At 42.3% G+C, this 288,358-nt stretch overlaps 4 protein-coding genes across 12 annotated transcripts; 2 read left to right on the top strand and 2 right to left on the bottom strand.

Moving 5' to 3' along the window:
• Positions 1–100,637: 100,637 nt before the first annotated feature.
• On the bottom strand, positions 100,638–153,654 carry GSTCD (glutathione S-transferase C-terminal domain containing). Of its 4 annotated transcripts, none has more exons than XM_069013293.1 (12): positions 153,620–153,654; positions 149,433–149,864; positions 147,841–148,302; positions 144,352–144,606; positions 143,565–143,658; positions 113,472–113,587; positions 113,214–113,258; positions 112,697–112,825; positions 110,144–110,277; positions 108,397–108,427; positions 104,452–104,521; positions 100,638–101,324 (listed from the first exon to the last, which is right to left on the bottom strand). In XM_069013293.1, the coding sequence occupies exons 2-12, from the start codon at positions 149,841–149,843 to the stop codon at positions 101,188–101,190; spliced, it is 1,884 nt and encodes a 627-aa protein (XP_068869394.1). In that variant the 5' UTR covers positions 149,844–149,864; positions 153,620–153,654; the 3' UTR covers positions 100,638–101,187. The 4 variants fall into 4 exon arrangements, with proteins under 4 accessions (XP_068869394.1, XP_068869390.1, XP_068869391.1 ...); XM_069013289.1 differs by lacking the exon at positions 153,620–153,654 and adding an exon at positions 153,452–153,599; XM_069013290.1 differs by lacking the exons at positions 104,452–104,521; positions 153,620–153,654 and adding an exon at positions 153,452–153,599.
• Positions 153,655–153,722: 68 nt separating this feature from the next.
• INTS12 (integrator complex subunit 12) lies at positions 153,723–170,818 on the top strand. Of its 2 annotated transcripts, none has more exons than XM_069013294.1 (7): positions 153,723–153,805; positions 159,848–160,011; positions 161,882–162,028; positions 162,540–162,727; positions 166,449–166,608; positions 167,911–168,063; positions 169,867–170,818. In XM_069013294.1, the coding sequence occupies exons 2-7, from the start codon at positions 159,856–159,858 to the stop codon at positions 170,440–170,442; spliced, it is 1,380 nt and encodes a 459-aa protein (XP_068869395.1). In that variant the 5' UTR covers positions 153,723–153,805; positions 159,848–159,855; the 3' UTR covers positions 170,443–170,818. The 2 variants fall into 2 exon arrangements, with proteins under 2 accessions (XP_068869395.1, XP_068869396.1); XM_069013295.1 differs by lacking the exon at positions 153,723–153,805 and adding an exon at positions 161,578–161,654 and having other exon boundaries at positions 159,926–160,011.
• Positions 170,819–172,084: 1,266 nt separating this feature from the next.
• On the bottom strand, positions 172,085–213,546 carry ARHGEF38 (Rho guanine nucleotide exchange factor 38). Of its 4 annotated transcripts, XM_069013285.1 has the most exons (14): positions 213,194–213,546; positions 202,342–202,532; positions 199,754–199,877; positions 195,330–195,477; positions 192,328–192,345; positions 188,157–188,356; positions 187,521–187,654; positions 185,761–185,865; positions 184,475–184,591; positions 181,642–181,962; positions 179,744–179,884; positions 178,398–178,596; positions 177,949–178,220; positions 172,085–177,226 (listed from the first exon to the last, which is right to left on the bottom strand). In XM_069013285.1, exons 1-14 carry the CDS (start codon positions 213,378–213,380, stop codon positions 177,041–177,043), a joined length of 2,343 nt encoding a protein of 780 aa, XP_068869386.1. In that variant the 5' UTR covers positions 213,381–213,546; the 3' UTR covers positions 172,085–177,040. The 4 variants fall into 4 exon arrangements, with proteins under 4 accessions (XP_068869386.1, XP_068869388.1, XP_068869387.1 ...); XM_069013287.1 differs by lacking the exons at positions 172,085–177,226; positions 177,949–178,220; positions 178,398–178,596; ... (4 more) ...; positions 187,521–187,654; positions 188,157–188,356 and adding an exon at positions 191,755–192,012; XM_069013286.1 differs by lacking the exons at positions 172,085–177,226; positions 177,949–178,220; positions 178,398–178,596; ... (5 more) ...; positions 188,157–188,356; positions 192,328–192,345 and adding an exon at positions 192,898–195,027.
• A 9,891-nt stretch (positions 213,547–223,437) lies between these two features.
• On the top strand, positions 223,438–258,002 carry PPA2 (inorganic pyrophosphatase 2). 2 transcript variants are annotated; one of them, XM_069013282.1, is made up of 12 exons: positions 223,438–223,592; positions 225,260–225,324; positions 226,990–227,034; positions 235,400–235,453; positions 237,654–237,773; positions 240,097–240,183; positions 241,500–241,626; positions 249,174–249,301; positions 251,087–251,172; positions 252,171–252,240; positions 256,751–256,790; positions 257,820–258,002. In XM_069013282.1, the coding sequence occupies exons 1-12, from the start codon at positions 223,460–223,462 to the stop codon at positions 257,846–257,848; spliced, it is 984 nt and encodes a 327-aa protein (XP_068869383.1). In that variant the 5' UTR covers positions 223,438–223,459; the 3' UTR covers positions 257,849–258,002. The 2 variants fall into 2 exon arrangements, with proteins under 2 accessions (XP_068869383.1, XP_068869384.1); XM_069013283.1 differs by lacking the exon at positions 226,990–227,034.
• The last annotated feature ends 30,356 nt before the right edge of the window (positions 258,003–288,358 follow it).

The raw sequence follows: 288,358 nt of genomic DNA, 5'->3' as shown, positions 1-288,358 counted from the left end.
CCAAAGGGTCACAAAATGCTGTTTGCCTTTTAACTCTCAGAAACCACAGGCAGCAATGACCTCTGCAACTCCACTGTCCATGTAACACTCATCAATCACTAACCAATTAAAACTGCAGAAAGAGCCAGCAAATTAAAGTTCCTTCTGCATAAGTCTTCCGCTACAACTTTTACTGCAGGGATTTTCTGCCATGACTGATAGAGGCCATCACACACACATTGGATCCATTCTCTAAGACACTGGCCAGAGGCTTTAGCCCTGGCCGTTGCCGTTTGCTAAAAGCAGTTTCAATCCCTGCTGCTCGAGTTGCTTGGAAAAGAACAACAAAAATACCTATAACACTTTAGATAAAATCCATTTTCAACTATAAAACTTCAACTCACCTTGAAGAAGCTTCCATCGATGCATAAGGGAAGGGAGAGAAAAGAAGATACAATTAGGCTTTGGTGCGCACCCCCGTGCTGCAGGCAAACCTCAGCTCAGCAAGCAGCTATAGCACAGGAGGTGAGGAAGGGTGGCGTATCGCCCTCTAACTTTGGTTAAGAACATTCAAAGCAGTAGCACAAAGAGCTGCTGCCCTGAGAACAAATAAGTGGGTACCACTGATTCTGCTCTCGCTGCTGCAACGGGGTAGAAATGGAGGCACTTAGGAACCACCCTGAACACAGTACTCCCTGCTCCCCTGTTTCAGTCCCTACTTGGATTTGGGCTGGAGCTGTTTCCTTCCATCTTTCTCCCAAAACTGGCTAATGCTGCTATGATAACCCTAAACACTTCATGTTGGATTATCAGCAGCTCAAGAAAGGAAACCACAGAAGGGATTTGGGACTAAAGAATTCCATCAGTCAATGCTAGAACTACAAGGAGCATACAGATTTGCTGGTGCCATCCTGACAAGGGCTTCCCCCTCTACAGACACCACCAAGAGGGGACTTGGAGGGATGTGCAAGTTGGAGCTTCAGAGCAAGGGCTGTGCTTCCAGCCAGCTGCCCACAGCATCCCACCTAAGACAACTGAGTTGTGCAGCTCCCCTTCTCTCCCCTCCCTTCCCACAAATCTGAAAAGACAACAACATGTGGATCCTCACCTCTGCGTTGTCATCCTCCCTAGTTGGAGTGCTAACAAGACCTCCTGGCGGTTCACTAGAGGGAGCAGAACCAGAAGAACATGCAGCCGTCAATTTCACAGTGCACAGAGGGTTACCAAGACATAAAATTGCAGAAATCAGAACATCCCCTTAGTCTCAGTTAGCAACATCCCAGCCCAGAAGCACAGCCCGTGCAAGAGCTTTAATGTACTGCAAGCATTTCAGTCTGTCGCTATCCATAGTGTAAGAAACATTCAAGAATGACTTCCTGAATGGAGAAGGAAGGTTTCTCCTGGATTTTGCTGGGTTTAGGGCTTTCTTTTCCATTACTTCTCTTCCAGACAGACCACTATGTTTCAAGTCAGAATTCTTCAAGCAGAATCAAGCAAAACCCAAAAGATTGGCAAACACCTGTGGCTACCATATATCAGAAATTATGGATGCTGAGAAAGGCTGGCAGAGCAATTTTTCGAGCTTTTTACACCCTCTTGTGAAAGTCCCTGTTCTCACGCAAACTAGCTGAGAAACCGTTTGCTATTTTGTAAATTATTTTTGCAGGTGCAGGTTGTTGGGGAATACTGTGGATATTGTTTTGGTCCATTGAGAATAGTATTTTCAGAATGGGTGTTGTAGCATTCAGCCAATTATCCTAGGAGATGGATGGTCAAAGGACCAATGACCTCCAGCCACTCTTTTGGACCAAAGTATATGAGCTGGTCTGTAAACGAATAAAGGGAAGCTCTTCTTCCCTGGAATTATGTCGTGATTCTTGCCGCCGTCCCTGAGGACAACAGCGACAAGAAATTAGCCTTTGGAGAGACACTTTATCTGTCACTTACAATTCAATATCTCTTGGCTCCAGAAAAAGGAATCTTGGCAGAGGTTCGGACGAACTATCTGATGAGATGGAGCCGAGCGAGTACTGCTGGCTCTGTTCCCAGTCCTGCAGTGGGGTGAAAATGGAGACAGATTAGGATCTGCTTGAAACCACTCCGTCCTGCTTCCCTGTTTCAGATCCCTGACTGGATTTGGGCTAGAACCTTTTCTTTCCCTCGTTAGCCCCAAAAAGGGCAACTTCTGCAGTCATAGCCCTAAACACTTCATGTTGGATGAACAGTTCCTGAGGAACGCAAACCACAACTACAGGAATTTGGGGCAAAGAATTGCAGATAGCTGCTCTATTGGCACCAGGCAAACATAACTTGGAATATGTGCAGTCTGTCAGTCAATGCTAGAACTACAAGGAACACACAGATCTGCCGGTGCAATCCCGACAAGGGCTTCTCCCTCTACGGACACCTCCAAGAAGGGATTTGGAGGGACGTGCAAGTTGGAGCTTCACAGCGAGGGCTGTGCTTCCAGCCAGCTGCCTACAGCATCCCACCAGGGAAAACTGAGTTGTGCAGCTCCCCCTCTGTCCCCTCCCCTCCCATGAAGCAGAAATGATAAGAACATCTTATAAGAACATGATCCTCACATCTGTGATGTCATCCTGCGAATTCGGAGGACTCTCAAAACGGTCTGGCCATTCACTAGAGTTCAAAGAACTGAAAGAACATGCAGCCGTCAATTTCACAGTGCACAGAGGGTTACCAAGACATAAAATTGCAGAAATCAGAACATCCCCTTAGTCTCATTTAGCAACATCCCAGCCCAGAAGCACAGCCCGTGCAAGAGCTTTAATGTACTGCAAGCATTTCAGTCTGTCGCTATCCATAGTGTAAGAAACATTCAAGAATGACTTCCTGAATGGAGAAGGAAGGTTTCTCCTGGATTTTGCTGGGTTTAGGGCTTTCTTTTCCATTAGTTCCCTTCCAGGCCACTATGTTCCAAATCAGAATCCTTCCCACAGAATCAAGCAGAATCCAACAGTTTGGCAAAATCCTGTGTCAACTGTATGTAAGAAATTACACTTTGGAGAGACACTTCATGTGTCACATACCCATCGTTGTCTCTTGGCTCCTCTTCATTGTCACCTGCCCATAGCTCAGCTGAATTCTCTGCCTCCCTGGAACCAAGTGGGGACTGCTGGCTCTGCTCCCTGTCCTGCACCTCTGAGTTGTTGTCCTCCCTCGTCACAGGACTAGCAGGACCTGCTGGCCATGCACTGGAGGGAACAGAACCAGAAAGAATGTGCAGCCATTTATTTCACTGGGCACCAAGGGTTACCAACAAAGAAAATGGTGGTACTTAAAACATGCCCTATTCTGATTAAGCAACAACCCAGCCCAGAAACAGAAGTGCTGCAACAATTTTTATGTACTGCCAGCATTTCAGCATGTCAAGCCTTTCTCTTCTATACAATTATGGCTTCACAAACAGAGAAGAAATGCTTCTGCTGGATTTTGCTGGGTTTATTTTAATTCTCTTCCAGGCAGGCCACTCTATTCCAGGTCTGAAGTATTTGCACAGAGTTAAGCAGAAGCCAAAAGCTTGGCACAAACTTGTTCCTACCACATATCTCAAGTTGGAGTTTAGATAGTAGACACTTTCTCTCTCACATACCCATCATTTTCTCTTGGTTCCTCTTCATCATCCCTTGCCAGGGCCTCGGCTGAATTCTCTGATGCTCGGGAAGGATGTGGCTGCTGCTGGCTCTGCTCCCTGTCCTGCAGGGCGATAGAAATGGAGGCACTTAGGAACCACCCTGAACACTCTACTCCCTGCTCCCTGCTCCCCTGTTTCAGTCCCTACTTGGATTGGGGCTGGAGCTGTTTCTTTCCCTCGTTCTCCCCCAAACTGGCTAATTCACCTGAACACTGCTTAGTACATGAGGAGCTGCTGAAGACATAAAACCCCATACCCAAAGCTGCTCTTGTGTTTGGTGCAAGCGGAGGTGGGTCATGCAAATTCTGATGTAAAATTGGAGGCCTTTTCTTTGCAAAGGTTCAGCAACAAGCCTGTCAGGAGATAGCTGCCATGCTATGTTTGCTGCAAGTTTGCTGCTTTGCACAGCAGCAGTGGCACCCCAGATTTGAGCAGCCACACTGCACTGTGGGCTGGATCAAAAATATTCTGAAACATGGGTTTTAAAAGAAACATTAAGATTTTAGTTAAAGGCTAGCTTTGTTGAACTTAGTTAAAGTAGATGACCCGGCTGGAATTGATAAAATGTTAATAAGTAGTCAAAGAGAGCCGGACCTGAAAGAAGTTTTTAGATGTAGGTAGCTAGTTGCCTGTCACTTTTCTATTTGTTTAGCTGTGCTTTTAATGAGAAACAGAAACCCTGATAAATAGATTCAAAGAAATGGAGAAAATTTCTAATTTCCACCTCTGAGAGCCTATTCAGAAGTCACAAAAGGAGGAACTGGAAGTCCCCCAAGAGTAATTTGTATTGTCAAAAATCAGAAAGGTATAAGACTCAAAGTGAGGGAGAGTAGCTTTACTTCATCTTTTAAGACCACTCCCCAAAGAAAGAGACAACCAGTGCAATTCAAAGAAGAAACTACACATGCTTCATGACTTTCAAACTAAATACCATACGAAGAGGAGAATGGAAGGTGTCAACGTGTTCCGGTTTGGCCAAATTTTGAAATATATCCTCTGAGAGAAGGCACAACCACCCCTCTCCCACCAGGTCAGGGAAAAAATAAATTTTCCTTGAAGGAAAGTGAAGAAGATAAAACTATTTCTTTAAGAAACACATGGGAATGGAAAATAATGTTAAATGGGAAAATCTTTCGCTGTAGAGGAAAAACCTGGGAAACCGTTAGAGTCCTCCCTTTGGTCTCCTCAGGCTGGGGCTTGGGCCAGGGCCAGGCCCTCTGTGCCTGGTGGAAAGTCCTCCCAATGTGCTCTGATGTTACAGCAAGCAAGCAGTCCAGTAGAAAAGGGAGAAAATCCAAAATTCCAGAGAAGGAAAAATGCAACTTCTCTCCGGAGAACAAAGCAGCTGAACCACTGGCCAAAGAAACTGTTCTGGGCGCAGCAAGCCTGGTGCTTCCTCCCTCCCCTGCCGCGGTGGGGAAAACCAATTGCTATCTGTGTGTGACCTTGAACAAGCTGCAAACTGCTTTGAAAAAGTTTTGCTCAGCTTTTCCTTCCCCCTCTCAGGCTCAGTTTAGAGGCATAGAAAGGCACAGGAATTAATTTCTGGGCATAGGCAGCAATATGGGATACACATCATAAGGTCACCCCAAGACACATGTTATAACTATGCATTTGTATTTTGAATATTCAAGACCTCTTTAATTAAACAGACTCTGTGTTTGGCTTGTAATTTTGCAGTGCACATTAGGGAGCTATCCTGCACAGCTGCCTGGCACTGGAATAAACATACACTTTCTAACTCTACTCTGTTAGAGAGTATATGTCCGTCTTAGTTGGGTGTCGATATTAGATCAATACCCATATTTTGGTAAATCAATTCCTTCCAAATAGAAGGGGGAAATTTAAAAAAGCAAACAAACGTGACTTTGTTAAAGGCTTCTTGGAATAAGGAACAGAACTAGTTTGCACCCCAGTAAGGTGCAGTTGTGTTTTACACCTCAGTGAGAGGGGCACCTTAAACTGATGTTGCAGCTAAAACACTTCTCATTTGAGAAGTCAAAGGCTTCCTGTGCTCTCCTTTAAATCACTGAAACAACAACCTCTCTTAGGTTGTTCATCCCCTCTCTGCAAGCGATTCTCAGGGATGCTGATGTGTTCATGAGTGTGTTTGGGCTCGACTGGGAACTGTGTCTAATGTGGTAAATCAGAGCCATGTTCCAACCTTTGAGGCCAGGGTACTTAGTAAGATGCCAGAAGACAGGCAAGAAAACTAATTTGACTGCAAGATGCAGGGGAGTGTGCCATTCACTACTTACCACATCAGACTCATCGTCACTGATAACGATGACTTCAGGCTCAGAAGATTCGCCCGTGAGATCTATGACGACTTCTTCATCAGCTGAAAAACAGAACGTTAGAATCAAGATCAGAGATTGCAGAGGAATTAAAAGGGCTGCCAGTGCAGAGCAGGCTGAGGTTGGATTCACTGTGCCCTGGGTTTCTTTTTTTCAGGAGCATGTCCAACATTGCACTCAAGCTTTGCCCCAGCAGTCCACAGGGAGCACTACCAGCCCTGTCCTCTGAAGGGGCAGTGCAAGAGGAAGAGCAGCTGAACCCCTCACAAGTTCTGTGGGATGTCAACAGCTATGGGAGCTTCACAGCAAGAAACGATTCATCTCACACAGGGGAATGTTTAGCACACAAAAGGAAAAAAGCAACCAACCAACACTACAGGGGATCCTCCTTTTTTACAGTTTTACCATACTGTAGATTGTTCCCTTGAGGGATGGGGCACAGCTAAAGACAAACTCTTCCTTATCTTCATCCAGCTTGGGAGATCCCAAACTCAGCTTGCCACCCTCCACTGTGGCATCTATGGTGACTGCCAGCTCATCAGAGCACACATTCAGGTGTTTGAGCAGCACCTGAGGACCTTTGCTGCAGAGCTCATCTCCCACGAGCAGCCAGTGTATTGAGCTCAGGAACAAACCAAAACAGTTGTCAGAAGGCTTGCTGTTAGGGATGCCATATCAGGTGCTTCCTAAACCCCAAGGTTTCCCTTCCTCCCCAGTAAAGGGCCTAGAAACTGGCAAAAGCACACATTCAAATGAACCCAAACCTTCCAGAAGCAACTGCTGTTCTTACCAGGCTCAAAAGCAAGTGTACCACTTCCTTCAAGCTCTATTAGCTCTGCCTGCGACGTTCCACCTGCACTGGAGGGCAGCAGCCTGCTCCGTTTCCGAGCTTGTGTGGAATCAAGTGCTCCTCCAGGGCGCTTTCGCTGACGCTGAGAGAGAACAAAGCCTTAGCATTTTCTGTGGCAGCAATATTAGCACGGCCCTCGGGTTCTGCAGCACCAATGACAGCACACCAGGATACCGAAAACATTCCCGCAAAGGCTGGAATATGCATCAAATGGTGCTATGGACCATTTTCACCTTAGCACATCACAGCAGGGAAAAGACATCGCCCCTCATCTCCTACATGTTGCCTCACCAACAAATAGCCTGTCCAATGGCTTGAAAATGAGGAGACCAGTTCCCAATTCCATCATGTTGTTACTCACACTGTAAGCATTTCTGAACTATTGCCAGCACCCACAGAGATTCAGAACCTTCAGTATCCAAAAGCGGGAAGTCACAGGAAGTTTGGAAAGATTTCTGTTTCTGTGCATTTGATCCAAATCCTAGAAATCTTTTCTAGAAGTCCCTTGCAAAAAGTTTCAAGAATCAGATTTGCATTGAGTAGTAAAGTACTTACTGAGCTCATGGTGTTTTGTGATCTAAAACCACCAGCAAAGCAAGTGGGACAAACACCAAAAAGGAATGTCAGGGAAGAGATCAATCCCTTATGTTCCTCCTGGTAGCCCACTGCAGATTTTTCACAGTTCCAGAAAACTGTTCTTCCAAACCTATCAGAAAAGAAGAGATCAACTATTTGGAATGCCTGTTCTCTTGAATACCCCCATGCCCCAAGACTCCCACTCCAGAGTCTCCAGTTTCTGTCCATAACTGGAGGGGAAGTCCGTGACCCCAGTATTTGAGCCCACCTGCAGCCCATCCTGCAGCCCAGACCAGCCCCTCAGCATCAGAAGCCTTTTCAAGAATCGTCTGCACTCACCTGTACAGTCAGTCCAGAGTTTGGCTCGCAAAGGTCAGCAAATCTCTCTTTATTCCCACCTGGGATGGAGAAGACGGATGCTCCACGTCTGCTGCGCAGCAGAGAATCCGCCAACTGGCTCAGCAGACTCCGTGTCAACAGAAGCTTGGGTGCAGAAGTGCCCCTGGCAACCGGTGCCAACATTCCATGCCCGGTAACGGGTCTCCATTTTGCACACCCATGGAGCTCCAGAACATCACTGAAGCACCTCAACAGGGCATCCACAGCTTCTCTGGGCAGCCGGTTCCGATGTCTCAGCACCCTCACAGCTCTGCCAAACATCTGATCCCAATCTCCCCAATCTTCTAGTCTGAAACCCTTGCCCTTCTCCCATCGCTCTCTGCCCGCTTTAGGCACTGGGAGGCCGCAGTGAGGCCTCCCCGGACCCTGCTCCTCTCCAGGCTGGACAGCCCCGGCTCTCCCAGCCTGCCTGCAGAGGACAGGTGCTCCAGGCCTCCACACATCCCCACGGCCTCCTCCGGCCCTGCTCCACAGGCACATCCTGCTGCTGCTGGGCAGAGCTGGACACAGCTCTGCACGTGGGGCCTCACGGGGCCTCGTGGGGCAGACCTGCACCTCCCTCCGCCTTCAGCCTCAGGAACCTGAGGATCACTGGAGCCCTTGGAGGGCAAAAGAAGCCCCACCCAAACCACACCTGCCCAAAACAAAGAGAAATTTAAACCCTGCCTTAACCCTCCTCCTTATTTCAAGTCTCTGAGGCCTCAACATTTTCACATGTTCAACTATTCCTCTGCCAGAATTTCCCAACAGGGCTGAGGAGGTTTGCTCTGCTCCCAGGGACAGCACCTTCCTCCTGAGGCCCTGCTCTGCTACAATAGGTGACACAGTAAAAAAAGCAGAACTAATATTCAGTTTTCCTTCCAGCCACTCTGCCACTGGACCTGTGTTCACAGGGATGGGCCAGGGCTCCCGAGAGCAGCAGGGAGCCCATCTCAGGCCTGCCAGAAGCAGGGCTGCTCCTCAGCCACCGGTCCCCTTGGGTGCTCTCTGGTGTGGGCAGAGTTGTGGAAATCGATCCAATGCTGTGGAGAGCACGAGGATATGTTCAGCTCATGGTCTACATGAGGAGGCTCATTTCTTACCAAAATATCTCTGTTATTCCAATTCTTGCTTTTGGGCAATTGGCAACATGTTGAGTGTTTAAGAGCAGGTGCAGATAACTTTTCCATTTTTTGAAAAATCCCAAAGGAGATTTAACACTTGATATAAAAATGCTAAGATGCTAAAGCAATTCCAAATACACATTTAAGGTATGAATGATGAAGCACCTCGTACTGGTCCCAAAGCACTGAATATGAGAAATGAAGGACGCAAATATGCTGTCTCTCTGGTCTGGGCTTCCAAAGCTCAAAAAACCCCCAGTTCTTCTGTGCCTACAGATCAGTGATGGAATGAGCTGAAAATGAGCTTTTCCTTCTGCTGACAACTATGCATCAAGACTGAAACCAAGGCTTCAACTGTTCAGTTACCTTTGGCTATCAATGTTTCTCTAGATCAGCACTTTCTAAAAATTATAGCTATATATTCATGGACAGGGTTAATTTCTAACCCTAAACCAACATTTTAAAAGAAAATAGCCACAGCTGATGATGTAGAGACAAACTAATATCAGTTTAAGGCTATTATAAAATCAGCTGAGGGCCATTGCGTTGCAGGTTACTTAAGATCAAACTTACTTGACCACAAAGGCTTTCTTGAAATGCTCTTTTCAATGACAATGCCTGGCAGAGCATGTCACCATGGGATACAGCTATTTAAAAAGACATTTCTGCTCACTGTCATTACATCCACCAAGCAGCTCAAAGTCTAGCAACAGTGAGAAACAGAAAACATCAGTCTAACATTTATGGCTGCCCTGTAAGAAAATCATTTTGCGTGTGTCTTTCTAAGGATTATCTTTGAGTAATTTTGACCACTTACGTAAGTTTTCCTTAAAAACAAAAATCAAAAGATGGCTTGATCAGACTAAAACTAAGGTTTTAATATTTTTGTTAAGATCAAGCCACATAAAAATTAGGGGGCACAATTACTACCCCTGCCTAAATACAGCAATACTAAGACCTCTTGAAATATGGCTGAGCAAGCCGATAAATAACACAATAAAGACAAAAATGAAAAACCAAAAATAAGGATACGTGTCCACACAGATGACTAACTTTGAACACACGGAGGACCTCACTTCAGCTTGGTCATCTGAGTTTTCTGTTTCACGGCACACTGTTTCATTGTTTACCTGAGATCCGCCATTTCCTCTTTATTGCTTTTATAGAACAGAAGTAACTTTCTTTCCTTTCTTATGTCCAATTATTGTGTCTCTCGACAATTGCATTTCTCTTCAATGTCACTTAGGATTATCTTGTTGCAGTTGAAGGAACTGGAGCTGCAACACTGTTGTACTGGTAACAGCTCCAAGTCAGTAGCCAACTTCAGACATTCAAAAACACATTCCTTCAAAAACCTCCAGATTCTAATTAGAATGCAACCTTACAACACTACATGCTGCAGTTTGTTTATGTACCAGTTATTCTCAAAGAAAATTGTTTTCTTTGGATGTGTGCACAACCCGCTCCTCTTTCCATCTTCTGAGCAATGAGATCACAGCGTTTTCACCAAAGTGTCCGCCAGAGTCTGCCCTGAGACCCTGAACCCCTCACACCCCAAGCAGGGCCTGTTTCTTTTCCCCCACACTACACACATTGGCCACAAGAACTACAGAGCTTATGTCTTCAGCACATTTCCCCCAAACCAATGACTACAGTGGGATGAAAAGAACGACCTTCTGACAGCTCAGACCACGAGCCTTATTTCCACCTGTTAAACAACATCTCTGTCTTTCAGCAGAGTCCAGCACAGAGGAGCAGACAGACTATGTTTAAATCAATCAAAACTGTATTTAAAATTGAATTCAGAAAATAAGAAACTATATACAGGAAGAACTATATACATGGAGAAACAAGTCTCTACATCGCCTCTTCTCCAGGATCCGAGTCTGTCCTGAGAAGTGGAAGCACTCATAAATAAATGGGATGATATAGTTCATAATAAAGGGTGAGGTCCATCCTGCAGGTTGGGCACAGCGCGTCAGTCTCCAGGGCAATAGGGAGGCACCGACTACAGAAGACATGGCCACACAGGGTTGACACAAGCTGTCGTCCATGTTCCATAATCTGGAAGAAAGAAAACCACAACATGTATTGGGAGGAAAGAATCTGAGTTTGCTGCCCTGTTGGCACCAGGCAAATGAGACTTTAGAGCACCTGCAGTCAGAATAACCAGGGACCCACAGATCTGCCAGTGCCATCTTGGCCAAGGCTTCTCCCTGTACGTTCACCACCAAGAAGGGACTTGTGGAGCTTCACAGCAAGGGCTCTGCTTCCAGCAGCTGCCCGCAGCATCCCACATCAGCCCACCGACTTGAGCAGCTCCCCTTCTGTCCCCTTCCCCCTCCCACAAAGCAGAAAGGATGACACTGTGTGGGTCCTCACCTCTGAGTAAGCATCCATGCAAATCGGACACCTGATAACAACTCCTCGCTGGGCACTAGAGGGAACAGAACCAGAAAGAACATGCAGCTGTTAATATCACCACACTGCAGTGCTTATTGAGACATAAAAGCTCACATAATCCTGCAACTGCACTGACCAGCCATGACACATTTCCTCTGAAGAACCCTGCTGCCTTTAACTCTCTTTGCTGCACATGATGAGCAGTTAGGGTCTCCCTGCCCTGACAGAAAGAGTGTCCTGGTCTTTCACCAGGAGAAAGGTGCAGCCAGTCATTCTGCTCTGGGATTTGAAGTAACAGCAGTCTCTAGCAGTTTATGTATGGCAGCTTTGACTTCCACCAGGTCATCAATAACAGCTTTGGAACTACAGCATCCAGCTTTCCGCTGGGAACTATTCACCCCAGAATATTCATTCCAGGACCCAGGTCTAACGCTACAGAGTAACACGGCTCTGGCCAGCTCCAGCCCCAGGAAGGAGCCCTTGGTCCATGTTAAATGCTGCAGCACTGAGCTCTTTCAGCCTTACCTAAACAGAGCAGGAAGGCTCATTCAGTAACAGAGAAGCTTGAGACTGAAGGAACAAAGTATTCCTTTTTTATATTAATCAAGTGGTGGGATTTGTTCACCGACAGACTAAACAACCAAAACTTAAACATCTACAAATTCAATAGCAAAATGCATTATGGTTTAGAACAGCAGAAGCCCTTGAGGTGGCATATTTAACACCTGACACCTAAGTTCCATACTCAAGTGCTCTCCTACGTTGCCTTGCCAAAAGGCTCAAAGCACACCAGCTTCGTTAAAACCTGTGTCTTTCCCCCCACCCCAAAGAAACACTTCAGAAAACCTTATACCAGAATTCTCATCTTCTTTGTCTCCCCTAGTGACATGGACACCTGATTTAATTTCATCAGTCTAATGCACTGCACCTTTCTTATCCTAATGGAGTGCTCCTACAGCAGGACTTTCCTGTTTCCCCCTGCAGAATGGGGCTTTTACTGTGCAGGCACCCAGCTTGGGCTGCAAGATCCCCATCACACGTGCAAACAAATCAGGCCTTGTGACAGCCAGGACTGGCCATAAAAGCATGACCTCCACAACCGCCTGTGTGCAAGCCTGCCCTGGGAAGAAGGGCTCCAGCTCCAGGAGAGAGGCAGCCAGCTGATGCCACGTGTGAAAAAGCAGGGAATTTCTGCTGGAATTTGCCCGGCTGCTGCCTGCCGGTCCCATGATGCCAAGCCTCATTGAAAACAATGGAATTATTTCCATATCTAACAGAGCTACTAGAGCTGGTCAGAAAAAGTAAATGCAATACATTATGAGCTGTGGCCAATCCCCCTTCCTTGCCATACCCCCGCACTCGTCTCTAAGGTTGTGTGCAAAGTTGTACATCTGCCTTGGCCTGCCCTTTTCTCCCAAAATGCAAAAGGTCTCATTTGCTCCTCATGCAACACGGGAGAAGGAGGGAAATAAGTAGAGTAAGGGAAGGCTTTGCAGATAAACCAGGCACAGCAGTATAACTCAGTCCTGTACAGAAAAGGAAAAAAGGCACAGAATTCCGTGTTTGGTAGGGCATGAGCCATACGTACTCTGAACTTGCAGTGGCCTCCTCCTCTGCTCCCTCTTCTGCAGGGGCTGCATCAGCCACAGGTGCATCATTAGCTCCTGTTCCATTACCAGAGCCATCCACCTGCCCGTGGCTGTTCAGTGTGACATTTCCCCTTTGCTGTTCACGCCCTGTAATTTAATTTTTGGAAGTTACATCTCTCTCTCCCTGCAACTACCCTTGAAACGAGTTGTATAAATAGTCACTAATGGCTCCTGTTTTAAATGGACCCGATTCAGCTGGGTTTAAAACAATCTTAAACAAACTTCTTTCCCAAATAGTAAAGCTGAAACCATTCCAGACACTGTGAGTATTCTGCTACAGACCATCGCAAAACATTTGCTCTTTCCACCCTATACCCAGCTAAAATCGTGACCGGAGATATTCTAAAGGACAGTGCTCGGAAACGATAAAATTCCTTGGAGCCATGGCCCCTTAGAAATTGTCATCATCTCCCTCCTGAGTCAAGGGAGTTTGAAAGTGGAGTTCTATGTGATGCAAAATGGAGAATATGTAAAAGATTTCCTAAGGAAGGATGCTGTTTGTATAGATATATTGGATCTTGGTATACTTTCAAGCCCAATCAACTAGAAGGGAGATTTAATCCATGAAATAGACAGCAACTAACAAGCAAGCTCTAAGTGATTCCATGGGTTAGAAAAACTAATTCCTTGTTGGTAGAGGTGCCTTGTAAAGGTTCAGGGCTTGTCATGCTTCAAGGAGCTCACACCTAGGGGAAGGTTAACAAAGCTTGCCGAGAAGGATGCCCACTGAGAATGAACACAAAGAATGCAGAATTGCTGCGCCAAAAGGACACCTGGCACAGCTCCTGAGACAGGGAAGAAACTGAAGAAAGCAAAAACCCCAGCTGTCCTGCAATCAGCTCTGGCCGGGAAAACTAATTCCGGCAGGGGGAGATTGCGACCACTGACTCACGGAGCAGCAACTCAAGAAACTCCCCAGCCCAAAAGAAGAGAGAGACTGAGCATGTGGACTAATTACCAGGAGAAGTGAGACAATCATTAACCAGGAGAGGACAGAATACTAACTAATAAGATAACCATGTACTTTTTAACCAATAATACTCATTCCTTTGGTGGCTAAAATTTATAAATCATGAAAAGTTTTGATAGTGGGTGTGCCTGACTTGTGAAATACCACTGAGCACCCAGACTTGTGCAAGGCTGGAATAAACAATCACTGTCTGTCTCAAGTGTATCATTGTGGCAATGACCGCCACTGACCACTGCCCAGGCTCGCCCCTGCGGTTTGTGACAGGAGTGGGGAGCAGCTGGAGGCTCTTGGCTTTAAAGCTGCTCCTCAGGAGTTCAGCTCTGCCCAGGGGAGCTGAAGCTCCAGGCACAGTGGCTGTCAGCAGCCCGGATGAGGGAGAGGATAAAAAGTAGCAAGGAGGCTTGCCACACGGGATAATCCAAGTTTATTGGAGGCAACTCACAGGGGACAAGCCTCGAGCAGCTCCAGGGAACCTCTTTTAAAGGGCGGTGTTACAATGGGGATGGCTTAACTGGGGACTAATAGAAATCTCTAAGGGAGGGATATGGACGAGGATAGACATTTCCCTGGGCCAATAGCCTCAAGGGGAGGAGGGAAAGGGATCACATGCCCCAATGGGGCATCGAGGTTTAGGCGATTTCCAAAGGGGGAGGTATCTAGAGGGGTAGGGTCTCGGGGGATTGATGGGGACCATAGAAGGGTAAACTGGGAGGTTTCAGGTGATGGACACTGGACCTTCGGGAACAACAGGAGGGGTTTGGGGGATTGATAGGGAAAGAGCTAGGACAAGGGGAGGAGAACAACCATGTAGGGAGCACCGGGGGAGTGGCTTGGGTCTGGGGAAAACCAACTGGGAATAGGAGTGGGGAAGGCAGGGATGAACCATTGGGGTACAGAAAACTTGTATAAAAATACAATAAAGGTATCGCATCACCACATATAATTATTGACCTGTTGCACCCCAGTAACAAATCCAACTTTTGTGGACAACATACTGACCAAGTTAATGGGAGATCAATTTTTAATGGCCTGGTCAGTAACACCCAAAGGGTCACAAAATGCTGTTTGCCTTTTAACTCTCAGAAACCACAGGCAGCAATGACCTCTGCAACTCCACTGTCCATGTAACACTCATCAATCACTAACCAATTAAAACTGCAGAAAGAGCCAGCAAATTAAAGTTCCTTCTGCATAAGTCTTCCGCTACAACTTTTACTGCAGGGATTTTCTGCCATGACTGATAGAGGCCATCACACACACATTGGATCCATTCTCTAAGACACTGGCCAGAGGCTTTAGCCCTGGCCGTTGCCGTTTGCTAAAAGCAGTTTCAATCCCTGCTGCTCGAGTTGCTTGGAAAAGAACAACAAAAATACCTATAACACTTTAGATAAAATCCATTTTCAACTATAAAACTTCAACTCACCTTGAAGAAGCTTCCATCGATGCATAAGGGAAGGGAGAGAAAAGAAGATACAATTAGGCTTTGGTGCGCACCCCCGTGCTGCAGGCAAACCTCAGCTCAGCAAGCAGCTATAGCACAGGAGGTGAGGAAGGGTGGCGTATCGCCCTCTAACTTTGGTTAAGAACATTCAAAGCAGTAGCACAAAGAGCTGCTGCCCTGAGAACAAATAAGTGGGTACCACTGATTCTGCTCTCGCTGCTGCAACGGGGTAGAAATGGAGGCACTTAGGAACCACCCTGAACACAGTACTCCCTGCTCCCCTGTTTCAGTCCCTACTTGGATTTGGGCTGGAGCTGTTTCCTTCCATCTTTCTCCCAAAACTGGCTAATGCTGCTATGATAACCCTAAACACTTCATGTTGGATTATCAGCAGCTCAAGAAAGGAAACCACAGAAGGGATTTGGGACTAAAGAATTCCATCAGTCAATGCTAGAACTACAAGGAGCATACAGATTTGCTGGTGCCATCCTGACAAGGGCTTCCCCCTCTACAGACACCACCAAGAGGGGACTTGGAGGGATGTGCAAGTTGGAGCTTCAGAGCAAGGGCTGTGCTTCCAGCCAGCTGCCCACAGCATCCCACCTAAGACAACTGAGTTGTGCAGCTCCCCTTCTCTCCCCTCCCTTCCCACAAATCTGAAAAGACAACAACATGTGGATCCTCACCTCTGCGTTGTCATCCTCCCTAGTTGGAGTGCTAACAAGACCTCCTGGCGGTTCACTAGAGGGAGCAGAACCAGAAGAACATGCAGCCGTCAATTTCACAGTGCACAGAGGGTTACCAAGACATAAAATTGCAGAAATCAGAACATCCCCTTAGTCTCAGTTAGCAACATCCCAGCCCAGAAGCACAGCCCGTGCAAGAGCTTTAATGTACTGCAAGCATTTCAGTCTGTCGCTATCCATAGTGTAAGAAACATTCAAGAATGACTTCCTGAATGGAGAAGGAAGGTTTCTCCTGGATTTTGCTGGGTTTAGGGCTTTCTTTTCCATTACTTCTCTTCCAGACAGACCACTATGTTTCAAGTCAGAATTCTTCAAGCAGAATCAAGCAAAACCCAAAAGATTGGCAAACACCTGTGGCTACCATATATCAGAAATTATGGATGCTGAGAAAGGCTGGCAGAGCAATTTTTCGAGCTTTTTACACCCTCTTGTGAAAGTCCCTGTTCTCACGCAAACTAGCTGAGAAACCGTTTGCTATTTTGTAAATTATTTTTGCAGGTGCAGGTTGTTGGGGAATACTGTGGATATTGTTTTGGTCCATTGAGAATAGTATTTTCAGAATGGGTGTTGTAGCATTCAGCCAATTATCCTAGGAGATGGATGGTCAAAGGACCAATGACCTCCAGCCACTCTTTTGGACCAAAGTATATGAGCTGGTCTGTAAACGAATAAAGGGAAGCTCTTCTTCCCTGGAATTATGTCGTGATTCTTGCCGCCGTCCCTGAGGACAACAGCGACAAGAAATTAGCCTTTGGAGAGACACTTTATCTGTCACTTACAATTCAATATCTCTTGGCTCCAGAAAAAGGAATCTTGGCAGAGGTTCGGACGAACTATCTGATGAGATGGAGCCAAGCGAGTACTGCTGGCTCTGTTCCCAGTCCTGCAGTGGGGTGAAAATGGAGACAGATTAGGATCTGCTTGAAACCACTCCGTCCTGCTTCCCTGTTTCAGATCCCTGACTGGATTTGGGCTAGAACCTTTTCTTTCCCTCGTTAGCCCCAAAAAGGGCAACTTCTGCAGTCATAGCCCTAAACACTTCATGTTGGATGAACAGTTCCTGAGGAACGCAAACCACAACTAAAGGAATTTGGGGCAAAGAATTGCAGATAGCTGCTCTATTGGCACCAGGCAAACATAACTTGGAATATGTGCAGTCTGTCAGTCAATGCTAGAACTACAAGGAACACACAGATCTGCCGGTGCAATCCCGACAAGGGCTTCTCCCTCTACGGACACCTCCAAGAAGGGATTTGGAGGGACGTGCAAGTTGGAGCTTCACAGCGAGGGCTGTGCTTCCAGCCAGCTGCCTACAGCATCCCACCAGGGAAAACTGAGTTGTGCAGCTCCCCCTCTGTCCCCTCCCCTCCCATGAAGCAGAAATGATAAGAACATCTTATAAGAACATGATCCTCACATCTGTGATGTCATCCTGCGAATTCGGAGGACTCTCAAAACGGTCTGGCCATTCACTAGAGTTCAAAGAACTGAAAGAACATGCAGCCGTCAATTTCACAGTGCACAGAGGGTTACCAGGACATAAAATTGCAGAAATCAGAACATCCCCTTAGTCTCATTTAGCAACATCCCAGCCCAGAAGCACAGCCCGTGCAAGAGCTTTAATGTACTGCAAGCATTTCAGTCTGTCGCTATCCATAGTGTAAGAAACATTCAAGAATGACTTCCTGAATGGAGAAGGAAGGTTTCTCCTGGATTTTGCTGGGTTTAGGGCTTTCTTTTCCATTAGTTCCCTTCCAGGCCACTATGTTCCAAATCAGAATCCTTCCCACAGAATCAAGCAGAATCCAACAGTTTGGCAAAATCCTGTGTCAACTGTATGTAAGAAATTACACTTTGGAGAGACACTTCATGTGTCACATACCCATCGTTGTCTCTTGGCTCCTCTTCATTGTCACCTGCCCATAGCTCAGCTGAGTTCTCTGCCTCCCTGGAACCAAGTGGGGACTGCTGGCTCTGCTCCCTGTCCTGCACCTCTGAGTTGTTGTCCTCCCTCGTCACAGGACTAGCAGGACCTGCTGGCCATGCACTGGAGGGAACAGAACCAGAAAGAATGTGCAGCCATTTATTTCACTGGGCACCAAGGGTTACCAACAAAGAAAATGGTGGTACTTAAAACATGCCCTATTCTGATTAAGCAACAACCCAGCCCAGAAACAGAAGTGCTGCAACAATTTTTACGTACTGCCAGCATTTCAGCATGTCAAGCCTTTCTCTTCTATACAATTATGGCTTCACAAACAGAGAAGAAATGCTTCTGCTGGATTTTGCTGGGTTTATTTTAATTCTCTTCCAGGCAGGCCACTCTATTCCAGGTCTGAAGTATTTGCACAGAGTTAAGCAGAAGCCAAAAGCTTGGCACAAACTTGTTCCTACCACATATCTCAAGTTGGAGTTTAGATAGTAGACACTTTCTCTCTCACATACCCATCATTTTCTCTTGGTTCCTCTTCATCATCCCTTGCCAGGGCCTCGGCTGAATTCTCTGATGCTCGGGAAGGATGTGGCTGCTGCTGGCTCTGCTCCCTGTCCTGCAGGGCGATAGAAATGGAGGCACTTAGGAACCACCCTGAACACTCTACTCCCTGCTCCCCTGTTTCAGTCCCTACTTGGATTGGGGCTGGAGCTGTTTCTTTCCCTCGTTCTCCCCCAAACTGGCTAATTCACCTGAACACTGCTTAGTACATGAGGAGCTGCTGAAGACATAAAACCCCATACCCAAAGCTGCTCTTGTGTTTGGTGCAAGCGGAGGTGGGTCATGCAAATTCTGATGTAAAATTGGAGGCCTTTTCTTTGCAAAGGTTCAGCAACAAGCCTGTCAGGAGATAGCTGCCATGCTATGTTTGCTGCAAGTTTGCTGCTTTGCACAGCAGCAGTGGCACCCCAGATTTGAGCAGCCACACTGCACTGTGGGCTGGATCAAAAATATTCTGAAACATGGGTTTTAAAAGAAACATTAAGATTTTAGTTAAAGGCTAGCTTTGTTGAACTTAGTTAAAGTAGATGGCCCGGCTGGAATTGATAAAATGTTAATAAGTAGTCAAAGAGAGCCGGACCTGAAAGAAGTTTTTAGATGTAGGTAGCTAGTTGCCTGTCACTTTTCTATTTGTTTAGCTGTGCTTTTAATGAGAAACAGAAACCCTGATAAATAGATTCAAAGAAATGGAGAAAATTTCTAATTTCCACCTCTGAGAGCCTATTCAGAAGTCACAAAAGGAGGAACTGGAAGTCCCCCAAGAGTAATTTGTATTGTCAAAAATCAGAAAGGTATAAGACTCAAAGTGAGGGAGAGTAGCTTTACTTCATCTTTTAAGACCACTCCCCAAAGAAAGAGACAACCAGTGCAATTCAAAGAAGAAACTACACATGCTTCATGACTTTCAAACTAAATACCATACGAAGAGGAGAATGGAAGGTGTCAACGTGTTCCGGTTTGGCCAAATTTTGAAATATATCCTCTGAGAGAAGGCACAACCACCCCTCTCCCACCAGGTCAGGGAAAAAATAAATTTTCCTTGAAGGAAAGTGAAGAAGATAAAACTATTTCTTTAAGAAACACATGGGAATGGAAAATAATGTTAAATGGGAAAATCTTTCGCTGTAGAGGAAAAACCTGGGAAACCGTTAGAGTCCTCCCTTTGGTCTCCTCAGGCTGGGGCTTGGGCCAGGGCCAGGCCCTCTGTGCCTGGTGGAAAGTCCTCCCAATGTGCTCTGATGTTACAGCAAGCAAGCAGTCCAGTAGAAAAGGGAGAAAATCCAAAATTCCAGAGAAGGAAAAATGCAACTTCTCTCCGGAGAACAAAGCAGCTGAACCACTGGCCAAAGAAACTGTTCTGGGCGCAGCAAGCCTGGTGCTTCCTCCCTCCCCTGCTGCGGTGGGGAAAACCAATTGCTATCTGTGTGTGACCTTGAACAAGCTGCAAACTGCTTTGAAAAAGTTTTGCTCAGCTTTTCCTTCCCCCTCTCAGGCTCAGTTTAGAGGCATAGAAAGGCACAGGAATTAATTTCTGGGCATAGGCAGCAATATGGGATACACATCATAAGGTCACCCCAAGACACATGTTATAACTATGCATTTGTATTTTGAATATTCAAGACCTCTTTAATTAAACAGACTCTGTGTTTGGCTTGTAATTTTGCAGTGCACATTAGGGAGCTATCCTGCACAGCTGCCTGGCACTGGAATAAACATACACTTTCTAACTCTACTCTGTTAGAGAGTATATGTCCATCTTACTTGGGTGTCGATATTAGATCAATACCCATATTTTGGTAAATCAATTCCTTCCAAATAGAAGGGGGAAATTTAAAAAAGCAAACAAACGTGACTTTGTTAAAGGCTTCTTGGAATAAGGAACAGAACTAGTTTGCACCCCAGTAAGGTGCAGTTGTGTTTTACACCTCAGTGAGAGGGGCACCTTAAACTGATGTTGCAGCTAAAACACTTCTCATTTGAGAAGTCAAAGGCTTCCTGTGCTCTCCTTTAAATCACTGAAACAACAACCTCTCTTAGGTTGTTCATCCCCTCTCTGCAAGCGATTCTCAGGGATGCTGATGTGTTCATGAGTGTGTTTGGGCTCGACTGGGAACTGTGTCTAATGTGGTAAATCAGAGCCATGTTCCAACCTTTGAGGCCAGGGTACTTAGTAAGATGCCAGAAGACAGGCAAGAAAACTAATTTGACTGCAAGATGCAGGGGAGTGTGCCATTCACTACTTACCACATCAGACTCATCGTCACTGATAACGATGACTTCAGGCTCAGAAGATTCGCCCGTGAGATCTATGACGACTTCTTCATCAGCTGAAAAACAGAACGTTAGAATCAAGATCAGAGATTGCAGAGGAATTAAAAGGGCTGCCAGTGCAGAGCAGGCTGAGGTTGGATTCACTGTGCCCTGGGTTTCTTTTTTTCAGGAGCATGTCCAACATTGCACTCAAGCTTTGCCCCAGCAGTCCACAGGGAGCACTACCAGCCCTGTCCTCTGAAGGGGCAGTGCAAGAGGAAGAGCAGCTGAGCCCCTCACAAGTTCTGTTGGATGTCAACAGCTATGGGAGCTTCACAGCAAGAAACGATTCATCTCACACAGGGGAATGTTTAGCACACAAAAGGAAAAAAGCAACCAACCAACACTACAGGGGATCCTCCTTTTTTACAGTTTTACCATACTGTAGATTGTTCCCTTGAGGGATGGGGCACAGCTAAAGACAAACTCTTCCTTATCTTCATCCAGCTTGGGAGATCCCAAACTCAGCTTGCCACCCTCCCCTGTGGCATCTATGGTGACTGCCAGCTCATCAGAGCACACATTCAGGTGTTTGAGCAGCACCTGAGGACCTTTGCTGCAGAGCTCATCTCCCACGAGCAGCCAGTGTATTGAGCTCAGGAACAAACCAAAACAGTTGTCAGAAGGCTTGCTGTTAGGGATGCCATATCAGGTGCTTCCTAAACCCCAAGGTTTCCCTTCCTCCCCAGTAAAGGGCCTAGAAACTGGCAAAAGCACACATTCAAATGAACCCAAACCTTCCAGAAGCAACTGCTGTTCTTACCAGGCTCAAAAGCAAGTGTACCACTTCCTTCAAGCTCTATTAGCTCTGCCTGCGACGTTCCACCTGCACTGGAGGGCAGCAGCCTGCTCCGTTTCCGAGCTTGTGTGGAATCAAGTGCTCCTCCAGGGCGCTTTCGCTGACGCTGAGAGAGAACAAAGCCTTAGCATTTTCTGTGGCAGCAATTTAGCACGGCCCTCGGGTTCTGCAGCACCAATGACAGCACACGAGGATACCGAAAACATTCCCACAAAGGCTGGAATATGCATCAAATGGTGCTATGGACCATTTTCACCTTAGCACATCACAGCAGGGAAAAGACATCGCCCCTCATCTCCTACATGTTGCCTCACCAACAAATAGCCTGTCCAATGGCTTGAAAATGAGGAGACCAGTTCCCAATTCCATCATGTTGTTACTCACACTGTAAGCATTTCTGAACTATTGCCAGCACCCACAGAGATTCAGAACCTTCAGTATCCAAAAGCGGGAAGTCACAGGAAGTTTGGAAAGATTTCTGTTTCTGTGCATTTGATCCAAATCCTAGAAATCTTTTCTAGAAGTCCCTTGCAAAATGTTTCAAGAATCAGATTTGCATTGAGTAGTAAAGTACTTACTGAGCTCATGGTGTTTTGTGATCTAAAACCACCAGCAAAGCAAGTGGGACAAACACCAAAAAGGAATGTCAGGGAAGAGATCAATCCCTTATGTTCCTCCTGGTAGCCCACTGCAGATTTTTCACAGTTCCAGAAAACTGTTCTTCCAAACCTATCAGAAAAGAAGAGATCAACTATTTGGAATGCCTGTTCTCTTGAATACCCCCATGCCCCAAGACTCCCACTCCAGAGTCTCCAGTTTCTGTCCATAACTGGAGGGGAAGTCCGTGACCCCAGTATTTGAGCCCACCTGCAGCCCATCCTGCAGCCCAGACCAGCCCCTCAGCATCAGAAGCCTTTTCAAGAATCGTCTGCACTCACCTGTACAGTCAGTCCAGAGTTTGGCTCGCAAAGGTCAGCAAATCGCTCTCTATTCCCACCTGGGATGGAGAAGACGGATGCTCCACGTCTGCTGCGCAGCAGAGAATCCGCCAACTGGCTCAGCAGACTCCGTGTCAACAGAAGCTTGGGTGCAGAAGTGCCCCTGGCAACCGGTGCCAACATTCCATGCCCGGTAACGGGTCTCCATTTTGCACACCCATGGAGCTCCAGAACACCACTGAGGCACCTCAACAGGGCATCCACAGCTTCTCTGGGCAGCCGGTTCCGATGTCTCACAACCCTCACAGCTCTGCCAAATATCTGATCCCAATCTCCCCAATCTTCTAGTCTGAAACCCTTGCCCTTCTCCCATCGCTCTCTGCCCGCTTTAGGCACTGGGAGGCCGCAGTGAGGCCTCCCCGGACCCTGCTCCTCTCCAGGCTGGACAGCCCCGGCTCTCCCAGCCTGCCTGCAGAGGACAGGTGCTCCAGGCCTCCACACATCCCCACGGCCTCCTCCGGCCCTGCTCCACAGGCACATCCTGCTGCTGCTGGGCAGAGCTGGACACAGCTCTGCACGTGGGGCCTCACGGGGCCTCGTGGGGCAGACCTGCACCTCCCTCCGCCTTCAGCCTCAGGAACCTGAGGATCACTGGAGCCCTTGGAGGGCAAAAGAAACCCCACCCAAACCACACCTGCCCAAAACAAAGAGAAATTTAAACCCTGCCTTAACCCTCCTCCTTATTTCAAGTCTCTGAGGCCTCAACATTTTCACATGTTCAACTATTCCTCTGCCAGAATTTCCCAACAGGGCTGAGGAGGTTTGCTCTGCTCCCAGGGACAGCACCTTCCTCCTGAGGCCCTGCTCTGCTACAATAGGTGACACAGTAAAAAAAGCAGAACTAATATTCAGTTTTCCTTCCAGCCACTCTGCCACTGGACCTGTGTTCACAGGGATGGGCCAGGGCACCCAAGAGCAGCAGGGAGCCCATCTCAGGCCTGCCAGAAGCAGGGCTGCTCCTCAGCCACCTGTCCCCTTGGGTGCTCTCTGGTGTGGGCAGAGTTGTGGAAATCGATCCAATGCTGTGGAGAGCATGAGGATATGTTCAGCTCATGGTCTACATGAGGAGGCTCATTTCTTACCAAAATATCTCTGTTATTCCAATTCTTGCTTTTGGGCAATTGGCAACATGTTGAGTGTTTAAGAGCAGGTGCAGATAACTTTTCCATTTTTTGAAAAATCCCAAAGGAGATTTAACACTTGATATAAAAATGCTAAGATGCTAAAGCAATTCCAAATACACATTTAAGGTATGAATGATGAAGCACCTCGTACTGGTCCCAAAGCACTGAATATGAGAAATGAAGGACGCAAATATGCTGTCTCTCTGGTCTGGGCTTCCAAAGCTCAAAAAACCCCCAGTTCTTCTGTGCCTACAGATCAGTGATGGAATGAGCTGAAAATGAGCTTTTCCTTCTGCTGACAACTATGCATCAAGACTGAAACCAAGGCTTCAACTGTTCAGTTACCTTTGGCTATCAATGTTTCTCTAGATCAGCACTTTCTAAAAATTATAGCTATATATTCATGGACAGGGTTAATTTCTAACCCTAAACCAACATTTTAAAAGAAAATAGCCACAGCTGATGATGTAGAGACAAACTAATATCAGTTTAAGGCTATTATAAAATCAGCTGAGGGCCATTGCGTTGCAGGTTACTTAAGATCAAACTTACTTGACCACAAAGGCTTTCTTGAAATGCTCTTTTCAATGACAATGCCTGGCAGAGCATGTCACCATGGGATACAGCTATTTAAAAAGACATTTCTGCTCACTGTCATTACATCCACCAAGCAGCTCAAAGTCTAGCAACAGTGAGAAACAGAAAACATCAGTCTAACATTTATGGCTGCCCTGTAAGAAAATCATTTTGCGTGTGTCTTTCTAAGGATTATCTTTGAGTAATTTTGACCACTTACGTAAGTTTTCCTTAAAAACAAAAATCAAAAGATGGCTTGATCAGACTAAAACTAAGGTTTTAATATTTTTGTTAAGATCAAGCCACATAAAAATTAGGGGGCACAATTACTACCCCTGCCTAAATACAGCAATACTAAGACCTCTTGAAATATGGCTGAGCAAGCCGATAAATAACACAATAAAGACAAAAATGAAAAACCAAAAATAAGGATACGTGTCCACACAGATGACTAACTTTGAACACACGGAGGACCTCACTTCAGCTTGGTCATCTGAGTTTTCTGTTTCACGGCACACTGTTTCATTGCTTACCTGAGATCCGCCATTTCCTCTTTATTGCTTTTATAGAACAGAAGTAACTTTCTTTCCTTTCTTATGTCCAATTATTGTGTCTCTCGACAATTGCATTTCTCTTCAATGTCACTTAGGATTATCTTGTTGCAGTTGAAGGAACTGGAGCTGCAACACTGTTGTACTGGTAACAGCTCCAAGTCAGTAGCCAACTTGAGACATTCAAAACCACATTCCTTCAAAACCCTCCAGATTCTAATTAGAATGCAACCTTACAACACTACATGCTGCAGTTTGTTTATGTACCAGTTATTCTCAAAGAAAATTGTTTTCTTTGGATGTGTGCACAACCCGCTCCTCTTTCCATCTTCTGAGCAATGAGATCACAGCGTTTTCACCAAAGTGTCCGCCAGAGTCTGCCCTGAGACCCTGAACCCCTCACACCCCAAGCAGGGCCTGTTTCTTTTCCCCCACACTACACACGTTGGCCACAAGAACTACAGAGCTTATGTCTTCAGCACATTTCCCCCAAACCAATGACTACAGTGGGATGAAAAGAACGACCTTCTGACAGCTCAGACCACGAGCCTTATTTCCACCTGTTAAACAACATCTCTGTCTTTCAGCAGAGTCCAGCACAGAGGAGCAGACAGACTATGTTTAAATCAATCAAAACTGTATTTAAAATTGAATTCAGAAAATAAGAAACTATATACAGGAAGAACTATATACATGGAGAAACAAGTCTCTACATCGCCTCTTCTCCAGGATCCGAGTCTGTCCTGAGAAGTGGAAGCACTCATAAATAAATGGGATGATATAGTTCATAATAAAGGGTGAGGTCCATCCTGCAGGTTGGGCACAGCGCGTCAGTCTCCAGGGCAATAGGGAGGCACCGACTACAGAAGACATGGCCACACAGGGTTGACACAAGCTGTCGTCCATGTTCCATAATCTGGAAGAAAGAAAACCACAACATGTATTGGGAGGAAAGAATCTGAGTTTGCTGCCCTGTTGGCACCAGGCAAATGAGACTTTAGAGCACCTGCAGTCAGAATAACCAGGGACCCACAGATCTGCCAGTGCCATCTTGGCCAAGGCTTCTCCCTGTACGTTCACCACCAAGAAGGGACTTGTGGAGCTTCACAGCAAGGGCTCTGCTTCCAGCAGCTGCCCGCAGCATCCCACATCAGCCCACCGACTTGAGCAGCTCCCCTTCTGTCCCCTTCCCCCTCCCACAAAGCAGAAAGGATGACACTGTGTGGGTCCTCACCTCTGAGTAAGCATCCATGCAAATCGGACACCTGATAACAACTCCTCGCTGGGCACTAGAGGGAACAGAACCAGAAAGAACATGCAGCTGTTAATATCACCACACTGCAGTGCTTATTGAGACATAAAAGCTCACATAATCCTGCAACTGCACTGACCAGCCATGACACATTTCCTCTGAAGAACCCTGCTGCCTTTAACTCTCTTTGCTGCACATGATGAGCAGTTAGGGTCTCCCTGCCCTGACAGAAAGAGTGTCCTGGTCTTTCACCAGGAGAAAGGTGCAGCCAGTCATTCTGCTCTGGGATTTGAAGTAACAGCAGTCTCTAGCAGTTTATGTATGGCAGCTTTGACTTCCACCAGGTCATCAATAACAGCTTTGGAACTACAGCATCCAGCTTTCCGCTGGGAACTATTCACCCCAGAATATTCATTCCAGGACCCAGGTCTAACGCTACAGAGTAACACGGCTCTGGCCAGCTCCAGCCCCAGGAAGGAGCCCTTGGTCCATGTTAAATGCTGCAGCACTGAGCTCTTTCAGCCTTACCTAAACAGAGCAGGAAGGCTCATTCAGTAACAGAGAAGCTTGAGACTGAAGGAACAAAGTATTCCTTTTTTATATTAATCAAGTGGTGGGATTTGTTCACCGACAGACTAAACAACCAAAACTTAAACATCTACAAATTCAATAGCAAAATGCATTATGGTTTAGAACAGCAGAAGCCCTTGAGGTGGCATATTTAACACCTGACACCTAAGTTCCATACTCAAGTGCTCTCCTACGTTGCCTTGCCAAAAGGCTCAAAGCACACCAGCTTCGTTAAAACCTGTGTCTTTCCCCCCACCCCAAAGAAACACTTCAGAAAACCTTATACCAGAATTCTCATCTTCTTTGTCTCCCCTAGTGACATGGACACCTGATTTAATTTCATCAGTCTAATGCACTGCACCTTTCTTATCCTAATGGAGTGCTCCTACAGCAGGACTTTCCTGTTTCCCCCTGCAGAATGGGGCTTTTACTGTGCAGGCACCCAGCTTGGGCTGCAAGATCCCCATCACACGTGCAAACAAATCAGGCCTTGTGACAGCCAGGACTGGCCATAAAAGCATGACCTCCACAACCGCCTGTGTGCAAGCCTGCCCTGGGAAGAAGGGCTCCAGCTCCAGGAGAGAGGCAGCCAGCTGATGCCACGTGTGAAAAAGCAGGGAATTTCTGCTGGAATTTGCCCGGCTGCTGCCTGCCGGTCCCATGATGCCAAGCCTCATTGAAAACAATGGAATTATTTCCATATCTAACAGAGCTACTAGAGCTGGTCAGAAAAAGTAAATGCAATACATTATGAGCTGTGGCCAATCCCCCTTCCTTGCCATACCCCCGCACTCGTCTCTAAGGTTGTGTGCAAAGTTGTACATCTGCCTTGGCCTGCCCTTTTCTCCCAAAATGCAAAAGGTCTCATTTGCTCCTCATGCAACACGGGAGAAGGAGGGAAATAAGTAGAGTAAGGGAAGGCTTTGCAGATAAACCAGGCACAGCAGTATAACTCAGTCCTGTACAGAAAAGGAAAAAAGGCACAGAATTCCGTGTTTGGTAGGGCATGAGCCATACGTACTCTGAACTTGCAGTGGCCTCCTCCTCTGCTCCCTCTTCTGCAGGGGCTGCATCAGCCACAGGTGCATCATTAGCTCCTGTTCCATTACCAGAGCCATCCACCTGCCCGTGGCTGTTCAGTGTGACATTTCCCCTTTGCTGTTCACGCCCTGTAATTTAATTTTTGGAAGTTACATCTCTCTCTCCCTGCAACTACCCTTGAAACGAGTTGTATAAATAGTCACTAATGGCTCCTGTTTTAAATGGACCCGATTCAGCTGGGTTTAAAACAATCTTAAACAAACTTCTTTCCCAAATAGTAAAGCTGAAACCATTCCAGACACTGTGAGTATTCTGCTACAGACCATCGCAAAACATTTGCTCTTTCCACCCTATACCCAGCTAAAATCGTGACCGGAGATATTCTAAAGGACAGTGCTCGGAAACGATAAAATTCCTTGGAGCCATGGCCCCTTAGAAATTGTCATCATCTCCCTCCTGAGTCAAGGGAGTTTGAAAGTGGAGTTCTATGTGATGCAAAATGGAGAATATGTAAAAGATTTCCTAAGGAAGGATGCTGTTTGTATAGATATATTGGATCTTGGTATACTTTCAAGCCCAATCAACTAGAAGGGAGATTTAATCCATGAAATAGACAGCAACTAACAAGCAAGCTCTAAGTGATTCCATGGGTTAGAAAAACTAATTCCTTGTTGGTAGAGGTGCCTTGTAAAGGTTCAGGGCTTGTCATGCTTCAAGGAGCTCACACCTAGGGGAAGGTTAACAAAGCTTGCCGAGAAGGATGCCCACTGAGAATGAACACAAAGAATGCAGAATTGCTGCGCCAAAAGGACACCTGGCACAGCTCCCGAGACAGGGAAGAAACTGAAGAAAGCAAAAATCCCAGCTGTCCTGCAATCAGCTCTGGCCGGGAAAACTAATTCCGGCAGGGGGAGATTGCGACCACTGACTCACGGAGCAGCAACTCAAGAAACTCCCCAGCCCAAAAGAAGAGAGAGACTGAGCATGTGGACTAATTACCAGGAGAAGTGAGACAATCATTAACCAGGAGAGGACAGAATACTAACTAATAAGATAACCATGTACTTTTTAACCAATAATACTCATTCCTTTGGTGGCTAAAATTTATAAATCATGAAAAGTTTTGATAGTGGGTGTGCCTGACTTGTGAAATACCACTGAGCACCCAGACTTGTGCAAGGCTGGAATAAACAATCACTGTCTGTCTCAAGTGTATCATTGTGGCAATGACCGCCACTGACCACTGCCCAGGCTCGCCCCTGCGGTTTGTGACAGGAGTGGGGAGCAGCTGGAGGCTCTTGGCTTTAAAGCTGCTCCTCAGGAGTTCAGCTCTGCCCAGGGGAGCTGAAGCTCCAGGCACAGTGGCTGTCAGCAGCCCGGATGAGGGAGAGGATAAAAAGTAGCAAGGAGGCTTGCCACACGGGATAATCCAAGTTTATTGGAGGCAACTCACAGGGGACAAGCCTCGAGCAGCTCCAGGGAACCTCTTTTAAAGGGCGGTGTTACAATGGGGATGGCTTAACTGGGGACTAATAGAAATCTCTAAGGGAGGGATATGGACGAGGATAGACATTTCCCTGGGCCAATAGCCTCAAGGGGAGGAGGGAAAGGGATCACATGCCCCAATGGGGCATCGAGGTTTAGGCGATTTCCAAAGGGGGAGGTATCTAGAGGGGTAGGGTCTCGGGGGATTGATGGGGACCATAGAAGGGTAAACTGGGAGGTTTCAGGTGATGGACACTGGACCTTCGGGAACAACAGGAGGGGTTTGGGGGATTGATAGGGAAAGAGCTAGGACAAGGGGAGGAGAACAACCATGTAGGGAGCACCGGGGGAGTGGCTTGGGTCTGGGGAAAACCAACTGGGAATAGGAGTGGGGAAGGCAGGGATGAACCATTGGGGTACAGAAAACTTGTATAAAAATACAATAAAGGTATCGCATCACCACATATAATTATTGACCTGTTGCACCCCAGTAACAAATCCAACTTTTGTGGACAACATACTGACCAAGTTAATGGGAGATCAATTTTTAATGGCCTGGTCAGTAACACCCAAAGGGTCACAAAATGCTGTTTGCCTTTTAACTCTCAGAAACCACAGGCAGCAATGACCTCTGCAACTCCACTGTCCATGTAACACTCATCAATCACTAACCAATTAAAACTGCAGAAAGAGCCAGCAAATTAAAGTTCCTTCTGCATAAGTCTTCCGCTACAACTTTTACTGCAGGGATTTTCTGCCATGACTGATAGAGGCCATCACACACACATTGGATCCATTCTCTAAGACACTGGCCAGAGGCTTTAGCCCTGGCCGTTGCCGTTTGCTAAAAGCAGTTTCAATCCCTGCTGCTCGAGTTGCTTGGAAAAGAACAACAAAAATACCTATAACACTTTAGATAAAATCCATTTTCAACTATAAAACTTCAACTCACCTTGAAGAAGCTTCCATCGATGCATAAGGGAAGGGAGAGAAAAGAAGATACAATTAGGCTTTGGTGCGCACCCCCGTGCTGCAGGCAAACCTCAGCTCAGCAAGCAGCTATAGCACAGGAGGTGAGGAAGGGTGGCGTATCGCCCTCTAACTTTGGTTAAGAACATTCAAAGCAGTAGCACAAAGAGCTGCTGCCCTGAGAACAAATAAGTGGGTACCACTGATTCTGCTCTCGCTGCTGCAACGGGGTAGAAATGGAGGCACTTAGGAACCACCCTGAACACAGTACTCCCTGCTCCCCTGTTTCAGTCCCTACTTGGATTTGGGCTGGAGCTGTTTCCTTCCATCTTTCTCCCAAAACTGGCTAATGCTGCTATGATAACCCTAAACACTTCATGTTGGATTATCAGCAGCTCAAGAAAGGAAACCACAGAAGGGATTTGGGACTAAAGAATTCCATCAGTCAATGCTAGAACTACAAGGAGCATACAGATTTGCTGGTGCCATCCTGACAAGGGCTTCCCCCTCTACAGACACCACCAAGAGGGGACTTGGAGGGATGTGCAAGTTGGAGCTTCAGAGCAAGGGCTGTGCTTCCAGCCAGCTGCCCACAGCATCCCACCTAAGACAACTGAGTTGTGCAGCTCCCCTTCTCTCCCCTCCCTTCCCACAAATCTGAAAAGACAACAACATGTGGATCCTCACCTCTGCGTTGTCATCCTCCCTAGTTGGAGTGCTAACAAGACCTCCTGGCGGTTCACTAGAGGGAGCAGAACCAGAAGAACATGCAGCCGTCAATTTCACAGTGCACAGAGGGTTACCAAGACATAAAATTGCAGAAATCAGAACATCCCCTTAGTCTCAGTTAGCAACATCCCAGCCCAGAAGCACAGCCCGTGCAAGAGCTTTAATGTACTGCAAGCATTTCAGTCTGTCGCTATCCATAGTGTAAGAAACATTCAAGAATGACTTCCTGAATGGAGAAGGAAGGTTTCTCCTGGATTTTGCTGGGTTTAGGGCTTTCTTTTCCATTACTTCTCTTCCAGACAGACCACTATGTTTCAAGTCAGAATTCTTCAAGCAGAATCAAGCAAAACCCAAAAGATTGGCAAACACCTGTGGCTACCATATATCAGAAATTATGGATGCTGAGAAAGGCTGGCAGAGCAATTTTTCGAGCTTTTTACACCCTCTTGTGAAAGTCCCTGTTCTCACGCAAACTAGCTGAGAAACCGTTTGCTATTTTGTAAATTATTTTTGCAGGTGCAGGTTGTTGGGGAATACTGTGGATATTGTTTTGGTCCATTGAGAATAGTATTTTCAGAATGGGTGTTGTAGCATTCAGCCAATTATCCTAGGAGATGGATGGTCAAAGGACCAATGACCTCCAGCCACTCTTTTGGACCAAAGTATATGAGCTGGTCTGTAAACGAATAAAGGGAAGCTCTTCTTCCCTGGAATTATGTCGTGATTCTTGCCGCCGTCCCTGAGGACAACAGCGACAAGAAATTAGCCTTTGGAGAGACACTTTATCTGTCACTTACAATTCAATATCTCTTGGCTCCAGAAAAAGGAATCTTGGCAGAGGTTCGGACGAACTATCTGATGAGATGGAGCCGAGCGAGTACTGCTGGCTCTGTTCCCAGTCCTGCAGTGGGGTGAAAATGGAGACAGATTAGGATCTGCTTGAAACCACTCCGTCCTGCTTCCCTGTTTCAGATCCCTGACTGGATTTGGGCTAGAACCTTTTCTTTCCCTCGTTAGCCCCAAAAAGGGCAACTTCTGCAGTCATAGCCCTAAACACTTCATGTTGGATGAACAGTTCCTGAGGAACGCAAACCACAACTACAGGAATTTGGGGCAAAGAATTGCAGATAGCTGCTCTATTGGCACCAGGCAAACATAACTTGGAATATGTGCAGTCTGTCAGTCAATGCTAGAACTACAAGGAACACACAGATCTGCCGGTGCAATCCCGACAAGGGCTTCTCCCTCTACGGACACCTCCAAGAAGGGATTTGGAGGGACGTGCAAGTTGGAGCTTCACAGCGAGGGCTGTGCTTCCAGCCAGCTGCCTACAGCATCCCACCAGGGAAAACTGAGTTGTGCAGCTCCCCCTCTGTCCCCTCCCCTCCCATGAAGCAGAAATGATAAGAACATCTTATAAGAACATGATCCTCACATCCGTGATGTCATCCTGTGAATTCGGAGGACTCTCAAAACGGTCTGGCCATTCACTAGAGTTCAAAGAACTGAAAGAACATGCAGCCGTCAATTTCACAGTGCACAGAGGGTTACCAAGACATAAAATTGCAGAAATCAGAACATCCCCTTAGTCTCATTTAGCAACATCCCAGCCCAGAAGCACAGCCCGTGCAAGAGCTTTAATGTACTGCAAGCATTTCAGTCTGTCGCTATCCATAGTGTAAGAAACATTCAAGAATGACTTCCTGAATGGAGAAGGAAGGTTTCTCCTGGATTTTGCTGGGTTTAGGGCTTTCTTTTCCATTAGTTCCCTTCCAGGCCACTATGTTCCAAATCAGAATCCTTCCCACAGAATCAAGCAGAATCCAACAGTTTGGCAAAATCCTGTGTCAACTGTATGTAAGAAATTACACTTTGGAGAGACACTTCATGTGTCACATACCCATCGTTGTCTCTTGGCTCCTCTTCATTGTCACCTGCCCATAGCTCAGCTGAATTCTCTGCCTCCCTGGAACCAAGTGGGGACTGCTGGCTCTGCTCCCTGTCCTGCACCTCTGAGTTGTTGTCCTCCCTCGTCACAGGACTAGCAGGACCTGCTGGCCATGCACTGGAGGGAACAGAACCAGAAAGAATGTGCAGCCATTTATTTCACTGGGCACCAAGGGTTACCAACAAAGAAAATGGTGGTACTTAAAACATGCCCTATTCTGATTAAGCAACAACCCAGCCCAGAAACAGAAGTGCTGCAACAATTTTTATGTACTGCCAGCATTTCAGCATGTCAAGCCTTTCTCTTCTATACAATTATGGCTTCACAAACAGAGAAGAAATGCTTCTGCTGGATTTTGCTGGGTTTATTTTAATTCTCTTCCAGGCAGGCCACTCTATTCCAGGTCTGAAGTATTTGCACAGAGTTAAGCAGAAGCCAAAAGCTTGGCACAAACTTGTTCCTACCACATATCTCAAGTTGGAGTTTAGATAGTAGACACTTTCTCTCTCACATACCCATCATTTTCTCTTGGTTCCTCTTCATCATCCCTTGCCAGGGCCTCGGCTGAATTCTCTGATGCTCGGGAAGGATGTGGCTGCTGCTGGCTCTGCTCCCTGTCCTGCAGGGCGATAGAAATGGAGGCACTTAGGAACCACCCTGAACACTCTACTCCCTGCTCCCTGCTCCCCTGTTTCAGTCCCTACTTGGATTGGGGCTGGAGCTGTTTCTTTCCCTCGTTCTCCCCCAAACTGGCTAATTCACCTGAACACTGCTTAGTACATGAGGAGCTGCTGAAGACATAAAACCCCATACCCAAAGCTGCTCTTGTGTTTGGTGCAAGCGGAGGTGGGTCATGCAAATTCTGATGTAAAATTGGAGGCCTTTTCTTTGCAAAGGTTCAGCAACAAGCCTGTCAGGAGATAGCTGCCATGCTATGTTTGCTGCAAGTTTGCTGCTTTGCACAGCAGCAGTGGCACCCCAGATTTGAGCAGCCACACTGCACTGTGGGCTGGATCAAAAATATTCTGAAACATGGGTTTTAAAAGAAACATTAAGATTTTAGTTAAAGGCTAGCTTTGTTGAACTTAGTTAAAGTAGATGACCCGGCTGGAATTGATAAAATGTTAATAAGTAGTCAAAGAGAGCCGGACCTGAAAGAAGTTTTTAGATGTAGGTAGCTAGTTGCCTGTCACTTTTCTATTTGTTTAGCTGTGCTTTTAATGAGAAACAGAAACCCTGATAAATAGATTCAAAGAAATGGAGAAAATTTCTAATTTCCACCTCTGAGAGCCTATTCAGAAGTCACAAAAGGAGGAACTGGAAGTCCCCCAAGAGTAATTTGTATTGTCAAAAATCAGAAAGGTATAAGACTCAAAGTGAGGGAGAGTAGCTTTACTTCATCTTTTAAGACCACTCCCCAAAGAAAGAGACAACCAGTGCAATTCAAAGAAGAAACTACACATGCTTCATGACTTTCAAACTAAATACCATACGAAGAGGAGAATGGAAGGTGTCAACGTGTTCCGGTTTGGCCAAATTTTGAAATATATCCTCTGAGAGAAGGCACAACCACCCCTCTCCCACCAGGTCAGGGAAAAAATAAATTTTCCTTGAAGGAAAGTGAAGAAGATAAAACTATTTCTTTAAGAAACACATGGGAATGGAAAATAATGTTAAATGGGAAAATCTTTCGCTGTAGAGGAAAAACCTGGGAAACCGTTAGAGTCCTCCCTTTGGTCTCCTCAGGCTGGGGCTTGGGCCAGGGCCAGGCCCTCTGTGCCTGGTGGAAAGTCCTCCCAATGTGCTCTGATGTTACAGCAAGCAAGCAGTCCAGTAGAAAAGGGAGAAAATCCAAAATTCCAGAGAAGGAAAAATGCAACTTCTCTCCGGAGAACAAAGCAGCTGAACCACTGGCCAAAGAAACTGTTCTGGGCGCAGCAAGCCTGGTGCTTCCTCCCTCCCCTGCCGCGGTGGGGAAAACCAATTGCTATCTGTGTGTGACCTTGAACAAGCTGCAAACTGCTTTGAAAAAGTTTTGCTCAGCTTTTCCTTCCCCCTCTCAGGCTCAGTTTAGAGGCATAGAAAGGCACAGGAATTAATTTCTGGGCATAGGCAGCAATATGGGATACACATCATAAGGTCACCCCAAGACACAATGTTATAACTATGCATTTGTATTTTGAATATTCAAGACCTCTTTAATTAAACAGACTCTGTGTTTGGCTTGTAATTTTGCAGTGCACATTAGGGAGCTATCCTGCACAGCTGCCTGGCACTGGAATAAACATACACTTTCTAACTCTACTCTGTTAGAGAGTATATGTCCGTCTTAGTTGGGTGTCGATATTAGATCAATACCCATATTTTGGTAAATCAATTCCTTCCAAATAGAAGGGGGAAATTTAAAAAAGCAAACAAACGTGACTTTGTTAAAGGCTTCTTGGAATAAGGAACAGAACTAGTTTGCACCCCAGTAAGGTGCAGTTGTGTTTTACACCTCAGTGAGAGGGGCACCTTAAACTGATGTTGCAGCTAAAACACTTCTCATTTGAGAAGTCAAAGGCTTCCTGTGCTCTCCTTTAAATCACTGAAACAACAACCTCTCTTAGGTTGTTCATCCCCTCTCTGCAAGCGATTCTCAGGGATGCTGATGTGTTCATGAGTGTGTTTGGGCTCGACTGGGAACTGTGTCTAATGTGGTAAATCAGAGCCATGTTCCAACCTTTGAGGCCAGGGTACTTAGTAAGATGCCAGAAGACAGGCAAGAAAACTAATTTGACTGCAAGATGCAGGGGAGTGTGCCATTCACTACTTACCACATCAGACTCATCGTCACTGATAACGATGACTTCAGGCTCAGAAGATTCGCCCGTGAGATCTATGACGACTTCTTCATCAGCTGAAAAACAGAACGTTAGAATCAAGATCAGAGATTGCAGAGGAATTAAAAGGGCTGCCAGTGCAGAGCAGGCTGAGGTTGGATTCACTGTGCCCTGGGTTTCTTTTTTTCAGGAGCATGTCCAACATTGCACTCAAGCTTTGCCCCAGCAGTCCACAGGGAGCACTACCAGCCCTGTCCTCTGAAGGGGCAGTGCAAGAGGAAGAGCAGCTGAGCCCCTCACAAGTTCTGTTGGATGTCAACAGCTATGGGAGCTTCACAGCAAGAAACGATTCATCTCACACAGGGGAATGTTTAGCACACAAAAGGAAAAAAGCAACCAACCAACACTACAGGGGATCCTCCTTTTTTACAGTTTTACCATACTGTAGATTGTTCCCTTGAGGGATGGGGCACAGCTAAAGACAAACTCTTCCTTATCTTCATCCAGCTTGGGAGATCCCAAACTCAGCTTGCCACCCTCCACTGTGGCATCTATGGTGACTGCCAGCTCATCAGAGCACACATTCAGGTGTTTGAGCAGCACCTGAGGACCTTTGCTGCAGAGCTCATCTCCCACGAGCAGCCAGTGTATTGAGCTCAGGAACAAACCAAAACAGTTGTCAGAAGGCTTGCTGTTAGGGATGCCATATCAGGTGCTTCCTAAACCCCAAGGTTTCCCTTCCTCCCCAGTAAAGGGCCTAGAAACTGGCAAAAGCACACATTCAAATGAACCCAAACCTTCCAGAAGCAACTGCTGTTCTTACCAGGCTCAAAAGCAAGTGTACCACTTCCTTCAAGCTCTATTAGCTCTGCCTGCGACGTTCCACCTGCACTGGAGGGCAGCAGCCTGCTCCGTTTCCGAGCTTGTGTGGAATCAAGTGCTCCTCCAGGGCGCTTTCGCTGACGCTGAGAGAGAACAAAGCCTTAGCATTTTCTGTGGCAGCAATATTAGCACGGCCCTCGGGTTCTGCAGCACCAATGACAGCACACCAGGATACCGAAAACATTCCCGCAAAGGCTGGAATATGCATCAAATGGTGCTATGGACCATTTTCACCTTAGCACATCACAGCAGGGAAAAGACATCGCCCCTCATCTCCTACATGTTGCCTCACCAACAAATAGCCTGTCCAATGGCTTGAAAATGAGGAGACCAGTTCCCAATTCCATCATGTTGTTACTCACACTGTAAGCATTTCTGAACTATTGCCAGCACCCACAGAGATTCAGAACCTTCAGTATCCAAAAGCGGGAAGTCACAGGAAGTTTGGAAAGATTTCTGTTTCTGTGCATTTGATCCAAATCCTAGAAATCTTTTCTAGAAGTCCCTTGCAAAAAGTTTCAAGAATCAGATTTGCATTGAGTAGTAAAGTACTTACTGAGCTCATGGTGTTTTGTGATCTAAAACCACCAGCAAAGCAAGTGGGACAAACACCAAAAAGGAATGTCAGGGAAGAGATCAATCCCTTATGTTCCTCCTGGTAGCCCACTGCAGATTTTTCACAGTTCCAGAAAACTGTTCTTCCAAACCTATCAGAAAAGAAGAGATCAACTATTTGGAATGCCTGTTCTCTTGAATACCCCCATGCCCCAAGACTCCCACTCCAGAGTCTCCAGTTTCTGTCCATAACTGGAGGGGAAGTCCGTGACCCCAGTATTTGAGCCCACCTGCAGCCCATCCTGCAGCCCAGACCAGCCCCTCAGCATCAGAAGCCTTTTCAAGAATCGTCTGCACTCACCTGTACAGTCAGTCCAGAGTTTGGCTCGCAAAGGTCAGCAAATCTCTCTTTATTCCCACCTGGGATGGAGAAGACGGATGCTCCACGTCTGCTGCGCAGCAGAGAATCCGCCAACTGGCTCAGCAGACTCCGTGTCAACAGAAGCTTGGGTGCAGAAGTGCCCCTGGCAACCGGTGCCAACATTCCATGCCCGGTAACGGGTCTCCATTTTGCACACCCATGGAGCTCCAGAACATCACTGAAGCACCTCAACAGGGCATCCACAGCTTCTCTGGGCAGCCGGTTCCGATGTCTCAGCACCCTCACAGCTCTGCCAAACATCTGATCCCAATCTCCCCAATCTTCTAGTCTGAAACCCTTGCCCTTCTCCCATCGCTCTCTGCCCGCTTTAGGCACTGGGAGGCCGCAGTGAGGCCTCCCCGGACCCTGCTCCTCTCCAGGCTGGACAGCCCCGGCTCTCCCAGCCTGCCTGCAGAGGACAGGTGCTCCAGGCCTCCACACATCCCCACGGCCTCCTCCGGCCCTGCTCCACAGGCACATCCTGCTGCTGCTGGGCAGAGCTGGACACAGCTCTGCACGTGGGGCCTCACGGGGCCTCGTGGGGCAGACCTGCACCTCCCTCCGCCTTCAGCCTCAGGAACCTGAGGATCACTGGAGCCCTTGGAGGGCAAAAGAAGCCCCACCCAAACCACACCTGCCCAAAACAAAGAGAAATTTAAACCCTGCCTTAACCCTCCTCCTTATTTCAAGTCTCTGAGGCCTCAACATTTTCACATGTTCAACTATTCCTCTGCCAGAATTTCCCAACAGGGCTGAGGAGGTTTGCTCTGCTCCCAGGGACAGCACCTTCCTCCTGAGGCCCTGCTCTGCTACAATAGGTGACACAGTAAAAAAAGCAGAACTAATATTCAGTTTTCCTTCCAGCCACTCTGCCACTGGACCTGTGTTCACAGGGATGGGCCAGGGCTCCCGAGAGCAGCAGGGAGCCCATCTCAGGCCTGCCAGAAGCAGGGCTGCTCCTCAGCCACCGGTCCCCTTGGGTGCTCTCTGGTGTGGGCAGAGTTGTGGAAATCGATCCAATGCTGTGGAGAGCACGAGGATATGTTCAGCTCATGGTCTACATGAGGAGGCTCATTTCTTACCAAAATATCTCTGTTATTCCAATTCTTGCTTTTGGGCAATTGGCAACATGTTGAGTGTTTAAGAGCAGGTGCAGATAACTTTTCCATTTTTTGAAAAATCCCAAAGGAGATTTAACACTTGATATAAAAATGCTAAGATGCTAAAGCAATTCCAAATACACATTTAAGGTATGAATGATGAAGCACCTCGTACTGGTCCCAAAGCACTGAATATGAGAAATGAAGGACGCAAATATGCTGTCTCTCTGGTCTGGGCTTCCAAAGCTCAAAAAACCCCCAGTTCTTCTGTGCCTACAGATCAGTGATGGAATGAGCTGAAAATGAGCTTTTCCTTCTGCTGACAACTATGCATCAAGACTGAAACCAAGGCTTCAACTGTTCAGTTACCTTTGGCTATCAATGTTTCTCTAGATCAGCACTTTCTAAAAATTATAGCTATATATTCATGGACAGGGTTAATTTCTAACCCTAAACCAACATTTTAAAAGAAAATAGCCACAGCTGATGATGTAGAGACAAACTAATATCAGTTTAAGGCTATTATAAAATCAGCTGAGGGCCATTGCGTTGCAGGTTACTTAAGATCAAACTTACTTGACCACAAAGGCTTTCTTGAAATGCTCTTTTCAATGACAATGCCTGGCAGAGCATGTCACCATGGGATACAGCTATTTAAAAAGACATTTCTGCTCACTGTCATTACATCCACCAAGCAGCTCAAAGTCTAGCAACAGTGAGAAACAGAAAACATCAGTCTAACATTTATGGCTGCCCTGTAAGAAAATCATTTTGCGTGTGTCTTTCTAAGGATTATCTTTGAGTAATTTTGACCACTTACGTAAGTTTTCCTTAAAAACAAAAATCAAAAGATGGCTTGATCAGACTAAAACTAAGGTTTTAATATTTTTGTTAAGATCAAGCCACATAAAAATTAGGGGGCACAATTACTACCCCTGCCTAAATACAGCAATACTAAGACCTCTTGAAATATGGCTGAGCAAGCCGATAAATAACACAATAAAGACAAAAATGAAAAACCAAAAATAAGGATACGTGTCCACACAGATGACTAACTTTGAACACACGGAGGACCTCACTTCAGCTTGGTCATCTGAGTTTTCTGTTTCACGGCACACTGTTTCATTGCTTACCTGAGATCCGCCATTTCCTCTTTATTGCTTTTATAGAACAGAAGTAACTTTCTTTCCTTTCTTATGTCCAATTATTGTGTCTCTCGACAATTGCATTTCTCTTCAATGTCACTTAGGATTATCTTGTTGCAGTTGAAGGAACTGGAGCTGCAACACTGTTGTACTGGTAACAGCTCCAAGTCAGTAGCCAACTTGAGACATTCAAAACCACATTCCTTCAAAACCCTCCAGATTCTAATTAGAATGCAACCTTACAACACTACATGCTGCAGTTTGTTTATGTACCAGTTATTCTCAAAGAAAATTGTTTTCTTTGGATGTGTGCACAACCCGCTCCTCTTTCCATCTTCTGAGCAATGAGATCACAGCGTTTTCACCAAAGTGTCCGCCAGAGTCTGCCCTGAGACCCTGAACCCCTCACACCCCAAGCAGGGCCTGTTTCTTTTCCCCCACACTACACACGTTGGCCACAAGAACTACAGAGCTTATGTCTTCAGCACATTTCCCCCAAACCAATGACTACAGTGGGATGAAAAGAACGACCTTCTGACAGCTCAGACCACGAGCCTTATTTCCACCTGTTAAACAACATCTCTGTCTTTCAGCAGAGTCCAGCACAGAGGAGCAGACAGACTATGTTTAAATCAATCAAAACTGTATTTAAAATTGAATTCAGAAAATAAGAAACTATATACAGGAAGAACTATATACATGGAGAAACAAGTCTCTACATCGCCTCTTCTCCAGGATCCGAGTCTGTCCTGAGAAGTGGAAGCACTCATAAATAAATGGGATGATATAGTTCATAATAAAGGGTGAGGTCCATCCTGCAGGTTGGGCACAGCGCGTCAGTCTCCAGGGCAATAGGGAGGCACCGACTACAGAAGACATGGCCACACAGGGTTGACACAAGCTGTCGTCCATGTTCCATAATCTGGAAGAAAGAAAACCACAACATGTATTGGGAGGAAAGAATCTGAGTTTGCTGCCCTGTTGGCACCAGGCAAATGAGACTTTAGAGCACCTGCAGTCAGAATAACCAGGGACCCACAGATCTGCCAGTGCCATCTTGGCCAAGGCTTCTCCCTGTACGTTCACCACCAAGAAGGGACTTGTGGAGCTTCACAGCAAGGGCTCTGCTTCCAGCAGCTGCCCGCAGCATCCCACATCAGCCCACCGACTTGAGCAGCTCCCCTTCTGTCCCCTTCCCCCTCCCACAAAGCAGAAAGGATGACACTGTGTGGGTCCTCACCTCTGAGTAAGCATCCATGCAAATCGGACACCTGATAACAACTCCTCGCTGGGCACTAGAGGGAACAGAACCAGAAAGAACATGCAGCTGTTAATATCACCACACTGCAGTGCTTATTGAGACATAAAAGCTCACATAATCCTGCAACTGCACTGACCAGCCATGACACATTTCCTCTGAAGAACCCTGCTGCCTTTAACTCTCTTTGCTGCACATGATGAGCAGTTAGGGTCTCCCTGCCCTGACAGAAAGAGTGTCCTGGTCTTTCACCAGGAGAAAGGTGCAGCCAGTCATTCTGCTCTGGGATTTGAAGTAACAGCAGTCTCTAGCAGTTTATGTATGGCAGCTTTGACTTCCACCAGGTCATCAATAACAGCTTTGGAACTACAGCATCCAGCTTTCCGCTGGGAACTATTCACCCCAGAATATTCATTCCAGGACCCAGGTCTAACGCTACAGAGTAACACGGCTCTGGCCAGCTCCAGCCCCAGGAAGGAGCCCTTGGTCCATGTTAAATGCTGCAGCACTGAGCTCTTTCAGCCTTACCTAAACAGAGCAGGAAGGCTCATTCAGTAACAGAGAAGCTTGAGACTGAAGGAACAAAGTATTCCTTTTTTATATTAATCAAGTGGTGGGATTTGTTCACCGACAGACTAAACAACCAAAACTTAAACATCTACAAATTCAATAGCAAAATGCATTATGGTTTAGAACAGCAGAAGCCCTTGAGGTGGCATATTTAACACCTGACACCTAAGTTCCATACTCAAGTGCTCTCCTACGTTGCCTTGCCAAAAGGCTCAAAGCACACCAGCTTCGTTAAAACCTGTGTCTTTCCCCCCACCCCAAAGAAACACTTCAGAAAACCTTATACCAGAATTCTCATCTTCTTTGTCTCCCCTAGTGACATGGACACCTGATTTAATTTCATCAGTCTAATGCACTGCACCTTTCTTATCCTAATGGAGTGCTCCTACAGCAGGACTTTCCTGTTTCCCCCTGCAGAATGGGGCTTTTACTGTGCAGGCACCCAGCTTGGGCTGCAAGATCCCCATCACACGTGCAAACAAATCAGGCCTTGTGACAGCCAGGACTGGCCATAAAAGCATGACCTCCACAACCGCCTGTGTGCAAGCCTGCCCTGGGAAGAAGGGCTCCAGCTCCAGGAGAGAGGCAGCCAGCTGATGCCACGTGTGAAAAAGCAGGGAATTTCTGCTGGAATTTGCCCGGCTGCTGCCTGCCGGTCCCATGATGCCAAGCCTCATTGAAAACAATGGAATTATTTCCATATCTAACAGAGCTACTAGAGCTGGTCAGAAAAAGTAAATGCAATACATTATGAGCTGTGGCCAATCCCCCTTCCTTGCCATACCCCCGCACTCGTCTCTAAGGTTGTGTGCAAAGTTGTACATCTGCCTTGGCCTGCCCTTTTCTCCCAAAATGCAAAAGGTCTCATTTGCTCCTCATGCAACACGGGAGAAGGAGGGAAATAAGTAGAGTAAGGGAAGGCTTTGCAGATAAACCAGGCACAGCAGTATAACTCAGTCCTGTACAGAAAAGGAAAAAAGGCACAGAATTCCGTGTTTGGTAGGGCATGAGCCATACGTACTCTGAACTTGCAGTGGCCTCCTCCTCTGCTCCCTCTTCTGCAGGGGCTGCATCAGCCACAGGTGCATCATTAGCTCCTGTTCCATTACCAGAGCCATCCACCTGCCCGTGGCTGTTCAGTGTGACATTTCCCCTTTGCTGTTCACGCCCTGTAATTTAATTTTTGGAAGTTACATCTCTCTCTCCCTGCAACTACCCTTGAAACGAGTTGTATAAATAGTCACTAATGGCTCCTGTTTTAAATGGACCCGATTCAGCTGGGTTTAAAACAATCTTAAACAAACTTCTTTCCCAAATAGTAAAGCTGAAACCATTCCAGACACTGTGAGTATTCTGCTACAGACCATCGCAAAACATTTGCTCTTTCCACCCTATACCCAGCTAAAATCGTGACCGGAGATATTCTAAAGGACAGTGCTCGGAAACGATAAAATTCCTTGGAGCCATGGCCCCTTAGAAATTGTCATCATCTCCCTCCTGAGTCAAGGGAGTTTGAAAGTGGAGTTCTATGTGATGCAAAATGGAGAATATGTAAAAGATTTCCTAAGGAAGGATGCTGTTTGTATAGATATATTGGATCTTGGTATACTTTCAAGCCCAATCAACTAGAAGGGAGATTTAATCCATGAAATAGACAGCAACTAACAAGCAAGCTCTAAGTGATTCCATGGGTTAGAAAAACTAATTCCTTGTTGGTAGAGGTGCCTTGTAAAGGTTCAGGGCTTGTCATGCTTCAAGGAGCTCACACCTAGGGGAAGGTTAACAAAGCTTGCCGAGAAGGATGCCCACTGAGAATGAACACAAAGAATGCAGAATTGCTGCGCCAAAAGGACACCTGGCACAGCTCCCGAGACAGGGAAGAAACTGAAGAAAGCAAAAATCCCAGCTGTCCTGCAATCAGCTCTGGCCGGGAAAACTAATTCCGGCAGGGGGAGATTGCGACCACTGACTCACGGAGCAGCAACTCAAGAAACTCCCCAGCCCAAAAGAAGAGAGAGACTGAGCATGTGGACTAATTACCAGGAGAAGTGAGACAATCATTAACCAGGAGAGGACAGAATACTAACTAATAAGATAACCATGTACTTTTTAACCAATAATACTCATTCCTTTGGTGGCTAAAATTTATAAATCATGAAAAGTTTTGATAGTGGGTGTGCCTGACTTGTGAAATACCACTGAGCACCCAGACTTGTGCAAGGCTGGAATAAACAATCACTGTCTGTCTCAAGTGTATCATTGTGGCAATGACCGCCACTGACCACTGCCCAGGCTCGCCCCTGCGGTTTGTGACAGGAGTGGGGAGCAGCTGGAGGCTCTTGGCTTTAAAGCTGCTCCTCAGGAGTTCAGCTCTGCCCAGGGGAGCTGAAGCTCCAGGCACAGTGGCTGTCAGCAGCCCGGATGAGGGAGAGGATAAAAAGTAGCAAGGAGGCTTGCCACACGGGATAATCCAAGTTTATTGGAGGCAACTCACAGGGGACAAGCCTCGAGCAGCTCCAGGGAACCTCTTTTAAAGGGCGGTGTTACAATGGGGATGGCTTAACTGGGGACTAATAGAAATCTCTAAGGGAGGGATATGGACGAGGATAGACATTTCCCTGGGCCAATAGCCTCAAGGGGAGGAGGGAAAGGGATCACATGCCCCAATGGGGCATCGAGGTTTAGGCGATTTCCAAAGGGGGAGGTATCTAGAGGGGTAGGGTCTCGGGGGATTGATGGGGACCATAGAAGGGTAAACTGGGAGGTTTCAGGTGATGGACACTGGACCTTCGGGAACAACAGGAGGGGTTTGGGGGATTGATAGGGAAAGAGCTAGGACAAGGGGAGGAGAACAACCATGTAGGGAGCACCGGGGGAGTGGCTTGGGTCTGGGGAAAACCAACTGGGAATAGGAGTGGGGAAGGCAGGGATGAACCATTGGGGTACAGAAAACTTGTATAAAAATACAATAAAGGTATCGCATCACCACATATAATTATTGACCTGTTGCACCCCAGTAACAAATCCAACTTTTGTGGACAACATACTGACCAAGTTAATGGGAGATCAATTTTTAATGGCCTGGTCAGTAACACCCAAAGGGTCACAAAATGCTGTTTGCCTTTTAACTCTCAGAAACCACAGGCAGCAATGACCTCTGCAACTCCACTGTCCATGTAACACTCATCAATCACTAACCAATTAAAACTGCAGAAAGAGCCAGCAAATTAAAGTTCCTTCTGCATAAGTCTTCCGCTACAACTTTTACTGCAGGGATTTTCTGCCATGACTGATAGAGGCCATCACACACACATTGGATCCATTCTCTAAGACACTGGCCAGAGGCTTTAGCCCTGGCCGTTGCCGTTTGCTAAAAGCAGTTTCAATCCCTGCTGCTCGAGTTGCTTGGAAAAGAACAACAAAAATACCTATAACACTTTAGATAAAATCCATTTTCAACTATAAAACTTCAACTCACCTTGAAGAAGCTTCCATCGATGCATAAGGGAAGGGAGAGAAAAGAAGATACAATTAGGCTTTGGTGCGCACCCCCGTGCTGCAGGCAAACCTCAGCTCAGCAAGCAGCTATAGCACAGGAGGTGAGGAAGGGTGGCGTATCGCCCTCTAACTTTGGTTAAGAACATTCAAAGCAGTAGCACAAAGAGCTGCTGCCCTGAGAACAAATAAGTGGGTACCACTGATTCTGCTCTCGCTGCTGCAACGGGGTAGAAATGGAGGCACTTAGGAACCACCCTGAACACAGTACTCCCTGCTCCCCTGTTTCAGTCCCTACTTGGATTTGGGCTGGAGCTGTTTCCTTCCATCTTTCTCCCAAAACTGGCTAATGCTGCTATGATAACCCTAAACACTTCATGTTGGATTATCAGCAGCTCAAGAAAGGAAACCACAGAAGGGATTTGGGACTAAAGAATTCCATCAGTCAATGCTAGAACTACAAGGAGCATACAGATTTGCTGGTGCCATCCTGACAAGGGCTTCCCCCTCTACAGACACCACCAAGAGGGGACTTGGAGGGATGTGCAAGTTGGAGCTTCAGAGCAAGGGCTGTGCTTCCAGCCAGCTGCCCACAGCATCCCACCTAAGACAACTGAGTTGTGCAGCTCCCCTTCTCTCCCCTCCCTTCCCACAAATCTGAAAAGACAACAACATGTGGATCCTCACCTCTGCGTTGTCATCCTCCCTAGTTGGAGTGCTAACAAGACCTCCTGGCGGTTCACTAGAGGGAGCAGAACCAGAAGAACATGCAGCCGTCAATTTCACAGTGCACAGAGGGTTACCAAGACATAAAATTGCAGAAATCAGAACATCCCCTTAGTCTCAGTTAGCAACATCCCAGCCCAGAAGCACAGCCCGTGCAAGAGCTTTAATGTACTGCAAGCATTTCAGTCTGTCGCTATCCATAGTGTAAGAAACATTCAAGAATGACTTCCTGAATGGAGAAGGAAGGTTTCTCCTGGATTTTGCTGGGTTTAGGGCTTTCTTTTCCATTACTTCTCTTCCAGACAGACCACTATGTTTCAAGTCAGAATTCTTCAAGCAGAATCAAGCAAAACCCAAAAGATTGGCAAACACCTGTGGCTACCATATATCAGAAATTATGGATGCTGAGAAAGGCTGGCAGAGCAATTTTTCGAGCTTTTTACACCCTCTTGTGAAAGTCCCTGTTCTCACGCAAACTAGCTGAGAAACCGTTTGCTATTTTGTAAATTATTTTTGCAGGTGCAGGTTGTTGGGGAATACTGTGGATATTGTTTTGGTCCATTGAGAATAGTATTTTCAGAATGGGTGTTGTAGCATTCAGCCAATTATCCTAGGAGATGGATGGTCAAAGGACCAATGACCTCCAGCCACTCTTTTGGACCAAAGTATATGAGCTGGTCTGTAAACGAATAAAGGGAAGCTCTTCTTCCCTGGAATTATGTCGTGATTCTTGCCGCCGTCCCTGAGGACAACAGCGACAAGAAATTAGCCTTTGGAGAGACACTTTATCTGTCACTTACAATTCAATATCTCTTGGCTCCAGAAAAAGGAATCTTGGCAGAGGTTCGGACGAACTATCTGATGAGATGGAGCCGAGCGAGTACTGCTGGCTCTGTTCCCAGTCCTGCAGTGGGGTGAAAATGGAGACAGATTAGGATCTGCTTGAAACCACTCCGTCCTGCTTCCCTGTTTCAGATCCCTGACTGGATTTGGGCTAGAACCTTTTCTTTCCCTCGTTAGCCCCAAAAAGGGCAACTTCTGCAGTCATAGCCCTAAACACTTCATGTTGGATGAACAGTTCCTGAGGAACGCAAACCACAACTACAGGAATTTGGGGCAAAGAATTGCAGATAGCTGCTCTATTGGCACCAGGCAAACATAACTTGGAATATGTGCAGTCTGTCAGTCAATGCTAGAACTACAAGGAACACACAGATCTGCCGGTGCAATCCCGACAAGGGCTTCTCCCTCTACGGACACCTCCAAGAAGGGATTTGGAGGGACGTGCAAGTTGGAGCTTCACAGCGAGGGCTGTGCTTCCAGCCAGCTGCCTACAGCATCCCACCAGGGAAAACTGAGTTGTGCAGCTCCCCCTCTGTCCCCTCCCCTCCCATGAAGCAGAAATGATAAGAACATCTTATAAGAACATGATCCTCACATCCGTGATGTCATCCTGTGAATTCGGAGGACTCTCAAAACGGTCTGGCCATTCACTAGAGTTCAAAGAACTGAAAGAACATGCAGCCGTCAATTTCACAGTGCACAGAGGGTTACCAAGACATAAAATTGCAGAAATCAGAACATCCCCTTAGTCTCATTTAGCAACATCCCAGCCCAGAAGCACAGCCCGTGCAAGAGCTTTAATGTACTGCAAGCATTTCAGTCTGTCGCTATCCATAGTGTAAGAAACATTCAAGAATGACTTCCTGAATGGAGAAGGAAGGTTTCTCCTGGATTTTGCTGGGTTTAGGGCTTTCTTTTCCATTAGTTCCCTTCCAGGCCACTATGTTCCAAATCAGAATCCTTCCCACAGAATCAAGCAGAATCCAACAGTTTGGCAAAATCCTGTGTCAACTGTATGTAAGAAATTACACTTTGGAGAGACACTTCATGTGTCACATACCCATCGTTGTCTCTTGGCTCCTCTTCATTGTCACCTGCCCATAGCTCAGCTGAATTCTCTGCCTCCCTGGAACCAAGTGGGGACTGCTGGCTCTGCTCCCTGTCCTGCACCTCTGAGTTGTTGTCCTCCCTCGTCACAGGACTAGCAGGACCTGCTGGCCATGCACTGGAGGGAACAGAACCAGAAAGAATGTGCAGCCATTTATTTCACTGGGCACCAAGGGTTACCAACAAAGAAAATGGTGGTACTTAAAACATGCCCTATTCTGATTAAGCAACAACCCAGCCCAGAAACAGAAGTGCTGCAACAATTTTTATGTACTGCCAGCATTTCAGCATGTCAAGCCTTTCTCTTCTATACAATTATGGCTTCACAAACAGAGAAGAAATGCTTCTGCTGGATTTTGCTGGGTTTATTTTAATTCTCTTCCAGGCAGGCCACTCTATTCCAGGTCTGAAGTATTTGCACAGAGTTAAGCAGAAGCCAAAAGCTTGGCACAAACTTGTTCCTACCACATATCTCAAGTTGGAGTTTAGATAGTAGACACTTTCTCTCTCACATACCCATCATTTTCTCTTGGTTCCTCTTCATCATCCCTTGCCAGGGCCTCGGCTGAATTCTCTGATGCTCGGGAAGGATGTGGCTGCTGCTGGCTCTGCTCCCTGTCCTGCAGGGCGATAGAAATGGAGGCACTTAGGAACCACCCTGAACACTCTACTCCCTGCTCCCTGCTCCCCTGTTTCAGTCCCTACTTGGATTGGGGCTGGAGCTGTTTCTTTCCCTCGTTCTCCCCCAAACTGGCTAATTCACCTGAACACTGCTTAGTACATGAGGAGCTGCTGAAGACATAAAACCCCATACCCAAAGCTGCTCTTGTGTTTGGTGCAAGCGGAGGTGGGTCATGCAAATTCTGATGTAAAATTGGAGGCCTTTTCTTTGCAAAGGTTCAGCAACAAGCCTGTCAGGAGATAGCTGCCATGCTATGTTTGCTGCAAGTTTGCTGCTTTGCACAGCAGCAGTGGCACCCCAGATTTGAGCAGCCACACTGCACTGTGGGCTGGATCAAAAATATTCTGAAACATGGGTTTTAAAAGAAACATTAAGATTTTAGTTAAAGGCTAGCTTTGTTGAACTTAGTTAAAGTAGATGACCCGGCTGGAATTGATAAAATGTTAATAAGTAGTCAAAGAGAGCCGGACCTGAAAGAAGTTTTTAGATGTAGGTAGCTAGTTGCCTGTCACTTTTCTATTTGTTTAGCTGTGCTTTTAATGAGAAACAGAAACCCTGATAAATAGATTCAAAGAAATGGAGAAAATTTCTAATTTCCACCTCTGAGAGCCTATTCAGAAGTCACAAAAGGAGGAACTGGAAGTCCCCCAAGAGTAATTTGTATTGTCAAAAATCAGAAAGGTATAAGACTCAAAGTGAGGGAGAGTAGCTTTACTTCATCTTTTAAGACCACTCCCCAAAGAAAGAGACAACCAGTGCAATTCAAAGAAGAAACTACACATGCTTCATGACTTTCAAACTAAATACCATACGAAGAGGAGAATGGAAGGTGTCAACGTGTTCCGGTTTGGCCAAATTTTGAAATATATCCTCTGAGAGAAGGCACAACCACCCCTCTCCCACCAGGTCAGGGAAAAAATAAATTTTCCTTGAAGGAAAGTGAAGAAGATAAAACTATTTCTTTAAGAAACACATGGGAATGGAAAATAATGTTAAATGGGAAAATCTTTCGCTGTAGAGGAAAAACCTGGGAAACCGTTAGAGTCCTCCCTTTGGTCTCCTCAGGCTGGGGCTTGGGCCAGGGCCAGGCCCTCTGTGCCTGGTGGAAAGTCCTCCCAATGTGCTCTGATGTTACAGCAAGCAAGCAGTCCAGTAGAAAAGGGAGAAAATCCAAAATTCCAGAGAAGGAAAAATGCAACTTCTCTCCGGAGAACAAAGCAGCTGAACCACTGGCCAAAGAAACTGTTCTGGGCGCAGCAAGCCTGGTGCTTCCTCCCTCCCCTGCCGCGGTGGGGAAAACCAATTGCTATCTGTGTGTGACCTTGAACAAGCTGCAAACTGCTTTGAAAAAGTTTTGCTCAGCTTTTCCTTCCCCCTCTCAGGCTCAGTTTAGAGGCATAGAAAGGCACAGGAATTAATTTCTGGGCATAGGCAGCAATATGGGATACACATCATAAGGTCACCCCAAGACACAATGTTATAACTATGCATTTGTATTTTGAATATTCAAGACCTCTTTAATTAAACAGACTCTGTGTTTGGCTTGTAATTTTGCAGTGCACATTAGGGAGCTATCCTGCACAGCTGCCTGGCACTGGAATAAACATACACTTTCTAACTCTACTCTGTTAGAGAGTATATGTCCGTCTTAGTTGGGTGTCGATATTAGATCAATACCCATATTTTGGTAAATCAATTCCTTCCAAATAGAAGGGGGAAATTTAAAAAAGCAAACAAACGTGACTTTGTTAAAGGCTTCTTGGAATAAGGAACAGAACTAGTTTGCACCCCAGTAAGGTGCAGTTGTGTTTTACACCTCAGTGAGAGGGGCACCTTAAACTGATGTTGCAGCTAAAACACTTCTCATTTGAGAAGTCAAAGGCTTCCTGTGCTCTCCTTTAAATCACTGAAACAACAACCTCTCTTAGGTTGTTCATCCCCTCTCTGCAAGCGATTCTCAGGGATGCTGATGTGTTCATGAGTGTGTTTGGGCTCGACTGGGAACTGTGTCTAATGTGGTAAATCAGAGCCATGTTCCAACCTTTGAGGCCAGGGTACTTAGTAAGATGCCAGAAGACAGGCAAGAAAACTAATTTGACTGCAAGATGCAGGGGAGTGTGCCATTCACTACTTACCACATCAGACTCATCGTCACTGATAACGATGACTTCAGGCTCAGAAGATTCGCCCGTGTGATCTATGACGACTTCTTCACCAGCTGAAAAACAGAACGTTAGAATCAAGATCAGAGATTGCAGAGGAATTAAAAGGGCTGCCAGTGCAGAGCAGGCTGAGGTTGGATTCACTGTGCCCTGGGTTTCTTTTTTTCAGGAGCATGTCCAACATTGCACTCAAGCTTTGCCCCAGCAGTCCACAGGGAGCACTACCAGCCCTGTCCTCTGAAGGGGCAGTGCAAGAGGAAGAGCAGCTGAGCCCCTCACAAGTTCTGTTGGATGTCAACAGCTATGGGAGCTTCACAGCAAGAAACGATTCATCTCACACAGGGGAATGTTTAGCACACAAAAGGAAAAAAGCAACCAACCAACACTACAGGGGATCCTCCTTTTTTACAGTTTTACCATACTGTAGATTGTTCCCTTGAGGGATGGGGCACAGCTAAAGACAAACTCTTCCTTATCTTCATCCAGCTTGGGAGATCCCAAACTCAGCTTGCCACCCTCCACTGTGGCATCTATGGTGACTGCCAGCTCATCAGAGCACACATTCAGGTGTTTGAGCAGCACCTGAGGACCTTTGCTGCAGAGCTCATCTCCCACGAGCAGCCAGTGTATTGAGCTCAGGAACAAACCAAAACAGTTGTCAGAAGGCTTGCTGTTAGGGATGCCATATCAGGTGCTTCCTAAACCCCAAGGTTTCCCTTCCTCCCCAGTAAAGGGCCTAGAAACTGGCAAAAGCACACATTCAAATGAACCCAAACCTTCCAGAAGCAACTGCTGTTCTTACCAGGCTCAAAAGCAAGTGTACCACTTCCTTCAAGCTCTATTAGCTCTGCCTGCGACGTTCCACCTGCACTGGAGGGCAGCAGCCTGCTCCGTTTCCGAGCTTGTGTGGAATCAAGTGCTCCTCCAGGGCGCTTTCGCTGACGCTGAGAGAGAACAAAGCCTTAGCATTTTCTGTGGCAGCAATATTAGCACGGCCCTCGGGTTCTGCAGCACCAATGACAGCACACCAGGATACCGAAAACATTCCCGCAAAGGCTGGAATATGCATCAAATGGTGCTATGGACCATTTTCACCTTAGCACATCACAGCAGGGAAAAGACATCGCCCCTCATCTCCTACATGTTGCCTCACCAACAAATAGCCTGTCCAATGGCTTGAAAATGAGGAGACCAGTTCCCAATTCCATCATGTTGTTACTCACACTGTAAGCATTTCTGAACTATTGCCAGCACCCACAGAGATTCAGAACCTTCAGTATCCAAAAGCGGGAAGTCACAGGAAGTTTGGAAAGATTTCTGTTTCTGTGCATTTGATCCAAATCCTAGAAATCTTTTCTAGAAGTCCCTTGCAAAAAGTTTCAAGAATCAGATTTGCATTGAGTAGTAAAGTACTTACTGAGCTCATGGTGTTTTGTGATCTAAAACCACCAGCAAAGCAAGTGGGACAAACACCAAAAAGGAATGTCAGGGAAGAGATCAATCCCTTATGTTCCTCCTGGTAGCCCACTGCAGATTTTTCACAGTTCCAGAAAACTGTTCTTCCAAACCTATCAGAAAAGAAGAGATCAACTATTTGGAATGCCTGTTCTCTTGAATACCCCCATGCCCCAAGACTCCCACTCCAGAGTCTCCAGTTTCTGTCCATAACTGGAGGGGAAGTCCGTGACCCCAGTATTTGAGCCCACCTGCAGCCCATCCTGCAGCCCAGACCAGCCCCTCAGCATCAGAAGCCTTTTCAAGAATCGTCTGCACTCACCTGTACAGTCAGTCCAGAGTTTGGCTCGCAAAGGTCAGCAAATCTCTCTTTATTCCCACCTGGGATGGAGAAGACGGATGCTCCACGTCTGCTGCGCAGCAGAGAATCCGCCAACTGGCTCAGCAGACTCCGTGTCAACAGAAGCTTGGGTGCAGAAGTGCCCCTGGCAACCGGTGCCAACATTCCATGCCCGGTAACGGGTCTCCATTTTGCACACCCATGGAGCTCCAGAACATCACTGAAGCACCTCAACAGGGCATCCACAGCTTCTCTGGGCAGCCGGTTCCGATGTCTCAGCACCCTCACAGCTCTGCCAAACATCTGATCCCAATCTCCCCAATCTTCTAGTCTGAAACCCTTGCCCTTCTCCCATCGCTCTCTGCCCGCTTTAGGCACTGGGAGGCCGCAGTGAGGCCTCCCCGGACCCTGCTCCTCTCCAGGCTGGACAGCCCCGGCTCTCCCAGCCTGCCTGCAGAGGACAGGTGCTCCAGGCCTCCACACATCCCCACGGCCTCCTCCGGCCCTGCTCCACAGGCACATCCTGCTGCTGCTGGGCAGAGCTGGACACAGCTCTGCACGTGGGGCCTCACGGGGCCTCGTGGGGCAGACCTGCACCTCCCTCCGCCTTCAGCCTCAGGAACCTGAGGATCACTGGAGCCCTTGGAGGGCAAAAGAAGCCCCACCCAAACCACACCTGCCCAAAACAAAGAGAAATTTAAACCCTGCCTTAACCCTCCTCCTTATTTCAAGTCTCTGAGGCCTCAACATTTTCACATGTTCAACTATTCCTCTGCCAGAATTTCCCAACAGGGCTGAGGAGGTTTGCTCTGCTCCCAGGGACAGCACCTTCCTCCTGAGGCCCTGCTCTGCTACAATAGGTGACACAGTAAAAAAAGCAGAACTAATATTCAGTTTTCCTTCCAGCCACTCTGCCACTGGACCTGTGTTCACAGGGATGGGCCAGGGCTCCCGAGAGCAGCAGGGAGCCCATCTCAGGCCTGCCAGAAGCAGGGCTGCTCCTCAGCCACCGGTCCCCTTGGGTGCTCTCTGGTGTGGGCAGAGTTGTGGAAATCGATCCAATGCTGTGGAGAGCACGAGGATATGTTCAGCTCATGGTCTACATGAGGAGGCTCATTTCTTACCAAAATATCTCTGTTATTCCAATTCTTGCTTTTGGGCAATTGGCAACATGTTGAGTGTTTAAGAGCAGGTGCAGATAACTTTTCCATTTTTTGAAAAATCCCAAAGGAGATTTAACACTTGATATAAAAATGCTAAGATGCTAAAGCAATTCCAAATACACATTTAAGGTATGAATGATGAAGCACCTCGTACTGGTCCCAAAGCACTGAATATGAGAAATGAAGGACGCAAATATGCTGTCTCTCTGGTCTGGGCTTCCAAAGCTCAAAAAACCCCCAGTTCTTCTGTGCCTACAGATCAGTGATGGAATGAGCTGAAAATGAGCTTTTCCTTCTGCTGACAACTATGCATCAAGACTGAAACCAAGGCTTCAACTGTTCAGTTACCTTTGGCTATCAATGTTTCTCTAGATCAGCACTTTCTAAAAATTATAGCTATATATTCATGGACAGGGTTAATTTCTAACCCTAAACCAACATTTTAAAAGAAAATAGCCACAGCTGATGATGTAGAGACAAACTAATATCAGTTTAAGGCTATTATAAAATCAGCTGAGGGCCATTGCGTTGCAGGTTACTTAAGATCAAACTTACTTGACCACAAAGGCTTTCTTGAAATGCTCTTTTCAATGACAATGCCTGGCAGAGCACGTCACCATGGGATACAGCTATTTAAAAAGACATTTCTGCTCACTGTCATTACATCCACCAAGCAGCTCAAAGTCTAGCAACAGTGAGAAACAGAAAACATCAGTCTAACATTTATGGCTGCCCTGTAAGAAAATCATTTTGCGTGTGTCTTTCTAAGGATTATCTTTGAGTAATTTTGACCACTTACGTAAGTTTTCCTTAAAAACAAAAATCAAAAGATGGCTTGATCAGACTAAAACTAAGGTTTTAATATTTTTGTTAAGATCAAGCCACATAAAAATTAGGGGGCACAATTACTACCCCTGCCTAAATACAGCAATACTAAGACCTCTTGAAATATGGCTGAGCAAGCCGATAAATAACACAATAAAGACAAAAATGAAAAACCAAAAATAAGGATACGTGTCCACACAGATGACTAACTTTGAACACACGGAGGACCTCACTTCAGCTTGGTCATCTGAGTTTTCTGTTTCACGGCACACTGTTTCATTGTTTACCTGAGATCCGCCATTTCCTCTTTATTGCTTTTATAGAACAGAAGTAACTTTCTTTCCTTTCTTATGTCCAATTATTGTGTCTCTCGACAATTGCATTTCTCTTCAATGTCACTTAGGATTATCTTGTTGCAGTTGAAGGAACTGGAGCTGCAACACTGTTGTACTGGTAACAGCTCCAAGTCAGTAGCCAACTTGAGACATTCAAAACCACATTCCTTCAAAACCCTCCAGATTCTAATTAGAATGCAACCTTACAACACTACATGCTGCAGTTTGTTTATGTACCAGTTATTCTCAAAGAAAATTGTTTTCTTTGGATGTGTGCACAACCCGCTCCTCTTTCCATCTTCTGAGCAATGAGATCACAGCGTTTTCACCAAAGTGTCCGCCAGAGTCTGCCCTGAGACCCTGAACCCCTCACACCCCAAGCAGGGCCTGTTTCTTTTCCCCCACACTACACACATTGGCCACAAGAACTACAGAGCTTATGTCTTCAGCACATTTCCCCCAAACCAATGACTACAGTGGGATGAAAAGAACGACCTTCTGACAGCTCAGACCACGAGCCTTATTTCCACCTGTTAAACAACATCTCTGTCTTTCAGCAGAGTCCAGCACAGAGGAGCAGACAGACTATGTTTAAATCAATCAAAACTGTATTTAAAATTGAATTCAGAAAATAAGAAACTATATACAGGAAGAACTATATACATGGAGAAACAAGTCTCTACATCGCCTCTTCTCCAGGATCCGAGTCTGTCCTGAGAAGTGGAAGCACTCATAAATAAATGGGATGATATAGTTCATAATAAAGGGTGAGGTCCATCCTGCAGGTTGGGCACAGCACGTCAGTCTCCAGGGCAATAGGGAGGCACCGACTACAGAAGACATGGCCACACAGGGTTGACACAAGCTGTCGTCCATGTTCCATAATCTGGAAGAAAGAAAACCACAACATGTATTGGGAGGAAAGAATCTGAGTTTGCTGCCCTGTTGGCACCAGGCAAATGAGACTTTAGAGCACCTGCAGTCAGAATAACCAGGGACCCACAGATCTGCCAGTGCCATCTTGGCCAAGGCTTCTCCCTGTACGTTCACCACCAAGAAGGGACTTGTGGAGCTTCACAGCAAGGGCTCTGCTTCCAGCAGCTGCCCGCAGCATCCCACATCAGCCCACCGACTTGAGCAGCTCCCCTTCTGTCCCCTTCCCCCTCCCACAAAGCAGAAAGGATGACACTGTGTGGGTCCTCACCTCTGAGTAAGCATCCATGCAAATCGGACACCTGATAACAACTCCTCGCTGGGCACTAGAGGGAACAGAACCAGAAAGAACATGCAGCTGTTAATATCACCACACTGCAGTGCTTATTGAGACATAAAAGCTCACATAATCCTGCAACTGCACTGACCAGCCATGACACATTTCCTCTGAAGAACCCTGCTGCCTTTAACTCTCTTTGCTGCACATGATGAGCAGTTAGGGTCTCCCTGCCCTGACAGAAAGAGTGTCCTGGTCTTTCACCAGGAGAAAGGTGCAGCCAGTCATTCTGCTCTGGGATTTGAAGTAACAGCAGTCTCTAGCAGTTTATGTATGGCAGCTTTGACTTCCACCAGGTCATCAATAACAGCTTTGGAACTACAGCATCCAGCTTTCCGCTGGGAACTATTCACCCCAGAATATTCATTCCAGGACCCAGGTCTAACGCTACAGAGTAACACGGCTCTGGCCAGCTCCAGCCCCAGGAAGGAGCCCTTGGTCCATGTTAAATGCTGCAGCACTGAGCTCTTTCAGCCTTACCTAAACAGAGCAGGAAGGCTCATTCAGTAACAGAGAAGCTTGAGACTGAAGGAACAAAGTATTCCTTTTTTATATTAATCAAGTGGTGGGATTTGTTCACCGACAGACTAAACAACCAAAACTTAAACATCTACAAATTCAATAGCAAAATGCATTATGGTTTAGAACAGCAGAAGCCCTTGAGGTGGCATATTTAACACCTGACACCTAAGTTCCATACTCAAGTGCTCTCCTACGTTGCCTTGCCAAAAGGCTCAAAGCACACCAGCTTCGTTAAAACCTGTGTCTTTCCCCCCACCCCAAAGAAACACTTCAGAAAACCTTATACCAGAATTCTCATCTTCTTTGTCTCCCCTAGTGACATGGACACCTGATTTAATTTCATCAGTCTAATGCACTGCACCTTTCTTATCCTAATGGAGTGCTCCTACAGCAGGACTTTCCTGTTTCCCCCTGCAGAATGGGGCTTTTACTGTGCAGGCACCCAGCTTGGGCTGCAAGATCCCCATCACACGTGCAAACAAATCAGGCCTTGTGACAGCCAGGACTGGCCATAAAAGCATGACCTCCACAACCGCCTGTGTGCAAGCCTGCCCTGGGAAGAAGGGCTCCAGCTCCAGGAGAGAGGCAGCCAGCTGATGCCACGTGTGAAAAAGCAGGGAATTTCTGCTGGAATTTGCCCGGCTGCTGCCTGCCGGTCCCATGATGCCAAGCCTCATTGAAAACAATGGAATTATTTCCATATCTAACAGAGCTACTAGAGCTGGTCAGAAAAAGTAAATGCAATACATTATGAGCTGTGGCCAATCCCCCTTCCTTGCCATACCCCCGCACTCGTCTCTAAGGTTGTGTGCAAAGTTGTACATCTGCCTTGGCCTGCCCTTTTCTCCCAAAATGCAAAAGGTCTCATTTGCTCCTCATGCAACACGGGAGAAGGAGGGAAATAAGTAGAGTAAGGGAAGGCTTTGCAGATAAACCAGGCACAGCAGTATAACTCAGTCCTGTACAGAAAAGGAAAAAAGGCACAGAATTCCGTGTTTGGTAGGGCATGAGCCATACGTACTCTGAACTTGCAGTGGCCTCCTCCTCTGCTCCCTCTTCTGCAGGGGCTGCATCAGCCACAGGTGCATCATTAGCTCCTGTTCCATTACCAGAGCCATCCACCTGCCCGTGGCTGTTCAGTGTGACATTTCCCCTTTGCTGTTCACGCCCTGTAATTTAATTTTTGGAAGTTACATCTCTCTCTCCCTGCAACTACCCTTGAAACGAGTTGTATAAATAGTCACTAATGGCTCCTGTTTTAAATGGACCCGATTCAGCTGGGTTTAAAACAATCTTAAACAAACTTCTTTCCCAAATAGTAAAGCTGAAACCATTCCAGACACTGTGAGTATTCTGCTACAGACCATCGCAAAACATTTGCTCTTTCCACCCTATACCCAGCTAAAATCGTGACCGGAGATATTCTAAAGGACAGTGCTCGGAAACGATAAAATTCCTTGGAGCCATGGCCCCTTAGAAATTGTCATCATCTCCCTCCTGAGTCAAGGGAGTTTGAAAGTGGAGTTCTATGTGATGCAAAATGGAGAATATGTAAAAGATTTCCTAAGGAAGGATGCTGTTTGTATAGATATATTGGATCTTGGTATACTTTCAAGCCCAATCAACTAGAAGGGAGATTTAATCCATGAAATAGACAGCAACTAACAAGCAAGCTCTAAGTGATTCCATGGGTTAGAAAAACTAATTCCTTGTTGGTAGAGGTGCCTTGTAAAGGTTCAGGGCTTGTCATGCTTCAAGGAGCTCACACCTAGGGGAAGGTTAACAAAGCTTGCCGAGAAGGATGCCCACTGAGAATGAACACAAAGAATGCAGAATTGCTGCGCCAAAAGGACACCTGGCACAGCTCCTGAGACAGGGAAGAAACTGAAGAAAGCAAAAACCCCAGCTGTCCTGCAATCAGCTCTGGCCGGGAAAACTAATTCCGGCAGGGGGAGATTGCGACCACTGACTCACGGAGCAGCAACTCAAGAAACTCCCCAGCCCAAAAGAAGAGAGAGACTGAGCATGTGGACTAATTACCAGGAGAAGTGAGACAATCATTAACCAGGAGAGGACAGAATACTAACTAATAAGATAACCATGTACTTTTTAACCAATAATACTCATTCCTTTGGTGGCTAAAATTTATAAATCATGAAAAGTTTTGATAGTGGGTGTGCCTGACTTGTGAAATACCACTGAGCACCCAGACTTGTGCAAGGCTGGAATAAACAATCACTGTCTGTCTCAAGTGTATCATTGTGGCAATGACCGCCACTGACCACTGCCCAGGCTCGCCCCTGCGGTTTGTGACAGGAGTGGGGAGCAGCTGGAGGCTCTTGGCTTTAAAGCTGCTCCTCAGGAGTTCAGCTCTGCCCAGGGGAGCTGAAGCTCCAGGCACAGTGGCTGTCAGCAGCCCGGATGAGGGAGAGGATAAAAAGTAGCAAGGAGGCTTGCCACACGGGATAATCCAAGTTTATTGGAGGCAACTCACAGGGGACAAGCCTCGAGCAGCTCCAGGGAACCTCTTTTAAAGGGCGGTGTTACAATGGGGATGGCTTAACTGGGGACTAATAGAAATCTCTAAGGGAGGGATATGGACGAGGATAGACATTTCCCTGGGCCAATAGCCTCAAGGGGAGGAGGGAAAGGGATCACATGCCCCAATGGGGCATCGAGGTTTAGGCGATTTCCAAAGGGGGAGGTATCTAGAGGGGTAGGGTCTCGGGGGATTGATGGGGACCATAGAAGGGTAAACTGGGAGGTTTCAGGTGATGGACACTGGACCTTCGGGAACAACAGGAGGGGTTTGGGGGATTGATAGGGAAAGAGCTAGGACAAGGGGAGGAGAACAACCATGTAGGGAGCACCGGGGGAGTGGCTTGGGTCTGGGGAAAACCAACTGGGAATAGGAGTGGGGAAGGCAGGGATGAACCATTGGGGTACAGAAAACTTGTATAAAAATACAATAAAGGTATCGCATCACCACATATAATTATTGACCTGTTGCACCCCAGTAACAAATCCAACTTTTGTGGACAACATACTGACCAAGTTAATGGGAGATCAATTTTTAATGGCCTGGTCAGTAACACCCAAAGGGTCACAAAATGCTGTTTGCCTTTTAACTCTCAGAAACCACAGGCAGCAATGACCTCTGCAACTCCACTGTCCATGTAACACTCATCAATCACTAACCAATTAAAACTGCAGAAAGAGCCAGCAAATTAAAGTTCCTTCTGCATAAGTCTTCCGCTACAACTTTTACTGCAGGGATTTTCTGCCATGACTGATAGAGGCCATCACACACACATTGGATCCATTCTCTAAGACACTGGCCAGAGGCTTTAGCCCTGGCCGTTGCCGTTTGCTAAAAGCAGTTTCAATCCCTGCTGCTCGAGTTGCTTGGAAAAGAACAACAAAAATACCTATAACACTTTAGATAAAATCCATTTTCAACTATAAAACTTCAACTCACCTTGAAGAAGCTTCCATCGATGCATAAGGGAAGGGAGAGAAAAGAAGATACAATTAGGCTTTGGTGCGCACCCCCGTGCTGCAGGCAAACCTCAGCTCAGCAAGCAGCTATAGCACAGGAGGTGAGGAAGGGTGGCGTATCGCCCTCTAACTTTGGTTAAGAACATTCAAAGCAGTAGCACAAAGAGCTGCTGCCCTGAGAACAAATAAGTGGGTACCACTGATTCTGCTCTCGCTGCTGCAACGGGGTAGAAATGGAGGCACTTAGGAACCACCCTGAACACAGTACTCCCTGCTCCCCTGTTTCAGTCCCTACTTGGATTTGGGCTGGAGCTGTTTCCTTCCATCTTTCTCCCAAAACTGGCTAATGCTGCTATGATAACCCTAAACACTTCATGTTGGATTATCAGCAGCTCAAGAAAGGAAACCACAGAAGGGATTTGGGACTAAAGAATTCCATCAGTCAATGCTAGAACTACAAGGAGCATACAGATTTGCTGGTGCCATCCTGACAAGGGCTTCCCCCTCTACAGACACCACCAAGAGGGGACTTGGAGGGATGTGCAAGTTGGAGCTTCAGAGCAAGGGCTGTGCTTCCAGCCAGCTGCCCACAGCATCCCACCTAAGACAACTGAGTTGTGCAGCTCCCCTTCTCTCCCCTCCCTTCCCACAAATCTGAAAAGACAACAACATGTGGATCCTCACCTCTGCGTTGTCATCCTCCCTAGTTGGAGTGCTAACAAGACCTCCTGGCGGTTCACTAGAGGGAGCAGAACCAGAAGAACATGCAGCCGTCAATTTCACAGTGCACAGAGGGTTACCAAGACATAAAATTGCAGAAATCAGAACATCCCCTTAGTCTCAGTTAGCAACATCCCAGCCCAGAAGCACAGCCCGTGCAAGAGCTTTAATGTACTGCAAGCATTTCAGTCTGTCGCTATCCATAGTGTAAGAAACATTCAAGAATGACTTCCTGAATGGAGAAGGAAGGTTTCTCCTGGATTTTGCTGGGTTTAGGGCTTTCTTTTCCATTACTTCTCTTCCAGACAGACCACTATGTTTCAAGTCAGAATTCTTCAAGCAGAATCAAGCAAAACCCAAAAGATTGGCAAACACCTGTGGCTACCATATATCAGAAATTATGGATGCTGAGAAAGGCTGGCAGAGCAATTTTTCGAGCTTTTTACACCCTCTTGTGAAAGTCCCTGTTCTCACGCAAACTAGCTGAGAAACCGTTTGCTATTTTGTAAATTATTTTTGCAGGTGCAGGTTGTTGGGGAATACTGTGGATATTGTTTTGGTCCATTGAGAATAGTATTTTCAGAATGGGTGTTGTAGCATTCAGCCAATTATCCTAGGAGATGGATGGTCAAAGGACCAATGACCTCCAGCCACTCTTTTGGACCAAAGTATATGAGCTGGTCTGTAAACGAATAAAGGGAAGCTCTTCTTCCCTGGAATTATGTCGTGATTCTTGCCGCCGTCCCTGAGGACAACAGCGACAAGAAATTAGCCTTTGGAGAGACACTTTATCTGTCACTTACAATTCAATATCTCTTGGCTCCAGAAAAAGGAATCTTGGCAGAGGTTCGGACGAACTATCTGATGAGATGGAGCCAAGCGAGTACTGCTGGCTCTGTTCCCAGTCCTGCAGTGGGGTGAAAATGGAGACAGATTAGGATCTGCTTGAAACCACTCCGTCCTGCTTCCCTGTTTCAGATCCCTGACTGGATTTGGGCTAGAACCTTTTCTTTCCCTCGTTAGCCCCAAAAAGGGCAACTTCTGCAGTCATAGCCCTAAACACTTCATGTTGGATGAACAGTTCCTGAGGAACGCAAACCACAACTACAGGAATTTGGGGCAAAGAATTGCAGATAGCTGCTCTATTGGCACCAGGCAAACATAACTTGGAATATGTGCAGTCTGTCAGTCAATGCTAGAACTACAAGGAACACACAGATCTGCCGGTGCAATCCCGACAAGGGCTTCTCCCTCTACGGACACCTCCAAGAAGGGATTTGGAGGGACGTGCAAGTTGGAGCTTCACAGCGAGGGCTGTGCTTCCAGCCAGCTGCCTACAGCATCCCACCAGGGAAAACTGAGTTGTGCAGCTCCCCCTCTGTCCCCTCCCCTCCCATGAAGCAGAAATGATAAGAACATCTTATAAGAACATGATCCTCACATCTGTGATGTCATCCTGCGAATTCGGAGGACTCTCAAAACGGTCTGGCCATTCACTAGAGTTCAAAGAACTGAAAGAACATGCAGCCGTCAATTTCACAGTGCACAGAGGGTTACCAGGACATAAAATTGCAGAAATCAGAACATCCCCTTAGTCTCATTTAGCAACATCCCAGCCCAGAAGCACAGCCCGTGCAAGAGCTTTAATGTACTGCAAGCATTTCAGTCTGTCGCTATCCATAGTGTAAGAAACATTCAAGAATGACTTCCTGAATGGAGAAGGAAGGTTTCTCCTGGATTTTGCTGGGTTTAGGGCTTTCTTTTCCATTAGTTCCCTTCCAGGCCACTATGTTCCAAATCAGAATCCTTCCCACAGAATCAAGCAGAATCCAACAGTTTGGCAAAATCCTGTGTCAACTGTATGTAAGAAATTACACTTTGGAGAGACACTTCATGTGTCACATACCCATCGTTGTCTCTTGGCTCCTCTTCATTGTCACCTGCCCATAGCTCAGCTGAGTTCTCTGCCTCCCTGGAACCAAGTGGGGACTGCTGGCTCTGCTCCCTGTCCTGCACCTCTGAGTTGTTGTCCTCCCTCGTCACAGGACTAGCAGGACCTGCTGGCCATGCACTGGAGGGAACAGAACCAGAAAGAATGTGCAGCCATTTATTTCACTGGGCACCAAGGGTTACCAACAAAGAAAATGGTGGTACTTAAAACATGCCCTATTCTGATTAAGCAACAACCCAGCCCAGAAACAGAAGTGCTGCAACAATTTTTACGTACTGCCAGCATTTCAGCATGTCAAGCCTTTCTCTTCTATACAATTATGGCTTCACAAACAGAGAAGAAATGCTTCTGCTGGATTTTGCTGGGTTTATTTTAATTCTCTTCCAGGCAGGCCACTCTATTCCAGGTCTGAAGTATTTGCACAGAGTTAAGCAGAAGCCAAAAGCTTGGCACAAACTTGTTCCTACCACATATCTCAAGTTGGAGTTTAGATAGTAGACACTTTCTCTCTCACATACCCATCATTTTCTCTTGGTTCCTCTTCATCATCCCTTGCCAGGGCCTCGGCTGAATTCTCTGATGCTCGGGAAGGATGTGGCTGCTGCTGGCTCTGCTCCCTGTCCTGCAGGGCGATAGAAATGGAGGCACTTAGGAACCACCCTGAACACTCTACTCCCTGCTCCCCTGTTTCAGTCCCTACTTGGATTGGGGCTGGAGCTGTTTCTTTCCCTCGTTCTCCCCCAAACTGGCTAATTCACCTGAACACTGCTTAGTACATGAGGAGCTGCTGAAGACATAAAACCCCATACCCAAAGCTGCTCTTGTGTTTGGTGCAAGCGGAGGTGGGTCATGCAAATTCTGATGTAAAATTGGAGGCCTTTTCTTTGCAAAGGTTCAGCAACAAGCCTGTCAGGAGATAGCTGCCATGCTATGTTTGCTGCAAGTTTGCTGCTTTGCACAGCAGCAGTGGCACCCCAGATTTGAGCAGCCACACTGCACTGTGGGCTGGATCAAAAATATTTTGAAACATGGGTTTTAAAAGAAACATTAAGATTTTAGTTAAAGGCTAGCTTTGTTGAACTTAGTTAAAGTAGATGACCCGGCTGGAATTGATAAAATGTTAATAAGTAGTCAAAGAGAGCCGGACCTGAAAGAAGTTTTTAGATGTAGGTAGCTAGTTGCCTGTCACTTTTCTATTTGTTTAGCTGTGCTTTTAATGAGAAACAGAAACCCTGATAAATAGATTCAAAGAAATGGAGAAAATTTCTAATTTCCACCTCTGAGAGCCTATTCAGAAGTCACAAAAGGAGGAACTGGAAGTCCCCCAAGAGTAATTTGTATTGTCAAAAATCAGAAAGGTATAAGACTCAAAGTGAGGGAGAGTAGCTTTACTTCATCTTTTAAGACCACTCCCCAAAGAAAGAGACAACCAGTGCAATTCAAAGAAGAAACTACACATGCTTCATGACTTTCAAACTAAATACCATACGAAGAGGAGAATGGAAGGTGTCAACGTGTTCCGGTTTGGCCAAATTTTGAAATATATCCTCTGAGAGAAGGCACAACCACCCCTCTCCCACCAGGTCAGGGAAAAAATAAATTTTCCTTGAAGGAAAGTGAAGAAGATAAAACTATTTCTTTAAGAAACACATGGGAATGGAAAATAATGTTAAATGGGAAAATCTTTCGCTGTAGAGGAAAAACCTGGGAAACCGTTAGAGTCCTCCCTTTGGTCTCCTCAGGCTGGGGCTTGGGCCAGGGCCAGGCCCTCTGTGCCTGGTGGAAAGTCCTCCCAATGTGCTCTGATGTTACAGCAAGCAAGCAGTCCAGTAGAAAAGGGAGAAAATCCAAAATTCCAGAGAAGGAAAAATGCAACTTCTCTCCGGAGAACAAAGCAGCTGAACCACTGGCCAAAGAAACTGTTCTGGGCGCAGCAAGCCTGGTGCTTCCTCCCTCCCCTGCCGCGGTGGGGAAAACCAATTGCTATCTGTGTGTGACCTTGAACAAGCTGCAAACTGCTTTGAAAAAGTTTTGCTCAGCTTTTCCTTCCCCCTCTCAGGCTCAGTTTAGAGGCATAGAAAGGCACAGGAATTAATTTCTGGGCATAGGCAGCAATATGGGATACACATCATAAGGTCACCCCAAGACACATGTTATAACTATGCATTTGTATTTTGAATATTCAAGACCTCTTTAATTAAACAGACTCTGTGTTTGGCTTGTAATTTTGCAGTGCACATTAGGGAGCTATCCTGCACAGCTGCCTGGCACTGGAATAAACATACACTTTCTAACTCTACTCTGTTAGAGAGTATATGTCCATCTTACTTGGGTGTCGATATTAGATCAATACCCATATTTTGGTAAATCAATTCCTTCCAAATAGAAGGGGGAAATTTAAAAAAGCAAACAAACGTGACTTTGTTAAAGGCTTCTTGGAATAAGGAACAGAACTAGTTTGCACCCCAGTAAGGTGCAGTTGTGTTTTACACCTCAGTGAGAGGGGCACCTTAAACTGATGTTGCAGCTAAAACACTTCTCATTTGAGAAGTCAAAGGCTTCCTGTGCTCTCCTTTAAATCACTGAAACAACAACCTCTCTTAGGTTGTTCATCCCCTCTCTGCAAGCGATTCTCAGGGATGCTGATGTGTTCATGAGTGTGTTTGGGCTCGACTGGGAACTGTGTCTAATGTGGTAAATCAGAGCCATGTTCCAACCTTTGAGGCCAGGGTACTTAGTAAGATGCCAGAAGACAGGCAAGAAAACTAATTTGACTGCAAGATGCAGGGGAGTGTGCCATTCACTACTTACCACATCAGACTCATCGTCACTGATAACGATGACTTCAGGCTCAGAAGATTCGCCCGTGAGATCTATGACGACTTCTTCATCAGCTGAAAAACAGAACGTTAGAATCAAGATCAGAGATTGCAGAGGAATTAAAAGGGCTGCCAGTGCAGAGCAGGCTGAGGTTGGATTCACTGTGCCCTGGGTTTCTTTTTTTCAGGAGCATGTCCAACATTGCACTCAAGCTTTGCCCCAGCAGTCCACAGGGAGCACTACCAGCCCTGTCCTCTGAAGGGGCAGTGCAAGAGGAAGAGCAGCTGAGCCCCTCACAAGTTCTGTTGGATGTCAACAGCTATGGGAGCTTCACAGCAAGAAACGATTCATCTCACACAGGGGAATGTTTAGCACACAAAAGGAAAAAAGCAACCAACCAACACTACAGGGGATCCTCCTTTTTTACAGTTTTACCATACTGTAGATTGTTCCCTTGAGGGATGGGGCACAGCTAAAGACAAACTCTTCCTTATCTTCATCCAGCTTGGGAGATCCCAAACTCAGCTTGCCACCCTCCCCTGTGGCATCTATGGTGACTGCCAGCTCATCAGAGCACACATTCAGGTGTTTGAGCAGCACCTGAGGACCTTTGCTGCAGAGCTCATCTCCCACGAGCAGCCAGTGTATTGAGCTCAGGAACAAACCAAAACAGTTGTCAGAAGGCTTGCTGTTAGGGATGCCATATCAGGTGCTTCCTAAACCCCAAGGTTTCCCTTCCTCCCCAGTAAAGGGCCTAGAAACTGGCAAAAGCACACATTCAAATGAACCCAAACCTTCCAGAAGCAACTGCTGTTCTTACCAGGCTCAAAAGCAAGTGTACCACTTCCTTCAAGCTCTATTAGCTCTGCCTGCGACGTTCCACCTGCACTGGAGGGCAGCAGCCTGCTCCGTTTCCGAGCTTGTGTGGAATCAAGTGCTCCTCCAGGGCGCTTTCGCTGACGCTGAGAGAGAACAAAGCCTTAGCATTTTCTGTGGCAGCAATTTAGCACGGCCCTCGGGTTCTGCAGCACCAATGACAGCACACGAGGATACCGAAAACATTCCCACAAAGGCTGGAATATGCATCAAATGGTGCTATGGACCATTTTCACCTTAGCACATCACAGCAGGGAAAAGACATCGCCCCTCATCTCCTACATGTTGCCTCACCAACAAATAGCCTGTCCAATGGCTTGAAAATGAGGAGACCAGTTCCCAATTCCATCATGTTGTTACTCACACTGTAAGCATTTCTGAACTATTGCCAGCACCCACAGAGATTCAGAACCTTCAGTATCCAAAAGCGGGAAGTCACAGGAAGTTTGGAAAGATTTCTGTTTCTGTGCATTTGATCCAAATCCTAGAAATCTTTTCTAGAAGTCCCTTGCAAAATGTTTCAAGAATCAGATTTGCATTGAGTAGTAAAGTACTTACTGAGCTCATGGTGTTTTGTGATCTAAAACCACCAGCAAAGCAAGTGGGACAAACACCAAAAAGGAATGTCAGGGAAGAGATCAATCCCTTATGTTCCTCCTGGTAGCCCACTGCAGATTTTTCACAGTTCCAGAAAACTGTTCTTCCAAACCTATCAGAAAAGAAGAGATCAACTATTTGGAATGCCTGTTCTCTTGAATACCCCCATGCCCCAAGACTCCCACTCCAGAGTCTCCAGTTTCTGTCCATAACTGGAGGGGAAGTCCGTGACCCCAGTATTTGAGCCCACCTGCAGCCCATCCTGCAGCCCAGACCAGCCCCTCAGCATCAGAAGCCTTTTCAAGAATCGTCTGCACTCACCTGTACAGTCAGTCCAGAGTTTGGCTCGCAAAGGTCAGCAAATCGCTCTCTATTCCCACCTGGGATGGAGAAGACGGATGCTCCACGTCTGCTGCGCAGCAGAGAATCCGCCAACTGGCTCAGCAGACTCCGTGTCAACAGAAGCTTGGGTGCAGAAGTGCCCCTGGCAACCGGTGCCAACATTCCATGCCCGGTAACGGGTCTCCATTTTGCACACCCATGGAGCTCCAGAACACCACTGAGGCACCTCAACAGGGCATCCACAGCTTCTCTGGGCAGCCGGTTCCGATGTCTCACAACCCTCACAGCTCTGCCAAATATCTGATCCCAATCTCCCCAATCTTCTAGTCTGAAACCCTTGCCCTTCTCCCATCGCTCTCTGCCCGCTTTAGGCACTGGGAGGCCGCAGTGAGGCCTCCCCGGACCCTGCTCCTCTCCAGGCTGGACAGCCCCGGCTCTCCCAGCCTGCCTGCAGAGGACAGGTGCTCCAGGCCTCCACACATCCCCACGGCCTCCTCCGGCCCTGCTCCACAGGCACATCCTGCTGCTGCTGGGCAGAGCTGGACACAGCTCTGCACGTGGGGCCTCACGGGGCCTCGTGGGGCAGACCTGCACCTCCCTCCGCCTTCAGCCTCAGGAACCTGAGGATCACTGGAGCCCTTGGAGGGCAAAAGAAACCCCACCCAAACCACACCTGCCCAAAACAAAGAGAAATTTAAACCCTGCCTTAACCCTCCTCCTTATTTCAAGTCTCTGAGGCCTCAACATTTTCACATGTTCAACTATTCCTCTGCCAGAATTTCCCAACAGGGCTGAGGAGGTTTGCTCTGCTCCCAGGGACAGCACCTTCCTCCTGAGGCCCTGCTCTGCTACAATAGGTGACACAGTAAAAAAAGCAGAACTAATATTCAGTTTTCCTTCCAGCCACTCTGCCACTGGACCTGTGTTCACAGGGATGGGCCAGGGCACCCAAGAGCAGCAGGGAGCCCATCTCAGGCCTGCCAGAAGCAGGGCTGCTCCTCAGCCACCTGTCCCCTTGGGTGCTCTCTGGTGTGGGCAGAGTTGTGGAAATCGATCCAATGCTGTGGAGAGCATGAGGATATGTTCAGCTCATGGTCTACATGAGGAGGCTCATTTCTTACCAAAATATCTCTGTTATTCCAATTCTTGCTTTTGGGCAATTGGCAACATGTTGAGTGTTTAAGAGCAGGTGCAGATAACTTTTCCATTTTTTGAAAAATCCCAAAGGAGATTTAACACTTGATATAAAAAAGCTAAGATGCTAAAGCAATTCCAAATACACATTTAAGGTATGAATGATGAAGCACCTCGTACTGGTCCCAAAGCACTGAATATGAGAAATGAAGGACGCAAATATGCTGTCTCTCTGGTCTGGGCTTCCAAAGCTCAAAAAACCCCCAGTTCTTCTGTGCCTACAGATCAGTGATGGAATGAGCTGAAAATGAGCTTTTCCTTCTGCTGACAACTATGCATCAAGACTGAAACCAAGGCTTCAACTGTTCAGTTACCTTTGGCTATCAATGTTTCTCTAGATCAGCACTTTCTAAAAATTATAGCTATATATTCATGGACAGGGTTAATTTCTAACCCTAAACCAACATTTTAAAAGAAAATAGCCACAGCTGATGATGTAGAGACAAACTAATATCAGTTTAAGGCTATTATAAAATCAGCTGAGGGCCATTGCGTTGCAGGTTACTTAAGATCAAACTTACTTGACCACAAAGGCTTTCTTGAAATGCTCTTTTCAATGACAATGCCTGGCAGAGCATGTCACCATGGGATACAGCTATTTAAAAAGACATTTCTGCTCACTGTCATTACATCCACCAAGCAGCTCAAAGTCTAGCAACAGTGAGAAACAGAAAACATCAGTCTAACATTTATGGCTGCCCTGTAAGAAAATCATTTTGCGTGTGTCTTTCTAAGGATTATCTTTGAGTAATTTTGACCACTTACGTAAGTTTTCCTTAAAAACAAAAATCAAAAGATGGCTTGATCAGACTAAAACTAAGGTTTTAATATTTTTGTTAAGATCAAGCCACATAAAAATTAGGGGGCACAATTACTACCCCTGCCTAAATACAGCAATACTAAGACCTCTTGAAATATGGCTGAGCAAGCCGATAAATAACACAATAAAGACAAAAATGAAAAACCAAAAATAAGGATACGTGTCCACACAGATGACTAACTTTGAACACACGGAGGACCTCACTTCAGCTTGGTCATCTGAGTTTTCTGTTTCACGGCACACTGTTTCATTGCTTACCTGAGATCCGCCATTTCCTCTTTATTGCTTTTATAGAACAGAAGTAACTTTCTTTCCTTTCTTATGTCCAATTATTGTGTCTCTCGACAATTGCATTTCTCTTCAATGTCACTTAGGATTATCTTGTTGCAGTTGAAGGAACTGGAGCTGCAACACTGTTGTACTGGTAACAGCTCCAAGTCAGTAGCCAACTTGAGACATTCAAAACCACATTCCTTCAAAACCCTCCAGATTCTAATTAGAATGCAACCTTACAACACTACATGCTGCAGTTTGTTTATGTACCAGTTATTCTCAAAGAAAATTGTTTTCTTTGGATGTGTGCACAACCCGCTCCTCTTTCCATCTTCTGAGCAATGAGATCACAGCGTTTTCACCAAAGTGTCCGCCAGAGTCTGCCCTGAGACCCTGAACCCCTCACACCCCAAGCAGGGCCTGTTTCTTTTCCCCCACACTACACACGTTGGCCACAAGAACTACAGAGCTTATGTCTTCAGCACATTTCCCCCAAACCAATGACTACAGTGGGATGAAAAGAACGACCTTCTGACAGCTCAGACCACGAGCCTTATTTCCACCTGTTAAACAACATCTCTGTCTTTCAGCAGAGTCCAGCACAGAGGAGCAGACAGACTATGTTTAAATCAATCAAAACTGTATTTAAAATTGAATTCAGAAAATAAGAAACTATATACAGGAAGAACTATATACATGGAGAAACAAGTCTCTACATCGCCTCTTCTCCAGGATCCGAGTCTGTCCTGAGAAGTGGAAGCACTCATAAATAAATGGGATGATATAGTTCATAATAAAGGGTGAGGTCCATCCTGCAGGTTGGGCACAGCGCGTCAGTCTCCAGGGCAATAGGGAGGCACCGACTACAGAAGACATGGCCACACAGGGTTGACACAAGCTGTCGTCCATGTTCCATAATCTGGAAGAAAGAAAACCACAACATGTATTGGGAGGAAAGAATCTGAGTTTGCTGCCCTGTTGGCACCAGGCAAATGAGACTTTAGAGCACCTGCAGTCAGAATAACCAGGGACCCACAGATCTGCCAGTGCCATCTTGGCCAAGGCTTCTCCCTGTACGTTCACCACCAAGAAGGGACTTGTGGAGCTTCACAGCAAGGGCTCTGCTTCCAGCAGCTGCCCGCAGCATCCCACATCAGCCCACCGACTTGAGCAGCTCCCCTTCTGTCCCCTTCCCCCTCCCACAAAGCAGAAAGGATGACACTGTGTGGGTCCTCACCTCTGAGTAAGCATCCATGCAAATCGGACACCTGATAACAACTCCTCGCTGGGCACTAGAGGGAACAGAACCAGAAAGAACATGCAGCTGTTAATATCACCACACTGCAGTGCTTATTGAGACATAAAAGCTCACATAATCCTGCAACTGCACTGACCAGCCATGACACATTTCCTCTGAAGAACCCTGCTGCCTTTAACTCTCTTTGCTGCACATGATGAGCAGTTAGGGTCTCCCTGCCCTGACAGAAAGAGTGTCCTGGTCTTTCACCAGGAGAAAGGTGCAGCCAGTCATTCTGCTCTGGGATTTGAAGTAACAGCAGTCTCTAGCAGTTTATGTATGGCAGCTTTGACTTCCACCAGGTCATCAATAACAGCTTTGGAACTACAGCATCCAGCTTTCCGCTGGGAACTATTCACCCCAGAATATTCATTCCAGGACCCAGGTCTAACGCTACAGAGTAACACGGCTCTGGCCAGCTCCAGCCCCAGGAAGGAGCCCTTGGTCCATGTTAAATGCTGCAGCACTGAGCTCTTTCAGCCTTACCTAAACAGAGCAGGAAGGCTCATTCAGTAACAGAGAAGCTTGAGACTGAAGGAACAAAGTATTCCTTTTTTATATTAATCAAGTGGTGGGATTTGTTCACCGACAGACTAAACAACCAAAACTTAAACATCTACAAATTCAATAGCAAAATGCATTATGGTTTAGAACAGCAGAAGCCCTTGAGGTGGCATATTTAACACCTGACACCTAAGTTCCATACTCAAGTGCTCTCCTACGTTGCCTTGCCAAAAGGCTCAAAGCACACCAGCTTCGTTAAAACCTGTGTCTTTCCCCCCACCCCAAAGAAACACTTCAGAAAACCTTATACCAGAATTCTCATCTTCTTTGTCTCCCCTAGTGACATGGACACCTGATTTAATTTCACCAGTCTAATGCACTGCACCTTTCTTATCCTAATGGAGTGCTCCTACAGCAGGACTTTCCTGTTTCCCCCTGTAGAATGGGGCTTTTACTGTGCAGGCACCCAGCTTGGGCTGCAAGATCCCCATCACACGTGCAAACAAATCAGGCCTTGTGACAGCCAGGACTGGCCATAAAAGCATGACCTCCACAACCGCCTGTGTGCAAGCCTGCCCTGAGAAGAAGGGCTCCAGCTCCAGGAGAGAGGCAGCCAGCTGATGCCACGTGTGAAAAAGCAGGGAATTTCTGCTGGAATTTGCCCGGCTGCTGCCTGCCGGTCCCATGATGCCAAGCCTCATTGAAAACAATGGAATTATTTCCATATCTAACAGAGCTACTAGAGCTGGTCAGAAAAAGTAAATGCAATACATTATGAGCTGTGGCCAATCCCCCTTCCTTGCCATACCCCCGCACTCGTCTCTAAGGTTGTGTGCAAAGTTGTACATCTGCCTTGGCCTGCCCTTTTCTCCCAAAATGCAAAAGGTCTCATTTGCTCCTCATGCAACACGGGAGAAGGAGGGAAATAAGTAGAGTAAGGGAAGGCTTTGCAGATAAACCAGGCACAGCAGTATAACTCAGTCCTGTACAGAAAAGGAAAAAAGGCACAGAATTCCGTGTTTGGTAGGGCATGAGCCATACGTACTCTGAACTTGCAGTGGCCTCCTCCTCTGCTCCCTCTTCTGCAGGGGCTGCATCAGCCACAGGTGCATCATTAGCTCCTGTTCCATTACCAGAGCCATCCACCTGCCCGTGGCTGTTCAGTGTGACATTTCCCCTTTGCTGTTCACGCCCTGTAATTTAATTTTTGGAAGTTACATCTCTCTCTCCCTGCAACTACCCTTGAAACGAGTTGTATAAATAGTCACTAATGGCTCCTGTTTTAAATGGACCCGATTCAGCTGGGTTTAAAACAATCTTAAACAAACTTCTTTCCCAAATAGTAAAGCTGAAACCATTCCAGACACTGTGAGTATTCTGCTACAGACCATCGCAAAACATTTGCTCTTTCCACCCTATACCCAGCTAAAATCGTGACCGGAGATATTCTAAAGGACAGTGCTCGGAAACGATAAAATTCCTTGGAGCCATGGCCCCTTAGAAATTGTCATCATCTCCCTCCTGAGTCAAGGGAGTTTGAAAGTGGAGTTCTATGTGATGCAAAATGGAGAATATGTAAAAGATTTCCTAAGGAAGGATGCTGTTTGTATAGATATATTGGATCTTGGTATACTTTCAAGCCCAATCAACTAGAAGGGAGATTTAATCCATGAAATAGACAGCAACTAACAAGCAAGCTCTAAGTGATTCCATGGGTTAGAAAAACTAATTCCTTGTTGGTAGAGGTGCCTTGTAAAGGTTCAGGGCTTGTCATGCTTCAAGGAGCTCACACCTAGGGGAAGGTTAACAAAGCTTGCCGAGAAGGATGCCCACTGAGAATGAACACAAAGAATGCAGAATTGCTGCGCCAAAAGGACACCTGGCACAGCTCCCGAGACAGGGAAGAAACTGAAGAAAGCAAAAATCCCAGCTGTCCTGCAATCAGCTCTGGCCGGGAAAACTAATTCCGGCAGGGGGAGATTGCGACCACTGACTCACGGAGCAGCAACTCAAGAAACTCCCCAGCCCAAAAGAAGAGAGAGACTGAGCATGTGGACTAATTACCAGGAGAAGTGAGACAATCATTAACCAGGAGAGGACAGAATACTAACTAATAAGATAACCATGTACTTTTTAACCAATAATACTCATTCCTTTGGTGGCTAAAATTTATAAATCATGAAAAGTTTTGATAGTGGGTGTGCCTGACTTGTGAAATACCACTGAGCACCCAGACTTGTGCAAGGCTGGAATAAACAATCACTGTCTGTCTCAAGTGTATCATTGTGGCAATGACCGCCACTGACCACTGCCCAGGCTCGCCCCTGCGGTTTGTGACAGGAGTGGGGAGCAGCTGGAGGCTCTTGGCTTTAAAGCTGCTCCTCAGGAGTTCAGCTCTGCCCAGGGGAGCTGAAGCTCCAGGCACAGTGGCTGTCAGCAGCCCGGATGAGGGAGAGGATAAAAAGTAGCAAGGAGGCTTGCCACACGGGATAATCCAAGTTTATTGGAGGCAACTCACAGGGGACAAGCCTCGAGCAGCTCCAGGGAACCTCTTTTAAAGGGCGGTGTTACAATGGGGATGGCTTAACTGGGGACTAATAGAAATCTCTAAGGGAGGGATATGGACGAGGATAGACATTTCCCTGGGCCAATAGCCTCAAGGGGAGGAGGGAAAGGGATCACATGCCCCAATGGGGCATCGAGGTTTAGGCGATTTCCAAAGGGGGAGGTATCTAGAGGGGTAGGGTCTCGGGGGATTGATGGGGACCATAGAAGGGTAAACTGGGAGGTTTCAGGTGATGGACACTGGACCTTCGGGAACAACAGGAGGGGTTTGGGGGATTGATAGGGAAAGAGCTAGGACAAGGGGAGGAGAACAACCATGTAGGGAGCACCGGGGGAGTGGCTTGGGTCTGGGGAAAACCAACTGGGAATAGGAGTGGGGAAGGCAGGGATGAACCATTGGGGTACAGAAAACTTGTATAAAAATACAATAAAGGTATCGCATCACCACATATAATTATTGACCTGTTGCACCCCAGTAACAAATCCAACTTTTGTGGACAACATACTGACCAAGTTAATGGGAGATCAATTTTTAATGGCCTGGTCAGTAACACCCAAAGGGTCACAAAATGCTGTTTGCCTTTTAACTCTCAGAAACCACAGGCAGCAATGACCTCTGCAACTCCACTGTCCATGTAACACTCATCAATCACTAACCAATTAAAACTGCAGAAAGAGCCAGCAAATTAAAGTTCCTTCTGCATAAGTCTTCCGCTACAACTTTTACTGCAGGGATTTTCTGCCATGACTGATAGAGGCCATCACACACACATTGGATCCATTCTCTAAGACACTGGCCAGAGGCTTTAGCCCTGGCCGTTGCCGTTTGCTAAAAGCAGTTTCAATCCCTGCTGCTCGAGTTGCTTGGAAAAGAACAACAAAAATACCTATAACACTTTAGATAAAATCCATTTTCAACTATAAAACTTCAACTCACCTTGAAGAAGCTTCCATCGATGCATAAGGGAAGGGAGAGAAAAGAAGATACAATTAGGCTTTGGTGCGCACCCCCGTGCTGCAGGCAAACCTCAGCTCAGCAAGCAGCTATAGCACAGGAGGTGAGGAAGGGTGGCGTATCGCCCTCTAACTTTGGTTAAGAACATTCAAAGCAGTAGCACAAAGAGCTGCTGCCCTGAGAACAAATAAGTGGGTACCACTGATTCTGCTCTCGCTGCTGCAACGGGGTAGAAATGGAGGCACTTAGGAACCACCCTGAACACAGTACTCCCTGCTCCCCTGTTTCAGTCCCTACTTGGATTTGGGCTGGAGCTGTTTCCTTCCATCTTTCTCCCAAAACTGGCTAATGCTGCTATGATAACCCTAAACACTTCATGTTGGATTATCAGCAGCTCAAGAAAGGAAACCACAGAAGGGATTTGGGACTAAAGAATTCCATCAGTCAATGCTAGAACTACAAGGAGCATACAGATTTGCTGGTGCCATCCTGACAAGGGCTTCTCCCTCTACAGACACCACCAAGAGGGGACTTGGAGGGACGTGCAAGGGAGCTTCAGAGCAAGGGCTGTGCTTCCAGCCAGCTGCCCACAGCATCCCACCTAAGACAACTGAGTTGTGCAGCTCCCCTTCTCTCCCCTCCCTTCCCACAAATCTGAAAAGACAACAACATGTGGATCCTCACCTCTGCGTTGTCATCCTCCCTAGTTGGAGTGCTAACAAGACCTCCTGGCGGTTCACTAGAGGGAGCAGAACCAGAAGAACATGCAGCCGTCAATTTCACAGTGCACAGAGGGTTACCAAGACATAAAATTGCAGAAATCAGAACATCCCCTTAGTCTCATTTAGCAACATCCCAGCCCAGAAGCACAGCCCGTGCAAGAGCTTTAATGTACTGCAAGCATTTCAGTCTGTCGCTATCCATAGTGTAAGAAACATTCAAGAATGACTTCCTGAATGGAGAAGGAAGGTTTCTCCTGGATTTTGCTGGGTTTAGGGCTTTCTTTTCCATTACTTCTCTTCCAGACAGACCACTATGTTTCAAGTCAGAATTCTTCAAGCAGAATCAAGCAAAACCCAAAAGATTGGCAAACACCTGTGGCTACCATATATCAGAAATTATGGATGCTGAGAAAGGCTGGCAGAGCAATTTTTCGAGCTTTTTGCACCCTCTTGTGAAAGTCCCTGTTCTCACGCAAACTAGCTGAGAAACCGTTTGCTATTTTGTAAATTATTTTTGCAGGTGCAGGTTGTTGGGGAATACTGTGGATATTGTTTTGGTCCATTGAGAATAGTATTTTCAGAATGGGTGTTGTAGCATTCAGCCAATTATCCTAGGAGATGGATGGTCAAAGGACCAATGACCTCCAGCCACTCTTTTGGACCAAAGTATATGAGCTGGTCTGTAAACGAATAAAGGGAAGCTCTTCTTCCCTGGAATTATGTCGTGATTCTTGCCGCCGTCCCTGAGGACAACAGCGACAAGAAATTAGCCTTTGGAGAGACACTTTATCTGTCACTTACAATTCAATATCTCTTGGCTCCAGAAAAAGGAATCTTGGCAGAGGTTCGGACGAACTATCTGATGAGATGGAGCCAAGCGAGTACTGCTGGCTCTGTTCCCAGTCCTGCAGTGGGGTGAAAATGGAGACAGATTAGGATCTGCTTGAAACCACTCCGTCCTGCTTCCCTGTTTCAGATCCCTGACTGGATTTGGGCTAGAACCTTTTCTTTCCCTCGTTAGCCCCAAAAAGGGCAACTTCTGCAGTCATAGCCCTAAAGACTTCATGTTGGATGAACAGTTCCTGAGGAACGCAAACCACAACTACAGGAATTTGGGGCAAAGAATTGCAGATAGCTGCTCTATTGGCACCAGGCAAACATAACTTGGAATATGTGCAGTCTGTCAGTCAATGCTAGAACTACAAGGAACACACAGATCTGCCGGTGCAATCCCGACAAGGGCTTCTCCCTCTACGGACACCTCCAAGAAGGGATTTGGAGGGACGTGCAAGTTGGAGCTTCACAGCGAGGGCTGTGCTTCCAGCCAGCTGCCTACAGCATCCCACCAGGGAAAACTGAGTTGTGCAGCTCCCCCTCTGTCCCCTCCCCTCCCATGAAGCAGAAATGATAAGAACATCTTATAAGAACATGATCCTCACATCTGTGATGTCATCCTGCGAATTCGGAGGACTCTCAAAACGGTCTGGCCATTCACTAGAGTTCAAAGAACTGAAAGAACATGCAGCCGTCAATTTCACAGTGCACAGAGGGTTACCAAGACATAAAATTGCAGAAATCAGAACATCCCCTTAGTCTCAGTTAGCAACATCCCAGCCCAGAAGCACAGCCCGTGCAAGAGCTTTAATGTACTGCAAGCATTTCAGTCTGTCGCTATCCATAGTGTAAGAAACATTCAAGAATGACTTCCTGAATGGAGAAGGAAGGTTTCTCCTGGATTTTGCTGGGTTTAGGGCTTTCTTTTCCATTAGTTCCCTTCCAGGCCACTATGTTCCAAATCAGAATCCTTCCCACAGAATCAAGCAGAATCCAACAGTTTGGCAAAATCCTGTGTCAACTGTATGTAAGAAATTACACTTTGGAGAGACACTTCATGTGTCACATACCCATCGTTGTCTCTTGGCTCCTCTTCATTGTCACCTGCCCATAGCTCAGCTGAATTCTCTGCCTCCCTGGAACCAAGTGGAGACTGCTGGCTCTGCTCCCTGTCCTGCACCTCTGAGTTGTTGTCCTCCCTCGTCACAGGACTAGCAGGACCTGCTGGCCATGCACTGGAGGGAACAGAACCAGAAAGAATGTGCAGCCATTTATTTCACTGGGCACCAAGGGTTACCAACAAAGAAAATGGTGGTACTTAAAACATGCCCTATTCTGATTAAGCAACAACCCAGCCCAGAAACAGAAGTGCTGCAACAATTTTTACGTACTGCCAGCATTTCAGCATGTCAAGCCTTTCTCTTCTATACAATTATGGCTTCACAAACAGAGAAGAAATGCTTCTGCTGGATTTTGCTGGGTTTATTTTAATTCTCTTCCAGGCAGGCCACTCTATTCCAGGTCTGAAGTATTTGCACAGAGTTAAGCAGAAGCCAAAAGCTTGGCACAAACTTGTTCCTACCACATATCTCAAGTTGGAGTTTAGATAGTAGACACTTTCTCTCTCACATACCCATCATTTTCTCTTGGTTCCTCTTCATCATCCCTTGCCAGGGCCTCGGCTGAATTCTCTGATGCTCGGGAAGGATGTGGCTGCTGCTGGCTCTGCTCCCTGTCCTGCAGGGCGATAGAAATGGAGGCACTTAGGAACCACCCTGAACACTCTACTCCCTGCTCCCCTGTTTCAGTCCCTACTTGGATTGGGGCTGGAGCTGTTTCTTTCCCTCGTTCTCCCCCAAACTGGCTAATTCACCTGAACACTGCTTAGTACATGAGGAGCTGCTGAAGACATAAAACCCCATACCCAAAGCTGCTCTTGTGTTTGGTGCAAGCGGAGGTGGGTCATGCAAATTCTGATGTAAAATTGGAGGCCTTTTCTTTGCAAAGGTTCAGCAACAAGCCTGTCAGGAGATAGCTGCCATGCTATGTTTGCTGCAAGTTTGCTGCTTTGCACAGCAGCAGTGGCACCCCAGATTTGAGCAGCCACACTGCACTGTGGGCTGGATCAAAAATATTCTGAAACATGGGTTTTAAAAGAAACATTAAGATTTTAGTTAAAGGCTAGCTTTGTTGAACTTAGTTAAAGTAGATGACCCGGCTGGAATTGATAAAATGTTAATAAGTAGTCAAAGAGAGCCGGACCTGAAAGAAGTTTTTAGATGTAGGTAGCTAGTTGCCTGTCACTTTTCTATTTGTTTAGCTGTGCTTTTAATGAGAAACAGAAACCCTGATAAATAGATTCAAAGAAATGGAGAAAATTTCTAATTTCCACCTCTGAGAGCCTATTCAGAAGTCACAAAAGGAGGAACTGGAAGTCCCCCAAGAGTAATTTGTATTGTCAAAAATCAGAAAGGTATAAGACTCAAAGTGAGGGAGAGTAGCTTTACTTCATCTTTTAAGACCACTCCCCAAATAAAGAGACAACCAGCGCAATTCAAACAACAAACTACACATGCTTCATGACTTTCAAACTAAATACCATACAAAGAAGAGAATGGAAGGTGTCAATGTTATAAATATGCATTTGTATTTTGAATATTCAAGACTTCTGTAATTAAACAGACTCTGTAGTGGCTTGTAATTTTGCAGTGCACATTAGGGAGCTATCCTGCACTGCTGCCTGGCACTGGAATAAACATACACTTTCTGACTCTACTCTGTTAGAGAGTATATGTCCGTCTTAGTTGGGTGTCGATATTAGATCAATACCCATATTTTGGTAAATCAATTCCTTCCAAATAGAAGGGGGAAATTTAAAAAAGCAAACAAACGTGACTTTGTTAAAGGCTTCTTGGAATAAGGAACAGAACTAGTTTGCACCCCAGTAAGGTGCAGTTGTGTTTTACACCTCAGTGAGAGGGGCACCATAAACTGATGTTGCAGCTAAAACACTTCTCATTTGAGAAGTCAAAGGCTTCCTGTGCTCTCCTTTAAATCACTGAAACAACAGCCTCTCTTAGGTTGTTCATCCCCTCTCTGCAAGCGATTCTCAGGGATGCTGATGTGTTCATGAGTGTGTTTGGGCTCGACTGGGAACTGTGTCTAATGTGGTAAATCAGAGCCATGTTCCAACCTTTGAGGCCAGGGTACTTAGTAAGATGCCAGAAGACAGGCAAGAAAACTAATTTGACTGCAAGATGCAGGGGAGTGTGCCATTCACTACTTACCACATCAGACTCATCGTCACTGATAACGATGACTTCAGGCTCAGAAGATTCGCCCGTGAGATCTATGACGACTTCTTCACCAGCTGAAAAACAGAACGTTAGAATCAAGATCAGAGATTGCAGAGAAATTAAAAGGGCTGCCAGTGCAGAGCAGGCTGAGGTTGGATTCACTGTGCCCTGGGTTTCTTTTTTTCAGGAGCACGTCCAACATTGCACTCAAGCTTTGCCCCAGCAGTCCACAGGGAGCACTACCAGCCCTGTCCTCTGAAGGGGCAGTGCAAGAGGAAGAGCAGCTGAGCCCCTCACAAGTTCTGTGGGATGTCAACAGCTATGGGAGCTTCACAGCAAGAAATGATTCATCTCACACAGGGGAATGTTTAGCACACAAAAGGAAAAAAGCAACCAACCAATGCTACAGGGGATCCTCCTTTTTTACAGTTTTACCATACTGTAGATTGTTCCCTTGAGGGATGGGGCACAGCTAAAGACAAACTCTTCCTTATCTTCATCCAGCTTGGGAGATCCCAAACTCAGCTTGCCACCCTCCCCTGTGGCATCTATGGTGACCACCAGCTCATCAGAGCACACATTCAGGTGTTTGAGCAGCACCTGAGGACCTTTGCTGCAGAGCTCATCTCCCACGAGCAGCCAGTGTATTGAGCTCAGGAACAAACCAAAACAGTTGTCAGAAGGCTTGCTGTTAGGGATGCCATATCAGGTGCTTCCTAAACCCCAAGATTTCCCTTCCTCCCCAGTAAAGGGCCTAGAAACTGGCAAAAGCACACATTCAAATGAACCCAAACCTTCCAGAAGCAACTGCTGTTCTTACCAGGCTCAAAAGCAAGTGTACCACTTCCTTCAAGGTCTACTATCTCTGCCTGTGAGGTTCCACCTGCACTGGAGGGCAGCAGCCTGCTCCGTTTCCGAGCTTGTGTGGAATCAAGCGGTCCTCCAGGGCGCTTTCGCTGACGCTGAGAGAGAACAAAGCCTTAGCATTTTCTGTGGCAGCAATATTAGCACGGCCCTTGGGTTCTGCAGCACCAATGACAGCACACCAGGATACCGAAAACATTCCCGCAAAGGCTGGAATATGCATCAAATGGTGCTATGGACCATTTTCACCTTAGCACATCGCATCAGGGAAAAGACATCGCCCCTCATCTCCTACATGTTGCCTCACCAACAAATAGCCTGTCCAATGGCTTGAAAATGAGGAGACCAGTTCCCAATTCCATCATGTTGTTACTCACACTGCAAGCATTTCTGAACTATTGCCAGCACCCACAGAGATTCAGAACCTTCAGTATTCAAAAGCGGGAAGTCACAGGAAGTTTGGAAAGATTTCTGTTTCTGTGCATTTGCTCCAAACCCTAGAATTCTTTTCTAGAAGTCCCCTGGAAAATGTTTCAAGAATCAGATTTGCATTGAGTAGTAAAGTACTTACTGAGCTCATGGTGTTTCGTGCTCTAAAAGCACCGGCAAAGCAAGTGGGACAAACACCACAAAAGGAATGTCAGGGAAGAGATCAATCCCTTAGCTTCCTTCTGGTAGCCCACTGCAGATTTTTCACAGTTCCAGAAAACTGTTCTTCCAAACCTATCAAAAAAGGAGAGATCAACTATTTGGAATGCCTGTTCTCTTGAATACCCCCATGCCCCAAGACTCCCACTCCCGAGTCTCCAGTTTCTGTCCATAACTGGAGGGGAAGTCCGTGACCCCAGTATTTGAGCCCACCTGCAGCCCATCCTGCAGCCCAGACCAGCCCCTCAGCATCAGAAGCCTTCTCAAGAATCGGCTGCACTCACCTGTACAGTCAGTCCAGAGTTTGGCTCGCAAAGGTCAGCAAATCGCTCTCTATTCCCACCTGGGATGGAGAAGACGGATGCTCCACGTCTGCTGCGCAGCAGAGAATCCGCCAACTGGCTCAGCAGACTCCGTGTCAACAGAAGCTTGGGAGCAGGAGCGCCCCTGGCAACCGGTGCCAACATTCCATGCCCGGTAACGGGTCTCCATTTTGCACACCCATGGAGCTCCAGAACACCACTGAAGCACCTCAACAGGGCATCCACAGCTTCTCTGGGCAGCCGGTTCCGATGTCTCAGCACCCTCACAGCTCTGCCAAACATCTGATCCCAATCTCCCCAATCTTCTAGTCTGAAACCCTTGCCCTTCTCCCATCGCTCTCTGCCCGCTTTAGGCACTGGGAGGCCGCAGTGAGGCCTCCCCGGACCCTGCTCCTCTCCAGGCTGGACAGCCCCGGCTCTCCCAGCCTGCCTGCAGAGGACAGGTGCTCCAGGCCTCCACACATCCCCACGGCCTCCTCCGGCCCTGCTCCACAGGCACATCCTGCTGCTGCTGGGCAGAGCTGGACACAGCTCTGCACGTGGGGCCTCACGGGGCCTCGTGGGGCAGACCTGCACCTCCCTCCGCCTTCAGCCTCAGGAACCTGAGGATCACTGGAGCCCTTGGAGGGCAAAAGAAGCCCCACCCAAACCACACCTGCCCAAAACAAAGAGAAATTTAAACCCTGCCTTAACCCTCCTCCTTATTTCAAGTCTCTGAGGCCTCGACATTTTCACATGTTCAACTATTCCTCTGCCAGAATTTCCCAACAGGGCTGAGGAGGTTTGCTCTGCTCCCAGGGACAGCACCTTCTCCTGAGGCCCTGCTCTGCTACAATAGGTGACACAGCAAAAAAAGCAGAACTAATATTCAGTTTTCCTTCCAGCCACTCTGCCACTGGACCTGTGTTCACAGGGATGGGCCAGGGCTCCTGAGAGCAGCAGGGAGCCCATCTCAGGCCTGCCAGAGGCAGGGCTGCTCCTCAGCCACCTGTCCCCTTGGGCGCTCTCTGGTGTGGGCAGAGTTGTGGAAATCGATCCAATGCTGTGGAGAGCATGAGGATATGTTCAGCTCATGGTCTACATGAGGAGGCTCATTTCTTACCAAAATATCTCTGTTATTCCAATTCTTGCTTTTGGGCAATTGGCAACATGTTGAGTGTTTAAGAGCAGGTGAAGATAACTTTTCCATTTTTTGAAAAATCCCAAAGGAGATTTAACACTTGATATAAAAAAGCTAAGATGCTAAAGCAATTCCAAATACACATTTAAGGTATGAATGATGAAGCACCTCGTACTGGTCCCAAAGCACTGAATATGGGAAATGAAGGACGCAAATATGCTGTCTCTCTGGTCTGGGCTTCCAAAGCTCAAAAAACCCCCAATTCTTCTGTGCCTACAGATCAGTGATGGAATGAGCTGAAAATGAGCTTTTCCTTCTGCTGACAACTATGCATCAAGACTGAAACCAAGGCTTCAACTGTTCAGTTACCTTTGGCTATCAATGTTTCTCTAGATCAGCACTTTCTAAAAATTATATCTATATATTCATGGACAGGGTTCATTTCTAACCCTAAACCAACATTTTAAAAGAAAATAGCCACAGCTGATAATGTAGAGACAAATTAACATCAGTTTAAGCCTATTCTAAAATTAGCTGAGGGCCATTGCTTTGCAGGTTACTTAAGATCAAACTTACTTGACCACAAAGGCTTTCTTGAAATGCTCTTTTCAATGACAATGCCTGGCAGAGCATGTCACCACGGGATACAGCTATTTAAAAAGACATTTCTGCTCACTGTCATTACATCCACCAAGCAGCTCAAAGTCTAGCAACAGTGAGAAACAGAAAACATCAGTCTAACATTTATGGCTGCCCTGTAAGAAAATCATTTTGCGTGTGTCTTTCTAAGGATTATCTTTGAGTAATTTTGACCACTTACGTAAGTTTTCCTTAAAAACAAAAATCAAAAGATGGCTTGATCAGACTAAAACTAAGGTTTTAATATTTTTGTTAAGATCAAGCCACATAAAAATTAGGGGGCGCAATTACTACCCCTGCCTAAATACAGCAATACTAAGACCTCTTGAAATATGGCTGAGCAAGCCGATAAATAACACAATAAAGACAAAAATGAAAAACCAAAAACAAGGATACGTGTCCACACAGATGACTACCTTTGAACACACGAAGGACCTCACTTCAGCTTGGTCATCTGAGTTTTCTGTTTCACGGCACACTGTTTCATTGTTTACCTGAGATCCGCCATTTCCTCTTTATTGCTTTTATAGAACAGAAGTAACCTTCTTTCCTTTCTTATGTCCAATTATTGTGTCTCTCGACAATTGCATTTCTCTTCAATGTCACTTAGGATTATCTTGCTGCAGTTGAAGGAACTGGAGCTGCAACACTGTTGTACTGGTAACAGCTCCAAGTCAGTAGCCAACTTGAGACATTCAAAACCACATTCCTTCAAAACCCTCCAGATTCTAATTAGAATGCAACCTTACAACACTACATGCTGCAGTTTGTTTATGTACCAGTTATTCTCAAAGAAAATTGTTTTCTTTGGATGTGTGCACAACCCGCTCCTCTTTCCATCTTCTGAGCAATGAGATCACAGCGTTTTCACCAAAGTGTCCGCCAGAGTCTGCCCTGAGACCCTGAACCCCTCACACCCCAAGCAGGGCCTGTTTCTTTTCCCCCACACTACACACGTTGGCCACAAGAACTACAGAGCTTATGTCTTCAGCACATTTCCCCCAAACCAATGACTACAGTGGGATGAAAAGAACGACCTTCTGACAGCTCAGACCACGAGCCTTATTTCCACCTGTTAAACAACATCTCTGTCTTTCAGCAGAGTCCAGCACAGAGGAGCAGACAGACTATGTTTAAATCAATCAAAACTGTATTTAAAATTGAATTCAGAAAATAAGAAACTATATACAGGAAGAACTATATACATGGAGAAACAAGTCTCTACATCGCCTCTTCTCCAGGATCCGAGTCTGTCCTGAGAAGTGGAAGCACTCATAAATAAATGGGATGATATAGTTCATAATAAAGGGTGAGGTCCATCCTGCAGGTTGGGCACAGCGCGTCAGTCTCCAGGGCAATAGGGAGGCACCGACTACAGAAGACATGGCCACACAGGGTTGACACAAGCTGTCGTCCATGTTCCATAATCTGGAAGAAAGAAAACCACAACATGTATTGGGAGGAAAGAATCTGAGTTTGCTGCCCTGTTGGCACCAGGCAAATGAGACTTTAGAGCACCTGCAGTCAGAATAACCAGAGACCCACAGATCTGCCAGTGCCATCTTGGCCAAGGCTTCTCCCTGTACGTTCACCACCAAGAAGGGACTTGTGGAGCTTCACAGCAAGGGCTCTGCTTCCAGCAGCTGCCCGCAGCATCCCACATCAGCCCACCGACTTGAGCAGCTCCCCTTCTGTCCCCTTCCCCCTCCCACAAAGCAGAAAGGATGACACTGTGTGGGTCCTCACCTCTGAGTAAGCATCCATGCAAATTGGACACCTGATAGCAACTCCTCGCTGGGCACTAGAGGGAACAGAACCAGAAAGAACATGCAGCTGTTAATATCACCACACTGCAGTGCTTATTGAGACATAAAAGCTCACATAATCCTGCAACTGCACTGACCAGCCATGACACATTTCCTCTGAAGAACCCTGCTGCCTTTAACTCTCTTTGCTGCACATGATGAGCAGTTAGGGTCTCCCTGCCCTGACAGAAAGAGTGTCCTGGTCTTTCACCAGGAGAAAGGTGCAGCCAGTCATTCTGCTCTGGGATTTGAAGTAACAGCAGTCTCTAGCAGTTTATGTATGGCAACTTTGACTTCCACCAGGTCATCAATAACAGCTTTGGAACTACAGCATCCAGCTTTCCGCTGGGAACTATTCACCCCAGAATATTCATTCCAGGACCCAGGTCTAACGCTACAGAGTAACACGGCTCTGGCCAGCTCCAGCCCCAGGAAGGAGCCCTTGGTCCATGTTAAATGCTGCAGCACTGAGCTCTTTCAGCCTTACCTAAACAGAGCAGGAAGGCTCATTCAGTAACAGAGAAGCTTGAGACTGAAGGAACAAAGTATTCCTTTTTTATATTAATCAAGTGGTGGGATTTGTTCACCGACAGACTAAACAACCAAAACTTAAACATCTACAAATTCAATAGCAAAATGCATTATGGTTTAGAACAGCAGAAGCCCTTGAGGTGGCATATTTAACACCTGACACCTAAGTTCCATACTCAAGTGCTCTCCTACGTTGCCTTGCCAAAAGGCTCAAAGCACACCAGCTTCGTTAAAACCTGTGTCTTTCCCCCCACCCCAAAGAAACACTTCAGAAAACCTTATACCAGAATTCTCATCTTCTTTGTCTCCCCTAGTGACATGGACACCTGATTTAATTTCACCAGTCTAATGCACTGCACCTTTCTTATCCTAATGGAGTGCTCCTACAGCAGGACTTTCCTGTTTCCCCCTGCAGAATGGGGCTTTTACTGTGCAGGCACCCAGCTTGGGCTGCAAGATCCCCATCACACGTGCAAACAAATCAGGCCTTGTGACAGCCAGGACTGGCCATAAAAGCATGACCTCCACAACCGCCTGTGTGCAAGCCTGCCCTGGGAAGAAGGGCTCCAGCTCCAGGAGAGAGGCAGCCAGCTGATGCCACGTGTGAAAAAGCAGGGAATTTCTGCTGGAATTTGCCCGGCTGCTGCCTGCTGGTCCCATGATGCCAAGCCTCATTGAAAACAATGGAATTATTTCCATATCTAACAGAGCTACTAGAGCTGGTCAGAAAAAGTAAATGCAATACATTATGAGCTGTGGCCAATCCCCCTTCCTTGCCATACCCCCGCACTCGTCTCTAAGGTTGTGTGCAAAGTTGTACATCTGCCTTGGCCTGCCCTTTTCTCCCAAAATGCAAAAGGTCTCATTTGCTCCTCATGCAACACGGGAGAAGGAGGGAAATAAGTAGAGTAAGGGAAGGCTTTGCAGATAAACCAGGCACAGCAGTATAACTCAGTCCTGTACAGAAAAGGAAAAAAGGCACAGAATTCCGTGTTTGGTAGGGCATGAGCCATACGTACTCTGAACTTGCAGTGGCCTCCTCCTCTGCTCCCTCTTCTGCAGGGGCTGCATCAGCCACAGGTGCATCATTAGCTCCTGTTCCATTACCAGAGCCATCCACCTGCCCGTGGCTGTTCAGTGTGACATTTCCCCTTTGCTGTTCACGCCCTGTAATTTAATTTTTGGAAGTTACATCTCTCTCTCCCTGCAACTACCCTTGAAACGAGTTGTATAAATAGTCACCAATGGCTCCTGTTTTAAATGGACCCGATTCAGCTGGGTTTAAAACAATCTTAAACAAACTTCTTTCCCAAATAGTAAAGCTGAAACCATTCCAGACACTGCGAGTATTCTGCTACAGACCATCGCAAAACATTTGCTCTATCCACCCTATACCCAGCTAAAAACGTGACCGGAGATATTCTAAAGGACAGTGCTCGGAAACGATAAAATTCCTTGGAGCCATGGCCCCTTAGAAATTGTCATCATCTCCCTCCTGAGTCAAGGGAGTTTGAAAGTGGAGTTCTATGTGATGCAAAATGGAGAATATGTAAAAGATTTCCTAAGGAAGGATGCTGTTTGTATAGACATATTGGATCTTGGTATACTTTCAAGCCCAATCAACTAGAAGGGAGATTTAATCCATGAAATAGACAGCAACTAACAAGCAAGCTCTAAGTGATTCCATGGGTTAGAAAAACTAATTCCTTGTTGGTAGAGGTGCCTTGTAAAGGTTCAGGGCTTGTCATGCTTCAAGGAGCTCACACCTAGGGGAAGGTTAACAAAGCTTGCTGAGAAGGATGCCCACTGAGAGTGGACACAAAGAATGCAGAATTGCTGCGCCAAAAGGACACCTGGCACAGCTCCCGAGACAAGGAAGAAACTGAAGAAAGCAAAAACCCCAGCTGTCCTGCAATCAGCTCTGGCCGGGAAAACTAATTCCGGCAGGGGGAGATTGCGACCACTGACTCACGGAGCAGCAACTCAAGAAACTCCCCAGCCCAAAAGAAGAGAGAGACTGAGCATGCGGACTAATTACCAGGAGAAGTGAGACAATCATTAACCAGGAGAAGACAGAATACTAACTAATAAGATAACCATGTACTTTTTAACCAATAATACTCATTCCTTTGGTGGCTAAAATTTATAAATCATGAAAAGTTTTGATAGTGGGTGTGCCTGACTTGTGAAATACCACTGAGCACCCAGACTTGTGCAAGGCTGGAATAAACAATCACTGTCTGTCTCAAGTGTATCATTGTGGCAATGACCGCCACTGACCACTGCCCAGGCTCGCCCCTGCGGTTTGTGACAGGAGTGGGGAGCAGCTGGAGGCTCTTGGCTTTAAAGCTGCTCCTCAGGAGTTCAGCTCTGCCCAGGGGAGCTGAAGCTCCAGGCACAGTGGCTGTCAGCAGCCCGGATGAGGGAGAGGATAAAAAGTAGCAAGGAGGCTTGCCACACGGGATAATCCAAGTTTATTGGAGGCAACTCACAGGGGACAAGCCTCGAGCAGCTCCAGGGAACCTCTTTTAAAGGGCGGTGTTACAATGGGGATGGCTTAACTGGGGACTAATAGAAATCTCTAAGGGAGGGATATGGACGAGGATAGACATTTCCCTGGGCCAATAGCCTCAAGGGGAGGAGGGAAAGGGATCACATGCCCCAATGGGGCATCGAGGTTTAGGCGATTTCCAAAGGGGGAGGTATCTAGAGGGGTAGGGTCTCGGGGGATTGATGGGGACCATAGAAGGGTAAACTGGGAGGTTTCAGGTGATGGACACTGGACCTTCGGGAACAACAGGAGGGGTTTGGGGGATTGATAGGGAAAGAGCTAGGACAAGGGGAGGAGAACAACCATGTAGGGAGCACCGGGGGAGTGGCTTGGGTCTGGGGAAAACCAACTGGGAATAGGAGTGGGGAAGGCAGGGATGAACCATTGGGGTACAGAAAACTTGTATAAAAATACAATAAAGGTATCGCATCACCACATATAATTATTGACCTGTTGCACCCCAGTAACAAATCCAACTTTTGTGGACAACATACTGACCAAGTTAATGGGAGATCAATTTTTAATGGCCTGGTCAGTAACACCCAAAGGGTCACAAAATGCTGTTTGCCTTTTAACTCTCAGAAACCACAGGCAGCAATGACCTCTGCAACTCCAGTGTCCGTGTAACACTCATCAATCACTAACCAATTAAAACTGCAGAAAGAGCCAGCAAATTAAAGTTCCTTCTGCATAAGTCTTCCGCTACAACTTTTACTGCAGGGATTTTCTGCCATGACTGATAGAGGCCATCACACACACATTGGATCCATTCTCTAAGACACTGGCCAGAGGCTTTAGCCCTGGCCGTTGCCGTTTGCTAAAAGCAGTTTCAATCCCTGCTGCTCGAGTTGCTTGGAAAAGAACAACAAAAATACCTATAACACTTTAGATAAAATCCATTTTCAACTATAAAACTTCAACTCACCTTGAAGAAGCTTCCATCGATGCATAAGGGAAGGGAGAGAAAAGAAGATACAATTAGGCTTTGGTGCGCACCCCCGTGCTGCAGGCAAACCTCAGCTCAGCAAGCAGCTGTAGCACAGGAGGTGAGGAAGGGTGGCGTATCGCCCTCTAACTTTGGTTAAGAACATTCAAAGCAGTAGCACAAAGAGCTGCTGCCCTGAGAACAAATAAGTGGGTACCACTGATTCTGCTCTCGCTGCTGCAACGGGGTAGAAATGGAGGCACTTAGGAACCACCCTGAACACAGTACTCCCTGCTCCCCTGTTTCAGTCCCTACTTGGATTTGGGCTGGAGCTGTTTCCTTCCATCTTTCTCCCAAAACTGGCTAATGCTGCTATGATAACCCTAAACACTTCATGTTGGATTATCAGCAGCTCAAGAAAGGAAACCACAGAAGGGATTTGGGACTAAAGAATTCCATCAGTCAATGCTAGAACTACAAGGAGCATACAGATTTGCTGGTGCCATCCTGACAAGGGCTTCTCCCTCTACAGACACCACCAAGAGGGGACTTGGAGGGATGTGCAAGTTGGAGCTTCAGAGCAAGGGCTGTGCTTCCAGCCAGCTGCCCACAGCATCCCACCTAAGACAACTGAGTTGTGCAGCTCCCCTTCTCTCCCCTCCCTTCCCACAAATCTGAAAAGACAACAACATGTGGATCCTCACCTCTGCGTTGTCATCCTCCCTAGTTGGAGTGCTAACAAGACCTCCTGGCGGTTCACTAGAGGGAGCAGAACCAGAAGAACATGCAGCCGTCAATTTCACAGTGCACAGAGGGTTACCAAGACATAAAATTGCAGAAATCAGAACATCCCCTTAGTCTCAGTTAGCAACATCCCAGCCCAGAAGCACAGCCCGTGCAAGAGCTTTTATGTACTGCAAGCATTTCAGTCTGTCGCTATCCATAGTGTAAGAAACATTCAAGAATGACTTCCTGAATGGAGAAGGAAGGTTTCTCCTGGATTTTGCTGGGTTTAGGGCTTTCTTTTCCATTACTTCTCTTCCAGACAGACCACTATGTTTCAAGTCAGAATTCTTCAAGCAGAATCAAGCAAAACCCAAAAGATTGGCAAACACCTGTGGCTACCATATATCAGAAATTATGGATGCTGAGAAAGGCTGGCAGAGCAATTTTTCGAGCTTTTTACACCCTCTTGTGAAAGTCCCTGTTCTCACGCAAACTAGCTGAGAAACCGTTTGCTATTTTGTAAATTATTTTTGCAGGTGCAGGTTGTTGGGGAATACTGTGGATATTGTTTTGGTCCATTGAGAATAGTATTTTCAGAATGGGTGTTGTAGCATTCAGCCAATTATCCTAGGAGATGGATGGTCAAAGGACCAATGACCTCCAGCCACTCTTTTGGACCAAAGTATATGAGCTGGTCTGTAAACGAATAAAGGGAAGCTCTTCTTCCCTGGAATTATGTCGTGATTCTTGCCGCCGTCCCTGAGGACAACAGCGACAAGAAATTAGCCTTTGGAGAGACACTTTATCTGTCACTTACAATTCAATATCTCTTGGCTCCAGAAAAAGGAATCTTGGCAGAGGTTCGGACGAACTATCTGATGAGATGGAGCCAAGCGAGTACTGCTGGCTCTGTTCCCAGTCCTGCAGTGGGGTGAAAATGGAGACAGATTAGGATCTGCTTGAAACCACTCCGTCCTGCTTCCCTGTTTCAGATCCCTGACTGGATTTGGGCTAGAACCTTTTCTTTCCCTCGTTAGCCCCAAAAAGGGCAACTTCTGCAGTCATAGCCCTAAACACTTCATGTTGGATGAACAGTTCCTGAGGAACGCAAACCACAACTACAGGAATTTGGGGCAAAGAATTGCAGATAGCTGCTCTATTGGCACCAGGCAAACAGAACTTGGAATATGTGCAGTCTGTCAGTCAATGCTAGAACTACAAGGAACACACAGATCTGCCGGTGCAATCCCGACAAGGGCTTCTCCCTCTACGGACACCTCCAAGAAGGGATTTGGAGGGACGTGCAAGTTGGAGCTTCACAGCGAGGGCTGTGCTTCCAGCCAGCTGCCCACAGCATCCCACCAGGGAAAACTGAGTTGTGCAGCTCCCCCTCTGTCCCCTCCCCTCCCATGAAGCAGAAATGATAAGAACATCTTATAAGAACATGATCCTCACATCTGTGATGTCATCCTGCGAATTCGGAGGACTCTCAAAACGGTCTGGCCATTCACTAGAGTTCAAAGAACTGAAAGAACATGCAGCCGTCAATTTCACAGTGCACAGAGGGTTACCAAGACATAAAATTGCAGAAATCAGAACATCCCCTTAGTCTCATTTAGCAACATCCCAGCCCAGAAGCACAGCCCGTGCAAGAGCTTTAATGTACTGCAAGCATTTCAGTCTGTCGCTATCCATAGTGTAAGAAACATTCAAGAATGACTTCCTGAATGGAGAAGGAAGGTTTCTCCTGGATTTTGCTGGGTTTAGGGCTTTCTTTTCCATTAGTTCCCTTCCAGGCCACTATGTTCCAAATCAGAATCCTTCCCACAGAATCAAGCAGAATGCAACAGTTTGGCAAAATCCTGTGTCAACTGTATGTAAGAAATTACACTTTGGAGAGACACTTCATGTGTCACATACCCATCGTTGTCTCTTGGCTCCTCTTCATTGTCACCTGCCCATAGCTCAGCTGAATTCTCTGCCTCCCTGGAACCAAGTGGGGACTGCTGGCTCTGCTCCCTGTCCTGCACCTCTGAGTTGTTGTCCTCCCTCGTCACAGGACTAGCAGGACCTGCTGGCCATGCACTGGAGGGAACAGAACCAGAAAGAATGTGCAGCCATTTATTTCACTGGGCACCAAGGGTTACCAACAAAGAAAATGGTGGTACTTAAAACATGCCCTATTCTGATTAAGCAACAACCCAGCCCAGAAACAGAAGTGCTGCAACAATTTTTACGTACTGCCAGCATTTCAGCATGTCAAGCCTTTCTCTTCTATACAATTATGGCTTCACAAACAGAGAAGAAATGCTTCTGCTGGATTTTGATGGGTTTATTTTAATTCTCTTCCAGGCAGGCCACTCTATTCCAGGTCTGAAGTATTTGCACAGAGTTAAGCAGAAGCCAAAAGCTTGGCACAAACTTGTTCCTACCACATATCTCAAGTTGGAGTTTAGATAGTAGACACTTTCTCTCTCACATACCCATCATTTTCTCTTGGTTCCTCTTCATCATCCCTTGCCAGGGCCTCGGCTGAATTCTCTGATGCTCGGGAAGGATGTGGCTGCTGCTGGCTCTGCTCCCTGTCCTGCAGGGCGATAGAAATGGAGGCACTTAGGAACCACCCTGAACACTCTACTCCCTGCTCCCCTGTTTCAGTCCCTACTTGGATTGGGGCTGGAGCTGTTTCTTTCCCTCGTTCTCCCCCAAACTGGCTAATTCACCTGAACACTGCTTAGTACATGAGGAGCTGCTGAAGACATAAAACCCCATACCCAAAGCTGCTCTTGTGTTTGGTGCAAGCGGAGGTGGGTCATGCAAATTCTGATGTAAAATTGGAGGCCTTTTCTTTGCAAAGGTTCAGCAACAAGCCTGTCAGGAGATAGCTGCCATGCTATGTTTGCTGCAAGTTTGCTGCTTTGCACAGCAGCAGTGGCACCCCAGATTTGAGCAGCCACACTGCACTGTGGGCTGGATCAAAAATATTCTGAAACATGGGTTTTAAAAGAAACATTAAGATTTTAGTTAAAGGCTAGCTTTGTTGAACTTAGTTAAAGTAGATGACCCGGCTGGAATTGATAAAATGTTAATAAGTAGTCAAAGAGAGCCAGACCTGAAAGAAGTTTTTAGATGTAGGTAGCTAGTTGCCTGTCACTTTTCTATTTGTTTAGCTGTGCTTTTAATGAGAAACAGAAACCCTGATAAATAGATTCAAAGAAATGGAGACAATTTCTAATTTCCACCTCTGAGAGCCTATTCAGAAGTCACAAAAGGAGGAACTGGAAGTCCCCCAAGAGTAATTTGTATTGTCAAAAATCAGAAAGGTATAAGAGTCAAAGTGAGGGAGAGCAGCTTTACTTTATCTTTTAAGACCACTCCCCAAATAAAGAGACAACCAGCGCAATTCAAACAACAAACTACGCATGCTTCATGACTTTCAAACTAAATACCATACAAAGAAGAGACTGGAAGCTGTCAATGTTATAAATATGCATTTGTATTTTGAATATTCAAGACTTCTGTAATTAAACAGACTCTGTAGTGGCTTGTAATTTTGCAGTGCACATCAGGGAGCTATCCTGCACAGCTGCCTGGCACTGCAATAAACATACACTTTCTGACTCTACTCTGTTAGAGAGTATATGTCCGTCTTAGTTGGGTGTCGATATTAGATCAATACCCATATTTTGTTAAATCAATTCCTTCCAAATAGAAGGGGGAAATTTAAAAAAGCAAACAAACGTGACTTTGTTAAAGGCTTCTTGGAATAAGGAACAGAACTAGTTTGCACCCCAGTAAGGTGCAGTTGTGTTTTACACCTCAGTGAGAGGGGCACCTTAAACTGATGTTGCAGCTAAAACACTTCTCATTTGAGAAGTCAAAGGCTTCCTGTGCTCTCCTTTAAATCACTGAAGCAACAACCTCTCTTAGGTTGTTCATCCCCTCTCTGCAAGCAATTCTCAGGGATGCTGATGTGTTCATGAGTGTGTTTGGGCTCGACTGGGAACTGTGTCTAATGTGGTAAATCAGAGCCATGTTCCAACCTTTGAGGCCAGGGTACTTAGTAAGATGCCAGAAGACAGGCAAGAAAACTAATTTGACTGCAAGATGCAGGGGAGTGTGCCATTCACTACTTACCACATCAGACTCATCGTCACTGATAACGATGACTTCAGGCTCAGAAGATTCGCCCGTGAGATCTATGACGACTTCTTCATCAGCTGAAAAACAGAACGTTAGAATCAAGATCAGAGATTGCAGAGGAATTAAAAGGGCTGCCAGTGCAGAGCAGGCTGAGGTTGGATTCACTGTGCCCTGGGTTTCTTTTTTTCAGGAGCACGTCCAACATTGCACTCAAGCTTTGCCCCAGCAGTCCACGGGGAGCACTACCAGCCCTGTCCTCTGAAGGGGCAGTGCAGGAGGAAGAGCAGCTGAGCCCCTCACACGTTCTGTGGGATGTCAACAGCTATGGGAGCTTCACAGCAAGAAATGATTCATCTCACACAGGGGAATGTTTAGCACACAAAAGGAAAAAAGCAACCAACCAACACTACAGGGGATCCTCCTTTTTTACAGTTTTACCATACTGTAGATTTTACCCTTGAGGGATGGGGCACAGCTAAAGACAAACTTTTCCTTATCTTCATCCAGCTTGGGAGATCCCAAACTCAGCTTGCCACCCTCCACTGTGGCATCTATGGTGACTGCCAGCTCATCAGAGCACACATTCAGGTGTTTGAGCAGCACTTGAGGACCTTTGCTGCAGAGCTCATCTCCCACGAGCAGCCAGTGTATTGAGCTCAGGAACAAACCAAAACAGTTGTCAGAAGGCTTGCTGTTAGGGATGCCATATCAGGTGCTTCCTAAACCCCAAGGTTTCCCTTCCTCCCCAGTAAAGGGCCTAGAAACTGGCAAAAGCACACATTCAAATGAACCCAAACCTTCCAGAAGCAACTGCTGTTCTTACCAGGCTCAAAAGCAAGTGTACCACTTCCTTCAAGCTCTATTAGCTCTGCTTGTGAAGTTCCACCTGCACTGGAGGGCAGCAGCCTGCTCCGTTTCCGAGCTTGTGTGGAATCAAGTGCTCCTCCAGGGCGCTTTCGCTGACGCTGAGAGAGAACAAAGCCTTAGCATTTTCTGTGGCAGCAATATTAGCACGGCCCTCGGGTTCTGCAGCACCAATGACAGCACACCAGGATACCAAAAACATTCCCGCAAAGGCTGGAATATGCATCAAATGGTGCTATGGACCATTTTCACCTTAGCACATCGCATCAGGGAAAAGACATCGCCCCTCATCTCCTACATGTTGCCTCACCAACAAATAGCCTGTCCAATGGCTTGAAAATGAGGAGACCACTTCCCAATTCCATCATGTTGTTACTCACACTGTAAGCATTTCTGAACTATTGCCAGCACCCACAGAGATTCAGAACCTTCAGTATTCAAAAGCGGGAAGTCACAGGAAGTTTGGAAAGATTTCTGTTTCTGTGCATTTGCTCCAAACTCTTGAATTCTTTTCTAGAAGTCCCTTGGAAAATGTTTCAAGAATCAGATTTGCATTGAGTAGTAAAGTACTTACTGAGCTCATGGTGTTTCGTGCTCTAAAAGCACTGGCAAACCAAGTGGGACAAACACCACAAAAGGAATGTCAGGGAAGAGATCAATCCCTTAGCTTCCTTCTGGTAGCCCACTGCAGATTTTTCAGGGTTCCAGAAAACTGTTCTTCCAACCCTATCAGAAAAGGAGAGATCATCTATTTGGAATGCCTGTTCTCTTGAATACCCCCATGCCCCAAGACTCCCACTCCAGAGTCTCCAGTTTCTATCCATAACTGGAGGGGAAGTCCGTGACCCCAGTATTTGAGCCCACCTGCAGCCCATCCTGCAGCCCAGACCAGCCCCTCAGCATCAGAAGCCTTTTCAAGAATCGGCTGCACTCACCTGTACAGTCAGTCCAGAGTTTGGCTCTCAAAGGTCAGCAAATCGCTCTCTATTCCCACCTGGGATGGAGAAGACGGATGCTCCACGTCTGCTGCGCAGCAGAGAATCCGCCAACTGGCTCAGCAGACTCCGTGTCAACAGAAGCTTGGGAGCAGGAGCGCCCCTGGCAACCGGTGCCAACATTCCATGCCCGGTAACGGGTCTCCATTTTGCACACCCATGGAGCTCCAGAACACCACTGAAGCACCTCAACAGGGCATCCACAGCTTCTCTGGGCAGCCGGTTCCGATGTCTCAGCACCCTCACAGCTCTGCCGAACATCTGATCCCAATCTCCCCAATCTTCTAGTCTGAAACCCTTGCCCTTCTCCCATCGCTCTCTGCCCGCTTTAGGCACTGGGAGGCCGCAGTGAGGCCTCCCCGGACCCTGCTCCTCTCCAGGCTGGACAGCCCCGGCTCTCCCAGCCTGCCTGCAGAGGACAGGTGCTCCAGGCCTCCACACATCCCCACGGCCTCCTCCGGCCCTGCTCCACAGGCACATCCTGCTGCTGCTGGGCAGAGCTGGACACAGCTCTGCACGTGGGGCCTCACGGGGCCTCGTGGGGCAGACCTGCACCTCCCTCCGCCTTCAGCCTCAGGAACCTGAGGATCACTGGAGCCCTTGGAGGGCAAAAGAAACCCCACCCAAACCACACCTGCCCAAAACAAAGAGAAATTTAAACCCTGCCTTAACCCTCCTCCTTATTTCAAGTCTCTGAGGCCTCGACATTTTCACATGTTCAACTATTCCTCTGCCAGAATTTCCCAACAGGGCTGAGGAGGTTTGCTCTGCTCCCAGGGACAGCACCTTCTCCTGAGGCCCTGCTCTGCTACAATAGGTGACACAGCAAAAAAAGCAGAACTAATATTCAGTTTTCCTTCCAGCCACTCTGCCACTGGACCTGTGTTCACAGGGATGGGCCAGGGCTCCCGAGAGCAGCAGGGAGCCCATCTCAGGCCTGCCAGAGGCAGGGCTGCTCCTCAGCCACCTGTCCCCTTGGGTGCTCTCTGGTGTGGGCAGAGTTGTGGAAATCGATCCAATGCTGTGGAGAGCATGAGGATATGTTCAGCTCATGGTCTACATGAGGAGGCTCATTTCTTACCAAAATATCTCTGTTATTCCAATTCTTGCTTTTGGGCAATTGGCAACATGTTGAGTGTTTAAGAGCAGGTGAAGATAACTTTTCCATTTTTGAAAAATCCCAAAGGAGATTTAACACTTGATATAAAAATGCTAAGATGCTAAAGCAATTCCAAATACACATTTAAGGTATGAATGATGAAGCACCTCGTACCGGTCCCAAAGCACTGAATATGAGAAATGAAGGACGCAAATATGCTGTCTCTCTGGTCTGGGCTTCCAAAGCTCAAAAAACCCCCAGTTCTTCTGTGCCTACAGATCAGTGATGGAATGAGCTGAAAATGAGCTTTTCCTTCTGCTGACAACTATGCATCAAGACTGAAACCAAGGCTTCAACTGTTCAGTTACCTTTGGCTATCAATGTTTCTCTAGATCAGCACTTTCTAAAAATTATATCTATATATTCATGGACAGGGTTCATTTCTAACCCTAAACCAACATTTTAAAAGAAAATAGCCACAGCTGATAATGTAGAGACAAATTAACATCAGTTTAAGCCTATTCTAAAATTAGCTGAGGGCCATTGCTTTGCAGGTTACTTAAGATCAAACTTACTTAACCACAAAGGCTTTCTTGAAATGCTCTTTTCAATGACAATGCCTGGCAGAGCATGTCACCACGGGATACAGCTATTTAAAAAGACATTTCTGCTCACTGTCATTACATCCACCAAGCAGCTCAAAGTCTAGCAACAGTGAGAAACAGAAAACATCAGTCTAACATTTATGGCTGCCCTGTAAGAAAATCATTTTACGTGTGTCTTTCTAAGGATTATTTTTGAGTAATTTTGACCGCTTACGTAGTTTTCCTTAAAAACAAAAATCAAAAGATGGCTTGATCAGACTAAAACTAAGGTTTTAATTATTTTTTTGTTAAGATCAAGCCACATAAATATTAGGGAGCACAGTGAACCCACTAGGAATGTCCCTTCTTTATTACTACCCCTGCCTAAATGCAGCACTAGTAGGACCTCTTGAAATACGGCTGAGCAACCTGATAAATAACACAATAAAGACAAAAATGAAAAACCAAAAATAAGGATACGTGTCCACACAGATGACTAACTTTTAACACACGGAGGACCTCAGTTCAGCTTGCTTATCTGTTTCCTGTTATAAGGTTACTTTTTCCAGCATTACAGGCTAAAAGGGTAATATAAAAGAAGACTGTTAAGGTAATTGAAAATCATGACTATGCTAGGACAAATTTTGTTCACCCTATAGCTGGTCCCAGCAGGCCAAACAAATGAAAAATAAAAGCAGCATACTTAGATATGCACCTTGGACATCAAGATAGCTCCTTGTGCAACAAGCTGCTAGAAGAACAACAGTTTTTCACTCACCAGGACCACACTGTGCAGTCACCTTGTTTAGGCAATGCTAGGCTCTATTAATTCCATACCATTTATGTATACAGAAACATAGGGCAAAAATAACATACCTAAAAATTAATACAAATTAGTTCACATTTCTAGTACATGCCACAGTTTAGCAATTTAATCTGTGGTAAATTAGGTATTAGCTGTTGCTGCAAATCCTGATTTTTATGCTTTTTTTCATCTGCTTGTCTTCAGTTTTCAGTAAGCATCAGTTCACCTGAAGTATAGGTCAGGCTTCACTATTCATAGTAACACAACTCCATTCTTGGACATGAGAAAATTTCTATTCTCCTGGGAAGAAACCAGAGTCCATTGATGCCAATAGCAACAAGGTCACAAACCAGTATCACAAATGGAATGCAGTCTCACTAATCCTGTATGATATCAAGATGATGAGACTGTGAGATACCATCAAAACATTCCTGATTTTGGGGGGTGGGGAAAGAATTTGCCACAAACTCACTTTGTATAGTTGGCTCATCCAAGAAAAAATGGGATGTCATGATGCATATCAACACAGCTCTGCTTTTGCAGGCATTCTCCCTTTCTTCTAGAAAACTTTTCTTCCTGTGAAGCCTATTTCTTTGTGCGGCAGGAGGTACAAAATAACTTAAGTCACAAGGAAGTAACACTTGTGGGAAACTGTTATTAACATGAAAACAGGCACTTTAAAAAAATGGGGAAAAAAATCCAACAAATGTAACAGACATTGATATTTGGATTCTTGTGTGACTTTATCTGTTTTTTCTTGACCATCCGAAGCACCTAATAACCTCTTGGACATTTGTCCAAATAAGGCTCCTCCTCCTCTCTTTTTAAGAAATACTGGTTTTTCTTGTTAAAAAAAAACCAAAAACATTTTTATCTTTTATTCAGTAGCACATCTTGAATGTATTCCTTTTCAGGTAGATCTGAAAACTACTACAGAATATTTACAGATACTGTAGAAAATGTGAAGCATGTAAGAGCACAGAATTTTGCCCTACTGAAAGCTCTTTATTATTGCATCATATCAGACCATGCCAAATGTTCAACATCACCATAATTAAAACATTCATATTGCTACCCACTGCCTGAAGCAGGGCAGTGTGAAAATCCCTACTGTAAACAGCATCACAGTTTCCAACAGGTGCCTCACCTTGATGAGTTCTTCCTTAAGCACAAAAAGGTCACAAAGAGACATTTTGCTCACTCCAGAAAAGTAATTTAACAAGAATAATGTTCAGATTGACATACCACTAACTTAGAACTGAATTCTCATTGGGCAAGTATTGGAGAAAACCCTGGAGACAACTGGTATCACCATGCATTTTGTGTTTGCCATACACTCTTCAAAACTCCAGTTACTCCTGTAACTACAAAAAGTTGCAGAAAAAGTATTCCATCATTATCTACTGAAGAACTGAGGCTGAAGGTAGGAATTCACTCCTACTTGCTGACTTTTGTGCTTTTAAGTAAGTAGGTAGCATTCCATGTTTTCACATTAAAAAAAGTCCCTGCATATTTAGATCTTATAGATATCTAAGTTACATGAAGAATAAAATATTTCTGGATGCTTTTTTTGCTCCAATACATATTATTTGTAATTCAGTTTGCTATGTCCTGAAGCTATGTTGAAAGTTTTCAAACATTAGATTATTTAAATTAAAACATGGCAGAATGCACAGACATGTAAAACCTCTAAACATGCAGTGAAAATTGCATTAGGAGCTATCTTCCATTGTATTCACATCAACAGGTGATTTAAAATTAGGGGGGGAAACTGAGCACAGGACAACATTTATTTTCATTTTAGAGTAGCATGACTGTAAATGACCTTTTCAAACAGTTCCAACTTTGGTCAAATTTTAAACTGAATATAAGATCAATGAAGATGATGTATGTAGACACATGAACTGTTCTTAAATATTTCTTCTGACAGAAAGTTTCTTATAAATGGGAATCAACACACTTCACATGACAGTGAAGTATCCAATCACTAACATCATGTCTAGCTCCCACTTTCTGGTCAATGGATAAGGAGGAATTTGGTTTCTCTAAATCCAGTGTCAAATACCTGGTTGCAGAATCCTTGCATAATATTTAAAAGTAATTTTGAAGTCTTTTTAAAAAATGATTGGCAAGGTAGAATACACTTTTAATAAGCAGACTGAGACCCAAAGTATTCTGATGAACTTTTATTAAAAATAATCTTCCTACAGTAGTATGGAATTCTTCAGCAAAGTCAGGCCACCACCTGCTGCACAGCCATCTTCAGTAACACAATAAATTTGATCTCTGTTCCTCTGGTAATCAGCACTGCTGGCTGATAACTGCTCTGCTTATGAACACAAATGCTGTTTTGACCACGAACACAACTTCCAAGCAGCCAAGACACAGTTTCACTGAAAAGGAAATCACCTTTCCTTCAACAAAACCAGTTTTCTCTAAACTTTTACAGATGGATATAATTCCATGCACAGTCATAAGATCCAGAAACTTCTCAGTACAAGAACCAAAAGTTGCTTAATGACACAAGCTGATTTGGAATGCTCTGCATGCAGTTTGCTTCTTAGGACTTTGGGGGCTGCTTCCCTTTTCGAAGGCAATGTGTACCAGATGTGGGATGTCTGCTTCCCAGCGCTGCCTCTATCTGCTGGATGTCGTTATGCACTGAAGATTAATGCTCAGCTTCAAATTGAATGCAAGTTTCACACTCTAAGTAGGGATGCCCACAAACATATTGTTCTTTGGAGAACAGCTCTCTGGCTCCATAGATATAACTTGGACAGAGTAGTTATGTTCTTCTGCAGCCCATGCCCGATCCAGATCCACAAGTCCCATACACTGCTTCCCTAAAACGAGAGCAAAGGAGAGCACAGAAACTCACAACATTATCCAAACATTATCAAAAACTTGCACTTAAAATATTCAATGTTAGAATAACACATCAGTAAACCATCTAAAAAATAAGTTCCAAATCTACTTTAAAAAACATCTTAATCTGGTTTCTGTTCCAAATCACATCTGTGACTTGTAACCCTCATTTAGCAAAGACCTTGAGGAGATTATTAACTCTTTATATATGGAGAAAGGCACAACTATTTAAAAGTATTCTCAAAACTTAGAGAAAAAAACATGCTTTAATGTAAATGGGAAGAAAAATATGTCTAGTTTACCCCTTAGTTCTCTGAATTGCCAAACTTCTACTCCCTTTATAATCATAACTGTTTTCCTCCAGTACTTTCATCTAAAATCTGAAAATCGCTGGTTATTGAACATAAACAATAGACTAAAATACCAAAAAGTGATCCAGTGTAATTGTTTGTGACATATTACTGTAACTATTTATAAACAAACATACTAAATTGGTAATGCAAATGAAGCTTATTTCAGATCTACCTGCAGAAAAAACCAAGAAGGATAAAGGGGTTTTTTCTGCTTAGAAGCTTTTTATTATGATACAGCCACAACAAGATGATGGGACCATTTGTCTTTACTTATTTACTCATTATAATTTATTATTATGTTCTGAAATATAGGATTGACTTGTCAGATTGTATTTTCAGCAGCTTGAAACATTATTGCAAGAAAAATTTAATGCTACTTTGAAATGTTTTATCACTAATCGTTACAGCTTCAAGTCTCGAATGGGCACAATCCCACTTCAGTCTCAAACACAATGATCCTACCTCTTTTCTTGTTCCTGACAGAACTGTATAGTTAAATGTATTTGGGGTCTGAGATGAAGAGACAGGAGCACATCCTGCTTACCTTTGGAATAGGAGTCTGACATTCCAAACTACCCTTCGGAACAGCTTACCTCTCTTCCCTGAATATATGCAGAGCTTTTGGGCCTGTATCATTACCAGCCCAGTCATGCACCCTGGTTAGGTGCCTGTAGAAGTTTTGGGCAGGTGGCACCAACACTCCCCTCAGTATCCTTGTATTTCAGAGCAGGTGGTGCACATCACACTTTAATGCTGGGCTCAGTCCAATCTACTCTGTCTGTCCACAGTGAGCCCATGGCCAGAACTATCTTCTCCTTCTCAGCTGAATGCATTAGTTACAAAAGAATTTCACTACTTTGAATTCTCCAACATTATGACATTTGGACTCTTCTGTTGGTGGCTTGGGATTCAAGAGGGGTAGTAATTAGGTAGTAATTAGGAGACAATTTAGAGATACAATAATAAGGGAGTGCTTGAAAAAGAACTTTCCAATTCAGTCCTGTATGCAGAGAGAAACTACCAGTTTATATAACCAACCCAGGACAGAACTCTGCAAATTACCTTTTGTAATTTGAGGTCCTATCCTCCACATTTGTGGTTCCATATAAAATCACCTTCTGTGATGAACAAAATGGCATTTACACAATCCTGCCACTGGCACCAGTATCATCATTACTCCAAGTGTACACATTGAAGGGCATCTGGGACTGCCACAAGTGGGGCCTGGCTCCTTGGGTGCTCTCAGTAAGCTTGTGAAACCCATGGAGCAGTTCTGTGTCCTCAGGTGGGCCATAGCAATGTTCACAAAGCCATTCAACCACTCATTTTGCACTCAGGTACCACTGCTGCATATAGAGAGTAAAAGCCACATGTCCAGTTAAAATGGTAGAAAGGACTTTGTTCATTTAAGAGGGAATTGCTGTGTGTAGGAGAACTGAGTTCAACTGCCTATTTTTAGGGTCACAGATACCACAGAAATTGGTGATAACTCCTTTGAGAAATGTGTTGTTTCAGCCATGACAGTCACAGACAGAATGCTGTATTTTACAGCGTACAGGTAATGAAAGGGAATGATTTGTCACTTCTCTGAAGCTGCATAAACTCAGTGGTAACTGCCAAAACACATTTCACAATACAATCCTAAAATATTCAAGAAGTAGAAGAGTAAGTCATTTTGCCATCATTTACAACAGAGAAGAAAGTCTCCACCTGTTCAGGAATACTTTCATTAAATGAAATATACAGTTTTTTCAATATCTGATCCTGCATTGCACAAAAACAAAACTAAAAAAAACCATTCTCACATTGCTATAACACTGATCTCATTCAATCTTCAAATGTTTACAAGAAAACTTTAAAGTACCACCAAACAAGATTCCCACAAAAAAGACTTCAAAACTGAAGCAGAACACAAAAATGAAAACCATCTTCAATGAGACAGATTTGTATTACATGGAACTTAAAGAAAAAGTAACATTTTTGACAACAGAATTGATGATGTAGGGGGAGAGAGAGAATAAAATTATATTTGGGGTCTTTTGTCAGGGCAAAACACATAAAAGTTACATTTGTGTTCCTAGCCCCTTCTGTCTTTTCTGACCTGGAAGCTAGTTTACAGCTTCAACAGGAACAAACAGGAATACCAGACAGAATCACATTTTTTTATAAACACACCTTTATATACACCCTTTATACACTACACCCTTTTGTAAATCAAAGCTTATTCCACATATTTGAAGTGTTCTGTATTTGCTGTCCTTCTGACCAAAGCCAGCCCAATCTCTGCAATTCAGCCTTATTGTTTGTAGCTGGCATTTTTGACCTCCCAAGAGTTACCCCCAGTGACTACAAGCAGGACAAAGGGGGCACACTGAAAAGGGGCAAACTGAAAATCACTACTACAAATAGCCAGTGCTTTTAATGTAGGATAAACTGCCAATAGCAGGACTTTAGCAAACTTCACAAAGATCTCATGCTTTTCAGAGAACGGTGGGGAGAAAAAAAAATGAAGGAACAAAAAGCAGTAAATGCAAACGCTCTCTCTCATATTGATGATTTTGGAAGAGGAAAAGAGTTCCTATAGCACAAAAGAGAACAGCAAGACATGAAATGTGATGAAACTTAAATTTTTCAAATGTTATCTGAAGACATCTACTTAATGCCCCACTCATAAATGTACCATTTCTTCCTTTATGTATCAAGGTAAAACCATCACTGAGATGGTTTACACAACAGCTTCAGAAAGTCATACCAATTAGCCTGAGTTCAGGTGGAAGCTGAACAGCTGTCTGATCTGCAAATCTGCAAAGGATCATGTGCTCCTATAAAAAAGACAAAAAAATCCATAAATCAAGAAAAATCTGATTAAAGGCTTAAAAGTATCAGAAATGCTACCATGTTGAAGACAATATTTCTGAAAAAATTTCTGTGTGCAAATCCCAGTTTTTATACTGCAAATACATGTGTAAGTCAAGTGTTTGTAATCACTACCTCATTTCTCCTCATGAGTATTTGTTTCTTGCTAAACTTTCTAATTCTTTGCAGCAGTTGAAGTGGATGCAATGTATACAAGACAGCATTCTTCAAAGACATCTTGCACACTAATTTTGCCTTCAATTACTGATGAGCACCACAGCCCTCTTTTAGCATAGTCATAATAGGACAGCCTCCCTGCACCAATAAGCAGCCAAGACAAAATTCTTTAACAGTTGATTTGAACATTTCTCCCAAGTGGTGGTTTTGAATCCCAGGACAGGCTGGTGGGTCAAACTTCCTCTGCCCCACCAAATCCATTCAGATCCTGAAGGCAAAAAAATACCTGTCTGTGAATAGGAAAGTTTCCTCCATCAGAAGAGCACAATTTACTTTCAAACTACCCCTGCTCCATTAAAATTTTCTGCAGACTTCTCCAGAAGAATTTCTCCCTGTCTAGTCAGCCAGGGGGATGGTGCAGGGGAGGGTGCACTTTGCTCCCTGCTCAGAGCAGCAGGCAGAGCCCCATCCTCATTTGTGTTCTATGCCCACCGCCTGTGCCAGCACAATGGCTCCTCAAAGAGCAGCCAAGCCAAGGCAAGTTAGCCAGGTGGTGAGAGGAAGAGCCTTGCAGGTGTAGCAGTGAAATTACTGCTCTGATGACAGCTGTGCTCTGTGGGACAGCTGCAATATGTGGTACAGGACAGAGTAAATCCGAACCATCTTAGAATCACACAACATCCCCAAGTCTCCCACAACGACATGGGGAGAAAACAAAAACAGGCAACAACACAAAGTGCTCTCCTATGCAAAGCTTCCAGAGCTCTAGTTCTGAAACAACAGATGTCACGTGTCATCAAAAAAGGATTTATTCTTTTTTATTCTTGTCTAATACAAAATTATTATTTTAAAGATTTGGTTCTTTAACAGATGGAGAGAGCAACTTCACCAAAGGATACTTCAGGTTGTTTCAGTATTCTGAAGTAAGGATACTTACTCCAGCTTTTTTTAGAGGGACATAAACATCCAAGTCTTCGTAAAAACACTTCATATTAAATCAAGATGGTAATTCCCCCAGTACACTCCATCCAACTCATAAAAAGACAACTGACTGCAAAAAATTTTCCCACATATTATAAAATAAAATACTATCATCACATGATACACAAATATTACTCATTTAAAGACATTTATAATATCTTGATGCAAGGATATTTTTTCCCTAGTACAGCTCATTGACATGAAGATTTCCAACTCACAGCTTCATAAAAATAAACGGAAGCAAAATAAGAACATGTCATAACACATTTAGGCCTTGAACACCTTACACCCAGTCAGTTCAGCTCAAACGTCGCTCTTTTTGTAGTACAAAAGAGCTGAAAATGTTAAGCCCAGACATCACTACTGGAGAATAGAGAAGGGATGTCGTGGACAATGTGGCCACTGTTAGGAGAGAAGCAGCAGTGACAGGCAGCTTAGAGAGAAAAAGAGGGATTTAGAGGAGAGGGAGAAGATCCATGTTAGCACACAACTCCTCCAGCCTTCAGGCACCCAATACAACTAGGCTCTTTGCAACAGCAAGTTCCCAGCTCCTGTGGACCAGACCAGAGCCAAGGTAAGTCTTGTCACTTAACTTGAAAATCTGGACTGACTCCAGTCCTTAGCTTCTTACAGAGTGATCCAAAAAGATAAACTAGAGCCTGTTATGACTACATTGTTTCCCCCTGACACAGTGATTAAATTGTCACATTCCCTGATGGCAGAAGTAAGAAGAAAAACATTTCTAAATTAATGTTTAGAAACTTCCCAAAGCATGCATAAACAGTTAACTTATTAGAACATCCACACCTTCAATTCCTATTAAATTTCAAAAGTTGTATTTTTAAACTTACACAGTTCTACTTTCCAATTATTGTGTCTTTACAGAGTCTCAAAATGTGTCATAGTAGAAACCTACAGCTATCATAACCTTATTCCTTGCAACTATAAACTAATGAATTACAGCATAATGTTCTCATCAAAAAAGTTTTGGAAATGCCAGACTTCTGGATGTCTTTTTAGATCTCACTAAAATGAAAGATAAGAGAAATTAATTTAAAATGGGAACTGGAGGAGGTGACACAGACAATGTCTGGCTAACACATGGCAACTTTGGCTGCTAGCCAATAACCTGTAAGAATTTATTAATGTGAAATATAAAAACACATACAGCTAGCCGCATAACAAAATTTATTTATAACTAGGATTATTTGAGGCACCAACCAGCCTAGACCAATTGGATAGACTCTTCTGTTACTAAGAGCAGCAATATTTTTAGCCTTATCTTTGACTCTTGTGCCCTTTTGCAACACAAATAATAAAATTCTGGAGTAAAATTCTTCTACACTGTTGACAAACCCTGTGATTTAAATCTCCATGGATTAACAGATTAAGAAAAAATTCACTGAGTTGCAATGAGATTATACACACTATCCCAATCTAAGCATCCTTGACTTTATAACTGACACTATGTCTCTGTACTGTTAGCAGGTTTAATAATGCTAGTAAATAACTTTTTTCTGAACTGAAACCTGAGTTCTTTGTGATTATGTCTCAGAGACATTGAAAGGAACCTTAATCATGGGGAAAAAATAATGGCAGCTCCAAATCCACCACCCGCTTTTGTCCTCTCAATCTTTGGGCATTTATTACCTGATTACTTCCCTTATAAGATGGCTGGAGATTTCTGAATTTTTAAAACTCCCTCTAATATAGGGATTTAAAAGGATAATCTCTATTTTCCTGCCACATACATTATCTTTGTACTACCCACTATCCCCAAAAGCATTTGGATATTAGAAATACCCTCCTTCACTTCCATATTTCTGTTACAAAGAATTATTCTGCACCTCCAAAATTCATTTCTGTATTGTAAACACCAAGAGTCCTGCCTAGGATTTGACCTGTAAATTTAGTAAAGTTTCTATATAACCTTGCTTCTCTCAAAAGGAAACATGTTCTTTCCATGCTACATTAAGTGCTTCTAACCTTCAAATTTCAGGTTGCTCATCACTAACTAGTTTAAACTCACAGGACAAAACTTAGCAGATCAGTACCAGTTTTCTGCTGTCCACCTCCCTGCTCTTGTCCTCTTCCTCTCCCATCTTATCTGCACTCTGTCAGATCTGTATGCTTCAGTGATAATTTCTCCCATATTTCTCTCGGATTATCTCCACAGATCCCAGCTCCACAGGGTCAAAACACACTTCAATATTTTAAATATAATTCTGAACAACATTTTTAAAAGTGTGTAAAATATAAATACTGTATAGAATTTTTGCTGATCTGTATAAGTTCTTCCTGCTTTCTATGTCCAATGTTTTAGACAAAAATTAGAGAGAAGAATCTAATGTTTATTAGAACAGATGTATTTAACACCTAAAAAAATTGGTATCCTGTAATTTTTAGCTGACACATGTTGAAGTACCCTAGGAATGACTCACTTACACATTATGAAAAAAAGGGGTTTTTTTGTGGAGAAACTATTTAATTTTATTGAAGAAAAAAGCCTTTAAAAGTGAATGGTGGAGAGAAAACACAACACCTGCACTAATAATGAACATTTCATGTAACACATGCCCCTCCTTGCAATTATAAGATAACCACCCGTATTTCATTTGATAAGACAGCCCAGTGAGATGCAGAAAACTGCACATAAACATCTTCCCCCTGTCCTTTTACATACCTTGTAGGACAAAATTTCTTTAAACTGATGACTGAAAAAAAAAATAAATAGATCAATTCAATTAACTTCTAAAACCAGCAAAGGTGAAAAATAGAAGCAATCATTACATACTTGAACACATTTTAAAGAAAACTGCAGCATCTGTACCATGAAGAAAGGCATTAAAAATACTAAAACCCATTACAGTTCCAGTACACTAGAAAAGTGTATTTACTGGTGGGTTTCTCCTAATATTAATAAAAATTCTCTCTTAAATCATTATAAATGCTAACACATACTTACTGTGGTTTTCTCATTGTCACAAAAACACTTCATATATATTTACTAATACACACATATATTTTGTTTGTCCCACAAAGGTAAAGGGTCTTTACAATGAAATTGAGTACAGAACACAGGCACTATGGGGATATGGCCAGGCTATAATGTTTTATGATCATATAACATAAGGAAAAAAAGAAAAAGCAAACCCTAAAACGTAGCTCAAGCTCAGGCTGATAAGTTTTTTCATACTTCTGAGGTTAGAGTCAAAATTTTAGCAAAAACAAACATTCTTGCAGCATCTACAGCAACAAAAGTTTTCTAAGTGATCATTTCCAGACTTTGTGGTCTAGAAACATAGCTGGACAAAAGTTAAACATTTTACAGCCAATTTTAAAACAAATTTGCTAATTTTAGAAGGCTTAAAATTTTATTGCCTCTTCATTAGAAGACTTATTTGTTTTATTGTGTCACAAGAGAAAAAAAAGGGACACACAAAGAGATGGAAGTATCAAACTGACAAGAAAACACCGTTAAATGCAAAGGTTATCAAACTGACAAGTTATAAATAATTACTCTCCACACACTTCTGTGTCAGAGCACTTTGATATTATAGAGAAATATGAAAAACATTTCACATGAATACATAATATCTTTTTAGATTTGTAGATTCATTTTAAGACTGCATGTTCCAGTTTCTTATTTTAGCAAATATATACTTAAGTCATTGATGTAACTCCTAGTAGAATTAAATCTAATTTATCTTTGACATCCAAAATGCAAAGCTCAGTTTTATGAATAAAAAAAAAGCCAACCAAAACACAACCCTTTCCCCCACCTAGTTCTGACTCAGAAGTCTGTTTAACTCTGATCTTCTGCCACTTTATGCTTACCTTTTACATTTTATTTATATCAAAGGCATTAAAATTCTTAGGCATAAGATTTATTAGTATCTCCCACAAGGCAGATTTGAAGACAAAATATGTACACAATCCATTGAAAAAGTATTAAAAATATGAACTGAAACAGAGGAGAGCTTATCTACTTGGGAATAAATCAAAGAAGTTCCACAAGTACTGAACTGTGTTATAAAGCAGACCCATTTCTTTAAACTGACTCCTTACATCTTCCTCCAACATTAAAATGTCAATTCCCCTTCCTAGAGTAATTTTCATGAGTTTTCCATTAACTTTGTGATTTTAAGGTAGAAGGTCTGCATATTAGATACTGTATCTACTATACTGATTGCATAAAGTCTTCTGAGCCATGAATAGATAAATCCAGAAAAAACAACCCAAGAATTACCAATCTGTCTCTCCATTAGGACGGGTTGACAAACAAGAGGAAACAGTTTCCTTTAAAGTGGGAATCAGCTTAGCCTAGTCACTCACAATGACTCTCAAATGATTAATTCTATACTCTTTTAGGATTTTATTCCCTCATTTAAGTTGATATTTTAAGGCTTATCTTGCAAGCTTTAGTTCACCTTCGTGGATATTTGAACTTGACTGTATTTTGAATGAAGCCGTAGCAGCAGGGGGAGATGACAAAGGCTGCCCGTGCCCTGAGGCAGTGTTCGATCACCATGTCTGTAGCCACCCCACAGGCGTGCAGAGCCACCTACAGCAGTAAAAACAACAAACAAAGGAAACAAGAAAATTCATCATTGGAACGTTCTAAATACAGTCCAGCAATTTTAGGTTGACTGAGTTACTTAAATACATGAGAAGTTTTTGCAACTAAAGCTGCTACACCAAAGGCCTGGCCCTTAATTCTCCAGTTTTTCATTCTTCTTCATTTCTGTGTTGAGGAAAATTTATGGTTTATTCCATTAACAAGGAATTGACACTGAAGAAGGGTCACTCACCAAAAGCACTCAAAAGGCAGGTGCACTTCATTGTCATACCAAATAAACTAAAAACAAATCTCCATAAAAATAGTAGTTGTGGAATACATAGGAACAGAAAAACTATGTGGTGATTTGTCAAAAGTTTTTGTCAAGCAAACAGGACTTAGAAATACAAAGAACTACATCAAAACTGGATTTCAACTGAGCAGTAAGAGAAGTAACAGATATACCTGAAGGTCACATTTAAAGGAAAAAATTATGCATAAATTTAGATATTTTGATTTTAAACTACTGAGTAAAACCTATAGGAAACAAACACTGGAGCTGGGTAAGGCATCAAATACAACTTGCCCTCCTTTAATTTTTTTTGTTTCTCCTTATTCTTTTCTTTTTCTTAGTGATGGGCTCTTCAACTAAAACTAAAATAACATTTGATCACAACTACCTGCGAGCACTGACGTGTTTGGCAAACACACAGGTTGCACCCAAATTCTTCCTGCTCTCCTACAGTACTCAATACATTGGCAAGGGAAGGCAAGCAGCTCTCTCCTATCTATACCTGGGATGCCAAATGCACCACTGAAATGGGGCATTACCTTCTCTGCCTCCTCCCATGTGCTCAGTACCTCAAAGAGTAGGCTTGGGCATACTTAAACTAAGGACATTTCTGAGGCACATTTTTGATTTCATGCAGCAGTGTGGATTTATAAAACTACATTGTTTGCTTTGCTTTTTGTTCACTGTGAATTTAGAGAAGAGGTTTAAAACTGCCCAGCTCAGATTTCAGGGTTCAAAGCTGTGTTTCAAGCTAGAGCAACTGGAAGATAAAAACTTTGCTCTCAGATATAGACTAAAACAAAGCCTTTTTTGTTTCCAGTCTGCTTGTTGTAAGCTCAGCTGAGGAGACCATTAATCATCAACTGAACTGCAATCGCATACAGAAGGAAATAAATACTCTCATCTCAAGCAGAACATTAAAAAATTAACAAGAAAATAATTTCAAAATGAAATTTTCGGCTCATATTAATTTAACAACAAAAATAAAACTAGTTTAACATCAGAAATAGGTTCTTAATATCACAGCTATCAGATTATCATGAAATGTAATTATAGTTACTTCCTCATCTATCCAAGTAGAAAACAAAGCTCTCTGCTTTCCCTGCACATTTGAAAAAGAGACCTTAAAACAGCAGCAGATAAAACCAGTAGCTTTGCTGAGCCTGTATGACCTGTTACACCAACTGATTTCTTCTTTCGCTTTCTAAGAACCCATTCAGTTGAGAAAAATCCCAAATAAAATTAAAGACAAAGCTTTCTCGGGATGTCCTATATATTGAACTCACTATCTGAAACAAAATAAAATGTGAAGACTAATGCAGATATTTGGAAATGAAGGCCTGGAAATTAAGCATTTCCCAGTGAACGCTTCTGACGTATACTTCGGTATCTTCCTTGTCACAAAACTTGAAAGAGAGAATATAATACTTTTTTATTACATAAAAACTCCACAGGTTTAATATTGTATTAACCCTTAAAAGAGTCCCCCAAAAATTAAGACAGGCATTCCAATGACCACAAAATTGGAGACTCATTTCGTAAAACAACTATTAAAAATTTCACACACTCAATTCAGCATACTATTCATGAGATCCTGGTATTTTGAAATAACTCTCTAGTTCATCCACTGAGATTCATATGACAATGTAGCACAGAAAATAAAGCTAGAGAATTGGAAATTTACACTTGGAAGCACTGGGATAAAACCATTAATTTTCACCTCTTTCTCCTGCACTAAATTTCTTTTCCTTTCTTAAATAAACCAACCAAACAGTTAAACAGCACTGTTCATGTACCATAAACCTTCAGCATTAACCATCCTCAGCTACAGCCAAATCAGGCTTTCAGATGGATGATTTAAAGAACAGTCAATATTGCATGGAAAGCTTGCACTTTACCACAGAGGTTCATTTTCTATTAGCAGAATAAAAAACTAGATGACAGGAATATTTACAGAGCTACAAAATACTATTTATGCCTTATTCTTCACTAGGGCAGCAAAATTCTAGACAGAACATTCATCTCATTTACTTTCATGGTCTGTAAGGACATACAGAGTTTTATTCTCTCACGTATTTAAGAATAATTAATCAGACACTGAAGTTCTGAAGTGGAAAAGTTATAATCACTTACCCCAATGTTGAAAGTCCCATTAAAATAATCCAAATTTGCTTGAATGAACCAAATGTTGTTTAAACCTAGTTCATCACTTCTGTCTTTAGCACGGATCAGAGATAACTCCTTATTTTCTATGAGCACCACCTATACGTCACACACAGGAGAAGGTAAGGCAAAATAATACTGAGAAATTGAAGTACAATATTACCAAGCAGAAAACATTCTAGTTTGCTGAGAAAACCTTTGAATTACTTGTGGCAGAGTCTGAGAGCTACAAAACAACTAGCTGGAAACCTAGCAACAATCAAAGGCATTTAATGCTTGCCAATACTAATCAGCTTGCAAATATTTTATATTTTCATATAACTTTTGTTTTCACTGGAAAGCACCACACACATTTGGGGATTATGCTTAAAAATTTGCATGTTTCAAACCTAAGTCCTCTGCTGAGACAACTGTGACTTCTATGTGTCCTCTCCACATAGACATCTTTTGAAGATGATTACCAGAGATCTTTTTATTGAGAATTTACCTGACAGGATGGCATCATATAAGCAAGAACAATTCCAACATGGCCCTGTGAAAACAAAACCAACAAAATCTGAGTCACTTTTCAGCATTCCCTGTTGTTCACTCATTACATGATGAGCATCCCCATACCAATGGGAGAATGTTTGAAAGCGGCTAAAATTTCAGCATTTGCACTTCTGCTTTGCTTTGTGGCAGCAACCACCTAGAACTGCAAGGATGAAAGCTGAAAGAAATTGCACCACAAAAAAATGTACATTACCCCTCCACTGCAAAAATCCACAATCACATCTCCAGGCTTTGCGAGCTTTGTCACTGCTGCTACCAAATTATTCAGTTGCTGCTGCTTCCTGAGAGCCCGGTCTCTAGACATCTTTCCTGGGGATGACAGAGAAAATGCCTAAGCAGTGATCAGCAGTTCTCAACCCTGATAATTTTTTATGAGTAGTTGTAAAGCACTGCAAATGCAATTTATGGCTGAGATTAAAAATGACTGGAACACTTGGGCGTCTTAATTCACTTCAAGCTAAATTCGTATTTAACACATTAAATATTTGGTACAGCCTTCTCCAAAATTAACTTTCTACTTAATGATGTTAATGTATCCTTAGGAACAAACTCATATAAACTTAATGTAAAGCAATCAAGCCAGTGTAAACTCTGGCCTAATTCTGCTCCAATCCTGTGATTCATGCCCAGAGACAGAGTTCAAACACATTCACAGTAAGGTTGCCAAAATAAATCCTCATTTACTGTATCTATATACACTGTCCTTAAGCATCTTGGTTTTAAAACTTGTACTCTTTCTACTGTCAATTTTTACTTTTCATACCAACCAGCCCTATTTATTTAAATGACTGCACATGCAAGGAGGTACTTCTCAAAGTGATTATTTCTACATAACAAAGTCTGGCTTTCCACCACATTTGTAAGCCCAGAACTGGAAAAACCATTAATTTCTTTCAAATGTGGTTGGTAAAGTCCAACATAGAGTTGCTTCAGATATAATGAATTTGTTGAGTCAGCACTTACATATTTGTAAAGCTGCATTTTGTCTCAGCGGGGCTGAGTGCTGACAGACGTATTAAAGACTCCTTTTGCTTGTTCAGAAAGCAGAGTTTGACACAGATATTAACAGCTCATCTTCACAATAAGAAAGAAGTACTAAAACAACTCTTTTAAATGAGTTTTCACAAAAAACTCATTTAGAGTAAGGTATACCAAAAAATTCCAGTGATCTCTGAAATAAGAACAACTTTTTTCCTACTTGGAGCACTATGATATATTTGAGTATGGACACTCAAAACTCATTAAATTTGCCTATTTAAAAATTTGTGCTCCCCAATACTGGGGTGCAGTTTAGCATAAAACCCACAAATCAGTAAAGTTTCCTGGTTACTACAAAAACTGTTCTCATCATCATGATAAATTGCATTTATTAGAAAGTTTGTTTCAAACTGTATCCTGAAAATGGGGGGATTTGTATATTTTATCATAAGTAACATTTCACTTTAGAAATAAACAACCAATTTCAACAAACTCATCAATTGAAATTATCACTACATCTCTTTAGACAGAATGAGAAAAAAAATCACTTTTCAAGATACTACATTCTATACTGTCGGTGCAAAGAAAAAACTGTGAAGAGAAGGCAGAAGAAGCAGGGTAGAGTTCATCCTGTGCAGTTACTGAAGACTTTTTAAGAAACCAATAATGATATTTAAAAAATATATTCCTAAGTCACTGCATGGTGGCACATTAAGATTTGTACTACTGAATGGAAATTAAGAGGTTGAACACAACCTCCTCACTTACCAGCTTTGTACATCTAAAATAGTGCACTTTACAGTAATAAAAACATTGTTACATTTCAAACATTTTTTACACTTTGTGGAAGTTACCATAAAGAAGAGTCCCAGAAAATTAGGCTTTCCAATAACAAATACAAGCCCTTTAACACAACATGCAAATTGCTGAACACATTTTAAGGAATCAACTCTTACACATGAGTAGATCCTTGAAAAAACATGTGATGAAAGACTGTACTGGAAACCCTAAGTCCTTGTGTGCCAAGTATCTATGTGAACTGCTCCATAACTATTTCCATGCTTCAGTTAGATAAACTTATGTTCAAGTGTTCTACACCTATTGTTCTTACTGTAGCCAAGGAAGATGCAGGAATTCCAGCAAGTGCAAAATCAAGTGCTGTCACTATGCTTGAGCTAAAAATTCAGCTTCTGAGGTAAAACCTGTAACTTGTTAGGTAGACAGTTATTGTGATTATTAAATACCTAGAAAGTCCTACACCTAAACCCCACACAAGTATGTTCTCTGTGTACCTGTATATGTATGTACATTCACATACCTGCACACGCAACCACAATGGACTGTTTGAGTTTTATGAAGGAGCACTTGCCCTGAACACAGCTTTAATCCAACTGAGACTACCTGAGTAATAAATTAAAGGAATCAAGATATCTAATGCATGTTTGTCTGCTGTATCCCCCACACCTGAAACACAGCTGTGGCAAGGGGAACACAATTAACAGGGACTTTTATCAGGGTAATACAGGCTACTACTAGGGCTTTCTTCATCAATCAACATATCTTACTGGTTTTGTTTCAATTATTTTGACTCTACCTGAAAAAGTATTTAAAATGTTGTTGGTCTAAAACAAACAAACAAAATGAGCAGATGCCTTCCTGTTTTATGGAAGCAGCAAGAAACCAAGTCACATTTAATTGTTTCATCTGATAAGCAAACAAGCAGCCAAGCAAATTCAGACTTCCCAAGAGATCAACCTTCCTCAGAAGTGCACTAGAAGCTGTCCATGCACAACATCCACATCTGGCTATGATTACACAGGTCTGAGAGGTGTCACTGCAGCTCAGCACGGTAAATCTGAGCTTGCTTTAAACCACCCAGTTTGGACACGGACAGCAACCCTGCTATGACAGCTCTCCATGTAGGACAAGCTGGCTTTCCAAAAACCTGTTCAGCTCCTCTGCTGCTAAAAACCAAGCTAGCCCCTTAAAATTAGCTCATCTTATGTCTATAGAATAAAAGCACACTTCTAACTGCAGCACAAACCTACTCTTGTGACATTGCAGGTACAGAACTAGCGGACAGCAGCAGCAATAAGCATAAATAACTAGAAGTAAGCAGGGACATATGCTGGATATTATCTTGGATAAAATTTCAGGTTCAGCTAAAAACAGAAAAACAAGCTTTTAAAAAACACGACAAAAGCATAAACAGAGGGTTTTGTTTGACAGAATTCAGTATGGACTTGCCCTTATAACCTCAAGACAGCACACACAGAAACCCTTAGCTGGAAATACACTGTGATGATAGAAGGTCAGCTGTCTTCTGGGTTTGAACATGAAACTTGCCTCACAAGCTTAGGTGGCTTCATTTACACTGAAACACATTTTTAACAGTGGTTGGTTCTCACAAGAATTATCTTAAAAAAAAATAACTTTGACCTTCACAAATTTTCTTTTTTTTCTACTTGGTGAAAATAAGTAATGTAAGTACTTAAAAGTTCATTCGTGGTATAAAATTGCAAGCTCACTTGGTGAAAAGCCCTCAGAATTCAAGGCTTCCTGAGTTCAAGTAACTATCACAATTAATTTATTGGGATTTGTTGTAGATTTTTTTTTCTTGGTAATTTTTGTATCACTCTCTTATATTCACTTCCAACTTCAATCTTATTATGACAGGGACCAGGCAGACAATTTTGTTTCCAATCCTGCCTCTCAACAGGTCTTAACACAAATGTTCTGAGCCATTTTCCTGCACTATATGGAAAGACAGAACATACCTGTCATGCCTCAAACATCAAAAAAATCCATGCATGCAAATGCTCCCACGTCCTTATCCAACTTTTCTGTTCTTATTCTCCACCACGAAGGTTTTCCTAAGAGTTCTGGGATTTATTAGTATTAAGTACAACTCCTGAAAACTTTTCACACTGTGCAAAATGAGCAAATAGATTCTAGGATCCCTAAAAATCAAAAAGTAAAATAGTAACAGGTTTCATCAGCAAAAACAGATGCACTACTTAGTACTCACCACTTAGTTGACCTCATGAGTATTAAATGAATAAGAAATATTTTTTTTTTAAATTAGCCTACAGTCCTCAAAAACTCTAGCAATTAACTCTTCATGGTCACCAACCAACAAAGTTCATCTTCCTTTACTGTGCAGGCAATAAGTAGTAAATATTCCCTTGAGAGATGGATAAAATCATGCTTGAATCAGTAGGTCTTTTGTCTGCTCTACCTCTGGATTTTGAGCTTGGTAGCCAGAATTACAGAAACACAGCAAGCTGTGATGTGGCCTGTAGAGAATGTTAGTTAGTGTGGCTAACTAGTCCGTCATTACAGCAAACAGGCAATAAATTTAACTAAAACTTCTGCATTTAAAAATACTACAGCTCACTTTGCATTTCATGAGTGCTGAGATAGTAAACAATGTTAATTGTGTCTTCAAGAAAAGTAAGAAAAAAAGTGGTTTGAAACTCAGCCGTACAAGGCAAAACATTGAAGAATGTGACATTTTCCTACCATACACTGAAAGGTCCCCATAAAATTATTTGCTCCCTTCGCAAGAACCCAACTAACAGATTGTCATACAGTCCCAGAAAAAGTCATTTTCAATAAACGGTCACAACAAAGATATTTTATTTGACTTCACAAATCTAACATTACTGTTAATTCAGCCCATGTCAACCAAAACTTTAAAGTTTCTATGGCATTCAGAGGTCTTGCACTTTGGCACAAATAAATATCAACTTTTGATAATGCAAAGCCCCCTTTATTTTTGTATTGCCTTGGTCAGCGTTCAAGTTCATATAATCCTTTAGTCCTCAAATAATCCTTTCATATTTTTCAAGTTAAACTTGAGAAGTCACTAAAGTACCCTTAAATAAAACCAAACCCCATATATCACCTCTAAGAATTTAACCCTATTTGACTTTCAAGTCCTATCACAGCACATCTGAACACACAGCTACCAACACATACCCATAACACACAGTATGTGCATTCTCCTATTACATATAGTAGGATTGCATACTTCTATTTTCTTAGCACAAGTATCTTTTTTATTTTACATAAGCCTCAGCAAACTAATTCAAATGATAACATGATTCTACTTTTCATGGAAATTCAGGGGAAGTATATTTATTGCTATACTGTTTACATACAGCAAAAAAGGCTCAGTAACTACAAAACAACAGATGTGGTTTTTATGGTTTTATGCTAAGATACTGATCAAGTGTTTCTGAAACCAATGGTTCTTTTTTATGGTAGTTCCTTATGATAATTCAGTATATTCTAATTATTTCCTAACACCCACAATTGCTTCTGCTAAACTCTTTTTGATACCTGTTGGCAGGTAGAGGGGCTTATTTGCTTCTTTGTTTTGGAGGTTGTTGAACTTCTTGTGTTATGGGCTGGTGTTTTGTGTTTATACAGAGTATTTAGTCAGATTAATAAAGGTGGTTCCCATGGAACCACTAGAAAAAGCAAAATTCAAATAGATGTAAGGATTCCAGCTCAGCTGTCATTTATTTACAATTAAATACTCTTAACAGTCAAAAATAATACCACCTTCTTTCAACAAACTCTGCAAAATCTTGTAATAAATACAATTAGCAAAGACGATAACTTTGCTTTGGTCCCCTGGTCACCTTGGTTACCTGAACAGTGTTCTTCTTCAACTTCAGCTGCTTTTATTCAATCCGTGTGGGGCAGTGCTGAAAGTTGAAGATCCTTCTCCAGCCTGGGACCACCTTCCAGCTGTCCCCTTTCACTGCACTGCACTGCCCTGCCTCCCTTCCTCTTCCTCCCAAGCAGCAATCAGCAACATCTATTTTCTACTTACTGCATGACCACACCAGAGGAGAGAGAAGTATCATGAGATGGGCCAGCCAGTCTCAGCATCATCTCCACGTATGCCCTGGCAAAGACCCAATTGAATCACAGTCTGAAATACATACATCAAAAGGCAAAGAGGCATGCATGAGGCAAATGTGTCTCAATTCTCTTCTATCTTTCATAATGGTGGAGGGAGGCAGCTCTGACTGAGCAAAAGGGATGATTACATTTTTGAGCACCATTTTAATTCAATACAGCAAGTAGTGTTTCTGTAGCTTGTCCACCAGGGCATAACTCAAAGCAGGGGACCCAACAAGCATGGCTGTTGAGAGAGAAGTCAGACCACATCCTGTATTGGGACTTGAATGCCTCCTCATTGATACAAATCTGTCCATTTAAAAGCAAAAAGTTATATTCTTATGGCTTCAGCATTGGGAATAAAGCAGATCTTCCCTCCAGAGTAGCTATAAAACAATTAACACAATGTCTCTAACCAACTCCTCAATGAAATCTAGATGATAGAATGACACTGACCTTGGCTCTCCACTTGTCAGGCTCAGTATAAATAGTTTTCCTTATGTTCAGCTCCCCTACAGTTGTGAAATAATTCAGTCTGTTTGAGTGATACTGGACTAAGAAGTATCTGTCACTGGAAGTCTGCCTCTTAGCTGCAAAGAATATACTTCTTTGCTATGTGTGTTAAGCCTAAGGGTCAGACTTTGAGCTCTGACCTGAGTGCAGAATTCAAAGGCTGGCCTCTAACAGAGCAGTTTTAACAAAGGATTTTGCATATTTGGTTTTCCTGCTTTACTTCAACATAAAAGGAAAGTAATTTGTTAGCAATAATCTTGCACCTTCATCTGGAGAATATTCTTTTTCTTTTCATTGTTAAGTCAATTATTAAGGTAGACCTAAACGTGAAAAATAAATTTGAGTCTGCAGAAAAAAAGGAATTCTGATCCAGACTAATGCTAAAACAAATCACTTGTCACTTTAAAATGACAGAGTCGTAGAATCATAGGTTTGGGTTGGAAGGGACCTTAAAGATGCATGGGGTGGGAAGACATTCTACTACACCACACAGCTCAAAGCTCCATCCAGCCTGGCCTTGAACACGACTCAGGATGGGACATCCACAGCTTTTCTGGGCAGTCTGTTTCAGTGTCACACCACCCCCACAGTAACATCTTTCTAATACCTAATCTAAACCAACGTTTTATCAGGTAAAAGCCATTCCTCCCTCGTCTCATCCCCTACATGCCCTTGTAAAAAGTCCCTCTGCAGCTTTCCTTTAGCCCCCCTTCAGGTACTGGAAGGTGCTGTAAGGTCTCCCCCAGAGCCTTCTCTTCTCCAGGCTGAACAGCCCCAGCTCTCCCAGCCTGTCTGCAGAGGAGAGGTGCTCCAGCACTCTGAGCATCTTCATGGCCTCCTCTGGACTCACTGCAACAGGTCCATGTGCTTCTAATGTTCAAATTTTATAAGCTTATGAAGACATAAAATAGACTGAGAAGTGAGGCTGAAAATACCCAAGAAATGCAAAAACAGTTGAATTTGATCATAGAAGTATTTCTTTTAATGTAGGATACTGAATCTGCTGGAATTTACAAAGAAAACATAATCAAATTATAAAAAAAGTTTCACTGCTTTTCCATTTTCTTCTCCATCAGTTCCTTTTAAAATCTAATACAATTACTTACACAGGAGGCAAATTTTCAAAATCACTCTCATTGAAAAGTAAGTGGAAATATTTAACTCCAAACAGCTTCACAAAATTTTAAAGTAGGTATTTAATCAGCATTTTCATTATGTTGAGATATTTCTGTTATCCTACCTTCAGCAATGTGAAAGTAATTCACATTTTGGAAGGCCAAGGAAGAGAATCATCAGAAACAAAAAAAAACCCCACTTTGAAGCATCACAAAGTATCAACTATTCTAGCAGCCAGAGCTCTATACTGGACTTTTTTTTATTTATAGAAAACTACAGCAAACCTTAATTTTTTTCTTTTTCATTCTCCTGATCTCGTTGCTTAGTCCCAAGGCATACCCAAAAGGAACTTGTAGGTGGGAAAGTATATGCTTCCTGGCTCTGCAGACCATCTCACAGAGTTATAACGTGCTATAAAGACAGAGGGGCCACAGATCTCCAAAGACCACCAGGAGAACTAAATGCTCATGCCTTTTCAAAAGGCACATCTACAAGCTGCAGCAGAAAGATGCACTTACACAAGACGATGTGGCAACTGTGCTGGCTTTCTGAGTCCTTTGAGCCCTGCAACTGCAGAGGTAAACAAATAATTCCTTTTTTTACTATTCCCTTGTCTGTACTACTACTTCTAGGGATGCCCAGGTTGTTTCTCTGTAGGCTGCTACACCACACTATATGGCATGGGTCTCTCACTGCTTGTTCAAGCATGTCCCAGTGCTGCACTCCACATGCACACGGCACATGGACAATTCAGCTTCCTCACTGGCCTGCTCCAGGCACTGTGACACTTGCCCAAAAAGCCAAACAGCTCTTCGTACCAAACAGATTTTTTTTGGACTTACAAAAAGTGCTTGTAATAATTCTTGTAGGTTTTTTAAGGCATATAGTTATGAGTGAAGCCCTCAGAGTGTAACTCACTCCTTCTCTTTAACCAGGTATAAATTCCTATGCAAAGACTAAAGAATATGATTTATTATTTTTGTTACCAAGTGACAACATTTATCAACTCTTTCCCCAAATTATATTATATATATAATTCCTCAATTATATTATATATAATATTAAAATACATAATATTTAAAGAATTGCAAGGTACAAAATGAAGCTTGCTCACTGAACAATTCTCAAGAGAAAATGTAGTGTAAAGCAGAATAGCATCTATGCTAATGGCCTGCTTCCTAACTCTGCTAACACAGGTGACCTATGACAATTATATTTTAGTTCTCAAAGAAACACAAGTCTATTATATTACAATTAAGTTGCTGTGTTTGTTTACAGAGGCTAAAACATTTGTTCAATGAGATACAAGATCAGATAGCTTAGGGTTATTATTGATTCACTTGCTCTTCCTTTACATTTGGAAATTGCTATTCTAATCTCTCTTTTAACACACTGGATGTGAAAATATCAATTTCCTCTTAAAGCAATTTTCTGATTTAAGTTCAAAAGTAATGGAGCTGGGTCAAATTAAAAAAACCCAAACCATCTAGTTCTGATTGTATAAATATTTCCTTACTTTTCCATCAGAGTTTTAATGCATTAGTCCTATCATGAAACATACCACTTTATCACAAATACTGCTAAACAGAACAAGTGAGCAAGAACATGCAGCAACATTAACCAAAGGGCTGTGCTTTTATTACTGTCCTCCACATTTCACCTCTTCCCATTTTTAAGTACTTTTTCAATTCATTCTTGGAGAATTAAAATATGAGCTAAAGATTCAGTGAAAACACCATTTTACAGATGAGGTTGAAATGCAGAAAACCTAATTTTTGTTTCTTTTAATATTAACTTTTTATGAAACATCTTGCTTTATAATATGCCTGTTTGAAGCAGCAACAAACATACCCCAATGCCCAGAGTGTATAAAAGCAATCAGCAGCCACATTTATCCACACAGTTCAGAGGAAGGTGGTTGGGCTTTTGTTGCTGTTGTTTTTGTAAGCTTCTTTCCACCCTGACTGGATGTTTACCAAAACATACTCTGGAACTATGAGGTTTGGAAACACACCACATGCCATTACGTGTTGGTAAAAGGGCATGTAAACACTTACTTTTTTAAGAGGTAATGGGCACATAGGCCAACTCTGCAACTTCACATATTTCTCAAAGAAGCAATCTCCATGGAATGAATAAAACTGCTATTAAGTTGCCTTGGCATAGTTGGAACGTCTATTCACCACTTCCTATCAGAGCACTGCATTAATCTAGTTCATCATAACAATTATTAGATTTTATGGGAAGTTGTGTTATTTTGTTTTTTAACTAACCTCTTAGAAGGATGGGACAAACAAATGGGTTGATAAAGGCCAACACTTTTTGCCTGGAGCCTCCTTACAGCTGAGCACACACAGCTGCTCTGCACTTGGCAGTTTAGACGGCATCAGTCTCCATTCTGCAAACACCAGACTTCGAACACTTGAATGTTCCTGAGGAGCCTCAGAGAACGAGCAGCATTCATGAAGTTACTCATGTGCACATATGTAAAAATGGGCTCAGCCCCCACTGGGCTGGAGGAAAACAAACAGACAAGACCTCCTAATCATTACAAATAAATAAACTATGAACTACCCTTCTGGAGAATGTACAGCATGCACTTTGAGTTAACAGGTAAGGCCAGAAAAGAAAATACCAGAGGCCACATTGTTTTTTATTAGATAAAGTTTTTTATGGTGAAATGTGATGATGTTTTAGCGACAGTCAAGGGAATAGGAGAAGAGAATGATACAATGCATGATTTAAAATATACAGGGCAATAATCAAAAGGACAGGAAAGACAACTGCACTCCATGAGAGCATTTCATTTTTTTTTTCAGATAGGAGTCTCTCCTGATCTCACTAACCAATCTGCTCTTTATTAAGGCAAGCTGTGCAAAATAGTTTTATCACTTCAGGCACAAAAGCCCTCCACATCTCACATACACTATCTTGGTGTAGTCTAAAAAGGTCAGACAGCTATGAAAACTGACCCTTGACAACCTAAGCAGGAACTTAGCCTGCTTTCCTTTTTTTGAATAAAGTATATCAAGCAAGAAAAGAGTAAGGCACCTTTAAAAACCATAAAGACATATAGATAGTAAGAATATATCAAAATTAATGTTTGGATCCCCCTGAACGTAACTATTTTCTAATTAGAAAGATTTGTTGTCTGGTTTTTTCCCAATTGCTTATTTTCAAAACTTTTTTTCTGAATATTCAGCAAAAAGCAAACTAGAAAACAAACGGCTAACATAGTGTTTACACATTAATCTACTATTTATACTATTTTAAAATTATTTTGTACTAGATTATGAAGACTCTATATGTACTCAAATTAATGAGTGCTATCCACACTTGTATGTATTTGCTAGCCATGCTCTTCCAAGTTTTTCACATTATAATATTGCCAACAGCAATCTTCACAAAAATCACGTATCAGCACCTTTCTCAAAACATTAGATTAGCTCCAAAGTTCTTAGCTCCTACACATTTAATCTAACTGACAATGTCTGTTCACCCTTCTCATTCTGAAGCCTTTGAGATTTGTATTTTCAAGCTATTTTTCTAGAATCCCAAAGATTGGGGAATGATTTTGTTTTAAAATGTCATGACAGAATTATGAGCAGAAAAAAAAGACTCTGCAATCACCCTTCTTTGCACATGTATTCCTATACTGCCTCTCTTCCACTCCTCTTTCTTCACCTTTCTGCCTTACCTTCACTCCTTTAGGGTCAAGATGCCATAAAGTCTGCTCTTTTGCCTGTATCTTATGCTCCTTAGATGCCCAAACCCATCTATCACAGCAAAGTGTTTAAGATGTGAGGAGGAAAGCACAGCAATACAAACCTTAAAAAATGAAAGATGATAAAACATTTGGGGAAGAATAACAGAAGGCAAAAGCAACCTTTGCTGTACTAAATGTAGGAAAAGGTCTCTAACCACAAAAGGAGTACTGTTCTACCAATGCACAATATTCTACCAAATGTCAGCAACATCTAGGCTTGGGAAGCAGGGGCTGCTCACTTTCTGCAAATTTCTTCAAATGAAGATGTCACTGCCTGACAATGAAACCAGAATCAAATGGTTTGTTTAACTCTCACAAGCTCCTGTCTTGCTGAGAAAGGGGAACTGAAGTCAGTTCTCACTGGGGACTAAGAGTGCTCATCTCTTGCAAAAACAGGAGAGCTCCTTCCCCAGCAGGAGGCTGCTGCTGAGGTCAGAGCAAGGGCCAGATGCCCCTGCCATTCACACTCACAGCTGGCCAGCAGCAGCTTGCCTGCAGGGGACCAGCTCTCAGTTAAGAGGCAGCAGGAACAGAGATTTCCCTTTCTGAGCTCCTTGTGCTGAATTGTTTCTAGCTGATTGTTAAGGAAAAGGTAAGGACGGAATTGCCTCTGTACAGGAAGTCATGAATAGAAAAGAATTAAAGGAAAGCCCAAAAGACCCCTTCTGATATATTATATATACACCAACTCATTAATTCCCATCACCATCTTTATTAAGAAAAAAAATTAAATATTAGCTATATTAAGAATCTGGAAGATTCCTGTCTTTGATTTCCTTATCAATAGGAGTAAGAGAGCCTGAACTAAATCCAGAAACAAGAAAAGCTGCTTGGAAGACAGACATGCTTCATTTGGCCCTTATGTGTCAAGCAACTGGACAGCTGGCTGCAGGACAAACAGCAGGACTTTACACACTATGCCTGTTTACTTTACAAAGATTAATAGCTGGAGGAACTCCTCCGAAACATCCTGATGAAAAGGAATTTCATCCTTGCAATTTCATCCTGCATTTCAGTTATTACAAAAATTAAATCCCACACAGCAGAGGTTTGATGACTGATTCATAATGCACTGACATTTCAATATGCAAATAACAACATAATTCCACAACGGCTGTATATAACGTCCAAACAAAGGCATCTGAGTTGCACATGGAAAGGCCAAGGTTACACATCTCTCCATTCTCTGAATTCTGTCTGATCTACACACTGCAATTATCGCAGCACTTATAGCTTGATCCTGTATAAATCTGGAGTTTATGAAAATTTTAGGAAATTCCATCAAATTTGCTGTATGAAATGAGTGTCTTTGGTATTCATGTGGTTTATGTTAGCTGAAAGCGCTGAAAAAACATTCAGGAGTTCAGAGGAAATATAGGAATTACAGAACTCCATCATAAGGTTTTAATTCAGTAACAGTAACTGCTTGACCACTCAACTTTTTTCCTTTCTTTTTTTTCTAACTAATTTTCAAAGCAAAGTTGGGGCAGATGGGAATCAAAATGAACTGCAGTTTAGACAGCAAACACAATTACTTCCTTTGAATACCTAGCTAAGTAGGATGTTTTCTATACAACTTAAGTAAGTCACCAGCTTTGGAAAAGAGTTCCTTTAATCTCTGATGTTGAAGGTCAGTATCTGCTTGTGCAGGTTACCAGTTTACCACTGTAAATGCTGATGGTCAACATTAAATTTTGTTTAACCTCCAGAGCTGCACTCTGGAATAAACAAACTTTTGTCGTAAGTAGTACATATGACAGATTTTAGAAAAACAAACAAAACCACCACTAATGAAACATTTCAATTAGCAATTCTCTTTCCATGGTCTTTTCCCTCCAGTGCTTTCTCAGACTGTGAAGGCACAATGAGTAAGCCATGAGTTGCTAAGATGGCAGTCCCTCAGCCATAATTAAGTGCCTGTTACAGAATGCCTGCTGTGCAATTTTGCAGGTAGCATGCTACAGCCAAGTACAGTTACTAAAATGTCCCTTTAACATGTCTATGGTGCTCTTAGTAACCAATCTGGGTCAGAACCAACATCTCAGCATTCTCAGCTTGGAGAAGTTCTGTAACTATGTAGAAAGAACAGACCACTTGCTAATCAAGGCTGCCATTTACTATTACAGAAAAAACCCCAGGCTTTGTACCAAATGTATTCATAAAAGCAGCCAGTCCATTGGTAACCCCACCACCTTCAAAGTTATAATAGATATTTATCCACACTAACAGAAGCAGGGCATTTTGCAGAATGCTTCTGTTCAAAGTGCTCCTTTACATTGTTGTCAGTAATCCAAACCACCCATTCAAATCCTGCCAAGCTAGGTAAAGCACAAATTGACTGTAATCACCAGGGACAAATTATGATGCAGTGGAAGACAAACCAATGAAATAAACAGAATAAATATCTACTCCTGTCCTCTTAATATATAAAAATAATGACGTGGTCATCTGGATCATATTACATAGTAATAATCACCCATTACCAACTAATGCTACTTTATTGCACACTTTATGTCAGATAGATTGTGAAGTTAAACAATAGAAATTCTTCATGACAAGTCAAAAACATGCAACACAAACAATAACATTTTACATCAAGTTTAAGAGATGAAAATGAAATAAAATTTCAACGTTTTAATGCATTTCTGAATGACTACACATTAAAAAAAGGGGAAATGTCTCTCAAACACAAAACTGTCAGCTTATGCTACACAACACTTCACAAATAAATACATTCCTAGAAGGTTTTCAGAGCACGTATAAAATACCAGTTAAGTGGCAAGTTGGTTATATCAACTCAAAAGCTGCCTAATGATGGATTTTTTTTTTTTTTTAATTCTGGCTAATCCAATGTAAGATTACCTCAGAAACACTGCTGAAAAGCTAATTGTGCACGCAGTTCTCCACTACATACAATACATGCTTGACAAAAGAGCAAAGGAGGGTCTTCTGTTACTATAAGGAATAAAAGTACTCAAGCTTGAAAATATTGTCCCACGTTAACTCATTTTCCTGAAATCCAAAGAAGAGGCAAAATTGAGTTTCCAAGACAACAAATATATAAAATTGGCACCTGTTGCTCAATCAGTGGTTCTAATAATAAAAGGCTCCTTTTTCTTGTGTCTTAAGCAGCTTTGTGCCAGGTGGCCTTTTGTATTATTCTTACATAGTTTATGAAAGCAAATAATCAGCAAAACCCATAAATCTCTTCAACCATCTTTGAAACAGAGACTTGGATTTAAAAGGAAAAAAAAGTTAATGGAACTGTGGGCACCAGCCCAGTACTGCACTCCAGGTCCCCAGGCCTTACAAGCAGCAGCATTGGGAACAAAGTCATGACTTCATTTGGCCCTTCCACAGCAAGCGACTTGGAGCAGCTGGCTGCGGACAACGAGCAGCACTTTCAGCTTTACACGTCACTTCTGTTTACTCTACAAAGTACCAGCATACTTAAGGCCACCTAACTAGACAGAAAGGTCATCCATAAACTTACCTCCCCCACAAAAACTCTGTACTAATTAATCTAGAGGAGGAAATGTACAACAGTATCCTCTTAGCTTTTCATGTTCTCTTCTCGCTACTTTATAATATGTGCACAAAATTAGACAAACAGTTTTGAGGGGACGGAGAGAGACAGAAAAACTGCAGCATGAACCAAAGTCAATTCAAACAGCTTGCTGAATTTCTATAAATTGAAGCCAACAGAAATGAAAAATTATGAACTCTTTTCCAACAGAAATTAATCAGCTCAGTCAACTAAACAAAGACTGAGGATAAAGAAGTATCTGCCTTCAGAAACTTAAAAAGAAAATACATCTCCCACTAAATGCCAGAAGGCATGCTCATGAAACATCTGCCTTAATGAAAAAATACCCAACTAAACATAGACTACAAACCCAAGATATTTAAACAACAATCATTTGTAGTGTGTTGTGTAGAAAATGGGCTTTGACACAAACTTTGTGTGCCAGTATAACGTCAAAGGAGCCAAAAGCTGGAAAACAAACAAAAAAAACCCAGCACAAAAAAACATCACAGCAATGTTTTTTTGAATAAGACCTCTGGAGGCCTCTGGAGTGCTCTTCTAGTGGAAAAAACACCTCAGAACTCTTTTTCCTTCGCCATCACCAAATGTGGGTAAAGAGTTGTGGTACTGGAGGTCATACAGACACATTTACTCTGTCATCATCCTTTAATGCTGATGCAGAAATTGATCCACTGGGTCACCAAGTATCTGTGGCTACAGACCCCCTCAACACCTAATAAATTTTAAGAGGGGATGTCTAGCATTGAAAAAAATTAATAGTTTGTAGACTTGATATCAGTACCTGTCAAAGAAATGCCTCGGCAGTGCATCTGCTAGGCAGTACCTCAGCTAGCAGTTCTTAAACATGAAATCTGTTCTAATATATATATATAAGCACACATTTCTGATAAATGACTGAAGGACTGCTTCACATCATTTACAAATGAGGACACTCTAAAATCACTACATAAGGAGGTAAATAAAACCTTTGTACTGCAAAGATTGTTTGGTACATTTGAATAAAGTTTGCCTGTCACGTGTACACACACAAACTGGGCTTAAGCAAATGTATATGAAGCTCAGACAGCAAGAGAGTCACCTTCTTCAGAGTGGGGTTAATAATTTCCATGTTCTGTTACCCTACTGTCCTAAGTCTTCCTATTCACAAACTCCACACAGAAAAATCTGCAAGATTCCTACTGCATCCCATTCTATGTACAACATACACACTGACAACCAGCATTCCTTCTCTGGACTTATAACTGTGTGAGAAATTAAGGAAGGATCCCAGTAACACCGGCCTCAAGGAAATCAAAGCTCCCCTAAGTAGCTGAAAGGAACTGAGAAACACAGGGATCCTTCACCTTTGAGAGCAAGGCACATCCACACTCCTGTTGGTAGCTCTGAGACAGATGTTCTGCAGATGCTCAAGCCCTTATTTACCCAGAGAGCAAAGGAAGCATTTGGAGAAGACCAAGCTAATGGGGTATGGACGTTGTCTGCAAATTCTCCTCAAGGCCAAAGGCACAAAACTGTTCTGACAGTAACTAATACAGCACAGCACAAAGCCTAACCCACAGTGAGAAGGGTCATCAGTCAAATCAATAGTGTTATACAAATAAAATTCTTAAAATGGGTGTTTCTGCTTAAGAATGGGATTATTTTGAGGCAATTTGATGGGGTTATTTTATTTAGATTAAAAGACTTCTGCAGTAAACCAAGCTGAGAAGACCCAAAGCCAGAACAAGCATATCTATGCTAAAAAATGATATTACAGTTACATGGAAAAGTGTTTATTACAACAGGACAAAAAAGACTATACATGACTATAGAAGTATCCACAACTGAGTATTCAGTAATTTTTAAGAGGTATTTTTAATTCAAAAAGCCATGAAAACCTGAGCTGTAAAATAGTAATGACAACCTCCACTGTGTACGTGCATAATGGCAAATATTGTCAGAAAAATGCAAGATAGTCAACAGCCACTGAAATTTGAGGATGGAAGAGACTCAGTGGTTTTCCATTCAACTCTCTCCTTAAGTACAAAGGAGTTCAAGATCCTTCGATAAATCAAAGTCTGTAGAGCCCATTTCTTCTCTTGTATTGAAGCTTTATACAAAAATGTAATAACAAAGTATGCTTCTAATTTTACTCATGCAGCAGCCACATGATGTCTTACAAATGGACAGCAGACCACATTCTATCAGATTGGATTTCTCCATAAAGCTGTTTTGAGTTAATAACTAAAATATTACAACACTAGGGTTTTTCTTTTAATTAACTAGTACTAAACTGAAAATTGTTCAGAAAATTAAGTTAAAAAATTAGTTGAGCACTATGCTATGTCCCTCTCTGACACACAACAAAATTAAATTAAATAAAAAATGCATGCAGTAGGGAGCACTCACCTATGCAGCATTTTTGTGATACAAAACTGAAAGAAATAAATAGTCTTAATGCTTGTTTCTTTGGTACAGTAGCAAATCTGAGTCACCTTAATGAACGATAAAATTCGAAAGTTGCGATTCTACCGAAGCCATCGTTGCTCAGTTTTTACGTGACCTCAGCAGGACTATTTCTACTCCGAAACAAAGTACACATATGGTTGCAGTGAGGAACAGTAAGCCCTACAAGCCGCTGCAAAAATTAAATTTACTAAATAAAAACAAAATCAAATGGAATTTTCCTTATATCTGTTTAGCTATGTTAAGAAACAGCTGTTTTAAAGCAACTATTTCCATATTTATTAAAATTACCAACAACTTACTCAAAAGAAGCTTTACATTCATAAAGAGTCTTGAACTAGATATGAGATATTACCTAATTATTCATGATTACTTTATCCATGCAGGACTTTCAGGAAAAAATATACCACAAAATCTGCTTATCTTTCCAATAGCAAAATCATGAACAAATGTGTTCACCTAAACCTGCATGTTTTGAAGGTGACACAAACCCAGGCAAAGTGCAATCTACAAGCAACTAACAAGTTTTGCAGAAAGTTACTCCTGTGATTTTCAGTCCCATTGTTTGTCATTGCGACAACCTACCAACCTTATCTTTATATAAAATTGCTGACCTTGTGGCTCAAATAGGAGTTCAACATTGATAATCTCTGCCATATGTTCTACTTGCTCCCTACAAGTGAGAATCAGCTGGGACTATGATCTTCATGCCACAGTTAAAAACATACAGAGGTGCAAAGTGCATGTATTACCAACAACAAAAAAAAAAAATTGGAAAGAACAAATTAACCTTTGTTTACATAACAATTAATATCCAAAATGTCAAGACAGCTTGACTGAAGGTATGATTTATTTTCTGCATTATGTCCTACCTAACATCATCCAAGTAAGTTACAGAGAGCTTATAATGCCAATATACATCAAGTGAGAGCACACGTGGGCCAAAGCATCCGGTAACAAGCACAAGCAGAGGAATGTCAAATACGTGCTGCAGATAAGATGGAAAGTAATCCACTTGGCAGATGTTTTTCAGCAGTGTAGAATACATGATTAAGAAGTGTTCTGTCTCAGTTCAGGCTGGGTTTTTCGGGGTTTGTTTTGTTTTTAGAGAAGCAGATTATTTCAATGAAGAAATCATTTCCAGTCTTTCAAAAATGATGAGAGCATACTGAAGAAATAATGGCAATGCTTCACAAAAATTGTACAGTAATAGACTGTGCTCAAAAAAATATATTACAGAACACAGAGACACTAACAATTTTGAAAGATGGCTATATATCCATTTATGTTGGCTTTCATAATCATATTCCTCAATATTCAGCATTAGCACACAGAAAAGCTGAACAGCTACTTCATGGGTAAAGAACCAAATCAGCTACAAGAATAAATTCAGAAGCTGTTCAAGAGTAAACAGTCTTTCTCAACCTTGACTCTAAAAGTTACATACAAAAACCTCCCCCAAACTCTAAACCTCCTGGTTACAATAGTTTTTGCAGTAGTTGCTTATAGTTTTGTATTTCCATTACAAGAAAAATGAAGCATATCCATAAACCTAATTATTTTAAAGGATGTCATAAATATCCTACAATAGACTTTTATAACATACTTGCATGCTACTACTACTGAAGCAAAAATGAAGGTTCCTCCTATGGCAAAGCACTGATTCAATATCACTCTAGGAACTCAAATAACACTTCTAATTCCACCTCCTTTGCCCCAGCTGGTTTTTTTTAAGAAACATTTGACTTGTTCTGAAACAGCTTTTATTTAGCTACCATTCTCTCTATAGCACTGTTGTTAAGCCAAGCCAGGTTTCAGGTGTCCTTTCAGGACTAGCACAGCAGTACCCAGGCACAAGTTCCAAACTGTGTACTAATTTGTCACAGGTACAGCAGCATGCCAATTTCTAATTCAGATCAGACTCCTACTGCAAAGAGATCTGACAATGAGACCATTGCTTCTGTTGTGAAACTGAGGTGCTACAGAAATACAAACAACAGGAAAGTCCCTGGCCTTACAACTCTGCAGACCAACAGATGACTACTATGATAAGAAAACTCAAACTTAGATTTGTAGCAGTCATATGACACTTGTTAAAAGTAAAACCAGCAATTCTGCCTATTACAGTTGAAAATATCTAAAGAATGTATGTAAAAAAAGCCCAAATCATCAAATTAAAATATTACAAATACTAAAATTTATCCATATTAATGTTGAATTTGTCATTGAAGTCCACAAAATTTACCTTGCACAGAAAGTCTGATAACCTAGTTCATTCTTTCAAGTTTCTATGTCTAAACAAAGATTTAAGTGTATCCTTTTCCCTGTATGAGGGGGAAAATGAGCTACAAACACCAAATCCCTAGTTACATTATTGAAACACGCATTTTGAGAACAGGCAACACATCTACAGGTAGCTTCTGGTGATGATACAGAAACATAAGAATTGTATTGAAAGATAAACAAAATTTCAAGGAAAGTATACCCATTACTACTGTAAGACACAATAGAAATATGAGGCATGATTCAAGATACTGTATCTATAAATTGACTTATTTCTTGCATAAACTTAGTAAATACAGTGTAAGTAACAGCACCGTGTTCTTTGCTAAAGAACTGGTTAATTAAATCCCCCTGACCTTGTACCAAAACTCATTATGCCATCCAGGATGCAGCATGAAATGCTACCTCATGGCAGTCTGTGACATGCACCAACATTTCTCCCTGTCTCAAGCAATGAAGGACAGGGAAAGAAAACCAGTTTCCATATGCAGCCTTGAACGCCACATATCCAGCCTAGAACCATTTACAGTCTGAGCAGTGCAGCCGTAGAGGTATCAAGCACAAAGTTTAGGACAGGGAGGAGTATTTGCATAAAAGAGTCAAGTTTAAGAGTGTGTTTTTACTTTTGTCCAGCATACTCTGGTTCCTAACAAATGAAATTCTGCAGAAAACATGCAATGCAACCAAGAGCCCAGGTAAAAACTTTGTCCAGTGGAGCTTCATAGAGGCACTCAGAACAGTTTATACTGCTGAGAAGGACCTTAGACTTTGAGGTGGGGGGATGTTCTGTTGCTTCTTACTTCTTGTCACTAGAAATGCAAGGACACATGGAAGATCTGCAAGTGGGATATTCAAAAGCATTTAAGCAGATTTAAGAGCCCCTCACCAATCAGATACATCAGAAAATTCCAGGGAAAGTGTGCTGATGGAATGACTACACGAATGATACCTCAACTGGTCTACTCACACTACTTACATCAGCCATTTAAACACCAACACAAAGACCAACAACTCTATGACAGACCTGCAAAACCTTTAAAGCACAAGCTGAAATAAAAGCACCATATCTCCCTCCATTATCTCTGGATCCTTAGATCAATGTTCTGCAGTAGGAGGGGACAAATTTTATGGCTTCAGATTAGGTTTGACTCATTTTAATACTGAGATTATTCTCCAATTCTTCTACACTTACAAAATAATTCTACAAAGAGATGAACTTCCTACTTGCCTTTGCTCTTCAGTACTATAGAAGTTTCTAAAGGATGTGAACTCCTTTTGATATTGCTATGGTAAGATGCCAGAAATCTGACATGAGACATGAGCCAAAAATTAACTTTTCAGAAGCATTTCCAAACCATCTGGAGAAGAGGCATTTCCAGTACAAAATAATTAATACCATTTTCAATAAAACCCTAAACATACAGTAGTCTGGCCTCTCCTTTGTGTAATTAAAAGCTTTGAAAGCACCAAACTACTCAGAACATATTATGAACAACTCAAAATTATTTTACCTTTTTTTTTTTAAACACTATTAGGTTTGGGATTTTTTTCTTAAACACAGCAGTGCTGACTTAATTGAAATTGCCAATTAGAACTTTAAATGAACAACTGTGCATAAAAATTCACCTTCAGGAAGAGCCAAAATCAAACTCATGACCTTATCCAATGTAAAACTGTATCCAATCAAGTAATGCAATCATGGTTCTTCACATGAATATCCAAAAACAATGAAAGTACAGATGGAAGCCATAAGTAACTCCAAGAGACAGAAAAATTCCTCCTTAACTCACACTTTGTCACAGCTGATTTATGGTTTGGAAACAAATTCTGTGCCTCAACTCTGCAACACAGCAAGATTGGGGAAGGGAAGAAGGAGGTATATGCAGCCCCTCACACAGTGCTCACCTTTGAGCACAAACATCACATTCAAGGCACAGTTTATGTGCATAAGCCTATTGTACTGGCAGGATGAAATATCCTGTGATTCATCAACTCCTTATAAAATGTCAATGAAGAGCTCCCAGATATTCACTAATGCTGCACAAAACTTGACAATACCTCAGTAAAGATTCTGACATGACAATGAGGCAGTTCTATACTTGCAATGTACAAAATCCAGACATTGGAAAATAAGTTGTTCAAAACGTGTTTGCCTACATTTCTGAAGGAAACTGTTTAGTTTAATAACCACAAAATAAACCTCCATTTTATTTACTATGATAATTTCTGAATGCACATAAAATCTGGGCAATCACAAACTCTGGAAACAACCACTAGCCTTAGAAACAACAAGGATATTAAATACTAAGTAGGAAAGATTAATAGAGTTTCAGTAATCAGGTAAAATCAAAACTGCAAATTAAGAACACAGCTTGAATTATCTTTCACAAATAATCTACAAATAATCTACAAATAATCTACAAATAATCTACAAATAATCTAATGGGTTCTCCAAAGATCATTACCAAAAAAAAAAAACCTAAATCATCTATGAAGTACTTCAACTTTCAGCAAGTCCTACTTTTCCCCCAAAGAAACAACAAATAATGTTTTTAAAGGACTTATCCCCAGAACAAAATATAAGCATCAATAAACTTGAGTGAGAACATCATATTAATTCTTTTGTTTGCACTATTTTGTTACTGAGGAAGCAGAGACAGACTTGGGCTCAGTTTGATGCATTTTCTAGGTTGCAGTCTTTTCTGTGCGTAGGCAAAGACACTACACCTTCCTTCTCATATTTAGTCCCTCTTCTGATCTTATCCTCTGTGTAATTTCCCAGTGCCTATATTTTTGAAAGCAAGATTATATCAGGAAGAGAAGTTGTAAGAGGTTCAGTTAAGAGAGAGACTCTTTTTTCCTCATTTCCAGGGTTCATTTTCACTGTTTTGTTCCTGTGCAATGTTTAGGCCAAACAGCTCTTCACATTCTGCCTACTTTCCTCCCATCCTAACGAGGATGGTTGCATACTCTCATGTGCTCAGTGTTGCTACAAAATAAAAAATTAGTGAATTACTGGTTAGTTCCTTTAAATCCTTTCATTTGCCTATTTTTTCTTCTAACATATTACATGAGTTATTTCCCTTTCCTCTGAATTCCAGCATAACCTAGCCTACAATGCTACCATGTTTTTTAATTCCAAAACATTGGCCCTTGAACTACTGCAGTATTTATTGATCAATTAAAAAAAAAAATGTTTTGCATAAATCTCACATTGTTACTTGTAAGCCAGAAAGATGATTTCCATAAATTTCCATTAAGCTTCTCCTTTCCTTACAAATATCTTCCCAGAATTACTCCTTTGCCCCAGAGAATATAAAACTCCAGCAGAAGTTGAGCGGATCAGCTCCCCCCTCCTTCACCCCCTGCTCAGCTCTTTTCTTAGACTTGAAAGCATTCAAGGCAGAAGGTGTTACTCTGCTATGTATTTATGCAGCACTCAGCACAACACACTCAGTAATTATTGCTTTTAGGTGTACTCCAACACAATGAATGTGTCAACTGTTAAATCATCAACTCTAATTTGAAGAGGGAGAAAAAAAATGTTTTAAATCACTTTTTCCAACAGGTGGTCCCCATTTTTGGGATTAGAGATTACCAAAATGAAAAGTACCAAATAACAAGTATCTTTCTCTTGGATGACTCCTTAGTCCAGGGCTCAGCTCCGTCCATCCAGGTACAGCTCCATATCCAAAGAGATTGTGCTGCCCTCCCGTGGTCTGTGAAGATTTTAAGCTCCAGAAGTCACACGCAGAGCTACGAAAAGCTCTGATTCTGCTCTTGAAAGACAGACTGCATAGCTAAACATATACACTTTGAAGAAAGCAAAAAAGCCAAAATGCTGCTGCAGGGGTATCAAAGGTCTCCTGATGCCTCTGCCTGAAAGGACTGCTTAGGCTTTGAAGAGAAAACACTAGGAACAGTCATGTTAAAACTCATCTGTCCCTCAGGTACAATGCGTAGAAAACAGCAGTGTAAGTGACCTATAAAAATACTGCAAAGACAGGTAAAAATCCCCTAAGTTTAAATCCTTGTGTTGATTATGCTAAATAGGTAAGTTAATCATGACTCGCCACACTCTGGGATGTGGCAAATGGGTGACACAAAGGAGCTAAAGGACACAAGCTGTACACCCTACCACTGATGTAGCTGGGATTTAAGTCTAATGACAAAACTTACAGAACAATCTTCAAATAAGTAGTGAAGGCATTTTACAGCAAGAAATACCAGAATACTGAAGCAGATTAAACATCCCTTTTTAAGTCAAGATTGGTGCTACAGAAAATCAATTTAAATTTTACAGCCACTTGAAATACTAAGATACTAGTATATTCTTGAAAAAGATTATGAAGAGTTATGTCAACAGCAATTTAACATTTTATCCAATAGCATATCTAGAATATTTGGAGATAGAAGAGTGTTAACTCCTCCTCCACATGAATCTTTCTAATTAATACAAATATGATAAATATGTCACCACTGTCTTCTCTATGAAGTGACACTTTGTAACACAGCATCACTTCTAAGTACACCTTATTAATCATTAAAGGATATGATATTCTATATTTCTATTCCCCAAAAATACCTCTGATGACGATTTTGAGCCATGTTCAAAAGAAAATGTCTTTTTGAATCATATTAATCATCTGGATATTTGCTGGACATTGGTCCAAACCGTAACTACTAGAATGGATCAGCATTCCTTCATTCCTCAATAGTAATCTTTCACAAAAAATGACCTGCACCTCCATGCTATGGAGTACTTAGCACAAACTCAACCTCTAAACCTCTGGTTTAGGGGATAAATAATGTAACTTCGGGGCTCTGCTATTTCATGAACAGGGAACACAGAAATACAAAAGGGAGAAGGAAACTAGCAAACTCTACTACAGTTATATCAGGAGGAAAAGAAAGACCAAATAGTTTAAATGAAACAAAGGGCAGAGTTTCTTAGCATGCTATTTAACATTCATTAGAGATTTCTGATTAAGATATGAAAAATTAATTTAACAATTCTGTTAAAAAATACCTGCTAGGCACCTATGAGTTAACGTGGTTAACTCATATGAGTGGCCTTCCATGTGTCTAAGAACTTCAGAGCCAAAAAAGAAAAAAACATCACAGTGCAACGAATAAAACTACTTTTTCTATCTAGGGCAGATCACACTCAAATTCCATGTAGGTAAAGTCAGTTTAGACCAGTGACTGTCAAGTGCAGATATTTTATAAAAGTTCACTCTGGATTAATCAAGAACATGCTTCAACCATCAGAACTAAGACTACTGTGTATTTACAAAAATCATTACGAATTGTCTTCAGTGTTCAAGCCATAAATCTGTAAAACATTTCAACTGGCAAATTGCAGTATTTAATTTTAATTCTTTAGGTATGTTCAGTAAACAAAAAAACCACAACCAGACTAAAAAAAGCATACACTGAACTTTATGTACAATACTCTACAAAACAAATCTCTTTGAAGCCTAATAAACTCCCAATTAACAAGGACTTGTGACCTGTAAAAATCTTACCTCCAGGAATAAGACCCCATCAAAACCTGAACTTTTGTAGTAGGGGACATTCAATATGAAGCATAAAGGCTTCAGTAATTCTCCGAGGGCTTACACTTACTCCACAAAGCAAGGCACTACCACAAAGGTGACACTTTCCAATATGATTATCAGCTGCATGAAAGTCCATCAATCACACTCATCACAATGGGATTTTACAGAACAGACCAAACACCAAGGAGAACAGGTCCTCACTGAATCAAAATGCAGCTGTTAGAAGTTGGTATTAGTCCTTCTAGTATGATTTTTAACAAGATACACTAGCAACTGTTGTTTTTTCTTTGCAGATTTTGAATATTTCAGAGGCTATAGGCATGTCATTTAGATCAAAACATCACTTAAGAAAATGCAACAGACTTCAAACAAACACAAATGTACTGAACTTGTATCCCTCATAATTCATATGCATTGATTCCATTAGGCATAGAAACCAGCTATGTTTTCAAAAAAGAGTATTCATTTTAGTAAATCATTGTGCCTAAAAATCATTACTACATACTAATTTAACTTAACCATATAATAGCTTTGCCTCCTGTCTCTAAATAGGCATCTTAAAAATATAAAATAATTAATTCCCTTCCCTTGTTTTGCTTGGTAACCCAAGACAATCACAAAAGAAAAATGGAGGAAGAGCACAGTAACAGTAGGAACAGTGGACAATGTCGTGGATGAGTTCTCTGGTTTGGTGACAAGCCTGAGCTATTTTTTCCAGCTAAACCTGAAGAATTTTTTGTCTAAAAATTAGTAATTACATGCAAACTTCCATGAAATTTGTCCTCAGGCCAACTATACAATGTTATATCCCTGAACAGTCAAAAGAGTCTAAGAAGTCACATATGAAATACAAGTTTTGCAGGAATACCCTTTTTAAGGCAAGCCAGTAAAAGAAGGTATGTCAATGTTGCCTGTATTACAAAAATGAGCAGTTTTCCTTTCTCTTTGTTACTGAAAATTACCTACTTCTCAAGTATTTATCAAGAATATGAGGCAACCTGGCTGTATTGCCATCACAGGTTTTCCAGATCTTGAACTGCAAAATATAATGCACACACAAATGTGGTTTAAACTTATTTAAATGAGTGCAGCAGAACTGTAACTTTAGGGAGAGGTTAATGAGAAGCAGCTTCAGTTGAGTTTCCCTTGGATTGTTACACCCATGTGGCTTGCAGGCAAAGAGCTGTCTGATATGGAAAAATCAGTTGAAGAAGAAGGATGAGTTCCTGCTTCAGGATGCCTGAGACACTGAAACAGGCTAAAAATCTATTAAAAAAAATCTTCAAAGTCTTTCAAAAAGTTCTGACAGGCTTGAAAGGGAAACAGAGAACTTTAAAGTGTTGCTTTTAACTCTTTTTGTTCTACAGAATGAATGACTGTCTGGATTTAATTTTAAAAATACAGTTGCTTTTAACATTTAAAGTAAAATACACAATTTGCATCTCTTGATTAGCAAAAATTTTCATAAAATGTCAGATTCCCTAAACCATCTTTGATTTTTAAGCATAATGTATTCTCAACTCAGAAAGCATCTTTCAAGTAAAAATATTCCAAAGGTAATACCAATATAAAAAGCAGAACAAAATAACAGTGACCTAGCCTCATAAAAAAACCCCAGAAACAACCTGGATACATTGAATCATTTTGACAACAACTTCAACTCAAATAAATCTGCATCTAATACACCATTTATTGCACAATTATTATATTATTCAATTCTATGAGCAATTACAAACAACTTTAACATGGACATGAAGTCACAAACTTTTATACTGGTTAGAAGATAATTACATCATTAAGTGCTGCTCCTTTCATTAAAACTAATTTTGTTTATGATGAGAGGAAATTTTCAAAATTTTCTTCTTTCCCTGTTGAGAGGCCACACTACATTAAAGTATCCTTTACTTAATATCAGTTCTGGAAGCTGCGGGTAACACTGATCCTTCAGGATTGTTGTTTGGTAGGCAACAAGACTGTTTAATCAAAACATCAGTTAATTCCATAAAACTGGAACACTGTGCTCTGTGTTATTGCTCTAGCCTGTGTTATTCAAAGGTACTTAAGGTTCAAAGATGTTTCTAAATTACATATGTAAACATTGTTTTACTCTTGTTGGTCCACCTGGTATGTCTACCAACACATTTTTAAAATCTCTTCGTAAAAACTGCTGTCCTTCCTAAGTTATTCTTTCACTTTACAATATCTAATTTAAACTAGTTTATCTAGATTAAGAATCAAATATCTAATTTTATCTCTTTTAACCCCCACTCTGGAGAAATAAAATGATACTGTGAACCTGCCACTCTTCCTTAACCAGCTATCATTTCAGCATTATGATGATTCTTCCATGAATCATTCTTCTCGACATAAGCAATTACAAACTTAGTTTATAGCCAGAATCAGGTAGGAGACAGGCACAGATGATCCTACCATCCATCTAGCTTTAAAATTTATGAATTGGTGAGTTTAAAGAATGCTGCTGATATGAAGAAACAGAGTACAGAGGCATTTCTAACTAGATTAATATTTCAGACCCTGTCCAAATAAAAGAAAATAAGAGTTCCTGGGCAAGGCAGGGGGGTAGGAGGAGCTGAGGAGAATTTGGGGATTGAGAAGTCATTTTATAAAACAACACCCTAGTAAATAGGTAAATGAATTCTTAAAATAGTCTCACAACTATTTGCATATTTAGTCTTCAAAGAAAGACCAGAGGTTTTATCTCACCTGTAGACAAATCAGCTGACACCTTAATTCATAAGTTATGCATACTAGAAGAACAAATTCTCAGCTGACCTAAATTATTTAGAAAAAGTAGACAACATAAAGGCAACATTTTCAATATTATCTATCTCTAAATCCTGAAGGCAGCTTCATTTCCCCTCCCCCTCCAAGGAAAAAAAAAAACACCAAGCCACATTTACAGTATAGTATTAATTATTCTGTGGCTTATAAATCAAGGTAACAAGTCTCTTCATAACAAAAGCTTAAGGGACAGCCTTACCACTGAACAGTAGTTGCTGGGCTTTTCAAATTTTGTCTCATTTTAAAAGCTAAGCATTCTAAAAATCAGGCAACTTTCTCAAAAGTCTGAACACCAGAATGCAAACAAAGGGCATGTATCAATCAGGGTATCATTTTATTCAGGTCAACCTTTCTGTGACAATTTTATACAGTAATTTAATTTGGCCATCGACTCCCTACCAATCACAAAGCAAGCATAAATCAAACAACCAGAGTCATTCTGTCTTCAGCTAGGCAGGCATGTGCTGCCTTCCAATAAATTAACACTCTTTCCTGCGTGCCCAACACAGAAGCTGTGAAAGGCCTTTTCATTTTCAATATTGGCTTTATAAAAATTGTGCATGGAAAATTTCACCTCTACAAGTCAGATATTTCTCCCAATCAATTCAATACTATGAACCCATTTTTTACTAGAAATAAAAAGTGTATTATATACCTGACATGATTCACTAGGAACTATGTTTATATCCAATCCATTACATTTGTTTGGACCAGCTATAAAGTTAAAGAATTACATGTGTTCCATTAATTGGTAAGAGCAAGCTGCACTTGTAAAATGTGGTTATTTTGATGGAGTTTTATTTATTTGTCTAGTTTTTAGACTGATCTTCACACATTCTGTAATTGACCCCTCTGTCTCCTACTGTGCATGTACAGGGGTCTTTTCAGTTTCACCTGAAATGTCATGTTTCAGCTAAGGAGCTCTTTTTCTAACCTACTGCAATTCTTTCATTCAGGAAAAACAAAGAAGGCACTATCTACAAGCCTACAGAATTTGGTTGCTACTTGTCACATTCACTCTTTGAACAATTTTTTTTGAAAGAATAATATAAATTTGTTCACAACCACTACCTTTGTAAGTAAATACCATCTCATGCATACTGTGACTGAAATGATGGTTCATTTCAGATAAGATACCACAAATAAAGTACTTGTTTTAAGTACTTCCTGCTTAACAAGTATTTCAACTCATGAGAAAAGTAGTAAGGGTTTGTAAGACTGTGGGTCAGTTACTTCTCATTCTTGAATTTCACAGTTGGATAAAAAGTCAATAAACAAAAAGATGTTTTAAAGAAAAAAAAATAGATTCCCATCTTAAAAAAAAATCTCTTTTTTTCTTTCACAGTGAAGAAAATGTTTGATGAAAAAACATGACAGTACCCAAGGCTTCTATCTCCATATATCCTCAAAGTAATAAAGCAGCAACAAGGGTTATCACCGCCCAGCCCCACATTCACACACTTCCCCCCTCCCTTTAATGTGCTTTGGATGAGCCTAAAAGGAAGCACCCCTAATCATATCCAGCCAAACTGAGCTTAATATCCACAAAGCCTTTGCAGTGAGTAGGAAATGAACCTGAAGACAATGAATGTGTTCACACACACACACAGGACCAGGAACACAAGCAAAGATTCCACGATTGACTGAAGTTCCAAAAGGGATTAAAAACCCCCTTTCTACTGCTGCCTAATAAAACCACAGAGAAGATGCTGCATTTATTTGCTGGTCACAAATTAAATATAATCTCCTCTTTCCCAAACTTCACATATAATCAATCAGCAGTAGCACACTATTTCCATTCAGTCTTATTTCAACAAGCCCCCCTTCCCAAAATTTTCAGCCACTGCCTTGCTAGGGGAAAAAATGAAAACATTTCCTATGATGACATACATCAGTCCAGGGAAATAATCACATGATATATCTCATTTTCCTTCTGTCTCACATTGTGACCACCTGCATTTTATATTCTGACCTGCCACCCTCTTTTTACTCGCTGTACATATTGACAACCACAGTAACTTTATTCCCATGGAAGGTATCTATGGATACCTTTACTTCTATGGAAAACTCAACACAACCAAGCGCTGAGCTTGGTTAGGATTTCTGAGTTGCGTCAACTGCCGACTGAAATCAAGGTCAATCTTTTGTTCCCAGTTTGGTCATCAGCTGTTGATGACCTGAGGGAAGTTGCATCACCACGTGTCACAAACAGACTGAATTTTAACACAGATTTGAAACTGCTTACTTGTCTTAAAGAGCTCTGAAGCATACTGAAAACTGGCATATTTTCCTATGAAACAGTTAAGCAGCTGCACCAGAAGAAGACCCTGTTAAATAATACACAGACATACAGACCCTCACCTTCCCCAGGACTGACTGCAGATGGTAGACTGGTCCAGTCTAGGGTCCAGCTGGGGCATGGATGAGGAGAAAACTTTGCTTCAATTCCATTTTCCTACATGAAAGGAGGAAAAAAAAATAAATTAAGACCCTTTACCCACTTAAGTTGGTATCAAATTTCTCACTAAATTTAATGGCATCAGATCAAACTGCAACACTGTCAGCCTAAGTGTAACTGAACAGACAGATGACTCAACATTATACACCATTCTAATTACGTATTTTTCTCATTCTCACAAGAAAGCCGTGTTCATTTTTTTTAGGAAATCTTCTGTGCAAAAAATACCAAATTATGGAACATGATGGACAGTTTCTTTAACAAAACTCATCAGGGTTCCCAGATGGTCAAAGCTTTAATCAAACTGCAAAAAAACCCCCAAACCAAACCAGCTGAAAAGGTTGAATAATGAAGCCAAACATAAAAGCAACAGTTTTTTGTCATTCTTTACATAAATATCTTTAAAAGAGAAATACAATACTGCAATTCAAACAAAAAGTTACTTTGATTATTCAGAATAATTGATAGGGCTCCAGCAGTCCTATCTTTGCCCAATTCCTGAATGAATCAAATATCAGAAGAGAAGAAAAAAGTAGAATCACTTCTAAGTCAATGCACATCAGATTTAAACAAAGGGGATTAAACTGTTCAAGGCTGTCAAAATCAGCTTATACAATCCTAATAAATTTTACCTACTCCAAATCAAGCCAATATGGCTATAAAAATAACTCATTAAAAAACTTAAATTACCATTAACTTAGTCATGGTTGGCCTTGGACCACCTATAAAATGACTGTCATCATTATCCTCTTCTAACTCATCAGGAACTGAAGAAGAGTCCTGTAGCTGTTCCTCTGGAGCAGACATCAACTCTGGAAGCTGGAGAAGCTCCATGTTGCATTTGCCAGCAGCTTTCTTTACTCCAGGTACTTCCTGAACTCTTCGGTACCAACTGGATATCAGTGGCAAGTTTACCAGATTTTTGCCTTGTTTCTTGCTGGAAACCTAGAAAAATAAAAAGGGAGGGTTACTTGGCTAGTGTAAATTTCTTGCAACAAACCACCAAAAGGCACGAACTACAGGAGTGAGCTCAGCTCCATGCCAAGCACATGCACTCACAGCATGGTGGCAAAACAAAAATCAGCTGGTTCAGAGCTCCAGGGGGAATTGCCAGCTGGCCATTTAGACTTTATCTGCAATTCCCATTCACTTAATAGGATGAAAAGGTTTGCATGATCAATTTTAATCATAATTTCAGTCAGTAACAGGAAAACTCCATTTAAATAATACTCTTAAATGTGTGCTATTTGCTAACATAAAAAAGATTCGTTTTGGTCAGTCATTAAACAAAAAAAAACCCCAATGCAGTAATGTGCAATGAATATTGAACTCTAAGCATGACATTACAGTACCTGAATGCTCTTTCTCACAAGTACCCCTTAAAAGCTCATCCACCAACAGCTATTTTGCTGGAAACTGCAAGCCTGAAATACCTTAGACTATGTGGTCACAGGCACACCTGGTCTTTACTCAAGTCTTTGCACTACATCTGTGACTTTTTTAAAGGTAGTACTGATTTTTTTTTTAATTGTGTATTTACTCAGACTTTTTTAGAATCTTAAGATCATATTTTTATACAATAATGGTAACTAGTATCTTTCTTTCTGAAGTAAGTGTATGTTATTATGAGTTAATGTGGCCTCCAAGAGAAATTAGTATTTTAAGGGTAAAACATGAAATAAAAAAATTTCTTTAGTAAGAGTATGTTGCACATATTAAAAAAAAATATACCCAAATCACTTTTTAGCATGAAGTCCAACTACTTTTAAAAAGGATGCATTTGATGAAATTAAACATCCTTTGTTTAGATTCCCAAATGTTCTAGAACAATGGAGATCATCCTCTTACAAGGAGAGGTTGTGAAGTCTCCTTATAGGCATTCAAAATACAACTGGACGCGATCCTGGCCAACCAGCTCTAGCTGACCCTGCTCTGAGCAGGGTGGTTAGACAAGATGAGCTCCAGAGGTGCCCTCCAACCTCAATTATTCCAGCTTCAACTATTCTGTGATGCTATGCCTGCTTTAAACAGAAAATTAAAAATCATGATTACAGGAACAGGCAGAAAAGGCCATGCAAAACCAGCATTCCTCCACGGATTTGTCCGCAGTGTGGAAATAGAAATTGGTAAAGAACACTTGAAATGACACGAAATTTCCAACAGCTCTCCTGCATGCTGTGTTTATAATATGCTTAGGGTAACCACGGATAATTAGCAATAGCTAAAGGAGCAAAAGAAGGATGAACTGTGTAACTTTAGTATGCAATTTAATATCCTAATAGTAACACAGGCATAAACACATTAATTCATTTAAGGAAGAATTCATTCAGAAAGCAATTCTAAGAGGCACTGTTACACTTGTTATCAAGTGTTCTAAATTGTATTTTAAAAAGTGAATAGTGGTTTCTCCCAGATGAGGAACTAAGCCTTTGTTATACTTCTATTAATTTTCAACGGTTACAACTAATAGAAAGTGAAACAAAGGTAACCTCAGAATGATAACAGCAATGAAATGAGGTAATGAAAAACAACCCTTCAGCTTCATTATCCTACTTTTGGTAATTATAATTACAATCAGCTAGTCAGGTCTCCTCATATTTATGGGATGATATTTTCCAGACACATACTCACTGAAAACTTCATTATTATTCACACCCTTAACTCAAAGTGGAACTGCAACTACAGGGATTTTTTTAAACACAATCCAGGAAGTCCAGTTATACAAGTGACAAATAACACTTTAATTCTGTATTAAACTCTGGCACTTCCATCAACAACAGCAGTTTCAACTCACTGCCTGCAAGAAGCTTTCAGATGCAAGTTTTACAATTTTGATGATAACTGTAGGCATCAAGGTATAACTGCTTAGCAAATGATCATTCCCCAGAGAACAGAAATAAACATCATCCCAGAGCTCTTGCCAATTAGGTAAAAATTGAACTGAAAGCCAGGTTTTTAGGGCCATCCTTGGTGTGAGCTAACACAACTGTACTGTAAAATACCTAGTTCATAAGAACACCAGGGCTCAAGGGTAACACAAAAAGTCAATAAATACAGCATTCTCAGCTACTCACAGGACCTCCCCAGAATTACTTCACCTATATTGCTGAAATCAATTAAGCATCTGATGCAAATATCTTCTCATGCCTAGCACCAGTAAACCAAACATTACTCTAAAAAGTTAAGCTCTTATTTAAAAAGGCCTTGGAAAAACAAAGACTGAGATACATTAACATTTTTTAAATAGTAAGAAAGCATTCTGTCTTAATATTTTTGTTTAGTATCATCCATACAGAAGTTGCTGGTCACCTCCAATTATGTAATTTGCAAAACAAACAAAGCAGATGTGAATTAAGAAGCATTTCTGAAAAATAACTCATCGTCTTAATTCGAAGGCAGCATATAGCTATCATCATAAAGAAATCCATTGAGGATGATGATATTGGTTAAAGAAGTTGTAAAGTGGACATTTGCCACATTATTAATATTCAATAGTCATTATCTTGATTCTAGAGATTGTTATTTTCAATCTGCCTAACAGCATCTTCTCCAGGAATTCCATTTGTTTTCAAATACCATAAGGGAAATTTGGCAAACCAACTTGCAAAATCAAAATGCAAATGTTCCTGGAACAGACACCAGCTTAGGCATAAATCTCATAGAGTAACTGCAGGAATACTGGTAGGAGGCAAACTCATTGTATCATTTTACTGTAATGGGAAATAAAGACATAGTTGTCATTTCCTTAAATCTTTCCTGTGCATGTATTGTCATAAAACTAAGTACAAAGATTGTGCTGAGCAAGACTCTTGCACAGTCTTGCCACAGATGTTTTTCCCACTGTAGAACTAGCTTTTTGAGTTGAGCTCAAGTCACCTGTACTAGTATTTTAAAATTATTATTTTCTGGGAAAATTGGTACCAAAATATTTCAGTATAATATTTAAACAGTTAACAGTGTTTACTAACCATTGATATGTTATGTATTTAGAAGTAACTTTAGTGATCTCACCAATCCCTGATTTTTGTGTTTGTACAAAAACAAGACAAGTCTTCGATTTCAGGTTAAGGTCACATTGTAAGCACCACAATATGTTTCAAATTAACATATTTTACAACTTTTAGGTTCTTAAAAAAACATGCATGTACACTAGTTAATATTTGCAGTTTGTCATCTTACCAAGAACTGGTGGATGCATGGCAAAAGCACTAGATCTGCCACAGTAAAATAAAGCCCTTCTGCAAAAACGTGGTCCAAGAGTGGAAGGTCAGAGGTTTTTGCTCTCCTGATGTGAGGGGCTTCCCTGGTGATTGCATCTGGTGCTTCCTGGGCAAGTAGTTTAGAGAAAGCTACACTCAGTTCCAAACTTGAGGATGGATGTTCATGGACTTCCCCTGTTTTTGATTCCTCTGTTGCTTCTTTACCAAGCACAGGCACTGCAGCCTTGGCACCTGCCTTCTGTTGTTGAAGTTTTTGCCTTCGAATTTTGTCATCATTATGTACTCGGACAGGTTCTCCAAGCTTCCTTTCTAACAGTAAAATGTCAGGAGGAATTGCCTGGCAGTGCTCAGGAGAGGCTGTCAAAAATCTTTCAACAGCGAGAGGTATGCTGATCTCACAGAGTCTGGTCCACTGGCTAACCTGTCAAATAAATTTACATAATTAATGTCTCTACAGAAAGAGAAACAAAATCCAAGGTTACTTTTGGTCCACTTCAGCTTTAAATACATTCTTTGTTAATCTTAGAAACGCAGATATTTCTGTATTACTTTTGCAACAGCAGAGTTAGGAGGCTAAACTTTATATAACAGAATGAACAGTTATCCAGCATAGCATATTTTTATTTCCTTATTATTGACATAAAATTAGGGTGGCTGCACAACTCATAAGAAGCAAAGCTGTGAACTGGGTTGAAGGCACAGTAATCAATGTCAACCATGGAAATAGCAATCATGACAGGGTGGAGATCAACCTCCTGAGAGGAGTGAGGAAGGCAAGTCCAGATGGATGAGCTGCCAGATGAGTAAACTGCTACGTGATAAATGGGCTGACATCTCAACTCAAAGGGTAGTGTTGGTTAATGGTTCACACTCTACCTGAAGGCCAGTTAGAAGCGGAAATCTTTAAGGGTCTATCCTGAGGCCTATCCCATTTCATCATCTTTACCTGGAGAGGGGAGATGGAATATACTCCCATCAAGGATGACAGGGAATTGAGCAGACAACAAATTCCCAACAAACTCCTGCACAGACTAGGGAATGGGCTGAGAGGAACTGATAGAACTCAGTAGAATATTCCACACCTAGGAGGGACTTATCCCCTGGAATGGTACAAGCTAGGGACTGACCACCTGGCCAGGTGGCTGAAAAGGCACTGGACAACCTGGTGAGGATAAGCTAAACAAAAGCCAGCAGTGCACCTTGACAGTGAAGGCTAACAATATATGGTGCTCTTGAAATCAAAATTAGCAAGAAATTAGGTACTTCTAAGTTTACTTTATAACTCATTTATACTGCTAGACACGAAACAAAGATCTGACCTACTTTTTTAGCATCAAGATTCTTTTTGTGCTGCTAAAAAGTGGTATCTTCGAAAATAATTATTTTTCATCTTTGTGCCAAAATACAGGTACTTCTCCATAGAGGAAATTGCATTTTCTAAGCAAATTAAGTTTTTTACTAAAAGAACTTACTTTACATCAAGAGTCTACTTCAGAGCATTCAATGCTTATTAAAAACCAATTAATGTATCTAAGAGAGAGACACACTCACTTCAGCGCAGGCTTTTAAGCAGGTCTTCTTAAAGCCCAAGAGTTCCAAAAGATCCTTTTTAGATGGATCTGCCTCGAATGTTTTCTGTATTATATGTCTTAAGACCACAGAAAGCCCAGCTCGGCAGAATTTGTCATCTTTCACGACAACAGCAGGTAAACTGCAGCTCTGCACAACCACTGGAAGCTGACACCTGGAGATTAAATGGACCTCGAGATCGCCAGCGAGGTTTTTTGTCACACACTGATCACCCACATCTTCGCCAGTCGGCACTAAAAAAACTTTAAATAATTTGCAGTCACAGTAGGATAGCAAAAACAGTGAGATAGATGTATGAAGAGGAAAGATACTATCTCTACACTGATGAGAAAAAGCCAAATATAAATGTTCTTCAGCGACACTATCTTTCATCTTCTTCCTGAGATGAAGCTCCTGAAATAGAAATCAGAGTACAATATTCATAAAAGAATACAGAATTAAAAAAAAAAAAAAAATTATGTCACTGTTTCTTCCACTATCTGCTACAACTGATTTTAACATAAGACACTATGGAAGACATCCTGCCTGAATAATTGGCAGGCCCTTTTTTGAGAGAAAAGAATGGTTCCACATCTACACTGCCTCTTCACACACAGATAGATCACGGATAGGAAAATGATCTTACTTTTTTTTTAACATTTTAGCATATTTCTGACATCAAACAAAACCTAAAGAAAATGTTTCAATTTCAAATTTTAAGTGCGTACACATTTTAGAGCAAGGCTTTTTTGTTTTTTTCAACATAAAAATCTCCCATAACATTAACCATGTATTACTGAAAACAGCAAGTTCCTGAGCACACATCTGCAACAGTCAGTTCCCTAATACAAACATCTGTCTTTCTGTAACTGCCAACAGGCATTTATAGCAGGTATTTAGGCCATGGGAAATAATATTGGTTTCGCTATAAAAAAATTAATCTAGAGTTGAGTGAGATAATAACTGAAGGACACATAAGCAAACAAACATTCATCCCATGATACTACATGAACACCTCAAAAACACAACTACTTTAAACCATTAGAATTCAACAGTACCAGAGCTGAGATTAGCATCTTCTCAGTATACTAAAAACTCAGATTAATTTCCCTTATAGTGGGTTGAAAGCTACATTTTTCCTACTATAATATTCCATAGGAGTTTAACATAAGGCACTGACGCAGCCATTTTTCTGCTCCATCACTCAGCAGAATTGCCCATTACCTTACAGATGACAGCTGGCACTGAAAAGCTTTAGACACTAGATGGCCCTCTTACAACGAGCGTCACGGACCACAGCTGGAGCGCAGTGAGCACAAGAGATTTAAATGTCGCTAAGAAAGCCCAGAATGGGGTTTTATATACATACATATAAAGCACGGGTGTCACTGGAACAGCATCAGTCTTTCACATAACCGTCTACATTAATAAGGTCTGTGCACAATTACATGAACGTGCAAGTACTTTTTAAAAAAAAGTTTTCATTTGATACATCTTGATTATTCTTTTTTTTCCGTGTAGACATCTACATCATGCTTACTACTTTATACGACCTACCACAGGGCCAAATCAATTGCCCTAAAAGAGGCAGTGGAAGAATAAAATCAAGTCCACCTGACATTAGGAACACACATCTGTTACAGTGAAATATTTTTAAACCATTAAATAATGAGGTCAGTGGCTTATAATGTGGCTTTTCTTTAATTAATACACTGCCACACAAAAAACAGGACAATACACAATGCAATGCCTACTTTACCAGAAGATACTTTATTTGGGTAAATCTTGACAGCATGGAAGTTGAGACAGACTCAATATCTTGAATACAACTCTGTGGTAGAAATCATATAGTGAAGGCTCTGCCAAGGAGGTAAATCAAGAAGAGCTACTCTTACCATGGTCACATCCATAGTTACCAGCATTTGAACTCCTGTTCTCGACTACAGTGCCTCTTCCAATGTTAAACAGTACCCTTACATGCATTCGGGTTATTATTTTTGTTTTCCATGGGAACTCAAAGAACTCACAAGTCCATCTTTTCCTGGCCACTCAGACAACATACACATTGACCTTAACAATCATTTCACCACTGAATTTTTTCTTCTGGTTGACCTTACTGGACACAATCAGCTATTTTGATCATTATCATGCTGTACGAGCCTCCTAAATATTTTCATAAATTCTGATGAGGTTTCTGTTTCCAAAGTACATTATTCTCTAGTTTACAACTTTTAATCACCTGTTCTTACAAATTATTTTTTAAAACTTCTTAGAAGTAATTTTAACAGAATGGGCTTCTGTAATGACTGCAACTTGTTACATGGGTCATTAGACCATCAAAGCATTCAGTCTGGATTTATTTGTATTTTAAGTTATTGCAAAAATTTCTATGTCCCTCCACTACACCACATCTCACAGACTTTCCTCTCAAAGAGCCTTGCAAGGTGGAAGTTTCCTGCACTCCTGTTACACATGTGAAAAAGCAAAAGCACAAAGAGAAATTTTTGTTCAGTGTCACTCTGGAAGTCTGTCCTAGACCAAGCCAAAATATTGGACACTTTTCTTTAAGGGCTTTGCTGTTTGGTTGATTGTGAGATTTTGGGGGTTTTTTTTAAGGTCAGTCTATGACAATGAAAACTCCAATCAGGCTAACTGTATTCTCAAGTCTCTCAAAGAAGAGAAACTAAATTAATCCATCCAGGAGTTCTGTCTATAAGTGACTTTACCTGTGTTTCCTCATTGTTTCCTGTGAGAAGATAAGGCCTTTTTAAATCATCACTCAACTGAGCTGTACACCCTTACACTGCCACACCCCACCCCTCTCCCATATTTACTTCAGAGAATTCCTCCCAACATCTTGTCTCCAAGCACTGACATTATAAAGTCACTTCTTACGTTTTTTGTTTCCACGACAGGCACTTTTCTGCACTGTTTTGGCTCTGCAGAGTCTATATTCCTTGTGGATTTATGCACAGATTTTCAGTTCAAAGACTTAACAGCCTACCTGGCTGCCCACTCTCACTTAAGTATTTTCACATAACTACTACCCACCCATTAAATGTGTTTATTAACCCCTGGGCAGCTTACTAAGACAAAAGCAGACCCTAACATACACAATAAAATGAAAGGTGCAATACAGAACTAACCAAACCTAGTAAGACATTGCACTATCTGCTCACAGTACTTTTTCGCAGCACTTTTTTCTCTAATTAGACTGTAAATTCTGTGGGAAGGGACGGATTTTTATTGTATTGGCCATACCTACGGTAGTTTGAAAGAGGGAAAATGAGAAGCAACGATCAATGCAGGATTTGTACCATAACTTAAAAGACAAAGACAAATAATGTTGCCTATCTTTGGGATAAAAGACACCTACTTAAAAATTATAAGCATTACGTAAGCCTAACTTTCACTAGCTGTGCTGGTTTTTACCATTTTCTCTTTTCTTTCAGCGTGCACTAAACAACAGTTAAATTAGTTTCATTCAGCTGCCCTGTTAACAACGTAATAAAGAAAATCGCTGCTTTAAAAACAAGTATTTCCCATAAAAATTAAAGACAAATAAATAACTACATAAACATCCTCTTCCTTTTAGTCCCCGAAAAAGATCTCATTCGTTTGTTGATTACTACACGGTAAAACAGAACTTTTGTTAAGCAGACGCTTTAACATTAGAAAAATGTTTAATACGATGCCATTTAGAAACGTAGCAAATATTTAACGTAGTGCAAAGTAATATTTGTGCTTTCAGGCACATAACTTGAGAGGCTGGAGTTACATTTCTATCCAGGCAATCCATTTGCTGGATAAGTTCAGGGCCACCCCTACACCCTCAAGGAGCCCTGCGGGAAGCACACCAGAGCTTCGGACCCGAGTTTCAGGCAAAGCTATAAATAAAGTGGAAATTGTGGATGGTTCTGGAGAGCCAGACGCGGGCGAGCCATGAGGGACAGCCCCGGGATAAGGGGGACAGACGCGGGACTCAGGACAGCAGCACACACCTGAGCTCGGCTACTGCAGAGAGCGACCCCGCCGAGTCAGAATTCCCTCACAGACCCGCTCCCCAAAGCCTCTGCTGCCAGCTCCTCTCACCGCCCCCGCAGCGCTGCCAAAGCAGCGCCGGAGCTTCACCGCCGCCAGCTTCCCTTTATCCCGCTCCTTTTCCTTACCCCGGCCCGGCCGCTTCCGCCCCGGCTCCGCCCCTTCCTGCGCGCGCCCCGCCGGGCCCCGCCCCGGCCCGCGCGCACCGCCCGGAACTGCCGCCCGCGACTCGCGCGGCGCGGGGGGACTGCGGTGGCGGCGGACGCGCCGGTGCGCCCGGCTCCGCCTCCCCCTTCTCCCCGTTCTCGTCTCCGGTGAGACAGCAGCGGGCGGTTCTGCGGGACCGGGAAGAGGGGGGCTCGGGAGGAGGAAATTTGGGGTTTTGGAGAGGGAAGAGGGGATTTGGGGTTGGAAGGGGGAAGGGAGAGGGCGATTGGGAGGAGGAAAAAGGAGTTTGGGAGGAGCGAGGAAGAGGGGAGTTGAGAGAGGGAAGAGGGGGTTTGGTAACAAGAAGAGGGAATTTGGGGGTTGGGAGGGGAAGAGGGGTTTGGGAGGAGGGGAGGAAGAGGGATTTAGGAGGAGCAAAGGGGGTTTGGAAGAGGGAGATTGGGAAAGGGAAGAGGGGTCTGGGGGAGAGAAAAAATGAGTTTGAGAGGAGGGAGGGAGGAAGAGGGGGTTTGGGACGAGAGAAAAGGGCTTGGAAAGGGGCAGTAAGAGTAAGTGTGGGTGGGAATAATAGGGTGTTTGTCAGGAGGGAGGAAGAGGGGAGCCCTCAGGCACACTTGGCGGCTCTTACCCTCGGACCCCGCCTGGAGCTTTGGGTCTCCTGCGATGCCGGCAGGGCCCGGGTGGAGCGGCGGCCGCGCTCCCTGTGGGACACGGTGGTGCCAAGGGACGGGCCCTCCTGGGCACACGGGCACGCCCGAGCCGCGGCCCTGGGGAAGTCCGTGCGCGGCAGTAATGGGTGTAGGGGGTGGTGTTTTATTCTAAGCATTTTAAAGGGTTGTTTTCAGATGAGAGGCCTGTCCTTCGTTCTTGGAAAGAAATCCCAGGGAGAAGTTTGCAGCAAATAGGTTGCAGAGGGGTCATGTCGTTCCTTTGGTGTAACTATTTCAGAAATTCGGGTTTAACTAAAGTTTGCTTCTCTCCCTGAGAAATTAGCAGGAGGATGATACCCAGGAATTTGTACACTTGATAAGTTTCAGTAGATATTGAATAAGAGAAAGGCGAAAGCAGTAGTGGAGGTATACACAATTTACCAATGGCTTGGACCAATGAGCAGTGTTGAAACAGCATCTTCAGGTCCATTTTCTGCAGAATATTGAAGCTCAGAGGTAGCAGGGCTTAGCAAATCTCAGTTGTGCAGGTACAGTTATCACAGAATGTCCTGAATTGAAAGGCACCCACAGGGATCATGCCATTTATCAGGAAAAGGAGTCACAAGGAAAACACGGCGCTGCCGCTGAGTGGAACAAGTGTGTTAGTGACAGCAGACACAGACAAGGGTCAAACAGTTGATGTCCTCTTTGCCACTGACTTGACCTGTAAGGTTTCCAAGGCCTTTTGCCACAAGGCAGAGTTCAAGGAGAGAGGGAAGTACAAGCTGTGGAAGAGGATTGAAGCAGGATTGCTTCCCTGATAAGTCCGTGGGCCCAGGTGGGCTGCATTCAAGGGTACCAACAGCTGACGGGGTCTTCACAAAGCTGCTTTCTGTCATCTTTTAAAGGCCGTGAGAGCAGGGGAGATCCCAAAGTTTGGAGAAAGGCAGTCTTCAAAAAGGGCAAGAAGGATTAGCAAGAACTACAGACTGGTCAACCTCATTCCTTCCTTCTGTGGAAGGATCATAGAGGAAGCCATTTGTAGCATAAGAAGGAACAGATGGAGACTGGGAAAAGCCAGGTCTACCAAGGATAAATGATGCGTGATCAATTGGCTTGTCCTCTGTGACAAAATAGCTGGGTCTGAAGATGGAGTGTTCGATACCATCTGCAGTGGGCTTAGGGGGATATCATGGAATCTTTCATTTACCTGAGGATATTATTGGAAAGATAGAGCTGGTCTTCATACTCAGATGCATAGTGGGAGAATGAAAGACACCTCAAGTTAGAACCTCCTCTTCAAAGCAAGGAAATGAGGACAGTGAGGCATTGGGACAGGTTGCCCAGAAGGATTTTCGCCTTCCTGTCTTTGGAGATTTTCAGGATCCCACTGGAAAAGTCCTGGGCAAGCTGGTCTGACTTCAGTGTTGACTTTGCATTCAACAGGAGGTTGCACAGGATGGCTCTGTGGGGTCCCTTCCACAAGAAATCATTCTGTGACTCAAATAATTCACTGTTTCTGTGGAGAAAACAGCGAATACAGGGCAGTAGTGTAATCTTAAAATTTTTGGATAAACTGATTACAGTGATACTGATTGGAATACTAATTTATAAGTACATTATAAAATATGTTGTAGAATAGAATGTAAAATTAAGGATGCCAGTACTAGTAACTCCAATGCAGGAGATCTTACACATGTCTTAGAAGATTCTTTGTAGAAGATGACAAAGAAATTAGAACTGATTGATACAATTGTTCTGATTAATGCAGTTATCCAGACTACTGAAGTATGTGAGTTTTGAAATGTCCCTTGTGGAAAGTAACAGAGAACTTATGCTGTCATAAATCAAGTGCTGATTAAGATACTAAAGCAAAAACTGAAAATTGAAGTTCATTCTTTCCTGCTTTTAAGATTTTCCGTGATTGACTTTCTTAAGACTTTCATTAGATCTGAAAGTGACCTGGAAGAGGCATTATTGGTAAATAAGCAAAATCTGCCACTGTCACTGTTAATAGATATAGTCTGGAAGAGGGTAAATTCTGGGCAACAGAAGGATCCAAAGGGACAGGGGAAAAGTGAATTGATTTTATGGTGGTAAGTGAAAAACAGTGCAGTGAGTGTGTTGGAAGGAATTATAAGCTGTTGGTTCATGTGACTGGGTTTTAAGGCAACTGCTACAGATCTTGAAGGTAGCTGAAATGTCAGTGAAAGGCCTTTGAATCATCAGTGGCAGTAAAAAGTAAAAATATTAATGAGCCTATAAAATAATGGGTTTGACAATAGTATTGCAGTATAAATATAGCTATACTTTCTTGGAAAAATATCTTTAGTAGTACACATGCCTCAGAAAATAATAGGAATAGGAGTTCAGAAACAGGTGGATGAAAATATGACCATATATGGAAATGTAATGGAAGTAGATCCACTTAGCTGCAAGTTATGATGAATAAGATAATACATGGGCAGGCATGCAAAGTAGTAGATGGCAAATGAATGAAAAAAAGAAGAGGGCTCCTACACCCTATAAATCTGATAAGTCTTAAATTGGAAGACCACGTATTCTGTGGAGAGCACAGTTAAGGTTGATTGTATTTGGCAGAAGACAAGAGTGTACTCAAGAAGTGAAAGAATCCAAGACTTCTAGGACGTTTTAAGAATAACAACCCACTGATTAACATCCATGTTTCCCCAGGGATTTGAACCACTTAGAATAGTCCACCTTGGGAGGTAACAGAGAACTAAGTTGAGGAAGGTGCTTTTGGGTTTAGGCTGATGGGTGAATGCTGGGTTGCAAGAGGGTGTGCTTGCTTTGTGCAAAACCAGTTCTGCTCAGGGTTCGAGGGTTTTAACACGGCCCTCTGATCTCACAGCTGCATTATCAAACTGCTACAGAAAAGAGAGTGTCATGCTCACTCTTTTTCTAAACAGCATTTGAATTATTTCCTGTACAAAGATTCCACTTCAAGAAGAAAGTCGAGGTCTGTCTTGCAGCATAGCCTGTGGTATCATCATTAAAACACTCTGCTGTCCTTGTCTCAAGGCTATCACATTGCTGTGTGCTGACTTGACTGCCAGAGGAGGAGTTTGTGAATGAAAACATGAATGAATGAAATTGGATCTTAGGTTTAGAAGTGTCAAACCACTGTTTGATACTTAAAAACTGTTTGATCTGTAAACGTCTGGGAAGGGCCACTACCAGAAGCAATAATTTGCCTTTTGGACCAGGACAGTTACTGGTATTAGCCTGTTTGACAGCTGTGTTATTATGGCCCCATAAGGAGAGCATAATTATCAATTTGCTTTTTCAGATGATGCTATTTTTAGGATAGTTATTGTGTTCATCTTTCCATTGAATATACTTCTCTTCTGCAAGTCACAAATAGATTATTTTTAATTTGAAAATATGTGCCTATGCTTGAACTGTTTACTAAGCCCAGCTTCCTCTCTTCTAGTGAGAAATTTCTTGTGATATGTTAGTTGTATCTATAGTAGCCTGTGACATTATAGTTACCCTCAAGAACAGAGAAAGAATTGCTGCAATTGCATTGCAAATAAAAGAATAAATATGGAGGATCCTTTTGAAATGTGGGTTTTAACAGTTCCTTTCAATATATGTCTTTAAAAAGCTAGAGGTAGGGAGCTGGGGAGTGTTACCTTCAGAGAGATGAAAATTGAATTACATTTACACTTGTTCTCTAAATATTAGAGAATGGCTGTTGAGGCTGCCTGTTTCTCATGTACACAAGTATTTATTCCTAGTAGAATTCCTCTCTCCCTCAGAGAATAACTTAAAGGATTTTTTTTTTTAACAGGGAGTTCTGCGAAATTTCTGGAATTAGTGTTTCAATTCTACCATTTTCATTCAACAGAGGGTTTAGCAGAGTCCTAGTTTAAGAGTATGGGGTACTGACACTTGGAAGGCATGTTCACAGAACAAAGAAATGTGGGACATAACCTACCCACAGATCTCAAGAGCAGCCTGAACATATATCAGAGGTAGATGCATAAAAAAAAGAGGGTATGTGCTTTCTGTGCTCTGTGAATTCACTTTTTGTAATCATCAGAGAGAGACCGAATTGCCTGGATGGGGCTTGCACTGCAGTCTGTGCTTGATCAGTGATACAGAGTAGCTGGTGTGTAGCACTTCTAGCAGAAGTTCTGTGCCCACCAGAAAATGATTTGTCAAGTAGCAAAGATTAAGGAAGAGAGAAGAGGCTCTTGAAGAGGTTTCTTAACTCTCTGCTGGGTCCATTGATGAAATCCCTATGAAGTTCTGTATGTTGAACTCCTTGATGATCTCAGTCAAGCGATTCTCTGGTGTCTCGTGAAAGCTCAGCAGGAGATAAAGGTTCCTGGGGACTTCTAGGCAAGTGTTGAGGGAGCAGCCTGCCACTGCTGGTGTTTTGGCCAGAGAGGTAAAAGTTCACTGCCATGGATATCAAAAGGAATTCATCAGACAAAACCTTGGAAGCTTCAGCTGAAAAAGCTGTCCAGGCAGTGCTTTGGAGCAGAACTGATGAAAGGCTTTTCAGGAATGTCTTCTAGATTGTTGTAGGAAATACCCCAAACCCACAAACATCCTGATGTGTTTTAAATGAGATTTAAAGGGATTATTAACAATAACGTTTCTCATACATTTTTGGAAAAGATCAGGAAACTTCCCATGTTATTTCTTTAATTATTACTTGTTATTTACTGATTTAAGTTTAGCTATCTATCTTTGTAGGTACAATTTCTGATGTAAATGCAGTTCCTTAGAATTTTTTTAAGGAAATTAACACAGAATGCTCCGGACTGCAGGAATTTATTGCTATGGGGCAAACATTTTTTTAAAGTCATCATAACCTTTTCCTCCATTTACATGGACACTGTGGCATCTCGCAGCTCTGGATACTCATTATCTGACATTAAACTTCGACTGTCACATGAGGATGTGGATAAGTCACAATCTGAGTTACAAATTTTTTTACTGCTTCAGCTAAATTTAAAAATGTATTTTTCTGGTATTTTATGTATATAGAATAACACACTAGCTGTTTTTACCTTATATGCTACAATGAGCTGTTCTTTTCAGAAGTTTCAAAAGTTAATTTTTCTACAAGCAGATTTTTCCTAGTTACTCTTAATTGAGCAATGACTTAGCAATCACTGTATGTGCAAAAAGTGTTAAGGAAAAGAGTGGTAATTGCTTTTCTTGAAGTTAATATTTATTTTGCATACTTTTCAATATATTTCATGTATAAAATATCAAGAATATGACTTATTTTTTTTCATTTACGTAAGAATGATGAGTTTAGTTTCTGAATATCGTATATGCCACAGTATGAATTTGACATTTCAGATGCCCAGTGATATTCAAAGTTCTGCAGCACTGAAGTTCACAGTCATCTTCTATTGATAATTGATTCACATATAATCCTTGCTGTGGTATAATATAATTTCATTTTAAAAAGAAAAGAAATCTTCTATTAGCCACATGCTGTTTGAATTATGCTCCATATGAGTTGTTTTTCTTTTCTTTTAACCCACGTTGAAGACACAACTATGGCTGCTACAGTGAACTTGGAGCTGGATCCCATTTTTCTGAAAGCCCTGGGATTTTTGCACTCAAAGAGTAAGGATTCTGCTGAAAAGCTGAAAGCACTTCTTGACGAGTCGTTGGCCAGAGGAACTGACTCAAGCTATCGTCCCTCTCAGAAGGTACTGGTGTTGGAGAGCTGGGTCCTTTTTGTGTGCCTTAATAAAGCTCCTGCTATTCCTGCTTCCTCTTTCACAGCTGAAAAGTTTAAAGAGAATCAGAAGTTGAGGGAAAAGAAAAAGTAATTATGGAGTGTTCATATTCATCATTCCCCTTTTCATACAACGTAATCCATTCAATTAATGGAAGTTAATGGGAAAAAAATCTCTTTACCTTGTTGATACACGCAGACTCAAAAGAGAGATTCAGCATTGTGTCAGACATGCTGTGTAAGGTGCACCCAAACGTACAGATTTCTGCAGTTATGTTTCAGAGCTAAAAGGTCTTTAAAATATAGATTAGCTTTGCTACAGGTAAATAAGAAACAAGATAAACTAATTACCTATAAAGCTCTTTCCTTGAAATTCTGTTGATGAAGTCATATGAGAAAAACACCAAATGGTTCAAAGCAGAAATTATTTGCAGGCTGAAACCATTGCTATCCAATGGACAAACATTATTTTTCATCTACTGAAAATCACTGAACACCTGCTAGAGAGAATATTTGAATCTGAGATGAGTGTATGGAAATAGCCAAGTGGGGACATCCTCATGCTGCTGTGTACTGCCATATGGATAATGAGGTCTTGTTCTCCCCTAGGATGCCCACAAGTCTGCCTGCTGTGTTCTAATGATGGTCTGTGTGCTGATACATTTGTAATATTTCATTTCTATGTCGTTCCAAATAACTAAAAGGCACTAGTACTGCTCAGCATACATCATGCTTTACTGTGTGGTCTAACTCCTTTCTGTTCGTCTTGTTAACTCCCTGAAACCTAACACGGGTTTCAAAACTCTCAGGTGCCCTCCTGTGTCAGAGCTCAAAGAAGTGATGTGTGGTTTAAAGGGGAAGCAGGAAGCAGAGTAACAGTGCAAAGAAGTTTGGGAAGCCAGTTCTAATAACAGCTTGGCTGGCAGTCAGTCACCTGCCCTCAGGTGAAACTGAGGCTCAGGCCAGAGGGAGAAATCTTTCATTCTCCTCTCTTCAGTATATCTCCAATATCAGCAGGACTGCAAAGGTCAGAAATGAAAAAAAAAAAAAATACAGTAATTCATTTCCTTGCATTTGCAGGCTGCAGGGTTAATTTGTGGTTGACCATGAAATCCAAGAACAGAGTAGGGAGCACAGGATTACCACAGTCAAATCAACAACCTTTGGAGGGCTGAAACTCAGGCCTTAGGATCTGTCCCAGTATACAGCAGAGAAGTGCTCCCATCTTACCAGCTGGGAGGGGGTACCTTGCTCATGCCCATCAGTGTGATTGGTCACTCATTTACAGACTCTCTTGGATATTTTCCATTGCTGACACTAATGTGTCATTAATGAGAAGCATTGATTTCTGTTGCGATCTAAATTTATTAATCTGATAGACGAATATGGACTGAGATCAAAAGGAGGTCAATATTTCTCTCCATGAAGGAATGAAGTATCGGGGTCTGGTTTCATCAGATGTCAGCTTATGTTTTTAGCTTATACTGAATTTTGTCCTCAGAACTATCTGAAAATTTGTGTTCATTCTCTCCGTGAGTTTTAAAAGCAGAAATGTCTCCTTTTTAATTAATGTTCCAAGGAGGATCTGTCTTTGGATCTGTCTTCCTTAAAAAGGTGAGTGGTAAGGGGAGAAGGGGAGATTTTATTAATTGTCTGCTACTTAAACACTAATTTGTTGATGTGATATGAAAATATTTTAAGAAATGCTTTTTTGAAAAGTGTGTATGTAGATGATCAGTGTTGTATGGCATATTGTTTGCCTGTCCTGTTATCTCACTAATTGCAAATTAGGTAGGAACTCAATTGCAGAGTTTGGCTTCAATTTTTGTTTCTGTTTTTAGGAAGTAGAGCAACCAAAAGTATCTGTTACCAAACCTATTAAGCAAGAGCCTAAAGCTTCATCCAGTTTGCCTTCTGGCAACAACAATGGCAAGCCCACTACATCAGAAAAGGTGAAAAAAGAAACAGAAAAGAGATCTGCAGATAAAGTAAGTAATTTTTGTTCTCTAATGAAGTAACTTGGTTAGTAAACTTAAAGATGTTTTAGACAAAAGCTCCCCTTTTCAGCTCATCTTGTGGTGCCTAGCCTGTGAGCTACATTAGCCAGTCATGTTGCCCTTTAGGCAATCTAACAAATGTCTTCCTGTAATTATTCTGTGATTGTTTTCCCTGCTCATTGTGGGGAGGTTGGACTTAAGGGGTTCCTTCCAAACCATTCAGTGTTTTAAATCATAAGAGATTATCTCATAAGAGATTACAAAAATGTAGTAAGTTGAAATGTGGTATTCCCAAAGCTTTTTCAAGGATTTTGAGGTGAACTACAAAAAGTGGACTTGAGCTTCTGGTTCATAAATATTTTGAAGAAAATATGTAATTAAAGAAAATGTGCTGTGTAAAGAACCCCTTCTTATACTGCTAATCTAACTGTTCCATTTTAACTCATTAATAACTTGTTAGCTTTTTGCATTTTCATGTTCTGTGTGTGTGTGTGTTTAATAGACAAAAGGGGATCCTGCTGAAGGAGCTGATGCACCAAAGAAGCCCAGGGTAGAGAAGCAAGAGGCTCGTTCCTCTCCTATTACAGTTCAGACAAGCAAAGATTTATCCATGCCTGATTTATCTAGCTTTGAGGAAACCAGTGCTGATGACTTTGCTATGGAAATGGGATTAGCCTGTGTTGTTTGCAGGTAAGTCAACATTGCTTCATTGCAGCTAGGTGTAGTTAACTTTTTTAATTGTGTACCACTGAGTTAATGCTTCTCGTAGTTTTTACTCCAGAAATCACTTAAGCACATATCCAAAACTGATAATAGATTGAAGCCTCCTTCATGAATAAGAATGGTTTCTTGAAACTGCAACCTTTAGAGAGTGAACCAGCTTTTCTTCTGCAGGAAAGGGCAAGTGAAAAATAAAACTAGATATGATGCAAAACCTGTCATGACACATACCAGTTTTTAGTTATTGGAAAACAAGTTAAAATACTAATGGCTAGTGATAAGCATTTTTTAAAAATCAGTTTTCACCTGAAAGCACTTTTAAGTGGCATTAGTATGAGATCTGTATGTGTTGCTCTTCTTTTCCTCATGACTTGACATTAGTTTACACATAGCCATGTTTTTTCAGTAAATATATCTTGCAGTGAAGACAGGTTTTTACATTCCAGCAAGGGCTCTAAAACTGGATTTTAGTAACATGGTACTAGCAGTACATTTAGTGCTAACAGATGTATAAAATACTTTTGAATAACTACCCTAGGATCAAATCACTCACATCAGGATTTGGTTTCACAGATCATTTATATCCTTGTTAGGCCCCCACTGCTGCCAAAAGGAGCAGTTTGGCTCTCGCAATTGTACCTCCTTCCCTGGACTACTTAGGGGTGTGTATTGCCACTACAGTTTGTGATCAGCTGAATCAGCCCCTGGATCAGCTCTCCTCGTGGGTTTTTCAGTAGGTTTGGGTTTCAGTCACCTCAGTAAGAGTAAATGCTTATGCTGGCACATCTGTGGATGCAGGACTGTAGAGCCAGGGCAGAGAAGAAGGTAGGACAGGCCTTTTGGCTGCAGTATGTATTTTAGCTCAGCTTGAGTCTGTTGGGAAACGGTGCTTTATAACTCTGTTCTTCCATCATTTCCATGGTCATTCCATTTGTGCAGATAGGGAGGTGTTGCCAATGCATGGAGGATAAATTTCTGTAGTTACAGCTGATTATACTGGTGACCAGTTGGGGACTGATGGGATTTCACATTGTTCCCATGTATTAGGTCAGATAATTAGTTTCTTATAATAGACATTGAAAGAGGAAGAAGTATATAAATACCTGAACTTTATAGTTTTTCCTGCAAATTCCATTTTTGCTGTCTCCTAAAAGAGGCAAAGCCCCATTCAGTGGTCTGTTAAAATGCTACTAAAAATAGTAAGGTATTGCCTTATTTGGCAGGAGGGGATAATGAAGTTTTGCTTAGACAGTCTTGACCTGCCGTGGATGATTAATTCTCTGTCTTCCCTGGCAAAGAAAAACACAGGCATCATGAGAAATGCCTGCAAAGTAAAGAAACTAAAGAAAGGAAATGCAACTCCTGTGCCCAGTGTAGCCAATACAGGCCAGATACATGGTTCCATTAGCTGTTTCACCTGATTGCTGAAGGCATGGCTTCTATCTGTTCATGGTCACCAACTGGAGTATTCTTGCAAAAGATGTATCTACCCTGGCTAAGTAAAATATCTCTGATGCCAGACAGAGGGAGAAGCACCACTGGGGAAGAAACAACTCGTTAGAGGGAGAGTGGCAACAGTCACCCCAACACTCGGGATTGTTTTCATTTTATGTGGAACCTGCTGGAACTGATGTCACATTGTTCTCATCTCCAGCTCATGCTGGACTGGATGTTTTTCAGAGGACTTGTGCTTTAAAGTTCTGAATCCAGCACATTGGTCAGACAGTATTCCGCTATTTATTGCTTGCTGTCAAAATGTGCGCCTTTTTTGGCGTAATCATCTTGAGCCAAAATAATAACATCCCTGTACATTTTTAAAATTACATCTATTAATAACTCAATCAATTATTCAACCAGTTGGGAATGAAAACATGTCAAATTGCAGAGTAGGTGGAGTTCATAGCAAGAGTTTATATTTATATTGCTTAAGAAGACAAGCTAGCAAGAACCCAGCTGTGGGTTCACAAATGCAAAAAAGTGCATTTGAATATTAACTATTCCTTTTTATAGGTGTAAAAACTAAAGCAGAGGCATGAAATGTTTCTTCAAGATTTGCCAAGTGTCAAATGTATTTTCATAGTGATTAGGAGTAATTAATGTGATGCCTGTGGTGTTTCTCTTCTTGTTCTTTTATATCAAGTTAGTTGTTCTTTTATGCTAAGGCATAAGGAGGGAGGGAGTATTAAAATAACTTCATCCTCTCCACTACCTGTAGGCCTTGGAAAAACAGGACAACTCACCTGTTACGGTGACTCCTCACTGGCTCCTCAGTTGTACAAAGAGGAAATACTACATGCAGTTTGTAGATGATAGTGAAGTTTTTCTCCTAAAAAATATTTTTAAAAGGCTGGTTTGGAAATAACAACCTAATTTTCTATGAATTCTTGTTTCTTCGTTTGTTTGTTTTTTGAAGGTAAAAAGTCATTAGGTTTGTTTCTTAGTTATCTTATAATTTAAAAGTAAGTAGTTTAACTTGTTTCTGGGGGTGAAGAGTTCATGGGTTTTTAATCAGTCTGGGATTGGTTTTTGTAATTTTAAAATAGGCTGAGGACTCTGTGAGACCATTTGTTCTGATCCAGCTTATTTAGGAATAAAAACCAAACAAAATGTCTTTTAAATATCCTGCATGTAAAATAATAGACCCTAGAATTTCAGAAGGGTTTCTCCCTCTGTTTTCAAGTAGCCTGTTTTCTTTCTTAGAAAATGTTCTGGTACTTATATGGACAATACCTTCAGACTTTGTTTTTCTGTTATATAAAGAAATGAGGGATTACCTTTCCCCATGTATCTACAAATAGAGTTTCCATGGTTACCTGGGTACCTGCTCCTCGGGGATATGAGCAAAAGCAGCTTAGCAATTAAATAGCTTGATTTGTCATCTGAACGAAGGAATCGTTAGGAAAATGGTATTTGGGTAATTCACAGGCAGGCTCCCAGCCATGTATATATCACTAATGTGTCATTTATACAGCGTGATTACTTTCAGCAAGGCCCACGCAGAATGAAGCCCTCATCACCAGCTTGCATGTTTGCTTCAAGGCAGGACTGCACAATTAATCCTTTCTATTCCATCTCTCCGTGATTCTGGTATTATCTCGAGTTCCACGTGTCTGTTTATGTGGTAGGGACCAAAGGGATGGCTAATAAAACATCTCCAAAGTAGCGTAGAGCTTGGGTGATGATGCTTTTAAATCCTGCAGCAGAAAGCACTCCTACAGGCTTGTCATTGAGAAATTATTTGTTCTTGAACTGTATTGCTCTGCAGCTGACAGCAAAATTACCCAAATGGAGACTAGGCCTTCATATGCTAATATAATGAGGAAGTCAAAATTGGCATACTGTGATGTATCCATAAAATGCCCAGGTGAACCAAAGCAGGCAAGACTTACATTTCTAATCTAAAAATCAAACAGGGAAATCAAGACTGTCATATACACATGTTTAATAGAATGGAAGTCTTCAAATTTCTTAAAATAAATTACCTTTAAAAAATACCAAATTTCTAAAATATTAGTTAGGAAGAACTGATACAGGAAGAAAAGGAATACATTTAACTTGCCACAGGTAGAAAATATATGTGAAAGCAAAAATATTTTTATTTTTTTATCTTAAGCCTTGCAAAATTCTCAACAATTGGATAATCCTCTAAGTGCTTTCTCCCATAATCTGTTCTTAACTATTTGCTCTGCAGGCAAATGACAGTTACTTTTGTGAATCAGCTAGTGGAGTGTCAGGAGTGCCATAATCTCTACCACCAGGATTGCCATAAACCTCAGGTGACAGACAAGGAAGTGAATGATCCTCGACTTGTCTGGTATTGTGCCCGCTGTACCAGGCAGATGAAGAGAATGGTAGGAGTCAGTTTTTTGTCTCGTGTGAGCACTATTCCAATATGGCAGGCTGTTTCTACTGTGTGAGAGTATTTCCCAGGTTAGACAAGGCTTAGGAAGCATGTCAGAGAACCATTTTTCTCGGCAGCGCTTCCCTTGCTGCAGCTGTGGTTTTTAACGTAGCATCTCAAAAGAGTTTTCTGTAATGTGCTTCTTAAAGCTTTTTAAAAATCACAAGGTGAGTGAAGAAGAGTGAAATAGGATTATTTCCTACTTGGCAAGCAGTAGGTAAAACCTTTTTCTTATTTCAGGTGATACTCAGCTTTTAGTAATAGCCCTGCAGTTTTAGTTCTCTTCTCAGCTTTAGGTATGAATGGTTCTTTCCCTGTAGGACAAGACTGCAAATTTCAATCCAGATCTTAAGTGTTAAATGTTCTTAGTGTCAAAAATAAGCTGAGGGTAGCACATTCCAGTTTAAATTAAAAAAAAAAAAAAAGCAAAAAGCCTTTATTTTGATTTATCTGCATGACTGAACAGGATCTAGCCAGAATCGACTCATCTCATTATGAGAAAGAAACATAAGACAGCACCTTTAGTTGCATGCAACATTAGTGACTTAAGTTCTGGTGTTTTAAAATCACTCCCTTTTATACAGCAGAAAATGTGTTTTGAAACTGTTGTGTGGTAACTTAGCAAGTGTTATCTGTTGAAATGGCTCTACTAAGAAACAAGAAAAGAAGGCAAAGTAAGATCCTGGCCTAAGATGTACCAACATTGACTGAAATACATGATTATTCTGATGATCATCAGGCCTTTGAACTCAGAGGAGTGTTTGCTTGGGGTCAGTTCCTGCACAGGGTAGCCACTTCAGCTATCAAGCAGTTACCTTCAGTATGACCTTTCCTTTTTTTTGTTATGGCATGGATTCTGCCATTGTGCCTGCCACTTCTTAGCAGGCTCTTGCAGCCTACATCCCAGTACTGCTGGGCTAGGTCCTTGTCTTCTGCAAGTTCACCTGTCTTTGCCTTATGCCTGTAAAGGCCCAGTGCTTTCCTGTTCTCCAAGTGTCAACACTGCCACTCTTTCCATGCTGAAATAGCAAGTTCTATTCAGGATGCTTTTTGGCTGGACCCTGTCCCCAGTACCATACCAGCATTATCTTCACATCCCCTGTTGCCTCATTTCTCAGGGACCATTAAACCTGAAACTGTAAAGGCTAGATTGCAATCTTAAAATGGTCATGCTTTTTGTTAACAGTCAAAACAGTCCATGTTATGTCGTCCGTAATTAATTCGGGGTGGTTTTTCCCTACCACTTACACAGGCCCAGAAGACACAAAAACCACCTCAAAAACCAGCTCCTGCAGTGGTTTCAGTTGCACCAGCTTTGAAGGACCCATTGGTCAAGAAACCAGAAATCAAGTTAAAACCTGAGACCCCACCAGCTTTTCTGGCATTCAAGAGAACAGAAGTCAAGGTAATGTAGTTTAAATTTACCAGAGGAAGAGTTTGTTTCACTGCATGGATAATAGGGTTTTTTTCAATTAGACCTATGTTTTCACACAAGAACCGTAAGTGAAAATAGTCTGCCACACCACAGCATAGTGGGTGTGCATCAAAACTGAGAGAGTGGGGAAAAAAACCTCACTTCACATGTGGATGCCCCATCCCTGGAAGTGTTCAAGACCAGGCTGGGTGGGTCTCTGAGGAGCCTGGTCTAGTGGAAGGTGTCGCTGCCCATGGCAGGGGGGTGGGAGCTAGATGATCTTTAAAGTCCTTTCCACAACCTGAACCATTCTATGATTCTATGGGTTGTATAAAATGCGTTATTTGCTCTCTCTAGTCTAAAGTAACTTATGTGTATTATGACACTTGGAAGGCTTCTCCTCATGGTAACAGTGGCCTTTACAGTGCTGGGTTTACACTTGGATTCGATGATCTTGAACATCTTTTGTGGCCCAGACAGTTCTGTGATTCCGTAGTAGGGAAAGTGTTGCTGACTCTGTGAGATTTAATTCAGGAGCTTCTTAGATATATTCTGATCTAGTGGGTGGCATGCCCATGGTAGGAGGGTTGGAACTAGATGATCTTTAAGGTCCATTCCAACCCAAACTATTCTGTGATTCTCTTTTATGATTCTGTATTGCCTCATGTGTCTGTTTTTCCAAGTTAAAATATTGTCAAAAGCTGGTGAAAGGTGGTAAACCAGGAGCAGTGTAATAAATAACAGAGTAGTCTAATAAAGCATGACCCTTTCTTAGGAAAACACAGCTTTAACTCAAAATCAAAGCAATTTTTCATGTGCTCAAAGTTATGTTTGCCATTGCTCTGCCTGGGTACAAACCATCATGAATAATAGGATGGGTATTGCTGTAGCACTTACACTTGTGATTGACTTTCTTACCTCAGCAGAGTTATTTATGTGCCTAAATAGGTTGTAAGACCTGGGGCCTGATTTCTTCCATCATGTTTACTGTTCAGACACTAGTCCAGATCTGTTTAGATGTAGTCTGGATATACTGTAAAAGGAGTATTACTTGAATAGAGGGATTTAGTTTTCATTTTGACTCTGCCATTTGGTGTAACTCTGATTTAATTCAACGTATCATCCTCACCTGAAGCCTGGGGATTACAAGGTTTAAGGTGTGGGAACTCAGTGTGGATAGCACAGTGCTTTGCAGGCAAGGGAACCCATGTTTGCAGGAAGTTTGTCTTTTGCAGTACCTGAATGGGCAGAGGCAACAGGAAAAATGTCCAGTGATTTTTAAATTTTTTTAAATTCTATCTATGGTACAGGCTGCTAAGAACCAAGAAGAAAGGAAACAGTTTAGATACTGCTACTTTGACAATAAGACTGTAAAAAATACAATACTTAATTGCTCAGTGTCTGGTTTTTGTCTGACCATCTGTCAGCTTGTTAAAAAGTGACACCAGGTAACAACAGTAAACATAAAAAGGAAGGCAAGCCACCACCTTTTATATAGTTCACAAATTTTGGCTTTAGTTGTTTATGGAGGGATCACAGTGCTGTGTGGTAGCCTGCTAAGTGTACAGAAGAAAGGGGAGAAAAGGTATTATTTGTGCCTGGGAGATTAAAAGTTGGCTGCACTTGGCATCCTTTCCTGTTCTTGTTAGTACTTTTCAACAGTGGTGACCAGTGATGAAATATTGTCCGCTGGATGTTCCTGGGAAAAGAACTGAAACAGAGGCTCAGTGTATTCCTGCTGTGATGTGTTACACAAATAGATGCTGCTATAATAAGAATGCTTATTTATTTTAGACCTCAGCAGCAGTTTCGGGGAACTCTGCCAGTACAAGCGTTTCCTCTTCAGCAACGAGTGGCCTTACAGGATGGGCTGCTTTTGCAGCCAAAACCTCCTCTGCCAACCCATCAACTGCCAAACTGGGATCGACAGCACAGAGTGCCAGCGGGAAACCTGCAGCTTCTTCAAACAGCCAGAAACCCGTGGGTTTGTCAGGGCTGGCGACTTCAAAAACAGGACTGGGATCAAAAATAGCTTCCGCCAACAACAGCGCGAACCCTGTGCAGCTGAAGCCGCCGCCGCCGCTGACCCTGGGCAAGACGGCGCTGAGCCGCTCGGTGAGCAGCGACAACGTGAGCAAGGCGGGGCTCCCCAGCCCCAGCAGCGCCGCCCCCAGCCCCAGCAGCCAGGGCGGCAACGGCGGCAGCGGCGCCACGGGCACCGGCACGGGCAGCGCCGGCAAAGCCGCGGCCGACAGCGGCAACCAGCCCGCGTCCCTGAAGGGCCCCACCTCGCAGGAGTCCCAGCTCAATGCCATGAAAAGGCTGCAAATGGTCAAGAAGAAGGCTGCTCAAAAGAAACTCAAGAAGTAGGCTGGCTGCTTGCGGATTTTGTTTGGTTGTGTTCCGTGAGACAGCGGCGTCGGTGTTTTTCTTAAAGAAAATCCGCCAGGTACTGGACTGAAACAGGTTAAATCAGGGAAGCCCAAAGCCTATGCTATACGGGAGGTCAAATTTTAATAATTCTGGTATTCCTTCTGCCTTTGCAAATCTGTGAATTGAATATGTTAGAGGAATTCATTATTACATGCTCCTGGTTTTGTAGCTCAAAGCACTGAAACTTGAAATCGTAAAAGCTGGGTATTTTTTAATATTAAAACCCACACATTTGTGTGGATACTTAATAAATTGAACTTGCTGAAACTGTCATTCTTAAATGTTAATAATAAAAGGATTATTAACCTGGGAAGTCATTGCCACTTTTCTGTCGCCCCATATTCCGATACTTAAAATGCTTCAGAAGTTCAGAGTTGTCTATATTGTGCAGAGTTAATGATCTCAAATTATAAAGCTTGTTAGGGAAAAAATATTTTCTTCTAATTTCAAAAATTAACTGTTCAACAACAGTGTATTTAAATTGAAATTTTTGGTTTGGCAGTTTGCTAAATTGGCCTATTTTGGTTTTATGCAGTGAGAAACTTCATCTAAAAAGAACAGAAGAGAGTCAAAACTGTCTTCAAGGTTTCTTAAAATGTAGAGAACTACCCCGTATTTAAGAAGTATCAGGTCCTTCAGCTCTCCACTGATACCCCTGAGGTGTTCTTCAGTTTGTGCTCCCTCTCTTCATCCCAGCTGCTCCAGGTTGTGTTTAGCTAAGAAGTGGCTCAAGGTGGGCACTGGAAAATGAGTTGGGAGTCTTGCCCTCTGTCACCAGCATGTGGCAATTTCCCTCCTTTTCTTCTGTGATGAGGGGAGCATCTTTAAACATGAAAACCTGTTGGACTGTATTGGATTTGCATGGCCAGTTTCATTTTCTCCTTATCATACTTTGATCTGGTGGGTAATAAGTCACATTAATCTTCCCAAAGCCAAGTCTTACCCATGATGGTAACTGGTGAGTGATCTCTCACTCCTCTTATCTTGGCGTACAAACCTTCCATCTTATTTTCTGTCCCTCCCACCCAGCTGAGGAGGGGAGTGAGTGACAGAGCAGCTGGGGTGGGCACCTGGCATCTGTCCATGGTCAACCCACCACACAGACTGGCACAGGTAGGTGAAAGCTACTGGTTTTCTTATTTTAAGTATGCGTAAAGCTTGATACACGACAGCTATTTCCCTAGCGTTTCCCTGGTTTACAATTAAGATTTAGACTAAGGTTCCTTTAACATGCAAAGGAATAGTTTCATTTACTCAGAATTGCCTCAGCTGCCTGGAAAATTTGCATATTTTTGCAGCTATTATTTCCTATGGAGGGAAAAAAAAGGTTTTATCTTTGTAATGCCTGCGGCTTCCAGGGCTATGTAAAAATAACAGCATGAGGAGGAGGAATCCAGAACTTTTACAGCTTTTTGATCAGCCCATCCTTCTTCCTTTCCAGCACAGAGGGTTTTTAATGGTAGCATAGTAGGAAAAGACACTGAAGCAGTTTCCACTAGCAAACAGAAGGCATATTTTCTTCCCAAGTGTTAATCAGAAGACTGTTGCCTACACTAAGAAGTAGTGTGAAGATAAGATTCTTTAAATGGCTGAGTCCTCCTGTGTGTTCATTCCAGTAGTAAAACCTGCTCCCAGAGGAATGTTCAATGTGCTAGCTGCCTCTGTCTTGCCTCTGAACATATATAAAGCTTTGCTTGTGAGAATGCAGGAGTTTACATCTCAGCTGTGCAGATTGAGGTACCACCAATGGGGCGAACACAGGCAGAAAAAGAATTATCCTTGTTTTTAAACTGTGGTAGCTAGTGCCACTCAGAATACTCCTGAGACCTGACTCAAGTGTGTCCTGATGTCTTTACATCCATAACTCTGGCATGGATTGACTGTAGGGTCCCTCCATTCAGAATGAGGTAAGTGATGCTGTGCTTTTTGTGCGTGCCTCTTGCTTCCCTCTAATAAGGCCAAGTCTGGCTGCACTCATCGATAGCACTGCATTAGCAAAATCTGCAATACAGCTCCAGTTTGTATCAGCAAAAGACTTTCTTCCATTGTAACTTTCCCAGCTTCCTAAATGAAATACAAAGTCTTCTTCTGTTGGTATAAAAATGTCAGTTAGGATTGTGATTCTTTGAAGTATTATATCAGAAAGGATTTATAGCACAGACCACGTCTTTTAAATCAAGTGTTTAGCTTGAATATGTTAGATAGGCACTGCTGCAAAACAGAGTAGATTGAAGGGAACAGTTGCTTTCTGCTTTGATGTTATAGTTAGGATGGAATTAACAACTGTATTTTCAGGAAAGGAGTCTGTTCTACAGGCTTGTTTGACTGAAGTCGCATGTCAGGTTGAGGAATGTAGTGTAGGGCAGGAAGAAGGAATGCCCGCCTAAATTTTGAGAAGCATGCCTCTTATTTAGTAAAAATAACTGGAAAATAGTCCTGTGATTTTTCTATCCCCAAACCAAATTGCTCTGTGCTTTACTGTAAAAATAGCTACCTGACTTTCCTTAAATGTTTTAGAAACTGGTGTAATTTTGCTGCCACTTAAATAGATGGATTTTCATAGATGTGAAATGATAAGTTACTCTGGTTCCATGAGTGCTCCTTCTGGCTGGACATGGGGATGGTGGTGATACCTGGGTCTACAAGGAAAGAGATCTAACACAAGGCTCTGTGATTTACAGACTTTTATCTACTACAGCTCATGACAGACCTCAAGCTGGACACAGCAGTAAGAACTGGTCATGAACTCAGGAGCAGCTGGAAAAGAACAGAACTTTGCTGACATCTGGAACCTTGAGGTGTATTTTTAAACTTGCTTTGTATTTTGATAGTGCTTGAAAAGTTCTAATGAACTGATCAATAAGCTAGGATGCATCCTAGAAATGCAGCATTTTATCTGAAGCAACTGGGTTTCCTCTGCTAACTTTGCAGGCAGATCTTAGATAGCATATAAAGCTCTTTGCTTCTGGAAAACATAATGCTTAAAAAAATAAGAAGAAACATCTTTACAAAAATAGATTTTTATTATTACAATAATTTAAAAGAAGATTTTCTTTTTTTTACTATTTCTGAACAAACAATATTGTAATAGGAATTACCAGTAACAGATCTATGGGAACAAGGATTGTCATGGCTGTGCTTCCTAGTGCAGGTGTTAGGTCCACTTCATCTATCTTCATTTTTAAAAGCTATCTAAAAATGACAGCAAAAGTATACTTTAATGTTTGAAGGGGTAATTACTCAGTGAAGCTTCCAAAGATGAAAAATCAGAAGGAATAATCCTTCAATCTGTGTTTGCATTGAAAAGCTGAACCCCTGCTCAAAGATCACAAGCAGCATCCAGCCAAAGGGAAGATGGAGAAGCCAGAGATCAGAGCCTAGAACACTGCTGTTCACTGGCTTGGATATTGTCTGGGTTCCAGGTTATCAATGCCAACACATAAAAATATTCCCTGAATGGAGAAGCACTTCAGTTTGAGCGGACCCAATCTTGGAAGTACTTGTACATATTTATTGTCACCACAAGTAAAGCACACATTAGAACAAATGCAAGATCAATCCAGTAAATTGCTTCAATCAAAATAAATTAGTTTTGTCATTAATGAGAATAGGAAATACTTAGAATACTGCAACCTTCCCTACATTAAAAAAATCCAGTGGCAAAACCATTGGATATTCTTATGAATTTCTGGAGCCCTAACACAGCTCAGTTTCTAATATTTAAAGCACTGTCTTAACAAAAATGTGACTGAGCAAGTCTAATATGAATTGTTGTAAATCTCCTTAATTTGGAAGGCTTTAGATTGAAGGAGCGTCTCTTAATTTTCTGCAATTGCTGTTTGCATTCATCTGTTTTAAACAAAAATAAAAGTTTGCAATATATTCATAATATCAAATGATAATGGCTAAAACTTTGAATTTCTGAAATGGAATAAGCCAACCCGCCTGGGTACCTAATTAAGTACTTTTTCTGGATCCCAAGTTATGAGGCTATAATAAAGTCATATAATTATCCCACAATATAAAAATTATTATGGGTCCTAATCATACACTGGGATCTCATTTGGCCTACTAGGAGTTCCCAAGGCCCCCAGAAATTCAATGACATTTAGGTGCTCAACTCCAGTATATTTCATCCTTCATTCCTTGTTACTTCAGGATCAGGATACCTAGCAAATATTTTGGAGAGCAGCTTTTGAATACACTTTGAGACACCTTCACAGAGTCTGATTTTTCATGGGGACTGTACCTAACACTCAAAATCGGAGCTCTCTCTGTGACTCAAGCTGAGTTCTCAGTGCTAAGACTTCAGGAATCTTACTTTTCCTGGCTCTTTCCCTTAATTAATTTCACTGTCTGAAATACAAAACTTCATCATTGTGCTTACATGACTGCATTAAGCCTATTAAGTACAATTCAGTCATTTCTAAAACTGTTCCAACTATTGTAAAGTATAGATCATCTCCAAATAAAATATTCTAAATTGTAAGACAGAGCTGAAAACCTTCTTGTGTGTGTCTTCCCCATAATCTCAAAATACAAAAAGCAAAGCAGTAAAAGGGTAGGGGTGAGTCTTTGAGTCTCCATTCTTCCAAGCTGATACTCCCTCTCCACTTTATTTTCTTCATTTAACTAAAAGTGAAGCTTTCCATAAAAGCAGCTACATCCATTCATAAAATGATTGAAAACCCTTTTTGCTTGCTATGGGGTCAGCAAGATTTAAGTGCCTGAGGTGATGGACAATAAGGCAAAACTATGCTTTATGTATTGTTACTGCTCACTGGATAGCAGTAGTTCACAGAGATTCCCACACCACATTCTGGATATCCATCTCTGAGAACTCTAAAAGTTTCTCTGTCATATGATTTAATCCAGCACAAATTTCAGGTTTTATCTCTGTGAGTCACTGCATTCAGTCTCTGAGCAAGACCGACAACTTTTTCTGCCCTTTTATGAAAATAATCTGAAAATTGAGGACATTAAAGAAAATGAAACCAGGTTCATTAGCATAGCAGAAACTATTGTATGTAGCACCTGCCCTAATTTTTCTCATCCTTTCTTTGCTGACAGGTTATTTTCTATTACATCTTGCTAAGCATTTTGAATCATTTCATCTTCAAACCCCACTCTTCAACTATGGGAAATAGAAACTTAGACAAAAGCTTTAGAGCAATTTTTGTGTACCCTTGATCAGCACCACTACCTGCCCCCCGCCCCTGATTTTAACAGTGTTGTCATTTTAGTCATCAGTACAAGCAATTATGCAATACAGAAAATACCTGACAGGAGTTTACTTTCAATTACACTACTTGCTGCAGATATAATCACTTTCTTGTTTCCTTTTTGCAGTCCTTTGCACAAGAAGGTCTTCGCTTATTCACTAGAGGACCTTGGCACTGCTGTGGTGAAATACCTTGTGACAAGCACTTAGATATCAATGGGAATCACAAGGAGGTGTTTCCTGCCACCATGCAGTCTATCTTAAGTGCAGAGCACCAGCCTGACCTAGGAGTCACTATAGTCAGTGAACCTAAAGAAACTTATTCACTAGATATTATGATCCCTGCATCTGACTTAAGGAACCAGTGAGGCACTAAATACTCATTGAAAGGTACCACTTGACTTTCCTTTTTTTTTTTTTCCTCTTCTTCTTTTTTTTTAAACCAGTAAATTTCCCAAGACTAATAACACAGGTTTCATCTCACTACACAGATCTTGCACTAAAGCAGTTAGTGTGGAGACACATATGTGGTTTTCAAACCTGGGGCACTTCCATATTGCTACAAACTGTTTCTACCATATGAAGCAGTTGTGTAATTAATTTGAAAATTCTAACTTCTTTTTCTCACAATACCTGTTTCTTGTCCCCTCTTTTCCTTCCTGCATTTCCATATTTAACTAGACATACTTTCTTCCCTGGGACCAGTCACTGGTACCAGCATACCTGGTATGTTTTATGTTGAAATGTTTCCTTAAAAATGAAGCCCTTTTTCTTTTCCCACTCCAATAATCTCCACTGAGAAAAAAGGTTCTTCACAAAAGCAGCTGAGGATAAAAACAGACAATCAAAAAAGCTCAAGTTTTAAGATGTGTCTGTGTTCACTGAGATAACAGTTCAGGAACAACTTAGCCTACAGTCTCCCTGATGACTGAATTTGTCCTTTTTCAAGGCTAATTCTCTTCATCTTGAATATTATTTGCTAAATATCATGGAAGAAAAATGTAATTTCATCTGTGATTTGTATTTGTAGGTTGAGTCTTGATGTACAATGCTTTGACAAAAGAGAAAATTATGGGGTAATAGAAAAGCAAGCTCTTCAGGATGTTAATCAGAATCAGTCTTCCTGTTAAATGTTTCCTCCCTCAGCTCTTGACAAGGTGATGGCTTTTGGAGGATGGAGGTTCTCAGTATCATCTGTGTGCTGGATACCATGGCTTCTGTCAATCACTTATGAGCTTGCTTGGCTTGCTGCAAACCTAACAGATGATTATTCTGTCTGCTTCAGAGAGTCTGGCTCAACAGGCCCATCCCCTCCTAAGCATATGTCATCTTCCCTAGATAATTAGATGGTACATATCCCTTCTGACCTTTTGCTTCAGCTAGCCACCATTCCTTATTGCCACTCAGGTCGGAAAAGCGAAGTATCCTCACCCTCTGGTACTCCTGAAGGCTGAGTTCATGATCACTTCTAGCTTGAAATGCATAAACAGCATAGAAGATCTGAAAAAGGAAAGCCACATAAAGCAAAATCAGAATTGAAAAATGTAGCCACATCTTACCATGTAGCTCTGTATGAGGAGGAGTTCTGTACACAGAAAACATGTAATGACATGTACAAACCAGTGTTCAACCACATGGCCTGCAATTTCTAGACAGGACCAAAATAAAAAGTAAAATTGAAGGATCTGGGGAATTCTGCATGAGGAACAAATCAAGCTCCAAGACCTCATCACCTACTACACTGGTAAGGTTTTCAACTCACACCAAGTGGCCATGGATTGGATGAAGAATTTTTCAGCAAGGTTTCCTTGTGGAGAATCACCTTTCCTAAAGCTCCTGTACTTAAATGTGGCACACGGGTCACTTCTGTGCCTTGCTGATCAGCATTCCTGTCTCAGCTTTCTTGTCAACAGTAAGTTGGAAAATCCCCCAAGCTGAGCTATTTTGCAGGTTCCTGCTTCACAGGAGAACCTTGGGGCATACACAGGGTGGGATAAAGCAACAGTTTTCTGTGATGCAGGACTGCAATTCACAGTTTAACTTATTATATTTTCCTACCTCATAGTATATAAGAGCAGAGGGTAACAAATTCTCATGTCACACTGACAGATTAGTGCCACTCTTCTCCAGCGTAAAAGGAAGCCATTTAAATTACAAATTGTGTAATTCTAGATTTCAAATAGGAACAACAAGAAGACAGGCACAGTGTGTATCATACTTACATCCACACCCTGATCATCCATACCCTGAAGAGCACCAGTCCCTGTGCCATAAATTTGAAATGTGGGATTTTCACAGAAGTGAAGAGGTGAGCTGCTGTCACTCTTCTTGTACCCTGGACTTCTTGTGCTGCTGTCAGTAGAGGGCCGTGAAGAGACAAAGAGGCTGATGTCATCAAAATCATCATCACCAAAGCCATTTTCTGCTGTGTCCTTCTGCGCTTTGGCTGGATTGTAAGGCCTCAGGAAGGAAGAATACACGTACCCTGTGAGGACTAGAAACCAGAATAAAGAGACAGAAAATAAACAAACAGCAAAACACTGCTAAAATAATTTTTAAACCATTTTATGCAGCTGCCAGTATGACAGAGGCAAACAGATGGGGCCAGAATGAAAAGAAATCAATATCCCAAAGGGTAGCCATTATTGGGATATTTGTGCAGGGTGCTTACTTCCTGTGTCAACAAGCCATCTGCTTGTGCTTCCAAAGGAGTCCTTTTGCTCCACAACAGCCACCAGTTCTCCTTCATGCAAGTCAATATCGAATTCCTGCACGGCATTGCACTTGCGCTTAGCCTGGTACAGCGACTCGGTGCTGTACGCGGACAGCAGCTTGGATCTGTGGTCTTCTGTCTGGCGTGGGGACTCCAGCTGAAAAGCAAACAATTAATATTCATCCTCAGTAGTGCTGAGGCCATTCCTAGATAAAAATCTTTTTATGCTGCATGTGGCAACTGACCCAGTGTTTCTACACACAGACCAAGGAGTTACTTGCACAGGGATCAAATCTCCTTTTCATGTGCAGGAAGGACCTGTCCCACTGCTATAGTAACAGGTGTTCAATAAAGGGCACGTTTTAAAGAAATGTAGGAATTTCACTAATTAAAGACCTCTTAGTCTGTCCTCTGCTCTCAAAGAGCTGGTGTTTTGTATGTGAAGTGTCTCCTGCTTAACTGCTTTTCTGTAGCCATGACCTTTGTATTCCTATGTAATATCACAGAAAAAGCATAATCCAAAAACGGGCTGAGACCACATAACAACTTGCATGATAAGGCATTAGGCAAAAAAATCAGTGGTACCCAAACTGGCTGCTTTTTGTGTGAAATTACCTCTCTAAATGAGGGTAAGGTGCCATTAGCTGCTGGAAGCATATTCATTTCAGGGTTTGGTTAGAGGGCAGGGAGGGAGTTGCTGCACATCAATGGGATCTAAACATACCACAGAAGCAAGAGCACATGTGCCTTCACTGATGCTAAAAGGAATTCTACAACTGCCTCAGCTTCTCCTGTAAACCTGCACTCAAGTCTTTATTTTCCTGTAAACTAGATTCCTGAAACCTCCAGAAACATCTGATAAGATTGGGAATGCAAATCTCCTGGTGGATTTTCTGAATCTTCTGCTGTGGGTGTGTATGTTTGTGCATGTATGTGTAAAAACCAGTACATATAACCACAGCTGAGCACAAGGAAAAAATCTTCTGAATTAGAAGACTAAGATGCACTGCAAGAGTATTTAACAAAAGAAGTTACCAAAGTTTACATATACCTTAGCCTTAACATGTACTTAAAGGCCTAAGGGCAATCAGAGGTAATTTCAAGTGGATTTTCAAGATATTAACATGAAAAAAAGTGAAAAATCTTCAGAAGTTACTGGTCAATGAAAGCTTCACTCCAACAACCTCATTCAGAGTCACAGTGAAGAGACAAAGCCCAAACCTTTAGGTAGCATAAAAATGGCTTTTTTTCAAAAGTGATCAAAAGAGGATGCTTCATACACAATTTGGATGTATGGTACTCACCGGAGAAGGAACAGGTTTCTTTCTTTCCAAGCTCAATTTTCTCTCAATAAAGGTTGCACTGCTGTTTTCTTTTACAAAATTCAGCTTGTGAACCTCCTCTATCAATTGATTCTGCACTTCACAGATGCTTGAGGAGGACAGCTGCAAACACAAATGTGGGTTAGATCTCATGTACAAAATGGTAGGGAGATTGGAGAGAGCAGATTTGGTTTAATTGGCTGAATGCTAGGAGTCAGGAAATCTGACAAGTTATGTCTATTTTCTGCAGAGCCCAAAAGCAGTGTACTCTCTGTGCATGAGATGTAAAGAGAAGAAAGGTCCTTGCTTAAAGGAAGTTTCTAATAAATGCTATATAGATTTAAAAGACATAGGAATTGAAGTTAAATCATTAAAGATATTCTAAACGGTGATGAAAATGAAGAGCCTTGCCTTTATGCTACTGAGCCACCTGCTTTCAGATGCAAATGTGCATCTCAGCAGCTATCAGAGTGGCCAATGTGCTGCAAGGCTTGGAGTAGCTTACCCCACAGCTGTGCATTTGTGCAACTGAGTGCTGCCAACAGGTTTAAAAATTGTTGGGTAACTGAGTCTCCGTCTGTGGCACTGGGTAAGTACTTTTGGTCTGTGCCTAATACAAAATACATTTGCTGATGTAAACACAAAAAAAGAAGATAATTTTGTTGCCAGACCCTCACAGAAAACAATGCCCAATACAACAGCTTTCAAAACACGAAAACGTCAAATTACAGGGATGAAATTTCTTCATGTGGAAAAAGCCTTCATTTTCCCATTAAACACCACAGCTCTATATCTTGATCCTGCCCCTTACTACAATGTGCTCTGTTCAAGCCTTAATGGAAAGGAATACTCCAGAATTGCCTCACTACAGTGTTTCCCAAGTAGCCTTGCTTCTGTTCAGGTGAGTGGATTTGTATGTGTGGAAGGCATTGTTGCAGCCGTGTTTCTCAGGGGGCTCAAGTCCTCCAGGCAAGGCTGTTCCTTACTGCTGAGAAATGTCTGCAGGAGCTTCTGCATCATATTTGGGTTTAAAAGCAACTTGATTTTCATAAAAATTATTTAATCAGATCTCCTAACTTGTTTCTCTTTTGCAGTCATCTGTGAATCTGCAGGTCTAGCAGCAAAGGAAGTGTCCATGTACTTTCTTGTAATTTCCTGTGTTTTCAGGACTAGTCAGGGTAGATGTTAAGAAATGCTAGTAGCTGCCTTCTTTTTGCCTTCCGGTAATATTCTTGCCATTACTATCACTGTAACAGCTGGAACAGTTCCATTAGGATTATTCTCAAAAAGTCCAGGTCTGGCAAAAATTCAGAACATAAGTTTCTCAGAGAGCACTCCGGAGTGATCTTATTGTGGCCTTCAGTGCCTAAAGGGGGCTTACAGGAAAGCTGGAGAGGGATATTTTACAAGGGCATGTAGTGACAGGACAAGGGGGAATGGCTTTAAACTGAAAGAGGGCAGGTTTAGATTAGTTTATTAGTTTATTGTGATCGTGGTGAGGCACTGAAATGGCTTCTGCAGAGAAGCTGTGGGTTCCTTATCCCTGGAAGCATTAAAGGTCAGGTTGGATGGGGCTTGAAGCAACCTGGTCTAGTGGAAGATGTCCCTGTTAATGGCAGGAGAACTGGAACTAGATGGTCTTTAAGCTCCCTTACAACCAAACCATTTTGATTCTATGAACTTAATCTTCACTGAGCTTGCAAAGGAAAAAAAAAAAAAAAAACACAAATCTGACTGTGCCCAGCAGAACAAATGAAATCACAAAATCAGTAAATCAGTGTAGCTTTGTAGATATGTGTCCTACATAACTTTAGCCGAAGCATACAGAAAGAAAAAAAGACAAATCAAGGCACAGCTACCCCTGTTTCTAATGTACTTACTGGAACAGGCACCACGACAGCAGAGTTTGACTGAAGTGCTGCAAACGTAATATTCCCAAGGAGGGTGATGAAGCAATGTAGGCAGTTCAACACAATCTTTTTGGCTGCTCTGTTGAATACCTGAAGTTCTTCCACTAGCTGTGCATTTAGAGCCTCATAGTCTTTCTTTGCCAGGTCCAGCTCTTCTCCAGCTGACCTCTGAAGGTAGCTGTTGTAGTCCAGCAACTTGTCATAGCGCTTCTGGATGAGCTTCTGAGGGCCTGCAAACAGGGCTTGCAGTGCTGAGAGAGGAGTCAAGACAAGCTTGTCCAGCTGAGCCATCTGGAAAGTATAAACCAGACCTACTCATTACTTTATTCATACAGTCCTTCAGACCCCATAATGGGCTGAGCCTGATGGCAGCCCATCAAGCAATCTGTTCATCACTCTTCACAAAGCATTGCTGCCAGAGCCAGTTTCAAGCAGGGTCCAGCACGACTTAGAATCTCCTTCATAACAGGAGAGGTATCAGTTTTTCAGCATACAGTGTCTGCTAATGGCAGTGGTCCCTTGGAGCATGCAGCCTGAGGTGCTGCCCCTAGGGAGCTGCCACTGGGGGAAAACAGCAAGGATTGGTCAAGTGGTCAAATAAAACCGGGATTTCCTTAACTGGAAGGCCCACACCAATATACAGTCTGAAGGCAATGAGGTCTTATTAAAGTGGCAGTCTTGAATTCTCTCAAAGCTGCTTTTCTTTTTTTTTTTTTTCTTCTCCTGGAAACAGCTGTAACTCAATTCCTGTTTAAGCAAACACAAACAATCACTTGATTTGATTAAATTAGGTTATGCTTGTTGGTTTTATCTCTAGTAATCAACAAAATTAGACACCTGGTAAAAAAACAGTCCTCCTCAGACTTTTCCATTAGTCTGTAATTGTCTCAAGGGATTAATATTGCATGAAATAAAATTTATTTTTGTAAGTCATTTGTTCAAATACAGCACCAGCTTGTAGTGAGTGAAATTCATCATCATATTAAAGCTCTTGGACATTCTGTGTGAATTAAGTTGTTGGGTTGAATGTGAGATTAAAAAAACAGCTGCCTCTGCATTCTCCAAAACATACCAGAGTTGAGGCCAGATCCACTTTAGCCCCAGAGTTTCTCTCCAAGGCCAAGATGATGTACACTGGCTAAATAGCTCCTATTTTATTTCCACCTGAAAAACTGGGCTGTGTTTAGCGAACCAATTTTTGATGCATTAAGAAAACAATTCTTCCAAACTGCTGGACCTGATTTCTGAAAAAGAGGCTACTGGGAATTTCTGCCCTGAAATTTTTCCACAAAGTCTAATGAGAGAAGAAGGTATATGTTATTGACAAACGGGAGAAAAAAACCCAACAGTTAACCTGAGCCCATTGCTGAGATCTCCCTTTTTAATAACCTTTCAGGAAAACATGTGAAGAACACCATGGGCTGTTCAGTGAGAACATCTACTCATTGTGCAATACCAAGCCGAAAGTGTTTTTAAAAACCCATATAGGTTTAAAACCCATAGGATAGGGAATCCTTGTAATCTTGTAAATCCAAGTCACAGAAATAAACAGATAAGTAGAAATTAGCAATTGTTAGTAACAATGCCCACAGTTAAAATTAAGTTGTTGGGTATTTTATTTTATTACATAGACTTTCAGAATAGCTAGGTCATGAAACAGTAGCTGTTGCAATTTTTTTTCTGTAAAGAAGTTCTCTGTTTCATCTATTGTGGAATTAACTTCTACTTTTCTTTTATATTTCTGAATATGGGGGCACCTTCCATACTGGGCACACTCACCACTGCAATGATAGAGAGGTATTCTTTATGCAATCATTAATTGTAAAGACATTGAAAATATCATTCTGATCACTGAGATTAATTTTTGAGATACTTTTCACATGTGGGAATTTCAAAGGAAAGGAAATACATCATCCTACTTCCCTGTCATTATCCTGGAGGTTGTGGTCTGTCAAAGAGACTTCTGTTTCTTGGCAGACTCTGTTTTTAGTGTTTTGGAAAGGACTGAATGGCTATATTTGAGTCAGCACTAAACTAGGAAAGTGTAGGAAACCTCTGAATTTTTCCAGCATGAGCAGCTATTTGAAGAAGCAGCCTGTCCCATTTTGAAGAGACATTTAGGTATCTTATTAGAGCCAGGCATTAGAGTCCATTTTAATTCTGAAAGCAGAAGACTAGTTGAAAAACTATTACTATTTTTTTAATTGCTCTATTAATTACTATGGGCTATATTTGGATTTTTCATGGTTTCCCTATATGAAGGATTTGACAGCACTATGTTACTATCTGGACTTGATGATCCTAGAGGCCTTTTTCCAACCTAAACAGTCCTATGATTCCATGACTATAAAGATAATGACTTACTTAAAAAGTTAATAAAGCTGAGATTTTTACAGATCTGTGATTCCAGTACCTGAGCACAATATCAATCACAAAAGTCACTCAAACTGCAAGTGCTGGTAACAAAAGTAGCAAGGCAAAGATCTGCTGCTCTTTTCTGAAGTTCAGGTGAAACAAATACAGGTTTGTTCAGGTGATACAAACTTAGCACAAAGATTTTAGTTTAAACCCAGGAATTTAGCTTGACAAGTTTTCCTTAGTTCTTCTAAGAAAAACACAATGCGTTTACGTTGTATTTTATCTTTGTTCTTACAGAAATTCAACCAAAAGCCCCACTCATCTTTCCCAGCAGATTCCTAAGCTGTTTTTTTTTTTTCTCCTTTGTGTCCTAGTCTTCTTCACATACAGCTGTTTTCTCAGACATACAGATAGCTGTGTAACACTGGACACTGCATAAACTTACAAAATCTTCACATAGATTTGCACTGTCGGTCCGTTTTTCCAAACAGTCACTGTCATCTTTATCTTGCAGGATTTCCTGAAGCCCAGTTATATTCTGGGCAGCCAGATGTATGGAATCCTAAATGAAAAGATGGTAGGAAGATGAAACCATTACAATACGTTTTAGTATACTGCATTCACTCCTGCAGCTACCACAATAATACTGATGGAATCAGACATATTTTCCATCTCTGACACCTGTGCAGCTGCTGTGCAGTTTCCAGTCACCGTGGGGTTGTTTACTGTGATAATATTTTCCTGTGCTTTGTCTATTTTAAATGCAAACTACTTAAGAATCAAGTTGTTAATGTTCAGCTGAAAAACTATGCCCTAAACTAATGAATATCCCACTGGAAATCAGCTGCTCCTCAGCAAGAAGCCAGCTTCCCATGCATCCTCAAAAGCCTCTTTTAGGGGACTAAGTAGGACTACAGTGGTGTATTTCAGTTACTCAGAATTTTAATCTCAATGAAGTGTGGATCCGTTTGGATAAGGAACTGTCAGCACCATTCCAGGCAACAGACCTCATTGGCTGAGCTCCCTGGCCTTTCCCTGTTTGCTGAACCAAACAAGGTGCAATGGTGATAAGCCCCAGCCAGCTGGTTATTGATCTTGCCTGGTTCTTCCTGCCTGGTTAGGGCACACTTACACTTTGTCTGCAAAGTGTATCTACAAAGCTGGCAAATAGTCCATGAGAGGTTGAGAAGTCACAAGCCAACCCTCAACTTTGGAGAGGAGGATTGAAGCAAAGACATTTTAGAGAACCTGAGCACTCTGTACATCTAATGCTAGCCGTCAACACAACCTAAACATGGGGGAAAGGAAGGAGTCCTTCCATCCAGAATATGTATTTTAGGACATTTTAATTCATGTGGCTGCAGGTCAGTTCTTCCATCTTTAATGAGAAGCAGTTGGTGCTCCACTGCAACAGATGAGGGTGACAACTTCACACAGAGATTTAAAGTCCTGACTGTGCCACCAGACAGCACCTTCTTCTCTGCACTGCACCTGTGGGTCTCCACAGAGCCTGCTTCTGTCAGGGGGAAAAATGCAAAAGTGTGGGCTTCAAAACTTCTTTGCCATGGGCTCAGTAATGCAGTGGCAGCACAGCTTATTTATTTAATATTCTGACATAGACAGGCCTGCATATAAATAATTTGGTGTTGCCTAACCAGTGGCAGAAATGTGTGTCAAACTGGTTATGGACAGGGTTTGTGACCACAGGTTGCAAAAAAAGCCTGTACCCACCTGGAGATGTTGTGAACAGAACGAAATGTTCTTCACACACGATTTCACAGTCTTCTCTAAACTTTGAAACAACTTTTCTTCCTTATTAAAAGTTTGATCTTTCACCTAAAATAGACATTTGCACTGTTATTTTGGCAGCCCAAAAGAGCCTGGATAATGAAAGGAACATCCAGAATGCTGCTAGAAAAATCCTTGAACTCCTCCCTTTGAAAACAGCTCAACCCCTAATTCTCCCAAGCTCCAGCTGTAATTCAATCGAAGTCAAAACCGCTGGACAACACAGCAGGGAATTTAATTTTTAATCCTTGTGGAAGCAGGGAGTTGCTTTATTACAAGCCCACTGGCGTGTGCCGACAAAACCCTTCATTTTTCTGCGTGTTGTTGCTCCATCTGAGGCAAGGATGGAGGGAAAAGGGGGATGTTTCGGAGCGGGGTGCCGGTGCGTGGGTGCCGGGCGCTCTCCCGCAGGCGGGCTGTAGGTGGAGCTGTTACCCCAGAGCCGCGCCAGCCTTTCCGCTGGCAACGCCGGCACCTGGGAACGGGCTCGGGAAACTTCTTTATGCCGGCTGGGAACACCCTGAAAACGCGGTGATTTCTGCCCATCTTTCCCTTGAGGGGCTTCAGAAATCTCAAGTCACGTCTTAGTGGTTTTGCCGTGAGGGTCGCTGCGTGTTTCAAGATATGAGTTGGGAACTTTTTCAGTCTAATTAAGCAGGAGAGACGGCTGAATCTCTAACAGATGTATTTTGGTACTAAAATCATTCTCAAATGTTTCAAGCTTAATTAGAAACAAAACAAAACAAAAACCCCACAAACCAGAAGCTTCTAAAGGAAAAAAAAATGAAAAGAAAAATCACATATCCTCTTAATCAAATTTAATTCCCTTTTTCTCTGATTTTATAGCCTTGCTGGTGTCTGTCACATTCTGAATACAAAAAAATTCCACTGTAAAAATAAATTAACAGAAAACATAAATGTGGGTAGTTTGTATCAGAGAAAGAGGGAAACCACTGATAAAAAACAAAACAGGAAAAAATTGCGTGTATCTTGTAAAGTCACATCTAGAAAGACAAGTGACCTTGTATAATCAGCCATCTCATGCAGTGAGGTGCACTGGATATCACTTTCAAGGTCATTTGTAATTGATTTTCTCTGAGATTTCGATTTAAGCTTTCCTGAAAATGTTTATCCTGCTAGGTTTTGAATTACAACTTCGAAATTATGAAGGACCACTTTCCTTTTGGCCGCCCAGCACCCATCAGACTCATCAGAGAGTTCTTTGTCTCTGTAGTTTTGATGGTTCCAGGTCTTTACACATGTAGAGGCAAACCCTGTGGCCTTTCCTAATTAGAGGTATAGCTCATTTTCCTTGGTGGATTCTGAACTTTAATGCTACAACATGAGCAAGATGGACTGAACACATTCACAGCCTTGACAATAATCATTGCCAGGGTATCTGCAAAACGCTGACCTCAGGCTGAATTTCACAAAACTACTGCTCACTTCCTCTCTGCTGAAGACCAGAACTTTGAGAAACTCTTGAGTAAAAAAGGAAAAGGTGGAGAACACATTACATTATTTTCTATTTCAATCACAAAAATCTTTCTTGTCTTCTGTGACAGTCAGAAAATGACTTTATAAATTAGACAGGAAAAAAAAGCAGCACCACAAACTCCATTTCCTACACGTTTTGAAAAACACCCAGTACAAAAGCAGAACTGAAGCTGTCAATGCAAATCTGCAGTTGGATGAGTAAGTACCTGAGGTTCTCCCCTCGTCAGTATTTTCAGATGGCTGGTAACCCTCTTGGATTTCTTGCTAATGGAGTGAATATTCAGTCGGGAAAACTTTTCTTTAAGGGTTTCATCATCATCATTCTTCCTGTACTTCAGCACTGCAGACAGAGAATTTCATTACATCAGTAGTCTGTATTTGCAGGACTTTTCACGGGGACAGGCACACAAATATGAAACCATTTGAGAGCAGACACTTTGATGTCATTTGCTGTAGTCTTGTATGAAAATGCTCAAAAGGATGAAAACCCCATTACCAACACTAGCCTTGGGAAGAGTGAAGTTAGGGCTTCAATGTGGCAAGTCTATAAAAAATATTGCTATTACTGCATCCTACTTATTATCAGTGTTTGCAACTGCATTACAGACAATATAACATGAATTCTTTCCCTGTTTTCATACTGCAGTTACTAGTCAGGTAAGATAGTTGGCTGAGGACAAGGGACATTAAGGCATCTGTTACCTTCTTGAAACTCAGGATATCACACAACGTGGGTGGTGGCACCAGGCAAAACTGATGTAGTGAAATATCTGGAGTTGAAACCTGTCTTGTAATGGCCAGCCCAAACCACAAAGAAAGAACTTACTGTGCTCTTTTCTTACCTAAATCTTTCCTCCTTTTAAGTTCATTGATGTTCACATTAATGTTTTTCATAACAAAAAGGGCATCTTGCAGTGCCTTGTGGTCAGGATGAGAAGCAGGAGTTGAGTTCAAGAGCTCATGGAGTAACAAGGGATATTTCATCAGGCGTTGCACTGGTTTGATCAACAGGGATCCCAGGTCTATTAGGTTTGGCTTTCCTCTATAATTTATACCAAAAAAATTGTCACAAAATGAGAAATTCCTTGAATTGCAGTTACCACTCAAGTCAAAAAATAAGATACATCTGTGAGGGAACAGAGGTGTTGCAAACAAAACCCTCCTGTCGCCCCCTCAATCAGAAATACACCCTGGGTCTGAATTTTCTGTGTTTTCAGAACTTAGCCGACTATTGCTTAGACTTTACCTCTGAAACTGTCCCACTCAGTCTAAAGGTGCATGTGGTATAACTTACACATCACAACATCCAGGAAGGGAGATGTAGGTGGAAGAACAAATAACAGGAAGTTTGAGAAATGTGTGTGAGCAGGGCTGTTACATCCTGCTCTGGGCCCTCAGGCTTAAAATTGCAACATCTCCACGCTGTAACTGGGATGCCTGTTCACAGTGCATCCCTTCTCACAACATCCCTGACTTGGCACAATGACCCTTAAGCTTTCCTGTCTTTCATCTGTGGTTTTTCTTTGCTGGCTGCCAGTCAGTTATTTCGAATGATGCCTGAGCTTCCAAAGGGTATCAAATCTGACCTGGGGAAATGTTGAACACACAGGATATTTACACAGGCTTGATCCAACCTGCTGGATGCCTCCTTGCATAAAGGCAAAGCAGGCAACTGGCCATGGTGGCAGAAGGATGAGAGTAGGACAGCCACAGTTTCCAGCATGGGCACAGGGATGCTCTGTGACTCTAGGCTCAATCCCCACTGGCTGGGCAGGGGCAGCAGAGCAGCATCCCCATTTATTCAAGTGGCTCAGGCCATGTAGGCCACCCTAAGATCTTGGGCCCCATCCAGCTGAACACAGGCTCCAGCCTGGTTCCAGACAAAAGCCTTTGATTACATTCTCCAGGCTGGAATGGGAGAGGCTGTGCAGTTTGCAGGCTGTCAGAACAGCCTCAAAGGAAACAGAGAAGGACTGAGCCACACGTGCCTTCATTACCTTCCATGTAGCTGGTAGAAACATGGGGTCTCCCATGGCCAGGTGGCTGAGACCAGGGCCAGCCACTGCTGGGGCTCCAGCAGCAGGACAGACATTGTCCATGGCCTCCTCTCATGACAGCACACTCCAGCAAACCAGGCACAGCTCCAGTACCAGCTACCTGGCACCTCCCCATTGAAAGTAAACATGAGCTGCTGGTAACATTGTAGAAGGCAATAAAGCACAGCAAGCTTTCCATTTGTATGCCCAAAAAGGCTCTTTTGGAGCAGAAAAGGTTTTTTTGACATTAACTATGCAAGAGTTAAGGGTAGACAAAGAAGGATTTCTGCATATGGAAAGATGAAATAACACAATGTAGAAGGAAAGTACAAAAAATAGGGAACAGCCACTTGGTTTTGCAGGCTGACATCCATTGTTTTGTGCAGCAGAAAGAGTAAAAGAAAAAAACCCCTTCATTCCCGCTTTCATATGTGTAAAAAGTACAAGAGCCAATCCTTACTGCTGACTAATTAACTAACAATTTGAATGCCTTTGAGAAGAGACATCTGCATATTTAAACCATCTCTCTCAAACAGGCATTATCTGTAAAAAAGTTCTGCATGAAAAAAAATTAACAGTAGATGCCTTTTAAGTATTCTTCATGTCCCAAAACCTTCCCATCATTTCAATCCCCCTCATTTCCCCTGTATCTTACATTAAATAGAGAGCTGTTTTTCCTTCTTTCAGCTTCTGGCAGCAATAATGAAAAAAAAAAATCTTAAATTGTTATTGTTTTCTCTGAAAAGCCCTATGAATGCAAATCTATAAAAGCTGCCTCATGAATGGAAAAATCTTCAAGTGTCTTCTCTTTATATAGTTGCACTTTGGACAGCTGCCCAAGTGATAAACAGCCCTCTGTTCGGTATCTGCATGACACACTCTTGCAATATGGTGTGAGAGATAGCAGGTTTGTTATAAGATAATGACTCCCTGGGGCACTGAATGCCACAAAGTTTGACTCATCTAATTCTCCCCAGCAAGATTAGCTGAGATAGCCACTCTCCCTGGACGAGTCCCATTTGCAATGCACCCCGTTAGGACCCACCGGCTGCTTGGCAGGACATGGCCTTGCCACACGACTCAAGCAGGAGAGAAACGCCTTGTGACATCTATTGTGCAGAAAATTAAGTTGATAATTCATTTGTGATGCTACTTCAGCCTTTCCCCCGTTACTGTGAATTTAGCAAGTATTCTAAGTCACATGTAACTGTACTAATCTCACAGCAAATTCTTACTGTAGCTCTGCAGTAAATGCAGCTGGCAAACTGCAGTGAGCTTCACGGCACAGCCTCCCTCCTGCCTCCCGACAAAACAAAGTCACTAATACTGACACATTCCCACCTGTTTAAAAAGCCCGTGGTGGTGAACTACACAAAGGCAGGTGAGGCAGGATTTGGTTTCATTTGCTCTCACTACTCAGCAGCTTGGTACAGCTAGGCTGAGGCTGGTGCGATATGCAGCTTGCCAGTTCTGAAATGGTGTGCAGGAATGAGGCTGCAGCAGGACTCGGAGTCTTGGGCTTCACGGTTTACTGTGCATGGCTTTATTTTAGTACAAGAAATGTAGGGCAAATAATTCACTGTGCCATAAGTCTCTCAAGCAAACCCAGAGAATTCACTGAGGCTGCACAGTTGTTAATCCAAGCAGAATTTAACCTATTGAGCTGCTAGCAAAGGGCACCACTGTCTGGTATTTACATAATTGTTTTCTTGATCATGCTTGAATGAAAAGCAGTCTGGGAGCAGCAACATCACAGAGCATTTGGGGGGAGTTACACTGTATTTTGCAGCTCAACGTTAATCAGATTTTTGGGAGCAGTCCTGCCCAAGGGCTGTTGCGACTGCAGCCTCTGATTCGCAGGTGATGGGACTTTTGAGTGTCCTGCCAGTGAGGTAGCCAAGCTCAGGGAGGGTCCCACAGCTAAACCTGCTCATTGCACATTGCTTTGTAAGAGCCATTTTAAACTCAGAAAGTGAGTTATCTCCTACACTCCACTGGAAACTGTTTGAAGGAGAAAACCAGACCTTCATATCTGATAGGGTTACAGAAGGCAGAACAGCCAGTCTTGTGGGATTTATGTATGTGTTGCTGTCTCACATGATCATATTGTGACCCTCTGAATATTTTGTATTTCTTGGAGTCCCACTCCATGTGGGACAGGAGTACACAAGTATGTATACCCCTTATGAAAACAAAATGCAGAAAAACTATTTTCTATCACAGATGAAAGCTTGAAACCCCCAGCTGTAGAGTTTCAACATGCAAGTCCTTCTAAGTGTATTTTATACACATCATAGTTGTAACATGCAATTGACTGACTGACAAATTCTCTGACTTTACAGGTCTCTTCCTCTCCTGCCAATATACACCACACTTGCTCCTCCTTTCTCTTAACATTTTGTCTGGGGTTGTAATCTTTCTCTTCAGTTCAGACAACCCCTCCTCTGACCTCTCACTGCAGGTAACTACAGGCAGTGCTACATTTCAATGAACCCAACCTGCTGGATGTCCAGAAACTGCGGCTGTGATAAATTCTCCTTTACAGCTTTTCACAGATGTCACATTTGGCACAGAAGTCCTTTAACCACAACTCATCAGCAGCTGGGGGAGTTTTCTGGCTAAGTTGCAATGAGCTTGTTCTTTTCTGATGTTCTTCCAGTCACTGTCAGGGGGAAGATCCTAAGGTGGGTTTCTCATATAGGGCTACTGAAGGGATTGTCAGCTTACCAACAGCTTTACCTGCGGCCCTGCCTAAATTGTAGCAGGAAGCTGGATTTCAAAGACTGACACTATGTTGTTGACAAGCACTCTTGCAGACCTCAGAGCAATCTACATATGTCCTGGAAATTTCTCCAGGTTATACTGACACAGAAGACTTGTGTTCTTAAAATTTCCACCTATATGGCTTTAAACATACTAAAGATGAATTAAGGATATTTTAAAGATTAGCTTATGGTAAAAAAGGCATAGTACTTACTCTTCTTCATATCTCTTTCTGCAAAAGAGAAGAAAACAAAACATGCATTAGATTCCTCCTAAGAGGACTTATACAGAGGCAGATTCTCAGATACACTTCAGTGGCACAGAATAGCTGTAACTGGCCAATTAACTTAGGTTTATGGCTGCTATGTGTCAGCAGAACTGCATAAAACAGCCAGAGGGTACTGGTGAATCTGACCCTATAACCTTTTGAATGGACAGCCCCAAATGAGAAAGGATTGTCAGAAACCTGGCTTTGGCTGTGAGACCCAGCCTTGTCCTCACACTGTTAGAGAAGGAAGTTTGGATCACTCTGCTAACAATAGTAAGTAACATCAAGCCATTAATACAAAAAGTAAAATTTAACATCATTCTTACACTTCACATACATTTCTGTCTACTCTCTTTAAACAGAAATGTATTTTTAAAAGAAAAAGAGTACATTTCAGCATTTTAGGGTGTAGAGTCAATGAGGCTGTTAAGTTTTTTGTAGACTACGTATCAACTGAAACCTCTCCAGAGAAGAATGATGTTGATATAAATACTGAAAGCACCAGGGACTTAAAATTGTAGTTTGCAAACATGTGCATGGAATGTTTTCCTTATGGTATGGTTTCACTCAAATGCAAGAGAACCAAATGTCTCCATCGCTGCATTAGGCTTTCCTGACATCACACTCTCAGCCACACTTTTTTGACTGCCTGCAGTCTTATCTCCTGGCCCACCAGTGCCTAGCTGAGCATCTGGAAGCTGCTGCTTTCATTGCTTCTGCACTGTCAGCATTTTGTGTGCTTAGGACGTCCCTCTGCCCCTGTAATAGTTGACCCAACTACTTCAGGCTGAAAGCTGAGCAGGTAGTTGCCAGCATCCTTTCATTTTTACCAGCTGCATTTCTTTGGCTAGGCTAGCAAACAACATCCTCAGTTTGCATAATCGCTGCTGAAACACAGGACTCTACAGAAATTGGATTTTCACATGTCTCCAATGCAGACACCTACATTTTGGGATGAATTTTTTCCTCTTCAGTCAAAAGGAATAGGAATCTCAACATAGCTAATTAAATCTGATTTGTCAGTACAGATGTGCAGAGTGCCACTCTCAAATTGCTCCTGATATAGAACTTGTTTTTCACATGTCAGATATTACTCAGCAGAGGAACAGAAGCCCCTACTAATGTCAGCTCATTTAAGATTTTTCAAAGTGGAACAATATTCTTTCCAAGGGAAAAGAAAAATATTTAACAAGTAAACATTTCTCAAAAATATTTGGCACCAGCCCCCAGTTTGTTATGTCTCTCTATGGAAAACAGCCTATAACTTATTTGGTAACAATCCTGCATAGTTTTCTTCCTAGGGCAAATATTCTCCAATGGGTAGTAACAGGTTTAGATGACCACGGTTCTGAATCTTAGTATGCACTTTCAGGTCTTACTAGTTGAATTGACTGCAATCTTTAGGCACTGGGAAAAATCACAATGTAATATACACATACCAGTGCTTTTATCACTGGTTCCTGTTTAAAGGCTAATCAGGAAAGAACAAGACAAAAAAGGCTTCATTGTAAGGAAGTCCTTGTCACTTCCTGCTAGCAAAGGCTACAGTGGCTCAGCACAAAATATCCTTTCTCTTCACAAAGCCCAGCTGTGATTTTGGAACAGGAGCACCTCTTGCTGGCTCTGGAATTCAAGTGGAAACATCCACCCTAGGATGTACATGGATGCTATTTTTTTTTTTTTTTTAATTTCCTTCCATGTCCCCTTTCCTCAGCAGCAGGGATAAATGAATGACAGTAGTGGCTTCTCTTGATTCGTCACGAAAGAATATTGTAGGCATCAGCACTAAAACACCTACTTAGGGGAGATACCTGGCCATCCATTAGCCTGAAGGCCTGAGTTTATATGAAAATTCATTTCTTTCAACTTCCAGGGTAGCTAAAACCTGAGAACCCTGCACATATGCCTTGTTATATATTTAATAGCCAGACATGTTACACAAAATAAGCTTAATTTTCAACATAACCTGTCTTCAAAGCAAACATTTCTCTTTTAGTGTTATTAATATCTTCCTTCACCACTCTTTCCAGATTTCACTTGGACATACTTCCCATCTCCTAAGTCTTGACAGATCTCTGCAGACCAATCACAAAGTAGGGTCTGGTTGAAATAGTGTTGCTGATGTACATTCCTTTATTTGTGATAGCTTTACATCCCTTCTATAAGTGTGCAGCATGGGTCTTTTCCTGGAGCTGGAGCCAGACCTCAGGTCTGAATCCATGGCATGCTCCCTCCTGACAGCTCTGTGTGATGCTTTTGGGAAAGTGAGGGGCAAGGGGATTTATGGGTGGGAAGAGAAACACTCTCCATGGAGTGGATGAGCTGGTCCCTGTGACCGGCTGCAGGAGGAAACTGTGTTGGGAGACAGATGGATCTGTTATTCAGCAACATCCCCAGTTCTCGACACACTTTCCCAAGAGGCCGGCATTGCAGCCACGGCACAAAGCACCTCCCTCTGGTGGGAATTGGTAGCTTGCTCCATGGCTTTCAAACACCCCCACCATGAGGAGCTGGGAACCACACAGCAGCTCCAGATCCTGGGGCCTTGCAGCAGCGGTCCAGAAATGCCAGTGCAGTTGAGTAGCTCCGTATTCCAATTCAAGGAGTAGACTTGCAGAAGACAGGGGGCAGCAAGTTTCCTGCGAGCTGGAAAAGGTGCTTCCAATAGCCCATGATATGATGCAGCTTTTTTTTTTTTTGCCAGTATGGGGCACTGAAACTAAGGAAAGAGCAACCTTTCTTGCGCTATTTTTGGCCATCTTAGAGAGAAAGAAATCTAATCATGGCCCCTGGCTTGTCATCTTTTTATGAAAGCAGCATAAGCCAGAGCTCCCAGCAAGCCTTATAAAACTCCGGATTTACAGGGGACCTTTCATCTACATCCATTTAAAATGTTCCCTGCCAGGCAACTGACTATGGACGGAAATCATCATTTGAAAAGATCTTACTTTAAGGACTGTACACAGTCTCTTAAATGCTGCTTCAGTTCTTCATCCTTTTCATAGGATTCCAGCATGGTGTGTGCATCATCATGGTGATAGCAATAGATTTTATATGTGTCTTCTAGTGGGCCTTTAATCTCCAAGAACACTTCCCCTGTTAAGGAGAAAAACAAAGCATGTCAAGTCAGACAACAGCATCTCAGGAGGAGTTTTATTATTCCACCACATTAGCCGTGAGCTAAAAGGGCTGGCTTCCACTTTACTTCCCTTAGAAACGATCTTGCATGTTTATGTGCATTATTTATTACATGTATTTCTCAGCTGCTCATCTTTGTCATAGCCAGGCACCATTATATCAGTGTTAATGCACAAAAATTCCCTCAGGGAAAAAGCATGAAATCTCTATACCTCACACCCCTTCGAACACAACCTCTTAATTCACTGCCCAGCTTAATGCCCCTTCAGTGGAAAACACACAGGAGAGCTTAAGTAATAAAGGGAGACCATTTTGGTGTCATGGGCTGGCAGGAGGGATGAATGTAAGCCTGTTAGTTTTCCTTTTGACTTTCTTTCATGAATATGAACTTAAATGGGTAATAACAGGAATAATGACTCTATCTTCCATTAGCCATTTCAATTTTATCTGTTTTGCAAAACCCTGAAATGGCAATTGTTATGACCTAGAATAGAGAATTTTCTCCACATGACAGAAAAAAAACCTCCACCCCTCCCCTAATTAAATAAAACCACCATGGATTACAGCCATTTTTATATAATACTAGGTTTATATTCAACTGAAGAAAGAGAACACTTCCATTTCCAGACCTCCACACCACCATTTTCCCATAAAAAACAGTTGGGAATTTTAGAGGCACTAAAGTAGTCCTACACTCATTTCCCATTTACTTCTGGAACCTAATTCTCTCAGCCTAAAACTCTCGTGTCTGTTTCTGTGTGTGCAAGAAATACTATCTAAGCGGGGAAGGCATGCTTCATTTCTTCTGCTGAGATATTTGTTCAGTCCTTACACCCTTATGCAGCAGCCCCCTGATCAGCATCCTTGGAAATGCGTATAATAAACAACAGCAATGCTAAAAACCTCCCGTCTTGGGCATTTACTGAAAATTATATCTATGTGGCAACCAGTCCAAATAGATGTTTATAAACATTCCTGTTGAGTTATAGCAATGATTATTAAAGTCAAAAGCTGAACACTGCATTAATTGGGAGCTCTCTATTCATTCACAGAGCAAGTGCTGAGCTGTCAGGCATCCTGCATGTTTCATCCTGACCGGAGTGTGCTGTTCCATAATACATTGCATTGAACTGCTCCGTCTTAAAGTGAAAAATGATTCAGTTACCACAGTAACACAGCTCTGGGTTTTTCCCCTAGCAGAGAAGGTTAACTGGGCTGTCTAATGCATGTTGGTTTCAGGGTGCAAATAAGGGAAAAACAATGAGGAGCTAAGAGCACCACAGTACATTTGAGTTACTGTAAGGGTACAGTCAGAAAAGCACCAGATTCCTATAGTTAAATGCTCTTTATCTGTCTTCTCTGTCTTGTGCTTACTGCTAATGCTGATGGCTACCAATGCACATTGCATCCTGGCTTTCCCATGAACTCTACACAGGTCTTTTTTAGCCAACAACGTAAGGGGAAACCTTAACAAGCCTCAACCTTGATCCTGCATGCGTGGCGCCCGATTCTAGAGGTGCTGAGCTCTCACAATTTTCACTAACATTAAATGGAGCTCCAAGTGCTTAGCACGGTCTGTACTATGCTAAGCCCTCAAGTGAGGTCACGTTTTCAGTAGGAAAAATGCAATGTAGCCTTACAACTCATTTCAGTATATACTAGAGGCTGAAAGTTATCTTCTCCAGGAGGAAAGAGTTGGGCAAGTTCTGTTCACTGAAGTATTGTGCCACAGTGACAGATACTTTTGTTGATGCTCAGTGATGAGAAAAATTATGTGCTGATTTCATGAAGAGGGCTTTTTAACAGAAGATGGATTTTTAAAACCTAAAGCCCGTCTTGGTTCTGGCTGTATGGACCAAATCAGATGAGTTTTGGGTGTATCACTGTAGCAACTTGCTTTATAGACCAAAACCACATTGTATTTGGGCACGGCTTTAAAAATACTCCGAGAGATGCAAAACTACCTGATGCCTCTCCTGGAGTATGATGGTCATCAGTCTCAAAGAGAAATTCCTAGGAGAAAGGCCTGAGTAACAAAACAATTTCTCCCTGTTGCTCTCAGTGGTGCTTTCACCATGGACAGCAGTAGGAGAGGGAGGAAGAACAAGTCTCATAGCTAAAGATAAGTCTTCATATTCCTCCATATGCAGTGTCCAGAACAGAGCGGAGAAGAAATTCAGGAGAGAACTACAAAAGGTATTTAACCTATTTTAGCTCAGATTAGGAGACAGGTTTTGAAACCAATCACTCATTAGTACTCATCTCCCATGCCTTGACTGTGTGGTGGAGCAGTCACAGTGACACAAACTGGATCCCTTTGAGGATGATGATTACCAGAAGACACACTACAAGGGCACATCTTATGCAGTCCAACCATAAAGGGGCATCTTAATCCAAGGCACAGGCTACAGCCAAGCTGACATAAGACCTCTTGTAATATGTAGTGTGGATACCATCTCCTTAGCAGAAACTCTCACTCTGCAAGTCTGCTCCTACTGGACATTACCACTTGTCAATGTGGACATAGCATGAAGTGTAGAGAATGTAGACTAAAATAAGACATGAATGTGAGCAACCACATTACTTTGCTTTCAAAGCAGTGAATTATCAGTTCTTTTCAACCTCACCATGACTGGGTTGCCTTCCAAAGTAAGATACTTCAGCGCAAGATTTTTAAATATACTAAACATGACAGAATATGATGCTTTTTCTATAGACTGGTTTCAACAACTTTCACACTGAAGATCCTGAAAACAAAATTATTACTTTGATGTACTTTTAGAGGAAAATAAACCTACTAACTTACAGCTTATAGTGATGCAATTATTCTCCCAGTTTTTGTCTCAGCCTTTGGAAGAATGTCTCACACCTTACTTGACAACCTTTTTCCTGTCGTAAGTTAGCCAACTCTGTGATCAATGATCCCATGCATTTTCATGGTTCTTTGTCTGATTCTGGAGAAATACACCCTAATAGATGGATGAAATTGTTTGTCTTTACTTCTGAATGTGGCAGGAAACTAATAGAATGATTCTCTTGGCTGTGAGAAAGGCACTTCCTGCTAGAATAGAACATTGCTTATTAAGGGTATGACTCATCATGATGCACTTTTACTGAAATACCACCAAACAACACAGACGTATCAAACTACATTAAGCTGTTGCCTTGGCAAACCAGATTGAGACGTGCTAGGATTAATACTTTTCCCAAGCCTCTTACGCTTTAATATCCTGTTTCTTAGTAAAGTGGCAACCAATATTTTTTACCCGATTATTTGCGAGGACAGGGGGACTTTTTATAAGGTGTTACCTGCGGTATGTGGTCAGGTTAGGAAAGAAAGAACCTCTCTCGACCTCTGAATCACAGCTGGAAGTTTTTTAAACTGAACTGTTTAGTTTTTTAAACTTTTGACTTTGCACTGAAGCAAATTCAGAATTCTCACCTGATCCTTTAAGGTGGTTCACCTACTGCCTCTGCAATGAAAATGCAGTCATGGGAGAGCTGATGCGTGGTGGTAACTTCTTAAATCTCTCCAGCTGTGCCAGAATGTCAAGTGAATCACAGCCTCAATGTTCATGACCTGACCTGCAGAACTTGTGATTGTTGTGACATATCCAGGGCCAACCTGTTTGCTGAAAATACCCGTGGATCCCTACAGACATTCCCACACAGAATCCCACAAACTTCAGATTCATTACAGCTCTCTCTACTGTTCATGCCCCTGTCAAGCACATTTAACCACCTCTTACATGAACTGTATCACCAGTAGATACATGTTTACAGTGTTTGGGATGGGTTGGGGTTGTGACATGATGGTTATTCCAAACATTTTAATGTTTTTCCTGAATGGCACAACTCTGAGTATACAATATAAGAGGTAGAGTCAGCATAAGTGGATTTAGGTAGGCAATACCAAACTAGATGAAGCAAATCTCAGCAGTAAGTTGTATAACTCAGTGCTGCATATTTTCTCTCATTCTAAATTCATTTTCTCCTTCTTTCCTCCCCCTCAGCATCCAGATGGATGGAAAAGAAAAGCATCATAATCATACAAGTACAGTACAGCAACTGGACAGGTTTCACATGTCATTTTTCCTGTGTCATTTTGGACAGCTCCTAGCATGCCAGCCTCTGCGAGGGGTACGAGTTAAGTTCGATGAGAGTAGAGGACAGGAGAGCGTTATGTTTATTCTTTCACGCAGCTTTGTAGAACTCAAGAGGACAGTAAACATACCGATTATTTGCATGGGTGGTTCCACATCTGTTGTGGCTTCTTCCAACAATGACAGCAGTTTGGCTGATAGTTGATGGACCAATTCAATGTTGCTAAACAAGCCATCCACGTCAAAGCGAGCAATCTAATGGAATACAAATATTAGGCAGCTACTGACAAAGGATAAAGAAGGACGTTGTGTATTGCAGAGAGCTTCTCTTGCTATGCCCTGAGTGTTCAACACTCCAGGAAGCACCACGTCTGCAAAACCTCATATAAACATCCTCCTTGCGACTTCAAGGACACATACACAGTTTTCACATTAGTAAAATATGGTTGACACAGTTAACAAAGGGTCTGTTATCAAGTGGTTCTAACCTTATTTTGAACTATCCCTAATCTGAAACTGTTTACCTAGGAAGGAAATAAATATTATCATCTGAATAAAGAAAAGCTCCTGGCTTTGAAATGTTTGTTTACTTTCCCACTAAAGGAAACAATAGTTGACAGTGGGTTTGATTCCCTGATTACCACTCACTATCAGAGGCCTCTACATAAACTGAGAGTTTGGCTCTTTGGTGCCAGCTACCAGGTACAAAGACTTCTAGATAGCTGGTGCCATTTTAAGTTAGTTGTCCTATAAAACCAAAGTCAAGATCATATAACTTCCACTAAAACAAACACATTCACAATTCTGGATATTAATACAACCTAAAGAACTTCTTACAGAGCCTGGGCACACAACATGGGCTTCGGTGAACTGTATCAATTTCTACCAACAGAAAATTTGGTTCTGTGTCCCTACTCATCTTACAGGAAGCAGGAGATTTCCAGGACACATACTTTTCATTGCACAGCAGGACAATAGTTACTATTCAGGGACCACTGGAGATAACCAGAGGTAATGTGCTCATACTGAGAACAAAGAAAAGACCAATTTCTATCATCCATATTCATAGTTTCTGAACCTACCTCTCCATTTGGAAGAGAGCTGCTGATTTACGTAGCAGCTTACCAGAGCCCAGGAAGATCAAATTGCATGCTATTGTAACAAAATCACAAATATGCTTTCAGTACTGATGCAGTTAATTTCTTTATAAGCATTATAGGGCCTAAAACATGTTTTTTCCATTTGGAAATATGAAACAGATTCATTGCTAGACCAATTTTCTAAACACATTACAAAGTTTCAATATGGTAGTTTATTGGAGAGCTAGCATTAAAAACATATAACATTCTTGAAAGCCTTTCAAAAGTGCAGAGGTTATTAAATTAAGACAGTTATAATCTATAAATTACTTTTCCTGTATACATTTAGCACAGGACTTCTGACCTCCTTCCCAGCATGTCTACATAGTATTTGGAACTACATTGTGCATGGACACTTCCACACGTTAACAAAGTGACAAAGGACAGAATGAAAATGAATGTTTTCAGTTGGGTGAAAAAAAAGCGACAGAATATGGCACACTTGTCAACAATCTCAGCAAGTTCAACCAGGGAATACTCTTGCTGAGTGCTGGCCAGGCTGGGGAGGAAGTGAAGTGGTGACTACTTCTAAGTGGATGAACGAGTGAGGAGGAAGAAGAAGAAGAAGTCAAGAACCCCTTAAAATTAAGTTAGCAGATGCCGGTTCTTCTGAAAATGGGCTGGAACAAGTTCTGTCAGAATTTTAGGAAAGCAAAAAGGTCCTGCAGGAGAACAGTATAGGTTAAGAGGCATTGCCAACATCGTCCAAAGAAACTTTGGCCTCTGCACCTGTATTTTGTCACCAATTTAATACAAAACCCTACATAAAGAATACCTGGGTTAAGGTCTGTTTAAAATTATTTTTATTCTATATTTGCAGAAAATGTCATTTGTACAGCCTCTGTGAATGCTATGTTTTAGGCCTCACTAACACAAATCTGTTTCTAGACAATCTCTTCTGCTCCCAGCACCATTTTTCTACAAATTGAAATACTGTTGAGGAAAAGGTGCTCTTTGAAGTCTCAGCTGAAAAAGAAAATAGGTATCATTGGCCTAATAAGATCTTTCCCATGAAAGGTAATTTATGAGTCTTCTTTCTTAAGTGTACCTCTTTTGTGTTGAATGCAAATTTCCCAAGTGCTCACTGGCCTGTCAAGCATGGTGTTTATCCACCACAGTTGTCTGAAAGGATGGATAAAGTTATCTTAACAACTAAATTTAACCTTGATGCAGAGGTCCATGCCATTCCAGTTTCTATTGTGGAAAAAACCTTGGCTTTGGAGGTACCAGTAAACATCTGCCAAGGCATGTAACAAGTGTTATAACTACAGAGCAGTATGGAGAGCTGGAAGCTGCTACTGCAGCCCATAGGCAGGGATATAATATCCAAGCTGACCTCTGGACAAGTACCTCGATGCAGTCTTCACACAAGTGTAGCACAAGTGGTCAGGACCATATCTGACCTTCCACTCTCCTCACCAGAGCCCTGACACATCACTTCCCGGAGCGCTGGCTCCAGACCCGCTCCCAGCACCACGTCACTCTTGTGCTGACTCTTGTGCTTGCATTGAGATTGTCCTCAAGCAGAATGTGGCTGAGACCTTGGCATCACTGCCTCATCCTCCACCCCTGGCACTCACCTGCTTGTTTCTCAGGGGCTGAATCACTTCCTTGATGCAGAGATCCAGGTCGCTGATATAGTCTTTCTCCGTCTGCATGAGTTCTGTGATGATTTTCACCCTCCTGGCCATCATGCGTCTGCTGACTTCTTCTTCGTCCTTCTGCAACGAAGTGGCAGGGGTGAAGGACACTCCCTGTGGAGCCATTTTTTCTGTTTAAAAGAGGGAAAGATTTGTGAGGAGAGTCATAATTCCACATGCTCACCCAGCTTGCCCTGCATGACCATGGGTGGTGGACAAATGGCCATAGTGAGCAGGAAAAGAAGCATAAGAAATGGCAAACCCAAATCAGAATGAATGTCATCCCATCTCCTTCTTCTAAAAGTGGACCTGGGTTTGCCAAAGCAAATCATCCTGTGGCATTAAGGGGATAACCCATCACGGGCTCCCCTGGCTTTGATGTTATGTATCAGGTAGAAATTTTCTATGGAGCACAGTAGAGTCTGATTCTTGTCCCACTGAAATTCAAGGATAGCTGATGCCCTTCTACTCCTTTGAAAACACAGTCGTGGTCTGACATCTATTATGATTTGGAGGATGGGAAAAAATGTGCTCCTGTGAAAGAAAAAGGCTGTTAACCATAAAAAAGCTTCACAATAATAACCTTTGTTCTGTACAATGTAACGTTGAGTCTATTCATGGGAAATTGAGAGCTGCAAGTACTGGATGACAAACTTTCAAGTGAAGACAATGTTGCTAACGATGATGATGAATCCTCCAACTCTGTTTAAAAATAATTTTTTGAAAGAGACAAAGGAATTCAAGAAGAATATGGGAAAACCTAATGATCAATAACAACTGTTTCTTGGAGCAACAGAGATCATTGGGATTAGGACATTCTTCACTGTTTTTCAGTACTTAACACCTAGAATATCTGTTTTGTTTCCAATAGATGAAAATGCCAGCAAGTCTTCTACAGATGGGTAATTTATGTACACTACCGGACCTGCACACAATCTACTTAATCTTTAATGATGGTCTTCCCATTTGCTGTCTGTAGGCCAGCCTGCAGAGATCCATGTCAGCTGTAAAAAGGGCACTGAATTTTATCTGTGTACACTGGTAATTTGTATTTTTCATTAGGAAACACACACACAAAACCCAAAAACAAAACAAAAAAAAATGAAGTGAAAGATTTCAGAGGCTATTCTAGTGTTTTTCTGCTAGCCACAAGATGGTGCAGAGTACCAACAAAGATGGACATATCATTAGCGTGCTCAAGTCTGCATCACCCAGGCTGAGCTTTGACAGCACCAGCTTTTATTGCTCAGCAGCAAAGGATGGGAATCTCCACTGACAGTCAGACTGCTACACCTTCATGTCAACTTCTTGTGGGGACTGTACTTAAGGAGGCAATAACAAGCAGTATCAGGTGCTTTGCTCACTGATAGCCAGTACTGATTATATTGCAGTTATTTGAGTTGATTGTTAAGGGTGAGGTCATGAGCACTCCAGTGAGCATCGAACAGCGCAAAGCTCACCACACAGTACCAGCCAAGGCTGTAGAGGATAACCCAGAGCTGGACTTGTGGGAAGCCAAGCAGCATTCAGGACAGACTGTTCCGAGCAATCTTCTGACAAGAGGTGTAAAATATAATAAATACAATGCATCATCTTCGCCCACTCCTTCTACAATTATGCTGACAACTGATATTCAGAAAGGACAGGTTTGTTAGTAATGGTTCTCCCACCAGGTTTTCAAATGAGGCAGATGTGACCACAGATAGTTTTAAATAGCTGCTTTTGGGACTGCACCTGTCTCTACACTACTAGTTTTAAACAGTGAGGACAAAAAACCTAAACAGACCGGGATGAAAGGCAGGGGGTAGGGGAGCTGTTTGCTCAAACTTTTTTGTATTTAGATATGCTTTTCAGCTCGGAGTTGTTAGCCTTGAAGCTTGTGTATAACACAGGCATGAACATTTTGTTCTCAAGTTTGTACAGAGTCAATGAAATGGAAACATGAAGAGGATGTCTCCCCTCTGCAAGGCCTTGGCTATCAAAAAAATTTTAGGCTTAACCTTGCCCTGGTGCGTTTGTGCTGGTATAAGTGCATGAACTGCACAGGAGCTTGCACTGCTGCAGAGCTCACCCACCAAAGGTGCTGTGTGCTAGACAAAACAGGTTCTACCCTTTAGTGAGGAAGACAGCAAAAGTGGTACCAGTATCATTTCACAGCTCCCCCAGAGAAATTTCCTGCTAGGGTTGCAGAATGAGACCACCTTGCCTGCTGCTGACACGCTAAACCAGCAGGTATTTTTTCTTCTAAAAACTTACAGTATGTACCCACATTTATAAATTCACAAGGAACCACATGAACAATCCATTTCTATTCCAGTTTTGCACCAAAATCAGGATCTTTCTTGAGACTGGGTGTGAAAATGTTTGCATGCATGTAACTGTGTGTGAAGAGTTCAGGGCAACTCCTGAGAAAGCACAGAGAGGAAGATCTCAGAAGCGTAGTTTTGTCTCAGACACAGATGTTATCATATCAGATGGAATTTTAAGCTAAACACAAGATGCTGTACAAAAGAACGTTCTAATCTTTTATACTGGTGCCAGGGGAGGCCATTACATGAGCAAAATAAAGCCACTGTATTCCACTTCAGGCTGGAAGTCACAACCCCCCGAGAGGGGCTGTTCTTTCAGTTTGTGTCAGTAGATAGCCCTGATCAAATTTGATTCTTGAATTATGTCAGGGCTCATCTATTATCATTATTACATGCTAGATAATAATGCCAGGAAAGAAAAACTGTTCTCAACAGGAAGAAATAATCATGAGAAATATCAGTTAGATGCTGTTTCCGTATAGAAAACATATTTTTTTAGTAAATATTTCCTTTTGTTAAATGTAATATAATTTTCCATTTTCACTCAATACATTCACTTTTTCATTTCAGGTATATCTGTCTCTATAGAATGCAACAGCAAGATCTTGAAGTGATGATTACAGCCAAAATGTATGATTTCATGTTCAGCTGATTGCTTTTGACCACTTTGAGAACATTAGTAGTTTGCTGAAATCCTTGTGGAGTAAGTGCAAGTTTAATGAATGCACAAACAGTGAGTGCATATCTGGAATATAATCAGACTCATTTCTACCTGGTAATGTGTACCAGCCCTGGAACAGTTGAAAAGAGAGGATTAGCAGGAAGAGACATCACTGAGGATTAACTGCTACAGTAAGAATTTGACTCATTCGTCCTCAGAGATACCAGGTTTAGAAAAATGAAAAATTAGTCTGTTAAATAGTTTCTTAAACCATTGCATCTTAAGCCCAGTTAACAAAAACTAACTGGTACTTTTAGTAGACATAAGAATAAAAAGTAGAAGACAATGTTTGTAATTAATGCTTTTGTGATGCCAGCTATCTGCCGGAGTTGCCTTTCTGGAGGACTTTCCTTTGGAGATGACTTTGGTTTTTCAACTGTGTATTGAAGTACATGGCTCTAGTTGCATGAAACAAGAGGTGCATTATGGGATGACAAGGACAAAGAAGCCACATGTCTTACAAAAACAGTTTCTTGCAAGTGTGAAATCTAAAGATGTCCCCCAGATGGAGACATCCCACAACGTGGTGAGAGCACGGAGGAACAGAGCTTGCAATGTGCAAATGCAGTAGCCCTCTTCTAGGCCCAGGGGAAGTACTGGGGGACTGTTCCGATCCCCTTAAAGGGAGGAGAGGCAGGTTTGCCTCAATCCACAACTGCAGAAAGGAACTAAGTTCTAAACACACTCCAAAGCAAGATTAAAACACAAATGAGGTTAAATGTTGGGATCCAAAGTGATAATGCAACTTTATTTTTCTTAAAAGAGGAAAGAAAGAGAGGAAAACAGAAAAGTAGGAAAATGCCAGAATAATTACGAGAAGCACAGGAAAGGGGTTACCACCACCATGGGTCCAGCGCTGGCTTGCAGAGTGCGATGGGTCTTTCTCTGGTGAAGTCCCTCTGAGAGCAGTCGACTGACCCAGGGAGGGAACAGGCCCATAGCAGCAAGACCAGAGTGGGATGGGGAGCACAGGAAGCCTCATAGGAGCAGCCAGGACAGCAAAGGACAGCACAGACAGCAAAGATTCCGGCACTATGTAGATTTTTCCAGTGCAGCCCCCCGTGACTGCTTAGGCACTTGCTTATGGAGGGTTTTGAGAGTGGCAATCGTCACATCCACTTCATAAAGTTCATTGGCTGGCTCATTTATGTATCAAAAAGTGTGCTGCTTGCTCCCTTAATGTATCAAGGGTTTTCTGCTCACTCCTCTGGTGTATCAAAAGTCTGCTGCTCGCTTAGTGTATCAACTACAAGCTCTATTAATAACTTTCAACAGGATGCCTCAGTTTCTAAAATAAAGCAGTTTGTAAAGTTTTTGTTAGAGGCAACTTAAAACTTTAATTTTCAAACGTTAATCTTCAAATTAGGTAATGGAGAAACAAGAGGTAATGGACAAATATTCCTTGCATTTTACTTGTTCACTACAGGGACTCACAGCAAGCGACCAGAGGAGAAGCCATAGCAGGCCTGTAAGATCTATGTGCATAAATTTCCATGGCTTCCACACCTAGCATGAGCAGCTCCAAGAGGTCTGCTCTACCCATCCTTCCTCCCAGGTAAGATGTTCTGGTTGGATATTACGTTTGCCCTTGGTGTGGGGACCCAGATTTCTCCCCATCCAGTGCTTCCCATGTGGAACCAAAGGTACTAGCACAGAATATAGGAACAAGTACAGTGATGTCAGTGCATGGAGTGAGTTACAGACTTTTTTGTTACTTAGGCAGCATTTGAAAGATGCCAGAGGAATGCAAGTTCTGCACTTGCATTGTGCAGATACAAGGATTTTTGCCTGGCACAAGGGACTGGTGAAGGCATAAGTTATCAAGGTATAACAAACAAATTACAGAATTACTTTGTTTTCCCATGTGAAACATGAGTCTCGTATCACCTTGGATAAATTATTTCTCTGTGAAAGCAAGTCCTCAGATAGCCTGTACCCTCAGATAACCTAGCTGTTACACACAGGAATGTACACCGGCTTTTATCAGCTGGATTTGGGAATGAAATGCAGGCAGCCAAGCTCAGAGACTGCTGCCGTGGCAGCTTTCCTCTCCCTCCTCACACTGTTGCTCTGGCTCTGTTCCTGCTTCCCCTGCAGGTGCTGGGAAGGCTGCAGGCCACAGAGATACTGGGATCGTTGGAAGTCAGGAAGCCTGAAACAGGACAAGCAGCGGGGAAGGATGGAGTGTGACACTACGTGCAGACGAAGAGCATCACATGAGATAACACACAAGAGTTTTACTCCAGATGCCCCTCCCCTTGTGAGGGACCACATGAGGTGTCCTTAAGGTTCCACTTACAGTACAATACGGTGCAAACATGGTGTGAATTAGACCGCTGAAGACCAAGTTGGGCATTGAAATAGAAAAGGATTGGGAGGGGCTTGAGGAAAACCTCTTTTTTTTTTCTTTTACTGAGAGGCTCATAACAGCAGCATTGTTCAGGAGCGGGTTTGTCGAGCACAGGCTGTGAGCAACACATGCAAAAAGCCCCTTTCCTGAACCCAGGAGGAAAACGCTGCAGGACCAGAATGACCTTGCACCCGTATTCAGGGGCAACAGGTTTGCTTATAAAATCTGCATCAGAGACTTCCGTGCAATTAGGTCATTCGATCTTTGATCATTTTTTCTGTTCCATAAGGTACAGAGAATATTTACATTCAACGCGCAGGTTCTTTCTTCAATTCCTTGACAGCAGACCGCTCTAATTATGTGTGTGCTGACAGGACTACAGAGAGCTCCCATGTGACCGCGGTGGAAGGGAAGAAAGCTTATCATCAGGTGACAGAAGAATGCCCTTATTGTTAGCGCCAATACTTACAAATAAAGCTTTCCAGGGCGTCACATCCCGGTATAAATACACCACTCCTGTGGCACCAGGCTAATACGTTAATAAAGCAGGAACTGAGGAAGGGCTGTACCTGAGCTGCTTCCTCCGGGACACAGGCACCTCAAGATTTGGCATGGATTAGCTGTATGAACTATGGGCTGTGTGGCCCAAAAAAGCAAAGTATCCCAATTAAAAAAATGTTTGCTAATATGCTCCGAGGAGGATCCATAACCCTCCTTGTGTCCCAGTCTTCCCTTCGGCTGCAGTTCCCAGTTATGCTGTGGTAGCTCCTGAGAGTCCTCAGCCCCACGGCAGGGCTTGGTGCTAAGTGCTAAGCGCTGTGCAAACACTGCGGCACAAAATGGATTCTGCTCTGAGATGATAAGCTTGCTTCCCAGCCTGACAGACACTGCAATAAGTTCAAGGAATAACTCCAGCTTTATTGCAGCACAAGCTAACAGAATTGGATCCCCCGAGCCTAAATTTGCATGGGAGAAAATAGAAGTATTTGTTAGATCGTGACTTCTCATCACCGGGCACAGTGGGGAGAATTTTCATCGAGCCAGCTCCTGAACTTCAGTAAATAATCTGAAATTTCACTCCTTACTGTACTTTAGCAAACCAGCCCCTCCACAAATCAATACATTCTGCAGTGAAATAGGATATTATCTGCATTGTAGTCCATAGAAAGTTAGTCAGCAAGTACAGCACAAAGCAAATAAGGAACTGGGGAGTGGCACAGAGGATCTTTACACCTGGTGCAAGAAGCTGAGTGCATGGACAGCCCATGCAGGAAGGAGTGGTGTGCCCTGCAAGCAGGGAGGAGATGGGATGGAGAAAGGTGCCCTGCCTGAAACAGAGCAAAGGCAGATGAGTTGCCTCTGACTGGGCCTTTGCATACCAAGGGATAGTAGCTTTCAAGGAATTTGTACAATTTTGCCGGTTTCTGCGTCATTACTGGTGTTACTTATTTCTCATAAGTACGTTAGATGGAGAAAACACACGGCATTCAGGGTTCAGACATGAGCTAAGGCAGTGTACTGTGGTGGTAGCTGTGTGATTTGAATCACTGTCTAATACAGGCATGTCCCTGATGCATTTTAAATTGAAGCGTGTACAAATCATTTACCGGGGCAGTCGACCCATTCACAGCCAAAGTTGTAAGGGAGTTAATATGTAATAATTTGTAAGACAAGGTGCTTTTTAAAGGATGAATTGTCTCACTGAGCACTGCAAATGTGATCTCTGATTCCTTCAGGAAACCCACCATTTTCTATAGCTTATTTTTCACAGCAAGCACAAGTTTGGTATACAATTATTAACAAAAACCAGCAATCTGCCCAAAACCTAACAGACAGTGAACTGCGCTTTAAATGCCTTTTCACGGTGCGCCCTTTTTAGTTAATAGCATCTATCCCCATGACACACTGTATGTTAATCTGCCCTGATCTTGCAAACATTTATGTGCCAATAACTGCATCAAGCAAACCCATTTTACTGAAATACATAGGTACTCACAGACTGGAAGCTTTGGGTTAATTCAAAGACTGATCCCAACATGAATACAATACATAAATATTAATACAGTTACTTTTAAAGCTGCTACTGATGGATTTTCACAGTAGAAAAGATAACTCCTACCAGCCAAACAGCTATAGATAATACATTTGAAAATAGAGATGCTAAATATCACTTTTTTGTTTTGCAACTTCTTCATTCCTCTTGAAAGAACATACTTGCAGAATTATTTCTGCATCTCCACCACAGATGCTAGTGAATATATCTTCCTCAACCCCACTCTTCCCTCTTCAGAAAAGTGATGTTTCTGTCCAACTGATGGAAGAAATATATATACACACACACACACATATATATATATATGGCCTGATCAAGGTATTCCTGAACTCTTCCAAGAATGCAAGTACAGTCTGAGTTCTAAATGACTGCATGGTTTTGTCATGAACCTGGCATTTCATAGCAATGACCTTATTTTCCCCCACCTAAAATGAGGCTGGCAGGCATTTGGTTATCTCACAGGATGAGCTGAAGTACAGGCCCTACTGCTTCCCAAGCTCCTTGAGAATATAATAGATACTTTGCATCTTATTTCCTTTTAAAAAAGAGTAAAGTCAGGAGGTGTTGCATGGCCATTCACACCAGATAAGGTATCGAATAGATGCATCTACTATAGTAATTAACCATGAAAATGCTTTCTTCTGTCTTAATGAATCCTTAATTTTAAAATGAAAAACACTTGCAGAAGTTTTCACCTTTGGCAATGCTATTGTGCACTGCTGTTTGTAGACTGACAGAGCAAACCACCTCGATTACCCTGGAGATCTGGAGACTGAGAAAAAGCCTTTCTCACTCTTCATAGAAAACATTGGCTTACTGTATAAAACAAAACTTAAAAGAAATCCAAGCGCAGAAATTGAATTCTTAGGAGTTTTTATGCCTGACTGCTTGCTCTCTTGGGCTTTTTGTTTTGTTTTTCTTCACAGGCTTTTATTTGGGGACCTCTATTTTCAGCACACTGAACTGCATTTTGAGCATATACTTCAGAGCTGCTGGAAATGGCTGTGGAGGGCAACAGCCCGGTTCCTACTCAGGGAAACCTTTAGAGCATGCAGGGGGCTGGAAGGGCCCTTGAGAGATGCCTTGCCCACGCTTCACCTTGCACAAACGTACTGCAACGCTGATGCAGGCACCGAGGTGTGTAAAGACACCCTGGTCCCTATGCTCTGCCTAGGCTGCCTGCCACTAGCGCAGATCGGGGTCCGGCAGCCCCTGACTTTTAGCTGTGGAAACCTGCGCCACTCACAGGATATTCCCTTCTGCAGGTTTGCTGCTGTTGCATCTCTGTGTCTCACACATCCTTGTCTATGCTAATATCTACCCCAGGTCGGCAGATTATGCGTTAGAAAACATATTAACAAGAGACTATAGAAGGGAGTGGCAACTAAACACAGAGCTTTTCCCACAATTCATATGGGAAGCAAGTGCAAATTACCATTTATATCTTTTTACAAAGCATTTACCATTCTAGGGTGATCAGAAAGTCCCGACCAGGTGACACACAACAGACTAGCTGTCACCAACAGAGCTGCCGGGTTTTCTTAACAAGAATGGAAAACTCAAAAGCTTTGTGCCAACAAAATCACTTCCCTAACCTTGGCGTAAGATGCTTTGCATCCAAGTGCTACGAGAAAAATGCAGAACATGAACGTGTTCAATCACAGCACATCGTCAGCATTGGCAGGTAGCACGTTAGGTCCGGGATCCGTGATCGTTATCAGATTCAGGCACATCTACCTCAAGAAAATTTGATCCAGGTCAGGCCTTGGCACACAGCTGCATTTCTATGGCAACTGTAAATATACGTTATAAGAATTTCTACTGCCTTTGTATTTTCACTCTGAGGACAGGCAACTTCTAATCCAATACAAATACCTTATTAACCCATCACTGCTTTTCTCAAAAAAACGCAAGCAAACAGAGTGAGCTGATACCAGACCGTGCTTTGCAATACGTGGCTGTGGCAGTCTCAGCAGGTGGCAGGAGCTGCAAAGCTGGATTTACTGTCTCTTTGGACTGCTGCCACAAACATAACCTCACACTCTGCCATGACTTCCTAGGCTTCTCCACCTCCTTTGCTTCGGATTTTAAACAGGAGACATTAATGGTCTGAATATGGCTGACACAGGACAGAAAGATTTCACAGTTTTTGCTGGATACTTCTCTGATAACCTTGACGTCACCTGGGCAACCCCATTCACGAGTTCAAAACTGCTGTCTTGGTGGGACATATGCCAGGAGCTTGCCTGCCCAGCTACAGCAATCCATGCTTGTGCCCTGAAACACCCCTGCCAGATTTCTGGATCATGGGCCTGACTTAACTGAGTATTTTTCACCTTCTCATCGATTAGCTATCATGAAGAGGGAACAGCATAATTGATGAACCTCTCTGTTCTCAGCATATGCAGTCCCCATAGAAAACCTATTATTTTCAGGCTTATTGTTTTATTTTCTGCTTTTATTGTCTCTCCGAAGCAATGCTACTTTCTAATTAAGTGCATCAAAACCACAATACAGCAATCCAAGGTATTTTTTCTATTTTATTTCCTCATAAAGGATTATGGTTGCAAGAATGACTGTCACTAAGCGGTTAGAGCACTATTAGTAATACACACTTATAGTATAATAATACTCCAATCCTGTTGTTCAAGACCCTGGAAACCCACAGAAATTCATCGGCTGATGTTCTAGAGCACTCCCAGAAATTGCCATTCACATTCTTCATGCTTTTCCTCAATTTGTGGCATCACATTTAATTTTTGATTGACAAGCCCAGTACTGGCATACTTTACTACAATTTGTGGTCCGTACGCAATTTGGTTATTTGAGAAGCAACCCTCTCCATAATCACAGAATAGTATAATTTGCATCAGTATATGCACCCAAACATGTATCTGGACATACTTTAGTTCAGGCTTGTACAATCTATGCAACAGTTTATAGATCCCGATATTTTTAATTGAGCAAAAAAGGTCCTTAATCCTTCTAATGACTTGGCACATACCTCACTTAATATGATAGCCAAAGACAGATAGGACGGAGCCATCCTATTTTGACATTACTGTTTGTGTTGCAAATGCATTCTGGTGAATGAGAAAGATTTTGGTTGCATATGAGTTCTGCAGGAACTCACCAAAACCTTCAATTATGTTTTGTGTCCCGTCTACAAAGGGGAAACATCTCACACTCTGGAGTTGGGGGGCAAGGGTGAGAGGGGCGCTCATTCCAGCTGTGGGTGCGGGGGAGCAGAGCCTGCCATTCCCTTTTTTATCTCAAGGCTGCAGCCAGGAGGGCATGGAGACACCACCCCAGCTCAGAGCATCCCTAGCAGCAGAGCACCATATAAGCTTCCCCAGTACCTTGCAATTTCTGGCTGTACTCTGTCCTGTCGGACTGACTCCTCCTCAAGTTGCCATGGTCCCCGGCCGTGGTGGTGCTCTCCACCACGGGCTCCGTTCTCCTCCTCTGCCCCATGTAGAGCTTGTTCCTCAGCAGGGTCAAATTCCTCTTCCTTCCCCCGGTGCCTTCCTTCCCCGGACAGTCCATGCTCGCCACGGACAGCCTTGCTTAGTGGTGGTGGTGGCGGGGAGACAATAGCTTGATTTCCAGGGAAGTGACCTCCCTGCCCAGGTGAAGGCTGGTTGCTTTATGCTTGGGTTTGCAGCAGGGCTCGCCAGGCTCCGCAGGTCCCCGGGCTCAGCCCTGCCACCTGTGCCGGAGCAGCTCCACCCCCGCGAAGCTGCCGCCCCAGGCAGCGTTTGCATTCACCTGCCCTACGTGTGAGCGCGCCTGGCGGGGCCGCTTTCAGAGCCAGCCCCAAACCGCAGCCATTCCCGGGCCCTCTCCCTGCTTCAGGGCATGCTCCTCACCCCGCCGCAGGGCCGGGGGTGCCGGCAGCTTGGAGCAGGAATTGCCTCATCTCGGCTGCCGGGCAGCGAGGTGCCCGAGTGTGGCACGGCACCACCATGCTTTCACCAGACCCCTTCCCCCTCTGCACTGCCGGGCAGCAGGAAGCAGAGGGCAAGGCAAATGGGAAGGGGAGGCCAGCCACCCACTCGACTCTCACTCCGGCAGCCTGGTCAGGACCCCAACTCCTTGCATTTCAAGTTGCATCTGCCAGTCTCCTGATCCCATTGAGAGTACGTGTAGCTTTTGGGCTGGAAACTCCGGATCTACAGGTTTGAAAGGCGACCAATCCCCCAGGACAATGAAGAAAAGGGCTGAGAAGGACATAAAAGCCGCTGCGGGATCTAGGAAGTAGTGTGGAGCTGACGCTAGTCTCAAACCAGGCTGTGTCCCATTTTACACTAGGGACAGGGAGGCCAAAGCCAAGGTGAAAGCCTGCCAAGGACCTGTAAAGGACACCACAGCAAACCACCATGCTGTGATAGCCAAGGGAGTGGACACCAAAACACCTGCTCGTAATACCTCTGGATTAACCCCTGGAAGAGATCTTATTATCCTGTCTGTTAGCAATGGCCTCTGGCACACATGTACTGTCTAGTGATCCTCTGTAGCGCCAGTCTAATCAAACGCATGTCAAAACAGCAGGAGGTGCTGGCATCTAAGCTTGGACTGGACTTATCCTGGGAAGAGCCCCAACAGCCATCAGTAGCAATCACTGCCGCTGCTGTGATACCCAACCCTGCGGCCCTCGCTGCTGTAGGAAATGCCTGGTGGGAGCCCCGTGGTGCAGCCTAATCGGTGTTAGTCTCACGCACAATCATTGCCTCAGCATCTGCCAGGGGACACAACTAATGTCCCTCTGACAGATGCTGGCAGAGGGTTTGGCTTTAGCACTGCCACGCTGTGTCCCTGAAGGACTGTCTAGTGAAAAACAAGCTGGGATGAGACCCAGTAGCGTAACCTCGTTTCCAACTTCTGTTTTTCTTTACAAAACTGGTCCTGTAATGCAATCTCCTCATCAAAGCCCCTCATTTCTACCCAGTAGTGAAAAGAAGAGGTTATGAAACTGTTAAGCAATAAACTACGTCAAATTGCAGCACCGTGCCAGTGCTGCACAAAGTGTCCAGCCCAAACACAGTCTGGCAGAGGAATAAAGTGGTGACGGGAATACTGCGAAGACTTTGTGCTCACACAGAGAAGTCACATATTACATAGACAATTCATGTGTTAAGTCCTGCCTCCTCTTTGATATTTCCTAAGAAGCTCTTTATTCTGCAAGTCAGACCACAAAAGTTCCTTGAAAGGCAGAGCAGTGGTGACAGCAGGGAGAGGCAGAGCAGGGACAGACTGTGACACACTTGTGACAAGCATCAAAGCTCCAGCAACAAATTGTACACAGTGTAAAGTCGGAGCTGAGGACAATCAATCACCCCATTTCCTTACACTGGGGACTTTGGGAGGAGCTTTTTTCCGAAGTAATAGCTTGGTATTCATCGAGGGTGGTGAAACTGGTTTAAACAGTCACCACCCTGAATGCCCCCCTTCCCCAGATGATTTTGTTCCCATTATTGCTGCAGGGTGTAAACACAGGCATTTGAGATGAGATGGAGGAACTGATCTGGCAGAAAAGTCCTTCCCTCGCCCCTTTTCCCTGGGCTATTTTCCATCCGGATCTGTGTTCCTGATTAGTTCCTCAACCAGCTAAGGAAGCAGTTGTGGCAGCATGAAGCAGGGGATGACGCAGGGCACACGTTAGCAGCTATGGGTAGGGCTGATGGTTGCCTAAGCCAGAATTACCCAGAGAAGGTATCTCTCCCCACCAGGATTTTAGTGTCATGCTTCTCAGAAGACAGAGGTCCCATCATTTTTTATGAGATTTCATTATATTTATTTAAATTTAAATGGTTTGGAGGAAAACTGGTCAATGTATTTTGGCTGGGTGAAGGTAGAAGAACAAACTTTATAGAATTCTTTACTTTGTAAGCTCTGACACAAATGCAGAGTTAAAGCCAAGATAGGATATAGTAAAATTTGCTCAGGTGTTTATTATGACAGCAATCTACCCACATGCAAAAATTGTCTTCCTCTTCCTCCTCAACTCAGTCACAGGGTGTGAAAAGGTATGTGTTCATTCAGCAACAGAATTGTTATGGGGAAAGCCAGCTGTAGTTTGCTGTGGCTGTTGTACTTGGAATGGTTTACCTGGCTTTAGCCAGCAGCATTGTTTTGGAGGTAGCCAGGAGCCCAAAGCAGGCCTACACCACAGTTTAGAAATGTAGATGAGAACTTTCTGCAACCTTAAAATATCTCCTCTGTGCCATCCAGCATAGGAAAGGCTGAAAATAGCATGTTTTCTGTGATACTCTAAATGAGTGGGACACGTTCAGGACTGGTGGCTTCCCTATCCCCTCTGGAGAGAGGGAGATTTGAGACACAACCAGGTTTATCCATCATCACATTAAATCCCATCACGGATTTACAGCAGTGGGCTATGCCTGTGCAATCAGCAGGGGAATTACATAAAAACAATCAGATGTGCATTTGAGCAAGATCCCTATAAACTCTTATTACTGTTTGCTGATCTTTACCAGACTACAACAAAATGCCACAGAAAGCACGGTCAGAACTGTGTGTGAAATACTCACTGCCACTCACAATAGTATGAGCAACCCTCTCTCAATTTCAAATTATTCTTGCTCTCTTCTGGCCCCACTAACAACTGATGGGAAAGCACTACCAAAGTCACTAATCCATAAGACAAGAAGAATATTTGGCATCTGCATGGACAAAATGCTCTTTTTACAATGAGTGTGAAAATCTCTTTCACTACTCTGTTATGCTCACTTAATTGTACAAAGCAAACTGGAATCCAGTTGATGTGAACACTCACATAGGAGTTATTTGCACGGAAGCCACCCTGCTTAAGAAACAGAACAGGTGCTGGTGTCAACTTGGAAAATATTGGAATTGTGTTCCCAAGCAACTGTATTGGCCACATATAAGAGCTGATTGTTGTATGGTCAATGTCAACCTTTATCTCAGTCCTGAGCTATAAATGAACCAGAAGCGCCATAAAGACTGATGGCCATTAAGTAAGCAAACAGTTATTTGTTTTCTTGTCATACCACACAGCTGTTACAGAAGATTTCATTATAACTTAGGATCCCAGAAGTTACACAAAAAATACTGGTGTGGGTTGACTACCATGCCTGCTCCCTTTGAGTGGATGCATAGACCACTGCTGGAGTCCTGTGGCAATGGCATGGGATTGCCATTTCCAAGTTTGCTCACTGCAATGGCCAACACAGACAGACACCAAGGGAAAAGAGAGTCTCAGTCTGTAGCTGCAGAGTGGCTTTGCCAGTTTTGCCCATGTAAAGAGATTACATTTGACAGGCAGCGGAGAAGCAGAAAGGTACCATGGTACTGCTGCAGAAAGCTGTCCTACCCTCCCCACAGGTGGAGCACGACAGCAAAGAGCACAGATGTCTCTGTAGCTCCCCATCTCCATCTCAGTGCATATAAAAGCAAGCCTGTAACTGTCACTCTGCCTGTATGCACGAGTCAGAGCAAAGATGTCTTCTGAGGGACGAAGTGTTGAGGCTTTGATAAGAACAATCCTGTGTAAGGCCCATCGAGGACTTTGAGCACAGGAAAGTTGCTGGTACGTACACTCTACCTGTTTGCAACAGTACTGGTAAGATAAGAACAGAGTGACAGGTGAGGAAAAAAGCAATAAAAAGATAAGGCTTAGGGACAGGTAAAACAGGAGTCTACATGCTGATTTTTCACAATGAATGAATCAAAATTACTTTGAAATATACATAGGAAAAAAACTTCAAACACATTTCAATAGTACAAAAAAAGAAAAAAGCCTGTCTTGTAGGTGAAAAGTTATTTAGTGTGGCAGTCTCACCTTCACTCCTACTGTTGATCTTGCCAGACTGGTGATTCCTGTAGAGAAACAGGTCTTTAGAAGTAAGTGCACAGCGATAATTTCTTTTAGCCCTGTCTACAGTGTTTCTTGTCTAAATATTTGTAGGAAAAATTCATAAAGTACATGCCTGCTGGGTCTCAGGCTAGGCTGTGGATATTTCTAAGAAGGGAAGGCTCAACCTTTCAAGCTATGCAATCCATCTCCTTGGACTGCTGTGATGCTTTCTTACTCCAAACAAAGCCTCTGCTCCAGTTTACACACACAAAAGGCTGACGTGTTTTCTGCCTACAGAGGGGGACCCATCTCTCAAACTGAAACACCTGCCAGAGAGGAGAAGGGATGCTGAGAAAAGGGTCGGCAGGGCTTGAATTGTCCCTGCAGCGCCTGTGGATCTGTCACTATCCAGCCAGGGCTTTGTGTAGGTCTGTTAGGCTTGGAGCTGGGCCAGGTCCCAAAGGGGGGGACATCTAAGGGCAGTGCTGCTTTGAAAGGGCTGGGAGGTGAGAAGGAGAGGGAACTTGCCAGGAAACAGAGCAGCCCTTTGATTTCTTCAGTGTTACAGCTGTGTAATTTTCTAAGGAAAATAACCTGACTCTGTTGATCAAGTAGATGGCACTGTGATATCAAAGCTAATGAGGAACGACAAGCAAGAGAGTGAGGCATAGGTAAAAGAACAGAAGATGATTCTTTGTTATTGGTGCATTTCAATGTAAAGTAGGAGGGCATAGAAATTACCAAAGATGAAATATTTTCTGTGGAATTCTTTGAGAACCTTATGTCCAGCAATTCACAAATCAAGAGAGGAATGGAACCTAAAAATGGACTATCATGAGCAACTGGAAAGATTTTCCTTCTAGGTCTCTATTTTGAATCATTATAGATTTTCAGCTTCACACTAAAATTTCATATTTCCAGACAGTATTTTTATAGCTGAACTGGAGCCTTTTTTTTTTTCTTTCTGTGTTTGTGCACATTTGTGAAAGAATGAATGAAAGAACTAACAGGAGAGAATACTATTTGGCGATTTTTATTTTGTGATGGGGGAGTTGCCTTGGATTAACAAAGGTAAGAGTCTTTAAAAAATAAGCTTCAGTTCATACAAACAAGTGTAATGGGAGTTAGGGTAGGCTGAAATCTGGTTCACAGAGCTTAAAATTAACTCAGTACAGATGCCTAGGAGGGAACAAATAGACATATCTTACAAAACTAGACACAGCCATGGTGTCCAGGCCTCTTGATGGGCAAATCACTTTCTAGGCAGAAGTCCAGAGAAGTTAAGTCTGGCAAGCGAATCCTAACATACTTTACGGGGGAGCCTAACAAAAAGCATGGTTAAAAAAGAAAGTAACAGCTTAGACAAAACAGCTCAGACAAAAAATTTATTCAGGGAAAAACAGGGTGTAAACTTGATATCTTCCTAATGGTAATGAGTATTATGACTAAATCCAAATTTTGCATAAATACAGAGGATCAGTCTCTTTAAAGCAATTGGATTACTGAAGTGAGTTCACTGCTACAAAACAAGGGTTCACAGTCTGACCCAAGGTACTTTAAGTGTCTTTGGGACAGGAGCCTCTGTTCTTATTCACATGGAGATGGAAAGTAATGTAACCTGATAAACCTAACTCTAGTGACTGAAATACACAAGTCCTTTTAGTTAGATGATGTAGTCTTTCGTTGCCATCAGGCATCCATCAGCGAGCAATATACAAATACATATGTGAGTTGGCTGTGCGTAGACATCTCTCTAGACATCCTCTGCCAAATCCGGCTGTGCCAATGAAAGAGGTTACTGACTCCAATGATTCGTCATCCTTCTCCTGCTGAGGACTGTCGGTGCAAAGATCTGCCGGAGTTGTTCATGGCCCTTAACTTGCTTTGGCTGAAAAGCAGCCTGAATAGCTTAGCCCAATGTCCCTAAACTGCCTCAGCTAGCCTTGCTTGGCTTGATCTGCCCTAGGGAGCTGATCCATTGGCAGGCTGGGGAGATGGTGTTGGCTGAAGGAGCACTGGCCAGCAGGGGCAGGCAGCGACCTGTTCCACTGAGGTGGCTGGGCAGGGAGGAAGGCTGGCTGTGACTTCTGCACACAGGTAGCAGCAGAACAGAAGGCTGGCAGGAACTGATTCCTTCAGATCAATGGTTTTATAAGCCATGGAGATAGAACTTCTATTACAGCAAAATTTAATGATAATGATGTGATCACCAGTCAAGAGCAAATGCACAGGAATAGCACATAGTCATACTAATGAAATTCTTCAAAGCTTTATTAGCTGAAAAGATGAAAATTATTTTCATTCAGGAGGAGGGGTTTCTTTAAATTATGATATTGATAATATTGTCTGCATTTAATTTGCACAGCATTTTAATGGGCAAAACATTAATTTTTTAATATATATGTGTGTATATAAAAAATTATCTAAGATCAGTGTAAATGCACACTGCAGAGTACAAACTTTTAAAGTAAGGATGTCCTTCAGGCTTAGATGGTTATATTGCTGCTGAGTTTTTGCTATACTCCAGTGGCATTTTGCTGGAATGAGATTCACCCCTGTGCAGAGGGCAAGCGTAAAACCTAAGCACCGTGTAAGTTCTACTTAAGTCTTAAGGACCTGGTTCTAATTCCATTGAAATAAATAGCAACATTTTCATTGTTTTTCAGTGGGAGCTGTTACAAGGTCAATGAATGAGATCAGTGCTATAAATGCCTTTTGCTGGCCCAATTGGAATGATATGCAAGGAGCTAGATGCAAAATGCTTGGGAATGAATGTGAAAAAATCCCTTGGTAGTAGAAGACTTGGTAATTCTGGAGAATTTGCTCAAGGTAAATACTGGAACCAAAACTTTAATTTGTTTCAAAGATTCAAGGATGGTAGGTGAATTTATTCTAACCAGGGAGCTGGTCTTACCCAAATATGACTTGAGGAGTAATGGGCATACTTCAGCCGTATTCTGTGTAATATAATGCACAATAAGCAAAAATACAATCAAACCTATTTAAAGCATTATTATTTCTGTAGTACAAGGATAATTTTGGATACCTTAGAGTACTAAAACATCATGTTCTCTGCTCTGGTAGCATTAGCAGGGTTTCAGTGTGGCTTTCTGCTGTATCATCTACCCTTGCTAGGTAACGTGCTGGCATTTATTTATGCATCTAAACAGTGTCTGCACAGAAACTCGTTTATATTTCATACATTCTAAGTGCTTCACAGCTGATTTTCCACTAGAGATGAGAGAGCTTTAGGTAGGACCATGTTCATAACACAAAGCAATGGAGAACTCTGTGCTCAAACTTCATGCATCTTACCAGGACTCCAGGCCACTGTAGTGTATTTCACTTTCCAGCTGGTAGAGGGAAATAAATATGTATCAGACTCCTACTAGAATAACCTTACACCCAACTATCAGCTTTGCAAGTGTAAAAATCCTCTGTGTGTTCTCAGTAAGTGATTTTCAAAGGCTTTGACCTTCCATAAATTAAATCCAGATTCCTCAGAACTAGGGAGAGGCAGAATATTAGTCCTATGGTTTCCTTTTAACCTTGCCCATTTCAGCAGCAGGCCAACTCAAAGAAAGCACATAATAGATTTTATTAAAATAGAAAAAAAGTTACATAGGTTTTTCCTTTTTTAATTACTCCATATGAAAACCAGATTCTTTGTCTTCTAGACAAACCTAAAAATTTAGAACTACAGAGATCTGCCAGTATCTGAGGGGAGCCTAGAAAAAAGATGGAGTGGGACTTCTTACAAGAGTATATAGTGATGGGACATGGGGGAATAGCTTCACACTGCAAGAGAGTAGGTCTAGGATTAGATATAACAAAGACATTCTTTACTGTGAGGGTGGTGAGACACTGGAACAGGTTGCCCAGAGCAGTTGTGGATGCCCCATCTCTGGAAGTGTTCATTGCCAGGTTGGTGGAGCTCTGAACAACCTGGTCGGCAAAAGGTGTCCCTGTCCAAGGCAGGGGGGAACTACATGATCTTTAAGGACCCTTCCCCCCTAGGCCATTCTGTGATTCTATGAAGCATTTCATCCCTACATGTTCAGTGCAGGGGATTACCCCTGAAAACCTTGCATCTGGGGAACTCAGATGCCAACTCCTCTGGTGAAACATGAAGTACTATTTTGTAGCTTCTGCAGAAGTGGGCAATGGCCCTCAAAAATTGCCTCTCCATACTCCTGGGGATAAGTCTGTTGTCACAAATATAGCAAGCAGTGGCAAATCAGAGGAGACCATAGCTTTTTTTTTTCCCCCAGAGCCTTCTTGTAATGGAAAATCCACACACTAGAATACAGCTCCCTCAAAGATCCAGAGCACCAACTAACACATTTCAGACGAGTACATGGGGGAACAGTAGTGAGGCCATCATGAAAATCTTCCTGCTTTAGTGCACACACTGAACAGACAATCCTGACTCTTTTGAAGCCTGATCTACCAAAGTAGTAGAGGGAACAAATAATGAGAAGTAGTTATATGCTGTTTAAATCAGAAGTAAGATACTGACTTAGCCCTTCTGCTGCAAATAAATAATTCCCAATAACATTCAAAATAATGTGTAAAATGATGAGGGTAACATGGAGTTATTTTGCATAAATCTTTCAGGGTAATTCAAACCAGAGTTAAAATTCAAAGCTAATATTGATCAGCTTTCAAGATGAATACACAAGATAATTGGCTTGGTATTTAAGAGTGATGATGCAACAAAAGTTGTTCTGCCTCAGTTTCTCCATCAATGAAATGCAAATAGTGGTATTTGCCCCTTTTCAGGAATTTTTGAAAGATCCACAAATAAGAAGCACTACTTCAAGAACTACCATCCTTATTGACAGGAAATTCATTTGAAGTCATCCTCAAGGATCAATGAAAAGGGAATTCAAAGGAATCGGATCATATGTAGAGCTATTAAGCTTTAAAGCTAAGACAAGATGAATACAGAATTGAACAGCAGGGTTCAATATAAAAATTTATCTCTGATTGGGAACCCATGCAAATAGCCCAGCTATAAGCAGTGCACACACAGACTGGCTTGGGTGTCATAAAAATGTGTGCTAAGAAACAAACATTTCCCTACCTAAGTAGCAGCAGGGTAGGATCTTCCTGCTGCCGTGGGCCTCAGGTAAGGATAGCAACCTTTGGTATCATCACCACTAATTTTGCATCCACACTCTTCACAGAATCGCAGTTGGTCATGTTGGGTCATGGAAGGGTCCACAGTGGCTCATCTGATCCAACCACCCTGCTCAAGCGGGGTCATCCTAGAGCACATGGCACAGGATCGCATCCAGATGGTTCTTGAATATCTCCAGTGAGGGAGACTCCACAGCCACTCTGGGCAATCTGTTCCAGTGCTTGGCCACCTGCACAGTGAAGTTCTTCCTCATGTTCAGGTGAAACTTCCTGTGTGTTAGTTTCTGCCCGTTCCCTCATATCCTAGTGCTTGGCATCACCGAGAAGAGCCTGGCTCCATCCTCTTACCACCCCCATTCTGGCAGTGCTGGTGGCCTGAGAGCACCTTAGCCTGGAACACCTGGGCTACCACCTGCCCAAGCTTGCCTGGCTCCCGCTGGGGTCACCTGCCACCTCAAGGAGGGCTTGGCTTTTGTTACCATTAATTTCAACTCAGTGGAGCCCTCCATTACGGCAGAGCAGCCCCACAGGCTCTCTCCCTCTGAGGCGAGGAGCGGGGCTCGCAGGGGCCGCGGCAGGCGGGGCAGGGCCGGCGCGGCGCGGCGGCCGCAGGAAGGGGAGGGAAGGCGGGCGCGCGGCCGCCGCCATGATGCGGGCGCCGCCGGGGCTGTCGCGGCTGCTGCTGGCGGCGCGGGGGTGGGGGCGCCTGGGCGCCATGTCCCGCTACAGCACGGAACAGCGGGGCCGGTCCAACTCGCCCGATTACCGCCTCTACTTTAGTAAGTAGCAGTCCTTGGGCTCCATAAACCCCTTCCTTCCCCGTCCGGGGGGCGCACGGAGGGAGAGAGGAGGAGGTGGTGGTGGTGGCGGCGGCTTCCCTCTCTCGCGGAGGCTCCTCGGGCTGGCTGAGGTGTCGCCCCCGAGCCTTCCCCCCGCTGCAGGAGGAGAGCAGTGTTTTTGTAGAGAGCGAGGGCGGATCCTGTAGAAATCCCAGCTTTTGGAGGGGATGCTTGGCCTGCTCAACCCCTGCCCAGCCGTGCCCTTGCTCAGCCCCGGAGGACGCCGGGGGGGAAGCGCCGCCGTGGTGCTGTGTTGTGGCAGCCTGGGAGCGGAGGCCTGTGGCACCCCAGGGACAGCCGTGGGAGGCTCTGTGGTGTGACAGCCCAGCCTGTCCCTTGTGACCAAGGTAGCCGTGCCTCTCACCAAACACGTCACTGAGGCGGGAGGCTGACATCCAAAACGTGGGGCTCCAGCCCCGAGCGGGGGCCAGCAAGTGGCAGTGCGAGGGCATGGGCAGTGCTCCAGGAGGCGTCTCAAGACCCAGCGAGAGCTGAGGGGGTGCGCCGTGTTCACTATTGCGCATTTTCGTAACAGTGTTGTCTTATTTGTGTGCCAGTCCTATCGCAGAGGGTTTGTACGCTTCTGGTTCATTGACCTACAGTCAACTCTGACGGCCGCTGGTGTGGGAGAAGCGGAGGCGGCGTGTGTCCGGTTGGCAGCACTGCCAGAGCTCCCTGGTACTCGCTCCTGGGGCTACCAGCGCAGGAGCTCGTCTAGGGAAAGCCACTTTATTTGGTGGAGAGAAACAGCCTGCCACTAAACTTTGTTTTATTTGGGAGGAGCATCTGGGAGGCTTCCAGGAGTTTCAGATTAACTCCATTTACTCCTCTTTGCTGAGGTGGTCAAAGTAAAGTCCAAAGCTAAGTGAGGTTCCTTGTCTGCTTTTTTTTTTTTTACTATGAATAGGGGTGCTAGCAGAGGAGAAATTCCTTGATTTGAGTTAGTTTGCACTGTTTTGATGTGATACTTGTACTTGAAAAACTTAAGCATACACTCCAATGAAGTTCGTTCCGTTCTAGAGTGGGAGCAAGGCTGAGGTGCAGATTGGGCCGCCACTAAGTTAACATCAATTTCTGCTGGTTTCAAGGTGTGGTGTTTCATCTCGAGGGCCTAGAGCGATTATCACATCCCTCACTCACTCTTGATCAGACTTTGGCCTCTTATGTTGGGGTATTTGCGGTCATGAAACTCACTTTATTAGAAATACAGTGAAGTCATGGAGGCAACATTGCTAGAAACCCAGAAGAATTCACTTATCACTGATGGAAATGGGTTAGGTTTTTTTTATCTGTTAATTGTTGTGTATGGCCAGGGAGGAGAAAAGAATGAAATAATTTTCTCCTCCCTGTATAGCTTGTATTGCCAGGTAGAAGAGAAGCATAGTGTTGAATGCTAAAGCAATAACTTTGATTCTGATTAATCCTTGTCAAAACAATCAAATTCTTTGTCCTCCTTGTAGGTTAATACTTGAAATTAAACGTCAGAAAAAGTTTAATGGATGCATAATCATAGCATATATACATTTCTGTATTATGTGATATTTAGCAACACCAACATCTTAGGCCATATCTTTAGGTTTGCAATGCTACTTTGTTTTGTTTTTCAGAGAATGCAGATGGTAAATATATTTCCCCATTCCATGACATTCCCCTGTTTGCTGGATCTGAAGAGGTATGTGTTTATGCCTTGAAACATGATTAATTTCAAAATGCTAATGATTTTGCTGATGTTCTTTAGGTAAAAGTGCAGTTTTTAAAAGCTTTTTTTTGGTAATCAACAGAGAAATGTATAGTGCCAGAAAGGACCACTCTAACCCAGACAGGCACAATGTAATACATTGTGTAATGCAGGCGCAATGACTACACCAAATTTTCTCTGCTGAGTTCAGTAACTTGTAATGAAACATAATGACTTCTGTATATACAAACCTAGGTGTCTCTTTAAATGATTGAGGGCAGGAGGAACCCTCACTTTATCTTGTGATAATTCCCTGTGTTTAAGGGTTGTGCTTTTGTGTGCTTGAATTAATTTTCTACTGTTACTCTTTTTAAATTAGCGGTTTTCTACATCTGCCATTAAAAGTGTACGTTTCTTTGTCGTGGATGTACAGCACACATTTGCGTAACTTACGGTGTATGTCTTTAATTCCCAAAAGGAGCATTAGAATTGGAAGCCAGCAGCAATGCCCAGGAGAGAAGTGGTAATCACACCTTTGGAGACTCGCAGTGCTTGAGGTGCAGATGAGCACTTTCACGTCTTGTTAGCCACCCTCCCTGGGGCTTCATTACAGCAATAATGAAACGGCTGTTTTGTCTGTCACTGATGGGAGAACTGCCAGTCTTTGGTTTAGGCTGAGGTTTGCTTATCACAGGGTGCTTGTGACACAAACAGGCTGGGGGAGTTCGAGTCGTTTTCTTGTTTTGTTGCTGAGTCTCTATGGGTGATATGAATGGTGCAAAATGTCAGTAGTTTGAACATGTTCATATGGAGACTTCTGAACTGATGAACCAATCCCTTGAATTATTAAACCCGAGAGATTAAAAATCTGAATGAAACCTTTTTGATCAGCAGACCCAAGTGCTAGTCAGTGGGAGGGGCAGGTCATTCAGAGTGTCATTACTAAGATGCCATGTTCAGTCCATGCTATTGCTGGAACAGCAATGGGCATTTTCATCACGTGTTCCCTGGAGGCTTTGCTGTCCCTGCATCTAGAGTTAAAAGTTTGGAGGAGTCGGTTACAGCCTGCGATTTTGTCAGTAGGTTAAATCAGAGTCTGCAGTGTCTGATCAGTGTGGAGAGGCTTTCATTTTGGTGTGAGTGGGGAAATAGGGCCTGAAGAGTAAGCAAGAAGTGAAGTCATGGTTAAGGTCTCTGTTAATTTTGCCTTGTTTGCAAGAGGATGACTTTAAAAATTGTATGTTAGAGTCTTTCCATCCTCTGGTCTGAGATTTGTGGGCTTTATGATGGATAAATCCAGCCTTTTTTTTCATATTGGTTTTGTTTATTTTGGATAGGTTTTTGTCTTACTGTACAGAAAGATGACTGTTTCTAATCAATTGAGTACAGACCTAAATTGCTGCTTAAATTTCTTTGTGTCTGGGAGAAAGTGGATGTGTCCTTGTACATTTTTATCTTCCTTTGTTAATGTCTCGAAGGTTAGAATTTCACAATGAAACAGAACTGACTGCTTACTTTTAAAAGTTACATTTTAGGCCTTTGTGCTCACAAAGGGATGTTTCAATTGCATTGCAAAGTACTGTTTCCTGTATTTATGTGAATACAGTGTTGCTCTCTAGTGTTCTTTATACACTTCTTTACTTCACTCTTTCCCTATAGGATAAAGAAATTCCTGCAAAGAGGTCAAAGACTACTGGATCTGAGGTACTGCTAAGTTTTTTTTCTTGATTTTTTTTTTCAACTGTTTTTCTATTTCCTTCCCAACATCCCTTTTCTGCAGAGTGAACTTGCTCTCACTGAATATAGTTGACATATCTTCAAATACAAGTCTTTTAGGAGGAAAGACTTAAAAGGATTTAATATTCTCCTCTTTGAATGGACCAGAAATGTCAGAATTCCTTTATTCATCAAGATGTTCTCAAAGGCAAACATTTATGCCAATCTTTCAAAGGTTTGTTACGACTCTTGCAGTGTAGAGGTGTTATCTTTTTTGCTATTGCGTTCAGAAACATTTGCAGTAAAACCTCCCTTAATGAAATATTCATTATGCTCTGACTGTGGATAATCTTTGGTTTATAAACAGAACTTCAGAAATCCTAAGTATGTTAGGGCAGAAGTTATACTGAGTATCTGCTTTTCAGAACTGCAGTTGTTTTCTATACTCAGCTGGGAAGCCCAAAGGGAGAAAAACCACATCTGCTAATGGTTCAGCATTATCCGGGACTGAAGTTAAGGCTAATACAAGCCCAGAATACATGGAAGATCTGCTCAGGCTTTTTCTGTGAAACAAGATCTGTTTATGCAAGTGTCTTTTCCAAAATGTAACATTTTTTGCTGTGCTTTGCCTGGCATAGGCTCATCTAAAACTTAGTAAAAGAATGTGAAAGAAAAAAAATGAACCAAACTATGCTTTAAGGCCACGATACGTGGGGGGGCGTGTGTGTGTCCCAGTCCTTATCTTCTCCTATCTGTTTGGCCAGTCATACTGCAAAACTGTAGCTACCCATCAGATGTGAAAGAACTGCCCTAACTGTCTGGGCTCTCATAGTTTTGCAGCCAGTGCGTGGTGCACTGGTTCTTGTGCTGTACAGCAGTCCCCACACAATCCTGCACTATGTTTCCTCTCCCTTTGCTGTGTGATTCATTCAAGCTACAATGCCTAAGTAATGCTTTTTAGATTTTCTGTAGCTTAATGCCCATTTAGGTACTGTTTAGTAGATGTAGAATCATGCCTGAAAGAGGAATTATTCAGGGAAAAGAGTATGTGCCAGTAGACTTCTATCAAAAAATCATTGTCTTGCAACATCAGTTCTTATTTATTTCTCCTGCTGGCAAGTCAAGAATTCTGTTTCTTAGCTGCTTATAAATATTGAGTGATGCAAAGATGTTTCATGCAGCATCTGAAACTGTTCAAAACTGCATTTGTCTGTGCTGTGAGAAGCATGGCAGCTTGTTGAAAACCATGCTTCCAGTAGCCTATGGAAAGGAGGGGAGGGGAAATGCCAGTGAGGGTGAGCAGGTCTTGCTTTCTTGGCCAGCGTAGCCTCCAGAGCTGCTTCACATAACTCCTGTTGTGAGAGAGCTGTGTGCTGTGGTTTAACAGAACTACAGAAAATGAGCAAAGGCAAATGTACATTTCAATCCTAGCAGGCTTTTGATACAATTAAGCAAACAAACATGCAGGCTGTAAGCTTCCTGAGCATGCTTAGTCTTTACTTTGATGGTGAAATGTGAGAACACCTTTGTCATCATGATCTTTGGGATTTGTGGAGGAGAGAGAAAACAAGGGGATCTTTGTGTTCAGGAAAGTAGTTTCTTCTTACACTGGGCTCTTTAGCAGCTCTCCTCACCTTGGCCTGGTGAGAGATGCATCCTTGTGTGTGTATGCAGGGAAAGCATAGCCTAATCAGGGAGTAAAGGGAAATTGAGGAATTTAATGTCATGTACTGATTTCAGAAGACCTCCGAAGCACTGGACTCCTTGCTCTTGTCTAGGAATGCAAAGGCTGCTATTGGCAGCTGTTAACTCAGTTGATCCTTGCACTGAATTTAATTGGAATTCAAAGGTGATAGTTCTTGTTCTGGAAACTCATCTTTGAAACTTACGCTTTTAGGGTGGCAGGTATTTGTTACTCTGGACAAGGGCAAGCCCTCTTAAGAATGTGTGTTAAATTATGCTGAGCTGGTGTTTATCAGGTGGCAGTCTAGCTATGGAAAATGAAGATAATTTTGCAAGAGTCTCTTTAGTCTGTCTAATCTACTTTAAATTGTCCTTGGTCTTCCTGATGCCAGGAAAGAAGGTCTCAAAGTAGAGGAGTTTCAGCTTTCAACATTTGTAGGATATGGAATGTGCATCCTACAAGTCTGTATCAGCTCTTTTACAGTCTCAGTTTGTAGTTTCTAAGGGAAACACTGTCGTGTTTCTATATTAACTGTTTTCACTAGTTCAGCCATTTCTTGCAACATTTTAGTCCTTCCCAAATCTCAGTTAAATTTGGCTTTGCAGACACTGTTGACAACTGACCTTTTTGCTTTTGGAGATGGTTTTTGGCTGTTTGAGGACAAGAGAGAAGTTACTTTGAGGTAGAAACTATGCTGAAAGAAGTAATGTTCAGCTTCAGTCTTAGAATTACTAGCAGCTTGCAGTCTGAACCCCTGCATTGCCTTAAGCATTGCAAGCACTTGGAATACACTCTTGCCCATGTGAATCTCTGTGAAAGGTTTCAAAAGTTTCACACCTCTGTCTGGAAAAGTGGATGTTTCCACTGGAGTTACTGTCAAAACTGTCAGAGCCTGACTGTTGAACATGGTCTTCCATGTCTGGCAGGAAGAAGGTTTGAAGAGGTCATCATTTTCTTTTCAAGACAAGTGTGACACGTTGCTTCCCTGCTGTAGTGAAAGGGTTTCTAATCCACTTACCATTGTATGTCTTTGGAGAAGTATTCACATGTTATGTTGTTCAGAGGACCCAGGTGTTCTCGAATACAAAGTTTTATTTCATGTGTTGGCCCTGGTAAGGAGTTTGTCCAAGCACGTAGAGATTATAGCCCTCTAACTTGCAGACATTCCCAAGAGCATTTGAAAAAAAAAATGAAAGAAACAAGACAGCTTTTGTTCTGTTGCATGCTGTGGGTTGCACAGTGCTGGAACACCCTTGTGGACGTCAGCTGAGATGCTTCTCTGAGCCAAAAATTTCTGATAAATTAACTAGTCAGGTGAGATATAAGGGGTCATCGGAGTGGTCATGCAGTCTGCATAGATGGTCTGACAGAGGACTTTGTGCTTCCAGCAGTGTTCAAAACTGGTGTCAGAGATTCATTTGGTAAAGTTGGTATGTTTCATAAGAAAGGAGAAGCTGCCGTCATTTCCCCTGCAGAACAGGTGCACAGTTGGTGCTGACTTTGTGTTCTGCCTTAACTACAGCCTCTAGCAGTCCGTGGTGATGTTAGACCGTTTTTCAGTATATGTAACCTGGGCTCCAATGTGTCCATTATATGGTCAGGGATTTGTGTTCCAAATTTTAGATTATCAGTGAATCTTTCACCCTGATGCTTGAATTTGCCCAGATTTTTGCTATGGATGTGTCCATTAGATGCAGCCTCACTTTGTGTTCCTATAGATGAACAAATGCTGAGAGTAGAGGTAATTGTCACTCAGCAGTCCAGTTGAAATCTACCCAGAGTACAGTTGGTTTACTGAGAAAGTTACATCAATTATTTGATCCAACTTAACTTCAAATAAATGGTTCCTTAAACTTGAGAATGCCAGTGTTTCATATTTATTCATGTCATGGATACTCTGCATAGTTGTGCAGGTGAATATGTCCCATAACTGGTGGATCAGAGAATATGCCTGATGCCAGTGAGATTCCTGTGTGTAAAACCTACCTGTACCTACATAGTGTTCATGATTCCCTTTTCAGTATAACAGTACTGAAAAGTACTTTTCAGTATGTGAGGGAAGTACAGTATGAAGAGACTACAGGCACTCTGTGTTTATGCTGGACATTGCATTCCTCTTTTGCTATGTGGCATGTTAATTTATGTTGGTGAAGTTCCACTGTCTCTTTGGTGTCCAGATGTTGCTGGCATCTGGTTTGTTGTTTTAATTGGCAAATACCTTATAGCGAACTTACATTGGGAATGCTTATAACATGGCAACTCATTTTGTAGGGAAGTCCTACTCCATTTATTTCTGGATATATTTCCTGATAGTCCGTATTTACCTTCTCCTTTTTTCCCCTTTTTTTCTTTTATTTTCTCTCTCGCTTTTAAACATCACCCTTTGTTCACACTACTGCTAGTGCAGCTTATGATTTTCATTCTTGTTAGTGCTCAGGTGCATGCTGCCATGTTCAGTTGATGGCTGATGAGAATCCCTGCCAGATTGCAAATGAACAGATGGAAAAAAAAAGGAAATGATAGCTGCTTTTTCTTCTCACTTTCTTTGGGACTCAGGACTTCTCTATGACAAAGAGTCATCAGCCCCCCAAATGCTGCCTCTAGTGCTTTTAGATTTTTTTAAGCGTTCTAGTATAAAAATTACTAAAGTAACTGTAAGCTTTAGCTTATCTCTTCTCCTTGTCATGCATGGTGATGGCAAATTGCAGTCTATAGCGGTTGCTCCACTTCTGCTTCAGCTTATCTGAACCTTCGAAGCTGAGCATTAAAGGTTGCAGCCATTGAGCAAAATCATACCTATTCAAAACCCTTCTCTCAAGTGTATGAAATAAGGAACGTGGAATGACTGGGAAAGAAACTAGTTGAACAAGAAAGGGAAAGTTAGGTAAGGAAGAATTGTTTTTGAGAGGGATATAGGGCAGTCCAGAAAGGCAGGCATCAGAAAGGTCATGTTTTGGTTTTTTTTTTTTTTCCTTCTGCTACTCAGGTTTCTAAGAACAACCCCAGATCAAAATGAGTTATTTTCTGTAAGAATCAGTACAGCCAGAGCTGCCTGTTATTTTTGGCCATCAGTATTAGAGGAGAGGATGATGACTAACAGTTTACCTGGGTACAATAGTCTGTATTTTCCCTGCTTTTCTCAATACTTGCTGTACAAATATGCTCAAGTATATTTGTATATCTTTTCATCTTTCTGTGGTTTTCTCATTTCAAAAACCAAAAACTGTTTGTTTTCTGTGTGAAGGAGAGACATTTTTGCTTGTCTCAGCAAAAACTATATAATGAGACATTAAAAATTATGTTCAGCTGAAATGGAATGCAGTAAGGTGCCAAGAACTGTTAAAGACAACACCCCAATAAAGCAAACAGTTGCAACCTACCTGGAGTTCCCATGTAATGTACTTAGGGTGTAATTCTTAGGAAATGAAGGGTATCATTTAGATATACTGGTTGTTCCTACTGGTGTAATTTTCTGCTGATTTTCTTATGCAGTTGCAGGAATTAGGAAATGTACTTTTGACTTCTCTGTGTTGAGCAAGTAGATTCCACACTTCCCCTGCCCCTCTTCAAGGTATAATAAAGTTTAAGTACAAATATCTGTCTTGGGTTCATGTTGACCCAAACTCAAACAAGCTACGTAATACTCTGGGTTGAGTGTCCCTCTGGGCTCTTCAGCTCCATTTTCCTAGAAGATTGATTCTGTCCCTTTTTCTAAATCTAGGACACTGTTTCCTCCTCTTTTCTTGCATGCTCCAGGAATGCTGTCCTGAGGAAACCGTCAGCCAGCAGAGTTGGCATGAGGCTGCCTGGAGGAACTCCTCCTTCTGGCCTGTTGAACAATCGGCTCCCATGAAGTGGAGTCCCTTCTACATGAGGCGCTTGCAGAGCTGGGTTAAATCTGGACTGCAGCTAGCAATGCCCTCACAGGCAGGCTAGTTGACTGCTCTTGTACTAAGGCAGTTAAATGGTAAACTTTGAAAGCAATAGTTTTTGTTTAATGAGAGATCTTTTTTTCTGTGATTTGAAGGTGTGTCAGATGGGCTGTTGAAACAGTCTTGCCATTGCTTGAGGGGGTAGAAGTGCTTACTCTTAGGGGATTGGTGAGGTGCAATTTTTTGTTTTACTGATTTAAGATAAAAATATCAATTACCAGATGCATTCACCAGCCAAAACTAACCCCTGAATGACACATGCAGATGGTAATCTGTGAAGACAGGTGGTGTCTGACGCTTACATTTCTGTTTTCAGCTGAGGCAGGGACAGTTTTCAGCAAGGGATGGGAGACAACATTCAAGTGGTTTGAAGGAATAGGTGCTTGGTCTGGAAAAAAAAAAGGGTGATGGAAACATTCCTTTGTGATACTTAGTCAGGGAGGAAAATAAGAAATGAAAGAGGAGGAAGAAAAATCCTAAAAAAACAGGGAATCTGCTTCTCTCGAGCTGTCAAAATATTGAGTATATGCTCTCCTTTCCACACGAGTGAATCTAGTCTCACCACTGTGAAAATTTGATTGCCCTATAAATAAAACTTTTTATTTTTAAATGTAAACACTGAATGAAGTCATTAATCTTTTGTAAATGCTTTTGGCAGCTTAGCATTAGAGAGAGTACTTTTGGGGATTTTTTTTTTTTTTTGCATACAAATTAATCTGTCAGGCTGTCACATTTAAGACTCTTGACAATTCACATTTGACTGATACACAAATTACGAGGGCCTGGTCTTCAAGCTGAGTTAAATCCAAGTGGTTTTATTAGGATTTTGAGAGCAACACTGCATTAATTTCAGTCCAGTTGTAGTCCAGCCCCAGCAGTTGATTTGGTGGAGACCTGGACTGTTGACTAATTAAAGCTCAAAACCTAGCTTAGAGGCTGCTGAAGCCTTTGCATTCTACATGCTCAGAAAAGCATATGGCAGCATCTAAACAACAAAAATACAGGATTGTGGTGGAGAGGAAGACTTCCTCTATAATTCCAGGAGTAGTTTGTAAGTTTTCTGCCTGTAGCTACCAGTCAGAACAATTCTTCTACCTGCATGGCAGTTCTCTAAGAGTTTCTTGTCACCACTGGCTTTCATGCTGTGCATTTCTGTTTTCCAAGTGTTTCCCAGATGGATGTGCAGACTTTATCTGGCTTTCTTCCAACCCTTCTCTTACCTGCTGGTGCATGTATATTGCTTTGTTCTGTCTGCTTGCTTGGCGTTGACATTTTTGAGCCCTCTTTACTTCTGTTTCAACTGTTCTTATATACATAAGGTGTATTTTATGAAACTGAGACTTATCTGAAACCTCCTTTTTTTCCTTTTTTTAAAATCTTTTTTTTATTTGGTCATCACCTGACTGGGAAAAGTGATTCCATTTGACATACCACTGATTGCAGTATGGGTACAGTACTTATGGATGGCAAATATAGTTTAAATTTATTGGGAATTGGCTGTGAGGATTGTCCATAGCTTGTGATCTCATAGTAGAAATGCTGAGTGACAGTTGGGATTTTCCTTTGCTTTCTTGCTTTCCACATTCCAGATTTGTTTGGGAGGAGATGATCATAAAACCATTGGGATTACTTTAATCAGACTGATGTTGATCCTGGTAATGGTATTTGTTTGTTGCAGCTGCAGGGTACAAGGAGCAAAAATACAAATATTGAAGGGTTCACTGGAGCCTTAATTGTAGTTAAAGAGTCAGTGCAAGTCTTCAGTTGGTTCAACTTTATATTTTTTTCCTACAAATTTCTGCAAAAACGTATTTTGTCTTTCCGGATCTATTGTGATTGCTAATACCAATGTGAGTTTTCCTTGGCTGTGAAGAGATATCCCAGGCAACGTGATTTTTTGAGGTTATTGTAGTAGTCTAAACCAGGTTGTAGACTTTGCTTGATGGTTTCAATTCAATTAATACTCTACTTGGTAGTGCTTAACTCAGCTTCATAAGAAGAAATCTTACGGCAGTTACGCCGAATTTTTCTCTTTGGAAAATGTCGCTTTAACCGCCTCAGTAAGAAGGTGTAGACTACTTATTTTTCTTCTAAAACCATGAAACTTTACATGTTTATTGGGTTTTTTTTCTCCCACACCCCCTTCTTAAAACAGCTTTCACTTTGTTTCTGTTAGGAAGAAGGTTAACACAAATGTGAGGTGTCTGTCCCTTTCCTCTGCCATCACCTTTGGATTAGTATCGCCTCATTGCAACCAGATTTGACTGAGAATTGGAAATGTCATTTGCATGAGTTTTTAAAAAAAAATACGGCAAAAGAGGAGGGCCTGAAAGAATAAATCCTTGAGGGGGAAAAAAACTGAAACATTCTCCTCTGCTTAAAGGAAGCCAACTCTGTGCTATAGAAACATCCAATCCTCTTTGACTAACAGACTGAACCACTGCCTCGTGGCATACTATTCTATGGACATTCTGAACATTTTGTGAAGGGTAATATTGACATGGGAACAAAAAACATTAGGTGTATTTCCAGTGCTTGTTGTTGTTCATATTCTCAAAGCAATGAGGCAGGGAAAGGATGAACCATGGAGGCTGAACTAAATGAATTATACAAATAAAAGTGGCTGTAATGGACAAATGTGATGTATGTTGCTGCTGAATGCAGAGGAGAGAATTTGTAAAATGCTAATTGCCAAGTGGAATTTATTTTCAGTTCTGTCACTATTTTGTTGTTTTAGGTCCTGTTTAATATGATTGTAGAAGTGCCTCGTTGGACGAATGCAAAAATGGAGGTAATTAAGAAAAATACCTTGATTATATAGGTATTTGTGGAAGTTACGACAACGTAGTGGTTTCCAGTAGTCAGAGTTTAATCACAGTTTGGATTGCTCTTTACACATTAAAATGTGCTCTGTTAAAAAATTGGTTTGCAGTGGTACATACACTTTCCTTGCAATTATAAAAAGTGTTGAAGTTCTAATTGTTTTCCTGGTGGAAACAGGAAAAGCAGGTGGGCACTGCTTCTTGGCAATCCTCTGACTGCAGAGTGCAGCATATCTGCAGCAGAGTCCTGGAGTACTGACTTTCAGGATGTTGTCCAGCATTTAGACTAACACTTGCTTATGGAGCTTTTCACTCAGATGGTTTAATTCATCATTTCCACTGTACAGTGTGCTAGGCCAAGTTCTGACAAATGGTGTTACAACTAAAAGAGTATTTCTTTTGTGACAAAAATAAATACTGATTGAATGTATCTACTCCTGCAGGGAGATATTTTACAAGTAGTGAAATCATCTATAGTGTTTGTGAAACACAGATCTCACCAGGATATGTCCTGTCTTCTTGAACATTTGTATTAATTTTGGGGATGCTTCCCAGATGCTTTTAACTCTTAATTACTGAAAATAATACCAAAGAATCTCCCTAGCCTCTTATATGAGATTTTTTTCTCCTTTCCTCAATTACAGAAATGTGTTTGCCATCACAGTTGTTACTCTTAGCAGGGTTACCTCAGATATTTACCCTGTATTTTAAGCTCATAATTAATTGTGGAAGCTGAGTTCTGTTTTTCAGAGGATTGCTTTGACAATGCTAGTTGAATGCTGCCCAAAGCTCAGGTTGCTCTCCCTCTACTTCTTTCAGCACATTTTGTCAAGGGTAGAAAAGTTTGTCCTGTTAGGTTCAGAAATCAGTGATTTTTGACTTTTTGGACTTGATGGAGGAGACTAGATGTAGATCCCTAATGTTTAACTTTTAATACCCTTAAAATTTCCTGCATCAACCATTAAGGCAGTTGTCTTGCCTTGCCATTGTGTCCTGGCAGTCCCTCAGTCCAGACCATGGTAAGCTGCTGACACCTGTTATTACCAGATCTTGCCTGATCATTGCTGAGCTCCACTTCTGTCAGTGTCCCAAGTAACATATTTGAGCTCTTCACTGTTAGATTATGACCAGAAGCAGGTAGAATCCAGTGTAAAACCAGAAATGCCTGAACCTTCGTCTTGGCTCTTGGGGAGGGTTTACTTGTGGAATGAGTACATGCTATTGACAGGTTGGTGTGCTTCAAAAAAGTGGAATTGGGATGGCTTTGTTGATGGTGCTTCAGATAAATGACAGGGATATAAAATGAGTGTGGACTGAGGGCTGTGTCCTTATGCAGGAAAGCTGTGGACCGCTTGAGTGTAACCACTTGAGCCTGTAACAAGCGTTTTGCCACTCAGATGAGTGTTTGTAAGCAAGAGCCAAGCTTGGGTTGGACTGTGGTGTGGAGTGTCAAAAGGGTGGTTACAGTGTGAATTAGCTGTGGTGCGTAACTCAGGCAGTGGAAGTATGTGTATGGCTTGTATATGGGGTTTGGGGGAGGATGTTACTGTTCAGCTGTAGTTCAGCTCTTCTGACAGTGCTTCTTCAGGAGTAAGAATGCCCTCTTTGAATGGTAGCTTAACTTGTTCCAGATCTGCGTTAAGTTGGCATTTGGTGGCTATGGAGAACTTGTGCTTGTGAAAAGGCATTTGTATGCTGAGAGGTGATGGAAGGAAGGGATGTTTGCAACTGGAGAGCAACAAGCAGAGGGCAAGAACATGAAGCATTTCGTCTGTGGCTGTCAAAGCCCCTGTTGTTGGAAGATGTTGTACCACCATTTGCACATCTGTTGAACTTGTACTATAAAGTGCAAGAACTTCTGACTTAAGTTCCTTTCAGTTTTTGACCATGACAGTCTCCTTAGAAATTTATTACTTTCTCTTCTAAATTCATTTTCTTCTTGCATACTTTACAGCATTATTTAATACCTTAATAAGCTGCTTTTTGAATATGACCCTTGAGATTCAGAGTGAAGCTATCATACTTTTAATAATCCTCAAACCACAAGCATGTGCTGCCAGATGGATCTTTCCCACTGGCTGGGTATGGAATGAATTGCTTTCCATTTTAACATTCTCCTTCTCTCTTTCCCTCTCCCCACCCCCACGCCCTTTTTCACGATCTGCTTAGATTGCCACTGAGGAGCCGTTGAATCCCATTAAACAGGATGTAAAGAAAGGCAAGCTTCGATATGTGGCAAATATCTTTCCTCACAAGGGTTATATATGGAATTATGGTGCCCTCCCACAGGTAACATTTTTGTTATAATGGTGAAAGTTTTCTGTCTTCTGTGTAAATTGCCTTGTAAATCTTGGATACTGCCTGAATGCAAATCAGCTGCAAGAGGGGTGATTCTCTTTGATACGTTTGTAAATTAGGATTTTTTTTATGTTGAACTTTATTGTGTCCATAAATTTTGATCAGAATTTGGGTGTGGGAGTAAATATGTGCTGTGTTTTCAGGAAGGAGTTAAATGATCAAGAAATCTCAAATCTTTGGTCTGTGTCTCTGTACTGTAGTGACAGAATTAAACTGTCATGGTCTGCCATTCAAGAATGCTTTGTCAAGTAGACCTTTTCTGCTTAAACAAGGCATTTATTTAAAAACTCATTTAGGATTTTCATGTACTGCAGCATAAATTTTAATTGGGATTTCTTAATATCTTTAACAAAGAGGAACACAAGGGCTGTTCTTTTTTAGATTAAACCTCAACTGCCTGACTTAACTTTTCTCTGAACTGTGAGACTTTACTGATCATGATGCATTCAAAACTTTGAGCCTTGACAAACCCAACTAATGGCTGAAATTTTGAGCATAATGAAAAGTTTTAAGCTTTCTGTGAATAACACACACTTAAATCAGTACTGAAGAACATGATGAAGCTTGAAAAGTGTAATTTATTTTCTTTACACTTAACTGTATAAGCAGTGAAAGTTGAATCCTGAAAATCTGCTTATGTGTTTGATCCCCAGAGAGGAGATACTAGGCAGGTGCTGGAATACAGCAATGAAGTTCTTGTCTATTCAATAGACAAAGTTTCCAAGTAGGTATAGTTGGAAACCAGCAATTCCATTTAATGTTTCCAAATTTGTATGTTCCTTAGTGTAAAGCCAGAATTATTTGAAAATGTAAATATTTTCCTGCATAAAGTGCTTTATTTTGGACTTAAAGTACTTTCCTCAGGAGAAGTGTTCAGCATCCCTTGTTACCTGGTGAGCTAGGGAGGGCTGAACATAAGTGTCATTTTTATTTTTTACTGTATTAGATTATTTGCTATTGTAGCAGAAGTTGCTGTACTGTCCAGAGAACAATACTATTCCTTCCTTCGGACCTAGAGGTGAAGAGGTGTGACTGGGCAGAAGAGTAGTACTGGTGTAATGCAGCCCTAAATGAAGAGCACTTTGGAAGGACGCAGTCTTAAGCTGTGCCAGGAGAAGTTCAGCCTAGACATTAAAAATTTTTTTTACAGAAAAAGTGGTTGGGCACTGGAGTGGGCTGCCCAGGGAGGTGGTGGAGTCACCATCCCTGGAGGTGTTTAAGGAAAGACTGGACGTGGCACTCAGTGCCATGATTTAGTTGATAGGGTGGTGTTAGGTCATAGGTTGGGCTTGATGATCTCCAAGGTCTTTTCCAACCTAGTTGATTCTGTGAAGAATACTGGAAAAATAAATATTAAGTTTCAATTCTCTCTTGATTCCACTTCAGCAGTTTTTTGATAATGATTCTGCTTTGCCTTCCAGTATCAGTCAAGTTCTCAAGAACAAGTTTGAGGTGGAGTAACAATCATGGACAGCAGGAGCTAGCAGTATAGCTCCTTGGGAAAAAAAGTTTTCTAGAATCTTTTCAACAATACTTAATTGGACTCAAAATTCTTAACAAGAAAAGCTTCTCAGCTGTAGAATGAGTTACTCATTACTTGCCAGTAAAAGTAAAAACAAGTACTTGTCTAGTAATTAGGTTAGTATAACTTGGCTAGGATTCCTTGCTTGTGCAGTACTCAGAGCAGGGGTTTAAACTTGCCTCTTTGGTCTTAAACTCTCAACTCTCCTTTGGAATGTACATGTCTCAAAATACTGAATGAAGAAATACTTCATACCTAAAGCTAAAATCTTTAAATAGCTTATTGGGTGCTGACAAATCTATGTGTAGGAGTGTGGTTAGCTCAAAGCTTAGATGTTTTAGAAAACAACTTATGTTAATATGATGGTATTTAACAAGTATAATAAAAATGTAGTTGTAAGGTGTCTTAGCTTGATTCCACTATCACTAGTAACTAGAAAAATCATATTCAGGGTCCTCTGAAGCCTTAATCACTGCAGTTGGGTAAAGTGTACCTGTTGAGTCATTGATGCAGGAAAAATACGTCCTCAGTAATCCTCACGTCACTTGTCCTGGGTGTGAGTTACTCAGTGTCAATCCACTGACTGTTTGTTTTTTCTCCTTCCATTGAGCAAACCTGTTCTCGGAAAGCTGATGTTTTTATTGTTGTTTTTACTAATCTTTGTAATTTAGTGGTAAGATGAGTTGTAATTTCAGTTGAGCTGGTAACTGATAGTTCTCTTTCCTTTGGCAGACCTGGGAAGATCCAAACCATACGGATAAGATTACAGGATGTTGTGGGGATAATGATCCTATTGACGTTTGTGAAATAGGTTCAAAGGTTTGTGTTTATCAGTATTTATTTAATTTATCAAGGTTAATGTAATAATTTGGTAGTAACTTTTGGAAGAGAAGGTCAGATGGAAATCAAAGCATGTGTTAATAGTGTTAGGGACTGACAGAAGTATCAATAGAGGATCTAAGGAGAGACTAGGTAAGGAAATGGTGGATTTTTAAAAAGGAGGAGAAAAGTAGAATTTGGTAAAGTCTTTGTACTGGTTAAAAGGGAAAATAAAAGAACAGCATCCTGAAGTTCTGTGGGTGGACAGTAAGTTTTGGGTGAAGGAGGTGAGGGTTAAGATTTTTGGGGAAGGAAAAGATTTATTTCTTTTTTCCCCTGTTAGCAGTATTGGAGCTAGGAATAGGTTGCTGAAAGATGAGGAGATAAGACAGCATCATTCACATTAAAATTACAAAGTCAGACCCACAAAGGAGGTAAGTTTGAGTTTACTCATGAGTACAAACAGAAGTAGATCCTCTTTTCTAGTGAAGACAGGAGCCTGCTGCAGTGATGCAGAGTTATGAGCCATGGAGTGGATGGATGAAAAAGAGGTGCAGCAAACACTGTTAGTAGGTATAAAGGAAGGGTTTAGCTCATGGAAAGAAAATTCTACTTATCTAGAGGTAGCAAAGAATGGAGTGATACTGTGTATCAAAAATGGGGTTATGAAATGGATGAGTTTGAAAGAGGGATCTCATAGGATATTTAAGTAAGGGGAAATTTAATGGGTGACCTCAGTAGAAGTGACTTTATTTGGGGTAAGAAACTTAAAGATGAATTTCAAGGGATCCAGAAAGAGTTAAAAAGGCAATATTAGCTGGTAGGGAGAAGGTTCCTAAGAAAATGCAAAAATTGTTGTGATGGTATTTCTGGGGGAGTGCTGTGTGTTTATATTTATATTTATATTCCTTCCTCTGTGGAGTCCAGAGGAAGGAATAGCAAGAGAGAAATTAGGACCATGAGTTGAAAAAGTAGAGAGTCAAGGAAGAAGTTTAAAAATGAGTAAGAGACACACTTCTGACTTGGAGTGTGAGGGGAAGACCCAAGAAAGTGTGGGGGAACTAGGGTAAAAGGGAAGGAAAACATTTTTAGCTACTTTTCTAGTTAAATGCTGGCTGGAGAACTGAGGCTTGGAGAATAGTAACGGTGGGAGAAAGGCTAGGAATACTAAATAGGTGTATACTGGGTTTGCAGATCTATTTTGCAATTCTGTTATAGGCTGCTAGCCAAAAATGTAAAAGTATTTTTTTTGTAAGGTAAAAGAGAAATTCTGTGTGTTGTTTTCCAAATCTTTGTGGCATTATGTTCTGTTTCAGATTCGTTCTTCTGGTGAGATTGTTCAGGTGAAGGTCTTGGGTGTTTTAGCTCTTGTTGATGAAGGAGAGACAGATTGGAAGATAATTGCCATCAGTGCAGATGACCCAGAAGCTCAGAAAATCCATGGCAAGTATTTTTGTCTTTCTTAATGCAGTTACGTCAGAAACTTGCACAGCAGTATGGTACCTGAGTTTAGGCCACCCAGGATAAGAAGAGGCAGACAGTGGAAAGGCAAGACTTTTCTTTTTTTGTTGTTGTTTAAGTCAGGTGCTTTCTTCAAGGAGGGCATATGTGCTTTCACACTAAACTTTTAAAATTATTTGCTTGGATTTTCAAGAGGACGTGTCATGCAGAAATTCTTTTGACTTCTGAAACACAACTGCCTTAGAAAGTGACCTCCAAAAAAGTGACAGGCTTATCTCCTGTGTAATAGGGCCTATTTACCAACTTAAGTTTTACACTACTGTTCTCCTGTTGAAAGTGTTTGTTCCTTTTATATTTGCAGGCATTGTGTTTCATCCTGAAAAGGCATTTCCAATGTCTTGCCACTTTTAAGAGGATTGCTTCCAAAGTTTGTTGCTTAGTATGAACAATCAGGTTTCACCTTTTAGCTTGAAATTTGCAAAGTAAACTGCTAATGCAGCTCACCCTAATCAGCCTTGATGATGACTAGCTGTGCAGGGGGAAATATCCTGCTCAGACTTGTCCTCCCTGTGATCATTCTTCTGGTATCCAAATGAAGCTCGAATACTAAAGTGCGTCCATGCGAATAACACGAGGTGTAACTTTGATTGCAGATGTGTTAAAACTGCAGGAAGTTTTTACAGCACAGGTAAAGTGCAGTTTTTCTCTGGATAAATGGAAGTTTGCTTCCTCAAATGGAATATTACTGGGAATCCTGAGAATTAAGTGAGGAGATTTGTCTAAAAGTGATTGTTAGGAGACCAAAAACCATATATACCATCAGGTACATACAATGAGAGCCTGCCCTTTGTTGGTAGGGAGCACCAAGGTGCAGAATGGTCTTTCTGTAGGAATAGAACAATCCAGTAGCTTTTTAAGGAATTGTGTTTCTCAGCCATTGAGGTTTTTTCATGGTTTCTGAATGTAAAGTATGTCACTGGACTAGCCCTTCATTCTCAGTTTTCTTGCAGGTTGCTTTCACATGGAGAATACTTGACTTGTGGGGAAAGAAGGGGAGAAGAGGAGATGAGGAAAAGGAAACTCTTGGGTTGATGCTGATTAAAATCATTGGGCAGATGAATTACTACATAGTGTTTATGACTCTTTAACTACTTTGACAGTTAGAGATTAAGAAGGTCAGCTTAAGGAAAGAGTAAGTAATAGTTTGCTGTTAATGTTAGTATCAATTTAAACTACTCTGTAATGTGCAGCAAAATGCAATATAAGTGTCAGTAGTTAAAAGTGATTAGCACTTCATTTCTAGACACTGTTCTGCTTAAAGACTTACCTTTCCTCCCTAGCAATTTCTGAGAGAATGTGGTCAGAAAAGTGGATAAAAGAATTCCGAAGGAGTCTACTAAGTAGGGGCAAAACTGTGGCAGTTTATTCCAGTAGTATTTATTATTTATTATATTGGGTTAACTGTCTGTGTTTGAAAGTTCTCTCCGGTGTTTTGGTTGATTTTGTTGGGTTTTTCCCCCAGGTAATGACTGATTTTTTTTTTCAGCTCTGTTACAGCTTTAGTTTATTTGGGAGGGGAGGAGTAAGACCTTTAGACTTTAAAAAAGAAAAAGAAGTGGGAGGAATGGGCAAACCACTGTCTGTAGTTGATTCCTGTGTGCATCCCTTCTTATCAGGAATATGTACAAAACTTCAAGAAGAGAACTATCCTGAGGTTCAGAGAAGTCTAGAAACATTTATCCAGTGTAATATGATTTCCCTTTGGGATTGGAGTTGCAGCCCAAGATTTACAAAAGAAAGGAAAGGGGGAGAAAAAAGCCCCCATCTGCTTTCAGAAAACATGACTGGCTTGCAGTGTTTAACAGCAATCATTCTTCAGTCTGAAAACAAACAAATCTGTTGGAGCAGGCAGTACAATATGTCCTTTTATACTTGTTTTTCCCCCTTCCCAAAGTTGTTAATTATTTCAGCATAAAGGGATGGCAGCTACAGATAAAACCGGTCTCTCCTTCAGTAATTGATGTGCTGCTGTGTTACGGAGGTGGCCTCCTGGGGAAGATGAGGCTAAGTGCTGCTTTCTAATCCTGTCCAGTCACTTCTGTATCATTTGTTAAACATTTCCAACTGGACTGAGAATCATCACATTTGCTTTCAACTCAGTATGCGCAGAGCCCCCAGTGAACATTTGGAAAAGGTAATTCCGAGACACCAGAGTGGTGATTACTTGCAAACCCCATCCTGAGCCCGCACCATGTGTTAACTCGTCTTGCTCTTTAAGCACACCCCAGGTACCTGGGATATTCTCCTTCCGGGATCATGATCGTTCTCATAAGTACAATTGATTTTTCTGAGACTTCACAGAAGTCAGAACTGAGAAGTCACAACTTCTGAGTCCTTCTCATTGTTTATTCATAGCGCTCCACTGGACTGTGGCATGCAGGCATTTATTGATAAATACTGGCTTAAATTGGAAACCCTGCCTAGAACTCTCTCTTTCGCACAGAGCAGTGAGAAACTCTTGTTTACAGTGACAGTACCTAGGAATGATGAGCAATGCTTAGCACCTGTTTAAGTGGGAACTGTGTCATCAGTAGGAGTAGCAGGGACTTGGCGTCTTCTTGGACTTTGTAAGGTAACCTGTTTGAAATAATAGCACTTAATTCTGGTGGGCTCGGGGACAGTCTCTCACCAAATACAAGCTGTATGTCAGATGCAGATACCTGTGTGAGAAAGTTTCTTTTAGACTACAACTAGATGTCTTCAGATTTACCTATTTCAATAAGATCTGTCTTTGTGGCTGTTGTGTTTCTGCTCAGGCAGTTGATAGGCAGATGGCTATTAGTGGACCAGCAGAGCAACTTCAGACCAAGCAACTCTGAGAAAGGGCCTAAAAACCCCTTGCAGACTGAAACACTAAATCTTGATGGTGTAATAGGCCTGGTTGCTTTCTTTATTGTTGCTTTTTTTTTTTTTTTTTTGTAAAATAGGCAGGAGGAGAACTAAATTCTTGGAGTAGAAAGGTTGCTTGTCTGCTTATCTCATAGATGGGATTGAATTTGATATATTGGAGTTCACTTGTATATCTGATGTGCTTTACTAGTTTCAGGTCAGAAAGAATGAGTGACACTTTTGTGCTGTGATTTGATCTAAATGTATGTGGCATCGTCATATTGGACAAGAGGTTTTAAAAATCACTGGCAGTTGAAGCAGGAATTGTGTTTGAAGCAGCTTATGAAGTCTGACTTTCAAAAGGTCATCTTGCCCTCCTGCAGCAAATTGGACTAATCGTATCTGCTGGATGGCATTTTGGAGGTGATTTACTGGCCTGGAATCTTAGCAGCCATTTTTGCTGCCATTGCTCACTGGAAAGATGCCAGGATATTCAACAGCAGTTGGTGATGTCTGCTGGCTTTATTGTGCTGCCATTTGCTGGCACTGGTGCAGTTAACTGCGCTGTGTTGCCATGCTGCTTTTACAATACACGTCTCAAGATAGGGTTAAGTGATGAAACCCTAAATGGCAAAACTAAGGCATATTGTATATTTTCTACCATATATTTTTACAGACCTTTGCATGTGAGTGTGCTTATTCACAGAGAAGCAGCAGAGACCCAGAAGACCTTTGTTGTGGATTTGTGTAAGCACTCAGAATAAAGAAATTAATTAGCTGTACCAAGGCTCCCCTCCTACCCCCTGCACATAATACACCAAATGCCTTTATATGGAGTGTAGCTGCTGCTTCCTGTAAATGTTTATAAGATGTTATTAAAAACATATGTCCTCTCTTCCCACAGACCTTGTTTAGAAAGCTTGCTGCAAACATGTTGTTTTAGCTTTGCTTGCAAGAAGCAGCATCTGTTGTACTAAAAATGGTAGTTTTGTACAAATGCTTTTGTTGCTCTGTTCTGTAAAGCCAGCTAGAATTGGAATCTGCATTCACATTGGCTCACTCCCTTGACAAAGAGCAAGCAGCACTTCTTGGTGCCAGCCTCTGGAGATTTTCCTTATGGACACTGAACTGCAATGCTTAGTGTGGTCTGCTGTCTCTTTTTAACCCTTGGTCCTTAACTTTTGTGTCCAGAAAAATGAGACCTATGGTTGTACACCGGCAGTATAGAGAAATTCCCACATAGAGCCCTGTGGGTATGTGCTGATAACATACCTGCGGGAGCCTGACCTTCTGCGCTGCCACTTGGAGCAGGGCTTGCTGGCAGAGATGAAACTGCTTTGGGCCATGTACATGCTTGCTGCTCCCAAACCTGCCCCTTTCGACATCAGTGTGAGTACATAGCACTAAGAGAAGATAAGCAGTCAAGAAAAAGATAAGCAGTCAGAAAAAAGTGTCTTAACAGTGTTGCAGGAAAGACATCTAAGTTGTTTGCTTTTTTAAAAATCATAATAATTTGTAGCTGTCTTCTATAGATACTAGTGTAGTAAATGATTGTACTGCTTATTGTGATCTTTTCTTTTACTTTCTTTGCTTGCTTTTCTGTTTTCTGAGTGTGGTTTTTCTCCTTTCCCCCTTGATAACCCAAAGAGGCTGTTTAGATTTCAGTGGAAGACAAACTGTCTTTCGAGTTTTTCTATGGTGACTTTCAATGAACTGGAGAGGTGGCTGTTGAGTGATGCAACAGCTTCTGTTTTCCTTGTATTTTGTATTATGTGCTGACTTGACAGCAACAGCATTGATACTCTTTTGGGGTTTTTTTTTGTTGCATTGTTGCACTTTCTTAATCTGCTTACCACCATTTTCCATTATAATACAGATGTTCTAGAGTCTTTTTTTTTTTTAATTCAAGCTTTCAAATTTAATTTGATGTTCAGTAGCTGTCCTTTATAGTAAAGAATAGTGAAGCATAGGGATGAAGGAGAATAACTTGCAAGGAACCCAGGAAATAAAAGCAACCAATGCCCCACTTCTTAAGTCCTCAAAACCAGAATATACGGCATCCATATAATGCTGTAGTCTGATTGTGTTTAGTAATTTTACTTAGGCAAGGTATTTTCCAGTAGAGAGAGTGTGAAATTCAGGGAGATGGTTCTATCCATGTAGATAGAGTCTCCATCATAAGGAGATAGTGGAAGTCTGTCCCAAAGCCTATCCTAATATTTGAGTCCTTTAAATAAGTATAAATAAAACCTGTAAGTAAGAGACAACATATGGAGGAGTACCATGTGCCAGTTAGTAGACTGTAAAGCACTTTTGATGAACAGTTTTTATGGGAGTAGAAGGCAAATAACCAAGTAGGGGGAATGGAGAAGCAGAGTTAGGAGAGGCGTTTGCTGGAACAGGAACCAGAAAAAAGGAGCAGCAGTGTGAGAAAGTATGCTTGAATTTAAGTAGTGCCTGGAGATGGAGGTCTGGAGTTTGTCCGCTGCTGGGAGCCAAGGAAACTGCTGCAGCAGCCTGGTTTGTTTTACAGACTTGAGGCGATACTGTCTCTTCAACAAGTGTTAGATATTGTGAATTCAAACCTCACAAGAGGAGGGGATGATATGGGATCAAGTTGGAGGAGGGATGTTCTCTTGCTTGGAGAGAACAGGATGATACATTGGAGTCCTGAAGCCGATTTGAATCGGAGCTGCAGTTTTATTAGTGCCCAAATGAAGCATTCTGCCTCCAACCAAGATCCCACCCTTTTCTAAATCATTCCTTCTTGGTTGGTCTCGCCCACCCACCCTAGTGAAAAGCTTCTTGTGCTCTTAAATATGTATTCCAGCTAGAAGACCTGCCTCTAGCACAGCCTTATGTGCCCTTGCTTTTTTTCTGGGATTCTGCCAGTGAAACTCCCTGATCTCCTACAGACAGATGGCCAGCAGCCAAGTTCAAAATGTGTTTTACTCTGAGTCCATAAACACGTAGCCCTGTTAAGTGTGTGCAAAAGCAAAAATGTACATGGGGTTCTTCAAGGTTTTATATTTTATTCTTTGGGTAGTGGTAATAGAGTGGAATTTGGGAGTGGCATCTATGACATGCCTGTTAACACTCAGAATGTCTTCTCACATAGGTCTGGCCTCCCAGTTCAGTCTTCATGTCATCTCTCTTGGTGGTCTGCTGAGAATTGAATGGTCTGTAGCACAAGACCTTTTCTCTTATTGTTCTCTTCAGAAATACTTCAATGTCTTTGTTCAGGTTCACAATGAAATTTTAAAAAGACATTTAGGCACTTAAAGGTGGAAAGCTCATGACTAGGTATCAATTCCATGGACTAAGCAACTGATTTTATAGGACTGGATAGATAGAAGAGTATTTTAGCAGAAATCACTGCCAACCAGATGCCATTAAGTGAGGCATATCTGTGGGAGAAGATAATGAAGTAACCAAGCAATATTGAGAGAGCAAGAAGGAATAAGGAAGGGAGACATGAGTGAGTGACTTGCAAAACACTAGAGGAGAGCAACACCATGGAAGGTGGCCTGAGCAGAGTGAGGTTATGAAGTAGTTGGTAGACTACAGCAGTAAAAAGTCAGCTCCTGTTTCCATCAGAAGTGACTGTGGAAAGGAAACAGAAGATTACACCAGTTACAAAGTATGTGGCTTCTGGGAAGGACAAAATCCTTTATTTTATCAAAATAAGTACAAAAGTGTTGAAAGCTTTTCCATGTGAACATGTTTGTCAAGGGGTTGATGGGACCACGCCGTTGCAAGTGACAGAAGTGGTGGTAGTCTCAAAGGACAGCCTGTTAAAATTTGATATGCCCAGCAGGAAAGGGTGTAAGATCCCAAACTGCATTGTTGATATGGCAGGGTACTCTTCAAGCAGAATGATTGTGATGTTTCATCTCTCTGTACACACCATGGCAGTGTTCATCTCTGCCTCACAAGGGTGTCCCACAGATGGCATACATTCCTCTTTGTGTCTTGTCACATCCTTCTACATTGGTATTACAGAGGTAGAGGTAGAATTGTTTATGACTGTGAATATGCAGATACCACAAGGTTATCAGTAAAGTTAACATTTAGAGCTCCTGGCACGTGTCTGTCTTGTTTTGAAGGGGATGAATTTGGAACTAATGTGAGCAAAAGGATGCCTTTTAATATAAGGTTGACAGGTCAAGCCTGTATTTTGTTTAGAGGTGCTGGTTTAAAGATCCATGTGTTGAAATTGTTTTTATAGCTATTCTTTCATTATCAAAAAGTGCTCGTAGCCCCTGCAGTTGCTGGAGGGGAAAAAAATGCCTCAGTGAATAATCTAAGTATTGCAAGAGGTACCTACTGAGATAAATATGGAATTTTGTTCTCCTGTCACAAATATGGTCCTTTTATTCATTGTACCTTTGGGTCTTAATTAATGAAGGGCAGGAGATGACTGGTTTACCTGCTTAGTGTGGTTCTGAAACCATGAAAGCATAAGGTGCAAACTATGGGCAGCTAATGTAATAAAGTTTACTAATGACTTTGAAAGTACTCAGTGAAATCAAATTGCTGCAGATCCTTTAGGAAACTTTAAAAAATTAAATGTTGTGAAACCTGTGAGTAAAAATGATCAGTCCTTATTTATTTATTTTTTCAATCTTTTTAACCTGCAGATATCGATGATGTCAAGAAGCACAAACCAGGTTATCTTGAGGCTACACTTGACTGGTTTCAGTTATACAAAGTCCCTGATGGTAAACCAGAAAATCACTTTGCTTTTGATGGAGAATTTAAAGACAAGGTGAAGATAATGCAAAATTAAAAATGCATCATTCTATCACGTGGCCTCTATAATACATCCTAGAATTTTTGGAATGTTAAAGGAGGAGGTTTAACAAAAAGAATTTTGATAGGAGAGACTTTTGCATACAATTTATTAGGCTAGGACTAAATAATGTCTGCTGCCTTCCATTTTATTCAGGGAAAATGCATAGGTCGTTAAAGAATGCTTGCAAAAAAACCATTTAGCCCTAATCCTGATGAGATTTGCATATGCATCTGTGTGTTTGTAGGTGTTTTTCAAAGCATTTTCATTCTCCATGTCAGAATAATGAATAGATTGTGTTTTCAGGTGTTCTTTCAGTCCTGTTGGTAAATTTTTCTGACTTTTTTTTTAAGGGTATGCAGTTTAAGACAATGGGTTGCAGGTTTTTTCATATTTGGTATTTGCTCAAGGTACACATTTTCTGGTAATTCTGTGTAAAAACATTTGAAGCGTTTGGTTTGAAGGCTGAAAAACTATTTTCCCTTTTTTTTTTTTTTAGAAAAAAATGAATGTCTTTTAAACTACAGTAAAAATGGCCAGTGTTTGAAAGGAGATTGGACCAGGGAATAGATTGCATTGAAGGAAATACCTGGATTTTCCAGAGAAATTGGATGTGATTTGAGTAAAATTGCTTTGCAACTTGTGTATTGCACACTCTGTGTAGATTATTCTTGGCAGAGAATCACAGGTTGCTCATGAATGATGTCCATGTGTCAGCCAGTTCTGCCTTGCAGGGTGCTATCAAAGTTACATAATGCCTTCTAACCAGCACAGGCAACTTTGCATGTTTTGTCTGGTTAAAGAAATGCCCTGACTCCCCTCTGCACTAAAACTGTCTCTTAAATCAATCAGATGTGGAGTTGTAAGGCTTGATAACCTGGTCTCTCCCCTGTTCTCCTGGGAACTGCTCTTAGAGGTTTTCCTGCTCTGTAGAGTTACAGTAGAGCTGCGTATCCCTGTTAGGCCATTGGAGTTCAGCCTGGTGGCACCAAATGCCCTGAGATAGCTGGTTTGGAGCACTTAAATCATTCTCAAGCATTTCTAGAGACCCAGGATGTGGCGAGGCGGCTGTGGCTGTGCTCCAGCAGCTCTGGTGAAGTTCACAATGTTCCAGTGGCACTTTTCCAAGTCACTCCTTGTTAACAAATGTGAATGTTCAGTTGGCAGCTTTTTGCAAGTCTAGCAGTCATCATCTGGACACTGAGGGCTTATTTTACTTTAAATTTTGGAAGCTTTCTCATCCCAACCCCACCCCAAATATTATTTTTGTTTTAAACAAGCAGAAACTGCTAAGCAGCTGACATGTTACACTCTTGCAAATGCTTAGGTATATGATTGGGCATTAATGAAGTAAATGCAAACTTTGCCACTAGAGGGGAAACCCTAACTCTGACCCTGACCTGCATCTGTAAGGGTAGAGTCAGAGCTCACACACTTGATCCCATTTAGGGCCTCGTACAGTTTTCTACAGCAGTAGGGATCTCCTTAGCATCTAGTGCTGTTTTCATTTCTTTCATGTAGCACTTGTGTTTTCTGGCTGCAGACTGAGGGAAAGTCTTGAATGTGTTGCCAATATATTTGACAAATAGTGAAGTTTGTTTCTTTTCATAAAAAGGGTGTTATATTCTCCAGAAATTTAATGAGGCCTTAAAGGCGGTGCCTTAAAACATGTGAAATAGTATGTTTTAATAAACTAGTTCTATGGGTTTTTTTCTGTTTAATAACATTTTAATTTACAAAACTTTCCTTGTCATAAACTAGGATTTTGCTGTTGAAATTATTAAATCTACCCATGAACACTGGAAAGCTTTGCTTCATAAAAAAGTTGATGGAGGTACTATAAAGTGGTAAGTATCCAACCACATCTCTTGCTCTTCATATTGTGCTAGTACTGGTGCTATTCAACATGTTGCAGCTGTCCATGAACTGCTTAGATTTTTTTCAATTTGAGATGACAGGAATACTCATGGGTTTGATTGATAATTGATAATAGAGCATGATTGACTAATTGCACCCTGTATGATGATGATTTACTGGTAAGTGGTTCCAGAAATATATTGATTACATCGATGTGGCATTACTTCAGCGTTTGGGAAATGGCCCCAGTGTGTTCAGAATCATTTTGGGAGAATCTTGGTCCTCTTATCACTGTTCATCTGTTGCTTTGGGGAGTTGAAGTTCGTGCAGTTTATTTTGTAGGACCTTAAAAACTCATGATCAAACTCATTTTCAGTGTGAAAGGATATAGATTCATAGGGAAACATTTCTGCAAAGGATGTGGTGCCAGGGTTTGTCTGGAAATACTACAGGTATCTGCTGCTTTATGTAGGAGCAGAATTTTGGCCTGTTTTTCCTTCTTGTTAGATACTGCAGGTAGGTTGCTGAAGTAATGTGCTGTTCCTTCCACGATCTGCCACAGAATCTGGCCATCCTTCAAGGCACAAGAGATGGGGTATACTCACATCATCTCTGCTAGCCATCTAGGTGTTCCTCAACTCCCTCGGGAAGTGCCAGTTTATTTCTGCTGACTTCTTGGGGGGATTTAGTTTCTTGACTGTGGTTCTCTGCACTGCACCCAAGATAGCAGCCAGAAGCACTGAGTATGAGCACTGCTTGCATTAATACAGAATACACAGCCTAGACACCTCCTCAAGATCAAAGAAACAACACACTTCCACACACCTGTTCCTTCCAGCATTACTTTTTGGTTTTGGCTTCCTTATTTCTTGCAGATACACATTTCTGAGCTCTATATGTGATGGTGGTTTTTTTCCATAAGTACTTAATTGTGTGTGGCTCTTTTCCACTGATGTTGATAAAGCATCTTTTTAATTTTATTTTTCAGCACAAATGTTCTGGTGAGTGGCAGCCCATTTTGTTGCAGTGATGAGGATGCCCGATCGATTGTGCAATCAGTAAGGATATTTACTTTTTTCCCACCCCCTCTTTTTTTTAAATGATTAATTGGAAAAGATTATTCAGAGCTCCAAAACTGAAATAAAGCAGCTGAACCGAAATGGTCCTTAAGCAAAAATTTGAGTAAAAGGAGGAGCATAAAGGTTGTGGGGGAAATGTAAGCATTGTGATATAAACCTTTCATTGCAGTGGTCCATTTGTGCTTTCTGGCAGATTCATTACTGTTCTGGTGGAGTTTTTTTGTTTGTTTTTTTTTTCTTCCTCTGTAATGCTGTTTCTTCTAATCCTGAATAGCAAGATGGACCGCTGTTTTTGTATCTAGCCTGCTGTCTTCTCTGTCTCCCCTGTTGCCATGAGTTACCACCCAGTGTCAGAACTCATTGACTAGCTGACTGTAGTCCCTAATCACTAAACAGATCCTTTGTTTGTCTACTTGCATAATTAAATGCAATGCTGTAGGAGAGGGGGATGCTTATTTGAATGTTTCTTAAAGAATACCTGTCACATTCTGAAAATTAACAAAAAATTAAAACATGCAGCTTTCCTGTTCAGGCAAGAAAAATGTCATGCATGTTTGATGCTTTCATGTGCTAATGTTAGTGGAGGAGAATTTTTTCCATTTTAAAATATGCTAGTTTGGATGCCAGAAATTAAGCAAGGTTACTGGAAATTACATGGAGAAAAGTGTCCCCAAGTATTACTTTCTCTTTTGTAACATACGCTGTGATTGAGCCTGTGCTCATGACCACATGAGTGCAGCAGGTGTTTTGCACATGTGCGTGGCTGCCAGGGCACCCAGTGTTTCGCCTCAACAGTCACAGTTAATTATGCAAGTTCAGGTGTCAAAGGACACGCCATCCACTGTCTGTGCAGTTAACATTCCAACAGCATTTCTTGTAAGAATGTGTTGTCCTGGATGCTGTTTTGTCACAAGCAAATAAGACTGTCAATTGCAAAGAAATGTTGGTTTAAGTCTTAAAGATGTGTCAGACCAAACTTTTTCCTATTCAGGTACCTTGCTTTCAGCACTTCTTTAAAACTACCTCTGTGGTTTTTTGTGAATATTGATTAATGAAACTGTAAGTTTGAAATGAAATAAAACTCAGTTTGGAATTCAAATACGTTTTTAGACATGTCAGTCACAGCTATAAGCAAGTATTTACCTCCTCTGTACTTTCAAATTTACAATAACTTTAATGAGTCTTTAAATGCAACTAAAACTTCAAATCCAAGTGTATTTGAATGGTGACAAATGTGCTAAGGAATATTTCCTTTTGCATTCTCTGCTCTTTGAAGCATACAGGGTAAATAATTACTAAATCAGCAGTATGCCTTATTTTGTTTCTCAATAACAAATCTTTTTTTTCCCGTGGTTTTTGGGGAGGGGAGGGAAGTTAGTAAAATCAGTTCATAAAATAGATACCTTGTACCAAACTAATGCCTTTTTTATTATGAAAGCTTCCCTTCTTATCGAATAGTATCACTTCCTGTCTTTTTTTGTGCCTCACCTTCTTTTCTTTAAATGATAGTGTGTTTGTGAAGTTGTTTCCAAATTCTCCTTTCCATCATTCTGTTTCAGTTCAGTCTAAGTATTTTAATTACGTCTTTGTAGGGTGCTGCCTCTTGGTGCTTTCCAGACAGGGAAAATACGCAATACTCTATTAAATACTGTTCATGCTGCATGCAATTGCCAAACTGCAAGCACAAAAAAAGTAAAATGGCCTTGAAATAGGAACTGTGGATAGTTGAACTCTAAATATAAGCAGGGAGGTTGACTTGCACATTTTAAGCAGGTATCTTTTTGTCTAGTACACTGCACTGCATGCTTTCGTTGTCAGACATTCATCTCTTTCACACTGAAGTGTAACTACGTGAGTGTTGGCTGCAGAATTTTAATGGCTGTGGTGATTTCAAATGAAAGCTGCCTGTGTTTGCAGGGGGTTTTGTTTGGGTTTTTGTTTTTTTTTTTTTTTTTTTTATTTAAACTAAAAGCAGATATGTTTTCTTCTAATTTATATCCATCTATTAGCTCCTGGATAAAAACAAAATAACGAAAGCTGAATCAGAGATCTTGTATGCAAGTACAGTGAGAAACATATTTCAGCTACTGCAAAATTTCTGAGATACTTCTGCAGTGAGAACTGGTTCCCTGCAATTCTTTTTCCAGATTCTAGTTGCAGCACCTTTGAGCTGGTAATTTAATTACCTTAAATCAGATATATTGAGTTTTCAAAAAACAATACAAGAAAACCCTAAAGAAGACACCAAAAGCCAAAAGGCAGCAGTCAGTTTTCATGGTGAGCAAGAGAACTATAACAGAACCAAATGGAAAACATTCAAATCCTTACCAAATGCTTATCTAGTGTGTACTAATCAGAATTTCCTATAGATTTTGACTGGGTAGTTCCCAAGATAGTCCAGTTGATTTCAGAATTATTTGACCTTTTGTTACTTTACAGATGGGGAACTAGAATGGCTTGTCTGGGTTGGGGAGTTTCCACTCCACTGAGTGAGTTTCTAGATGGTTGGCATATGTACTGTCATCTGTACTGGGGGCAAACTAAGAATGATTCCACAGCAGGTGAATTGCCATGACCAGTCAGTTCCAAAGAGATAGAAGAGAATCTGTGCATATAATAAGAGCACATACTGAACTTTTGAACCAGCCAAAATTACACCAGACCCCTGCAACTACAAATCTAGTTGAATTTTAACACTACATGGTGAAAATCTCTCACATTCTCTAGGCTCTGAAAGTTGTTTCATCTCTGTCTCAGCTCCAGTATGTGTTGCACACAAACCCAGGAGGAATAGAGCTTTGTAGATGAATGTGTTAGTGCTAAGATACACTGTTTATTTCAGGCTTTTAAGTGTTGCCATCTGTAAAACTGACCAGTCAAGTCAAGCCAATCCTTTGTTTAGTATTAATCCTAAGAATTGCTTGCTCTGTGAAGAAGCTGCTGAGGACTTTGGAAGTTGGAAAATCTCCAAGACAATCTATATATAGTTAGTAGAGCAGTGTTTCTCAGACTCATCACATAATTCTTTCCTTATAATACTGGAAAGTGAACTAGGAAAGCTTTGCTAGATGATGTCTCTTTTGATAAAAAGCAGAACAGTGTTTTACAGGGAAAAATATTTGACTTTTCCTGATAATTTAAAAAAATCTCCAACCAAATTTGAATCTGTATATTTACTAACGTGTTTTGAATAACTCAGATCTAAGCAGGAAAGTTTGTTGACTGCCTTTCTCCCTACATGCTTTCTGTGAGGACATTTCCATTTGGGATTTAGTAAAGGTAGAATTTTCTGTACAGTGGCCAGTCATGAAACAAAAGGTTCGTGGGGTTGTTAGTCTGGAGTTTATTTTTATTAATGAATTTATTTATTTGGTTTTTAAATGGTGTTCCAGATGAAAGTGTTGTGAAGAGATTGCTGGTTCAGTGGGATAGGATTTTGATCTGGCCTTGGCAGGAAAATACTGAGTCCTTATCTCAAGCTTTTTGAGGAGTTATCCCAGAAGTGGCAGGCACCTGCTTGTACATGGTGACCCCTGGTTCTCCCTGCCTTATGAAATAAAGCTTGGGGTTTGCTGGAAAGAGAGGGGATAGTCTGGTGATACAGGTTATGTTTGTCATACTGGTACCTCCTTTCAGACCAGTCACATAACCCCCCTGTGCTGGTAATTATCCTGGGTAAAGTGGGAAGAAGAGTCCTGCTTCTCCTTTCCCTCCTCACAGGCTTTGTTCTGCTCTTCAGTGTTCAGAGCCTTGTGCCTGCTCAGATGCAGGCAGGCTGCATGTCACATCAGTGCAGCTCAGCCTGAGTGCTGCTGTGCTAAGGAAGGACAGTGGAAAATTGGTGCATCCTCATCATGAGGCAGGGTGATTCCAGATACGTTAAAAGCATTTTTAATTTTGCCTTTTAAGTTGCAGGACAAGACAGGCTCTGCACTACTGTGATCAAATAGTGGCATATCCAGCTTTGAAATGCCAGACCTGAATTTTAAAACAAATGGTCACTTTCCAGAGGACTGAATTATTCTGTCAAAATGGAATTGTGAAAGAGTATCATCACACATTTATTTTAAATTGTTTGCATGTTTTTAATATAAATTGTATGTGTGTGTATGTATTCACATGCATACCTGATAGTGAGACACGTAGTAACTGTGCAGCAATTAGTAAACAACAAATCCTGTTATTCTCAAAGATGATACAGTCATCAAATATCCCCTTTAGGTAAGGTGTAATCTATCACTCATCGTTCATGTGCTTGATTTGTCATTTATGAGCAACAAAGAAATTTGTACAGTGGGGGTGAGAAAGCTGCAAGGTAGAATATTGCCCTGGGGGGACAACAGAAAGTTCTGGTTTTGTTAATATCTCTTGACTTGAGCATTAAAATGCCTTTGAGTTTGGGTGCTGTCTGTGAAACCTTAAGTAAACTTAAACAAACTGATATATTGGTTTGGGGGGTTTTCCCTTTTTTTTTTTTTCTCTTTTTTAGGCACCAGCATTTATGAATGGAGATTCTGTTTCCCCAGAAGGTATCTTTTTTCTTAGATGTCATGTGACTTCTCTTAATTGCTGACTTTAAAAATTGACATGAAAACTGTTTTGTTGAAAAAAGGCAGTTTTGTGTATGTGTAAATGATAAAAGTTACATCCTGTCGTATGGTATTGCCTGTCTCCTGTTAAATAGAACATGACCAGAAATTCAGGGATGGTTTGTGGGAGAAGGTTACTTTTTAGTGAAAGTGTAGTCCACAAAAAAAGATAAGACAAAATTTCTCTCTTACTGATTGTGCAAGGCAAATGCATCACATTTATCCTTTTTAAAGGAGATAGGTTGCTTTGCCTTAGATTTTGTTATTCCTAACAGTAGCTAACTAATCAAATAAATAGCTCCTTTTCCTAGAACTGACATAACCATTACCTACTTTTCAAGTGTAAGTTCTAAAGACAAAATTTTATCTTTTCACTGTTACGACTCTTTTTCATGTTAACAGAACGTGTTTTTCTTCAAGAAATAAGAATGCATCCTACATTTTCAGTTTTAACTACTTTAAAAAAAGGTTTTTCTACTGGCAAGAACTATAGAGAAGACATACGTGCTTTTTGAGATGGAGGGAATTACAGAAATACTAAGTTAAACTTAGTCATGAGCCGAGTTCCAAGTTGAGAAGCAACATCTGTGTAGCCCATGTCATGGGAAAGCAAGTTGCATTCCATTTGCCTTTATATGGCATGCCAATAAATAGCATTTATTTTCCAAAGTATTAGATCTCAGACCTCTGACAGACAACTGAACATAATCTGCCTGATCTTTGATGTTTTCCAGGGATGGTCACAACAATGTTGTAATTTGTTGCAGGATTGTTTCAGCCAAACTGTTAAAATGAACAGATAACGATTTTGAGGCCATGCTTTTCACAGGGTGGGGATAGAGCTGACACAGCAGTATTGTTATGGGAGGGAAGGTAGCTAGAAGGGCAGAATGTTGTTTTTTCAAGTGTTTGTGTATGGCTGGTTGTATAGAACTAATGTCACTCTTGTAATTTTTTTGTTTGTTTTAGTTGATTCCTGGTACTTTTTTCCCAAGTGATCATCAAGGTCTTCTGAAAGTGCATCATCAAATCTTAAAAGTCATCCCTTTTTTTGAAGACTGGCAAAAGCACTTGATTGTTGGATTCCTGTTGAAACAACTTTTCAACTTGTGTAAACCTTCTCTCATGTAAATAAACACTGCCATTACAAAATGAATGTTTCCTTTCTATGTCTGTGTAGGGTGGAGCAGAGGGAAGAGGAGGGGCTTGCTTGCTTGTTTGTTTCTGAATCTCAGAACTCCAGAACTGTGCTTATCCACTCAGGAAGCGTACCAAATGAGAGGAGAGATAAGTTGTCTTCAACCCTGTTCTCCAGATTCTGGAATAATCAAGCCATTGGGTGCAGAGCAGATGGTGTTAATTTTTGTCTCAGGGCTTTTCTGGCCACGCTGACTGTAATCTGTTTCAAGTCGACGGTAATCTTTATGTACAAGGCTTAGGAATTTACCATGTTCTTTGATAGGTGACTGTTTCCCAAGTTGCATTCGCTTTTGTGCCCAGTTGTCTCTGCAGGCTTCACAGAGTTAGGGACACAGCATACTTACTTTTAAAAAAAAGACAACATTCCTCCAAAGATTAATTCAACTAGGAAGGGCTAATGCCATAACAGTTGAAGTAAGGATGCACGTGTGCTCTCTGTTCTACATCCTGTTTTGATAACTTGGGTGTTTCATCACACAGGAAGGATTTTCCTTATGGAAAGCTTCCATTTATAGAATTGTGTATGCTTTTGACAGTGATTTGTTCAATGAGACAAGCTTAATAAAATGTACAGAGCTGAGCTTTGTGCTTTCAAGGTAAAAATACCTGCCATTTTTTCCTACTGCAGGATTATATCTGGCCTATCTGTACCACAGTGTTCATTAAAGACAAAAAAGGCAGCTATGAAGTAGAAAGAGAGGAAATGATAATATAGACAGGCAGCTTTATCCAGCTTGTTACTGAGACCAAAGGTGAGCATTGTCTGCTTTGTACGATGACGGAAACAGAAGGTTAATGCTGCTGACACGGGGTGGAAATGGAAGACAAAGAACTGCAAAAGTTAGGCTCTGGTTTGCCAGAGAGGACTGACTTTTCCTTACAAAGAGTAAGTTTTTAGTAAGAAAGCTTTCACCTTTGGGAATGTTTCTTTGGTTTTAATGATTCAATTTCCCTAATTTAAACTTCTCTAGTGAATTGTTTAGTGTACAAGCCCCAGTCACTTTGGAGATCTCAGTCTGGGCCTCAGCACTTCGGAGATGAAGTTCTCCCATCTGCATAGAGTTTTGCATTGTTTTACATGCAGAGTTTAGGTGTGATATGAGAAATGCAACGTAACCCTCAGATATTAAGGACTACTTTTATTTTTTGTAGTCAAGAATCATGTTGCATCCAACATACATTTACAGTACTGATTTCCCATACTTTATTTTATAATTTAGAATTCTAAGTTCATGCATCATTATACCCCCAGGTTTTCATAAACAGACAAAATGTTTCTTGAGTGCCTTGAGTTCGCAAGATTCCTCTGGTTAGAGGTGAGCTCTTGCAGGTTGCAGAACAGCTGCTGTATTTGCCCATATAGTAGTACACCTAGGAAGCTTGCTGTTTTGTGAAAGTGCTTAAGGACAGCTGAACAATGAAGGGCACTGTGTAAAATCAAATTGTTTCCCCGTGCTGAACTATCAGGGGTAGGCCACAAGTTACTTCATTTTTACTTCTAGTAAATTTTAGCAGTATTCTTTAATTTCTAAGTATATTTAAGGAATGTGGTTATGAATCTCAGAAGCAAAAATAAATTTCTAAATCAGATAAAGCTTTGTGCAAGGAAATAACAAATAGTACTAGGGAAAACTGAAGTGATCAGAGATGCCTAATACTACCATAAATATGAAAATGTTAAAGTATTTCTTACATATTGAGTATGTAAACAGATGACTGTCATGGTGAAAGTAGTCTGAAGGAAAGTGTTCATAGTGTTCATGTTCATTCTCTGAAGATTTTTCCCAGGTAGGATACAAAGATGTGCTGTTACACGTAGCCTTGCTGCCAGAATGCACTGAATGCCACCAATGTGGGTTTCAGACATTAACCATAATCAAAGAGCTGTAGAGAGAATGTCTGCTTATAGGAGGATTAGAAGGATGGGACAGAAACTAGAATACATTTTTCAGATCCTAGGGAAAAAAGTCTGAAATAAGCATTTTTGTTTGTTTTATTTAGGCTTTTTTCACAGACTGGGTCTTTTGTTTGTATTTATTTGCCAATATTGTTCTATTCAAAATTGGTTTCATTGTAGCAGGAAGGTAAGTGTAGCAGTGTCCACTTCTCAATAGTTTTATGGAAAAAACGTTTTTATATCTGATACTAATGTCTCCTGGAAATGAGGACATGAAGAGAAACATATTTTTTTTTCTCCAGGAAATAAATCCATCTTAACTATTTTTTTTATGTGTTGAATATATAATACTCACATGTACATGCTTCTTTCAAGATAAATTTTCATCTTGATTTCCTCTTTTTGGAGAGACAGGAGAGGTTACTTTTTTTTGCCCCTTGCTGTTTTGACAGTAAGGGCTCTTTTTACTTCAGTAAATCATTAGCTGCTGCTCAAAGTAGTACTTTTTACTGGCATGGAGTTCACACATCAATCTCCCCAGTCAAAAGAGGGGTTTGAGGTTTACTTAAATGGAAATAATGTTCATTATTCCTTAAAGTGTGAAAATAAAAGGACTGTGAAAATAGGATGATATTGTCCCTGTTAGGATGTTATTTTCATGCTGTTAGGAATAATGGATATCCTCTGAAAACCCCCAGAAGAACAGAAAGTCAGTCTGAGGTATATGTTTGGAAGAACTGTTCATAGATGTTATGCAAGGACATGTTACGTCTTACCGTAACTTTTCTGTGTGTAACACTTGTGATCTACAGCATGAAGCAGTCTTAAACTGATTGGAGTATTTCATCCTTCCTTTGCTTTTACTGGGACTGAATCTTTTTAATGGCTTGTAGTTCAGGTTTTTTTGGTGAAAAGGCAGACCCAGTGTTACATCAGTAGGGTGCAATGGGTTTTTTTTTCTGCCCTTGCTGTAAAGTGTAAGGTGATTTCCTATCTGATTTGACAATGTGGATTCCCCTCCCTATGGACAGGACTTCTGGGATTTAGAGAACAATAGGAAAAAAGCTCGCTGGAACATAACAGAATCTAAGAGGTTCAGGCAAATAAAAATAATGAATAGACCTCTAAATAGGAGTGACTGAAATGCTTTAAAACACACCTAAAAATAAGGGCAATATGTAACAATGCTGACTTCATGTGACTGGAGAGGTCAATAGGATGCACTTGCCAAGAAAGAAGAACATTTACCTACCACACAAAAGTTGTAATTGCATCCCCTAAGTGCTCAGAAATAATGCTTTAATCTTTGGCCACCTGTGTGGGGGAAGATAATTGAAAACAGCAACTGTTGTTGCTGTTGTATATTGTTGAGTTGACTTCCTGGGAGTCTCTTGGGTTATGCAGATATGACCTGGGTGCTCAGCAGTGTTGACTGACTGAGGCAGCCACACAGAGTCTTTGATTTCTCATAGCTCACTGTTACTGCTCCTTTCTTCTGGAAGCTACAGATCGGGTCTAGAGAGTAGACAAAAAAAGCCAAGCTCACTGCAGTAGATTGTCACTTTGCAATTATTTGTCAACTTTGGCTAATTAATTCTTCACTAATTCTTGTAGCAGAAGTTTTAAAATGTTCTGCTGCTGTAGGCAGAATTCAAGTAGTACTGCATGGGTTTTTTTAGATTTTCATTCTAGATCTGCTGAGTTACAACTGAGTCAGTCTTGTCAGTGATTCAGTATGCTAAGTCAGTATGTAAGATTTTTGTTGGTGATTTGGTCTACTTGGAAGGGTCAAAAAACGGTTTTTCTTCATAAGGGAAGATGCAGAAGCCAAAAGTAATTTCATTATTCTATGCATGAAGAATATTTCTTATGTGCCAGAGCACTGCTGCCCTTTAGCTTTTTCCCTGAGAACATCCTCGTAAAGTTTGTAGATTATTTACAGATGTCACCAAATTTAATGCTAACTTTTTTGTTCATTATCTTTGGAAGAAAAATACTTGCATTACTCAGGTGTTATAGCACATATGCAAATTTAGGTGTTCAGTTGCACACCTAGTAGTTTGCTTCTGTGTATGTAGTAATACTTGCCTGGAAACTAAGGGGTTTTTTTCAGACCTGAAAATCTGGTTTTGTGTGTTGTGTCCAGTTCTAATAGATCACTGGACAGTCCTGTAAGCTTCTCTTTTGAGATGAAGAGAGTAAGTGTAGTCACTGAAATGGTTGCACTTTGTAGCTGTTATTAGTCTTGCACTCATTAACTGGTGTGTATATGAGGATAGGGATATTGGAATGTTATAAAACTGGCTGGTCTGCTATGTAATCTGCCTGCTGCTGTTATACCAACTACAGGTTTGGGGATTTTCTTAAGCATTTTGTATTTCACATTTTAAATATGCTGAAGAGGATAAACATGTACCTGGTGTCAGAAGCTTTAGGTCGGAGTACAAAGAATTAACTTTAAATTCTGCTTCTCCATTGCGGGCTTGGGCAAGCCAAGTCATCTTTATTCTACCTGTAAAATGGGTAGAAAACTTTCTTTTATGAGTGGTCTGATTTCTAATAGAGACTTGCCCCAGCATTGAGAGGGGACCTCCTTCCAGTGTCTAGGAAAACATAGGATGCATTTGGCTTTGTTTACAGTGAGGAGCAGGCTATACTGACAGGCTTTCTGCAGGATTTGACTGAAGATGCAGGCTTTATTACTCAGACTGATCTGCCCAAGGGTTGTCTGATGGCATAAGTATTTTAGGAGTGAAAAGAGCATTGCTGGTGATGAAAGTTCAAGATGTAAATTAGCATCTTGTCCTTCTGAGTCCTTCAGGAGACTAGACTCAATTTTTAAGCAGGTCTGTAAGTCCCCTAAATGGGCCTATTCCTGGGGATTTTTTGGAGTGCAGAAATGCCAAATTCAAAGTATAACTCCTGACCACCTGGGAGTTTTGAGCATTTTAACTTTAAATCATAGGAGACCTGGGAACAAAGCTGGTTTAAGAGTCAAAGTAAAAATATCCTGCTACTTAAAAATATACCGTGTAGTAAAAAATCACATCTAACTGAGTGGGAATCTGCTCTCCTTGGAGAGCTGGGGTGAGAGGGAAGGCACAGTCAGGTGAGGACAAAATTCCCCTGACAGCTGTTCACTGAAATTCACTTTTTGCCTCATACTGCCTTGCCTTAACTAGATTCCTTGTATGTGATGATTTGGGAATCAAGAGCTTTCTGACTGACAAACCACACGAACCTCTCTCTCACTTTTTGCAATGGTATTGTTTACGTTACACTAATGTGGGCATTAGTGGCTTAAAAACTTTAAAGATCAAAGAAGTCTTATTACTCACAGATGTCTCTCTGACCCTGTAGGTTGGCAGCACAAAGCTTCTAAGTGTTCAGTCATGAGGAGTTTTGGGATCCTGTCAAATAAAGTTTCTATTGCTGTGTGTACTTAGAAGGGAAATCCTGCAAGAGACAATAGTCAGGGTAAGCGCTATTGTGAAGTGCATATGAAAAGAAAGTTGTAGCTAGTCATGCAACTGGGAGAACAAGAAGAGAGACTAAGGGGGGACTCAAATGTGGGAAAGGAAATGGCATCTCCTGTCCCAATACAAGAAGAGATTGGGGATGTGTTTCTGTGGACCTAAGTGTCATTGGAACCTCTTTGTCCCTTATTTACAAGCCCGGTAAAGGTGTTCCTCCCCGATTACTAATCTGCTTTGTGAAATCTGCTCTCGGATTCACTTAGCACTTTATCTTGAGCTGGAATGGTTTGAGATACTTCCAACTGAAATGCAAATTAGCCTTACATGTCTCTCTTCAATTCACACTTCTTGGAAGAAGTGACACAGTTCTTGAAAATATCATAATGATATTTCTGTGACGTACAGGCTCTTTGTTGCATACATGGTATAGCTGATCTGAATCATACCAATATCCTTATGGTCTGCCCGAAAGTGTAATGTATGCAAGTTGCACAGCACGTGATATTTTTCACTGAATGTGTGATCTGGTGATCTCGTGTAAAAGAAATTTTTTCAGAGAAGGGGAAGAAATAGGGATGACGGGGTGGATGGGGGGGGGGGGGGGGGGTTATATCCTTTCCCAAGAAGAGACCAAGCAAACTGTAGCAGTTAGTGGACATATGCACAGCAGCTCCTAAAACTTTAGGATTTTTTCCTTTTCACTTAAAAGCCTAATCCATTTCTAAATATAAGTTTATTAAAATAAGTTTAGCAGAAATGGTTTCTTTATGATGATTAGTTCCATAGTGAATAGATGTAGCTGACTCATTCCCAGTTCTCTTTGGGTTTTACTTTCTGAATTTTTAAATTATAATTTTTCCTATTTAAAAATGCCTATTTTTAAATTATTCATTTCAAAGCCATGTTGCACTGAAGTATTCTGACCCATCAAATGATAAAGAGTATCCATAAAAATGAAGTGCTCATTCTGTATAACATCTAGGAAGCTGTTTTTTCTGATTTTAAAGACGCTATTTTCCCGAATATGAATAATGAAAGAACCTAATTTTGCAGCCATAACCATTTTCTGCATCTATTAGAACTTGTAATCATGATCAGAGGGCATTGTAGTAGGTACATCAAAATACATGTAGCACCTCAAAGAGCTAACACTTGTAAGCATAAGAAAAAGGTAAGATATAGTAGAATTAATACTATTCCTGTTGTGCCATGGAGAGAGCTTGAGGAGCACTGAACACCAGTTGGTTGGTTAGGGGCAGTGGCTGATATGTGAAAGAGGTGAGCTCTGTAGAGACCCTGACCCCTCCACTTCCATACTGCAGTGTCCTGGTGCTAGTGTTTGACAGTTATGTGGAGGAGAGTGGCTGCTTGTAACACAAAACAGCCATGTAAGCAGGATAAATTTAGCATACCTTAAATAGTAAAGATGTAGGATATTGGGACTTTAAATGCATGCTATTGTATCTTATCTTGCTGATCCATGTACCTCATGTTGCAGAGGTCCAGAAAAGGAAGTCTTGTGTTCACAGAGGAGGTAAAAGTGGGACTCACCTTGATGAAATACTTTTCCCTGGAACTAAACACTATCTGTTGTGTCCTTTTGTCAGCTGAATCCTGGAGCTTTCATGAATGACACAAACCAACATTTGAGCTGGCTTGGAGATTACTGACCTACCTACCCTGTGTTACTGTAAAATACTTCTACAGCACTGACAGAGAATTCTCACCTCACACATGGTGGCAAGGGTGGGAAGTTAAAATCTTTTATTACATGAAGAAGCTTCTGCACATAATGCAGACCTACTATAGTCCTTTATTTCTTACTTCAATCTTGTATGTTAATGAAATTACAAACTAGAGGCAATTCCTTTGGCAGGGTGCGTGAAAGTATTGTATGATGAGACTGTAGCCATCCAAGTTGAACTATTCATACAGTCCCAATAAGTAACTACATTTGTTAGCAGTTTTCCGTTAATAAGACGTTCTGGTGTAGGAGTCTGTGTATTTGGCTTTTTATTCAAGCTGATGATGTTTGTTTCAGTAGAAGTGTAGGGCTTCAACCATATGCTCAAATGTTAACATGTTTAATGCCAGCAGCAGATTATTTACATTAAAAGACATGGAGCCAAGTTAAACTCAGTTGCAACTTTATTAACTGAATTGCAGTATTACTAGCAAAAACCAGCTGTGATAATCAATTGAGTGATATCTTGATTTTTTTCCTCTCTAAATTGTCAAATGGGCTGAGGCAGATCTGCCCTTGCTAGAAGTTGTGCTCTAATCCCTACATCAAGCCCTTGTGCAGCAGTGTAGAGGGGGAATGCCAAGAGGTATTCTGCTTGAACATGAAGTTCCTGAGAGGGAGGGATAGGAAGGTGAGTATATTCAGAATTTTATTCCATTTTCCCTCCCTCTTGTCAAGGGACTAGAAAATGTTACGTGTCTTTCTTTTGACAATGCACAATTTAGCTATGTTAAATTAAGCAGTAGTTCTGGAAGAGAGATTTTATGGGTAAGATTGAGGCAGTTGAGTAGACTGTCCCCAGAAGGCTGTTGATGCACAATATCTAACTGTAGCAAATGCCTCGTGAGCTTTCCGCCTCTCAGATCAGGCTTTCAAAGTTTTACAGCTTTGATTGTGTAACTGAAGCAAGGGCATTTTGATAGAAATGTCTAACAGAGGGATAACCAGACTAAACAAGTCAGCAGATTTGAGGAAGTGGTAACTGAGCAAAGCATGGCGTGAACAGTTAGTGATGGACATCTCTTCTGCTCTGTTGCAGCCAGAGGAAATGGTCTGTTCATAGATTGTGTCAGAACTGGAACTGCAATGCAGGAATAAAATCTCTGCACTTTGTTTTAAACAGTAAGGAACAGGGTGTTACTTAGTGGGGTCACAGCTAGTGATAGGATGATGTGACCATTAAGTGCAGAATTTGAATAAGCATTCAGCCTTCAAAAAAACACTGAAAACCAACTCCTAACAACAGCCTCAAACCCTGGAGGATCATTAAGCCAGTTTGGAAAGAGGATCAGAAAAGTCTTTCTTTTTACAGTTCCCCTTTCCATCTGAAAAAGAGAACCATCTGAGGAAGGCAGAAAGGAGAAGTTCAACGGAACTTTTATGGTTTGTTTTTTGGCAAACACTAGGCCATTTTTTTTTTCTTTCTTTTTTTCCCCTCTCCCTTTTCCCCTTCCAAAGTTGTTAATTCTAGTTAGGCCCATTTCAGATGTTCTTGGAGAGGGCTGACAGGGACTTAGCATCATAGTATGATCCAGTCACAAGTGATTTTTGCAGAAGATGGACCTTTGGCATTCCATGTGCATTGTATGAATTTTTGTATGTATGTTTGCCTTCAGAGGCATTCTGACTGTTTTTGAGACAAGAAGGCAGCAGAAGAGGTGCACAGTGGAGAATGAAAAGCTGAGGAATTTACATAGAGGAAAAATCTATCTGCCATGTGGATTAGGCAGCAGGAGAGCTCTAGAGAGTTTTCTCCTTGCTGAGCTGATGCTTTTGAGACTGGGGATAGTGAGTGTGCAGGCAGGCTGAGGGCTCGTGTGTGCCTTTTTGGAGAACACAGGTTTGCGGGCCGTGTTGTAAATGGAGTTTTTTGGGTGCTGAAGGTGAGAGAAGGTGATTTATATGAAAACAAGAGATTGTGGAGTTGAAAGAAGTAGATTTTTGTGAGGGATCTTTTTTCCCCACCTTGTGCATTACTGCTCTGATTTTATACTTGTGAGTGGGAGTGAATGAAAGAGGCCCCTTTTGCTCTGGTTTGTGTCTCAGAGCCCATCTTTTCTGTATCATTCACAAACCCCTGTGACACACACTGACCACAGCAGCTTGTTTCTCATTCCGAGAACATGGTCAGACTGTGGTGAAGGGTTTGAGAGGTGGTAGCCTCAACTTCCCCAGTTATTTTAGGCCCCAACCACTTCTGAAAGGAGGATGATGTTAGGGTGAACAGTTGATTCATTCACTTCTTAAAAGCCATCAAGCTCTCAATCCATCTTCTGTTATTTTCCTAGTTACAGTGTCTTCTCACGAAAAGGTCCTGTAGGATGCAGGCACTCACCCAGGAAGAAAAACAGTTGTTGGAAATGTCAGGAGGAACAGAAGTAGTACTTCATGTTTGCAGAAACCTTTGATCATGTATTCACCATGTTTTTTCAAATTTTTGTTAATGGCTTCTTTTTTTCTGCCCTGTATCCAATTCCTTGTACCAAGTTAGAGCAGACAATGGTTTATTTCATTAAGGTGTTCATTTGTGGAAGTTGGTTGGAGAGCACAGTTCAGTGGTGCAGGCAAATGAAAAAAATATGTTTGGGGGAGGGAGCTGCATAAAGATTAAGTCAAAATTAAAACTACCAAAACCAAACAGTGAGCTCAAGTCCGAGGTAATTTTCCCTCCTGAAGTCGTTGGAAATTTGTCTCTTGCATTCCAGATACCAAACTTAAAGTGTGGTCATGCTTTCTGAAACTGAAGACTTACTACAGATGTTGATTTCTATATGTGATTTAGTGGTTTCAGCAAGTGGCAGATTTACAGCATCAGGACTTTATAGTTTTATTGCAGACTGAGTCATTTAGTGACCTTTGGGTGACTCTCGGTTAAGCACCTACATACGGAGCTTGGCCTTGAGCAGTGAGGAATGGCAGCCGCTTCCCTGTGCTCCCGCAGCGCTTGGCCCAGGGCCCCGCACTTCTGCCCGCCGGCAGCAGGGGTAGCTAAGCCGCTGCTGCCGGGGCAGCCCTCTCCCCTCCCTTCCTCGTTCTTGCTTGCCTGGCAGAAGGAGCCGAGGCAGTAACCACAGAGCTTCTCCCCCTCACTGCCTGCGCCGGGACGGCGACAGGAAAGGGGAAGTGGTGCAGGGTGTCAGCTCACAGGACTGCTTTTCTGGGAACATGCTGCTGCCTATGGAGGTGTGCATGGAGATGGGAGTTACTGGTTTTGCTTTTTTCTTTCTCCCACCCCCATGCAAGACTTGGTTGATGAAATTTGCTTTCTTGATGTTGAAATGAATTTGTGGAAAATGCTGCAATGCCCTGAGCGGAAAAATGCCATTTGAACCTATAGGAGACTTTCATGAGGTATGGAAAGGAGGAAGGTGAGGGAAAGAAAATGACAGCTTCATCCAGATTAGCTTCCAAGTTAATGCCACATGGCAGTCAGATGACTGAGCACAGCTGCATGGCTGCATGGTCACATTATTCACATCCTCAGTAAGTAATTTGTTGGTTACTTCGGAAGGACAAGTCAGGGAAGGGGAAAGTTCAGGGAATGCTGGGACCCACTGTCATGTGGGACGGGAGAATCTCTGGTGCTGTACTTCATGCTGGGTAGTGAAAACAGTAAACAGTGAAATAAATACCTTTGTGCACAAAGCCTGATTCTGTGAAAACCTAGAGGGCAGCAAAAGAAAGTCTTGTCCAAATGAGTAAACACTCAAAAGATTGTTAACTTCTACCTTCGGCATTGACTTTTTTCACACAAAGAGATGTGGTGGCAGGTCTGGGGCTGCTAGCAGGCACAGGAGGAAGTATTGAGCTGCATGGGCACTGTTTACTGTCCCTATTTCCTCCACAGAAACAACTTGTGGGCGGGTCTGGTTTTAGTGCATATCTCTTCAAGCTGGCTTTGTGCATCATGCATGGTGTGGAAACCATGGGTTGGGAAGTCCTGACCTAGATGAAGGGAAGCCACTGAATTACTGCTCTCAGCCTGTTTGAAACTACAGTGCCACAAGTGAATGCTGCTTCTAAAAGGAGTTGTTACCAGTTAGGTGCAGCAAGCCAGTAGTGGTGTTCCTTGTGTGATCATTAGCAGAACGGCTGAGTCAGACAGAGTGTTTGCATTCTCTAAACTTAGTCTAACACTAAATGCAGAAATTGGGTAGGGGAGGGAGAAGCAGACAGGGTGGTGGCTAATTTAGTTCTGTTGCTGTAATTCTTTGGCTTCATGGAACACATCAGAAAAGGATGTGAGAGGTGTGTATGGCTCATTGTGATGGAGCAACTCCTGGAGAAAGTGTGTGAATTTGAAAGCCACGGAATAGTTGAGACGTCAGCTTCACTTCCTGTAATTACAAGGAGAGAGGAAACTGGAATAAGGGGTTAGACCCTGGCTAAAGGCAAGTCCTGTGAGGCAAGGGATATCCTCAAGGGATGCTGCCCTACTGGTGGCTGTGGCCACTTCTCTGGAAGGGCAGGAGTGACAGGCTCTTCACTACTGGCTGCATCATATTTCCCTGCCATTCTGGAAATGCTCCAAAATTTCAGTACCTTTTGCTGAATGTATATATAAAACAGCCTTGTTTCTTTCATGAGTCTATTATGATATGTCTACCCTACTATTTTTCCTGAAAGACTGCTATGCTTTGGTAAAAAAGGAGTGGGATTTTATGAATTTGAAAGATCTCAAATTGGTTGTGAGCTCTGCATTTTTTTCTTCTTTTTTGAAAAACACACACCAAACAAACCTCCTCAAAACACAAAAGACATTAAAAACAAAGGTTATTTTCTCATTGGGGAACTTTGAAATGTTCAAACCAAGCAGCTGTTTTTTCAGCTGTTGCAGGTATTAAACAACAGCAAGAAAATCCTCTGCTATGACCTGTCACAGGAAATAATCCTTTCTTGATCATGCTGAACAGCTGGGTTCATTGCTTCTCCTGCAATAGTAACATTCGACTTCTCGACTTGTTACCTGCACAATGACTCGTCAAAATTTTAAGCTAATGGTATAAAATATGAAATAATGAAAATGCAGATGTTTAAATGCATCCTTGGGATTCATAAATTATGGGAGCTATAGTGAGTTGTTAGGAATGATTTAGGTGTTTGGAAGTGAGCGATTTTGAAGATATGTTTTTCCAGTTTTAAAAATGATAAATGCTTTTGACCTTTCTCCCCATTGCAATGCAAGTGACCACCTAATAACACCACTTCAATTTTGTTGCTTTTTTGTGATAATAAATAATATTTACTTTCCATGGTGATACTTTAATTATGCAAATCAAATTCTCACTAATGGCTTTTTTTCAGACCCCATAAATCTGGAGTGTAATTTGTTTTTTACTAAATAAGTCAGGGGAAATGCAGCACTAACAAAGGTGGGCAGATGCACTTTGGATCCTCTGTTTAACTACATCTATGCTGTGTAATCACTTAGAGAAAAAACTCAAAAGCCAGAAAGCCCAAAAAACTGGTGGTCTTTATAAATGTTAAGAAATGGAGATCATGATTGGAATTACTGTGGTTTCTGTTGTTATTGTCAATAAGGGAACTGTTGCCAATTTATTTCACTTAACAAATATCAGTGGAACCAATCCTGAAACGTATTACTTTGGGAATATCCCGTAGGCTTCCTTTACTTGGAGACCAATATTTATTTCTGGCTTCAATCTGCTTATTGTTTAGATTAAAATCTGCTTTGCATGGTCAACATAGTTAAAAGCAAGCAGATTGCTTTCTAATTCCTACATTATCAACACAAGAATAATTGCAATCACAAATAAAAAGGCAGGAAATAACTTGCATTACTTGGAAAAGAACACACAGCTTTCATGTACACAGATTTTTAAGGTTAACAGTTACTTTCCCTTCTCCTTCTCTTGTTTTCAAATTAAAACAGAATCCTATCTCTGAAAAGCACCAAAACCTCAGGAACAAGCAAACCACCCCAAAAGCTGAGAAGCAGGCAGCTGTGATCAGTAATTGCTGGTAGAAATAAAAAAGGAGTTTTGCTGTGTCATTTCTAGAATCGTATTTAAGAATGGTACAGTGATTGAATTGTTGCTGCAGTACAGAAATAAAAGCATAGGGACATACTGAGGCAGTTGCCTGAGCCAGACAGATCAGAAATACAGTGCACTGCATATATGTTTAAATTCAGTATGTATCAATATGAAGTAATTTCTGTAATTTCTGTACACCAGCCAAGGTCACTTCATCTGGATGAGAGTCTAGAAGATAATATTAGAAATGCAGGCCATGAGGAGGGGGACTTGGGAGGAATGCACTGCTTAGCACCATCCTGTGTATGTTGAGGGTCCTCTGATAGCCATAGCCACAAAAGGGGCATTTGAGCAGAGAAGATTGGATGTTTTCCATACTATGCTTGTACTTTCCCTTTACCATCTTTTTGGCATTCCAAGTTTTTATAAAGAAAATTAGGGTGTAAGAGCATGAGATGCCTAAAAGAATACCAGTTCTTTGAAGATAAGCACAGTCTGTCTCAGAGGCCTTGCTGATTATCCAACAGCAATCTGATCTTGTGCTCTGTTGGTTCAGTGATTTGACACACGGTGTTGGCATTGTTATTTAGGGTGTTTTATGTAAACCAGTAGGAGCTGGTTTTTCCTGTTTAGAGTGCAAGCTAGTTCTCCCATTCTCCCAGCTGAACCTAACAATTCCATTGCAGTGAGTGCTTTCCTTATTTGTCTCTGAACTCTTAACTGTGATCACAAACAAAGCAGCTATGACCTCTGTCTTTGACATGAGGTTGTCAGACTTTTCTTAACACAAGACAAGATACTGCTTTGCCTGGCTTTGGATAGTTGTTCCCCATTATCATCAGAAATGAAATATTTTTAGAAAAGGATGGTAGTATTTGAAGAACCATCATTGTACCAGTGTTTCTCAGGCTGCAATCCTGGATTGCTGGTTAGCCATAAAACATGGGAAATTGTGGGCAAATTATTAGCAGATACACAGTTTTAGCATCGTTTCTTTTTGGGAAATTTTAATAAGTAACAGGGAAGCAAGCATGGCCTTGGATTTTGTTTCATTTTCTGAATGAGCAGATAGTCCTGTGATTTATTTATGTCTGGGCTGTTGGGAAGCACTGTGCTTGGGCTCTGTTCTGTTGGGCCTGGTTATCATAGACAAGAGATGCCGACTGTCCTGCCTCTGATCTGGAGCATAGAAGTACAAGCACTGGTCTGCAGGAAGAACTAGTACAGCTCCTATTGCAGCCCACTTGTGGCCATCTAACCTTGGAAACTATCCACAATCCTTGGTTTTCATACATAAATCCTTGGACTTGGACTGTCCTGCTATTGCTGTTCTCAGAAACACCTGACCTCTGTTCTTTTCTTCATGGCTAAGTGCCATGGCACATTGTCACCTGAGCCACAGACAGGCTGCTCTCCCTGCAGTGCTCAATCCAAGCAGCTTCCAGACAGGTCATTTTATGCAATGGCTCAGAGTGTTCAGTTCTCGAATTTGTGAGGAAATTCAGCCCTTGCAAAACCAGATGGATCTGAGTTCCAGTGTGTAGACACGGAACTGTGTTTTATTCCCACATCCTGAATGAGTGCTGTAACTGCTAAGGAAGGGCAAGGAAACTGCTGCTTCCTCTGGTCGTGCTGTGTAGTAGAGATGTTGTCCTTCCTCATAAGAGCAAAGAGGTAGGCAGGGCAGAGCTCAGCATGCTGAACTGCAGATGAAAAGCAGGGCCTCCTGTTGCCCTGCATAAAAAGCCTGAGCCCCCTGAAGAGGGGGATTTAAGGAGCTTCTCCCTCCTTGGTGCTCCCTGGTGCTGGTTGAATCAGTTCATGGTGCAGACAGCAGTTTGCATGGATTGTGCTCTTTCCTGCACATTGCATGGGAAACTTACTTGCTGAAATCACAACTGTTGCTTCTGCTGCAAAATCTGGAGACTACAATAGTTTTATGTCCTTTTGTGTAGTCCTGCTGTGCCAAAAACCTAGGTCCACAAATAGATTAACAGCTTGTTCCTTAGGGGCCATTAACACCACAATACTCTGGAAGTATGTGCTTGTACAGAGGAAAAGTAGAGTTTGGCACTGCTTTCTTCCCAAGCCTTCCTCCCAGCAGGCTCCATATTAAATATACATTAACTCCCCCAATAACTACACAATTATGACAGCTGAAATAGAATTAGAGGAGCTACCATAAAGCCCAGACCCCATGTCCCACCTTCACTGCATGCTGCTGGCGAGCACCTGTCAGTTGTGATTTGCATCGGTGTGATTGTTTCTTCCCTGAACGAAAAACCCAAAAAAAGCAGGCTTGCTCTCAGCCATCTACCCTGAAAAGCTTATCAGTCACAGTAACAGCTATGCAGCATAGCCAGCATAGCTTCTAAAGAGTGCATCACCATGCTCTTAGAAGCACAGGTGACACAGCACTGACAATCAGTTCCTTGCATCTCGTTGCACTTCTGCTGCTGGTGGGACATCTACCAGCTGTTAAAAAAAAATTTAAAAATCCAGCTGGTAGCATATCCAAAGTCTGCACCAATATTTTTGTCAACCAATTTCTTAGTCTTCTGTTTGTATATAGCGTACACAATAAAATAGCCATACAAGAAAAAAACCAGTCCACTTTCTCTAGAATGCTCTAAGCTGCCTGGGATGGTCTAACACCCAGAGTCCTGGTGGTACATGCATTAGCATCATACAAAAATAGATGGTGTCTTTCTCCTGATTAAGCAACATGCTTAGTAGGAGAAATAAGAAAAAGTGTCTTCCAAATACCTGGTATAATGCATTGGCATTTTCAAAGGTTGATCTGGACTTTCAGCATTTACTCTGGTAGCCCTAATGCTGAAATTTCAGTATATTGTATTCCTTGCTTTAGGTGGATCCCTTGTTTCTAAGCTAAGACCAAGCACGGAGGCAGTTGCAGTTTAAACATAATAATGTCTTTAGCTAAATAAGCCCAAGACTGCCATTTTTTTTAAACGTAGCTCTAACCCATTTGTTGCAAATTATGACTTTCTGTGTTTGCACTGCTGTGACTATGCTCCTGTGACTATGTTTCTGATGTGGGCTCATTAATAGATTATTTCCTTGTTAGCTGTAGGTAAAGCTTTGACCTAGAGCTGATTAGGGAAAAGAACTTCTGTATCTATTATCTTTTCTCTCTCATAATTAGTATAATTATGCTTCTGTGCCCCAGACAGCAGTCTCAGACAGTCTGCTGTGGAGCCACAGAAACCGTCTGGACTCCCAGAATGGGAGTTTGCTGTTAAGCAAGGGATAGCTGGGCTCTGTAGTGTCAGGGAAAAGCTGAATTACAGCATTACACTGAAAGTAACCAAACCAGTGGAGACAGATTTCCCTTCCTCCCCACCCCGTTAAACCCAATTAAGTGTGAGGAATGCAAATAGCAGGTTTTGTCATTTCCACTTTTTTAAAGATAAACTGGCACACCTATGAGACAGAATCAGTCAAGGGCACAGAATTTCAGTTTATAGGTGAAAATGACAGACATTGTTGAGGAGAAGAGCACTCAGCTGAAACTGCTCTGGTTTTGACACAATACTACAGCTTTTTAGTAATGTGTTCACCTGCTCTCCATTAGCTGATTGAGAGTGTGTGCAGCTGGGCAGAGTGGGTGTGACTGGGACTAGTCCAGCACTGGGCTGGGGGCTACTCTGCAGCAGTGAGGGGAGGGTTTTCCCTTCCCAGGGTGCACCTGCTGCCACTTAAATGAGGTTACAAAATAAGAGCAAAGGAGGGAAGAGTTCTTTTCAAGGTAGATCATGGCAGCTTTTAGGAGAAAGCAAGAAGGTGAGTTCAGTTTAATACCTACTACTGGTGTGTCTGGAAGGCACTGAGCAGTATAAGTGGCAAGAAATCTTGAAGCTTAAGATTGGAAGGATTTTAAGAGTATGTTGGAGAGCAGTAACAACTGTCTTTTCTGTTGCCTCTTACCCTTCCCACCGTGTTTGCACCTCAGAGTACGTGTTACTCTTTCTTGTAGTGTAACTTCTCTGACAGGATTTAGCAGGACTTGTTCTTTGTGGCTATCTTGGGTATCGTTGCTCTGGTGCTGTGGAAGTGTAATTCCCTACATGAAATGGCAGCTGTGGCTGAAATGCAAAGCTCAGTAGAAGGAGAAAGGAGATTATGGTAGTAGGTAATTGTGAGGAGGCAGCAATTTAACTCCTTCCTTGGGCTCAGGGCTTGGAGTCACTGCCTTATGCCTTCCAGTGGAGTTTTCCAGTGAGGTGGAAACAACTGGTTGTTCAGTGGGAGCAGCCTTCATCCAACTTTTTGAATTAATCTTACAACCTGAGAGATTTGTAGTCTGAGTGCCTATACCTGAAGTGAAGAGGGAGGGTCTAGTGTTTTATGCTCTTTTCCATGTAATGACAAATGCATGAGCAGCCACTGGAAGAGAGGAGAAAGCTTCAGGCTCTGGGATACTGTTGGCTTAAGTGTTAAGGTGCTTTCTTGGGAACTAAGAATTATAAATTTGGATCCCCTCCAGAATGGAGAGGGTGTAAGGCCTAATCTGCTACATCTCAGCTAAATGCCAAATTAGTTGTGGTCTAAAAGCAAGGACTTCTGCCTTTAAAGTAGGACTAGGGGTGTTTTCTTTTAATCAGAGGACGTGCATTATGGATCAGTGGTGCTGCTTCTTTATAAAGACCTGTAGGTCACAGGGAAGCTGTAGGAGCTTCTGCCAGAGAGCTTGGGCTCTGCTACTTGTCTGCCCCTGCATTTTCTGAGGAATCTCATTGTCTCTTGGACTTTGGGTAAGCTTAGTGCTTCTGTTGACACCGTCCCAAGTTCCACTCAAGGCCTAGTGTTTGGTTAGATCCTGCAGTGCTATCTGTAGAGCTCGAGTCCCACTGTGGCTGAATTCCTTGTTGTTAGCCCTCAGCACTGTCAGAAAAGAAATCACTGAAACATGTGAAAATACTTTGTGTAATAAAGCACCTGGTAACTGACAAAGGATAGTTGGATTTTCCTTTTTTGGTTGACTGTTTTTACTATATGACTTCTAAAAAAAAGAAATTTAAAAAAAACACATTAAATAAAACCATAACCCAGTTGGAAAACGATAAAAGCTCTCTGGGTTGTGCTGTGGTGTAACTATCCATGTTCTTTCTGTGCTCCACATGTGATAAAATAGCCTGGGAGAGGGTCGAGTGTCTGTAATACCGTGCCAAGCTCCTTGCCTGGAGGTGTTCCATGAGCAAACCCAAGGATGGGCTGTGATGAGGGGTGTGTCGTGTTCTGGTTTGTTGGGTGAGGGAATGAGTGTGAGGCTGTCATTAAGACTCCTGTGAGGGACCCGTGAGAAAGTGAAAGGCTTGTCTGTGTTGTCACTGGAAATTGAAAAGGACTTTTGTGATGTGTGGATGAGTCTGCTCCCACATTTAACCATTTTCAGGCTGTGGTTAAATGCTCTTACAACTAATGACTGTCTAATTTTTTTTTATTTTTTAATACAGCACTGGTAAGACTGTTTTGTTAGTGTAATAACTGACACATTTTGGAAGTAAATATGTGATTGAGCACAAGACCTCGTGTGTTTAGGTTAGTTTCTTTGGGCCCAAGAAAATCGGTAAAACCGCCTGTCAAGAGGAATGATGCCATTAAATCCTGGGTTACCAAAGAGAAATTTGAGGTGCTGCCTGCATGTGGAACCGTTTCAGGCTTCAGCTAGATCTTTACTAACTTTGAGACTGAGTTCCCGTTAAAAAGCACGAATTAGTTTATTAACTGGCTGCTACTGACCTTTCTGTTTATTCACACTGCTAATGCTTTCTGTGTCTTACAGAAGGAATCACAGCTTAGGCTCTCTTCCTGTGGAGCTTGCAAGCATTTACTTTGCAGAGTGAAACCTCTCCCTTCAGCTGATAAGGAACAAACCGTGTAAGAAGTGTAACTATTCAAACGGAGACAGCTCCCGGCTGGGCAGGGTGGAGGCTTGGCGTGCTCATTAGCAGTGGTATGTCCCCGTTCCAATGGGGACAAGCCCAGGGTGAGCAAGGCTGGCACGGAGCAGGAGAAGGAACCTGGTGATCTTACGCTGTTTACACAACTTACTGCCAGTTGACCAAATAAATAAAATTGCTTGCTGACTGTATCCAGAATGAGTCAGGCCATTTTACAAGAGGCCTATTTTGGCTACAGAAGTGTAGGAGTTTTCTTCTTGTGAAAGACATTGAAAAAGGGCGAGACAGACTCGCTTCTGATGTGTGTGCAAGTTCTGGCATTTGCTCCTTGGGTTTCCTTGCCTCCTGTTTGCTAGTTGCATTAGAGTGTATTACTTATTTCCTAGACTTTCTGAATATAATTTATTTTTATTAGCTATCCAGTCAGCATGCCATCTTCCAGCCTAAGGGAATTAGTCATCCCCAGGTCCATTTTAACTTTCTCATTTTCAAGATGTCTTAAAATCAAAAATTTTAAGTTTGGGTGTGGCTCCCATGTGAGAGTACTTGAAAAGAGTGTTGTTCACTGACTTTCCTTTCAAAGTATCCAAAGTGAGGGTTTTATTGCTCATCTTTTTGTTTCTCTTAAAAGGGAAGATGTGGAAGGGTCACAATGCATATCAATGAATTTTGAGTCCTACATAGTATCTTGGTTTAGATCCCATTCTTTGCCACTTGGTGAGAAAAGCTTTTTTATTAGTTTTCTTACAGGTCACAAGTATTCTTTTTATAATACTCGTTTCTGTAGGCATGGTAAACTAGTTATTGAGTTGCTGTGAAGGGGGGTAGGAGGGATTAAAAAGAGGAGGGGAATAAAGAGAGCTGATAGGTATGATTCTTCTGGAAACTCTGACAAGCACCAAGAGATGGGCATTTCAGTGGCTGCAAAACCTGGTATGATGTTCCCTTCTAGAGTCCTCTGTGAGCGCCTGTTGATGGTTGAAGTCTTTTGTTCATTTCCTGTGATTAGTACTGATGGCCGTAGTAATAAAGATCTGCGGCAGGAAAATGTCATGAAGGCATAAGCAGGTTTGGGCTTTTTTGACTGATGGAAGGTAGTGCACAGGTGTACAATTTATTAAAATACTCCACTGCAACAGAAATTGCATAATGACAAGTAGAATTCACCTAATAGTTCTCAGAATGGCTTCTTATTTTTGCTCTCAACATTTCTTTGCCAGCTGATGCTGTTGAGTCAGAGTGGTGAGCCTGGTAGAAGAGGCAACAGCTCTGAAAGACTCCTGCAAAGCTGCAGTCACCATGCAGTGAGGTGTAAAGGTCTGAGACTATTGAGGGATGAGGAAAGAAGGATTTCTTAGTAGATGTAAGAGGTCTTGTAAATGATGCATAAAAGTCTGGCTGTCCCAAGCAGAGGTAACAGCCTGGGAAATGGTGTTGACTAAAGACCCTCCTTCTCTATTAGGAGAAATCTGTTTCTAACCTCTTGGGCAAATAGATCTCTTCAGCACCTGAAAATGGATGCAAAGAAGGAAGTCTTCAAATCCCTGGAGGAATTTGCAAGCTGCAGAAACTGCCAGGGCCCTGCATAGAATTGAGAGTTTTTTGTGGTTTTTATTGACGTCTTGGTACTCCTGTGCTGCAGCTCTGAAAACTGAATTCTGGATGCCGGGATCGATTTCTCTGCCATTCCCATGGATGCACTTTACACGGAGCTCAGTTCCCAGGGGCTGCTCTGTAGGTAGTGCTGTCTGGTCATGGTTTGTGTTCAGGTCCCTGCTTATGAGGCCCATGGAGAAACTGGACACTCAGTAGGTTGCCTTTGCAGTGTAAATGATCCTCTTTGTCTTGGCCTGACTCCTCCAGCTTGTAACAGGCAACAGTGAAATCACATCCACAGCAAAAAACTTACAGTTTCTCTCCCCTAAGACTGTCCTCCCTCTCCTTCCCCTTTCTGTTGTGCCAGGATTGTGCTGTTTTTCACTATTTCTGTTACTTTTTTTTTCTTTTTCCATAAAGAGAATACTGAATGAGATGGAGCATTTTCCTTTTTCTTTCTTTCAAGCCAGCCTTTCCTCTGTCACATACCATCCACTCAGAAATCCCTGGTCCATGTCTTGCTGTGATTGGTAGCAGTTACCAGATGGTGCTTCTGGTTCAGTGTAGCTTGTGTGCATCTTGGAGTAAAAACTGTGGTGAGCCTGGCTGGGGTTCTGCCCATTTGTACTGCTGACTAATAAACAGGCAAGGGTGAGCACAGTTCACTGGCTTCTGTGTCAGTTCTTACACCTTCGTGGTTGTTCTGTAGCACTCTGCAGAATGCGTTGTCTTGCCTTGAACTTTCCCACAAGTCCTATATCCACTGTCATCTTAGTGCTTTTAAACTTTAGGAATTGCCTTTTGGGAAGGACCTTTGGAGAACTAGGCTGTTGCGAGAGTTTCTTGGATCTTAAAAGGGCAAGAGGGTCAGAGCAGTATCGTGTGAAACAGCTCTCGCAGGCTGAGCTCAGCCTTGTAAAGCAAGGCTCTGAGAAAGCCCTGCATTTCATAAAACCACTTGCCAGAATCTGTACTACTTATATCCCAGGTTTTGCAGTGTATCTAGATGGTTTTGTGAGCAATCAAAAATTGTGTAAAAAACGGTTTACCTTTGTAAGTTTGTAATTGGGGGAAGAAAAAAAAAAAAGATGTTTCAATAAGTATGGAAATGGATGTTACTGTAGTCTGATCCACAGTTAGTCTGCACTCAAATACTTCTCGAAGTGGCCAGCTGAGTGTTGGCTAGTTAATGTGAGATGTTAAAAAGAAGGTGAAGTACCTGTTTACATTAAAATAATCAGGTGGCTTTCTAAGGTTTTCAGCAGGCACAGCTTGAAACCTTTTAAGGTTCCAAGAGTTTGTAGTGTTTTTGGCCACGTACTTTCTATAGACTTCAAGATTTGCTTCTCACAGAATATTCTGAGTTGGAAGGGACCCACAATGATCATCAAGTCCAACTCTAAAGTGGATGGCCCTTCAGTCACAGTGATGTGAGGGTTTTGCTTTCTACACATACAGATTTCTACTCAAGGAAGAGAATTTCACTGTCTTCACCTCCAATTATCTTACCCCAATGGGCCAAAGAATGCATTTGAGGAGAAAACACCTTTTTCCCCAGGGCCATTTACAATCCCCATCAGCTCTTCAAGGTCACTGCTGATGAGTTGGGATAGGGCCTTTCTGCCTGCAGAGCTGTCAGCCAGTGGCAAGGTGCACTTCTCAGTTTGACGTTTGGGGGAGTTCAGTGCAAGCTGGTAAAGTTTGGGGGGGGGGGGAGGGGGCTGAGGGCCAGTCCCATTACACTGCTCTTGCTGTTGAGGTGACTACAAGCATGGTTGTTGAATTGCGTGGCACTTCTTCAGCTGAAAGTTGATTCCAGCCCGTGGGGTTCGGTTTTTTGCCCTTGCCAGTACTTGATGGGGTTAGAATTGGAAAGGAAACCATTTTGTATGGACTTTTACTGGGGAAAAGCAGTAAGTAGATCTACATTTCTGTTTCTGGGTTTTTTTAGTGTTTTGGGTTGGTTTTTTTTTCTGTTCAGCATCTTTCCCATCTTCTGATGACGCACTCTGATTTTATGGATCAGAGTGAAATATTTGATTGATCATATTATGAAAAATCAATGAAAAGGCTGTCAGTTTTGTGCTGCCTGCTATGTATGCAGTGATGGGTTTGAGTGCTCACCATTGTGAACAAGAAGAAAATACCTTGGGGTGCCCAATTATAGCAGCAGTGAGAGGAAATTCAGAAGAGTAATTTTGGCTTCCTTCATTGCCTTTATGTTGGCCTCTGAGCAAGTGGCCCTTCCACTCCTTTCAGGTTTCACAGCAGCAAAAGCACTAATAGCAACTCTGTGCCATCCTGACTTCTCGTGTCTGTGAGACTGAATCAATACTTTTCCTTCCACATTTAGTAAAACAATTTTACATGCACACTGAGCAGCTATTCTTGTCTATACCTGCTTTGAGGTGGACTAGATGAACTGGAAGGTTTTATAGAAAGCCATCTCTTTCATTTGTTCTCCCTCACCCACCCTTTTTCTGGTTTTTTTTTTGTTTTGTTTTGTTGTTTTTTTTTTAATAAACTGCTTGACAATGGAACAGTTCTATAAAGGAGGTATTTTTGAAGCAAAGATGAGGAAAAGGCAAGTGTTTTAATAGGGCTTACCTCATAAGAGGTGGAAGTTTAAAGCAGGAAAAAAGAAATTTAACATAAACAGAAAAAAAGCAGTTGAGCTCTCCCAGTTCAAGCAGGTGCTGTTACCACAGTAACAGCACCTGTAAGTATCTGAACACTTAAATTGATAATGTGTTTATTGCTATAACATTCCCATGTAGTTTGGAGCAGAACCTTTTGGAAGGGAGCTATGAGCTACAAACTGAGTTTAGGGGCTTGGATACCTAAAGTAGATTCTAAGCAGGGTTTAGATGCTGAAATCAATGACTACAGTCTGTCTGTTCCCTGTTCAGTCACTACTTACCCTTGAAGGTGATGAACTTCCCTGACATCTATGACCAGGTGGATTTTCCTTTCATACCCACCCAGGACTGCTCAGAATGGGAGTCCCACAGCACAGCTCATAGGGAAATGTGACCTGACCCTAAAATGAAGAGTTTCTTTGCCTAAGTTGTGATCAAATCAGACCCATTGCTCAGGGGAACTGAGCTCCTGACAAGCATCACACCTCTGTTTTGGCAGCTTTTAAATTGTAGCTGGGAAAGGAGAGAGCCTACAGGGGAAGGTTCTTGCCTGTGAACAGGAAAGCAGGGGTCAAGTGCTATTTCTGAGCACTGTCCTTTAATGTGCTGTTTAATATTAACATCACATTCATAAGCAGAAATGAGAACAGGCAGCAAAGCTCTTCATTCCCATACCACAGAGTCATGCTTCCCCTTAGGCATAGTTCTCTTTCTGGCCCAGCATGTGCATTACTATAATTTGGGTTGAGTGGCAGGAGGAATCCCCTTCCTCGAGGAGAGGCATGTCTTGGACTGAAGCTCTCTCCCCTACACTGAAGGCTTGAATCTCTTCTGGCAGTCATTTAAAAACAGTGACCCTGCTTCCTAACAGAAACCCAGCTGCATTTTGGAAGATGTTTGTGTGCGTGGTAGGCAAGAGATCTGTTTCCACCCTCTGTGGCAAGAGGTTGTGTAATGTATAATCTCTCTTCTTAACTGTAATTGATTGATCAGTATTAACTGAACAGGCAAGCACTTAGTTTGCTCTTTTGAAGGAGTTGTTTGGGAATACTTGCTAGCAGCAGGGCATTCCATGGATCAAGCAGTGTCTGCTCACTGCTTAGTCTGTGATTTAGAGGCAAGCAGGCAGGCATCACATATGCAGCAAACCTGTGGTTTGTTTATCAGCACAAATATAACACATGACCCTCCTAAAAGAGGGCACTGGCTTTCCTAGGGTGACAGTCCATGGCTTTCTCTGTAGGTAGGTCTTCACGGTGTAACTTAACAGCCATGTGTGACTTGTGACTATCAACTGGCTGCAAAGCACTTTTTAGGAAGAGGAAGAAAGTAGCTGCTAATATTCCCAGCTAGTCAAATATTAGCTGCTCCTGACCATATGCATAGGGAAGAATAACCCCAGGCACCAGCACAGGCTGGGGGGCTGACCTGCTGGAAGCAGCTCTGTGGAGAAGGACCTGGGGGTCCTGGTGGACAACAAGCTGTCCATGAGCCAGCAGTGCCCTTTTGGCCAAGAAGGCCAATGGTATCCTGAGGTGCAGTAGGAAGAGCACTGCCACCAGGTTGAGGGAGGTGATCCTGCCCCTCTGCTCAGCCCTGGTGGGGCACATCTGGAGTGCTGTGTCCAGTTCTGAGCTCCTCAGCACAAGAGAGACATGGAGCTCCTGGGGCAGGTCCAGCAGAGGCCACAGGGGCGATGAGGGGACTGGAGCATCTCTTGTGAGGAAAGGCTGAGGGAGCTGGGCCTGCTCAGCCTGGAGAGGAGACAACAGAGAGGGGAACTCATCAATGTCTCTTTAAGTGTCTGAAGGGAGGGTGTCAGGAGGACAGAACCAGGCTCTGCTCAGTGGTTCCAGGCAATAGGATGAGGCAACAGGCAGAAACTGATGCACAGAAGTTCCACCTAAACATGAGGAAGAACTTCTTTACTACTGGAACAGTAGTAGTAGCACTGGAACAGGTTGCCCAGAGAGGCTGTGGAGTCTCTCTCACTGGAGATACTCAAGAACTGTCTGGATACAATCCTGTGCCATGTGCTTGAGGAGGGAGGTTGGACCAGATGAGCCACTCTGGTCCCTTCCAGCCTGACCCATCCTGTGGCTCTGTGCTATGTATACTTAGCTGTGTATTTGGGTAGTTCCATAGTGCCTAGCTGCAAATGCATGAAGAGAGCACATAAGAATACCTACTGGATTCACAGAAACTTGTTCTCTTCAGACTTTATACAGCTTTCTTCTTTCCCTCACACTTAAAATGTGTTTTTCTGGGGGGAGTCTGAGAATGTGTAACTAAGCTGCTTGCCTGGCTTTCCCAAGGAAGCAGCTGCTGCTGTGCAGCAGCAGAGAATGTGGTGGAGGAGGAGGCAACACTGCTTTCTTCATGTAACAGCTGCAGGAGATCTGAAACCTTGTGGCTACACTTGACCTGGTTTTCTTGTCAAAAGCACATCTGGTTTTCAATTTGATTTAACTTGGAAACTCTGCTCTGCCTGTGCTGGGGCTAGGAGTCCTGAGATGCAAATCCTTCAGTTAAAATTCCAGTGCGTCGCTGCTGGGAAAACTACCAAGAGAGCAGATCTAAATGTCGTCTTGGTAGTCCTGTGAGAGAGGCTCACCTTTGTCTTGTCACCACCTTATGTGGCTGGGATTTGTGCCTGGCAATTTGAGTACTCCAGGAACTGTCAGACCCCCTTCTCCTCCTTGTACTGTTTTGGTTTGGCTGCTATCATCTGGTATTCCCTCACAGTGGCGTTGTCTTAGTACAGGTGACTTTCCTCTGAGTTAGTATTTCTTACCTGGCATTGTGGACAAGAGGAGCCCAGAGTGTCCTCTGCAAGGCATATTCACTGTGCCATGGACTTGGTCCCTGTCTTCCCTGAAGCAGTTTCGCTGAGGAGTTTCTACAGCTCACCTAAGGCTCCTGCAGGAGCTGGGTCAAGGTGGAAACAGGCTACTCTTGGCTGCATACTGCACCAGAGATCTAAGAATTCTTTGGTGCAAATGAGCAATCCTTTTCATCTTAAGAGCTGGGAGAATAAATGCCTGCAAACTGCAGCCCTCTGACAAAATGCTTGCTTGCTTGTGGTATGGAGAGTGTTAATAGCAGAGACAAACAGAGGGGAGATTTGCCAGGGTTTCTGATTATAAGACTGTATAAATTCTTGAAGAGCAGGCAAGCCTGAGGTTTTAAAATTCTGCCTTATACAGTCCCTTCCAGAATCCTGTCTTAGGAAGGTTGTGTGGATGCTGCAAAGGTTCAAATACAGACCCAATATTTGGAGTCTGGATGTTTTAAACCAGGACCTGAACTGAAGGGCTGTCGTGAAAAACAAATGTACTGGGGTGGCAGTGGAGGAGGGAACAGCTAATAGATGTTTTCCCTTTGCTTGACATCTGTCACCTTCCCCCATGCCAACCCTTCCTCTGTTTATAGCAAACCATTTGCTCCCATTAATTAGAACTGGATTGCTGCCATCTGACCAGCTTTGTGCCTGTACAAATGTCAACAGAGCCAGGACTACACAGGTGGGGAGAAGGGCCAGTCAGAGGAGATCTGTTGCATCTGTTTAGGGAGGGATAGATGGGGGAAAATGCCCCCCCTTCCCAAATCAGGCACATTGGCCTACAACAATAATTGAAATGCAGACTGGGAGCCCCAGGATGCCACTTTACCCAGCCCTTTTCAGAGCAGACTGCACTTTAAGCCATCCCCTCCAGTTAAATCTCTTTACCAAAGTGGTCTGTATGAAGCCTTACATACAAGAACATAATGGTGCTGTCATTTTTACAAATAATCACAACGGGAGCAGAAAAATAAGAGGAAGATGATTATGCCTGAAAATCCAATGAAGATCCAGTTGCTAATGCAGTGGAAACTTAAAAGAAGCTGAACACAATCCCAAGCTGTTCCTGCCAGGCTGGCTTTTCTGCTGTGATTTAGGAGGTACAGCTGTGTTGCCATGACATTAGAAGGAAATGTACCTACCCTGGGATGGTTTTCCTTGTGTAAAATACTATGAAGACAAAGTATTTAATGTGGTAGTTGAAGCAAATCTTGAGTGGGAGAAATGGGTTAACCTAGATTGGCTTGGCTGGGTTGTAAAAGAAAAATCCCTGCAAACCCTCCCGTGGCTGCCTCCAGCAGTGATGCTCTGCTTCTGCTGGGACCATGAAACAAGAGGGTGGCACTGGTTTTAACACTGAGGATTAAACCCCATCTTAAAAGGCAGTAGAACAGAAAGGCTTCCCTCACTCCTTCATATAATGGTGGGAAGTGTTTCTTTGTGATGTGGGATGGAGGGGGTTGATGGGATGTGCCTGTGTGTACCCCAGAGTATCTCAAGCCTTTTACATCCTGGAAGATGATCTGAATCTGTTCAGACATGGAGAACCTGAATGCCAAGGTTGTGAGTATTCCAAACACCTGAACTAATGGCAAAATGGTCTGGGGGAGAAAGAAGGGTGCCTTGTTCTCACAAACTTGCAAGGAAGGAGACTTTTTGAAGTCAAGAGTAAAGAGATTTCTAAACAGAAAAGCTTTGGAGATGTTTTTACACCGTGTTGTAGGAAGTATGTCATTCCCTTCTCCATGGCCTGGCATCTGGGGATTCACCCTTTGTGTTCCCCTGCATGAACAGGGGGCCCTGGTCCCTGCTCTGCTGCAGTGGCAGTCCTGTTTGTCTGGGCCTTAAGTCCCTCTTGCTGCAACATCCAAATCAAGTGTGCAGCTTCCAGCTTCAGTGCTCTCTGATTAGAAAGGACAGCAGTAGATCTTTAACAGACCTCTTCTGTCTTTCTCATGTTCTCACCCTCAGTGCAAGATTTTTCTTCCCCCTAAAAATGAGCATTTTTTGTTTCTTTAAATCACCAGCACTTTCTGTGCTAATGACAGATGCTCCATTTGCTGGTTAGAGGTGAGGCAAGAAAACATAGAGCTGACTTATCTCCCAAGTTCTGCAAGGATCTCTCCTAGCACAGTATTTTTGCTAATTAAACTAACTGAGGGAATCGTTTCCAGGTCAAAGTAAATGGACTCACTTAATGCATAAACATAGTTGGAAGGCAGAGTGTCTCACAGAGTGATGGATGGAGAGCTGTCATTGTGGCTCATGGGTTGGTGGGGGTGGAACTGTCAGTCCTCTGAGACAAAACGTGTGATTTCTGAGTGCCTCAAAATTATTAGTTGTGTCTGCATTAGGTAAATAGAGTGTAACAGGAACTTGACAGATGCATCTTTTTCAGGAAAAATAAATGTTACTGTGTCAGTTAAATAGCAGAGTATTAATTTGCTGCTGAGATGATGATGATATGTGCCAGTTTTAGTAATGGTGCTGCTGGATTACCAGCAAGCTTTTGCAGGTCTGGAGTGATGCTTGTCACACATGTAAAAGTAAGGGAGAGCTCTGCTGGCAGGGCTGTGCTCTTGGCAACAGCCTACAGGCAAGAGAATGTGCATTTCTGTATGTTTTCTATGTTTTGCAGACAGGGTAAACCACAGAGTTCATGTTTAAATACAAGGTCTTGTCCCTCTGCTTGGAGTTTTACTTGTGAAAAGATTTGAGCTTTTCTTAATATATCCTATTTGAAGTGTGTTGAAAATGTGCATATGGAGAAACCACCATTACCCACCACTTAATCTCTGCCTTCTGTAAGGTGCTTTGCCTCTTTAAGAGAAATCTGTTGTGTTTTTCCTTTCCTCCTTTTTGTGTTGGATACTTTTCCATATCTCTGAGCATCATGACCTGTTGCTCTTAATTTTTGCTTGGGATTTGTTCACCCTAGTTTGGCTTGTCACCACAGGCTTTTCAGTCATTCCCATAAAAAAGCTGTATTGTTGTCTCTGAGATGTCAAAAGGGGGGACATGACAGATAGGGAAGTGAAGAAGAAAGGTGAGGCAGATGGATGCTCAGCTGGGCATTCCCAGTTGTAACTACTGTATGGGGGCTGCAGCCAGTGATTTGGGTAGTGACGGAGAGCGGTGCCCTGTCACGGCCCCCCAAGGCACAGGAGCAGGGTCTCAGGAAGAGCCTGTGTTCCTGGGGGAAGCACTGTGGGCAGATCTGGTTTGACCTCTCTGTGGTCTTGGCTATGAGCGCACTGTGCCCATGTTAGCAGCGCCTCTGCAATGGGATCTCTGGAAGTGCACTGAAGGAATTATGCTGAAAGGCAGCTGAAGGGAAAGTTCATTAATGGCTTTTCTGAGGATTCTTTTCTGAGGAAGGCTAAAGGGGTGCGAGAGCTCTGTTTAAGCCTGTGCATCAGTCTGTTCAGCCATCTGATGCAGGAAAGTGCACCTGTGCACAGCAAAGAGCAGCACTTGGCTGCTGCAGGGTGCTGCCCTGCCTCAAGACATTCCCATCTGGGAATGCATGCAGAGCTGGGGGGAGCATTACAGATTGCTGAGCATTAAATCACTGCATTCCCAAGACACTGAGTGATCTGAATGTGCATAGCAGGGGGCTTTCCAAGGTGTGTGGCATTGATGGATGGGGTAACCAGCACTGACAACAAACTCGGGCTCTTTATAAAGGAAACTTGAGAATCCTTGTAATTGTCCCAGAAGCATTTTGTAACTGTGGAGAGAGCAATTTCTGTCTCTTCCCACAGATAGGCTATTTCAGAATTCAGTCCTGATTTCCCCTGAAATTAAACAAAGGGACCAGAACAAGCTTTTGTCTGATGCCTTCAAGACCGTATGTCCTGGTATTGATTCAGACGCTCTTTCTTATGGCTTCTGCTTTTCTCTAGCTTGTGAGCTTGTGACTTAGATTATACCTGAGGTTTTAAGGTTTTATAATTTTGGGGTTTTTCTTGGTCACAGAATAGTTTAGGTTGGAAAGGACACTTAAGGTCATTAAGTCCAACTGTAAACCTACACTGCCAAGTCCACCACTAAACCATGTCCCCAGGTGCCCCATGTGCAGGTCTTTTGAGTACCTCTGGAGATGGTGACTCAACCACTTCCCTGGACAGCCTTTTCCAATGCTTACAACCCTCTTGGTGATGAATTTTTTCCTGACATCCAATCTAACCCTCC

The sequence above is a fragment of the Aphelocoma coerulescens genome, chromosome 4 (genome assembly GCF_041296385.1).
Source record: "Aphelocoma coerulescens isolate FSJ_1873_10779 chromosome 4, UR_Acoe_1.0, whole genome shotgun sequence".
Taxonomy (NCBI): Eukaryota; Metazoa; Chordata; class Aves; order Passeriformes; family Corvidae; genus Aphelocoma; species Aphelocoma coerulescens.
Note: the sequence above shows the minus strand (reverse complement) of the source record. Positions and strands in the feature narration are given on the sequence as shown.

Coding starts and splice junctions, on each gene's coding strand:
- GSTCD (XM_069013293.1), bottom strand. CDS start 149,843: ATGAAAGATAGTGTCGCTGAAGAACATTTATATTTGGCTTTTTCTCAT. Junction 113,259..113,471: donor TGGATTTTTGCAGTGGAGGG/GTAATGTACATT, acceptor TTGTTTTCACAG/GGCCATGTTGGAATTGTTCT. Junction 110,278..112,696: donor ATGGGACTTTCAACATTGGG/GTAAGTGATTAT, acceptor TTACTGCTGTAG/GTGGCTCTGCACGCCTGTGG.
- INTS12 (XM_069013294.1), top strand. CDS start 159,856: ATGGCTGCTACAGTGAACTTGGAGCTGGATCCCATTTTTCTGAAAGCC. Junction 160,012..161,881: donor GCTATCGTCCCTCTCAGAAG/GTACTGGTGTTG, acceptor TTCTGTTTTTAG/GAAGTAGAGCAACCAAAAGT. Junction 168,064..169,866: donor TCAAGAGAACAGAAGTCAAG/GTAATGTAGTTT, acceptor TATTTATTTTAG/ACCTCAGCAGCAGTTTCGGG.
- ARHGEF38 (XM_069013285.1), bottom strand. CDS start 213,380: ATGGACTGTCCGGGGAAGGAAGGCACCGGGGGAAGGAAGAGGAATTTG. Junction 195,478..199,753: donor ACCACCCATGCAAATAATCG/GTATGTTTACTG, acceptor TCTCCTTAACAG/GGGAAGTGTTCTTGGAGATT. Junction 177,227..177,948: donor TGGATGATCAGGGTGTGGAT/GTAAGTATGATA, acceptor TTCCTTTTTCAG/ATCTTCTATGCTGTTTATGC.
- PPA2 (XM_069013282.1), top strand. CDS start 223,460: ATGATGCGGGCGCCGCCGGGGCTGTCGCGGCTGCTGCTGGCGGCGCGG. Junction 237,774..240,096: donor ATTATGGTGCCCTCCCACAG/GTAACATTTTTG, acceptor TTCCTTTGGCAG/ACCTGGGAAGATCCAAACCA. Junction 252,241..256,750: donor CCCGATCGATTGTGCAATCA/GTAAGGATATTT, acceptor TCTCTTTTTTAG/GCACCAGCATTTATGAATGG.